Here is a 288,358-nt window from a genome sequence, read left to right as displayed (position 1 = left end):
TTAGTAGCCATTAAGTCGTAGCACAAAACCAGTTTACTGAAAGTCAGGAAGCCTGGCTTCCAAAGCAATACAATAACCATGGCGTCATGATTCTTTCTTGGCACTGAGTTGGTGTAAGGAGCATCTCACATGTTTTTGTCCTTATAGCGGTGGCAAAAGAGTCTTACGTGGAAAATAAATTGTATATTCAGTCTTCCATGCAGCAGAGACAATGTATCCTGAATGGATCAACTGATCTGTTTTTGTTTTCTTGTTTTGTGTAGTTTTGTCCTTCTTTGTTTTGTTTTAAAGAAAATAATGTGAGGAGGATTCTGCTGAAGACGATAGACCTAAAATATGACACACTCAAAAGACTTACATTAATAAATCCCTCAACTAGGGCCAAGCTGTCTGTAAGCGTTTTAATGTCTTCCCGGAAGGCTGAGCCCAAAGGTTTCCACGTGTGCCTCAGGAGCGTAGCACAGCTGAGTAAGCCCACAAATAGGAAGAGAAAGATAAAACCGTATCTTCAGCAAGCACTACAGCATTACTTCCAGAAACCACACTTCCTCCTCCCCCCCCCCCACCAACAATACTGCAAACAGATAATGGAATTATTCTTTTAGCAATAACTTTTACTTTGTTGGTTATAGGTAGAAGTGGCCAGAAGGGAATTATAGAATGTTTGAGTTAGAGAGACCAGATAAAATCTTACCTAACGACTTCTGGCTGAGGAAGCTGACATCCAGAGAAGTCAGGTCGCTCCTCAGTGACAGCAAAGCAGTGAGGAGAAAGCCTTCCTCCCCTTAGTCCCTGAGATGATTATTTGGTTCTAGTTGTGGGAATGTGATTTATTGGCTTTTCTTAAACTCAAGTTAGAATCTGTTTCATTTCTATTGCTATAGAACAAACCACTACAAATTTGGTGGCTTAAAACGACTCCCGTTTACGAAATGCTCACAGCATGGTGGGTCAGTGGTCCGTGCACAGAATGGAGAAGGGGTCCTCAGCTCTGGTTCTCAAAAGGCTGAAATACAGGTCTCGACCCACTGCACTCTCATCCAGAGCTCAGGGTTTCTGCCCAGCTCATGTGGTTGCAGCAGAATCCAGCACCTTGAGCTTGTAGCACGGTAATCACCATTTCCTTGATTGTCCGCTAAGAGATGCTCTCAGCTCCTGAAAGCTGCCTGTACTCCATGCCGTGTGGTCACCTAATGCTCAAAGTCAACTATGAAGAATCTTTCTCATGTTCAATCCCTCTCACATTTCAAATTTCCCCGACTTTGAACCCCTTTCTCTAGGAAGAGCCCCATTCCTTTCAAGGGCTTACCTGACAAAGTCAGGTCGCCCAGAATAATCTCCCTGTTAAAAGCCAACTGTGCCAAGTAGAATAACCTAATCGTGAGAATGATAACCCACCACATTTACCAGTCCCTCCCATACTCAAGGGTTGGAGATCATCCTAGAATTCTGCCTACCACAGGGGAGCCTGGGTAGGCAGGTCTCAGTTGGTTAAGTGTCCCACTCTTGTTTTCAGCTCAGGTCATGATATCAGTTCATGAGTTTGAACCCTTTGTCAGGCTCTGCATTTACATTGCTCCTACCTCTCTGCTCCTCCTTCTCTCATGCTGTCTCTGTCTCCCTCAAAATAAATAAACTTAAAAACATTCTATCTACCACAGAACCCTTGCATTTCAGCAGCCTGCCATAGCACTGGCCCAGCTGTGGGCTTCATTGAGCTGAACAGAAGGTGCATCAGGATTCAGCACATTTCTGAGGGCAGTGCAACTGAGATTGTGGCCGTGGGAGATTAATGAGCTTCAGAAGTTCTTGCCCACTCCCCAAATATAAAAAAAAAAAAAAAAAATCCAGAGGCTTATAGCCTTATGTAAAGAGTGGTATCCAATCTAAATAACATTAGATTATCAGGGGGAACAGAAACATTTTAAATGTCTGATTTAAATACTCAAAATTATGGTCTTCCTGTAAAAGCTGTGTTCTGATTCTCCCCTTCATCATTGAAAATAAAAGTAACGACAAGTGATGGTTTTGTGTATTGTAAAGACAACGCTTCATTTATGATGATCTAAAGCCTCTGTTTTGAGCTCAGTAGAAGATGCACTTGTTATAAAGACCAAAAAGCATTGCATGCTGCTGGCAGATGTCCCACCTGACCATTTCCATGGCTACAGCTATTTCAGATCTTCTCTCTCTCTCTCCTGGACCCTGCCTTAGCCCCTCAGCAGTGCCCCGAGGTCCATTTGATATGCCTTATAATTTTTTCTTGATAACCAGACTTGATGTACTGATTAAAAGAAACTGCTGAAAATAAACTGTTAGCAATGTGCTGGTGAGGCATGGGGGAGCAACCTGTTCTATGGGCCTATGAGTAGGTCCCAGTCTTTCAATGAGCCTGTGCCTCTGGACTGTGAACTTCACAAGACTTTCTCCATTTTCTTCCTCCCCCCTCAGATGATACAGATGGCTAAAGTGGGCTGGAGTTGCCTGTTTCCCTTTCCTCAGGTCAATTAGGCTTTGGCAACATCCCTGTAAATTAGGCTGAAGTTAACTAGTTTCCCCTGAGGGCTTTGGTATATTTCAAAACGGCACCTTTTCCCTTCTTCCCGCTAGAAGTACTAGGAGATTTTCCTCTGCTATTTACTGTGGGAACCTGGTCAAGCTCCTGGAGGTAAATCTCACAATATTGTAGGGGCCCCCTATGAGTAGGTCCCCCTGAAGTTTTAACCTCTCAGACTTGTCAACAATGAACCTCCAGCAATTCCTCAGTTACGGTTCGGGTTTTCCTTCCCCAGCACTGGTTCCGGCTATGGTTTCCCGTCAGGATGCCGCTCAGGTAAGATGTGACTCCCTGCATTCATGTCTCCAATCTTGGAGAGAAAGCCAATGTCAGAAGCGAGGGGGTTCTTGAGCCAATGGGTAAGAAAGAATTCTTGAGAGGTCTTTGTTGCAAAAAGGTGATTTTATTAAAACACGGACACAGGATTCATGGGCAGAAAGAGCTGCACTAGGGTTGTGAGGAGTGACTGATTGTATATGTTTAAGTTAGTGGGGGCAAAGGATAATGTAAGTCTCTAAGGAATTTGAAAGCTAGGCTTCCAGGACCTTGAGGGTCTAGCTGCTGTTAAGGTAAGGTTACTTTTCCTCTTTAATAAAACAAAAACATTAATGAACTAAGGCAGCCATGAGTTGCTTGAGGAAGGTCACGCTCTGCGTGTTTCAGGTGTCTGTGAGATGCAGGCTGTAAGGAACTTTAATTTAAGCTACATTTCTCTTGCCTTTGTTCCCTTCATCAAGGAACAAAGTTGCTTTTCCTAAATACTTTAGGTATGACATATTACACACACACACACACACACACACACACACACACATTTTGACTTACGGCATTACCATTTTAAAAGAGAAGTAGCTGCCGCTTGCATTTTATGAAAAAAAAAGTCATGATATACAACTACATTTTCAGCTGGGATTTCTCATGCTAGCTATGATCTTTCCTATACTCTCTTTCCTTGCCCATCTCCCAAAATCTATTCTAATTAAGTAGCTGGTATCAGTAACAGAAGGCCATAGTTTGAATTTAAATCATGGTGTCATAGTCTCCCAGGGTAACTTCACTTTAAACCTTAAAGCAGAAAGTACAATGAATAGCTTGTCCAATGTTGTACACACTTACAGTATCAAACGACAGGTGGGGAAAGGTTGTGGAAAACATGACAACAATCCAGATATACTGAAACCATCGAACATATGCAACGTATGAGACCAGCCCTTCATAAACTTGGGCTTTTGTACTCAAACTTATGTTTTAAACACAGAAAAAACTCATACTTTCCTTTGGTTAAAGTTTTCAGTAGCTGAGGTTTCATATACGCTGTTTTATTTGCAGGTTGACATTTCCTCTTTAATTCTAATATGCGTGATTTTCCCAACATCTGAATCTTCCATCAAATATCAGAAACATTGCCTAATATAATTAAACTATATATTAAAGAAAATGATTATATTAAACTTAAATGCTTTCTTTAGGGCTGGTTCCTATTATTATCACAGGTTTACATATTTCCATCCAGAGGAACATGCTACTAAAACGGAAGAAGGATGTTATTATGGCGTTCGTTTTTTGTAGCACACAAACACCTAACAATTTCTCCAACAAAATGCAAGATCTATACATAAGATAACAGCCTGTATTTGGATTATGCTATAATACACTTCTCTTAAATTATTCTGTGTAGGTGGGGTGCTATAAAAAGAATGTTTTTCTTTTAGTACAATGTGAATTGCACAATGTGCAATGTAACATTATTTTGAGTTTTTAAAAAGGCTTTTCTTTTTAAAGGAGAAGCAATTCAAATACTAAGTATTTTTCTCATACATGCTATTAAGTTTATCCTTAGTTTACAAGTTACAATCTCAAAGTCTGAGGCTGTTTCATTTTTAAAAACTAGAAGCCACGCCCCCTAGAAAAATAAACAATCAACATGAATTTGGTTCACTTGAGTGATTTCATCTAAATAGTACTAAATATTTGGTTCAGTCCTGATACCAAAACCATGTTAGACGTATCAGTCAATAAATACTTAGCCATAGAAAATGCAAGGTTATCCGTTAATTTCCATGCAGCATATAGATGCCAGTTCTCTGTTCCTTACGGAGCTAATACTTGAGTTGAACAGACAGAATAAATACATCGAAGACAAAAGGGGGCAGTTCATGGCTGATGCCAAATAAGGAGCACTGGCACCACAGAAGCTCACAGGAGAAAGATCCCGTAGGAAGGGTTACTGAGCAAACTTTCTGTCTTCCGGGTGGTATTCAAGTGTCTCTTTTATCTTTTAACATGCGTGGATATGTTGATGTATTCCAACAGCATTTGTAGAAGTGACCCTTGTCAGTGTCAGATTTCTTTCATGTGTTTGTCCTTCAGGTGTAGGGATAGCAAATCTATTACACTGATTCTACCCCTTCCCCTACTGCAGACATAGAAATCCCTCCGCAAATAGCCCCACCGGCAACACTCACCATCAGCTGATCAGCATTGGCAAGCCAGGGAAGACTGGGCAGCAGGCTCCCTGCTGTCCCCAAACTTAGCGGGCAGCTTGGCATGCAGCAGGTCTTCAATAAAAATGAGCTTAGCGAATTCATTAATGTTCAATTCCATTCTTGTCTAGGTATGAACCATTTCTTTACTTACAGAACATAGCGTTTTACTGCTCTCCAGGACCAAGGAGGGACATTACTGGGATTCGTTCATGGGTTGGTGGCATTAAGAGCGAAATACGAGGGGTCGTAGAGGCAGTGGAATATAGAAAGCGAAACGGGCATACAGCAGGAGGCTGCAGAATGGAAAGGGAAGGTCTGAAATCTGAAGAGTAAACTAATGGCATCTAGGTCAAGTTACGCCGACCTAAAATCTGAGGGAGGTAAAATTATAAAGCATGACTTACATACAAGTATGTATCGAAAACATTTGTACAATTTAAAAAGAAATAATAAAATAAACACTCATATGCCTACTACCCAGGCCAAGAAATAGAATATTACCCTCCCCAGAAGCCACTCTGTGCCCTCCCTGATTGAATCCCCCCTTATCCTTCTCGGTGGTAACCATTATCCTGAAATTGCAGTTACTCTGTTTTTCTTCCAGTCATTACAACCTACACGTCCCTATGTTTGAACATTTGTAATGGAATAAAATGTGTCTCTTATTACATAACTTGCTTCTTTCGTTCAAGTTTATGATGATGTATGCATTCGAGTTACTCATTTTCACTACAGTGTAGTATTTTACTAGATAACTATTTCACACCTATTTATCCGTCTATTTATGGACACGAGTTTTTTCAGGTTTTTTTTTTTTTTCTATACAAACAGTACTGCTGTAAACATTCAGGTACAGATGTGCCAAAGTTTCCTGAGAGTATATACTTAGTAGCAGAATGGCTGGGTGGTATGGTTTTGTTCAATTTCACTAGGTAATACACTCTGTTTTTCAAAGGCAACATACCAATTTGCATTTTGCCCAACAGCAGATGAGAGTTTCCCAAGCTCTACAACTTTGGCTGCATCTGGTATTGTCGGTCTTTCTAACTTCTGCCAAGTTGCAGAATAAATAAATAACCCCTACAAGTTAACAAGAGCCTCCATGCCTTGCAATCATCTCGGAAAGCTACAGATGCACAAATTCTATGGTCTAGAATTTCCATTCTTAGGCATGTACCTTAGAAAAACTCATGCATCTCTGTCAGCAGGAGGATGAATACAGAATTGTGGCATATTCAGTCAACAGAGTACTATGCAATAGTTAAAATGGGCTTAATCTCAAAAACACAATGTTGAGGAAATGTTGGAATTTTTTAAAATATTGAGAAAGTACTTTTTTGAAAATTTAAAATATGCAAAACAATACTATGTATTGTACATAAATACCTGTGTATGTCATAGACATAGAACAACATTACTCGTGATGATAAACATGAAATTCAGGACAGTGTTTACCTCTGGAGATAGGCCTCCACAGTATGTATTGTGTTCATTCTTAAGCTGAACAGTGGGTCATTAGCCTTGAAAGGGCGGGCCTACGCCCGCCGACTCCATCTTGTTCTGTGTCCTCCACCTTGAGTGACTATGTCCCCGACATGGCCCCTTTTCCGGGAAAATCGCAGAAACCTCAGACCACACCTCCTCCCCTTGAGTAACCTCCCGCTCACCTGTTCAAACTTCCTGATCAAAACACGCCCAGCGACCTGCATAACAGGACTCCGACCCTTCCCCAGCCAATCAGCTGAGGCCACAGCCATTACCTCACCAGCTGCCCCTAGACCCCTATAAAACCTTTGTTCTTTTGAAACTCGCTCTCTCTCCCCGGTATCTCACCGCTGCGTAGGTGCAGGTAGGGGATTGAGCTCGAGCTAGCTCGAATAAAGGCTCTTTTGCTTTTGCATCGGACTCGGCTCCATAGTGGTCTTTGGGGATCACGAATTCTGGGCATAACAGCCTCTTGATCTTTTTGTATATCCAAAATATTTCTAATTAATTTAATTAAAGGTCAAGGATCTATGGGGAAAGGGGCGCCTGGGTGGCTCAGCCGGTTAAGCATCTGACTCTTGGTTTCAGCTCAAGTCATGATCTCCTGGTTCATGGAATTGAGCCCCCATCAGTACAGAGCCTGCTTAGAATTCTGTCTCCCTCTCTCTCTGCCCCTCCCCAGCTCTCACTGTCTCTGTCTCTCTCAAAATAAATAAACTTAGGGGCGCCTGGGTGGCGCAGTCGGTTAAGCGTCCGACTTCAGCCAGGTCACGATCTCGCGGTCCGTGAGTTCGAGCCCCGCGTCGGGCTCTGGGCTGATGGCTCAGAGCCTGGAGCCTGTTTCCGATTCTGTGTCTCCCTCTCTCTCTGCCCCTCGCCTGTTCATGCTCTGTCTCTCTCTGTCCCAAAAATAAATAAACGTTGAAAAAAAAATTAAAAAAAAAAAAATAAAATAAATAAATAAATAAACTTAAAACTTTAAAAAAAAAAAAAAGGAATCTATGGGGAAAAAAGGAAAGCAGAATACTTAAAATAGTGGGCTGTGAGCAGGGCAGGCCTTCTGATGAAAAGATTCTTTTTGAGAAACCTAGATAAGGCCCCTAGAGTGTCCACATCCCACCCGGTATTGAACCCTTCACCTGTGACCACGCTCCTGCCTTCTTCCATTGCAGTGTTGACTCCCTTAACCTAGAGCCCTGCTTCTCCTTCCTGGCATTTGCACTAGGGTACCACCCACCCGAGAGCGTGCTGCCCCCTACAGCTACTCAGCCACTGCTACCGTGTGGCATCTCAGCATCCCTCCTGGTCCCTGCCAAAAGAGGCCTCACACAACCTGCTTCGGCAATTCCCACTTTTCGATGGGACATCTCAGCTTCACAGAAGGTGGCAGGAGCCATTTTTTGAGGACATTTCTGAAATGATTGGTGACACTGCATTAATAAAACATTCCTCCCAGCACGGGCATTTACTGGATGTTCTCATTACTGAACCTCAGGTGGTATCTGCAGAGTGACTGGTTTTCTTGAATAGTCCTCATTTCTGTGCACAGCTGGCTTTCCCACTTGATATTCTGCTTAAATGCCTACAATTCTGTGTTTAATAGTTAAGTGCAAAAATGCTCTAAGTTTTATTGTCACCATTGGGATTCTTTTCCCATCGTCTCTGTGCTCCGTGCCCAAAGCTGAACTAGCATTTGGTGAAATGATGCCACAATAGATCATCTTTAAGAAGTTTTCTGCTGCAAAACAGTCCCCCACTGCTGCCAAAGGATGCTTTCGTTCTGAAAACGTCGGCAATCCCTGAAAATTGGACGTCTCACAGGAAAATTTTTGGTTCTAGTTACTCACACTGAGGGTTGTGTCACACCCAATGCACACAGAGAAAGAGAAGGTGACCCAAAACCACAAAAAAAGAATTTAAAATACTAAAAAAAAAAATTGTTAGTGGAAAAAAAGAAATTGAAAATCAAGTTCAACAATTGAAAAGAACCTCATCAAAGGATTGGGACCCTCGTGCATTAAGGTAACTAATGAGTCAGGTTTGGTACAATGCCGCCCCTTTCCCCAACCTCACACCCACCTCCCTTTTCTGTTCCTCTTCTATTCCCAGTAACCGCCCCCCCCCCACCGCCATCTCACTACGTCCCTGTGTCCTGCTGTGTTCTGCCCCATACTGAAATGAATTGCCAAGGTTGTGCCCACTGGCCTCGCTCTTCCTGAGTGTTTAACACCCAGAATCTGTCCTTGCCTTTCATGCCACCATCAGACCCACATGTTCTGCATCTCCTCCACAAGGATTCATACTGTTTTCTCGATGGAAACTTGTCATCTCGAAACTTGTCATCATGAATAAGAAATGATGGCTCTCCACGGTGCATCCACGGACACTTACATGAGCTCTAATCCAAACAAGTGAATCTCTGAGGGTGAAATTTAACATTCCACAAGAGGCACCTTGGGGAGACCTTTGGGGGGCTAAAGGTGCTTTTTCAGTTTCCCTACATCACAATCCCTGGGTAACTGATAACTTCATCTGCCCCTGAGCTATGTAGTAAGTTGACCTTGCAGAAGTGGACAGAAGCTTACTTTGTCTTCGTTTTTTATAGTTGTCACCCCAAGAAAACCTGGATCATGCCATGCCGCAGGACAAGAAGGGATATGCAGATGGCGTTGGTCTCAATGCTGTGCCTTGAACTCAGGCCCCGGACTCTGAGCCCTTATCTGAGGTTGCAGCACACCTGCAGCCAACCAGCTCTGGACTTCTTTAATGTTTGTTTATTTTTGAAGGAGAGAGAGAGATAAAGACAGTGAGTGGGGGAGGGGCAGAGAGGGAGACACAATCTGAAGCAGGGTCCAGGCTCTGAGCTGTCAGCACAGAGCCCGACACCGGGCTCAAACCCATGAACCGTAGGATCATGACCTGAGCTGAAGTGGGACTCTTAACCGACTGAGCCACCCAGGCGTCCCTGGACTTCTTGCTTGGCCTTCTCTTTGAGACCTAAAAACTTTGGGTGTGGTATTCTGTTTTCCATCCCAAGGCTGGTGCAGCCTCCTCCCTTTATACCATATCTAGGTGCTCCAGGTATTTCTCCTATCTGATTCAGGTCTGAACCTGAGACTTCCCTGGTGTCAGCCTGGCTAGCCCGTGATTCCTGCTGGCCCTCCTGAGCCCCCCACCCCAAGCCCTGAAAGTAGATTTCAGCTCCAACTTCAGTTCTTCCGTCTCTGATTTAATGTCATGATGAGCAAGGCCAGCCTTAGACTTGAGTGCAAAAAAGTGGTCATCTGCACAGTGATTATGTATGTAATATTATCTGTGGGCCATTTGATAGAAAAATAATTAGGAAACCACACCCTGGAGCTGGACCACTTGGGTTTGATTTCCACATCCGTTATCTATGAACTGTTTGACACTGGGAAACTTTCTTAACCTCTTCAAACCTTACTTTGTGGGAATGACCATGGCTCTTACCTCCTAAGATGATAGTTAAAATTAGATATGACATGCAAGGACTGTGCTTGGCATAGTCACTGCAGTAAGTGGTCAGCACATTAGCTCATGCTGTCATTATCGCTGCAACCAAGGGTTGTAGGACCTGTGCTTCCACTATTAGACTATTAGAGATTCATACCTTTATCAACCCCTCCTCAGACCCATTATACTAATTCACAGTAGATTTTTGAGGACAGCCAGAGAACTTTATTCTTGAGAGGAGGGCAGGGAGTACAAGGAAACCTGAGGGTGGCAATTAGCGGGAAAAGTTGAAGAAGAAAGTATAGATGGGGAAGGAAGCACAAAAGATGAACTTGCTAATTCACAGCTGTGCCTGGGCTGACCCTCTGACCAGTCTGGGTGTGTGTCTGTTACTAAGGGTCAAAGGGGAGTTTGTAGGTTGCCTCGGTAACTATCGGTACTTCTGTGTTGAATAACTCAAGGAGTGCCACTCACAGGGAGATGTGCTAGGGGTGCTATTAAACAAACACAGTGTGAAGAGCGCCCTCTGCAGTTGTGTGACCTGATGGCCCTGAATGGACAATGTTTGCCACTCCTCAACGTCCATTACGCACCACCCCACTCTCCTCCCCACTGTTCAAAACCCTGCCCCAAGGGAAGAATGAGTGATCTAAGCCAATGGTTCTTACCAGGGAGTTATCTGACACCCAGGGGACATGTGGTTGTCACAACTGGGCAGGAGAAAGGGTTGCTACTGGCATCTCATGGGTAGAGGCCAGGGATGTCACTGAACACGTGACAGTGCCCAAGACAACCCCACATGGCCAAGAAGCATCTGGCCGCAAATGTCAATAGGGCCAGGCTTGAGAAACCCTGATCTAAGTGAATCACAGCAATGGTTTTTCCTTATCAGTGCAGGAGTTCAAAGCTTCTAGTGGGAAAAATGCTTGGTATGCAGAGGTGGAAAGTGAAGACAGGGTCGAATTTCACATGATGGTTGATGTGGTGAGGATCCATGACTCCATAGATGAAGTGCCCTTAAGATTGTTAATTAAGCTCATTCTCAGTCCTCCCTTTGAGAATTCACCAAAAAGTAGGCTCCATATACACTTCACCTAGGTCTTGAGAGAGTGGGGAAGCTGACATTTGAGTTGCATTTCTGTGTTTTATAAAGTGTATTTTATTTCTAGAAAAACATCTAATACCCAGATCCCTCTAAAAAAAAAAGCACCCCCTCTTCCTAAAACCTAAGTAGACGTAATCTTGGAGTATGTTTGGTTTTGTTCTCTGTCTCCTGGCTTTCCTTGGACTTGCCTCTAGTCAAGAATTCATCCCTCCCTTCTCCTAAGCACTCACGTAGGCCATAAACTTCTTGAAGAAAGATTCTCCATCTTCTCCATCTGTTTATTACACTTACCTAAAACAGGTCCCAGCACGTAATAAGCACTCAATAAAGATTCACTGAATAATTGAATGGGTGAACATATAGATGAATATAGTCTGGAATTTTGTTCCAAATTTATTTTTCTGTTTTGCTCCTAAGGATTACGAGGCATCTTCTCCATTTTTATGCATCTACTGGTACCTGATAGTAAAATGTGACTTCAAAGGATCAATTTCATATTTTTTCCTAGGACATTTTCACCTATCTTCTCTTATCTTTATGTAGCATGCTTGTCAGTGACTCTCTTGTCCGTTATATTCTTCCTGGGCCTCACGAAATTCACAGAAACCCTTGCCAGCCTTTCTTGCATCATCTTCATGCTGAAGCCTTGTTCTCTTCCACCCCCTGGTGTTGGGGCTGCTCCCACTACCCCAGGAAGAAGAGCCTGTCCCGGAACCTGCTCCAGCCCCCGGTAGGTCTTCACCTATAGTGACTCCAGACATGTCTCCCGGCCCCTGGTGGCTGCACACTGACTCTCCACCCTTGGTAGCTGCCGGGCTTGATCTCCCCACAATTCCCAGGAATCCCCTCTGTCTGGTCTACATCTTGAATGACTTCCTCCAGCCTGTCTCAAAACCCTTCATCCTCTAATAACAGGAGAGAAAGATGTTCTCTGCACATGCAATTTTTTTTTCCTGTTTTGGATTCTCTTACAAACCTACAGAAGATAATAATTCCCTATGTTCTCTCTGCTTTCTTCCCTTTAACACCACCCTCTATCTCTTCAAGTAGTCTGTGAATTGTATCACTTGGAACCAGATTTATTGCTTAGCCTAAAATTGAGAGCTCACTTTAAAACTGCTTAATCACAGCACTCTCAACAATAGCCAAATTATGGAAAGAGCCTAAATGTCCATCAAATGATGAATGGATGAAGAAATTGTGGTTTATATACACAATGGAGTACTACGTGGCAATGAGAAAGAAAGAATGAAATATGGCCCTTTGTAGCAACGTGGATGGAACTGGAGAGTGTGATGCTAAGTGAAATAAGCCATACAGAGAAAGACAGATACCATATGTTTTCACTTTTATGTGGATCCTGAGAAACTTAACAGAAACCCATGGGGGAAGGGAAGGGAAAAAAAAAAAAAAAGAGGTTAGAGTGGGAGAGAGCCAAAGCATAAGAGACTCTTAAAAACTGAGAACAAACCGAGGGTTGATGGGGGGGTGGGTGATGGGTATTGAGGAGGGCACCTTTTGGGATGAGCACTGGGTGTTGTATGGAAACCAATTTGACAATAAATTTCATATATTAAAATAAATAAATAAATATTTGGGAGCTTTCAAAAAAATAAATAAATAAACATTTTAAAAAACTGCTTAATCAGATTAGGTTAATAAATATGTATTTTATTTTAAGTGGAACATACCAAGTGCTAAGAAATTTGAGCCATCAAAAATAATGTAAGTAAATGTTGAATTTAAAGAAGGCTTAATACAATGCATGATATTACAAATAAGTAGAGAAAACAAGCCCAAGTGAAGAAGTAATGACTTGATGCGCGGTCTACATCAGATGTGAATGGAATCTCTAAGTGCCCAGTGTCTATGTAAAAAGTGACTTGTTCCTTATTTCCCCTTATCTAAGGAGGGTGGATGGTTTTGCTCTGATATAAGCAGAGAACACATACAGTATAATAAAGAGTCTGACTCCATATTTATATGTTTGCTGACAACTTTGAAGCCTCTTTTCCTTGTGTCTTCCCACATCTGGTCATGCTCATAAGAAACGCTGGGTGCACTTTCTTTGGCTGCTGGAACAAACGAATTTCACAAGTTCTTGCCTGTGTGCATGGACCCTCACCATGGCCCCACCCTCTAACCACTGTAAAAACTCCAAACCAGTCTCTTTCCTTTGCTTCCTCAAGCTCTGCTCTCCCCAGATGGCTTCATTATATAAGTAATAAACCTGTCACACCCTGTGTATGTGTGGCATCACCAGTCTTGACATCAAAACTCAATTTTATGTGGGGGCCCATTCTGCTTCTGCAGAGTACTAACAATACATAGTACATTGGAATAAAAAAGGCATATTCTTACAGCGGGACCTTTCCGCAGCAGTAGGGCAAAGCCACTGTTGGTGGCAGAAATTGTCCCAAAGTGTTCTAATAAAACTAGAGAAGATGTAACATATTCAATTCATCCGTGCTGTCTGCCATGCCCTAGTACTATGAAATTAACCAGTTTTTGCTCTCGATGTTGATGACCATCCCCTGAGTCTGGCCAGTGTGAATGGAGGAAAATAAAAAAGAAGCAAAATGTGTCTGTTCCTCATCGCTGCTACACAAAGTAGGAGAAATCCAGCCAGAAGCGCATAGTTGGGACACATATACTACAGACAGGGGTCATTTCATCAATGCAGAATCTTTTTTCACATTGCCTATAGTCTGAGGTTATTTTTCCCAAAAATTCACAAAAGATTATCCATCTCTAAATAGAAGTAGGATGTTGCTTGCTTGTAATGTCTCATTCAATTGGCAGGTTTAATGAGGTGAATACTGCATGTGCCCTGCAATCAAGCTTATCAGATTAAAATTCAGTTTGCCAACCGAGACAGAAGTGTTCATCAATTTGGTGAATATGTGGAATAGAAAAATCAGTTTGTCATTCTGAAATATTTTGTCATCCTGAAAAAATAGGACACTGCATTTGATAAAGAGGAAACCAATGTTGTCAATATCTTACTCTCAATTAAAGAAAAAATAACTTTAAATTACATAATACATTTCATTTTCCTTCTGAACTATTTCAGGATCAATGCATTAGATAATGTGCTAAGATGACAGGAGAAATGTCCTTCTCTTCTTTCTTTATCATGTTTTATTATTCGTATTTCCTCTGCATCTTAGAAGTCAGGAATGGAATGAATAGCTATGAAAGATGGGACTTCGGGGAATTATTGCTGTCTGTGCTTTATAATTTCACAAGCCATTCTGTATCTAGCATTCATTTCCTACGAGTGACTAAATGAATGTCTTTACTGTCTCTTTACAGATGAGAGCCCAGGAGATAGGCAGGCAAAAACTTTATCACTGATCACCATCAGCCAGTGTTTACAGACAATCATCTACGGTCCTGACAAGAGACAAGACAACAGGAAGCGGAGGTGGGTTAATCCAGAAAATGTTACGCTCCCTGCCAAGTTTGCAACTTGCCTTTGGGGACAGAAAGGCTTATAAGAGCAGAGATAGCACTGTTTGAGTAATTGTTTTAAATGTATGTTAATAACTGATAGCTATTATGTCTTATTCACCTCAGGACTAATATGCCAACTAGCACACAATGGGCACACAATAAATGTAAAAGAAAATGAGCGTGTATTAGAATCATTAGGTATTCCCACTGGCCATGAAAGTTTATTTTATATTATTTTATATTAACATACACTGATGAATTAAATATTGAGATAGCTAAACCATTCTAACTTAAAAATTAGTATGGCCATCATGATCTAAATTATGTTAACAGAACAATGCTCACTGAAAAACTGTAAAAAGCATTTACATACAGTTCCCTGGATACCCAGCTAAGAGTTTCTCTAGCCTACCTACATTCTCAGTCTTGGACGTACTTGGTCAGAGGAGTTTCTTATCTTTAAGTTTGCTAGATATTGCCAGTTTGCTCCCCAAAATGAAGATACCAATTCAAACTTCCTTGAGCTGGATAAAAGGTTTTCATAAATTCACATCTTTACTAGTGCTTGAGCTTATCATGCTTTTTTATAGTGTGTTAGGTGTAAGTGGGTTGTTTTTGTTTTCTGTGTTTTTTAAAATTTTTGTTTAAGTTTATTCATTTTTGAGAGACAGAGAGAGACCAAGCGTGAGTGGGGGTGGGGCAGAGGGAGAGGGAGACACAGAATCCGAAGCAGGCTCCATCCAGACTCTGAGCTGTCAGCACAGAGCCTGACGTGGGGCTTGAACTCACGGACTGCGAGATCATGACCTGAGCTGAAGTCAGACGCTTAACCTACTGAGCCACCCAGGTGCCCCTTTTGTGGTGTTTTGTTTTGTTTTGTTTTTGCATTTTTCTCGATTTCTAGTGAGGTGGAATATCTTTTAATGTTTTATTGGTTATTCACATTTACTTTTCTGTTCCTCTGTAAATTGTCTCATAACTTTTCCCATTTTTCAATTGAGTTTTTTAATGTTCTTCCTGTTGATTTGTAACAGTTCTTATGCATCCTGAATACCAACCTTCTGTTGGTTATATGCCCTGGAAATATATTCAATGGGTTGTCTTTCCCACTTTTTTCAAATGTTTTGATGCACTGTTTAATATAATTCAATCCGTTGATCCTTTCTTTCATAATCACAGCAGCATTTTTTGTGATAATGGAAAAATGGGTACAACTTAATAATACATCACCGGAAAAATGGGAAAATGAGCAAATGAGTGCAGGCATAGTCAAACAATGAAATGCTATGCAACAGGAAAGGAATTGGAGGAACACACATGAGCATAGCTAGATCTCACACATGAAACATTGAGTGAGAAACACAAGTTGAAGAGAATAAGCAATATAAATATATATACACTTTAAAAAATTTTAAAGGATTGGGGCACCTGGGTGACTCAGTCGGTTAAGCATCTGACTGGATTTCCGCTCAGGTCATGATCTTGCTGTTTGTGGGTTCGAGCCTCACATTGGGCTCTGTGCTGATGGCATGGAGTCTGCTTGGGATTCTCTCTCCCCCTCTCTCTGCCCCTACCCTCTCTCTCTCTCTCAAAATAAATAAATAAACTTAAAAAAATTTTAATAAAAAATTTTAAAGGATTGAACGTAAAGCATAAAGAAATATATGAGAACACAAACTCTGGAATCACATTTATCATATAATTCTTTGTATATTTTCATATTTTTATCTTTGAAATTATAAGTTTATTGAATGCATCAGCAGCTCTGGTGTCTATGTCTGTCTTTATCACACCAAATCAATCATCCCCAGAAACCAGTTTGAAGAAACACACGGTTGGCATTTATCCTCTACCACAGATTCCTAAGAGAGTGTCTTCTAAGAAGACATGGTTGAGTTCATTGCCAAAACTGGGGGAAAGAAGATTATCAAATCTATGTCACTTTTACAGACATAAAATGATTGATCACAGATACTGTAAATAATCAAGTTAGAATCAATCTCACAACATGATTTTTGGTGTCAAATGTATAATTGGACATAGATTTAATTACTCAACTCTCTAGTAAGACAAACAAGCCAAAATTTTAGATAGATTATAAGGAGACTAAAAACAATTTATCTAAAGTTTGGTTTGAAGAAGATAAATAGAATTACAGGGGATTACTTTGTCAAGCTGGTACAGCACACAGAGCTTTAATGACTCCCAGTGCCAGGGCACAAACACTTCTGGAAACATTAGTGGTCTTAGCATTGTCAGTGAGCCAAATGCCACTGCTACTGTTTATGGCTTGGACAAGATAGTTGTTGTCAAATGAAATGTGTTGATCTTTGACATAGGAGGTGACATTTTTGATGTATGAATCCTCCTTTTTGAAGAATAAATTCTTCATTTCTAGTCTTCAACTAGGAAGTGGGGACATCTGCTTGGGTGAAGAAAATTTCCTTAACCAAAGGTCAACCATTTCAATGTCAAAATCAAGGGAAACATAAGAAGGACTTTAGTGAAAACAAGAAGACTATCTGATACTTCTCTGATGCTTGTGGACATTTTATTTATTTATTTATTTATTTTTTCAACGTTTATTTATTTTTGGGACAGAGAGAGACAGAGCATGAACGGGCGAGGGGCAGAGAGAGAGGGAGACACAGAATCGGAAACAGGCTCCAGGCTCTGAGCCATCAGCCCAGAGCCCGACGCGGGGCTCGAACTCACGGACCGCGAGATCGTGACCTGGCTGAAGTCGGACGCTTAACCGACTGCGCCACCCAGGCGCCCCGCTTGTGGACATTTTAAACACATACTCTTGGCATCCTAGACAACATTTAGATTAATGCCATCTAGATCTACCTTGCCGATATCCATTTTGATAACTAAGTGCCAACATGCTAGACCATGTAGTGAAAAACCTTCATGAAGTCGAATGAAGACAAGTCACAAGTCTATGAGCACTTTGGTCACTGGCTCTGCCAATATCCCCAAGACTCAGAAGCTCCTTCAGGACTTCCTCAGAAGTAAGAATTTAAAGTAGACCTTTAACACTGACAAGGCTACTGCTTATGGTAGATGTCCAGGCAACCATTGTAGTTGGAGAAAAATCTATGTCTGGGGTTTGCTGCTTGTGGTAGCTCTCGCTGTTCTTCGGTATTATAACTGCTGGTCCCATCATTCTGCCAAGTAGACACAAACTGTCATTACCTAACTTGAATGATCAGCCTGATGTGCTTATTCAGTTCTATGAAGTTGCGTGTGCAGTAACCAAGACTAATAACACGCTAGGCAAGTTTGAGCTCACAGATGCTTCTCAGATTGAATAAACATTTGATATAGGTGTTCCAGCACCTTCAATATGTCTGCTGAACATAAGAATACATAAAAAGAGGCCAAGATTATGACAAAGGCCATTTAAGCAAGGCAGATTTGAATAGATAGTCCAGGAAGTGGAAAAATACAAAGCTGAAGATGAATGAAGAGACAAGTTGTTCTCCCAAGAACTTCTTCAAATATTTGCATTCATCATGAAGACCAACATGGAAGTTGAAGAATATTAAGGCAAGATCAATAATGATGATAAACAGACAATTCTTGAATGGTGTAACAAAAACACTTGGTAAAATAGCTAGGCAAGAATCATACTGCTGAGAAGGAAGAATATGTGCATCAAAAAAGGGAGAGATGATCTGAAACTCCATCATTCTTAACTGTATCAAAATGTAGGCAGCTTACCAGGAGGAATGTCCAGAAGCATCCTTAGGGCAGAGCTCTTTATCTGCATGATGATTATACATTCCACTTTGCCCTGGATATTCTTGGCTTATGCCTATTATCCTGAGCTTAATGTTAATAGTACCGCCTTCACTTTCAGGGAGTCCCAATTTGGAGGATAACTTATAGTCACTGTCCATTTTGACCCACCATTGCAGAAAGCAAAGAGCATATTCTCCATAATGACAAAATTTGTAGTACTCAAATTTGTAATGAAAAATCTTATGAAAGTTTTTAAAAAATAATATATGTACTTGGGTATAAATACCTTAATGGGCACTCAGAATATTTGAATGTAGGGGCACAGAAAAAGTGAATACATTGCACTTCATGGTTCTGAAAACAAGTGGAAAATGTAGTTCACATACTGAAGAATAATACTATTTTTAAAATTGGCAACATATGAAATAGAAATATTGTATAACAAATGTTTTATAAGGAAAGGAACCAAAAAACAACTAAATGAATTACAACGTAATGCTAAAAGCAACTGTCCTTGGGGTAGAGGATTAGAAGTGCTTGCTCTTTTTCTTCTTTATACTTTCTGTAGTTCCCAGTTGTTTTCCAGTAAGCGCGTATTGCTTTTATAATCAGACAAATACTTTTTTTAACAGTTCAGAGTGACTCACCAAAAAACCAAAAGTAACTGCAGAATACAAGAGATTCTTAAAGTGATTCCTAAAGGCTGACAATAAAAAGATAAGCACAGGTGTACTGGGAAAGTGCAAACCACAACTTCAGATCAAGACATTTGACACTTTTGAATTTAGGCCAAAAAGCATTAAACAAGGCAAAGAAGGACAAGTTTTAATGCTAAAGGCCACATTTACGCCTCAATATATCTATGTACCCAAGTAACAGAGCAGCAAACTTCAAAACTCAGAAACTACAAAGGGAAGCAAGAATAAACAAAAAATAACATCATGTTGTTTTCCAAGTAAACATGGAACACTCATAAAAATTGACCCGTGTGGTAACTTACAAGGAAAATTTCAATAAATCTAAGCAAGTAAAGATAATAAAAAATATTATTTAATCATGATGCTATATACCAGAAGTTCATAATAAAGTTTTTAAAGATCCTTCTACATGGAAATTAAAAAGTTCAATATTATACAATTCTTGGGCCAAGGTAGAAGTACAATTCTTGGGCCAAGGTAGAAGTACAAAGTGAAATTGGAGAATTCTTTTTTTTCCTTTTTTAAAAAACTTTTTATTTTATTTTTTTAATTTAAATCCAAGTTAGTTATGATATAGTGCAACAATGATTTCAGGAGTAGATTCCTTAATGCCCCTTACCCATTTAGCCCATCCCCCTTCCCACAACCCATCCAGTAACCCTCTGATCGTTCTCCATATTTAATAGTCTCTTATGTTTTGTCCCCCTCCCTGTTTTTGTATTATTTTTGCTTCCCTTCCCTTGTGTTCATCTGTTCTGTGTCTTAAAGTCCTCATATGAGTGAAGTCATATGATATTTGTTTTTCTCTGACTGACTAATTTTGCTTAGCATAATACCCTCTAGTTCGATCCACATGGTTGCAAATGGCAAGATTTCATTCTTTTTGATTGCCGAATAATACTCCATTGTATATATATATACCACATCTTCTTTATCCATTCATCCATCGATGGACATTTGGGCTCTTACCATACTTTGGCTATTGTTGATGGTGTTGCTACAAAAATTGGGGTGCGTGTGCCTGTGTCCCTTGGATGAATACCTAGTACTGCAATTACTGGGTCGTAGGGTAGTTCTATTTTTAATTTTTTGAGGAACCTCCAGACTGTTTTCCAGAGTGGCTGCACCAGCTTGCATTCCCACCAACGATGCAAAAGAGATCCTTTTTTTCCTCATCCTCACCAACATCTCTTGTTGCCTGAGTTGTTGATGTTAGCCATTCTGAAAGGTGTAAGGTGGTATCTCATGGTGGTTTTGATTTGCATTTCCCTGATGATGAGTGATGTGGAGCATTTTTTCATGTGTCTGTTGGCCATCTGGATGTCTTCTTTGGAGAAGAGTCTATTCATGTCTTTTATCCATTTCTTCACTGGATTATTTGTTGTTTGGGTGTTGGGTTTGATAAGTTCTTTATAGATTTTGGATACAACCCTTTATCTGATATGTCGTTTGCAAATATCTTCTCCCAGTCTGTCGGTTGCCTTTTAGTTTTTCTGATTGTTTCCTTCTCTGTGCAGAAGCTTTTTATTTTGATGAGGTCTCAATAATTCATTTTTGCATTTGTTTCCCTTGCCTCTGTAGACGTGTTGAGTAAGGAGTTGCTGCGGCCAAAATCAAAGAGGTTTTTGCCTGCTTTCTCCTCGAGGATTCTGATGGCTTCCTGTCTTACATTGAGGTCTTTCATCCATTTTGAGTTTATTTTTGTGTATGCTGTAAGAAAGTGGTCCAGGTTCATTCTTCTGCATGTCGCTGTCCAGTTTTCCCAGCACCACTTGCTGGAGAGACTGTCTTTATTCCATTGGATATTCTTTCTGCTTCATCAAAGATTATTAGTTGGCCATACATTTGTGGGTCCATTTCTGGGTTCTTTATTCTGTTCCATTGATCTGAGTGTTTGTTTTTGTGCCAGAAATTGCAGAATTCTTAAGAAATATTGATGAAAATACTACCTATCATAATCTATGGGGTGCAGTTAAAACAGTGATGAGAAGGAGATGAATAACAATAAATATTAATAAAATGAAATAATGAAAATTAATTTAACATCCAACTCAAAAAAATTAGAAAAAAGTAACCCCCACAGAACATCAGAAAGAAGAATTTAATAAAATCTTAAGTTAATGTCAGTAAAAAGAACATTTAAAATGAAAAATGTCTATTTGGAAAGATTAAAAAAATTGACAAACCACTAGCTAACGTTATCAAGAAAAGGGGGAGACTTCAAGCACATATATCCAAAATAAAAAATCACAATGCAGAAATAACCATCAAAACAGGGGAAATTAAAAATCTTAGGAGATTACTTCACAATTGTGTGCCAACAAATGAACACATTGAAAACCCTGATGAATTGGATAATTTTCTAGGAAACCTTAATTTCCCAAAACTAACCACAGCAAAATTTTTAAATGATTAAATGTATCACTTCTGTACAAGAAATAACAGCAACAACAACAACAGCAACAACAAAAAAACAGAAATATCCCTGCCCCTATGAAAGCACCAGGTCTACAAGCCATCACAAGGGAAATCTACTAATCTTCAAACACGGACGATATCCATCTATATTAAATGCTCTAACATGAAGATAAGAAAAAGAAAACTTCTGAAGTGCCTGGGTGGCTCAGTCAGTTAAGCATCCAACTTTGGGTCAGGTCATGATCTTGCAGTTTGAGAGTTTGAGCCCCACATTGGGCTCTGTGCTGACAACTCAGAGCCTGGAGCCTGCTTCAGATTCTGTGTCTCCCTGTCTCTCTGCCCCTTGCCCACTCACACTCTGTTTCTCTCTCTCTCAAAAATAAATAAACATTAAAAATGAATCAATAAATAAGAAGAAAAAGAAAACTTCTAAATTCTTTTATTGAATTGAGCACAACAAACCTGATGAACATTACACACACATACATATATACAAGAAAGCAATGTACTTTGGACCACTCTGTCTCATAGCAATACAAAAATCTTAGATAGGATATTACTAAACAAAATCCAACAGCAACTTTTAAAAAATATATCAGAACTAATTAGAATTTATTTAAGAAATTAAAGGAAATAATATTATTGGAAAATCCATTAATATAAAATTAGATTATATTAAGGGATCGGGGGAGAAAAGGCACTTGATCATCTCCATAAATGCTAAAATTTACTCAACAAAAATCTAAAAACCCTTTCTAATAAAACTTTTCTAATAAATTATACAGTGAAACATATTTCCTTAACATGAATGCATGTTTTATATATACTTACCAGTACACGTAACTTGGTTGGATATAACTTGAAAAGAAGGGGAATGAAAATATCATTCTACAAATAATGAAATTTGAATATAGATGAGATATCAGATGGTGTTAAGGAAGTTATTAATTATCTTTGTTCTGATAATAGTGTTATAGTTATCCAGGAGAATCTCTTTATTCTTAGGAGATGAATACTAAAGTATTTAGGGAGTGAGGTATCATGATTTTGAAACTTAGTTCCTAATTATTGTACAGAAAAAACTTATGCAGGAAAAATACTAACAGTTGGTGCACCTGGGTGGCTCGGTCAGTTAAGCATCCAACTCTTGGTTTCAGCTCAGGTCATGATCTCACCGTTGATGATTTCGAGGCCTGCATTGGGCTCTGGGCTAACAGTGCAGAGCCTGCTTGGGATTCTCTCTCTCGCTCTCTCTCTGTCTCTCTGCCCCTCCCCTGTTCACTTGTTCACTCTGTCTCTCAAAATAAATAAATAAACTTAAAAAGAAAAAAACATACTAACAATTGTTGAGTTCGGGTGGTAGATATAGGGATGTTCACTGCACACTTTCAACTTTCCTGTTTGAAAGTTTTCTAATAAAATGTTGAAGACTGGATGAAATTTATAAAAATAGTAATAAGAGTACCTTTTCAATATACTTTTCTCTTTGACTACTTTAGTTACAGTTTTTTGGTTCCAAGGATCAGAACCCACTTAAGTTAACCCGGAGAAAATAATTTTCAAGAATGCAGGTGGACTGGACCTAAGATTGGAATTGAACACTCATTGGCACTCAAGTGGCTCTAAGAACTGTTACTCTCACTATGGCCCTGGTAGGGTCCACCTCACCGCTCTCTCTAGGTCTCCACTTTCCTCAGTGTTTCTTCTGCGTTCCCAACACTCCACCAGAGAACTTCCTTTGTTATCCTGGGTTTCAGCTTACCACATCTAGTAAGGTTACATATGCATTCACCCTTTGACTCATCAACCTCACTCCTAGAAATCTTCCTCAAAGGCAGAAATACAAAGTGGGATCTACACAGGGCCATCCACTGTAGCCTCACTGGTACTAGGACAAGGCTTTTCAGTTTTCTTTTTATTTGTTTTCACAACCCAATTCCAAACTCCCTTCAAAATGAGGCCAATCTCTACATTCTGATATGGAGTAATCTCCAGGTTATATTGTAAAGTGAAAAAAGCTATGTATAGTATACTAATTGTGATGTGCTGCCCTTTAGGGTGAGAAAAAAGGTACGTGTAAATATATGTGAATATACATACCTATTTCTGTTTTCATAAGGAAACAATGAAAGGATAAACTAAAAATTCATAAAAATGTTTCCCTACAATGGGAAGAGAAAAGGAACAAGAGTGGAGGAGACAGAGAGAGGCAAGCTTCCCTGAATGTAACTTATTTTCGAGTTTTGCCAGCCTTGCCGGAGCCTGGGCTGTAACTGGCCAAGTAGGGCACAGGAGTCAACCCAGATTCAAGGGATGGAAAGAGCTTCCATTTCACCCTGGGAGGTGTGACAAAGAGCATGTGGCCAGTTTTAGTCTGCCACTACGTTTCTGAAAGTGGGACAGTCTGATGTTATGGGTTCATAAGGTGATATGATAAAAAAAAAAAAAAGTATACAACAGTAGCAATAAAGTATTCTTATCTTAAAAACCAAATCCAAGCCTCTCCCTCCCAGCTTCTGACGATTTAGTGGACAGAAGAAAAAGATAAACAGCAGCTCATGGAAGCAATCAGTCAAATACAGAATATGAGACATTCTATACAACAAATAACCACAGTGGGGCTGCTCACTACAGAATAACTAAAAGCAATATGAAGGTTTTGTTTGGATTCTGACTCAAATAAACTGAACTGTAAAAGGACATCTTTGAGACAATTGGAGGCACTTGAATATGGGTTGGTATTAGATAATATGAGATGAAAGGTAACAGAATGTGCCGTCCCAAAATATGACTGTAGGAGTTCAGGAAATGCTACCCCCACTATGCTACGTTGGTATATTGATTATTTTGAAACATAGGTCTAAAAAAAATAGCAAATACTGGAAAGGGCTTTCTCTGAATTCCCTTATCTGACTCGATACAGATCTTCCAAAAGGAACTCAAATGTCGTAACTACCTCTTGGGAGTCTCACCGACCAGGGAGGGTTAACTCTTATCATAGGAGAGGAGACTGAGGTCTGCAGCACATTCTGACAAACTCACAAACTATACCCCCCATCTATTTTTTTCCAAGGGCCCATTCTTCTTTCTCCAAATCCTTTCACTCTCCCCAAAAGGTCAATATTCCCTCCCCCTTTTCCAATTAAGATGGTGTTTAAGTCTGAATTCCAAGCCACCTAAGAGAATTACTCATTTTTCCCCTGGGTCTCTCCTATGTAAAAACATGAAGTAAACATGTTAATAAATTTCTATTTGTTTTTCTCTTATTACTCTGTCTTTTATTATATGGGTCTCAACTAAGAACTCAGGAGGGTAGAGGGAAAATTATTTCCCTCCCTTACACTATTAAATCTGTTAAAATGTTTAAAAAAGGAATCCTTACTTGTTAAAGATGTATAACGAAGTGGTGTATTTAGAATAAATGTGTATTTAGAGGTGAAATAACATAATGTCTGAGATTTGCTGTGCAAACATAAGAGAAGGAGGTGGGAAAAGGATGAAGTAAAATGAACACAGTGTTGACACTCCTCTCCAATTTGGGGGCCATTTTTCAGTTACCAGTAACTGGCCTTTTGGTGTTACTCGGTTCAGGCTCCCTGAAGAGTAAATATAATTGCCTGAGCCAAGCTGCCAGCCACTGGCTGGGGGCTGTGGTTTTGCTCTCACTGGGTTGACTCTACACCCACCCTGGGTCCGAAGAGCTGGGAGAAGTGGGTTATAAGGTAAAAAACCTGGCCACCTGAGCCTGTCCCTTCAAGAAGGGTTGAAGATGGAGGGCACTTGCTCAGAGTGGAAGAAGCTGGAAGGGGGAAAGCAGACCCACTAAGTAGCATCTCCAGCGCTGTCTTCCTGAAGGTAGGAGAATGATCTTTGAATAGGATCAGCTTTGCATGCTCGAGTTCAACTTCCAAAGCAACAGTAGCAACAATTTGGACTCATTATCTTGGCATGAGCCCCACAGCTATTTGTATACCATCTCCTTTGATTGCTCATTGCTCATAAAGAGTGAATGGGTTTCAGGAGTTACTCTCATACCTCTATAGGTAAGCAAGTCACAAAGTGACTTACCTAAGACACAGAACTGTTAACTCTAGGGGAAACAAATAAATTGTATTTTTGTAAATCAATTAGACTCCATCTTCAGAGAATTGTATCACATTAAAAGCAATTGTCTGGGGCACCTGGGTGGCTCAGTCTGTTAAGCATCCAACTTCCCTCAGGCCATAATCTCACGGTTCGTGAGTTTGAGCCCCGCGTCAGGCTCTGTGCTGAGAACTCAGAGCCTGAAGCCTGCTTCAGATTCTGTGTTTCCCTGTCTCTCTGCCCCTCTCTTGTTCATGTTCACTCTCTCCCTCTCAACAATAAACAAATATTAAAATATTAAAAATAAAAGCAATTTTCTTTCCTTTTTCTTCTTTTTTTTAAGTTTATTCACCTATTTTGAGAGAGAAAGAGAGAGTGTGTGTGAGCGGGGGAGGGCCAGAGAGAGGGAAATAGAGAATCCCAAGCAGGCTCCACACCATCAGCACAGTCTGACACGGAGTTTGAGCCTACCAACCAGGAAAGCATGACCTGGGCCCAAATCAAGAGTTGGCAAATGCTCGGGGTGCCTGGGTGGCTCAGTCGGTTAAGCATCTGACTTCAGCTCAGGTCACGATCTCGCGGTCCGTGAGTTTGAGCCCCGTGTTGGGCTCTGGGCTGCCGGCTCAGAGCTTGGAGCCTGCTTCCGATTCTGTGTCTCCCTCTCTCTCTGCCCCTCCCCCATTCATGCTCTGTCTCTCTCTGTCTCAAAAATAAATAAAACGTTAAAAAAAAATTAAAAAAAAAAAGAGTTGGCAAATGCTCAATCAACTGAGCCACCCAGGCACCCCCAAAACAATTTTCAAGATAACTCATAATGACTCTTAAGTACCAACTGCCTCTCCCCTTTTTGAATTTCTTTTAAGACTATCCTAGGGAAAAATCTACATTGCCAACACATGTGGGTGCTGGAATAGTAGAAAATGGGCTGTAGAGTCAGAATATCCTGTTTATGAAAGGCCTTAAGAAACAGGAGTTTAGAATTCATGGCGTTGCTGAAAGTGGTGATCAAGAAGGTAAAGTTCATAAAAGAATGGGGCAAATTAAAAAGAGAAAGCCTGATGGAAGCTGGGGTACCAGCTAGGAATTTCAGTAGTAAAGCCCTGATCTATAAAAAAGCAGCAGTGGAAATGCAGAGAATGTAAAATATCTGAAAAAATTTTTTAAGTAAGAAATGACTTATTTTGGTGACCCTGGAGTTAGGAAATAGAGGGGAATCAAAAGTCAAAGATGGCCTAAGAAGTGTCTGATTTGGAAGACTAAAATGTAATGATACTCCAGACAGTTATAGAATAAGAATGGGAACCTCAGCGGAACAAAGGCAGCCACTCGACCAGCCTCTAATTAGGAAGAGTTGAGTAAAAAGACGTCTTAAAGGAAACGACTCTGTACGTATCACATATATGTACAAAATTCCCCGATTCAAACAACTTTCGCTATTTTTGAGAAGCTAACTCTGGGCCCAGAAAATTAATCTTGATATTAATTTATTTTTACCACAGTTATATATCTGGTGGTCTAGAAGTGTAGGGTATCGATAAAGTTATATAATCATTCTCCCATTTTCTTCACACCACTGATTCTAAAAGTTTTACTAGCAGTCTAATAACCTGAGCCATTGGAAATTATGTAAAATTTCTTTTACTTTAAATTATATTTATTGTGATGTTTTAATTACCCATGGATAAAATTCAACCGGCAATGAGACCCACTGCCAGGCTTGAAATGTACAAATTTGACAGTCGAGTGATTACCACAGTTGCTGCTTTTGCTTGCAGGGAAAACAGCAATCTAATTTCATCTGGAAGCCAATGTATCATATCCCAGTGTCAGGATCTTCAAACAGTGATGATCCAAGCAAACTGTATGCTATTTCCCAAGAGAAATGGCTCTCAAGGTACACTTGGCTCTGTAATTTTGTAAACACATATATCTTGTTGCAATTTGACCATCATCTAAAAGTTAACTCCTTGAAATTGAGAATGGCTCTCTCTGTAATCCAGTAGCTTTCACTCTTGGATACACATTGAAATCATATGAAGAACTTAAAAAAAAAAAAAAAAGGCACTGATATCTACTCACCCTTTCCCCCATTCTAATCTAATTGGTCTGGAGTGTGGTCTGAGGAGGAAGAGTTTTAGACGCTCCCCGCATGATTCTAGTGTGCAGACAAGGTTGAGAATGTCTGCCCTTAATGATTCTTTGAAAGATCAGATTTCTTTTCATTGTTTTCACAATTTCCTAAATTTATGAAAACCTTTTGGAATAAACACTGGTATAAGGGTTAAAAATGGCAAAGGAAATGAAATAAACAAAAAAACAATGTAAGGACCAAAAAAAAGTAGTTTTTCTAGGAATTAGGGGATCACTATAGACAGAAAATTATTTAAATTCTTTTTAGATGGACAAAGCCAATACCAAAGACTACTCTGGGTCAGAAATGTTGACTCTAAAGGAAGTTAACGTTGTTCAGCATAATTAGGTAAAAAGAAGTTTCCCTTTGGCAGAGAAACTATTTCCTATTGGCTTTGTTATTATTTGACTGACTGGCCAATGGTTTTGATTTTTCTAAAGTGAGTATTTTGCTGATTCTTCTGGCAGCTGAGAGGCTGCTGGTTGGTTTGTTGGTTGGTTGGCTGGTTGGTTGATTGGTTTAGGGGAAGACTTTGGGAGGAGAGAGAAAATAAATTGGGAGATGGCCTTAGAATAGCCTCCATATTCATTCCAATAGGCCAGATCCTTAGAACTGCAGAGAAATTGCCAGTGAGGGGCTTCTATGGCAGGGTTTGGCTGCTAGAGCTTTGAAACAGCAATGTCAAGTATCTTTCTTTTCCATGTTAAAACTCCTTGATTGTCTACCCAGGTCTTCAATAATGCTTTGCTAATAATCAGTACTACTCATCATCTATCTTGTATTGGTGTAGTCTTAAAGAATGAAGAAAGTGAGCTAGGGGCACCTGGGTGGCTCAGTCGATTGAGCGTCCGACTTCAGCTCACGTCATGATCTCTCAGTTTGTGAGTTTGAGCTCCGCATCAGGCTCTGTGCTGACAGCTCAGAGCCTGGAGCCTGCTTCTGATTCTGTGTCTCCCTCTTTCTCTCTATGTCACTCCCCCACTCACGCACTCACTCTCTCCCTGTCTCTCTGTCTCTCAAAAATAAACATTAAAAATAAAAAAAAAAAAAGAAAGCTCTGGTCACGTTTATAGTGAAGTGGGGCAACTTGCAGTAGCAGAAATGAAACATCAAAAACAAGGAAAAGAGCTCTTGGATTATGGGTGACAGCTGAAATCCTATAAGGACTTCATTGTAATTGTCAGCAGTTTTACAGGAACATATCCTGAGATGCTTTATTTAGAGATGAATGGAACAGGCAATTTCAGATAGTTTAAGAAATTGAGGAATATATGACTTTATAGAGGGCAGCTTAGTTCCAGATAATTCTAAATGTGCTACAGTAGAGAATGCCAGCACTCCTCAATATCCATGTCTTTTCTCCTCTTGCTTAGAACCCCTTTAAACAACATTTACTTCCCCCCTTACTATGAAGTTGAGCCATGTGATTGGGTTCCAGGTAATGGAAAGAGGGCAGAGGTAATTTAAAGCATTTCCAGGCTTGGGGTGCCTGGGTGGCTCAGCTGGTTGAGCTTCCGACTTTGGCTCAGGTCATGATCTCATGGCTCATGAGTTTGAGCCCCACATCGGGCTCTGTGCTGACAGCTCAGAGCCTGAAGTCTGCTTTGGATTCTGTGTCCCTCTCTCACTCTGCCCCTCCCTCGTTCATGCTCTTTCTCTCTCTCTCTCAAGAATAGATAAAACATTAATAAAAAAATTATTTTAGATAAAATAAAGCATTTCCAGGCTTGACTTCTAGAACTTTTACTATGATCTTCCGTGTTTTTTCTCGTTACTCACAAAGCAGCAGAATGGCAGAGGTTTGTTTCAACGTGGAAATTTGAGACTACCCCAGTGGATGATGGAGCCACTAAATGAAGGAGTCTGGGCACCTAAATCATCACAGGAATGATTGCCCATCAAACACACTTTAAACTATGAAAAAGATAAAAAACATTTATTATATTTAGCAACTGAGATTTGGAGGTTGTTTGTTACAGCAGCTAGTTTTACTTAACTTGATAATACACTAAATGACTATTCAAATACAAAGATTCCTATACTGTATACTTATTCGCCAAAAATAATTTTTTAATTAAAAAGCCAACAAAAACCCCTCAATAAACTTAAAACTCTTTAAATCAATAAATCAAAATGGGAATATATATTTTGAACAAAAAAAATGAAAACATTTCAAAATTTATAGGATGATGTTAAAGCAGTACTTAGGGAGATTTATGGCATGTTATTTTATAGTTATTTCTTTAGTAAATCTGGATCCCATCTCTTCAATTCTGTTCCTCTCTTGTTCATTATTTACTTTATGCCCATGTGAAGATGGAAACTATGATTTCATCCTCTTTGTCTTACCACTAACTATCATAATTTACCCACTAAGTCAACATGTATTGAAAGAGTACTATTGGCCTGTAATGCTGGTTTAGGGTAGGAGCTTGATAATTATCTACTTGATCAGCAATGAGAAAATTTTGGCTTGGAGAGAGGGAAACAAAGGAAATGAAGAAAGTTGGCAGCACCACTGTCCAGATAGCTTTGCCAAATAAAAACATCTCATATTCAGGTTCATCCCGCTCGTAATCTTGATCCTCATTTTCCTCTCTTTTAAAACTGGAAGTCATTGGGGCGCCTGGGTGGCGCAGTCGGTTAAGCGTCCGACTTCAGCCAGGTCACGATCTCGCGGTCCGTGAGTTCGAGCCCCCGTCGGGCTCTGGGCTGATGGCTCAGAGCCTGGAGCCTGTTTCCGATTCTGTGTCTCCCTCTCTCTCTGCCCCTCCCCCGTTCATGCTCTGTCTCTCTCTGTCCCAAAAATAAATAAACGTTAAAAAAACAAAAAACAAAAAAAAACTGGAAGTCATAGAATTACAAACCTGATGTCATCACATTTAATAAACAGATCTCTGGCATCTACAAAAAGATCTTGTCCAACCTCTTCTAAGTACCTCCAATAAGACTATCTAATAGGTCCGTGCATTTTCATGATAGTACAATGCTTTGGATTTACCTTTCTCAACTGATCTGTAATTCTGATGAAAATAGGATGTGAGTATTGGCACAGAGTTTGAGTTGAAGTCCTTCTTACTCAAGTCCCATAACCAAGAGTAGTTTGTAGAAAAGCAGAACTATTACTCACTTACTTCAGGTTCAGAAAAGCCTGGATGTACTCCCCAAACTTCCATTTTCTTCCCTTTGTAACATGTTAGAAAATAACATGTCTGGGTACCCCACCTTTAACATGTTGGTGTTTCTATTTTCTACGTATTCTCCATATGCAGACTCCATGAATGTACATAACTGAAAGTAATACCTCTCTTTCAATGCCCTACAGGAACTCCTTTCAAAGGTAAAGCACTGCCTGATGATGATCCTGAAAACGTGATTCTGATCACATTCCCACTCCTTTATGATAAAGACCCACCTTCTGAGTCAGTTGGTACATGATTCCTATTCGTTTCCCTTCCCTCTTTTAGTGGACTCTTCCCAGATTTCTGCAACTCCATTATATCTTCCTTACACTTTAAAACTGCATATATTACCCAAGAGCTTATATAAGAGGAAGATGGTGTTTGCAGTTTGATTCCTATTGCCTCTCTTGTGTCCTTCCATTTGGATGGCATTGTTGTCTGCATTCCAGAACATATCTTGCCAATGTCTTTGAGGAACAATGACCCATGCCTGCCACATCCTGTTGTGGAGCTAAAGCTTAAAGCACAAAATTTACCATAATTTATATTTTGGAACCTAACTCTCTAAGATGAATTACTAAAGTGTGGACACAGTAACAAATCCTGCTCTTAAATTCTTTTGTCACTAACGTTTTTACACATGTTAATTTAATAAGCCTTTTGTGTTCCATGTCTGGTTATCTAATATTTTAAATGACATCATGTTAAGCATATAAATTCCACTCCCTCCTTCAAAGGCAGTGTGTGACTCTTACTAATTTTTATTAGAACACAATAAACCCTGCCATTAATATAGCACTTTAGACAGAACTCGGATAAAACCAACACCTTGTATTAGGAATGACAAGTTAATAATCACTGCAAAACAAAACACTCTGGCAAAAACACTCTGGCTTATACCAACTTGTTTGATCAAAGGCAATTTCAAATGAACAGAATAATTATATTTCCAGAGAACAATGCACTCACTGATAAAAACAGACTTGGTTTTTTCCTCCCCTCCACGTTTACATTGGAACAAACAGCACTCAGAGCAAACAGGAGAAAAATATTGAGCAAAACCAGTTCCTGGCAAATGTGAGGTCAGAATCTTTACTATAAGAATATAGAATGGAAAGCAAGAGGAGGATGGAAATAGATGTGCCCTCCAATAGAATTCCTTTGTAACATTACTGCTCTCAGTTAACCAATCCAATTTTTTTATTTCAGCTCCCTCTGCAACTCTTTCTGAGCAAATCGGTAATGTAACTTACCTGATAAGCCAAATTGATAACCAGTCACATGCTGAATATCTGGTGCCCATACTCAGCTCAAGGCTATGTTACCTATTATTAGAGCAGCAAATTGACATGTTCCAATTCATTGTTTGCATATGTAAATACAGTGTAGAAAAGATATTACCATATCAATGGGAAACATGTTTTGATATAATGTTTTGAAGAAATTATATATTTTGGGGACACCTGGGTGGCTCAGTTGGTTGAGTGACTGACTTCAGCTCAGGTCATGATGTCTGGGTTTGTGAGTTTAAGCCTCACACTGGGCTCTCAACTGTCAGTGCAGAGTCTGCTTCGAATCTTCTGTCCCCCTCTCTCTCTGCCCCTTCCCCACTAGCGTTCTCTCTCTCTCTCTCTCTCTCTCAAAAATAAACATTAAAGAAAAAAAGAAATTATATTTTTTAAAAGATATCCTTGGATGATAGTTTAACTCAGTATTTCCCGACGGGAGCTTCTATTGGCATTCAGGAAAAATATTTTCTCATTATTCTGTGCATAACAGTATGCTTAGCATTTCTGGGCCCCACCCATTGAGTGTCAGTAGACTTTCCTGGTCAAGTGACAATCAAAAATGCCCCCCATATGGTGCCTGGGTGATTCAGTCAGTTAAGCATCCAACTGTTGGTTTCAGTTCAGGTCATGATCTCACAGTTGCATGAATTTAAGCCCTCTGCACTGACAGTGTGGAGCCTGCTTGGGATTGTCTCTCTCCCTCTCTCTCTCTCTCTCTTTCTGCTCCTTCTCCACTTGCACTGTCTCTCTCTCTCAAAATAAAGAAATAAACAAAACTTAAAAAAAAATGCTCTCTGTACATTTCAAAATGGTTCCTAGAGCAACAGTCCTGCCCTCTCTCTCCCTAAATAATAAATAATTTCCCTATTGCATGGTCAATGATTCTTTAGAGAAATTCTAAACCAGAGATACAAGGGAGAGTTGAGTCTAGAGAATCATTAATATAGAACCATAAAAATTCTCATCTCTACTTCTACCTCTTATTAGACAATGCCTAATGGAGTGTCTAAACCTAGAAACTTAGGGGTGCCTGGGTGACTCATTCAGTTGAGCATCCAATTTCAGCTCAGGTCATGATCCCACTGTCCGTGAGTTTGAGCCCCGCATCAGGCTCTGGGCTAACAGCTAGGAGCCTGGAGCCTGCTTCAGATTCTGTCTCCCTCTCTCTCTGCCCCTTCCCTTTCTGCTCTCTCTTGCTCTCTCTTACTCTCTCTCTGTCAAAAATAAATAAACATTAAAAAAAATTTAAACTAGAAATGTAAAAAAATTAAATTCTATATCGCTAAAAAAATAATTATAATAAAAGACAAATGTCAAACTAGAAACATATTTCCAGGGATTAATAACTTTAATGCATAAAGAATCCTTACATATCAATAAGAAAAAAAAACTAATGTCTAATAGAAAATTGGACAGAGGGAGTTAGCAAGCGATTCAAAAATTAGAAAAATAGTTAAAACATAAGAAAATATATTCTACCTCATTGATCATCCAGCAAAAAGAAATCATATAAGTTAAAATAACAAAGAAGTGATATTTTTAATGATAAAACTGAAAACTTTATTTAAATGAAATACTCAGTACTGGTGAGCTTTTAAAGACCATGAGTGAATAGAGACAAAAATTGATGTAGCCCTTATGGAGGAAATTTAACCATAGCTATCAAAGGCTTCAAATTTTGCAGTTCATTTAATCCATCAATCCTACCTTTGGGAATTTAGACTGCGAATATAATTATGGTTGTGAACAAAGATTTGGCTGCAAGGTTGTTCATTGAATAATTATTTTTTGTAGTAACAAAGTAGATACAATGTACAATTTCAAGAACAGGAAAATTAGATTTAAAAACTATTAATAGAAGATAAAATACTATGAACTACAAATAATGCCTTTGAAAAATATTAATGGCATGGAAAATATTCTTAGTATATTACTAAGGGGAAAAAAGCAGGATACAAAGCAATTAAGTGTAATATAATACACTTTCTGCAAAACACATATATGAGTATGTGTATGTGTATATAGGTTTATATAGTGATGTGGGAAACAAAGGCAAAAGAAAAAAATTGAATCTCCTTACAACTTACAGCCAATTGACAAGTCCTTGAAACAGGCAGAGTGACATTCCTTTAGGAAGTCAGCTGCCTTGATGGTGACATTTTGCTAAGGGCAAAAGACCACCTTAGTTTAACATTATCCTGACCTCCAGGATCCTGTATGTCTACATTAACATATAAAAATTCCTTTGGAAACTTCCTTTATCTCTACTCTCCAAATATATGTTGGCAATCATACTCCAAGCTTATGGCCCACTGACATACATCTGAAGGGTCTTGTGACTGAGTTTTTACTAAATAGTAGTAAATGACCTTTTCCTGACAATAGCTAGCCCTCTCAAGGTCCTGGAAACCTTGCTTCTAAACTTCCTTAGGAATCTATGCCATCCCTAATCCCCTTCCAACTTGGAGGTATATAATCGGTCACCTGTCATAACTCCAATGCAGCTCTTTCTGCCTGTGGGTCCTGTCCCTGTGCTTTAATAAAGCCACCTTTTTGCACTGAAGATGTTTCAAGAATTCTTTCTTGGCTGTCATCTCTGAACCGCAATACTTCAAACCACATCAATATATATATTATAGAAAGATGCAGAGAAAGAAAGAGAGGTGCTATATATCTCTTACAGACACAGACTGTCCATCTTGTTTTTCTCTGCAAACTCATACCTAGAATGGTGCCTGGAGCATAGAGTGTATTAAGAGTGTACCAAGGCAGAAACACCTGGGTGGCTCAGTCAGCTAAGGGTCCAACTCTTGATTTTCGCTCAGGGCATTATTTCACAGTCGTGAAATAGAGCCCAGCGAAAGGCTCTGTGCTGAGCGTGGAGCCTGCTTGGGATTTTCTCTCTTCCTCTCTCTCTCTGCCCCTCACCCTGCTTGTGCTCTCTCTCAAAATAAATAAACATTTAAAAAAGAGTGTACAAGGGTGCCTGAGTGGCTCAGTCAGTTAAGTATCTGGCTTCGGCTCAGGTCACGATCTCAGTTTGTGGGTTTGAGCCCGGCGTCGGGCTCTGAGCTGACAACTTAGAGCCTGGAGCCTGCTTTCGATTCTGTGTCTCCCTCTCTCTCTGCCCCTCCCCCGCTTGTGTTCTGTCTCTCTTTGTCTCTCAAAAATAGATGAACATTTAAAAAATTTAAAAAATAAAAAATGAAAGAGTGTACCAAGTCAATTACATATGTAAGTAAATGATTAATAAAGGACTATGAAAACATTCATTAAAATATTTATTGCTTATTGGGCCTGAAATTAATGATTTTTCTTCTTTTTTCTCTTTATCTTCATTTTCTGAGTTTTATTCAACGAATATGTATTGCTTTTGTACTTTAAAAAAAGTGTAGGGAGTCATAGGTAAAGCCTTAATTTCGTTAGACATTTGTAGATCTTAAAGGGAAAGATTTTTACACACACTGTAGCAATTTTGCCTTTATTTATTATGATCAGCTGTTTCTTGGCCTTAATTTGAACTAATATAAGTGCTTACTCACCTGCTGGGGGTGGGGGAAGTGTCCCCCCTACCCGGGCACCTCAGAGACAGTAAGCTTCTGAATCATCCCACCTTCATAGGAAGCAGGAACAGGGTAATAGGGAAAAGAGCCCCTGGGAGCACTTAAGAGAGCAAGATTCTAGTGCCAGTTGTATTGTAATTCTGAAATGGTGAAAGCGTTATAGAAACGATATTAGGCTCTTTGATTTTTGTTTGCTGTGGTTCTTGTTTGAAGTGGTGTGAATCTTAACGTCAACTGACGTCAATTTTATAGTTATAATTTGAGGGACAGTTTAATTGCTTTAATAAAGTCATAACATTTCCATCTCCGTTGCAGGTCAATTCCCTTGTTAGAAAAATCAATGATCTACTATGACAAACAAGCAAGAGTCCCATCTAGTGGCGGGAAGGAACTTAAGAAAGAGTCCAGAAGAGGTAATATTGTCCAGATTGGGTTCTCTGAACTAGAATCCCTTACCAGCTTCAGTGCACTGATTGCAAAGGCTCCCTCCCACCTAGGATTTTAGATATCGGAAATCTGAAATCTAGCTGTTCTGGTCAGCTCAGAAAGGATATAATTCTGAATTGCTATTGTCACAACCATATGTTACCAAATATAAGGTTTTTCTGGAAGATGTGATATATATACACAATAGAATGTTGCTCAGCCATCAAAAAGAATGAAACCTTGCCATTTGAGACAACATGAATGGACCTAGAGGGGATTATGCTTAGTGAAATAAGTCAGAGAAGTACAAATACCATATGAGTTCACATGTGTAATCTAAAACGCAAAACAGAGAAATGGATCCGTAAACATGGAGAACAAACTGGTAGTTGCCAGAAGGAATAGGATGCAAGGAAGGGCGAAAACAGGTGAAGATGATCAAGAGGTACAAACTTCCAGTTATAAAATAAATAAGTCATGGGGATCTAAAGCACAACATAGGGAATATAGTCAACAATACTGTCATAACTTTGTATGGTGACAGATGGTGACTATACTTACTGAGCATTTCATAACATATATAGTTGTGGAATCATTATGGTGTACATCTGAAACTAGTATTATATGTCAACTATACTTCAATTAATAATACCAAATAAATAAAAATTTAAAAATTAAAGGTTCTATTCATTTTTGAGAGCGAGGCAGAGAACATGAGTGGGTGAGGGGCAGAGAGAAAGAGGGAGGCACACAACTTGAAGCAGGCTCAAGGCTCTGAGCTGTCAGCACAGAGCCTGACGTGGGGCTGGAACCCACGAACCGCACGATCATGAGCTGAGCCGAAGTCGGGTGAGTCACCCAAGCGCCCCATTCATAGCATCTTTTAAAATTACAAACCAAATCATCTGGTTTCAGGGAGACATTGTCCTCTCATTCACTTATTCAATCATTTCATGAACATTTATTGAGCACCTCTAATTCCCAGGAACTGAAATTAAGCACTAAGCGCTTAGAATTAAGCACTAAGAATATAAAGATGATTGAGGTACTTTTTTTTCAACTTTTAATGTTTATTTTTGAGAGGGGGAAGGGGCAGAGAGAGGGAGACACAGAATCTGAAGCAGGTTCCAGGCTCTGAGCTGCAAGTGCACTGCCCTATGCGGGTCTCTGACTCGCAAACCCTTCAGATCATGACCTGGGCCAAAGTCAGCCGCTTAACTGACTGAGCCACCCAGGTGCCCGTGGTTGAGGTACCTTCTTGAGCTGAGGAGGAGTTCCTAATCTGTCATGTGACATTGAGCTGGATGATCTGTTAGCAGCTCAGCCTCACCACCGTCCTCTTTAAGGTCTGCTCTCAAAATGTGCCCCTCCCTGGGATTGAAGCTTCCCACAGGAGGAAGTTGCCCAGCAGTTTGGAAGGCGGAAGAGAAGGGGAAGCTGTATGACTCTATAGGTAACTGCCGCCGGGCTCAGGAGCAGACGAGGACTTCACAGAGGCTCCCTGGTGAGCTCTTGGGGACCACTTGTGTCCCTGCAGCACCCTGAGCCCACAAGAGCGCTTCTCAAGGATATCAAAATCCGCAAATGCGAGGCAGCTTCCTGGTGAGTTTCAGAGACCGCCCTGCACTATTACTTGCAGCCAGATCTTCAGGGTCCGCTCCCTCCCCTCAGCACAGGTTTCCTGGCCTTCATTTTTGCCTCAGCTCTTCCAGTGGTCAAGTGAGCGCTTCATTCCTGTAGAAAATCCTGTATGCCCAGGAAACATGGAGTGGTTTCTCTTTTTCCTGACCAAGCCCTGACTGATTCAGACACACAGGGAGATAATCCCATGGCGTTGCGCTGGCATAATGATGCAGGAATATATGAGGTTACGAGAACAGAGGAGTAGAAAAGTATCCTGGCTTTAGAAGGATCGGGAAAGGCTTCCCAGAGAAATTGGCTTCTGAGGTAAGTCTTAAAGGTGAAAAGACATTATCCAGGTACAAGAGAAGACTTAGAGACTAAAGTATGTAGGAAAAAAAAAAAGCCAGGTTTTGGAAAGACTAATCAAAATAGAACCGTGTTTAAAGGAAACCCAACACAAGTTTACCAAGTTTACAGTCAGTGTGTTGCTGGAGAATAAAATGGCAGTTTTCTCAGATGAGTATCACTTTTGTACAGCTCATTGGAGACTTGTAGATATCAGTGTGGCAAAATACAGCAGTGCTGTTAGCACTGCATCCAGCTCATCTTCTTAATCAGAAGGGCACACCACATTCCCCAGCTGCTGTGAAAACTGGCCACTAACAGCTCATAGCTGCAGCCTTCTGCACAGAATTGCCTTCAGCTGATGGAGCTCCCTCACCTGAAAGTGCCTAGAAGGTTTTGCCTTCCTTCCAGGGTATCAGACGCCAAGGGCTTACTGATGCAGGCAGACAACAGTCCTGCCCCCTTGTCTCAAGGTGGGATAACTTTGGTGCCATTCACTTTCCCCATGGGACCAATCTGAAACTAGACATTAGGAGAAAATTTGTCTTTGTTTAGCTTTCCTCCTGTGCTATCCTCTGCTTTCCTCACTTCTTGATATGTGCCAGAACTGTGGAAATTTGGAATTGTTTAGGCATGAAATGTAAGGCATGCATTTAGGCTAATCATGTCAGCACTTCTCACATGCTGGGCAAAGGGAGTTTGAACTTTACCTACTAGAACCATGGTCTTAAGATGTCTGATTATCCAGACCATCAGCAAAAAAAATGTAGAACATACTATGTGGATATATTTAATTATAAGTGTAACAATATGTCATACATTTTGCAAATGATGTAAAAGAACAGAAATTTTAAAGAGAAAGTTTTTAGATAGAAGTTCTCTTTTCCTTGTACCCCAATAGATCATCTTGTACCCTACTTTCAGATGGCATGCACTTCTTTGGGGACCATTGAGGCAGAGAGGGAGGTTGGTCAACTTTGCATTTGAGACCTGTGATCCCATTACGGTTCTCCTCTCTAGGCCAATGATGTGTAGCTGTTTGCTGAATGAGTCTTCAATGCCAGCTATTGAGGAAGGAGGGAACAGAGATTATAGGACTACTCTAGTCCCTCTTCTAATTGGCACCTTGCCTGAGACACACACACACACACACACACACACACACACGTGCCCACACGCACAAAGTCAAGCAGCTCTTGACCAGAATTTCCAGTGACAAAATGTGAACAGTAGAGATGTAGGAGATGAGGATGGAAAAATCAGTTTCCTTGCCTCCCATCTGCTGAAAACACATATCCTCTCTAGGTTTTCCATCCCTTCCACATTAAGGAAGCACGGATTTAACTAAAGCACAGATGTGACCTTCTGGATGTGACCATGTGGACATCCCCGAGGCCATTGAAAAACACCCTGTTTACATTCGATTTCTGTGCCTCCTGTTCCTCTTTTCTCCCCACCACCTCCAGGTCTTGCTTCCCAATGCCTCCATTTTGCTAGACTGCTACTCTTTTCTCAAAAAGTAAGCAAGTCCCAAACTTCTCTTGGGTCATATACACTTTCACAGTCTTCTATTCTGTGGGAGAAGATATTTGCAAACAACATATCAAATAAAGGGTTAGTATCCAAAATCTATAAAGAACTTATCAAACTCAACACCCAAAAAACCAAATAATCCAGTGAAGAAATGGGCAAAAGACATGAATAGACACTTCTCCAAAGAAGACATCCAGATGGCCAACAGACACATGAAAAAATCCTCCACATCACTCATCATCAGGGAAATACAAATCAAAACCACCATGGGATACCACCTTACACCTGTCAGAATGGCTAACATGAACAACTCAGGCAACAAGAGATGTTGGCAAGGATGTGGAGAAAGACGATCTCTTTTGCATTGTTGATGGGAATGCAAGCTGGTTAAGCCACTCTGGAGGACAGTCTGGAGGTTCCTCAAAAAGCTAAAAATAGAACTACCCTATGACCCAGCAATTGCACTACTAGGTATTTATCCAAGGGACGCTGTCTCCTATTCTGTGTGTGACTCTGTCCTGGCCATCCTCACTCCTCTGCTCGATTTTGCCACTGAGCAGAGGGTTATGGGAAGCCTTCGAACTTAAGAGGGAGCAGAGAGGAGGATTGTTCAGGCAATCCTATTCTTATTAATGTCTGCTTTTGGTTTTCTCTGGTTATCCCCTAGAATCTGGAAAAGAAAGCCTCAGACATCTCTCACAAGCATGAATCTCCTCTTCATAGTGCCACAGGGTTCAAGGAGGAAATCGTCATTTCCACACATAACATCACTTTGACCTTACTAAAATGTATGGGGATTGGGACGAGAGTCCACATGGATGCCCTCATACCATATATCTACATGATCAAAAGTTATAAATCAAATAGTTACAACTCCAAAGCATACTCTGTTCTGTCTGCCTACCTTGAGGAATACCCCATTGTAATGTCACAACTGAACAACTGAGTGACTTGTGTGTGCCTGCCAGTCATCGTGGTCCTAGGCGGTGCTGTCTGTGTCTTTCTCACACCTTGGGTTATGCTGGAAAGCCAACTTCTACCATCAGCCTGACATTGATATACATCATGCCTGTTGCTACTTCCTAATTCTGTGACTCACTAGGGCTGGTAGTGAGGAAGGCACTCTTCCCAACTCAGACTCACAGCTGAGACAGGGAATAAGAGAGAAAGCAGGTGGGGGCAACATAAGTTGTGCTTTGGGCACAGAGTTGGTGATGACAGCAGAGGACATATGGAGATGCCCAGTAGTTAGGTAGGAGCTTGAGACCTGACATTTTTAGCACTATCATGTGAAAAGTCATACCATCTGCTGAGCCTCTAAGTCTAGGAGCAAATAAGAATGGACGGACAAGAGAATGAGATTGACTCTTCCTTTTACTCTAGCCAGTTATTCCATGGAATGAAAATGTTTTCATGTCTCTACAAAGTAGAGACATGGTAGATGTCTTTTGAATGAGCACAAAATGATAAGCAAATCAATCAACAGTGTGTGAAGAGTGTGCTATTTCCATCATCCCAAAGCAGGCTCTATACCATGTTTAAAACTGAAGAGCTGTGATGTCTGACCACTGGGAATTTAAAATTTATAGGTAGAGGCAACAGAAACAAGACACCCATATATGACAGGTCAGATATTCATCGAACCTTTATTCTCTACTGAGTAGGGGAGGAAAAACTTCCTTCTACCCTTCTAGGTTCTGTGACTGGCCTAGAAATTAATCTGATAGATGAACAGAGAAAAACATACAGATTTTATTCTACTTGTACAAGACAGTCTCCACAGGAAAATGAAGACCCGTAGAGCAGAAAGGCCCAAGTACTTACATACTAGGTTGAACAAAGAGTAGTAATTGTGAAAAAGAAACAAAGATGTAATGGTCAGATTAAAGGAAGATAAGAGTTATTTTAGAAAAGTCTGTGTAGATTTCTATCATCCTCAACTCTTCTGTCTCTAGTAATCAGAATGTTTCTTCCCTCCTGGCATAGAGAGGACGTCTTTCACATAGGAGTTTTATCTCCTGCTTTCAGAAAGAAAAGGGGAAGGTCAGAGTGTTTTTGCACCTGGTGTTTTTCAAGTGCATTTAGCTCAAGATAATCCTTATGTTAAAATGGCATATTTTGGGGTGGGATGATCTGAAACCCTTCTTCCCTCCCTTTGACTCTTCCCCAAGGAGTTTCACAGTCCAGAAGCTGAGCTGGTAGATTGTTTCATATCTCACTGAACTGGTCTCACAGTCCTGAGAATAGATCAATTCAGTTAAACAGCTGTATCTTATTTAAGAAGGCCCATCTAATGAGGCCTGGATATGGTATGAGTAATCAGGCATTTTATGAGGGGCATTTCTATGTAAACAAAAGCAAAGGTTAGTGATTAGAAAAAACTATAACCTCAGTTTTGATTTCAGAGGGCAGTACGTCGAGAAGATTTTTAGATCTTGGGCTCAAAACCTCTTTAGATGGTCGAATGAGGATAGGCAGTGGCAATCTGATGAATTTTCTTTGGTTTGCAGTTTGCGTGTTTCTGGTGATGGCATCAGGTGTTCTCCTGAACCTTCTGAGTGGCCTACACAGCAGCAGGTTTGAAGGTTGTTCATATGTGATCTGTTGTGGTGATTTCTTTGAAGTTCATATCAAGTCACCCAGCTGAAGTTTGCAGACTTTGGAAAAAAGGCAGTTATACTTTTCAGCGCTATCAAGTCAGGAGAATAGGAGAAAAACTGGAAATGTTACCTACTGACAAAATGCACAAAATGGCAGGAGACCATTTACAGAGAGGAAGAAAAGCTCAAAGTTGGTGAACAGTGCACTATTCAGCAACCCACAGTGTAGCCGGATTCTTGCACAGAGAGTCGTGGCAATGAGGCTTTTCTTTCCAGGAAGCAACTTTATTCCTGCCTGCACCACTCAGTTGGGTTCATACCTGAAGAACTGAGCCCCGAATGCCACGTGACGTAGTTTTTTTTTAAATATTTTTTACTTCTTTGTCTCCCATATATGGTAACATACAAACATGCGGTCTGATGAAGTGGTCTCATGTTTCAAGGTGGTGAGGGATGTTGTCACAGACGCACACACATATAACCAGGTTGCCTTGAGGTTTGTTTTTTGTTTTTTTTCCCTTAGGGAGGGACCCTACCACCACAAGTGTATGCTATAGTTTTTATTGAAACACAGAATATTTGCCCTATAATCACTCCCATTTTTATCAGAGATAATCCAAGACCAATTTGTTTGCAACATAAGTCTAGTCTCCTTAAAGTTGGCCTGATGATTCATATAAGTGCAGCAAAAATAGTCATTTATCTGTCAGGTAAGCTCTTTTTAAGTCTGCTTTATTGGAACTTTAAATGCGGAAGCTCAGATTGGACTTTTAGAAGACTTTTTGAGGCTAAGAAGCTACATCAGCAACATGCCACCAGACTTCACTTTCATTATTTACAGATTGGGGTGAATTCTCGAGGCTTGCAAGGTATCTTGAGGTGCCTGGGCCTGCCAGGAAGTGATCTTCTTTACAAACCCATGAGGCTGGAAACCATGTAAGTCAGGTCCAAGTCCAGTATTCCAAGAGGGTTTTGTAAGCATTGCCTCCATAAAGTCAAAATTAGTTTCTTAAATCTGTCTGGTCATATCTGATTCTATGCACATTGTTTTCAAATATGACATTCCCATCAAAGCCTTGGTAATAACAACTGATGTTTCCAATTGTGTCCTGTTATAAAGAAAACAGATTCTTATTGAACGTATGCAAATTACTCTATTTTCATGAAAATAAGATTATTCAATAAGAGTCTCTGAATTCTAGAGGGATCAGCTAGGAAGAAAACTAAATGCTTCATTTTGTTTACACAGGTATAATCTACTAAATTGGTGCAAGGTACAGATAGCTTAAGTGAAAAGAGAAAAAAAGGTTTCCTGGAATCTGAAACGAAACACTAAAGAACCAGCAGTGTTTCAAGCAAAAAGTCCTAGAAGTTAGAATCATCTTCGTCAGTTCACCTAGTCCCATGTCATCAACCCTTGTTCTGCCTGTTCTTGGGTTAGCAACTTTATGAATTCATCAGTCTCTCTTTAATTTTTTAAAGTTTATTTATTTATTTTGAGGGAGAGACAGAGTAAGCAGGGGAGGATCAGAGAGAAAGAGAGAGAATCTCAAGCAGGCTGTGCACCGTCAGCTCAAACTCACAAACTGTGAGATCGTGACCTGAGCGGAAATCAAGAGTCAGACGCTCAACTGGCTGAGCTACCCAGGCACCCTTGAATTTATCAGTTTCTTTATTAGAGTTCTGGAAATTCTTATCCAGTTCAGCTGTATGATTTTGAAGTTAGCAGAAGCCTGGACACTACTGTACTCGTCAGATTCCTTTCCATGAATTTCTGTGAAGGTGGAGCTTTTTTGCCTGTAGCTGACTGCAAAAGCTTTCAGAAAAGCATCTGAGTAAAACAAAAGCTTTGGATGACAAGACTCAAAAATAGCCATGGTTAAAGATCTGGTGAGAGTTCATTATAATGCAGTTGGCAAATAAATGTGGTTATTTCTTTGGCATACAACATTCTCAGATAATAATTGGAATTATGATTGATTACAGAGAGTAAGGGCTTCGACATATTTCTAGGAATTTGGGTATGATTCAGTTTGTACACAACATAATTTCGGAAACATTTATATTGGTAACATGCCCACACAAATATAATCTGAAGATTTAACATTACTTCATATTTGACAATGTTTCTCATGTATTTTAACGTATTAAATAAACCTAATTAGTTTAGTATTTCTCTTTTTTACAAAGTCAGAGAACAAATTCTTTTGAGATTTTCCAGGGACCCTCTGGGCAATCTCAAAGTCAGTTTGAAGTAAAAAAAAGATTTTACTTAAAATTTGATTTGGGAAGTTTGTCAAAATGCCAAAGGTTTGAACACTTGACCAAATAAGATCACAGATCACCGTGAAATAATACTTAGTTATCTATTTAACCAAAGTAATGGGAAAAGATTTCAAAGATAAATATAGAAGATTACATGATTGTAAAGAAAACCTTAGCTCTTTTACTGTTGAGAAGATTCCTTTTTCCCCAGTAATCAGAGACCTGATAAAGACAATATGAAACACAGGAAATTATTTTGATAAAACAGATTCTGTGTTTTCTAGGCAGATTATTCAACAGGTAAAGAAAAGTCTTTTACAATAATCCAGGAAAACTTTGTTCTTTTAACTGAGAAAGGAAATTAAATTCTAGTGTTGCATAGGCACAGTGTTGATATTGAAGCTCATTTTTCTCTTTTATTTAAAAAAAGGTTTTTTTAATGTTTATTTTTGAGAGACAGAGCACAAGCAGGGGAGGGGCAGAGAGAGAGGGAAACACAGAATCTGAAGCAGGCCTCAGACCCTGAGCTGTCAGTACAGAGCCTGTCGCAGAGCTCGAACCCACGAACCATGAGATCATGACCCGAGCCAAAGTTGAACGCTTAACTGACTGAGCCACCCAGGTGCCCCTGAGGCTCATTTTTCTTAAAACCCTTATAATAAATTCATTCAATTTTAGCCAGCTCAACCACACAAGATTTTCTCTTCTCTCTTTCTACATCCAATTAGGTTTTTGTCCTTTATTTTCCACTATTATTTATTTTTAAACAACCTTTAAATATCCTTAAGTAGGACAAAATTACTCTCCCATAACAAAATACATTCATTATACCTCATACCTTCCCTTACCACAAACATATCTTATTTTTCTTGAAATTTGCAGTTTTTCCCTAGCTTCATTATTCCTAGTAGTTTTATTTACATATATTTATTAGAATTCTTAACCCTTAGTAACCCTAATTTCCAGTGAAAATGAGGAATGAAGCAATTGTGAACTATTTCTTACATACCAACATTCTATATTAGATTATCAAATTTGTGAATAAGCCATTCATAATTTCCAGAGGCATATGCTTCCTCATAGTAGAAGTTTTCAGTGAGGCAAAAAACATGTTTACTGACAGACCCAAATATCTTTCCTCTTTCAAATAAGAAGCTAAACGTAGGTAAACTTAGTTTAGCAATTAATATTTCAGTATTTTATCTTTTTTGGAAACGATCTAGATATTCAGTGAACATCCATCATTTAATTTAACTTAGTATAACTATAAGGTTTCAAGTTACTAAAAATGTTTGAGAAAATATTTTTAAGTAAACACATTGTGAAACATAATTATTATTGAAAAGTTCACTTACAAACCTTACCCTACTTACATTTATTTAACTTACTTGTTTTTAACCATTTTGCTTGGGTTACTCATGAAAGTTTCATAAGACATTAAAGTCAGTCATGATCTTGAGTTAATTTTCTTATTGACAAATGAAGCACGTATCAGGAAAAATTAGAGAAGCAAAGAACCTAAAAATTAAAATATACAACTGCTCTGCATTGGGCGCCTGAGTGGTTTAGTCAGTTAAGCGCCCGACATCAGCTCAGGTCATGATCTCATAGGTACGTGGTTCAAGCCCCGAGTTGGGCTCTGTGCTGACAGCTCAAAGTCTGGATCCTGTGTCGGATTCCGTGTCTCCCTCTCCCTCTGCCCCTCCGCTGCTCATGCTGTCTCTCTCAAAAATGAATAAACATTTAAAAAAATTTTTTAAATAATAAAATCTACAGCTGTCCCCAACCTTTTTTTTTTTTTTTTAACTGCTGTGCTTGGTATACACCAAACAATTTATTTTTATTGTACATTTTGTTCTTAGGTTGAAAATTTAAACTTCTGGGGGCACCTGGGTGGCTCAGTTGGTTAAGCCTCTGACTCTTGACTTTGGCTCATGTCATGATCTCACAGTTGCTGGGTTCTAGCTCCAATCAGGCTCTGTGCTGACAGTACGGAGCCTGCTTGGGATTCTGTCTCCCTCTATCTCTTCCCTCCTTGTAGTTGCTCTCTCTTTCTCTCTCTCTTAAAATTAAAAAATAAACTTATGAAGAAAATTTAAACTTCTGTAAGTTAAACATCTAGTAGAGATAACATAAGTTTATTTAACTGATGAACCCTGGTAGAAACAGTTGTATGTCTGTATTATATTTAATGTTGACAACTCTAAAGACACCTGTTTTTATTAAACCAACAAACTTCAACTGGCTTTTATTTACTGAAGACTATCCCAAACCACATGAACCTGAAAACCATTCGGGCTAGTTTCTGTATTTCTGAGAGTTTTTTAAAAATAGTTAATTTATATAAACACTGTTTTTAAAACCAGTTAAAGCAGAGCTCTTTTTTGAATTTTGGCAATAACAGGTAGAGGTATTATGTACATATACATACATTCGTATACACATACACATATATACATAATAGACATACGTAAACATATAGACAGATGCAAATAGAGATCTTATAGTTTTCATTTTAAATCTTAGCCATGAGTTAGTAAATTCTGTGTGTGTATTTATACCTAACTTACAAGAATTGATCTCATCTTTGCATTATTACCGTGATGATGATAACTATTAATTTGAATTCTGTTTTTTAGACAGAACAAGTTAAGGTTACCTGCCCAATGATGGCTAAAGCTTCTTACCAGTATTTATGGGGAAGACTTTTAAGATTTTTATTTGCATTTGATAGGTAGTTTTACAGAGGCTGTGGACTAAATTTGGGGTGGGGAACCCTGTGGAAATACCAAATAGCAGTTTGGGTTTTTTAGAAGACTCTTTCCCCCTTTTTTCTTTTTGTTCCAGAGCTTATGTTAGCCATGAGTTATCTTCTGGAATATTTATATTTACATCTCCAAGGGTTTCAGAAAGGATGTAGGTTTTCTCTTAGAAGGAATTCAGAGGCACATTTGCCTATTATCAGAAACCTAGGGTTATTATTACCATTTAATTTTTTTCTTTAAGTGTAAGGTAGTCCATTGACTTGTGTGTGTCAGAGGCAGGAGGGGTAAAATATGAAAGGCCTGGAGTCGGTGGGGTTTGGTTAGAGTCAGGGACATAAGTTTGCCCTTCTGCATGTTTCGCCCCCACTTTTGTGCATTTACATAGGTTTCACGCTTACTTGAGTGTCTTTTACATTTCTTAATTTTTGTTCTAAATCAGATCTCTACCACCTAATCTTGTCAAGGAAGTCTTGAGTCAGCCAAGGCATTCTCTTGTATCTTTTTCTTTATTTTCCCCTTTTCTCAATCTGATCTTCCCATAGGTATTAACAGGATATTTGTTTGTCTCTAAAATTCCTTTTAGGTCTAAAAGCCAAAGTCTTCAAAGGTATATGTATTTCAATGTTACTCGAAAACAATAAGCTTTCCTGTGACATAACTGTGGACACAGGAGACTTCCTTAAAGAATGAGCAAAAGGTGCAGCCCCATCCAAGATCCAGAACTGCTGTTAAAAACAGCTTAAGAAAGTAAAGAACTTCATTGTCACAGGCAGTAAGAATACTGTTTGTGAAAACTTATCTCTGGTTCTCCCATGAATGTGACAGTCTGGTCACAGACCTGCCAATCTGTGATCCTATGTAGGCAATACTAGGATGAGACCTTGTAAGAGCTAACAAGGCAACTAAGATTGAGAGGATAAAGGCCCCTTAGGGACCGAAACCCTTCACTTAAGACAAACTTCCCTGAGAACTGGAATGGTCAGGCAAAGAGACTTCTGCCTGTCATTTTGTGTTCAGGGTCCCTAACCAGCTAGCTAACCACCTGATACAAGCCCTATGACCTGTGTCACCCAGCTGATGGAAACCAGAGAGAATATTCTCATTAGTCACAAAACCAAGCTCCTAGGGCATTCCGATTCTGACATCAATTCCAGCATGATGGTTTTCTCCCCATACAGCCAAGCAATTCTCTAATGCTTTGTAGACACTGACCAGGTGTCCCCCAAATTTCACGCAACTCTGACACTTTCCACCTGAAGGATAGCATCCGATTCCACTGTGTAAGAGCTCAGTCCCACAAGACTGCCCCCCACTTGAGATTCCAGTTCCAAATTCAGATTGTCACCTGTACTCTGATCAGTTATAAATCAGACCCCATGACTCCCTCCTTGAGTTTGATTAAGTTGGTAGAATGGCTCACAGAACCCAGGAAACCAGTTTATTTACTAGATTACCAGTTTATTACAGAGGATATTAATGGATATGAATCAACCGCCAGATAAAGAAATACATAGGGCAAGTTCCCAAACTCAGAAGCTTCTGTCCCCATGGAGTTTGGGGCACAACACATGGATGCATTCTGGTTCACCAATCTGGAAACTGTCTGAACCCTGTCTTTGGATTTTTCTAGAGGCATCATTACATAGGCAGTTGATTAAATCATGGACCATGGGCAATTGATTCAACCTCCAGCCCTGTTCCCTTCCCTTGGTGTGGGGGAGGGGTAGGACTGAAAGTTCCCACCCTCTAATCACGTGGAGGCAACCAGCCTCCATCCTTAGGTGTGTTTTCTGAAAGTCCCCTCATTAACATAAACTCAGTTGTGCTTGAAAGGAGTTTGCTATAAATATCAAGACCCCTTTATTGCTCTTACTAGGAAATTTCAAGGGTTTTAGGACATCTGTGACAAAAACACGGTCAAAGAGCAAATATATGTTTATTATAAATCATATTATCACAGACATAAGAACAAGGCAAAAGGAGAATCTCATCTTACGATATTCTTCTTTATGACAAATGACACAAAAGCCAGCAGCAAAGGAAAATAATGACTATTTCTGGAAAGCTAAATATCAATAATCAGTGGGTAGGTAGCCCAAACCAAATTCCCAAGAGCCATAATCCAAAGATTAATTCCCAGAACTGTTTTTCTCCTGTCAATCTGAATTTGGAAAGGAAGAGGCAAGGAGAAGGTTAACTTCCTCTTTTGCAGAGATACAGGAGACTGACATGGCAAGAATTCTTACCTTCTGCCAGTTTATTTAGGTCCTAGAATCTCTGGCAGCCCTAGCCCCCAGAGTCAGCAGGGTTCCAGCCAATGCTATCCCCTCTTGTCCCCAGAACTGTAGAAGAGGAAAAACTTCCTTCTACTCTTCTACCCACAGGTTCTGTGCTGGCCTAGGAAATAAACTGACATAAGACAGATGAATGAGAGGAAAACAGACAAATTTTATCTTACGTACACATAGCAGTTTTCACAGGAAAATGAAGACCCAGAAAGCAGAAAGACCCCAATGCTTATAAACTAGGTTGAACAAAGAGTAGTAATTATGAAAGAGGAACAAAGATGTAATGGGGAGACTAACAGATCATTTTAACAAACTGCACAGATATCTCTGGACCTCAACTCTCTCTCTCTCATGGTAAAAATGTTTCTTTCCTCCAAGTGCAAGGAGGGAAGCTTCTATCCTGGAGTATCCTCTCCTGCTTTCAGGAAGAAAAAGGAGGGGTCAGTGTGTGTCCTTCTTATACCTACTGTTTCTCAAGTACCTTAGCTCAAAATAACCCTTGTGCCAAAGCGACATATTTTGAGGTTGCTTGTCCTGTCACTCATCAGTAACACATTGTCACAGGTCTTTAACATAGACTTTAATATTGAAGGCATGACTCAATGAGTAAAATGAAACTGCAAAAAAAAAAAAAAAAATTCCTTCTTGTAGTTAACAATGTGCTGGGCTTTGTATTAAGAAAAGTAGTCAGATGGGGTGCCTGGATGGTTCGGTTGGGCATCTGACTTCGGTTCAGATCATGATCTCATAGTCTGTGAGTATGAGCCCCACATCAGGCTCTGTGCTGACAGCTCAGACCCTGGAGCCTACTTCAGATTCTGTGTCTCCCTGTCTCTTTGTCCCTCCCCTGCTTGTGCTCTGTCTCTCTTTCTCTCAAAAATAAATAAGCATTAAAAAAAAAAAAAATAGAGGGCCACTGATCTTTGTGTTGAGCTGTTTTATATAGATTATATATTTATTTATATATAAATAAATATAAATATATAAATAAACAAATAAAACAAGTAAATATAAATATATATTTATATTTAATATATATTTAGTTATTTTATATAGATGAGTTATATTGTATAGATTAGATCTAGAATCTATATAGATTATATAGATTAATTTATACAAGATTAATATTAGTATATGGGACATGTCTTGTTTGGCTTGAAATTATTAAACATTTTAATCTACATTTAAAAATCGAGATTTGTCACCCATTTTATTGAGATATAACTGACATGTAACATATTTATCATTGTACAATTGTAATTAAGTTGTACAATATACAATTATGTACAACTGTATATTATATTTATAGTATACAACATAATTATAGTCACCATGCTATACATCATATCCCTGGAGCTTCATTTTATAACTGGAAGTTTGTACCTTTTGACCACCTTCATTCATTTCCTCCACCCCCCCCCCCCCCCACCTCCTGCCTTTGGCAACTACCAATCTGTTCTGTTTCTATGAATTCAATTTTCATTAGATTCCACATGTAAATGAGATCATACAGCATTTTTTATTTCTGTTTTGTTTCAGTTAACATAGTGCCTTCAAAGTCCATCCATGTTGTCAAAAATAATAGAATTTCCTTCTTTCTTGTGGATGAATATATTCCATTGTATATATATAAACACCACAGTTTCTTTTGCGTTTATCTATTGTTAGACTCTTAGGTTGTTTCCATGTCTTGGCTATTGTAAATAATGCTATAATGACCATGGGAGTGAAGATACTTCTTCCAGACAGTGATTTTGTTTCTATTATATGTATTAAACCAGAGGTAGAATTGCTGGATTATGGTAGTTCTATTTTTAAGTTTTTGATAAACCTCCACAGTTTTCCACAGTGGTTGCAACAATTTACATTCCCAACAACATTGCATACAACAGTTCCTTTTTTTCCACATCTTCATCAGCACTTAGTATCTCATCTTTTGATGATAGCCATTCTAAGAAGTGTGATGTGATAACTTATTATAGTTTTGCTTTGCATTTCCTTAATGATTAGTGATATTCAACACTTTTTCACGTACCTGTTGGGGCCATTTGTATATCTTCTTTGGAAAACCCTATTCAGATCCTCTGCCCAATTTTTCATCAGATTGCTTGCTATTGAGTTGTATGAATTCCTTATATATTTTAGATATTAATCCCTTATCAGGCAAATGACTTGTAAATACTTTCTCCCATTACACAGATTGACTTTTAATTTTGTTGATAGTTTCCTTTGCTGTGCAGAAGACTCTTAGTTTGATACATTCCTACTTGTTTGTTGCTGCTATTGTTGTCTGTGCTTTGGGTATCTTACCCAAGAAATCTTTGCCAAAATCGATGTCAAGAATTTTCTTTTTGTTTATTTTTCTAGGAGTTTTATGGTTTCAGGTCTTACATTTAAGTCTTTGATCCATTTCAAGTTAATTTTTATGAGTGGTATAAGACACTCTTCATTCTTTTGTATGTGGATATCCAGTTTTCCCAGCACCATTTATTGAAGAAACTATTCTTTACTCATTTTGTGTTCTTGACTTCCTCATCAAAACTTAGTTGATTATATATGCATGGGTTTATGTGTAATCTATTTGTTCCACTGGTCTACATGCCTGTTTTTATGCCAGTACCATACTGTTTTGATCACTTTACCTTCGTAAGATAGTTTGAATTCAGAAAGTGTGATGCATCCAACCTTGTTTTTTCTCAAGATCCCAATGGCTGTTCAGGGTCTTTGATGAATCCAAAAAAAATTTATGAAAGTTTTCTCTATTTCTGTGAAAAATACCATTGGGGTTTTGATTTGGATTGCATTGAATTTGTAGATCACTTTGGATAGTGTGGACATTTTCACAATATTAATTTGTCCAAACTAAGAACATGGGTTATGTTTTCATTTATTTGTGTCTTCTTCAATCTCTTTCATCATGGTGTTCTGTGTACAGGTCTTTCACATTGTTACTTACATTTATTCCTAAGTGCTTTATTGTTTTTAATGCTATTGTAAATGGAATTGGTTTCTTAATTATTCTTTTAGATTGTTTGTTTTTGGCATATGCAAATGCAACTGATTTGGATAAGGTAATCAGTGTGCCATTTGCTTGTCACCTATTCTCCGTTCTGCACCATTACCTCCATCCTTCAGAGGATGGACATTAGTTCCACAGTGCAACTTCTGCTTAGTCTAATGTGGATAACTGGAAATAAGCAAAATAATCGTCTGGTGATTTTTGCAAAATAGGACAGTTTTCCTGAAATTCTCCGTAGTCAATTAATGATGGAGAAAAGCTCTTGAAGGCCTAGCAATGCATGTCTTTTGATCTATGCCACGATTTTCAGGTCAGTGTACTAGGAATTCTTTTAGGAACAGACCTGAGATTGTAGAATAAAATTGGATACCAAAATAAAATTCTATCACAGTAAAAAAAAAAAAAAATGCAACCAATTTCTGTATGCTGGTTTTGTATACTACAACTTTGTTAAATTTATTTATTCTAACTAAATGTATTCTATTTATTTAGTGAAGTCTTTAGGGTTTTATATACATAAGCATGCCATCTGCAGAGACTTATTTTTCTTTCTGATATGTATGCTTTTATTTATATTTCTTGCCTAATTGCTATGGCTAGAATTTTCAGTACTATGTTAAATAGAAATGGTGAAAGTGGGCATCCTTGCCTTATTCCTAATCTAGAGGAAAGGATTTTCATTTTTCACTGTTGAGCATAATGTTAGCTGTGTGCTTATTGTATATGGCCTTTATTATGCCGAGGAACATTACTTCTTACTCATCTTGCTGAGTGTTTTTATCATAAAGTTATGTTATATTTTGTCAGCTATTTTTCTGCATTTATTGAAATGCTCATATGGCTTTTATCCTTCAGTTTCTAATGTGGCCTCAACCACATTGATTGATTTGAGGATGTTGAATTTTCTTGGCATTCCAGGGATAATTCCCACTTAATCATGGTGAATGATCATTTTAATGTGTTGTTGAATGAAGTTTGCTGATATTTTCTTGAGGAATTTTGCATCTATGTTCATCAATGATATCAGCCAGTAACTATCTTTTCTTGTATCAGTCTTATCTGGCTTTGGTATGAGGGTAATGCTGGCCTTGTAAAATGAGTTTGGGAGGGCTTTCTTCTCTTCAATTTTTTGGAAGAATTTGAAAAGGGTTGATGTTAATTATTCTTTAAATGTTTGGTAGAATTTATCAGTGAAACCACCCAGGCCTCAGCTTTTCTTTCTTGGGAAGTTTTGGTTACTGATTCAATATCCTTATTAGTAATTTGTTCAGACTTTCTATTTCTTCATTATACAGTCTTGATAAGTTGTATGTTTCTAAGAAGTTATCCACTGATTCTAGGGTATCCAGTTTGATAGTGTATAATTATTTATAGTAGTTTCTCATAATCCTTCGTATTTTTGTGGTATCAGTTGTAACATGTTCTCCTTCATTTCTGGTTTTGAGTCTTCTCTCTTTTGTTCTGAGCTGATCTAGCTAAAGGTTTGTTAACTTTTTTGTCTTTCAGAAAACCAGCTTTTACTTTCATTGCCATTTTTTGGTCTCTGTTTCATGTTTTTATGCTCTTATCTTTGTTATTTTCTTCCTTCTGCTAACATTAAGCTTAGTTTATTCTTTTTTTATTTAGTTTCTTAAAGTATAAGGTTTTTTATTTGAGATCTTTATTGTTTCTCAGTGTAGTTGGTCATTACTATAAACTTCCCTCTTAGGAATACTTTTGTAGTATCTTATAGGTTTTGATATATTGTGCTTCCATTTTCATTTGTTTTTGGATTTTTGTTGATTTCCGTTTTGATTTCTTCTTTGAGTCATTAGTGGTTTGGTAACATGTTGTTAAATCTCACACATCCATGAATTTTCTAGCTTCTGTCCTACTATTGATTTCTACTTTCATACCATTGTCATAAGAGAAGATACTTGATATGGTATCAATTCTAATTTTATTAAGAATTGTTTTGTAGTCTATCACGTAATCTATTCTGGAAAATGTTCTGTGTGCACTTGAGAATAACGTGTCTTTTACTGCTGTTGGATGAAATGTTCTGGTATATGTCTGTTAGGTTGATTTGATCTAAAGTGTCATTCAAATCCACTATTTTTTTAAAGTTTACTTATTTATTTAGAGAGAGAGGGAAGGAGAGAGAGACAGAGAGAGAGTGAGCACAAACAGAGGAGAGGCAGAGAGAGAGAATCTAAGCAGGCTCACACTTATCAGCACAGAGCCTGCCTGGGGCTCAATCCCACAAACTGTAAGATCATGACCTGAGCTGAAATTAAGAGTTGGACACTTAACCAATTGAATCACCAAGGCACCCCCACATCCACTATTTCTTTATTGATTTCCTGTCTGGCTGATCTATCCATTGTTGAAAATAGAGTAGTGAAGTGCCTTATTATTATTGCATTGCTGTTTTATCCTTCAGATCTATTAATAGTTGTTTTATATAATTTGGCGCTCTAATATTGGGTTCCTATATGTTTACAATTATTATATATTCCTGATGAAGTGACTTCTTTATCATTATATCATGACCTTTTTTGACTCCTGTTAGTTTTTGACCTAAAGTCTAATTTTTTTTGAGTAGCCTCCACACTTTGTGAGGAGCCCAACACAGGGCTTGAACTCGTGACCCTGAGATGAGATCAACAGTCAGATGGTTAACTGACTGAGCCACTCAGATACCCCAACCTATTGTCTATTTTAAGTGTATTATAAGTATATTTACCTCTGCTTTCATTTGATTTCCATTTGCATGGAATATCTTTTTCAGTCCTTTCACTTTGAGCTACTGAATGTCCTGAAAGCTTAAGGGAGTCTGTTATCAGCATATAATTCATTCAGGCACTCTGTCTTTTAATTGGAGAATTTAATCCATTTATATTTAGAATAATTGTTGATAGGTAAGAACTTTTAATTGCCATTTTGTTAATTGCTTTCTGAGCATTTTGTAGTTCCTTTGTTCCTTTCTTCCTATCTTGCTGTTTTTCTTTGTGAGTTGATGATTATTTGTACTAGTGTGCTTTGGCTCTTTTTCTTTACCATTTGTGTCTCTTACAGGTTTTTGCTCTATGGTCACCATGAAGCTTTTATAATATATCTTATAGTAACAACCATCCATTTTAAGCTAATAACTTTAGTTGCATTAAAAATTTCACTTATTTACATGCCCCCACAATTTACGTTGATGTACCAATTTGTGTCTTTTTATATTGTGTATCTATTATATAAAATCGTAGTAATAGTTATTTTTAATACCTGTGTCTCTTAACCCATATTTTAGAGTTTGAAGTGATTTACACACCACCACTGCAGTATTAGAGTATTTTAAATTTGACTATATATTTGCCTTTAGCAGTGAATTTTATGTTTTCATATATTTTCATGCTGCTATTTAGTGTCCTTTCATTTCAGCTTGAAGTCCCTCTAGTATTTTTTTGTATGGAAGGTCTATTGGTGATTACCTCAGCTTTAATTTGTTTGGAATTGTGTTTATCTCTCCTTCATTTCTGAATGACAACTTTGCTGGGCCTTTGATAACAAGTTTTTTTTTCTTTGAGCATTTTGAATATATCATTTCACTCTTTCCTGGCCTGTCAGATTTCTGCAGATAAATCCGATGATTGCCTTATCAGGATACCCTTGTATTTGATAATTCTTTTTTCTCTTGCTCTTTTCAAAATCCTGTCCTTGATATTTGAGAGCTTAATTATAATGTGTCTTGGTGAAGATATATTTGTGTTTAGTCTGTTTGGAGATCTTTGACCTTCATGTACCTAGATGACCATATTGCTTTCTATATTTGGGTAATTCAGCCATTTTTTTTTTCTTTAAACATGGTTTCTGTCCCTTTCTCCCCTCTCCTTTAAGATTCTGATAATCTGGACATTGCTTTACTTGCTGGTTTCCCATAATACATGTAGGCTTTCTTCATTCTTTTCCTTCTAATTTCTTGAATTTCTTCCAACTAAGTAATATCAAGAGATCTGTCTTCAAAGTCACAGATCCTTTTTCTGCCTAATTATGCCTGCTGTTGAAGTATTGCATTTTTTTTCATCGCATTTGTTGTATTCTTCAGCTCCAGAATTTGTTTTGTTTTGCTTTAATAATTTCTGTCTCTTTGTTTCTATCTCATTTTGTTCATATATTGTTTTCCGGAGTTCATTGAGTTATCTATGTTCTCATGAATCTCGCCGAGCTGTCTTAAAATAATTATTTTGAATTCTTTTTCAGATAACTCACAGATCTCCATTTTGGGGAGATCAGGTCAGTAACTGGAAAATTGTGTTCCTTTGGTAGTGTTATGTTTCCTTGCTTTTTTTATCTTTCTGATGGCTTTGCATTGATACCTGTGCATTTGATGGTGCAGTTATTTCCTCTAGCCTTTTCACACTGTCTCTGGTGGGAAAAGACTTTCACTTGGAGGTGGCTATGAGGGTGTCGGCTGGGTGGGATGCAGCATTTTTGGTTCCTGAGAAGGCATAGGGGGCACAGTCTTCATGCAGTTCCTCAGCTGAGAATAGCATTGGTCAGACTACAGAAATCTTCTGTGGCCAGTACTGGACAGGTCCTACAGGTGTCAGTGGCAGAGTGGAGAGTTATGAGATCTGCAGAAGCAAAAGCTCCTGGGGTCTTTCTCTTCTTCTTCTTTTTTTTCCTCCTGGAAGGGCATTCTAGTCAAGGGGATCCCTCTCGGCACCTGGACTGTCATGTTGGCACCTAGAGCACTATCAGAACCAGAGCCCTGGGATCAGGCAACATGGAACTCCCATAGCACCTCAGTCACGGAGCACAGGTGTACTTGCTATAGTTGTGGCACAGGTGGCTAAGGTGTGGCACGTGTTGATCTCGCATGAAACTAGGACTTGGGACTCGGGGACTCACTGCAGTCATTCTGGCCAAAGGACGATGGGATGCAGTAGCAGCATGGGTCTTGGGATGACAAGGTGCAGCAGTGGCTTGTAGTGCACTTGCAGTAGCAGTGCAGCCTGGAGATAATGGGTCAAAGTCTCAACTCTGGTCCCAGGGATAGTCAAAGGACAGCATCACAAAAAACCTGGTGGTTATTTGCTGTAGCCACATATTGAAGCCTGGGGAGCTGAGCTCAGAGCAGTGGCAGCACAGCTCTTGCAATGAGAGTTCAGAGCCAGCCTGGGACCTAGGGGGTGGGGTTCAGGGCAACAGAAGCACCCCTGGAAATTAAGGGTCATAGCCATGACCTGGGACCCTGGTGGTGAGGCTCAGGAAGGCAGTGGCCCAGTCCCAACAAGGAAGGTTCAGAGCCATGGACTGGGATGGGGCACAGGTCTCAGGGCAGCAGCCGCACCACTGGCAGTGTCAGTTGGATTGCACCCTAGGTTGGGAAGATGGGGTTCACAACTTTGGTAGCCCATTTCCAGAAATGAGGGTCCAGAGCCATGACCTGGGACTGGGGGGTGGGGGTAGGGTGTGGAGCTAGGCTCGGGGCAATAATGTAAGTAACATTATGACTTAGGACCCAGGGGGTGGGGCTGAGAACAACAGAGGTTGCTCTGGTAATGATGGGACAAAGCCACAGCCTGGGTTCAGGAGTGGGATGCAAAGCGATAGCAGTTCTGGTCCTCTATATGGTGAGGTGCTATGGCTCCCCCATCCTGGGAGTAAATGCAGTAGAGTGGAGGGGGGATTCTAGGCAGCTCTGTTAGCTGGGATCAGCATTGGTGAAGACTCTAGGAGACCTTTTGTAGCTTAGTGATGAGGCTTGCTGGGGTTCTCTCTTCTCTTCAGTGGGGTAAAATTCTTCTGAAAGGATCTTTCCAGGTGTGAAGCTGCTCTTAACTATGACACAGGTAATATGCTTCCTGTACTTCACTGTGCAGCCACATTTTTATTTTATTTTATTTTATTTTATTTTATTTTTATTTATTTTATTTATATCTGTGCAGAATTTTGGCTGCTGTTTTGTAGTCCAGAGCTTTCCCTGAACTATTTTGTTTGTTTTACCTAGTGTGTGTGTGTGTGTGTGTGTGTGTGTGTGTGTGTGTGTGTGTGTGTGTGTGTAAGGGAAGACAATAACTGGACCCTCTTAACCTCCATCTTCCTGATGTCACCTCTTGTCTTTAACTATGAACAGTTGAATTGCAATGTTTCTTGAGGTGGGTCTTTTTCAGTTCATCCCATTTGGAAGTTGGGGCTTCCTAGATCTGGATGTCTGTTCCTTCCCACAATTTGGAGGAGTCGTCAGACATTGTTTCCTTGAATAAGCTTTTTTCCCTTTCTGTCTTTCTCTCCGCCTTCCGGGACCCCTATAATATGAATATTGGTCCACTTGGTGATGTCCTAAGCTATTTTCCCTCCTTTTCATCCTTTATTTTCTTGTTGCTCCTCTGATTATATAAATCCTACTACCCTGACTTCCGGTTTGCTAATCCTTTCTTCCACTTCATTTGGTCTATTGTTGGTCCTTTCTATTAAATTTTTCACTGTAAAATTCTTCAGCTCTGTGATTTGTTTGGTACTTGTATTTTCTCTTTGTTGAGATAGAAAATTTTCATTTTTTCGTGTGTTGTTCTCCTCACCTCAGTGTCTTTATGACCATTTTTCTGAACTATTTACTAGGGAAATTAGTTATCTTTATTTCATTTGGTTCTGTTCCTGGAGTTTTATCTTGTTCTTTTGTTGGGATCATATTTCTCAGTTGCTTAACTTTCTTGGCTTTCTATGTTAATTTTTAAATTATTTTGATATATTTTAGAGACAATGAGCAGGAGACAGGGGCAGAGAGAGAGAGAGCGAGCATCCTAAGCAGGCCCCACACTCAGAGTGGAGCCCAACACAAGGCTCCATCCCATGACCCGGGGATCCTTACTGAGCTGAAATCAAGAGTCGGTGGCTCAACCGACTGAGCTACCCAGGCACCTCTCTGTGTTGATTTCTGTGCATTAGCTAGAACATCTCCCTCTCCCAGTCTTAGAGTGTTCTCATGTAGGAGATGATCCTTCTTCACCAGCCCAGACTAAGCTCTTGGTTGTTTCTCAAACTTTTGGAATTGTCCAAACAGACTTCTTTGCTCTTTGTGGCTCCTAGTAGTTGCGGGAATGCTAAGAAGGGAAAGATCTCAGCGCCTAGCTGTAGGCTGATTAGAAGTTAGTCCCTCAGGCAGCATCCTTTAAAATATGCAAATATACCTCTTTCAGGGGAAGACTGGGAAATCTGCCTCTGCACTGAGGGGGCCAGGCAGTAATGGCTGGGTTAAGACATTTCTTTTTTACAGTTCCATTGAATCTGTGCATATAAGCCCCACTGCCCACGAGATCCAGGCAATCAAAGGGTGCATCATCGAGGTAACAGTGGCAAAAGCCAGGGCACCATACATGTGCACAAGTTCTTTTCAAGTAGACATTGGCCGCCTGGAGCGGGTCAGCGGAAGAAGGGGAGATGGCCTTCTCCATTGCATCCTCTTTAGATAAGTGCTAAATTAGGGGCCCTGACCTTCAGCCTGTAGCTTTTTTTAAGATATGCAAATATACCTCTTTTAGGAAAAGACTGGGAGTTGAGTGTCTGCTTTTTTTGTGTGCTGAGCCCTGTGGGGATAGCCTTGATGAGTCTTAACAAGCTCTTTAAAAACTGCTTAATTTGCTATAATCTTGTGGGTCTCAGGGACACAAGACCTGTTGACTTTCAGAGCTAGGTGGAAGTCCTAAAAGTTGAAGGGCTAGATGTTGGGCCCAAAGCCTCTACCTCTCAGGAAAAAACAGTTGTGAGTTCCTTCTCAATTTATGTCACTGTGCTGGGGTGGGGTTTATGACAATAGCATGTGTCAGCCTTTCCTACCATTTCAGTGTGGGTTTTTGTCCCTCTTGTTTGACTGACATGTAGTAGTCCCTCAGCTAGTTTCTGGCATTCTTTGAGAGGGACTCATTCTTTGTATAACAATAGATTCAGTGGGAGGTGAGTTCACAAAGCTTCTGTGTCACCACCTTAGATCAAAACTGCCAACATCAAAGAGATTTAAAAAAATTTTTTAATGTTTATTTATTTTTGAAAGAGAGAGAGAGAGAGCATGAGGAGGGAAGGTTGAGAGAGAGAGGAAGACAGAATCTGGAGCAGGTTCCAGGCTCCAAGCTGTCAGCACAGAGCCTAATGCAGGCCTCCAACTACAGAACGGTGAGATCGTGACCTGGGCCGAAGTTGGATGCTTACCCGACTGAGCCACCCAGGCCTCCTGAGAGATTTAAAAACTAATACTTAAAAATCTAGATTTCTGGGACACCTGGGTGCCTCAGTCCATTAAACATCTGATTTTGGCTCAGGTCATGATCTCACGGTTCATGAGTTCAAGCCCTGCATTGGGCTCTCTGCTGTCAGCGCAGAGCCCACATCAGATACTCTGTCTCCTCTCTCTCTGCCCCTCCCCCCCATGCATTTTCTCTCTCTCTCTCTTTCTCTCTCATAAATATTTTTTTAAAAATCTAGATTTCTGGATTCTTTTCTGGAAAAAAACAGTAATATTGCCCAAAGCATTGAAGGGTTGCATGTGAGGAACAGCTGTGCCGTATACAGCCTAGTCTTTCTTTGCCATTGGCCACAGCAATCCAGTCCCTGCCCAGTCTGGCTTCACCATTAGCACCTGCCTGACTCCTTAGCTATTGTTTTCACTTATACTGAGATATAATTGACACACAACATTGTATAAGTTTAACCACGTATGGCATAATGGTCTGACATACATGTATTGAAAATGATTACCACGGTAAGGTTAGTTAACATCCATCATCTTATAGAGTTACAAAGAAAAAAATTCTTTGTGATAACAACTTTGAGGTTCTACTTTCTTAGCAACTTGCCCTCTCAGCTGCTGAGTGCATAATTTTGGTGATGGGGTATGACAGACATATCACGTGGTACAATATGACAAAGATGTTTACAAGGATATTACTTGGGGGGTGCGGTTTTATTCTATGACCACGATAGTGCTAATCACAAATGTGCACGCACACCAATATATATAGTTCAGAGTTAAAACCGAACAAAAAAACTCCCCCCACCAATCTTGTGGAACAGTATTTGGCAGAGTATTATCTTGCTCCACCTTGTGGTCATTTGAGAGACACACAACCTAGACCCAGCCCTGAGCCCGATTAAACAGAATGTGGCCTCATCTAGGGGTAATGTAATAGGATTGAGATACTATCGTGTTTGGTGAGTTTTAGCAAAGATCCCAAACCAAGAGTTTGTAAACTTTGATCTGATCAGTTGATGCGTACCCCCAGAAACCCTGCCACTTTACCCAGTCGTGAATCCTTCTTTTCAACTGTGTTTTCGTCTCACTCCCTGAAACAGATAAACATAAATCCAGGGTTCTTCCCTAACTTTCCACTTTGAAAATCCTTGCTCCAGAATTTCTAACATTCTCACTAAAACCTCTACTGGTGTAAAAGTATTAAGTATAAAGTTAGTGAACAGAAGTTACTATTTTGTTAGTAAGAACTAAAGAAAGAATCTCCATAGTAGTCACTGTATGAGGGCCCACCAAGTTTCTAGAAGTTATCTACCCACAAATACAAATCGTTTGTTAATCTAGAACTCTTTTTTGTCGTATTCATTATAACTGACAGATAATTCCATTGGCCATGAGTTCACCATCTCTTTCAATGTCTAGGCTGCCTGTACATTCCTTTTTTTTTTTTTTTTTTTTGGTTCATTAAATAGGGATGACAGTGATAGTGGGTACCTCTCAGGATTATTTTAGAGACCACACCAGGTCTCTAAAATAAGTGTCTGGCTGACAGTAAGTTATCAGTACTTGTTAGTGTTCAGTACAAGGTTTGTTTTTTGGTTGACTTAGAATAAACTGAAATGAGTCAGGGGTAGCGACAGTGGGCAATTATGAAAAAGACGGTTTACATGTGGATTTGATTGCATTCAAAAGGCAAATAAAAACAGATTTGGGGTTGTCCACATTCCCTCTTATCTTTCAGAGCATAAAAGATCTTTTCTTTTAAGGACATACTTTTTACAAGTGTGTTTAGGGATGATCGATCAAAGGAGGGATATGAAAGATTCAGAAGAAAATACAGGTACTCATACTGGCCTGTACAACAGTCATATGCTATTAGCCAATTAAAACTGCTCACTAATTAGAACTGTGGCGCTTCCCTGCTAGGATTTATTCTATGAAAGCAACATATTATCTAATTTGGCATAAAATAATCTGTTCCCACCACTAAGCTGGAGAAATGTGTTCAAATTGCCTGGAGAGAAAAATTAGTGTCTTGTGGCTGCCACCTTGTGGTTTTATGGATTATATTCATCCTCAGAAATCAAACAAACATTTTACACTGCAACAACCAATTTCTAAAGTATACCAACAGTGTAAGTATAGTTTTCTTCTAGATTAAAAATTCTCCAAGTTGCAGAAGGGACTATGAACTAATTTCTGGGCCTCCTTGTACTGGCTAGCTAGGGTTGAAATCAGGTAAGAATTCACATGAGATCTAAGTCCTATAGGCTCTCAATCACATAAAATCTAAATTATGTAAATGATATGTGCTTATATGTGTTCATTAAACACTTAAAATTTTTTAAATATTTGGAGAGAGAGAGAGAGAGAGAGAGAGAGAACGAACACACAAGAGGCAGAGAGAGAGAGAGAGGAGAGAGAATCCCAAGCAGGCTCCATGTTGAGCATGAGATCATGACCTGAGCCAAAATCAAGAGTCAGACGCTTAACCCACTGACCCACGGAGGCACCCCTAAACATTTTTAAAATTAACAAAATTGTCTCATGCTTAAATTAGATGTGCTAAATAATGTAAGAACTAGCTACAAAATGAATATATAATCTCACTAAAAATACAGAATTACCGGAAAAACATTGGAATTATTTTTTCCATTCAAATAATTCTATAATCTTGTGAAAGGTAATACAGAGTAGGGATTAAGTACAACCCTGGAACCTGGGATCTAGTATCCCACTTTGATTACTTGTTAGTTATATGAACTTGGGTATATGACAGAATACCTGTGTATCACTTTACTCATCCATAAAATGTGGATGAGCTCGATAGTGCAGCCCTCACAGGAATGTTGTCAAGATTGATTGTAGCTTTTAGAGCAGTATTGGTCAGACTCAGGAAGAGGGATCAATATTCTGGGTGACCATGATTACGATGGCATGAGTCAAATTAGTTTTATTGCTCGACATCAGCCTTCCCCCTTCAAAGTATTCCCCATGTCTCACTTCATGCTCAGGCACTGATTTCCTCAGCTCTTTCACTCTTGCCTGATTGCTGAGGGGCAATTTTCTGCTGCACACCCAAGGTGAGGGTCCTCAAAATAACCGGTGAGCAGGGTGTCAGAATTGCTACCGATTAAAGTTTGCTGTATGCCTCTCATTCTATCCTTTTCGAAAAGCAGTACGTGTTTTGTTGTCATTCTGCTCCTGCCCTATTATATATTGCACAGGTGGGGAGGAGATAACTTTTCTTGTCAGTTCACAAAAGGTGTCACCTGAAACAGACTCCCGTATCAGTACATCACCCAGAAATCTTCAACTCTGGGCTTATGGCCATGGCAAAGTGGAATTGGGGGGTTGTCACTCTTGAAAAGGGGAGGAGTATATTTTGTACGTAGGGGAGAGAGGTGAATGGACTCCAGGTGACTGGAGTGTGGATTTGAGGGGTCATTGGTACTGTTCTCTACATATTTCATCTTCCTTTCTGGTACATGCAGCTTTCATGTTAAGAGTGGTCACATGACTTGCTTTGGCCCATAAAATAGAAGAAAAAGTAATACATTGCGTCAGGGTGGAAGCTCTAAGTTTTGGCACATGGTTGACCATTTTCTCCATCCCCTGCCTTGCTGGTCATGGAAGCATGTGTCAGGATCAGGCTTTCATCAGCCTCGGTCCCAGAGTGATTACAACCTTTTCAATGATGAGCTGAGCTCTGTAGACCCAGAGGAACATACAGTGTGATCAAGAAATGGCTTCAGTTGTGGTAATACACTAAAAATTTGGAATTTTCTCCTGGTCGTCTCACCGATCCCATTCTAGAAAATGCTTAGGATCGCTATGATCTCCTGGGAGCTAACTTAACTCAAGGTGACATGGGGTCCTTCTCTTAGTCCAAGTTACAGCAGAGACCAGGCCTGTAGTTTCATGCTGACAGGGGAAGGGATAGTCAGGAAAGAACGACACAAAGGCTCTGGAGCCAATCTGTCAGGTCACTTGGAATTCTACTTCTTAGTAATTCAGCTGAATGACCTTGAACAACTGATTTAACCTGTATAAGATAGGGGTCATAGGGCTTAGCTGTTCCAGTTACTGTACCTGTGTAAGAAACCACGTAAAAGGTAATGGTGTCCATTTACTATACTCAAGGAATTTTGAATCAGGAGTTTAGACATAGCACAGCAGGGACAGTTTATCTATGCTGGCTGTGACTGGGGCCCCAGCTGAAGACTCCAAGTAGGCACTGGAACTGTCTGGAAGTTTATTCACACATCCGTTGATGGATGCTGGCTGTTGACTGAGACCTTTGCTGGAGAAGTCAGCCCTAATTCTTACATGTGGCCTCTCCTTGTGACCTGGGCTTCCTTACCACATGCATCGAGAGAAAAGGAAGCGCAAGCTGAATCACCTTTTGCAACCTAGCGTCTGCAAGTCACAGTGTCACTTCTACTGGATTCAGCTTGTCAAGGCAATCTTGAAATCCTGCCCAGACACAAGAAGAGGGGAAATAGACTGCCTCTTCAGAGTAGCAGCTAGGGTCTGGAAGAGTCCGTGGGACCATTTTTAGAAAACAGTATCTGCCATACTTCCTCAGAGTGAGGGTAAACCCACTGAATGAGTGAATGCAACAAAGTACTTAGAACATTCGGTACATAATGCTGGGTGTTAGTGTCTGATCCACTGTACAGGTTTAAAACCATGTGGAACTGCCTTCCTGTGGCCAGCTTTCCCCTCTCATGGGGACCCAGCCCAAGGATCTGTTATTTCAGACTACAGACCACACTACAGCAACCCCAAGACAGGAGGAATTGAGGGGCATGTGTTGACCCCATGGCCTCACTCAACAAGATATTCACACAACAGTCTGACATCAGAAGGCTCACGGTTCTCTGACAGTTTCCTTGTAAAGGGTTCCAGAAACTTTGCAGCCTATTTAACCAAGATCAACAGTTGCATATGTGTAATTGTGCCTTTAAAGCAAGATACTTGCAAGAAAATGTTAAAACTATTTGAAGCAGTGGTAGTATTTAGGTGGTTAATTTTTCTTTTTCTGTGGAACATATCCTGTCCCAAACTATAAGGTTCCTTTTTTAGTTATGTCTGAAGGCAAGGTAAAATAAACCTCTGAAGGGGTGTATCATCCCATAGGGTGTACATGGAAGAGGATGAAAAGCCAGGACAACATCAGCTAAAAATCTTTTAGTTTATGGTGGGGGACTGAATGATCTGTTAGCAGTGCTGTGTGGATTGGAAACCACAGGCCTCTTTAGCACTGAGTCACCAAGATCAGAGTAGGCCAGGAAAACAGGCTTGGCCAGTATGGAGCTGTTGAGTCACGTGTGTATATGCTTCAGTGGCTACCATTTCTTTAAACTTCTAGAATTTCAGTTGCAAAAGAAGAGGTGATTTTATACCATGTGCCAAGAACATCTGATAGATCTCATGTGCTGCTTGCCATTTACCAAGTTGCTGTAGTTAGGGTTGACCTGCAGGACTGAATTCACTGCTATGAACTTGGCTGAACGGTGTACCTCTACTGTTGAACTCTTGAGTGGTACCTGAGTATGCCAGCTCTGATAGTCACTCAAGTTAAACAGCTCATACCCTCAAAAACTAAGTTGTGATTTATAATCCTGCCATGCACGCTGCCCAACCACCACCACCTAGTTTCTCGTGCCTTCTCGGTGTCACCTAGGGTGGCTGGATGAGGCTATACCATGAATAGGTTTGCCTGGAACCAAGCCATGCCAGGTTGAGGCCCTTCAAGCACCTACAAATACAGGATTATCATTGAATCTTCCAATATTAACTCACGGCATTTCCTCGGCTGTCTAGAGACATTTTACATTTTTCAGTGAGGGCCTCTAGCCTCAGACAGTCCCTATCTTCTAACTTCCTAGCTGAAATCCAGCCCACTCATTCTTCCCATCAAACATTCATATGTTGACCTGCACAGGAACAGTTTCCTCTTCAAAACTTCCTACTACATTCATCTTTATAGGGTATTTCAAAATGTGGTCCCTACACAACCAATGCATTCAAACAAGAATCTTTTACTTGTTCATTGACTGCTTCCTTGTTCTACTTTCTCTTTTCCCTCTTGGGTTCAGAATGTTTTTTCCTTTTATCAGAAATGCTTGGCTTGAGTTGTTTCTGTAGAACAGGGCTCTATAAACTACGGCCCACTGGCCAAATCCAGCCCGTTGCTATAAACTCTGAGTAGAGCACAGCCCTGGCCACTTGATCGCATACTGGCTACGGCTGCTTTTACACAGTTCCAACAGAGGTCTGCAAGGCCTATGATACTTACTGACTGTCCCTAACAATCTGCTGATCTCGGATCTAGAACAGTAGTTCCAGAAGAGGTGTTGGCTCACCAGAAAAATGAAAATATGAATTACTGTCTTACAAGAGAGAGCTGTCAGGGACGTCCACGACGGACTCAGCACCACAGAGCCTGCCTCACCAGCTGCTGTGAATACAGAAAGAACAGAGAGGGAAGCTGTGAAAAGGCCACGCTAAGAGGAGGCAAGGACTCCTGCAAATGACAGGCTGCTTCCTCCTTTCCTAAGCTCACTCTCTACCTTCCTGGGATACAGTAAAAGCTGCTCAGTTTCTAGCTCCCTCTAAGGAAGGGGCTGTATGAATATAAATGACTATAGCACTGTGTCAGATTCAAGACTTTTATTTTTTTCCATGCCCAACAAGCCAGAATGGTTGATGCTCACTGCTCCCCCTCCTGCCCCCAAGCCCCTTACTCATCACAGGAGGAATGTTTCCTTTCACTGGATAGCTCAGATGGTGCCTAGGCTTTGGCGGCTGACTTGTAATGGGCCAGAGTGCGGGCAGAAGGGTCCGTGGCATTGATCCACTTGGGCATCCAGTAATGGGTCAGCCAGTCTGCCCGGCCTGGGTAGTGGCGTTCAAAGATTTGACGGTAGTAATAGCCTTCCTTAGTTTTAGGAGTATTGAAGGGAAATTTTTGGGCTGCAGTCGCCATCATTGTATCATCAACCTGTAAGAATATAAATTCAAAATGGCTTTGTTAAATGGCATAGAAACACTTGTATTTAATGTGGCTTCCCAACAACAAAATGACTGTAAATTGTGCAAGAGACCCTTTGAATCACCCATCACTTAGAAAATGCTAAAATACAATAATAGACACAGCTGCAGCAACTTTCAAGGAACATTTCTACGAATAATTTTTTTTTTAATTTTTTTTTTCAACGTTTATTTATTTTTGGGACAGAGAGAGACAGAGCATGAACGGGGGAGGGGCAGAGAGAGAGGGAGACACAGAATCGGAAACAGGCTCCAGGCTCCGAGCCATCAGCCCAGAGCCCGACGCGGGGCTTGAACTCGTGGACTGCGAGATCGTGACCTGGCTGAAGTCGGACGCTTAACCGACTACGCCACCCAGGCGCCCCACTACGAATAATTTTAATACACGGTAGCTCTGAGTGTTTTATGACTAATAATTTCTGGCACCTGGCAGGTGTTAAATGAAGGTCAGTGATGGTTGGTAAGTCTCTTCTCTTGCTCTTTGAATTTTAGATGCTACTATATAATCCTTCATGCTACTTAAATCTTATGAAATTCTTTTTTTGTTTGTTTGCTTATTTTGAGAGACAGAGCACATGAGCAGGGGAGAGGCAGAGAGAGAGAAGACAGAATCCCAAGCAGGTTCTGCACTGTCGGGACAAAGCCTGACTCGGGGCTTGAACTCACAAACCATGCGATCATGACCTGCACTGAAACCAAGAGTCAGATCCTTAACTGACTGAGCCACCCAGGTGCCCCATATCTTATGAAATTCTTATAAAACTCTTGTTTACAGGGAATTTCTCCTACAGCCACAAAACATTTAAATGAAATACAAAATGAACATTGATTGCCATTCTACATCCATATTGTCCTATGCCAGAAAATATTTTTAAAGACCTTATACCTGATGTTCAACATATTCCTGTAAAATCCTAAACCAGGAATTCTTAACTGAGGTTATTCCATCACTGAATGCTTCTTTTGGCCGCCAGAGAATGTCTTTAGGTATTAGATTGGAGTCCTCAAATGTCTCTCTCAGGAGATGTTTTTCTATCCCATTCTGACATGAAAACAAAGGAATGGCAGTAAAAATTCCAAATACATTTAATAGCAATAGACAGTTTCCATCGTGCATCGATTCACCTACCTTGGGAGTTCTCATATCTGGGGGCAGAGACAAGTAATAGGAAGAAAATCGATGATCCAGGAAAGGGACGCGCAATTCAAGGCTTAAAGGGGAAAAGAAAAATCTAAATCAAAATGGATATTTAGTGCCTGTCCTTTTAGATTCTCCTTGAGAGTTTCTTAGCAATTCAACTAGCCTCTATGTAATGTTAAGACTAAAAGTCATTTTTAGGGTCCTCCTGACTGTCCTTTACTACTGCATGAGTAGCAAAAATCTTCATTCCCAACAAGATGTATTACCTCATCTAGAGAGTGAAACAAACGGACAATAATTTTACTTTCCCTTCTGTAAACAATTAAATGCACATCTCAAAGAGCAGAAAATGGTAAGAAACATGAGTGATATGATCATTAAGAACGTACTTTTCCTATACCTTTCTGACTCAAAGTTTTTTCTTGGTGAGGCCATCTCTTGTCCTATGGAAAACTAAAGAATTCAGAATTGTTTACTACTAAATGATTTACATACAACATGCAGTATATACCCCTGTTCCACAGTGTTTCATCAAAGGCCACGTCGTGTTTCCTGAATCCTGGTGACTCTGGTTAAGGCAAATGGATAATAACGATGGATTCAGTTCCTTCCCCACACCGTATCTGACTATTTTCTAATCTAAGTGTGATTTCGTAGAAGCAACTAAAATATTTAACGTAGTTTATCACCTACAGTAAGAGATCTGAATTCTCCAACATGACTAGCTAAAAAGTGAAAACTTCGGGCAACCAGAAATAGAGAAACCTGTTTATAATCTAATCAACCCTCCCGGCTCTTCATTGCCCTGTGCCCGAGCAGGGTCACCACAGTATCAAACAGGTGTGGTAGGCACTCAACACTTGTTACAGGAGCTGTGTCAACTTTAACTTCTCTTAAAAAGTCTTAAAAAGAGCAGCACCTGCCTTCCCTTTCGGTTCTGATGGTAGCAGAGTGCGGCTGTGCTTTAAAGACAAAGTCCATCTAAAACAACCTACAGTCTCCTCACCAATGCCAAAACAGTGCTTTGAGACAAGCTTCGTTTTCTCTATCGAAGTCGTACTTTGTGGGGCACCTGGGTGACCCAGGGGGTTAAGTGTCTGACTCTTGATTTCGGCTCAGGTCATGATCTCACGGCTGTGAGATCGAGCCCCAAGTTGGGCTCCATGCTGGCCGTGGAGCCTGCTTAAGATTCTCTTTCTCCCCCTCCCCTGCTCACGTGTGCATGTAAACTCATGCTCTCTTTCAAAAAACAAAAAGTCATACTTTGCACAAACGTATAATCAACTGAAAAAAGTAATTGGCCATTGAGCTTTTTGATTTTTGAGGCTGTCTTAACGATTGCTTCTCAAACTACCGAGTTACCCGTGGGCAGCAGTAGTGCGATCTGCCCGGAGAACGTCGAACAAGTAGAGTTCCTTCAGAAGCCTCTCGCTCTCCTCCTCGGCTTTTTCAGGAGAAGGAGCCTGTTTTATAAACAGGTGGAGTTACAAATACACCAACAGCTTTGCTTGTGCACACAGAACAGTGTTCATTTCTCTTTCCCATATTCCTTACTCTAGGAGTAAGACAGAAAGCTAAACAAAGTTTGGGGAAGGGGGGTCCCTACTTGCTAAAATAGGCCTTCCTGCACACCAAACAGGTAGCTGTCAGGCGATAAAATGGACGCCCAGGGCAGTAACCAGGCTGCCACAGGGGATTCAGAAAAGTCAGACTCCCGATTCTCCTGCTTCACCAGTTCTGAAAAATGGAGATTATCTCACATTAAGACTTCTTCCCCCCCCTCCAAAGAAATACAAAGCAGACACTATCAGTTTTCCTCACATACGTCACAAGATACTCAAGCGTTAAGACAGACGAGAGCAAACCACTTTTCTTCACCCAGCACCAATATCCCTCCATGTCAGAAAACTTACCTTGTGAAAATATATGTAACCTTGCGTAAGCTCATCTGAACCTTCTCCAGAGAAGATCACCACACTATCTGTGTTCTTCCGAATATACTTGGAGACTAAGTACATACCTTAGTAGACAGACAGAAATTGTTGATGTCAACATAACTGGCCACCAAAAAGGTCTCGTATTTAGCTTTTGGAAACAATGATGTTTTACTTAGACTTGAACTCAATAATGTAGTTTCCAAAATAATGACCTTTTATCTATAAGCTAATTTTTATATACTTTACCCAGAAGTTGTACGGTTGCAATGAAACAGCCCAAAATCATTCCACAATTTTACCTATTTATTAAAAAAATTTTAATGTTTATTTATTTTTGAGATGGGCAGAGAGAGAGAGAGGGAGACACAGAATCTGAAACAGGCTCCAGGTTCCGAGCTGTCAGCACAGAGCCGAATGCAGGGCTCACACCCAAGAATCAAAAGATCATGACCTAAGCCAAAGTCAGATGCTCAACCGACTGAGCCACAGCCACTGTGCCCCTTATTCCACAATTTTATATACAGGTTTTAAAATTGTAATGCTTTTAGACCAAGAATATCCACCTTAGAACTCTGACAAACTGAACAATGACAAATATCTAAAACAAATTCATAACTTTCATACCAATATTATCATACAAAAATAATAAAAGTTGGGAGTTTTGGTAGTTCAGGCTTTTCTTTCCTAACACCAAATTTCAAAGGTGGTTAAGAATACTATGTAAATTACTAAAAGAGAGCCATTGGTTCCGGCTGCAAATCTATGTAAACCAGTATTTGTTCTTTATCATTTTTTTCATGATCACCGATCTAGGAAGACTTTTTAGACATTTTTTCCTAATTGCCTTCTCAATGAAATATGAGTACTGGATATACTATAAATCTATTTATATAGTGTGGCCCTTTGGAAGCCCACAGGCCACTGTATACAGAAAATTCTTTTTTACACTCCAAGAACCAATTTAGTTCTCTTGTGGGCAATATCACCCCTGTGGTAATATTCTCATGCCCTAAACTTTGCAATGGAGTCTTCTCAGATAGATTCTGAGTCTCTTAAAAGAGAGACATATCTCAGCCAGTAGCACATTAGAGGCTCAACGACACTGGAGTATACTTCTGATCTTGCCATATATCCACATGACAAAACTAGCATTGCTTGCTGGGCAGTAATAGTTATTGATTGATAAGTCATATGATAGAATAGTTACCAAAGTATATATGAGTATTCCTTACATAAATTAGTTACAACACAGACCTATTTCCTTATACAGCCCAAGAAACTATATGCAGAGAAATTGGGGAGTGAGGAGTGCAGAAATGTGCATCTATTCTTTGGAGAAATATAAATACAGATCTTCCTCGACTTACACCCTGATAAACCCACTTAAGTTGAAAATATCATCAAATCCACCTAACCTACTGAACATCATAGCTTAGCCTAGCCTACCCCAAATGTACTCAGAACACTTACATTAGCCTACTGTTGGGCAGGATCACAGACCACAAAGCCTACTTGGTAATGAATGGTGCACTGAGCATCTTATGTAATTTACTGACCCTGTACTAAGAGTGAAAACCAGAATGGGTGTGGGTACAGAATGGTTATAAGTGTTTCAGTTGTTCAACCTTGTGATCACTTGGCTGACTGGGAACTGCAGCTCAACTGCCCAGTATCGAGAGAGAGAGAGAGAGAGAGACGGACAGAGAGAGAGAAAGAGAGAATCCTTTGCATGGCGTTAGCCCAGGAAAAGATCCAAATTCAAAAGTCAGAGTAAGGGTTCTGCTGAATGTGTATTGCTTTCACACCCTCATAAAGTTGAAAATTGTTCAGGTCAAACCATGGTAAGTAAAGGACTGTCTGTAGGGACACCATAAATGGGGGAGTTTATGTGTTTATTTCCTCTCACTCCAAAAGAGATTGGGGGAGGGGTGCCTGGGTGGTTCAGTCAGTTAAATGTCCAACATCGGCTCTGGTCATGACCTCACAGTTTGTGAGTTCGAGCCCCGCGTTGGGCTCTGTGCTGACAGTTCAGGGCCTGGAGCCTGCTTCAGATTCTGTGTCTCCTCCTCTCTCTGCCCCTCCCCTGCTCACACTCTGTGTTTGTCTCTCAAAAAATGAATAAACATTAAAAAATAAATTAAAAGATTGGGGGAATTCTTAAATGGTCTGGTCTTAAAATAGTGCTGACCTAAGAATTTTATTTGCATTCATTCTTAAGTATTGTTTTTTAAACTGTTGTTCGAAATAATCTTTTATACCTTATACTCTTTTCAGGATTAAAAATCTTTTAGAGGGGTGCCTGGGTGGCTCGGTCGGTTGAGCATACGACTTCGGCTCAGGTCACGATCTTACGGCTCATGAGTTCGAGCCCCGCGTCGGGCTCTGTGCTGACAGCTTGGAGCCTGGAGCCTGCTTTGGATTCTGTGTCTCCCCCTCTTTCTGCCCCTCCCTCGCTTGCACTCAGTCTCTCTCTATCGCTCTTAAAATAAATAAACATTAAAAAAAATAAAAAAAAATCTTTTAGATACTGTAAAATACCTTACCTACTGAAGCACGTACTGTTGTAATATCATAAGTTTCCAAGGAAAATATGACTTCATCCAGGACCTGAATGCCTTCCTCAGAATTAAAGAGGACTTCATGGTGTTCACTTCCAATGTGATTTGCCACCTGATTATTTAAGAAATATCCATATACTTGTTATAAGCACTGCCCTTGAAAATGAAACATGAATACTGTCATGTCACAACACGTTATAAGTTAATAATAGTGAAAAACAAATCAGGCAAAATATGAGGAAATGATTCTCTAGTCACCACATACACAGACCAGTTAGGTTTCCTGGCCTCCCCCAGTCTCTGCCCTGACTTGACCAAGAGGTAGACAGCCCATCAGCTCTTCCCACTCGAAGACTTCAACCTAACTGTCCACAGGCTTCCAGTGAGTTGTGTCCCCCCCACCCCCTACTTAAGTTACCTCACCCACTTCCTCCCTCTCTAGTGCAACATGGCCCCACTCTAACCTCGGCCCCCTATTGGCCCTCCATCGATGGTTTATGTTACATTCAGGATGTTATTCCTAAGGGAAATGCCTTCCCCTCATTCTTTTTTCTGTGGCTGTTTTGGATTCTTTTAGCCTTGATCAACTTGCTTTGACACTGCACTCATCCATTCCCTGTAAATTCTGCCAGAGTAGGAACAAAGTCTCCCAAACACGGAATGTGTATGTACAAGGTCCTCTCTGCCCATAATCCTAAACACGGTGCTTTATAAGAAATGAAAACAGCTAACATTTACAAAGTACTTACTACAGGCTATGCTCTATCCTATGCACTTCATGAATTCTATCATTTTCACCTTGACATTATCCCATAGTAGATACTGTCATTCCCATTACATAAGTGAGGAATCGTATGTTGGAGGTAGGATTTGAGACCAGCAGTCTGCTCCAAAGCATGCAGTCACAACCACTGTACCATTACTTTCAAAACGACAGAATTATTTTCACAGGGTTTTTATGAGGATTGCATGAGCCTTAGTAGAAGTACCCAGAGGACAGTGTATGACACACTTGATACTCAACAATGCATTTCATTTTATTTTAATACATTTAACTTAAAACAATTACCTGAGTCAATACAGCGTAAGTACAGAATCATTAATTAGTGGCTAGATTTTTATCCTTATGTCTGTCCCAATTACATAATGGGCAGGACGGTGTCTTACCTTTCTAGCAGCGAGTAAATCAGTACTGTCTTCCATGCCAATCGCAAATGTCTGGAGAGGGTACTGTACTTGAGCCTCTTTTAGCTGCTTCAACAGGGTGGCAGCAACCAAACTGGAATCTAAGCCCCCTATGAGCAAGACGGGAAATACACTGGCTATATGCCATGCTTACGAGAAACAGATATGATTTACAATCCCATTAAGCACCAAGATTAGAGTTTTGCTATTTAAAATCCCCAACTTTTAGGGGCGCCTGGGTGGCTTAGGCAGTTACGCGTCCAACTCCTGATTTCGGCTCAGGTCATGATCTCGCGAGTTGTGAGATTGAGCCTGTGCTTTGGGCTCTGTGCTTGACAGCATGGAGGCTGCTTGGGATTCTCTCTCTACCCCTCTCTCTGCCCTTCCCCCACTTGCACACGCTATCTCTCAAAATTAAAAAAAAAAATTTAAAAATCCCCAAGTTTTATAAACCGAAAATCAACATTATGAAAAATCTAACACATAACCTGACATAATGATTACAGTACTTGAATTGGTCAAAAGTCACCATACACAATTCTAAAAAATGTTTATTAGCTCACTCATACCAATAATTAGAATGTAACCTGAAGCTGCTCTATTGCCATGAATATTAAATGCAGCTTACAGAAAACATTTTTGTCCTATAATGGAGGGAAAATTAAATCATAAATATTTTATAGTCAAAATCTCAGGGATAGCTACAAATCATTTATTTAAATATGTGCTAAATATAATTGGGCTTTTTAATAGACTTCACCTGATAAAAGGCAGCCAATCCTTCTGTCTGTCATTAAGCGTTTCTTTATGGCGTTGTCAAAAAGGATCCGGAGGTTGTTCTTCACAGTTTCTAGCTCAAAACCTATAAACACGTAAAGCAAATCAACAGTTCCAGAAAATCTTGGGCTGAATTATTTACTGAAACAAGGCAGACAATCATCTATCAATCATGATGACACCTGCTCCAGGGTGGAATTTGCCAAATCCCCATGTGCCACCTCCAAATTAAATAGGAAAGAGCTCTTCTGATTTGAACCATTCCAATGACAAGAAAGTAGCACTTTTTTTTCCCTTTGGGAGAGACAGGCGGGGAACAGGCGGGTGGGCGTTCGCTTTGTTACCTGGGAAGAGTTTCTCCACATTGTCATAGAGCGCATGCAGGGGCTCATCTCTACAGTGATGATATTTGACCATTTCCACTGATGCAACTTTGCCATTCGGCTTTAAATCCAAAACTTCATAGTGTCCTGGGAGAAAAGGCTCCACTTTTAAAAAAGGAGTTGTGGAGTGCTTCAAGTTAACAAGACCTACAAATTCAAAACGATAATTTTACTCAAGATACAATTCACCATTACTTACTATCCTCTCAATTCCTGTTTATTCCCCCTTTTTGATATAAACACATGTCCATTATATAAGCAAAATAGGGAAGAATGAACCCAAATGCTACCACCTACTTACTAGAGAGAGAACAGTGGTAGAGATGTACCCTAAGGTTACACTGATTGCTAGTAGTTCAAAGTAATAAGAAGATCCCCAACATTCAATTTCTTCTCCCTGGCTGGAATTTCAGATCAAGAAAATCTATTTTCTATAAGAAAAGACACATTAAGCAAGAAGATGGACTTGAAATTGCTACTGTTATGATACCCTGGCAGTCCTTTCTTTGTCATCACTGAGGTATGTTAAGGAAACAGCCATGATTTCTGGTCCTTGAACAAGCAAAATGATCCACTATGAGGTAATGGCAGAACTAGTTATTATATACTGTGTGTTAAACAGTATAATCTAAATTTCTTCACAAGTTTTCACAGGGAGTAAACAACCTGGCATCACCATGATCTCTGATTAAAAACCAGTGTTTTATTGTAAATGGGAACAGCCTATCTAAATGCTCATTACGAGTCACAATTTGAGTTTGTCAGCCCAGTCATCTTCTGTGTCAGACTGAATTCAAAGATCAGATCGGACCCAGATTCCTGCCTAGCAAGCGGACCTCAAGAGAGCCACACAACCCCTATGGGGGATGAGGATTAATTAATAAGTTTCAAGCAGGGGGGCGCCTGGGTGGCGCAGTCGGTTAAGCGTCCGACTTCAGCCAGGTCACGATCTCGCGGTCTGGGAGTTCGAGCCCCGCGTCGGGCTCTGGGCTGATGGCTCAGAGCCTGGAGCCTGTTTCCGATTCTGTGTCTCCCTCTCTCTCTGCCCCTCCCCCGTTCATGCTCTGTCTCTCTCTGTCCCAAAAAAATAAATAAACGTTGAAAAAAAAAATTGTAAAATGTTTCAAGCAGGGAGGACCATCAACCGATTAGTTTTTGACACGCTATTCTAAAAGCATTGAGAAACAGTCACTTGAAAACTTCTGGACTGCCCAGCATAGGATTTGCAAATATGATCAAGAGGAAAACACAAAACCAGAGTAATAATGAATACCTACAGACATATTCTATCATTACCTTTAGCTTCTGAACACACAGCCAAAAATCCATCTTCCGTCATGGCTTTAAACAAAGGCCTGACTCCATAAGTATCTCTGCCCAGGAACACTTTCTTATTGGCAGTATCCAGCAAAATAAATGCAAACACCCCATCCAACATGCAAACTGTTTGCTCAATTCCTCCTTTGTCGTAAAGATGAAGGATTATTTCACCATCCACTTTGGTCTGGTATTCAAATTCAAAATGGTGTTGCATCTTGTAAAAGCAATAGCAAAATAAAAATGTTAATGTTACAGTCCTTGTGCATCCACTCATAATTTTTTGTTGCAAAGTTGCTTCAAAACATTTCTATGTTCGATAATCACGCACCTTATTTAGAAGAATCATTGCATTATCAAAATACAACTCGTTTGAACTTACAATTCTGCTCATTCTTTACAGCATAAAGCTAAATATGCACATTTTAGTTGCCTTCTGATAAGTGAAAAGCAGAGGCAATGTAGCAAAACAGTCATACATATCAGGAAGGATAGGAATGCCCATTATACATGTCCTATGTCTATAATACGTGTATGTTTACATCTGTATGTCAGTTACGCAAAGAGGTTGCAATGACACTAAAAATGTGTCTTCCCCAACTGTAATATTTTGGTTTGGGAATATAGGATCAGCTGAGGCTTTTCCATTTCAGTCTCAAAGACCTGCCTATGAAAATGGAAAGTAAAAGGACACACACAGTTGGTTCTATTCCCTGACGAATGGCTCCATCACAATGATGAAGACACATCGTCCAGATAAAGCTGATGGCCCCCGGGGGAAGCCTAGAATATTCAGTCTTCCCACCATTGCAGTGGCATTAAACTACTTCTCACTGATAGAGAAAATGACAGGGGAGCTTTAGTAGTCCACATGCCCCAAGGGCTCAGCAAAGTGACCATCATGACCACTCAGCACAGAGGGAGAGGGCCTGATTACATTACACCGGGCTCTGGCTCTCCATCACCACTGGCCAACTGTGAGGGGGAGAAATCCTTGGAGTTGCTCTTTCTTTGTGCTTACTCCTATTTTTGGCTGACCATGGAGAGAGAAAAGGTTCCTATAAACAAAATCACGGGGAAATCCTGGTTAAGTTTAAACATTCAGAACATGTTTTTAAAATTCACAAAGTAAATCTATATGTCTGTATATGGATGACCTATAAACATGCTTCACAATCACACTCGCTCTATCACTTGTGAAACTTCTGCCTATAAGCACTCACTGAATGACCCAAACCATGGGCTCTGGCTGCCTTGAGTGACTATAAAGCCACTTCCTGTTGACCTCTCCCTCCTCTGAGAGAGATCAGGGGAGATCCTGTCACTAGCAGGTGGGGTTTGGAAGCAGTCTTTTGCTTGCCTTTTTGCACTTACGTATCGGAAGAATAAATATACCCTCCAAAGCATTCAGTGATTTCAGTAAGCAACAGCTTCCCAAATCTATCCTCCACTACTGTCATCACTGCTCTTTGGCTAAACCTTGCAGGTAACTTACTGGTTAATGATTCCCAAGTTCCACTTTGCACTCTCCTGAAACCACACTTGGGTAAAAGCTGCACTTAGAGGGCATCTGGGTGGTTCAGTCAGTTAAGTGTCCAACTTTTGATTTCAGCTCAAGTCATGATCTCAGAGTTTGTGAGTTCGAGCCCCACATTGGTCTCTGCACTGACACTGCAGAGCCTGCTTGGAATTCTCTCTCTCTCTCTACCCCTCCCTCCCCTCTCAAAATAAATAAACTTAAAAAAAAAAAAAGCTGTACTTAGATAAAAGTCCCTGTATCCTGCCACCATCCAGAAATCACACTGCCACTTGACCTGCTGGTTGCAAGCCCCTGATGATCCCTGTAGAGAGAGAGCCTCCTCTCTGCCCCAGCCTTTACTCAGATTCCTCCTCTCCTTCATTTATTCTTCCTCCACACCCCGCACATCTCTAGCTGGATTTTATTAGAGGTAAATTTTTTTTCATCCAAAAAAAAAAAAAAAAAAAGGAGGGGCTTTGGAGCTTATGTTGTAGTGTCCTTTATACAGATGTAAAATGGCCATCCTCCTCATCAACAGATTTCTGGCCGCTCACACAACAGAAGCTTAGATGATTGGTAGATGCAATGGAATTTCTATGCTTTTGAAAATACAATATATTTGGTAATTTAGAATAAAAATACTTGTGAAATATTTACTATTTTGTAACTTTTCAACAAAATATATAAAAGCAGCAATGTTGTTCAAGTTACACAAGGTATTTCCTATCTGATTTAAGGTGAAAGGTTAATATTGCCATAATACAACCTAGCATTCTCGTGTGTATGGCACTAACTTGGCTTGGTAAGAAAGAAGTCTTACCTCCTGTAAGTACCTCCTGTACTCTCACTAGCTTGAAATTCCATTCTTACTTTTCGTGTTCACCATTTCATCTCCAAGCACCTAGAAAAATCATGCCTATATACTCTTAATAAATGTCTGAAAGGAGTCTGCTGAATAACCATAAAAACTTTTCAAATGAGAAGCCTATTATTAAAAGTAATCTTATGAGGAGATGACACACAATGGTAAAAGCTATTGTCCAGAGATAAAAATGTCGTAATGGTGGCTAGAATATAAATACCTCCCCATGAATGACAGATGTATATCAAGACTCAAAAAATACCAAGGAACCTAACAACTAAATGTATGAAGTATGAATGCTATCAGGCTTCAACAAAACAAAGCAGCTATAAAGACATTTTTGTGACACTTGCAGAAATTTAATTTGAACTCAATATTAGATGATCTTATTGATTCTTGGGTTTAATAGTATTGGTATTAGGTAGAGGAAGGCCCTAATTTTTAAGAGATAAGTGCTTGCATATTTAGAAGTGTCACGATATCTGCAGTATACTCTAAAATGATTCAGCCCAAAATTAAATGCCTAGGTGTATATACAGAAAGAGAGAAATAGAGCAAATACGGCAAAACATTAACAATTAAATAACCTAGGTTCTGTTTGTTCTATTTTTTTTTTTTTTTTTGGTTTGTTCTTCTTTTTTGTTCTTTTTTACATGTTTTAAATTTTCAAAATTACAAGTTGGGGAGGAGGGTGGCAAACAAAAAATAACTTGGAAATTTTGCATTAAAAAATTTATGAAACACTAGCCAAATAATTCTAGATTGGAAGGTTCTTAGCCAGTTTGGCTCCCTGGGGTCAGAATTTCCACCCCCTCACCACTCTCATCCTGAGTAAGCTTTCACCAGATTAGAAAGCTGTTCCAATTTTAATGCTGCTAAAAAAATCACTCCTTTCACTCTTCTGTCCGTGGCTCTGTTTAAGTGCAGTCAGTACATAGTAGCAATAAATGTCAGAAGGGCAGCATTATATAAAAGCTACCAGTATGATTACCTCCAAACTATTAAATTCCATACCTGCCCTAAAGTCCTCCAGTCTCCCTACTCTTAGAATGATATTCCAACTCCTTGCCAAGTCCTGCTTGATCTGGTCGTGCCCTGCCCACCTAACTACCCCTTGATCACATCTGACAATCCCAGGGCTGCTTCCTACCTCGGGGCTTCTACACATGCTATTCCCCCAGCATGAAATGCTGTTCCCAGCCCCACTAGTTGATCATTATCCATTAGGTCTCAGTTCAAGTGTCAGTTCCTCAAGAGGCCTTCTCTGACCACCCTTGCTGACACTGGATCTCCCATATTATTATTTTTTTTTTTTTGTCCAGAATATCTATCGTATGTACGAGGATTTTTTGTCTTTTTTTATTTTTAATGGAATAAACTCCATCAGAGTGCAGACCTATGTCTCATACTTACTACTGTATCCCCAGTACCAAACACAGGCTCTAATTAATATTCAAATTCATGACAGGAAAAAAAATTCTAAGAGTTAAAGAATTACAATCTTCATTTTGTCTTTTTTTTGTGACCAGGCCATTTGAACTCCTTGTGCATCTGTGCCCTATCTCTCTTTAGAATTGGAGCAAATGAGGTAATGAACATGGAAACTGTGTGAAAAGTAAAAAGCTTTATACAAAATATATAAAATTATTACAACCAACTAGCCCTGAGGTTTAATCACATCCAGATATCTTCTGGTTTATTTACCTTCTTGTGGTTGTAGATTTCACCGTTGTAACAAAGCCACAAATAAGGATATTTCTTCACTCGGATTGGCTGCATTCCAAATAGCTGGTCAACCACTGCCAACCGATGAAATCCAAAGCAGCAGTTGGTGTATCCATTGACATTCTCAAAGCGAAATGCATCTGGACCCCTGTGTGCAATCTTCATAGCACTCAGACACTGAACAGAAAGGCAGTCATCACTGCCAAAGAGGGCCCAAATCCCACACATGGTGCAATGGAGCTAGGGGCTCTCTACGGAGAGAAAAGCAGACCAGTTGAATATTCCATATCCAAGTCTGTATTAAATCTTGATTCCAAAAACGGGCATAAACTACTTCAAAGACTGATATTTAAACCATCTGATCTATAGCATTAGGCTGGCAGGCACCCAGGAGTTGAGACTGATTTAGTTGATTTACAAGTATTCAGAAAAGATGCATGACCTTCACATCCAGCCGGCTAAAGCAGTTAGCACCCCATCAATGCCTGCATCTCTCTCACCTTGGACCTTGGCTCACCTGAGCCGGGGTAGTCAGGCCACATTCTAGGTTTACTTCCAAGATACAGATATACATGCAGGCTGGCTCCAACCTAGTGAGAGGTCCCTGTCCCATTCTCTCCATGCCAGAATGTCAGAAGCCCTCAAAAATCCAATAGACTCCCCAGATTACTACTACAGTCCCCTCTCGGGACTCCTGACAATTAAATGTCCTCTCTTTACCTGTAGTAACTGCATGTAGAGTATAGCAGGTAAGAAAGATCACACATACTGCTCGTGTAATGTTAAGATACATAGCTATTACAAGCATTTCACAACTTCTAGTTTACCTCTAAGTGATTTATTCAAATGTGATAAAAGAAATTCTACAGAGACAAAAGGCATGTTATCTGACATTAGATACCCTGGATCGATTACAAAAAAAAAAAAATTTTAAGTTGACAGAGATACATAATGTTCACCATCAAAATGTCCTAAATGACAAAAATGTCCTCAAATACTTTTGTCTCAAAGCTGCTTTGGTCCATAAGAAAGCAAAATAGGTGGGATGTAAACAGCAAGAACATCTCTGAAAAACAAGCTGGCCATCCCTACAGGCCAAGAAGCAAACAAATAATTCCTGTGAATGGTACTTTGCAATTTTATGTTCTCAATTGTGAAATAAAGGCTTTTTATTTAGATGCTGCCAACTCAAAACATCTATTTTACCAAAATAACTTGGAACTATTTGGGTTTTTTTAAATGCAAATCTGCAGTGGATGCCTAATTTGAAACAAAAATCATATATAAATATATATAATATAAATATATATTATATATATATAACATAAATATATATGTTATATATATATATATGTATATATATATACATAGAATACATATGTTGTTTCAAGATACATCAATCACTTTGAGCAATCCTCTGAGGACATGCACAGCTAAATGAACCAAACCTTTGTTTGGCCTTTTAATGAGACCATATCAAATTAATAAAAAATGATAGTGACTCCAACAACTTGGAAATGAAGTAGCACATGTCCTATGCAGTCCCTTCCATGAACCTGGCAAATAGCCTCTAATGAGATATTTGAGATTTAGGGGGAAATTCACTTAGATTGAGGTGAGAGGACTACTGATAAGCCATCTATCTTTGACTCCATACCAATGAAAAATGGGCTGAGACAGTACTTTGAAAATCACAAGAGGTGGTCATTAGTGAATCATTTCCCTAAGTCTTCCTAATGCTGCTTAGTGAGTCCCATTATTAAGCCTATTATAGGAAACACACACTAAACACTAAATTAGAGGGGAAAGACAGGCAACACATATTAGTGAAGCACACTTCTTCAGCACGAAATAGCAAGTTAAAACTGTTATCTATTTTTGTTGGAATCAGTCTCACTTGCAAAGGTCCTATTTGCAATGCTTTTTCCAACTGCTGTTACCGCTCCCAGTAATTTTCCCTATTTCCTCATAAACTTCTAGGGCAGTGCTGTCCAGTAGAAATGTGAGCTACAGGGGCGCCTGGGTGGCGCAGTCGGTTAAGCGTCCGACTTCAGCCAGGTCACGATCTCGCGGTCCGTGAGTTCGAGCCCCGCGTCGGGCTCTGGGCTGATGGCTCAGAGCCTGGAGCCTGTTTCCGATTCTGTGTCTCCCTCTCTCTCTGCCCCTCCCCCGTTCATGCTCTGTCTCTCTCTGTCCCAAAAAAATAAATAAACGTTGAAAAAAAAAAAAGAAAAAGAAATGTGAGCTACGTATGTAATTTTCAATATGCTCGTGGCTCCATTAAAAAAGTCATGAGAAAATGGGAAGTTTTTAAATCTATTTTAACACAATGTACTAAAAGATAGTATTTTGACAGGTAATCAGGCATAAAAGTTATCGACAAGATATTTTATATTGCTTTTCTCTACTGAAGTTAACATCTGGCGTATTTTATACTTACCCCAGACCTTGATTCGGACTAGTCTGCCTTTGAAGTTCTCAAAACAGTTACATGTGTACTGAATTTGTGCTGATCCAATGCATTTAATTTCTATGCTATTTACCAACCACTTCAATTTCACCATCTCGTTTTATTTTTACCTTAAGATATCAGCAACCAACTCCTGGACAGGTTCAAGACCTAAATTACTTCTAAGTAATCTTATAGGAACGTGGCCAATCAACGGGGAAAAAAAAGAGTTAGGAGTCCTGTTAAATTGTTACTCAAGTACCCAGGAAGAAGAAATAATGTAGGCCAAGGGCCCAGAAAACTGTCCTTTTATTCAAAATAGTAACATTAATCTGAAACCAGCCCTACAGAACAGACAGATATCCACTGAGAAAGGCATGTTCATTCATTTGCTTTTTCGCATACCGTGCCGCCTGTCGCCCTGAACAGTTGTCTTCTAGGCAGGATTTGCTCATTAAGTCACTTGTTGAGTCTTGCAGTCTGGCTGGGGGGTGGGGCAGGGAGAGGGAGATGGTGGGACCAGTGGTGAGGGGATAAGTACAGACCCTTAGGCTTGGACCTACAGCCTTGAGACCAGGACAAAGCGATTGTGTGTCCCGAAACTCCGACTGCACCCCAGCCACGTGCACCCTCTGGCCAGTCCGCAGCAGGGCCCCCGGACTGCAAAATTTTCCACAGGCTTCGATGCAATGTAATTTTTAAAAACAGTAAGATTTACAAGGGCCAACGTGGGCTGCAACCCGGCCTCCCCTCTGCCTTCCACTTGATCCCAACCTCTGCAGGGCCAGACTGGGGTCTTTACCCCGCAGCTGGCTCCCAGGTGCGCAACAATAGGCCCCGCCCCCTTTACGGGTGGGAGCCGCAGAGCCCTCCGGCGCCCGGATCAGCCTCTGCCCACCAGTGTGCTAGCCAGACTGCCGCGCATCCTCCTCCTTCTCCTTCCCCTCCCCCTTCCGGAGCGGCCCAGGGTACCCTGGAAGGACTCTGCACCCCGCAGCAGGGCCTGGCTTACCTGGGATCCAGCGGGTGGAGTGACCAAGGTGCCAGGTAGGGGCTGCAGCTGGCGGGCGGGGCGGCCGGGCGTCCTCTCACTTTATACTGGCCTAGCTCCTGTAATGCGTGCGGGAAGTTTCATCATGTTTGTGAGGACCAACCAGCGCGTAGGGGCGTGGCCCACAATGCGAGACCTTGGAGGCAAGGAGGGGGGAGGGCGGAGGAGGAGCAGAGAACTAGAGGAGGAATTGCTGCGTTCCAGCTCCTTAAAGTGTTAGTGCACCTGCTGAAGGATTGCCTAAGAGGTCTAGCCAGGTGCCCCACTGACACTGAGGGTTATCTTACCCGCTGTTCTGACAATTAGGGGGCCTTCTGCACTTGGTTTGTTCTTGGGGAAATCAACACCAAATTGATGGCCGTGTCCCCCCTACAGCACATCTCCCTGCAGATCCTTAACTGCAAAATTTTAGGAGCACAGGTGTCCCCCGCTTTTCGAAAGTTCATGTTATGCCACTTTGCTTTTACAGAAGACCCACATTAGACCCTCATGTGGTACTAATTCAGTTAGTTTTTGCTAACTGAAAGAAATCCGAAGAGGATGTTTGCTTTTAGGGGAAAAGGTGAGAAATGAAAATAGCGTTCCGTATTGATTTCGTAGCTGGCCATTTAAGGAGGCAGCAAGCGAGTGGCACTGCCAAGTTCCTTCCCCAGGACTACACTCTGTGTCCAGGCGCCATGGCTTTGAACACTGTCTCTGAGCATCTGCGCTTTGTCTGTATTTTGTGCATGCATTAGCAGGATGTGCCCTAGGTATCAGAAAGGCCTAGCAGAGGTTATTTTTTGCGTCTGAGAAAACTCAGATTTTTCATGTAAATTAATGGTAACTGCTTCTTCATTTTATGTCATTTCAGCTTATGAAATGTTTCCTAGGAACACTCTACTTTGAAATAACAGGGAAACCTGTACTTTAGTTTCTCCGTAACTACAAAAAGAGCATCTAGTGCATAAGATGGATACAGAAATATTTGCTCTATTAATAAATAATGGGGCAGGTAGAAAGCGCTGGAAGGATACGATCTTTTTATTAACTACAAGGTAGATTTCATTATGTCTTCTACCTCAGACATAATTAAATTTCTCCCATCTCTGGATCTATAGCTCGGTGTATTTGTGTTCTGTGTTGGATCATCATCAAACTTTGTGATGTGGTTATATTCTCCTTCGACTAGATTGGCATCTTCCTGGTTGTGTTGACTTCACCTTTTGAGGCTCACTATCAGCTCAGTGGATACCACTAGCTAGATTCTCAAAACCTGCATTCAATTCAATTCGATTCCTCATCACATTTTGTTGTTGACCAATTTCACTTTCAGGCAGGAAAGGATGGAGTTCCAGTCTGAATTTTACCACTAACCACTTCTATGACCATGGGCATGTTTTATAATCTCTTTAGGTTTCCCTCTTTGAAAAGAAAGCGGAGATTACCAGGGGTCCTTCCAGCCTTGAAATGGTAAGCACTAAAGTGAAGAGAGTTCTTAGAGCCATAGCACCCAAGGAGGAAATTTTTTTTCCATCCCCATAATATCAATCTGTCTTGCTGAAGCTCAGAATAACTTTTCAATGTGTATATTTTTTTTTTCAACGTTTATTTATTTTTGGGACAGAGAGAGACAGAGCATGAACGGGGGAGGGGCAGAGAGAGAGGGAGACACAGAATCTGAAACAGGCTCCAGGCTCTGAGCCATCAGCCCAGAGCCCGACGCGGGGCTCGAACTCACGGACCGCGAGATCGTGACCTGGCTGAAGTCGGACGCTTAACCGACCGCGCCACCCAGGCGCCCCTCAATGTGTATATTTTTACATTAGGCCCAGTTAGAAGTAAATTGCCCAAATTCACTCACCTCATACTTATAGATCCAGGATGTGAAATCAGGTTTGTCTGGGTCCACGGGCATCCTCTTTTGATCAAATTCTGCCTGTAGGATAGATAGACAAGAAGAGCTGGCTGGGTCATACCAGAGATACTGACAGAGAGCAAGGAGCTGACATAGCCTCTCTTATTTTTGCTAAACATGAAAGATTTGCATTCAGGATTAAATAAATTTTATTCTCCAGATTTCATCCCCGTTCCTATATTGGAGCATTACCCTAAAATTTGTATTATCTGCACTAAGAGTTTGAAAGGGGAGACTCTCCATTTGAATTTTTTTAAATGTTTATTTATTTTTAAGACAGAGACAGAGCACAATGAGCAGGAGAAGGGAGGAGAGAGAGGGAGACACAGAATCCAAAGCAGGCCCCAGGCTCAGAGCCTGATGCGGGGCTCAACTCATGAATGGCGAGATCGTGACCTGAGCTGAAGTCAGATGCTTAACCAACTCAGGTGCCACTCAGGGGCCCCTGAGACTCTCCACTTTATTTTTTTTTTTTTAATTTTTTTTTTTCAACATTTATTTATTTTTGGGACAGAGAGAGACAGAGCATGAATGGGGGAGGGGCAGAGAGAGAGGGAGACACAGAATCGGAAACAGGCTCCAGGCTCTGAGCCATCAGCCCAGAGCCTGACGCGGGGCTCGAACTCACGGACCGCGAGATCGTGACCTGGCTGAAGTCGGACGCTTAACCGACTGCGCCACCCAGGCGCCCCGAGACTCTCCACTTTAAAGGCATTGTTGAACTGGTACCACTAGGTTCTTCAATTTGTTATGCAATACAGGGAAAGACGTCGTCAGAAACCAATTTTTTCCTTTTTTTTTTTTTTCATTTTAATTCCAGTTAGTTAACCTACAGTGTTATATTTGTTTCAGGTATATCATATAGTGATTCAACATACTGTATATCACTCTGTGCTCATCATGACAAGTGCACTCCTTAATCTCCCTCACCTACTTCACCTATCTTCCCATCCACCTTCCCTCTGGTAACCACCAAATTGTTCTCTATAATTAGGAATCTGTTTGGGGGCACCTGGATGGCTCAGTCAGTTAAGCATCTGACTCTTGATTTTGGCTCAGGTCATGATCTTGCAGCTTGTGGGATCGAGCCCCATGTCGGGCTTTGCACTGACAACGTGGAGCCTGCTTGGGATACTTTCTCTCCATCTCTGTCTCTCTCTGCCCCTCCCCTACTAATGCTCTGTCTCTCTCAAAATAAATAAACTTAAAAAGAATTTTTTAAAGAATCTGTTTCTTGTTTTGTCTTATTTTCTTCTCTTTGCTCATTTGTGTTCTTAAAATTCCACATATGATTTAAATCATATGGTATTTGTCTTTCTCTGACTTATTTTGCTTAGCATTATTCTAACTCCATCCGTGTTGGTGCAGATGGCAACATTTCACTTTTTTATGGCTGAATAGTATTCCATTATATATCAACATCTTCCTTATCCATTCATCAGTTGATGGACACATGGGCTGCGTCCGTATCTTGGCTATTGTAAACAATGCTGCTATAAACATAGGAGTGCATGTGTTTCTTTGAGTTAATGTTCTTATATTCTTTGAGTAACTACTCAGTAATGTATTGCTGGATCATAAGGTAGTTCCGTTTTTAACATTTTGAGGAACCTCCATACTGTTCTACACAGTGGCTGCACCAGTTTGCATTCCAACCAACAGTGCAGTGCACGAGTGTTCCATTTTTTCCACATCCTCACCAACACCTTTATTTCTTGTGTTGTTGATTTTAGCCATTCTGACAGGTGTGAGGTACTATCTCACTCTAGTTTTGATTTGCATTTCCCTGATGGTAAGTAATGGTGAGCATCTTTTCATGTGTCTGTAGCCATATGGATGTCTTCTTTGGAGAACTGTCTGTTCATGTCTTCTGCCCATTTTTATCAGATTATTTGTTTTGTGGCATTATATAATTTCTTTACATATTTTGCGTATTAACCCTTTACTAAATATGTCATTTGCAAATATCTTCTCCCATTCTGTAGCATGGCTTTTAATTTTGTTGATTGTTTCCTTTGTTGTGCAGAAGTTTTTTTATTTTGATGTAGTCCCAATAGTTCATTTTGCTTTTGTTTCCCTTGCCTCAGGAGACCTATCTTGAAAGAAGTTGCTATGGCTGATATCAAAGAAGTTACTGCTTGTGTTCTTGTCTAGGATTTTTATGGTTTCATGTCTCACATTTAGGTCTTTAGTACATTTTAAATTTATTTTTGTATATGGTGTAAGAAACTGGTCCAGGTTCATTCGTCTGCATGTTGTTATCCAGTTTTCCCATCACCATTTGTTAAAAGACTGTCCTTTTCCCACTGAATATTCTTTCCTGCTATGTTTAAGATTAGTTTATTATATAGTTATGGGTCCATTTCTGGGTTTTATATTGTTTTCCATTGATCTATATGTCCATTTTTGTGCCAGTACCATACTGCCTTGATCATTACAGCTTTGAAATATAACTTGAAGTCCAGAATTGTGATCCCTCTAGCTTTGCTTTTCTTTTTCAAGACTGCTTTGGCTATTTGGGGTCTTTTGTGGTGCCATACAAATTGTACGATTTTTTGTTCTAGCTCTGTGAAAAACGCTGCTGGTATTTTGATAAGATTGTATTAAATGTGTAGATTGCTTTGGGTAGTATAGACATTTTAACAATATTTGTTCTTCCTACAAGATTCCTTTTAGAATCACACACAAAAAAGTCTCTCTTGACCTCACCCCACCAAATAGTGTGTTTTTAGTATTCCTTTGATAGAGAAAACATAGCACCATGATAAAAATAAAACAAAACACCCAAGAAGTTATCAAGGCTTCATACCACTCTTAAATAAATGTCTATTTTACTGGTCACATCAGCACCAAGATAAATAAATAGTAAAATGTGTAAGACATACTAAGAACAGACTACAGTCAATGCTCGTAGACTACACAGGTTCGATATCCCCCTAAGTTACATTCCCAACTAGTTTACAAACTGCCAAGAATATAAATTCCACACAGAGCATGTAGTGAACACTTAGTAATTGACAGGCAAAAGCAAAGATGACAGCTGACTCAGTTCAAAGGTTCCTCAGTGCCCTAAAGTCTTTAGCAAACTGACTTTGCTGCATCCTAATCTACATAAAATGTCTGAAACCTGAGAACAACCTAGGAAAGGAGATCTTCTATCCACATTATACAGATGTAAAACTAAGACTCAGATAAGTTGAAGGATTTAGCCAGTCTGAATTAAGTCATCACAACTGCACATAATCATAAGCTGAATCATAACCGTAATCATATAAAACCCAGAGACGATTTCCCTTACCCCCCACCCCCACGATTTATGTAGTAAAAGACAGATACCTGATATGTTACATAGTGTTGGTTGTGCTGAGTATCTTCCACTTGTCCCTCCAGAGTCACTCCATCCTTCCTCCCTTCACTTTGTGTCCTGGCTCCCTTGCCCTCCTCTTGTCATGGAAGTGTCCAAAGGGAGACGCAGAGGTTAGAAGGGAGAAGTCTCAGGGTGTTTCTTCCCCAGGCTCCTGCACCCCCACAGAACTCCTCTCCTAAAGCCCACAGCTCCTGCCACATGGCCTTCTCTATGGCACAGTCTCCTCAGATTCCAGGAACTGCTCCTTCCTCTTCCCCTTTAGGCTTAGCCCGAGGCACCAAACCATCTTGCTTTTCTTGAATCCTGTCCACACTTCTGTAATTAGTGTCAATTGGAGTGTGACATCTGCTTCCTATCAGAACCCTGCCCAGTACATTGATCTAGGATATAACAGAGGACGCAATGGATTTAACTAGAGTAGAAAATGATTCATATGTTCTCTTAATTATTAGACACAAATGAAAACTAAATTATGTGGCCTATTTTCCCACATCTTACCCATCCCTCTATTGAAACCTCACTCTAAAAGCAGCCCGGAAGCATTTAACATTCTGTGACCTGAGTCACTGAGGAATCAAATAAAATCTTCCTCTGTCAAGTAAACCGTTTAGGCTGGTTCCCCATCCCAAAAGTATAATTGACAACACAAGATTGCATTTGTTCAGCCCTGAGAGCATTAGTTAAAGTCTTTAAAATTCTTTTAAATACTAAATTCATTTTTCTCAATGGTTTTTTTTTTTTTTTTGTAGATTGATCCATTTTCTAGAATTAAAAAAATATATAGTAATAAAATAACCAGCCACATAATGATAGCTACCCTTTGGGATTCATTGACTTTAAAATGTACATAATAATAAAAAAGCTTCATTGATATTAAAACACTATAAAATGAAGTCGCATTTTATTCAACCCAATGTACCTTTGTAAAAGTTTGTTGATGAGTTTGACATATTTATGGTCTATAGAAAATGCTATCAAACCATTCAGATTTGCCAACCCCTGTCATAACTCCAAAGCTACCCAGGAGACCATGACTCACATGTTAGGTAACACTGACTTAGGATTCCAACGAATTTATAAGCCCATCCTCCCACCCCCCAAAACAGAAAATGCTTCCAAAGCAGGCCACATGGTTAGCCCTTAACCTAAACACCAGATGAATTATCAGCAATAGTGTCACCTTTAGATCCCAGTAACCAGATCCATTGAGCTTTTCACTGTACATGAACTTACCCATTCAGGGAGTTTAGGATGCCACCATGGGGGAGCTCTCAAGGCACAGGACGGAGTCGGAGTGAGACAAAAAATAGCTGGAGCCTCCATTTGATCTCTTGTTCTGTCCCATAAATGTTAGCCACAGGCCTTCTCAGCAGCTTTTGATTCCATTTCTCTGCTGTTCTACCTATTTCTTATGATTTTTTAAAATCAGGTGTTGAAATGCAATTTGAGATAGGACTTCTGATCTTTACTTCTATATCCTCTACTTTTCTTCTCATGTCATCGAAATTTCCCTGGTACCTACATTTAACTCAGCAGGTTAAACAGTAATATGGAGGGGCACCTGGGTGGCTCAGTCGGTTAAGCATCCGACTTCAGCTCAGGTCATGATCTCGTGGTTTGTGGGTTCAAGCCCCACATCAGGCTTTGTGCTGACAGCTTAGAGCCTGGAGCCTGCTTCAGATTCTGTGTCTCCCTCTCTCTGCCCCTCCCTCACTTATGCTCTGTGTCTCTCTATCTCAAAAATAAATAAACATTAAAAAAAACAACAGTAATATGGAAAATTCTGAAAATTCCAGATTCCAGAAAAATTAGATACTTTTGCATTTGTTACCTAGGATCTGTTACTTAGCCTTAGTGCAACAAAAGAGGGAATATTAACATGGGTTATGTGCATATGTGTTTTCTGGAACCAGACTTCATAAAACTGGGAATGAACTATATTTCAACACACCATTTGTGTAGTCCTAAATACAAGAAGACTGGTATAAAAAGGAATAAGAAAAGACTGGAAAAGCTGAAAGAAAAATGGGAGTCTCTCCTCTGAAAGATGAAAAACTTACTGGGAAGTTCCACTAATTTAGAATCAGAATAATAAATGCTTTAAAGAAGAATAGAGTGAAATGAACATAAATAATACTATTCAAAGTTGACCTTGCACAGCAGATGACATGGGAGCAGAGACTGATATTTAAGATCATAATATTAACAGTTATTTATTGAGTACCTCCTAGATGCAATGTATTTTAAATTTTTTTCTATTCTGTAGGCTAACCATGGGAAAGAACAATTATTCTTATCTTTTGACTGACAAAGAAGAGTCTCAAGAATATAGAGTAACATACCCAACACCAAACAGTTATCAACTGGCTGAGCCATGGGCCTCAAACGTAGCATGACGACGTGAGAGCTTCCATGTCTGTTCCAGAAGTTGCTCAGCAAGCAGACCAGGTAGAGAGAGCCCCTCCAAGAAATGGCAGTGAGACATGAAAGGTCCCAGCGTGTCCCTAAAGACAGCTAGAGAAAGTACAGTTGATCCTTGAACAGCACTGGTTTATAATGTGTGGATCCAACTATAAATGAATTTTTTACAATACAGTACATAAATGTATTTTCTCTCCCTTATGATTTCCTTAACATTTTCTTCAGTAAAAGGCGAAAAGATTTATACGATCTGAGGAGAAACCAGAGCATTAACATTTTCTTTTATCAAGCTTACTTTATTGTAAGAATACAGTATAAAACACACAAACTATGTGCTAATCAAATACTTATGCTATTGGTGAGGTCAACAGCTGGCTACTAGTAGGTAAGTTTTCGTGGAGTTAAAACTTATACCGGATTTTCGACTACACAGGGCAGTCGATGGAGCCCCTAAGGCCCACATTATTCAAGAGTCGACAGTACATAGAACAAGTGGGAAAAGCCAAGGAAGAGGAAGAGATTGCATTTGAAGAGAGCAAGAAGAGTAAATGGAGAAGGGCAGCCACAGGAAATGGGCAGAATGCATGCATTTGGAGAAGAAAGATTACTTTTAATTTAGGACAGGAGAGGGGCAAAGAATGGTAGTGGGATATAGGTAAGCCTAGAGGAAAAGGAAAGAGAAACAGAGAGAAAACAAACAAGACACACTAAGTATATCAATGATGATAAGTGCTTTAGAGGAAAACAGAGAGAGAAGAAAAGGAATGGGGGGATTACAATTTTTAGAAGAATTTGTGCTTACAGGCCTCCTTTTTCTCTAAGAAGTAGAAGGTATATTGACTGTGGTACTGAAACCCTTGGGATGCTGTGAGGGTGAACTTTGAAATACCAGACAGACGTCAACAAAAGTTGATAAGGGGAAAAAACAAGAGATGGTTGGGCAACGTGGAGATCCAATACAGGAGGACATGAACGTGACTGGGGCAATGAGGGAGCGCGTATTCTCCAACCACATGGGACAATCCAAGATTTAGGGTCCAGACGTGGAGGGGAATGGATCCAGGCTCTGGGTTTGGCAGAGCATGTGTAGAACACAGGTAAGCTGACATGGGAACGTGCACCAAGTGTGCCTCAGCAGAGACAGCACTTTCAGTAAACTCTGTTATTGTTCAAAAATATTCAGCGCTCCTCGCCAGGGGGAGAATTATACCATCTCTAGCCCGCTGACATCCGGTTTAGCCATGTGACTTGCTATCGCCAGTGATATATGAGAAGTGACAGGTGTCTCTTGTGAACAGAAACTTTAGGAGCCATGGTTATGGTTCACCATGTCCTCCTTGCCCTCTGCCATGAGTCTGGCAGTGCTCTGGAGGCAGGCAGCTCCACCAACCCAGAATGAAACATGAGAGGGACTACAGCCCACCCATGATCAGTCTGTAGTTTTCTGGTTACAAGGGTCTGATATTAGGTGATCATTTGTAACTGCAGTATAACCTAGTCTAACTTCAAGAGTAGAGTTTGAACGCTTTAAATTAGAATGGAAAGAAGTCAAGTTAGAAGTTACTTAATTTATTAAAAGATTAAAAGGGGCTAATGGATTAGAGGCTTAGTTGTAGGCTAAGGAAGTATAGGAATAGAAGAAATAGATGAACAGGGTATGTTTATGGGAAAGGAATATATAATTTTTTTTAACGTTTATTTATTTTTGAGACAGAGAGAGACAGAGCATGAAAAGGGGAGGGGCAGAGAGAGAGGGAGACACAGAATCTGAAATGGGCTCCAGGCTCTGAGCTGTCAGCACAGATCCCAACGCGGGGCTCGAACTCACAGACTGTGAGATCATGACCTGAGCCGAAGTCGGACGCTTAACCGACTGAGCCACCCAGGCGCCCCAGGAATGTATAATTTTAAAGTGCTAAATAAAATAGTGAATGTAAGATGACCTATCCCAGGTCCCTTAACATAATAAGCATTAAGTAAGCAAAGGTCCTCCCCAAACAGAATTCTCCTGTGCCTTACCAAGCTAAGCCCTATCCAGTCAAGATGTTTATGAGGCTAGGAATTAGCAGCCCTGGAATAAAAGACCCCCCAAAAACAGTCATACAGCAAGTCCTGAAGCTTGACAAAAACATCCATTCTTCTCCAAACACATCTCCTACTGCATTGCACCCCAGACCACTGGTCTCCTTTTTCTTAAACACAACAGGCAGAGGTGAATAGGGTTTTCAGCTGCCGAAAGTTGGGCTTGGGACTAGAAACCAGATTTATCCCTTTTCCTTCCTGTGAAGTTATGCATACTGAGGTTGTCAGGGCAGAAAAGCATGGTTTCATTTCTTCATTAAATAACAATATGTATGGAGAATCTACGATATCGGGACATGGAGCTTACAGTCACAGGGGAAATCAACAAGATACCTAAGTGTGATACCCAGAGAAGGGTAAATAACTGCTATGGAGAAAACTAGAGCAGAAAAGGAAGCACACCATACTGTGCCCCTGTTGTTGCATTACATAGTATCACTCTACGACATTCGTCTTATGTTTGGTTTGCACATTTAGTAAAATATTACAAGCATCTCTCCAGGATGAAGCTGAGCCAGAACTCACATCTCTTAATGAAAGGTACCCAGTAAAGAGTCATCCGATAGTCCCTGAGGCTTGTCAGATATGCTCAATTCTTCCACCACATTCAGCCCTTACAACTCTAAACCATGCCCACCCAATAGGGAAGAGTTTGCTGGATTCCAGCCATGAACACAGCATTGCAGCAGCTGAAGACCCATTACACTCCTACTCCAATTGTGGCCACCGTGAAAGGACCCAACCCAATGCTACAAAGCAAGGTCTTTAACACCCTAGTGGAGACCAGTGTTTCCCACAATGATGCAGGTACAAACGGTATTCGCTACTACATCTACAGCCCAGAAAGGTGACAACAAAAATTATTAGCAATTGAAGTTGCTATTGTGGCTGGGAAGCAGGACCATTAAGAAACTAACACCTAATAACAACTACACTGAGACTATCCAGACCAATTGTGGCAGATCAAATGACAATAGTAGTTGCTGTTCATGAGGACCTTTTAGGCCACCTTTTCCAAGTAACTTTTTACCTACTGCTAAGTATCCAGGAAGACACTGTGGCTTGGATGCTGGACTACCAGGGAAGCCCCACTCTCAGGAAATGCTCCAGACTGAGCCTATCCCAGCCATCAGGCCAAAATGCACCTTCCCATGGCATCTGGCCATGATCCAAGACATCTGGTGGGAACACATAGGTTTCTACTTATGTGGAAAGGGGGTAATTGGGGCAAGAAAACAACACCCTAAAATATAGGCTTACCTATGAGGTCACCTCTGTCCATTTGTGTCTCTGAACATAGTATGCAAAAGACTTGCTGTAGTGGGTTGAATGGTGGCACCCTAAATATCTCCTTAAATCCCAGAACCTGTGAATGTGACCTTATCTGGGAAAAGGGCCTTTGCAGATGTACATAAGTTAAGGATCTTGACACATGATCATCCTAGATTATCCATGTGGGCCTTAAATCCAATGACAAGCCTTCTTATAAAAGACACAGAGGGGGAAAAACAGAGGACAAGGCCATGTGAAAATGGAGACTGAGATGACAGTTATACAGCTACAAACCAAGGAACACCCGGAGCCACTAGAAGATGGAAGAGGCAAGAAAGGATTCTCCCCTAGAGACTTGGAGGCAGTTCGGTCCTGCCAACATGCTGACATCAGATTTCTGGTCTCCAGAACCACGAGAGAATAAATTTCTGTTATTTTAAGGCATCCAGTATATGGTAATACATTTTATCAGCCCTTAGGAAATTAATACACTCGGTAACTTTAACTTGACCCTACTCTTGATGTCTGCCTCCAAGGTAAGGAGAAGCCAGGCAGCAGGACCATTCCCGATCCTAAATTCCTCTGTAATTAACATTGTTTCTACTTCAGGTGTGCTCCCTACCACATTCAAAGTAAGGTGTCTCCCTGCACCCACCCCCACTCACCCTACAACTACCCAAATTTGGAGCAAAGTACCTGATCATGAAAGAGGGTCTCCATCTTCATGGACTATTTAACCAATTAATCTCCAATCTTCCATTCTAACACATGCTCCAACTTGGCAAGACACCATTCAAAACTATTCACGCAACTGTTCTCCCACCTTCCCTCCCACCTGTGCCCAGACACATGCAGGTGATTCAGCAGGTGCCCTTCTGATGCACCCCCTCCAGACACCATGGTTCTTCCACTTGCTCAGCCTCCAGAGATATGTCATACAGCAAATTGCTCTCTTCCTCCTACAGAATAGCCATTTCCCTAAAAATTGTCATTTCTCCCTCTACCTTCTCAAAGCTCCACTCCTTTTGACACAGTCCAGTCCAGAGCTAAGCACAATGCCTGGCACATAGACAGCACTCAATAAATACTTGCTGATTGAATGATTAAGATGGCTTTGGAACATCCAGGAAGATATTCTAGAGACTAACCACTGCATGAAAGAATGTTTTAAAGACTTTCCCACTGGCATTGCTGTCATTGGCCTCCTTAATACACTTGACAACTCTCTTTAGCTTGACCTTATCCTTAAAGGCTGTCACCTAGTGATGGTGAAAGCCTGTTATGGCCTCTTCCCATTGGTCACACAGGTACATGTTGTAACTTGCTTCTAGTGAATCCTTTCTGCCAAAGAGAGAGGAGTCCATGAGGTGAACGAGCAAAGATTCAAGCACAGCCCCTACCTTATACTTAGTCTTCTGCCCCATTTCTTCTTCCTCCATTTTGGCTTCCCTGCTTACATATCTTAGGTTCAGAAACTCAGAACTGTTTTTATTTAATGTTTGAACCAGCCTCTCCACCTAATGTTGCTTTCACAAGCTCTCATGCTGTGCCGTGGAAGAGAGCATCTGGATAATGCAATCCTACAGAAACAATATAGAATTCCAGCTACAACACCTTCAAGCTGTGTGACCTTGAGCGAGTTCTTTCTTTCACCTGCCAAATGGGAAAAAAGTATGAACTTTGTAGGTTCGTTAGGAGGTTTAGAAATATTGAGAGGATTAGGGAACCGGCAAAGTAGCTGGAACACAATAAAAGTTCAAAATATGTCAGCCATTGTTACTATTGGATCTACCTTGATATTCATATTGTAGATCACAGAAAAGAAGAGTGGCAGAGCCCTGGGCAGCCTTGCCCACTCTTCCAGCCGTGAAAAGATGAACAGGACACTTCAACTATCCCCAGATATTTCTATAATTCTACCTCACTAGACTGGGAGTGGAAATAACTGAAATCATGAGAAAGTTTGAAAAAAACTAGTTTGAAATAACTTTCTCAGCCTTTAATTGTATCTGTTAGAAATGTAACTTTCTAGTTTTACATATCAGATGTTATTCAAAATGCTTTGTAAATTACATCAGTTGCACAACATTGTGAAAGTGCTAAGCAGCACTGAACTGTACACTTTAAAACGGTGAATTTTATGTGAATTTAACCAAAAAATTAATTTTTTAAAAAGATGCCGGGGCACCTGGGTGGCTCAGTTGGTTGAATGTCTGACTTCAGCTCAGGTCATGATCTCATGTTTGTGAGTTCCCGCCCCGCATCAGGCTCTGTGCTGACAGCTCAGAGTGGAGCCTGCTTCCGATTCTGTGTCTCCCTCTCTCTACCCCTCCCCCACCCATGCTCTGTCTCTCTCTGCCTCTCAAAAATAAACTAATTAAAAAAATAAATAATAAAAAGAGGCAGAAACTGCTGTTGTCTTCAACATCAGAATGTTGACCTGGAGATTACTTTAACCAACACAGATTCCAATTTTGTAGGTCAACACCTTTTAAAAACCCCAATAGTGATTCAGATGATCCAGAGTTGAGAAGCATTTTGGCCATATTAAAATATCTCAGAGTAGACAAAGGAGATGAATACAGTAGAAATTGCACTTTTTACAAAAAGACAATTATCTGGATAACATGGTATGGTTCTGGGGACATTCTTTCTATAATTTGCATTACTGGGGTTCCAATAAAGTTTGAACAATGCATTTACCCACGTAAATCACACTTTCCTGTGGATTTTCATTCATTTCAATTTTAGGAAGAAACATCTGCTTGAGGTCTTGGAGCAAACAAAAGGTAGGAGCAAACTTGGGAGCCATGAGGGGAGGAAAAATAATCCCTGTGGCACCTCTTGGATTCTCTTCATCCAGTTCCATTCAAAAGGGTCCCAAAGCACAGTCCAATGTCCCATTGTGTCTTGATGGGAGGTGGGCAGTGGGGACGTGTGTTTCTTCAGTTCATCAGAGTGCTGCGAGATATGGAGAAGAGAGGGGTACAGAGGCAGCAAGGGTACTGCAGGCAGCACTCGGCTTCCTCAACCTTCCTTTCATCTTCCCCCAAGTCATTCCCTGCCCACCTCCATGTCTGTGTGTCTGGCAAATGAATGCAGACTGGACATTTCTGAAAGTGCTTGCTGCTACCAGGAAGATTCCACAAGAGGCTGAGACAAAAGGGAGTGGATGGCAGGAAGGGACGGTAAAGGGAGGAAACTATTAAAGCTACATCTGTGAGACGGACAGAAAAAAATAACTCTAGATTTAAAAAACAAACAAAAACAAAAAAGTGACTGGCCTCTTTATTTCTCAGATTGGGGGAAGGAACCTCATCCCTGCTATTAAGAGGTTGCCCAATTTGCTGTTATGAAAAGAAGGTGCTTCTGTATTTGTTTGCATTTCTTTTAGGGACATGATTACTACTTGGTATTACTATCCTCTTCCACCATTTTATTTCTCCCTCATCCTTTAATTGTATACTTTCTGACTTTTCAGATCAACTCAAATAGTACCTGGCAGACTTGTTATTGCATGAATACTTATTGAATTATGAAACGGTGAGTTGGAGTGGAATAAATGAGAAGACTAGAATGTTCTCTTTTCACTGTAACAGGTTTGAAGCGTTCCTTGTGGTACATAGGAAAATGAATCCTCATACATTATGTTTTTACATTTCATGTAAGAGAAATGTTTACCACTTTTCTCAGAGCTGATGTCATGTCCCAGCCTTATGATAATGATAATTGAGTTGGGGCAGGAGTCTGGTACCAACCAAGTTGTGATGTCTGTTCCCAGATATACAAATAGTTTATGATGTGTCTCTTGCTAATTCATATAATGTTCTTGGGTTTCCACATTTATAAAAAATGGGGCTGAAATACATAAATTTCCTGGTCCCTTCTAGTAAATGGATGTGACATAATATCAGAAGAGAAATTAACACTTAATGATCTTTGGTCCCAAGCATCCTTGCATTGACATTGCAGATAGGATTTTCCTCCATTTAAAGATAATTGAGAATCAGAGATAAGATAGGCCTTGCTCATGATCACACAGTTATCCAGGAATATATCCAGGGTTTGAACCCAAGTGGATCCGAACCCAGATTCTATTCCCTGCCACTCCACATGACTTCTTACCTGGGAGACTGAACTATATGAGTATAATCATTTTTATTTCGCGACACAAAAAGTCCACGTCATGCTACATTAAAACAGAGTATATTAGGCACCTGGGTGGCTCAGGCAGTTAAGCATCGAGCTCTTGATTTCAGCTCAGATCGTGATCTCATGGTTTGGGAGTTCAAGCCCAGCATGGAGCTCTGTGCTGACAGGGCAGAGCCTGCTTGGGATTCTCTGTCCCCTTCGCTCTCTCTGCCCCTCCCTCACTTTCTCTCTCAAAAAATATTTTTTTTAAAAAGAAAGAAAATACAGTATATAATTAAGTATAATTTTTTCCAGTCTTCACTGGAATTTTTTAAATTGGAAGTTTACAAAGGAGGAGATACATTTTATTATTATTTTAAATGAGCTATTAAGAACATAGAATTCATCCCATTCCTGTTTCAAAATGATCCTGGTGTTAGTAACCTCTTCCCCTCCCCATCCTTATGTATGCACTTCCACTCTGTCACTCATGTTAACTCAAGTTTATTATATAAAATTAATGTCCCCTAGGTGCAGGGTCTACAGCCAGAGAATAACCAGAGAATATTAGTTAAAACCAGAGCTTTTACATGAAAATAACCTAGTTGGCATGTAGTTATGAATGTCTTTTTTTCATGTCAAAAAACTGAGCAGACTCATGTGACAATAGCTGTACATTTAATTTCCCCACCGATTGAGAAGAGTAAGTGATTAGCCACTTAAATGTAGTAAAAGTTCTGAAACCCATTTTGTTTTCTTCAGCATAACAGCATCTACACATATCTTAAAATACAATTCTTCCCATATGTTCATGTTGTCTCTGATAGGCAAGGCAGGCAAGGCCAGAGTGATAAGGAGAATGGAAAGGACAGTGGAGGTGATGAGGGCTACAAGTTTTTTAAGTGGAACAGAATGATCAGATGGACTTTTTCAAAAGCTAACCTTGCCAGCTGTAATGAGAACCAACTACAGTGGGAGCCCAGCAGCAGGAAGGAGAGGTCAACAGCACTGGGGTACAGAGACACCCCTACAGTTACCTGGAGATGAGAACAAGGGACATGGACAGGAGGGTGAGAGAAGGGCAAATCCAGAACATTGCAGACTGGGGGGATGGGCTGAAGGAGAAACCATGATAAGAAATAAGGAATATCAGAGGATATTAAAATAGAGACATTTGGGAAGTAGGGTAGGGGTTGAAATGAGGGGCACAGAATACTGAGTTTAGTTTAACATCTATTAAGATAGACATGCCTGAGCTACATACATTAGGTATTTGGACAGATGTACCAATCTCAAACTAAGGAGATCTCAGAGTTTTAAAAGACAATAAAACACTGTAGTTATAACATCAGCTTTAGAGGGGTGCCTGGATGGCTCAGTTGGTTAAGCATATGACTTCGGCCCAGGTCATGATCTCATGGTTCATGAGTTCAGCCCCTGCGTCGGACTCTGTGCTGACAGCTTGGAGCCTGGAGCCTGCTTTGGATTTTGTGTCTCCCTCTCTCTCTGCCCCTCCCCACCTCTCAAAAATAAAAAAATCAGCTTTAGAGTCAAATAGACAATGGATTCATTAAAAGCTCTGCCATGACTAATTCTGTGGGATTGGACAAGGTTTGGAGACTTTCTGAGCATTAACTTCCTCATTTGAAAATGATTATTCATTTTCAAATGATTTGGAAAATACTCAAATGATTACTTGATGTGGACTTAATGAGACAAGGCAGATACATCAATGAGCAAAGTGCCTGGCATATAGTAGTAATTGTTCCATAAATGTTATATGCTATTATTACTACATAGGTTATTGAACCATGAATAAAGGTAGGAATTGAAGTCAGAGGTTTGGAGCTGATAACCCTGGAAGTATAGGAGGGAAGATCATTAAAGGCAGGGCCTTGGGGATGCCAACTCTTGAGGGGCAGGCATAGCAGGGGCAGGCAAAAACAGACTGAGAAGACGTAGAAGCAGAAAGGATAATCAGGAGAGTGCTGTGGCCTGGAAGCCAGTGGGAGTGGGCAACAGGAGAATGAATCAGAATCATTGTATTAAGCACTTACGGATCAGAAAATTAACCATTACATCTGTTAATGAGGATATCTGTGTTCTGACCTGAACAAAGGGTACTTTGATGAAAGAACAAGTAGAAGCAGTACATAGAGATAGCATTCAGCTTTCCTACAAGTTTGAAAGCTTAATTATTAGAAATATATTCTCTAAGATAGAGAATATAATCTAGTTTAAAAACAGGAAGGGGTTAATAGTATTAACACAGCTGAAATGGATCTCTTCAGGATCTTTCCCCTCAGCTTGTGATCTTTGTTGTTCCTCTCATCTTAGCAAAAACCACCACCACCACCACCAACACATTCTTGACTCTATGACTGTACCTCTTTCTCTACCTCTTGCTCCATTTCTTTACCTTCGATAGTGAAACTCTTCTAGTAGTCAATCTAAATTCTCCACTTCGAATTTTTTTTCTGTACTCTCCTGAACTCGCCCCTCGAGGATTTTCTCTCCCACCTTCTACCAAAATTACCAGTAACCCCCACATGGCAAAATCCAAAGGTTGTTTCTCAGCTCTCATCTCCGTTGACCTATCAGCAACACTTGATACGGTTAATCAGTCTCCGCTTTAAACACTTGGCTTTTAGGACACAAATTCTCTTGATTTTCCTCTTTTTCTGCTAGCCATTCTATCTGCTTTGCTGGCTCCTTACTATAATGTTAATATTGGAAACCCTACAGCCCAGTCCTGGACTCTCTTATTATTATTATTATTTTAAATTTACACTCACCACTCAATCTAATCTAGTATCATGACCTAAAAAAATTGACATGATCCACAACTTTAAATCTTAACCTTGGATTGCTCCAGCAATTCCAGAATACTATATCAATCTTCACTTCAACATATCTACTTGAAGTTATTTTAAAAACTATAAATTTTTGAAATTCCCATCAACTAAATGAATGCTTATTAAAATTTTCAACTCTGTGGAGCTCTTTGCTAACATCAAAAAATTAAACCATTCACATGAGAGTAGTTGTAATTGGGTACCACTGATAACAAAATTTATAATGCAACCACCTACTGTTCACTTGGTCCAACTTTAAATTTATATTTTATCATAACATTTACTTGAAAATTATTTTTATAGATTTATCAGTTACATTATTTTCAATGTACAGACAATGAGGCAGCAACATCCAGGTTCACCAATTCCTTGCTATATAATCCCCCAAACTATCCAGGCTCCATGTTCCACAAATTGAAAAACACAACTGGAGGAGTGCCTGGGTGGCTCAGTTGGTTAGGTGTCCCACTTCAGCTCAGGTAATTATCTCACAGTCTGCAGGTTCAAGCTCCACATAGGGTTCTGTACTGTCATAACAGCTCAGAGCCTGGAGTCTGCTTTGCATCCTCTTTTTCTCCTCTCTCTCTGCCCCTCCACAGCTTGTGCACTCTCTCGCAAAAAATAAATAAGAATTTAAAAATTAAAAAAAAACACAACTGGCTTCCTAATGACTTTATTTGCATACAAAAATGATTATGCCTTCAAGGCAGAGCCCATGATTTAACTTTTGCATAGGTTAACACTCAGACTCCTCATTTCTGTTCAATATATTACTTCCCAAGCAAAAATTCAGAATGGCAAAGACATGAACCCTCATGTTAAGCCCTCCAGCTATCAGTCTTCCCTCATGTTTCCTAAAGGGACTGCATGCATCTCTTCACATCCTAAACAAGTTCAAAAGGTTGAACTGCAGAAAGTAAAATTTGAGGATACTCAATACACCGTAAAATTGTCATGATGTTTTGCTTTGTGATATTTTGACCAGCTATTAAACCTCATTTCTCTGTGCAAAAAAAAAAAAAAAAAAAAGAACTATTAACATGGTCCCCAAAAGACACTTCTTAGAAAAAATAATATGGCAGTACAACATAGGATGCAACTGAAGTATAAGAAACTAAAAGCAAGAAGTATTTTTTTTTAAACTCTAAAAGCAATGAGACTAGTTAGGAGGTGAAAGAGGATAGAATTAATGGTAGAGATATACAGACAACTCTGAGGTAAATTCTGTAGGACTTGGAGACAAACGGATAAGGAGAAAGAGTAAGCAGGATTCTAGAACGACTTCCAAATATCCATTTGTGTGTCAATGGTGATAGATTAACAATATGAGAAATAAAGTAAGGGGAAATTTGAAAGAATGTAGGTTCAGGTTTGTTCAAGTTAAAGTTTCTGGGAGGCATCTAGGTAATAATCCATTAAGTGGCAATTTGAACATAAGTATTGAGTTCTCACTACCTGGTATGCATCCATAGCATGCATCAAAAGCATTTGCCAAGATTTTTTTTTCAGTAAGGAAAAGGAGGGACAGAAGCATCTATCTATATCTATATCTATATCTATATCTATATCTATATCTATATCTATATCTATATCTATATCTATATCTATATCATCTATCTGTATCTATTAATGTTCATTTATTTTTGAGAGAGAAAGAGAGAGACAGACTGCACGAGCAGGAGAGGGGCAAAGAGAGGGGGAGAGATACAGAATCTCAAACAGGCTCCAGGCTCTGAGCTGTCAGCACAGAATCCTACGCAGGGCTCGAACTCTGAATGGCAAGATCATGACCTGAGTGGAAGTCAGACGCTTAACCGACTCAGCCACCCAGGCTCCCCAAGGCATCTATATTTAAAATAATTTTCATTCATGTCTCTCTAGTGCCCCAAAGGTATGAAACCCTGGTTTCAGGTTCAAGTCATACATTGAGATTCACAATATACTGAGCAGCATATGTTAAGTTTAAAACAATGGTATTGCAGTGAGATCTGGGATCTTGTCCCAGATGTGATTTGAACAAGGTATGCAACTTTTTCATCCTCATGCCAAACAGGAATACTGATTTTAAGATTGTTATAAGAATTAAATGAGGTCAAATATAGTGAGATAAACACAGTTACCAGCATATAATAATGTCCCCCCCACCCAATGGTATATTTGGAAAATCATAGGAATATTTGGAGAATGGAATCGATCATCCTGAAAAAGCAGAAGAGGTAGGAATTAAAGGCCAGGCCTTGCAAATGCCAACATTTTAGGAATAACAAGAGAATGATTTAAGCAATTACACTATAAAAGTATAGACAAACAAAGAAAAACTGAGAGCTTTCCCCCTAAGGTCAGGAACATGACAAGGATGTCCACTGTCACCACTGTTATTCAACACAATGTTGGAAGTCCACACACAATGTTGTGTGTCAGCAATCAGACAACACATATAAATAAAAGGCATCCAAATCAGCAAGGAGGAAGTCAAACTTTCACTCTTCACAGATGACATGATACTCTATGTGGAAAACCCAAAAGACTCCACCAAAAAACTGCTAGAACTGATCCATGAATTCAGCAGAGTCGCAGGATATAAAATCAATGTACAGAAATTGGTTGCATTTACATACACCAATAATGAAGCAGCAGAAAGAGAAATCAAGCAATCAATCCCATTTATAACTGCACCAAAAACCATAAAATATCTAGGAATAAGCCTAACCCAAGAGGTGAAAAATCTATACATTGAAAACTATAGAAAACTTAGGAAAGAAATTAAAGAAGACACCAAAAAATGGAAAAGATTCCATGCTCCTGCATAGGAAGAACAAATATCGTTAAAATGTCGATACTACCCAAAGCAATCTATATACTCAATACAACCCCTATCAAAATAACACAAGCATTCCTCACAGAGCTAGAACAAACAATCCTAAAATTTGTATGGAATCAGAAAAGACCTCGAATAGCCAAAGCAATCCTGAAAAAGAAAACCAAAGCTGTAGACATCACAATTCTGGACTTCAAGCTATATCACAAAGCTATAATTATCAAGACAGTATGGTACTGGCACAAAAACAGACACATAGATCAATGAAACAGAATAGAGAACCCAAAAATGGACCCACAAATGTAAACTAATCTTTGACAAAGCAGGAAAGAATATCCAATGGAAAAAAAATCAAAAAAGTCAAAAAATTATATAGTTTAAATGGTTAAACTTTATGGTACATAAATTATTTTTCAATAAATAATGCTTTTACCAAAAAACAAACAAAAACCATGGAGTTATAGTACTGGAGATTATGTGAAAATACAGCTTCCTTGTCATTGCTCCTGCAACGGTGATATTCCTTCCCTACCCTTCTCCCCTGAAGTTGCAAAAACAAATAGCTTCTTTATCCTAGAGGGCAGAAAGAATATATCCTGTGGCATCTCCATGAAACTGAGTGAAGACCTCAAGGAAACATCTATGCTCCTCAGGGAGACTTAGGACAAGTAATATCAGGACTTGGGCATGTACTTGGTACACCACCAAGCCAATACCCCTGTGGAAGGCCCCTCCCACTCTGCTTCTAATCACATCCCTCTCCCTCAAGTGTCTCTGGAAGTGATAGTCAATATCTATACTCCCTAGATAGATTCATAAACATATAGATATACATGTCTGGATGACAAGCTACAAAGTGGGGAAGTTGATAATGAAGAAAAAAAAACCATGCATAATAAACAGAACTTCTTGACATATATCCTGACAGATAAAATCTCAAGGTTTCCTTAGGCTACTGCTCTGGGGATAAACATTGTGATTCTTTTATAGAGTGAGTACATTTTCCTTTCCTAGACAAATACTGTAAATTATTTTTAAATCTTAAATATTTTATTAGATAAATAGCATAACTTCCTTCATTTATAGCGAGTCCCCTTTAAAAAGTCTTCTTCAAGTTTGTCAACTTGGGACTACAAGCTCTGCCCTCTATCAATCCTCCCTCTACGCCATCCCCCCATATCACACAGTCCGGTTGTATCACAATGACCTGGATTTCTGCTTAAAGTTGTACATGTTGTGATATGCAAAAGACTTAAGGTAGAAAGGAAAGAAAATGAACCATAAGTATGTTAGTGGAGGGGAAGAATGTGGAAGGGTACAAGCTAATATAGTCTCAAATAGCTGGATGATTTGAGGTAGTACGTCAGAGGGTGCTCATCACCTAAATCATGTGTTTGTGGAGATTTACATGAGTTGTGTAGATACATATACGTAAAATTTTAACGACTTTATGGCATATGGCAAATTTACTAAGTTGTTGCTAGGTATTGAGGAAAGGGAGACGGAAGGGTAGGGACTGGCAGGGCCTCCATCTACCCTAAGTTGCTCTCAGCCTTCCTTCTGCTCCTGCCTGCTTGTCCCGATATTTCACTGCTGTTGGGGACATTACCTCATTTCTTCAAAGGATGGACCAGGTCTCCAAATGAGGTAGGGCCTCTGTTGCAGCTGTCAGGTTAACTACTGAGAAGAAAACGGGTCTGAGGAAGGAAGCAACAGTTGGCAGGAAGGATGAGGGGAGGGGAGAAAAGCCTGCAGCTGTGTCTTTGAGCCAAACTGTCAGAATGCAAATGAAAATCAGAATAATAAAAATCCAGGGCTGATCTGGATCTTTTTTCCAAATATCTGCCTCAGCCGCTACTTGGAAGTTGCCTGGTGTGTTGCTCTATGAAACAGGGAACTTCTGCTATTGTTTACATCTCTTTGGAAAGTAATTATAAATTCTTATTTTTATTCGACTTGCAGTCTTATTCCCCACACCCCTTAACTGTAAATTGTTTGACTCATTTCTTTTTCCACAGATGATGTCAAACACAATACCTGAAAAGAGACACTTTGTTCCAGACACATTTGCTGAATTGATGATGGGTGAGATCAGTTGGAATTACTCTTCCGCAGGTTTCCCAAAGCTGTCTTTTTAATCCCCAGGCAAGTCCCTTCCTCTGTGTTCCCAAGCTCTTCTCACTTCCATCATAGCTGTCATTCCATAATAAATAGTATTAAGTATTCAGTTGTGTTGATGTCTAATACCTAGATTGTACCCTAGACTGAAAGAATTCTGAAATTCTGAATTTAAAGCTCTGGGTGAGGTCCAGTCATGAATAAGTTTTAAGACTTCTCCCAGGTGAAATACAAATCAAAGACACACTGAGATACCACTGGTCAGAGTGGCTAAAATGAACAACTCAAGAAACAGATGTTGGCAAGAATGTGGAGAAACGGGAACCCTCTTGCACTGTTGGTGGGAATGAAAACTGGTGCAGCTGCTCTGGAAAACAGTGTGGAGGTTCCTCAAAAAATTAAAAATAGAACTACCCTACGACCCAGCAATAGCACTACTAGGAATTTACCCAAGGGATACAGGAGTGCTAATGCATACGGGCACATGTACCCCAATGTTTATAGCAGCGCTTTCAACAGTAGCCAAATTATGGAAAGATCCCAAATGTCCATCAACTAATAAATGAATAAAGAAGATGTGGTTTTTAAATACAATGGAATACTACTTGTCAATGAGAAAGAATGAAATCCTGCCATCTGCAGCAGTGTGGATGGAACTGGAAGGTATTATGCTGAGTGAAATAAGTCAGAGAAGGACAGATATATGTTTTCACTCATATGTGGATCTTATGAAACGTAACAGAAGTCCATGGGGGAAGGAAAGGGGAAAAAATAGTTACAGAGAGGGAGGGAGGCAAACCACAAGAGACTCTTAAATACAGAGAACAAGCTGAGGGTGGATGGGAGGGAGAGGGAGAGGGAAAATGGGTGATGGGCATTGAGGAGGGCACTTGTTAGGATGAGCACTGGGTGTTGTATATAAGCCAATTTGGCAATAAATTATATTTAAAAAAAAAAAGACTTCTCCCAGGTGATTCTAGCATGCAGGCAGTGTTATGAATTTGTAGGAGCCATTTCAGATAGAGGGAATATTTGTATCCATCACTGTACCCAGCAGCAACAGCTGAGTGCCTAGGATTAAGAAGATCCTCACTTATTTGTTTCATTCAATCCAGTTAATATCTCATTAGCATTTGATTGAAGAACAGTTTGCCATCACTAGGCATGGACAATCCTAGGCTAGAAGAAGACTTCTCAGCCTATTCTCAATTATATAGCAATTTCATAAGGTGATCAAGAGATCTCACATGGCCTCTTGGTATTTTCACATTTATGAAATATGGGTCTAGGCTAATTAGGGGTTAAATTTCCTCCAGCCTTAGAGTTTTAAGTACTAAATGGATGTGAGCTATTTGGGTACATAGTACCATAGAAAGAGAAATCAAGATTTATTACTCTTTTTAAGTTCAACTCTATCTTATTTAAACTCCCAATAACAAAGTAGACTTTTTTCCTATATTGAAGATAAGGAAACTGAAGTGTAGTATTTGGTGACTTTGTATTTAAGTTTTAACCCAAACATGTCCAACTCCAGAGCCTAATCTTCTCTCTGACCACACAGGACCTTTGTACCAGGGAAATGACCTAAATAAGCTCTTTGCTCTGGAGATGCTGTCAAATCAACAGGTGGCTACACTGGGATAGAAAACAATGTCCATCAATCCCCTGCTTTCAATATAGGACACAACTGAAGACCAAACAACATTGATATAGTATTATAACTAAATATCATTTTTTCCCTTTTTATTTCATTCCCATTTCTATATTGAAGCCTACCATAAGGGATGGATACATTTTAAATTTTCTTTATAATAAGCTATTAAGAATGAAAATTAAATTCTTCCCTACTTTGTTAGGATCTTAGGGCTTATAACCCCATGCACACCTAGGTTCACACCCCAAAAAATTATTCCATTATTCAGCCCAGGAATGACTTTCACTACTAGGTCCACAACCTTGGAACTACAATAGCTAATCATGTTCATTAAAAATTTTAAGCTCCAAAATCCCAAAGAAAGGTTTTATGAAATGATGATCAATCAAAAAGAAGAACCAATCAGCAGATATCAGCCTTTTTCACTTCTGAGACACTCTTAAGTATCCTATATGAAAGTAGTTGTATGTTTAACATTTCATTGATTGAGATATTCACAATGATAAAAATCCACTATATCTTTAGCAATACCTTGAAATTATTTTGTATGTTTTTCCTCATGTGCATACATTTAAGAAAGCAATCATTCACATACATGTGAGATAAATCTGATCAGAAAATACAGGTGGGGTCAATTGTGAAGGACCTTGGGTGAATTCTATGGATATTAGTAGGCAACAAGAAGCCAAGAGAGATTTTTAAGCAAAGTGACAGAATCACATTGATTGGAAAGTTGGGGCACCTGGGTGACTCAGTCAGTTAAGCATCCAACTTCAGCTCAGGACATGATCTCACAGTTTGTGGGTTCAAGTCCCGCATCGGGCTTTGTGCTGACAGCTCAGAGCCTGGAGCCTGTTTTGAATTCTGTGTCTCCTTCTCTCTCTGCTCTTCCTTCGTTCATTCTCTGTCTCTCAAAAATAAATGAAAGTTCAAACAAATTAAGAAAGAAAAGTATCTGTTAACTGTGCAGGACTACCGGACTGTGTAAAGACCAGCCCAGAAAATCAATTAGGAGGCAGGAGATGTCACCAACATATATTTGCCATGACATCTGTGAACTAAGTGCTGCTAGAAATAAAGAACAATTTGATAGGGGATAGTGGAGAGGGCAGAGTCCAGGATATTTCCCAATTTGGACACCATATGGAAGATCAAATCATGAAGCAAAATAAAGACAACAAAAAGAAGGGTTGGGTTTGGGGGGAAGGATAGAATTAGAATGAACGTGAGTTTTGAAAGACAGTAGACTTCAGCTGTTATGATACTTTAGGATTTATATGGGTCTGTGTTCAAAACCAAGGTCTGCCATTTGCTAACTATGTGAGCTTGAGCAAAATCGTTAACCATGAATCTGTTCCCTCATTTAAAAAATAGGGATAGTGATACGATACCACAGTATAAATAAAATGATGTAACATATACATAGGGCTTAGAAATGTGCTGGTGCATAACAATCTTACAATCAATTTAAGTACAATTATTATTATATAGATTTTCAAACCATCAGAAATGTCTGGGAGTTGAAGCCACGCAAGTTCAACTGGAGAAGCGATTTTCTACTCTAAGAGAAAAATCAAAGCAGGGCTCTGTGGCTATCAAGACTAGAGAAGTAGTCAAATGAGAGGGAAAAGTGAGAGAACCTCAGGAAGGCTGGTGACCTGAAGCCAACAAAGTAAGAGTTTTAACAAGCAAGGGAAGAGGTGAATATCATTCCAATTTCACTGAGTGTTGGGGACAGGCACTAAAAATCTACCTTGGATTTGTCAGTGGGTCAGTATCAGTGTCCTGAAAAACATTACTGTGAAAAGAGACATGAGGGTAGCAGCAGTATACAGGAGGTGACTTTTTATCAATTTATAAGATAAGAAATTATAAGATAAATCCAAAACAGGAAGACCCTAATGCAAAGTAAGGAATGATCTGGTTCAAAAACAAAAAGGCAGAGAATCATTCTACATACCTTTTTTCTTTCCCCTCTCAGATCTACTCCATTAATAAATTATGTTAGTTAATACTATCGAAATAAATCCCAAGTCTCTATACCCCTTCTCTGGTTTATGTCCAGGCTGGGTATTATCACTTTCCTGAACTACTAGTCTCTTAATTAGTGTCCTGGTTTCATTTCACTCCTCTGAGAAACAATTCTCTGTAGAGTTATCCAAGGAATCTTGTAAGTGTGAATTAGATAATATTCCCAGGCTTCAAACCATCCATTGTTTCCCACTGCATTTAAAATATAATCCCTGCTATTTACCCTGGGTCTAGGAGGCTCAAGTGAATAGACCCCCAACAATCTCTTGTACCTCATCTTCCTTTATATCCCCCACCTTGGGTACCAAATTTAGCACAATGGCCACCTTACTTTCCTCTGGCAACGCAATTCATTCCCATCTTAAACCCTTTGCCCTTGCTGTTCCCTCTCTCTGGAGTGTTTTTTCTCAGGATCTTCCCATTCCTCCTGTTATTCTCATCTCAGCTACTATGTCATCTCCTTGGTGAGGCCTTTGATAACCTTGTCAGTCGAAGTAACTCTTCTTCCCTCCTACAGTCAATTTCCATCTCTTAGCCTTTGCAGGTCTACGGCTATGTGAATTATCTTCCCAGACCAGTAGGTACCAATTCCCGGATTCTCCATTTCTCCTGGACACAGTAACACTCTGGCAGCCAGCCCACTTAAGCCCTCCCAAAATAACCTTCTGATGCATCAAAGAATGGTATAAAAGCCATGTCTAGTAGGAGCCCAGGCAATCAGAGTGGGAAACCCTGGCTGTCTTCCTTCCCAGTGTCTATATTGGAGACTAATATGCTTTTCTCCCAGCAAACCTGAGGAAGCCACAGTTGTGTCACGTCCAGGATGGGTATTCAAGCCAAACAGGTAAAGGCCTAGTCATGACAGCCTTCTGTCTCTGGCACTCTTGCTAACCAGCCACTCACTCCAAGTTTAGAACTATGGTGTTGACCAAATGTCTCCCCAGCTTGATTCTCAGAGTAAGCTCTCTGGGCAGAGAAGCCATACTGTATAGTAGAGAGGATGCAGGGTTAAATAAGCTACATTAACCCTCTTCTGTAAAATAGCTACACTGATGGGTTTTGTTGAGAATTTGAAAATAATGTATATAACACACAAAATGCAGTCCCCAGAATCAGATAGAAGTTTGATAAATGGCCATTACTATAACCAAATAAGATTTACTATTTACCCTTTGAATGTATACGTTTCAGTGGCGGATCAGTCTTTGTATCTAGATCTCAAAGACCTGGAGACACCCTAGCTTCCCTCCATCCCACTTCGGACTTGAGACAACTTCAGACCAGACACTTTCCTGCTCTCCAGAGAGGTCACCCACTGTTCTGCCTCATAGAACTGTATGTGGATGAGGGATATAAAAAGAAGGGCAGTTACTAAGAAGATTATAAAACAAAACTTGTAAAAATATTTCTATCATCCCTTACCAAGGTAATTGGTAAATTTTAGGTAATGGACCTACAACTTGGAAGTGAAGGAAAAAAATTCTTTATTCTCTTGGGGTCACAGTTCTGGCTAAGGATGAATAGGACTTGAAAACCATAAAACAGCAGATTCTGGAATCTTAGTCCACAGACAGTGAGTTCATAGCTCTGCAGAGAAACCCAGATATGGGTATGTTTCACATTTTCCCTGATGACACATATGGGTATTTAAAGTATAAATCGCTACAGATCTATTCTCAGAACATTTAGGAGTAAGGGCTTGGAAAGCACCTGAAAAATGACAGCAGTTGCTCAAGAGGATAGATTTTGCACACTCTCTCCTTTTTGTTTCCATACATTTCATTACAACACTGTTTATAAGCTACATTTAGAGAATATTATAATTGTTGTTTATAGAAAAAACAAAGCCTTCTGAAAGTACACCAGCTAGCAAGAGAGATGGTGCCTGGACGGAAATGGCGAGGGAGAGGTGATGGATACAGACAAAGAAATGGCATCCCAAGGGAGCCTTCAATCCTGCTACCATGGCCTCCAGCTCTGCCCAGTTGGAGACCACAGCCAAGCATTCATCCTGGTACCTGTTGAGGAAGTGCCATGGGGTGTGGATTCTGCAAGGGCAAGTGTGTTCCTCATTGACACAGGCACTGAGAAGTCTGGATGAGGCGGAATTTAGGGATGACTACTCACTGCTTCTCCTTCTGGAACTCCCATCTCATTTAAGCTGCCTACTAAGCAAAATCAACGTTTTCTATTAAGGTGAGGATATGGAAAAATTAGAACCCTCAGACATTGGTGGGAGTGTGAAATGGTTTAGCCCCTGTGGAAAACATTTTGGCAGTTCCTCAAAAAGTTAAAAAGGAGTTACCACGTGACCCAGGAATACACCCAAAAGAATTTGAAAACATGTACTCAAAGTAGTACGTATACAAGAACGTTGGTAGCAACACTTGATAACAGCCAGAAGGTGGAAACAGATCAAAAGTCCTTCAGTGGATGAATGAACAAACAAAACTGGGGTATACACATACAATAGAATGTATGTATGTAAATACAAATTTAGGCATAAAAAGAAATGAAGTACTAATACATGTTACAACATAAACGAACTTCAAAAACATGCTAAGTGAACAAAGCCAGACACAAAGGTCACATATTTATAATTCCTTTTATAGGAAATATTCTAAATAGGTAAATCCATAGAGACAGAACACATGCAGACTGATGATTTTCAGGGAATGGGTAATGCAGAGAATGGGGAGAAACCAATTAAAGATAAAGGGTAAGGGGTTTTACTTTGGAATGATGTAAGTATTTTAGAACTAGATAGGAATGGTGGTTGCAATGCAAATACTGTGAAGAAAAAAACTTTTAATTTTAAAAAACAAATGGAAGTCCACATCACCGTAATGGCTGTGGGGAAGAAACAGGATGAAAATACAAAACCTTATAGCAAGTATGAATTGCAAGATGTTTGATTAATTTGGCTATTATAAATATAATGACAATTTGTAAAGAATCAATATTTAGTTTACAAACAAAACTGTTAACTTTTCTGTAGAGTTAAAATGCAATTTAAAATGTTTTTTCAGGTTTCTGGACAAAATTGTACTCACTCTCTCACCTCTGAATCCTGTATTTGACAAAACAAGAGGTTACCAAACCCAGAAGATGGCTCAGTAAGGATGGGAAACATGTTGGGGGAGAGGGATATTTTTATGTCTATTTTACAAGGATAAAAACAACTGCCATTCGAGAGAAGTTATGTGATTTTCAAAGTACCCATAACCAGAAAAAGTTCACTAAAAATGTCAACTTTGGTTTTTCCAAATCTGGAATCCATTCTCCTACCACAAGAATTTTCTAAAATGGTAGAAGACTAGTATTTTACCTATAACACTACTAACCTAGAAGAACTGACTAAAGACAGAATGGATTTAACTAGGATGAAAAAATAAATATCCTCTCTTTTAAACATTAAATATAAAACAAAAGGAAATCATATATGCCTATCTTTTCCAGAGTGAACTCCATTCACAATTTAGAGATCCATTATACAGGCTGGGAGAGTTTATCCAACTTTTTATTTTTTTTTAATATTTATGTATGTATGTATGTATGTATGTATGTATTTATTTATTTTAAATATATGAAATTTATTGTCAAATTGGTTTCCATACAACACCCAGTGCTCATCCCAAAAGATGCCCTCTTCAATACCCATCACCCACCCTCCCCTCCCTCCCACACCCCCATCAGCCCTGAGCCAAAGAAGATCCAGAATAAAATCCTCCCCTTCCAAGATAAGGCCTGGGCCAGTCGTCATCTCTCAGATTTACCCTATAGGAGATGTATACTCTTGGCCTATATGAACGCATCTTGGCTTATCCCAGAAAGTATTATAGTAGTTAAGACGTTTTAAGATGTTGATATAGTTTGCAAATAAGTCTACTAGATCAATGCTTCTTAGCCATTCCAGTTTATGGATTACTTTTCTAACATTACAAAATTATGTGGATGCTTTCCAGGCACACATCATAGTAACTATTCTCTTGGTAATCATTACTGACAATATATATGAAAGAATGACTTTAGAAACACTTCAAAGTAAATTCCTATCTTATTGATCACAAAGTTACACAACTGTTATCGGAGATTATTCAGTCTGCAAACAAAACTACAAGAGCATTAACTCTGAGAGTCCACGGCCTACTGATTAGAAAACACTAAACTAGATTCCCAACTTAGGTCTGAGCCTCTGGACCCTGGGTCACATTATGGCTTTCACGGGCCCTGAACAATTTTGCCTTTGTGAATCCTTTCTCTATAAAAAATGTTAAAATTTATATTTTATAATTGAAATTTTATACAGAAAAATATATTAATATTATATGTTAAAATATTTTCTTTGACCTAAATGTTCATTTTTTCTTTCTTATTTTAAAAGAAATAAAAACATGTTCATTGTGGGTCCTCAACACTTTCCCTAATAGAGAAGCCAGCAATGCCCAGGTGTAAGCACTTCAGGGTGGTGTATATACCAAGTACTCACTAATTATTCAGTTGTTTGTTCATCAATAACTCAAATGATAGTGCTATTTTTCTCCTATCTTCAATCTGTGGTCTAAAAGGACTTCTTTGCAGTATTTGAAATGCAAGTTTGAGACAGCAAAATTCTCTCATTCATTCCCATCCTGTCATATGTCTCCCACGATTCCTTAGGTGTACTGCTTCCAAACCATAATTCAACAGGATAAAAAACAGGATGAAAAATTCAAGAAGAGAATTTCCAACTTTCAGATAGAGTATTATATGGCCATGCTCATTTGCAGTCCTTTGAGACCAGCTAGTGCTATACCCTTTGGTCTAATGTGTATCTTATATAAATCCACAGAGGAATTCTTGACATAGGGCATCGATATATGCATTTTTGACTTAAGAAAAGTGTCTCTAGAAGTAGGGGAAGGAGGGCTGGAATGTGAACCGCTAAGAAGCAGGAGACCAATGAGGAGCAGAAGAGGATGATGCAGCTGTGGAGATGTCCAGGGCAAGCTCAGCAGGACATGGTACAAACCGAGCAGAAGGTGAGGTGGTGGTGGGGAGGGGGAGGAATCAGCCTGGGATGGTGCCCGAGCACCAGTTAGCCATTTATAACCATGCGGCTTCAAATTCACCCCAAGCCTGCTCTGGGAAATGGACCTGGGCCCTTTAAGTATTTTTCCTTTGCCGATTGGCACAATGTTAAGCTTTGTCAGTAGAGGGCACAGGAGGAAAGGATTTTGTTTCCCTGTTCTGATGAAATGTGTGTGTGTGTTCATATGTGTCTTTTCCCAGCACCTGCTCCTGTGTCATGCACAGCTTCCCCATGGCTGGTGGCCAGCAGCCAGCAGCTTCCCCAGTTATCCCCTTCAGAAGGTTTGGCAGAATGCCTCTGGTGAGACACCTCGCTGTCAACAGCTCTCCTTGGCACATTAGAGGGCTGATTTCTGGCAAGTTCCACCAGCACTGCACCACAGTGATTTCTCTGCCATCCAGTGAACTGGCCATGCCCAGTTCCACATAGTCTGGGTCTCACGCTAAAAGGGGTGGGGACTTCTTTCTGCACTCTGTGTCAGCCCTGGGGACAGTGGCTGCTTCTTATATTTGCTATAGCAATTCTTTTTTCTTCTTCCAAGACTATCTTTTGATACTTCTATTCCTTTTTCTAGTTAATAGTTTTTATATTAAACCTACCCATCCCTGTGTTGTTTCTCTTTCCTGATTGGGCCCAAACTAATATACTTGGTTTTTAAATTTGTAAGGATTGTGATATTAATAAATGGGAAAAGAAGGAAAAGAAGAAGTTTAGAAGGAAAATAATTTGCTCTCTTTTGTACAGATTTAAGTAAGGCTTGTGACAGACATTCAGGACATAGTCAAGAACAGCGTTTTACATTATTTGGTGCTTTTCCAAAATACATAAGTCCTAACACCACCCACTGAGATGTCTGAGATGGAGTACTAGCTTAGGGCACAGACACCTGTATTTTTTTTTAATTTCCACAGATGATTCTTATTTGCAATTACAGTACTTGGCTGTATAGAATGATGATTAAGAAAACAGTTTTGTAGTTAGATTAATCTGGATTTAAATCTCAGCTTCCCTTTTATTAGCAGTGACTGAACAATGATGAGCCTCTTCTGCAAAATGTGGCTAGTACTATTTAGCTATTTAAATTGTAACGATTAAATTAGATGACATTTAATTAGCAGGGTTTTGAGCATATTATAATATTTTAGTAAATGGCAGGAGTGATTATTCTTCTGATATTCTGAATCTGCTTTACTTTTTTATTTTTTTTTTTTTAATTTTTTTTTTCAACGTTTTTTATTTATTTTTGGGACAGAGAGAGGCAGAGCATGAACAGGGGAGGGGCAGAGAGAGAGGGAGACACAGAATCGGAAACAGGCTCCAGGCTCCGAGCCACCAGCCCAGAGCCTGACGCCGGGCTGGAACTCACGGACCGCGAGATCGTGACCTGGCTGAAGTCGGACGCTTAACCGACCGCGCCACCCAGGCGCCCCTGCTTTACTTTTTTAAAGTAGGCTCCACGCCCAATGTGGGGCTTGAACTCACAACCCTGAGATTTAGAGTTGCATGCTCCATTGACTGAGCCAGCCAGGCGCCCCATGAATCTGCTTTATTTTTTTTCTACATTCCACTTACTACCTACACCTAATATACCATACATTTTTGTTCTTATTCTACAACTCACCTCTCTGGAAAGTAAACTCCAAGAAGGTGGGAAATTTGTTCTAATCATAGTTGCTTCCTAAACCAATGTAGGTACCCAACAAATATTATTTGTGTCAATAAATGATGTAAACCTGATCAGGAACATCTTATTCAGGGACTATAATCAGCTGCCCTGAAAGAGCAAGAGGGAAGTGAATTTAAAACATAGCCTGTATTTCCAGAAGCTGGTTCTTTGAAAGAATGAACAAAACTCATACACCCCTAGCCAGATAAAAAAGAAAAAGGAAAAGACCCCAATAAATAAAATCAAGAATGAAAGAGGGGAGATCACAACCAACATAGCAGAAATAAAAATAATAAGAGAATATTATGAGCAATTATATGTCAAGAAAATGGGCAATCTGGAAGAAATGGACAAATTCCTAGAAACATATAAACTACTAAAACTGAAACAGGAAGAAACAGAATATTTGAACAGACCCATAATCAGTAAAGAAATTGAATTAGTAATCAAAAATCTCCCAAAAAACAAGAGTCCAGGGCCAGATGGCTTTCTAGGGGAATTCTACCAAACATTTAAGGAAAAGTTAACACCTATTCTCTTGAAGCTGTTCCAAAAAATAGAAATGAAAGGAAAACTTCTTTCTATGAAGCCAGCATTACCTTGATTCCAAAACCAGACAAAGACCCAACTAAAAAGGAGAACCATAGCCGAATTTCCCTGATGAAATGGATGCAAAAATCCTCAAGATATTAGCCAACTGGATCTAACAATACATTAAAAAAATTATTCACCATGACAAAGCAGGATTTATACCTGGGATGCAGGGCTGGTTCAATATCCACAAAATAATCAATGTGATTCATCACATCAATAAAAGAAAGGACAAGAACCATATGATCCTCTCAATAGATGCAGAGAAAGCATTTGACAAAATACAGCATCCATTCTTGATAAAAACCCTTAAAAAAGTAGGGACAGAAGGATCATACCTTGAGATCATAAAAGCCATATATGAAAGACCCAATGTTAATATCTTCCTCAATGGGGAAAAACTGAGACCTTTCCCCCCTAAGGTCAGGAACAAGACAGGGATGTCCACTCTTGTCACTGTTACTCAACATAGTATTGGCAGTCTTAGCCTCAATAATCAGACAACAGAAAGAAATAAAAGGCATCCAAATCAGTCAGGAGGAGGTCAAACTTTCACTCTTCATAGATGACATGATACTCTATATGGAAAACCCAAAAGATTCCACCAAAAACTGCTAGAATTGATCCATGAATTCAGCAAAGTGGCAGGATATAAATCAATGCACAGAAATTGGTTGCATTCCTATACACCAACAATGAAGCAACAGAAAGAGAAATCAAAGAATCAATCCCATTTACAATTATACCAAAAACCATAAAATACCTAGGAATAAATCTAACCAAAGAGGTGAAAAATCTATACACTGAAAACTATAGAAAGCTTAGGAAAGAAATTGAAGAAGACACACACAAACAATGGAAAAATATTCCATGCTCCTGGATTGGAAGAACAAATATTGCTAAAATGTCAACACTACCTAAAACAATCTACATATTCAATGCAATCCCTATCAAAATAACACTAGCATTCCTCCCAGAGCTAGAACAAACAATCCTAAAATTTGTATGGAACCAGAAAAGACTCTGAATAGCCAAAGCAATCTTGAAAAAGAAAACCCAAACAGGAGGATCAAAATCCCAGACTTCAAGCTGTATTACAAAGCTGTCATCATCAACCGGTATGGTACTGGCACAAGAACAGACACTCAGATCAATGGAACAGAATAGAGGACCCATAAATGAACCCACAAACGTATGGCCAACTAATTTTGACAAAGCAAGAAAGAATACGTGATGGAATACAGTCTCTTCAAGTGGTGCTGGGAAAACTGGACAGCAACATGCAGAAAAGTGAGTATCTGGACCACTTTCTTACACCATATACAAAAATAAACTCAGAATGGATGAAGCACCTAAATGTGAGACAGGAAGCCATCAAAATCCTCGAGGAGAAAGCAAGCAAAAACCTCTCTGACCTTGGCTGCAGCAACTTGTTACACAACATGTCTCTGGAGGCAAGGGAAACAAATGCAAAAATGAACTATTCGGACCTCATCAAAATAAAAAGCTTCTGCATAGAGAAAGAAACAATCAGCAAAACAAAAAGGCAACAACTGGAATGGGAGAAGATATTTGCAAATGACATATCAGATAAAGGGTTAGTCCAAAATCTATAAAGAACTTATCAAACTCAACACCCAAAAAACAAATAAACCAGTGAAGAAATAGGCAAAAGACATGAATACACACTTCTCCGAAGACTACATCCAGATGGCCAACCGACACATGAATAAATGCTCCACATCACTCATCATCAGGGAAATACAAATCAAAACCACCATGAGATATCACCTCATACCTGTCAGAATGGCTAACATTAACGACTCAAGCAACAACAGATGTTGGCGAAGATGCGGAGAAACAGGATCTCTTGCACTGCTGGTGGGAATGCAAGCTGGTGCAGCCACTCTGGAAAACAGTACAGAGGTTCCTCAAAAAAATTAAAGATAGAGCTACCCTATGACCCAGCAATTACACTACTAGGTTTTTATCCAAGGGATACAGGTATGCTGTTTTGAAGGGGCACATGCACCCCAGTGTTTATAGCAGCATTATCAACACTAGCCAAAGTATGGTAAGAGCCCAGATGTCCATCAATGGATGAATGGATAAAGATGTAGTATATGTGTATATACTACATACACACACACACACACACACACACACACACACACACAATGGAGTATTATTCGGCAATCAAAAAGAATGAAATCTTGCCATTTGCAACTATGTGGACTGAGCTAGAGGGTATTATGCTAAGCGAAATTAGTCAGAGAAAGACAAATATCCTATGAAGGGGATATTTGTCTTCAAATATTCATATGAGGACTTCATTCATTCATATGAGGACTTTAAGAGACAAAATAGATGAACATAAGGGAAGGGAAGCAAAAATAATATAAAAATAGGGAAGGGACAAAAACTTAAGAGACTCTTAAATATGGAGAACATACAGAGGGTTACTGGAGGGATTGTGGGAGGGGGAGGGGCTAAATGGGTAAGGGGCATTAAGGAATCTACTCCTGAAATCATTGTTGCACTATATGCTAACTATATGTAAAATAAAAAAATAAAAATAAAAATTAATTAAAAAAATAATAAAGTCCTGTATAGCTCCCCCCTCCCCCCGCCACCAAGAAAACATAGCCTGTATTTGAAAAGTAGGAGGAAGATTAGCAAAGACATTGTAGGGAAAAAAGAAATTCTGTACCCTTTTAGTTTCTTTTAATAAGATCTGTGAATTAAACTGATAAAGGATGGATTAACAGAAGAAAGGGCATACAAATTCTGTCTGATGTTGATTTTTACACTTACACAGAGGCCTTCATAAAAAATGAGTGAAGACCCAAAGAAACATTTAGACCTGAGCTCTCATATTCCATTTCAACAAAGGGTGATAAATTCTATAGACCTAACTATGTGGGGGACACTAATGGAAGATAAGGATTACTTAGTAAAGGTTTGTTTATTCAGACTCTACCTACAGTGGTAAAGTCTATTCTTCTCTCCTTGATATGAAAGAGGGAGACATCTTCATTAAGGGATATTTCTGCTCTGTTTTTAGGCAGGTAGAAGAAAGGTAAAAAGCTCTCTGATCTCTGCTCTTTCTCAATCATCTTCAGCTCAAAATAATCATTATGCCAAAGTGGCATATTCTGATCCTCTTCAACATGAAAGGAGGACAAGTCAGAGAGGCAAGAAGAAAATCAGGAGAGGGTAGAGCAATAAGCCAAAGAAATAACATGATAGAACAACCAGGGGGCTGGTTACCATCTTTAAGGAGTATTGGGAGTAAAAGTTGACCCGTGGATTTGGCAATAAGGAAGTCACTGATGACCTGACCTGCTGTAGTAGAGGCAATACCTCTGAAATCCTGGAGCTCAGAATGCCTGATTAGTAAAATCACAGTGTAATTCTAACAAGCACAACACTGTCAAAACTAAGTGAGAAGAAAAGATATCACTCTAGTATATAAAGGAAGATGAAATGGTGAACATGCAAACTATGAATCTGCTCAAAGAAACAAAATTTATTTGTACAGCATAATCCTAGGCTTCTGAGGACTCTGAGTTACCAACTCAGGTGTCCAAACCCTCTGAATATCAATGCTCTAAAAATAGTTACCTCTATGTGTGATCAGTTGAAACCATTAACGATTAAAATACCAAGTTCTTTTTTTTTTTAAGGTTTATTTATTTTTGAGACACAGAGAGACAGAACATGAACTGGGGAGGGTCAGAGAGAGAGAGAGGGAGACACAGAATCGGAAACAGGCTCCAGGCTCTGAGCTGTCAGCACAAAGCCTGACACGGGGCTTGAACTCACGAACTGCGAGATCATGACCTGAGCTGAAGTCGGATGCTTAACCGACTGAGCCACCCAGGCGCCCCTAAAATAACAAGTTCTTAAGTCATCAAGCTCATTGCTTAAAATGCAATGTCACAACTTTATATAATTTGTCTTCTTGTGTACTTTTACAACTGGGAAAGAATTCTTGTCCGAAAGAGTAGAAATATTTTTTACTTTTAAAAGTGTATGTTTGATTCTGTTTTAACTCAGGCCATTATGAGTTTGATCACCATGAGTCTATCTATCTAGATCTTACCACTTCTGGGAATGTTGGAAAACTTCACTTGTGGGTGGAAAAGCTGAGGTTCAAAGCCCAGCCTGACATGACTGGAAAATAAAATATTCCCATGAGATTATCTAATGGTGAGGCTGTCCACCTGCCTAGTCACCTCCCCTATATTTTGTCATTCCCTTTAAACAGGAAAAGACAATAAAACATATTATAGCAGTGATACAGACTGAGGAAGTAAACACAGCATGCAAATGCTTTTCTTCCTCAAAGTTCACTGGGCAAGAACTGGAAAAACACAGATGATAGCCTACTGTGAGGTTATAGTCAAAGTCAGGCTTAGAGGACGGACCATGTGAAAAGTGAGAGTTGCTCGTTAAAGGCAGAGGTGACAATGCAACAAGAACCTTCAGGGAGGGGAGATGAAGAAATAAGGTGGCAGTTATAATGCAGTATCCAGGACAAGGGGTTGATCTCTAAGAAGATGGCCTGTTCTTTCAGAATAGGAAAGAAGAGGTAAGAATGGGTACAGTTATAAGTAAGCCTAGAGAAGAGTAAAAGAGAAGTTGGAAGAGCTTGTACTTCAAAGACTCCATTTTTTTCCCTAAGAAATATGCTAACAGTGAGAGGGTTGAGGGAGGGGCTTACAAATTTTGGAAAGGCTGGAAATGATTCATTTTTAGTGGTGCAAATACTTGCCAGCCTGGATCAGAAGTGAAGAAAGCAGGTAACTGGTTAATACAGATTAGTTTGGTCCAAAGTATAGCAAAGATAGAAGGATAAAAAGCTAAGGGAAATAAGACTTTTGGCGAAAGAGTCATTAATATGATGGAATGTAGATTTGGGGCTGAGAAGGGAAATATGTTAACCATAAAGAGATTTGCAGAGAAGGAGAATATGGAGGGGCAGAAAAAAGTAGACAAATTTAAAAACTAGCAATATTAGGGGTGATAAGGCAATAAATGTATATAAAAATGGAAGATGATGGTGGAAGCATGGATTATAACATTAAAGGGATCCATGGAGCCAATGCTAGGGTCTCATATCAGTGAGTCAATCAAACTTCCCAGAAGATGGGGCAGTAGGAGGAACTCAAGTTCACCTCTTTCCCTGGTTATTCCTAGACAACACTGATATCATTGTAAATAACCCAGAGAATGACCCGAACACTGGCACTACAGACTGCCCACAGCTAAATGTAGAGAAGAGGCAGAGACACTATCAGGAAACAAACTGACCTACAAGAGTATCTTTGGAAGGTACAGTACGGATGTGGAGAAGGGAGAGGAATAGATCCCACACCAGGCATTCCAAGCATGGGGGATCTGCATGGGGAAGAGGAGTCCCCATAATATCTGGCTTTGAAAACCAAAGGGGCTTAACTTCCTGAGTTCTTACAATAAGTGCGGTTTAAAACCTGGAACTTTAAAAATCAGCAGGCTCAGTTCTGGGAGAGCCTGAAGGTGACAGAAAATTGAGTCCCAGCCCTTAAAGAGACAGCATAACAAACAGCCCCACTGAGATACAGAGTAGAAGTAGCAGTTTGAAAAACATCTGGGTATATGGGAAAAGAAAACAGTTACATACAAAGGAAACCCCATAGGGCAATCAGCTGATTTTTCAGCAGAAACTCTGCATACCAGAGGGAGTGGCATAATATAATCAGAGTGATGAAAGGGAAAATCTGCAACCAAGAATACTCTAACCAGTAAGGCTATCATTCAGAATAGAAAAAGAGTTAAAGACTCTCCAGACAAACAAAAGTTAAAAAAACTCATCACCATGAAGCCAGACATACAAGAAATGTTAAAGGGTACTCTTTGAATGGAAAGAAAAAAACATAAGCAGGAATAAGAAAATAGGAAGCACAAAAGCAGAAAAACTAAGTATATCTATAAAACTCAGTGAACAGGGGTGCCTGGGTGGCTCAGTCAGTTAAGTATCTGACTTTGGCTCAGATTATCATTTCACAATTTGGAAATTTGAGCCCTGCGTTGGGTTCTACACTGACAGCTTGGAGCCTCAACCCTGTTTTGGATTCTCTGTCTCTCTCTCTTTCTGACCCTCCCCACTTGTGCTCTCTCTCTCTCTGTCTCCCAAAAATAAAATAAACATTAAAAAAAAGTCAGTGAAGGGGTGCCTAGATGGCTCAGTCGGTTAAGCATCCAGCTCTTGCTTTCAGCTCAGGTCATGATCGCACGGTTTCATAAGTTCGAGCCCCGCATCCAGTTCTGCTCTCACTGCATGGACCCTGCTTGGGATTCTCCGTCTTCATCTCTCTCTGCCCCTCACCCATGCATGCGGTCTCTCTCAAAATAAATAAACTTTAAAAAATTATTAAAATCAGTGAAGAGATTCATGAAATAAGAGGATCTAAAGTATGATATCATATACCTAAAATACAAGTACAAGAGGAGTAAAAATTTAGTGCTTTTAGATTGGGTTCAAACTTAAGTGATCATCAACTTAATATAGACTCTTATATGCATAAAATTTATGTATACACCTAATGATAGTCACAAATAAAAAGCCAGTAATAGATATGCAAAAAATAATGAGAAAGGAATCCTAATATATCAGTAAAGAATGCCAGCAAACTGTGGGAGAAGAGAGCAACAAAGAAAAAGAGAAGAACTACAAAAACAGTAACAAGTAATTAAATAGCACTAAGTATATACCGATCAATAATTAATTTGAATATACATGGACTAAAAGCTCCAATCAATTGGGGTACCAGGGGTGACTCAATTAAGGGTCTGACTCTTGGTTTTGGCTCAGATCATGATCTCACAGTTCCTGGGTTTGAGCCCCATATTAGAGAGAATCTCTCTCTCCCTCCCTTTCCCCCCCTCTCTGCCCCTACCCTATGCATGCTCTCCCTCTCTCTCTCTCTCTCAAAATAAATACAAATAAGCTTATTTAAAAAAAGACACACAGTGACTGAATACATTTAAAAAGCAAGGGGTGCCTGGGTGACTCAGTCAAATTTCCAATTCTTGATTTCAGCTCAGGTCATAATTTCATGGTCTGGAGATCAAGCCCCAAGTCCATTCCCAGCATCAAACCTGCGTAAGATTCTTTCTCTCCCTTATTTTCAGAAAAAGAAAAAAAAAAAAAGTAAGACCTGTCCATATGCTGCATACAAGAGACTCATTTCAGACCTAGAGACACATGCAGATTGAAAGTGGAGAGATGGAGAAGGATTTATCATGCAAATGGATGTGAAAAGAAAGCCAGAGTAGCAATACCTATATCAGACAAAATAGACTTAAAAACAAAGACTGTAACAAGAAGCAAGGACAGTACATAATGCACCCAACATGAAAGCACCAAAAACATAAAGCAGCTAAGAATAAACATAAAGGAAATAGTCAACAATAACACAGTAATCTAGGGGACTTTAACACCCCAGTTACATCAATGAGTATCTCATCCAAACAGAAAATTGATATGGAAACAGTGGCTTTGAATGACCAGATGTTCATTGGACCAGATGGACCTAACAGATATATTCACAACATTCCATCCTAAAACAGCAAAATACACATTATTCTCAAGTACACATGGAACATTCTCCAGAATGGATCATATATTAGGCCACAAATCAAGTCTTAATACATGAAAAAAGATAAAAAAGGTCATACCATGCATCTTTTTCTGACTACAGTGCTATGAAACCAGAAATCAATCACAAAAAAAATCTGGAAAGAACGCAACTAAATGGAAGTTCAGTATCATGCTACTAAACAAGGAATGGGTCAATCAACAAATCAAGGAGAAAATAAAAAATTGCTTAGAGACAGTGAAAATGATAACACAACAGTCCAAAATCTTTGGGACGCAGCAAAAGCTGTTCTAAAAGGGAAGTTTATAGCAATACAGGCCTACCTCAAGAAGCAAGAAAAGTCTCAAATATACAATCTTACACCTAAAGGAGTTAGAAAAAGAACAACAAACTAAACCCCAAATAGTATAAAAAAGGAAATATTAAAAATTAGAGCAAATATAAATGAAATAAAAACTGAAAGAACAGTAGCACAAATCAATGACACCAGGAGCTAATTCCGTGAAACAGATCAACAAAATTGATAAACCTTTAGCTAGACTCCTAAAGAAAGAGGATGCCAATAAAATCAGGAAAAAAAATAAAAGAGAAGAAATAACAACTGGCAAGACAGAAATACAAAGAATTATAAGAGAATATTATGAAAAATTATATGCTAACAAATTGAACAACCTAGAAGAATGGGTGAATTCCTAGAAACCTATAACCTCCCAAAATTGAATCAGGAAGAAATAGAAAATTTGAACAGACCAAGTATCAGCAATGATGATGTATTAGTAATCAAAAAATTCCCAAGAAACAAAATTCCAGGACCAGGTGGCTTCACAGGTAAATTCTACCAAACATTTAAAGAGAGTTAATACCTATTATTCTCAAATTATTCCAAAAAATAAGAGAGTAAGGCAAATTTCCAAATTCATTCCATGAAGCCTGCATTACCCTGACACCAAAACTAGATAAAGACATTACACAAAAAGGGAACTACAGGCCAGTATCTCTGATGAACATAGATATAAAAATACTATCAAACTGAATCCAACAATGCATTAAAAAAATTATTCGTGACAATAAAGTGGAATTTATTCCTGGGATACAAGGATTCAATATTCGCAAATCAATCAACACGACACATCATATCAATAAGAGAAAGGATTAAAACCATGTGATCATATAAACAGATGTAGAAAAAGCATTTGACAAAGTACAACATCCATTCATGATAAAAACCTCAACAAAGTAGGTGTAGAGGGAATGTACCTTAACATAATAAAGCGCTTATATGAAAAACCCGCAGCTAATATATTCCATAGAGAAGAACTGAGAGCTTTCCCCCTAATATCAGTAACAAGGATGTCCTTGCTTACCACTTTTATTCAACACAGTACTGGAAGTTCTAGCCACAGAAATCAGACAACAAAAAGAAATAAAAGGCATCCAAATTGCTAAAGAAGAAGTAAGATTTCCACTACTTGCAGATGACATGATACTCTATACAGAGAACCCTAAAGACTCCACCAAGAAACTGCTGGAACTGATGAATGAATTCAGTAAGGTCATAGGATACAAAACCAATGTACAGAAATCCATTGCCTTTCCAGACACTAATAATGAAGCAACAGGAATAGAAATTAAGAAAATGATCCCATTTATAATTGCATTAAAAATTATAAAACACCTAGGAATAAGCTTAACAAAGGAGATGAAAGACCTATAGTTTGTAAACTATAAAACACTGACGAAAGAAATTGAAGATGACACAAATGGTTATCCCATGCTCACAGATTGGAAGAACAAATATCATTAAAATGCCCATTCTGCCGAAAGCAATCCATAAATTTAAGGCAATCCCTATCAAACTACCAACAGCAGTTTTCACAGAACTGAAACAAATAATCCTAAAATTTGTTTTGAACCACCAAAGACTCCATGTAGCCAAAACAATCTGGAAGAAGAAGAATAAAACTGGAGGTATTCCAATTCCAGATTTTCAATTATACTACAAAATTGTAGTAATCAAAACTGTATGGTACTGGCACAAATATAGACACATATCAGTAAAATAGAATAGAAATCCCAGAAACAAAACCCCTAATTGTATGGTCAATTAGTCTTCAACAAAAGAAGCAAGAATATTTAATGGGAAAGACATCTCTCCAACAAAGGGTGTTGGGAAAACTGGACAGCAACATGCAAAAGAAAGAAACTGGACCACTTTCTTACACCATACACAAAAATAAACTCAAAATGGATTAAACACTTAAATGTGCAACCTGAAACCATAAAAATCCTAGAAGAGAGCACAAGCAGTAATTTTTCTGACATAGGCTGTAGCATCATCTTTTTTTATATATGTCTCCTGAGGCAGGGGAAGCAAAAGCAGAAGTATACCTTTGGGACTGCATCAAAATAAAAACCTTCTGCACAGCGAAGGAAACCATCAACAAAACAAAAAGGCAACCTACTTAATGGGAGAAGATAGTTGCCAATGACATAGCTAAAAAGGTCTAGTATCCAAAATATATATAAAGAAGTATACAACCCAACACCAAAACAAAAACAAAAACAAAAACCACAAATAATCTGATTAAAAGTGGGCAGAAGACATGAGCAGATATTTCTCCAAAGAAGACATCCAGATGGCCAACATAAACTTGAAAAGATACTAAACATCACTCATCATCAGGGAAATGTAAATTAAAACTATCATACGATATCACCTCACACCTGTCAGAATGGCTAAAATCAGAAACACGAGAAACAACAAGTGTTGGTAAGTATATGGAGAAAAAAGAATCCTTGTGCATTGTTGGTAGAAATGCAAACTGGTGCAGCCATTATGGAAGACAATATGGAGGTTACTCAAAAAATTAAAAATAAAACTATGCTACAATCCATTAATTACACTACTGGTATTCATCCCCAAAATAAAAAAAAAAAAACAATTCAAAAGGATATAATGCACCCTTAAGTTTATTACAACATTATTTACAATAGCCAAATTATGGAAGCAGCCCAAGCATCCATCAATAGATGAATGAATAAAGTGTGGTGTACACACACACACACACACACACACACACACACACACACACACACTGATATATTAGCCATTAAAAGAATGAGATCTTGACGTTTACAATGACATGGATAGAGCTATAGAGTGTAATGCTAAGCAAAATAAGTCAGTCAGAGAAAGACAAGTGGCATATAATTTCACTCATATGTGGAATTTAAGAAAGAAAACAAATGAACAAATGGGAAAAAAAGAGACAAACCAAGAAATAGACTCTTCACGTTAGAGAACAAACTGGTGGTTACCAGAGGGGAGGTGGGTGGGGGGATGTGTGGAATAGGTGAAGGGGATTAAGTACTCTTATGTACACTTGATAAGTACACTTATCATGATGAGCATTGCATAATGTATAGAATTGTTGATTTAGTATACTGTGAACCTGAAACTAAGATTGTATGTTAACTATACTGGAATTAAAAAAAAAAAAAAAAAAAAAAAACCTCATGAAAATAAATAAGCTACAGACTGGGAAAAAGTAATGATGGAAATGGGCATGTTAAGCTAGTTATGTGAGTCAGGCTCTCAGAAAAGACCTGCAGTTCTGAATCACTGAGGAATTTTGGCTGCTAGTTTCTCACTTCCCCCAGAGAAGAAGGAGGGACTGCCTTTTTCTACCATTTAGTAATTGCCTAGCTTAATCTTCTGCAAATGTCAGTATCTTTTGTATTTGTTTCTATCTCTTTTGAGGATACTCATTCATTCAACAACTACTTATTCAGACCCCACCATGTGTCCAGAACTGTTCTGAGCCTTGGGGACACAATGAACGTAACACATGAAAAGCTCTGCCCACTAGAGCCAACATGTTAATGAGGAGATTATCACCTATTCTGGTAGTAATTCCCCTTATCTCACCACCAGCCCCTCTTGGTTGTTAACTGTTTGACGCATTATTTGCCTTCTTTTCCTCTGACCAAATTAAACACAGTATCTGGAAAAGATTTGTTCCTTAAACATTTGTTGAACTGATGAATAACTCCAAAGGAACAGCTATAACAGTAGAGCATTTCCAGTATGCACACAATGGGTTGAGTGGAGCTTTCTCTTTTGTCTCCAGGCAAAATTAATACCTCCCTTCCTCTGTAGTCTCAAACTTTTATTTCAGCTGCTATCCCAGCCCAACTGTAGCAAGATTTGATTTAGTTAATACCTTTGCCTCCACCCCATTAGGAGTATCTTCTAATAGAGAAACGAATTGAAGTACCACTGTATTCACCAGCACTAAGAAGACTTAAACTTATTCAGTTAACGTCAATGTTGACTTTTCATTATATTTAATTGCTAGATAACCTCTCTACCCATTGAATACAAACTACAGCTAGGAAATTAGGGAAGACCCTGGGCTCAAGCCCCAGTCACATAGGTGACTTAGGATGTGACCATAAGAAACTTGCATTCCCTCCTGAGATTTCCGTATTTGCCAAACTTTGAGTCCTAATTAATACACTGTTAAGATTCCTTCTAGCCCAAGAATTCTAAGCACTGAATAGGTGTGAGCTAGTAAAATATGGCATTCTTAAGTGGAAAAATACTACTTGTTAATCTTAAAAAGACCAAATTTATATAAACCCCATATTGTCTCTTTTTAAGTATTTTATTCCTTTTAAAAACTATTTTTAGTGAGGGACTTGAGGTTCAAAGATACAACCTATCCAAAATCAAAGGGTTGCTCACTGTTTATCCAACATTTGAACCCAAATCTATTTGATTCCAAGCCCAACGTATCATCCATGTAGTATGAGACTGACTTACATAGATGGTTTCACTAGGATAAAAACTGGTTTCGTCATCCCTTTTTTACTACAGGACATAATAGAAGAACAAATTGTCATGTATTAACAGTATTAAATTATCACTAAAATATTATCACTAAATATTTTTTTTTCCTGAGTCCTGCTCCATTCACTTACTGGAAGTTATAGGTGCTAGAGACATTTTAAAATTCTTTAAATTTTGCTATTGAAAATGAACTCAGTTCCTACTAATGAAGGGCACTTGACCTGGCATTACCTCCTTCCCCACCTAATGCCTCCACATACTCACACACAAATCCAAATTATTATGCAAAATGATGTGTCTTTGGCCTCAGGATTTGCTGCCATGGAATAATGGTAGCTGAGGAAGTTCTCTAAGCTCTGAAACCAAAAGAAGTTTTTTTCTCTTGGGGTGCTTGCCTTAGGAGTTGACACAGAAGTCTGGCTACTCTGAAACGATCAATGCTAGACAGATTTCATGTAGAGGACACATCAAGATAGAACTGCCCAAGAAACCCCGGATATGGTTGCCCTACCTATTTGAGTCTTCCTAGCATCAACTGCCAGATATGTGAGTAAATGAACCTTCAGAGGATTTCAGCCCCAGCCTTCAAGCTGCCCCAGACAACATCACATAGAGCAAGCATGCGCACTGCACACATTGCATATTTGTGAGCAAAACAGATATTAAACTAGTAAATTTCAGGATGATTTGTTATGCAGCCATGCTAATTACAGCAATACTTGTGCCTCTGAACAGACCCTGCTGCACTGTATCTAATAAACTTTTTTTCTAGAGTCTAAGTGCCTGAGGCACCTACATTACAAAGATATTCCCAGGCATCCAAAGTTCTGCCGCTCTTATCTTGACTCCTGATCTCCTTTGGGACCCACTGATCCTTAGTGCAGCTATCACCCAGCCACACTCACTCCAGCATTTCTCCTACTTTGTCTATTTCAGAACTCATTACCACAACATGTACATGAAAGATATTGTCTATCCTTAAGTTCTAACCAACCACCCAATCTTCACTGTTCAACCTCAATGTCTATTCCAGTTTTGGAGGGCAGTTCAAATATGCTCTTATCAAATCACATAATAGTCCAGACAGATTCTCTACTGGTATACCTCCAAAATCAAATATCACTGGTTCATCTACTCAGGTTCCATGGACTCTCCAGAGAAAAACATTGCTGTGTCCAATGTAGACCTCCCTGCTTCCACCAATGCTGGTGACTACCTGATTCATCCTCTACGAATCCTTCAGGTCCCCATTACTCCTAGACCTGTTGTCATTCAGCCAGTTTAGAGACAAAACCTCTCACGTCTCTACTTGCCTTCACCTCTAAAATTTTAGAAAAAGCAATCTATACAGGTATCTGCTTCATCATTCCTTTTTTACTGCTGAAAGTGGTACTTAGTTCAAAGGGTACAGCTAAGTAGAGAGGTGAGGTCTAGGCAAGGCTGACTGGACAGCCACCCAAACATGGCCTCAGGGAATGTGTTATTTCTTAAAGATATCACAATCTGAAATTTGGATCTTTGGTTATGCATCCAAAAATCACATTTTTCCAGAACAGAGTTGATATGATCCATAAGAAGGCTCGTGGTAGTCAAAATAACTCTGGTAAGTAAACTGGAATTCCAGTATCATAATTTACAGTAAGAAATCATACCTGCTTTGTGAACCAGAATGCTTGTGCCCACAAGATTTACTATTGTTTTTTCCACTCAATTGACAGCAGAAGTCAAATTTTTATATCCTTTTACATCAATCCTAAAAGACACTTTCCCCCCAAATTTAACCTCTCCAAAATCAGAATGCTTCTTACAATTAACTGTTTTACAGACACTGTCAGCCAGATGGCAGTCATGACATAGTGGATTTAAAACCTTCTGTTGATCTGGCAGTTCCTCACAAAGTTATGTATAAAATTATCATTACCCAACAATTTCACTTCTAGATAAATATCCAAGAGGCTCAAAAACACAATACGTGTCTACAAAATAACTGGTATGTGAATGTTCATAGCATCATTATTCATACAAATCAAAAAACTGAAAACCGACCCAGCAATTGCACTACTAGGTATTTATCCAAGGGATACAGGTGTGCTGTTTCAAAATGACACATGCACCCCAATGTTTATAGCAGCACTATCAACAATAGCCAAAGTATGGAAAGAGCCTCAATGTCCATCGATGGATGAATGGATGTGGTATATACATACAATGGAGTATTACTCGGAAATCAAAAAGAATGAAATCTTGCCATTTGCAAATATGTGGAAGGAACTCGAGGGTATTATGCTAAGTGCAATTAGTCAGAGAAAGACAAAGATCATATGACTTCAGTCATATGAGGACTTTAAGAGACAAAACAGATGAACATAAGGGAAGGGAAACAAAAATAATATGAAAACAAGAAGGGGGACAAAGCTCAAGAGACTCATAAATATGGAGAACAAACAGAGGGTTACTGGAGGGGGGCATGGGAGAGGGGAATGGGCTAAAAGGGTAAGGGGCATTAAGGAATCTACTCCTGAAATGATTATTGTACTATACGCTAACTAATTTGGATGCAAATTAAAAAATAAAATTAATTAAAAAAAACCCTGAAAACAGCCACATATCCCTCAACTAATGCATGGATAAACAAATTGTGTTACATCTATGTGAGAAAATAGTATTCAGCCATAAAAAGCAATGAAGTACAGACTCATGTTACAACATAGATGAAGAGTAAAAACATGAATGAAAGAAGCCAGACACAAAAGATTATAACTTGTATGATCTCATTTACTCATTTACATGAAATGTCCAGAATAGACAAACCCATAGAAACATAGACATAGTGGGTTAGTGGTTGCCAGGGGTTGGGAAAAGTGGGTACTGGGAAGTGACTGGTAATGGTATTGGGGTTTCTCCTTGGGGTGATGAAAATATTCTGGAGTTAGATGGTGACAGTTGCACAATGTTGTACATTGACCAAAAAATCAGCAAACTGTGTACTTCTAGAGGGTAAATATTATATGTGAATCTTATCATAATAAAAAGGGGGAGGTTAACAACAAAAATCTTTATAGAAAATGGGAAAAAAACAAGATTAAGAAAGTGCCATCATCAACGTGTCTGAGATTCAACAATATGCAATATGTGACAAAACACGTTTGCCAAGAGCTGCAAGGCCACCGAATGAGATGGATATTAAAGTGACCAAGGACTTCAAGGCATCACAAGTAAAGAGTAAAGGTACATCTGCCTTCATTTCTGTATCAGAGGTTAGTAAACTACGGCCTTTGAGCCAAATCTGACCCCTACCTATTTTTGTATAGCCTACAAACTAAGGGTGGTTTTTACATTTTTACATGGTTGAAAAATAACAAAAGAAGGTTAGTGTTTAATTACAAATTAAAATTATGTGAAATTCAAATTTGTATCCATAAATAAAGTTTTGCAGGATCACAGCCTTGCCCATTTTGTAGGACAATGGCAGATTTAAATAGCTATGGCAAGGACTATTGGGTAAGTGATTTTGCTAATAACAGCATCCTGGGTCCAGAGCAATGCATCTTCTCCAGACAGGTGTTTCTCTGATGACTACTCCAACTTCTCCTAAACTCATTAGCCCAGTAAGTTGGGCTACAGTAACACTTTCCCATCCTGTCCAATTAAGATTGCATTGTTTCTATGTTTCCTATTGATTTTAATACTTAAACTCTTAAAGTCTAGGGGTACCTTTCTGCTGCCTGTGTAATCTCTTCCCTGAGGACAGTGAGTAGCAGACACTGCCAGTGCCCTCTCATGTTCTTCAGACCTTTTGGTGGGCTCTCCATTACTTCAACTGCTGGTAGCTGCCTCTTGGTGACTGAGAACTTTTATTTCAAAAACACAATAGGCCTTCCTGCCTAAGCTTCTGGCAGGTATAAAGTGCAGAGGAACCCCTAGTAATCCTCAACTATAACTCTTGGAAGTTGGCATATAAATACTATCTAATTCCTTGAGCATGTATTTTCCATCATTTCCAAGAAGGTCCTTGTGGGATTAAGCCCTTGTCTCACACTAATATTAAGGTGGCACACTTAATATTACCTTTAATTAGTTTTCTTTCCCATTTCACTTCTCCTTGTTAGTCTCTTCTTCCAAGAGAATCCAGGTTGACTTTCCAACTAAAATCACCCCTCCTGCAGCCCTTTCATGCTCATAACCTGTGGGGAGTTGTACATACGGAGTCCCCAGAAATGTCCAATCTTTCAACAAGGGCCACGATGGGTATTGACTAGAAGAAAGTTTGCTCTCTTCCCAAGAGGGGTTAGGAATACACCTTTGCATTGAGAATATAACCAAGCTTTTCTTAGGTCTCTACTTATGCCATCAGGGGGATAGTTTCCTGTTATCTGAAGCTCTAGCTCATATTGCCTCAGTTTAGGTCCATATGTACAGCTGCCTAATGCACGTCATTGGGTTGTAGTCAATCTTTATGCATGTGTGTGTATGTAGGTATGTACATACACTTATATATATTTCAATACTATATATATATATATATACATACACACACACACAGAAAGAGTATATACAAAATCCAAGTCAATTATCTATATCTCGCCCTTTTCCAACCCCTCCCTCATAAATAAATAAAAAGCCTCTTTCTCTGATATTCCTTATTCCTTTCATGGTCTCATCTTCCAACGCAGGTTTCAAGTTTAGAAATACTCTTGGGGCACCTGGTTGGCTCAATTGGTTACACGTCCGACTCTGGCTCAGGTCATGATCTCACAGTTCTTGGGTTCGAGCCCCATGTCAGGGTCTGTGATGACAGCTCAGAGCCAGGAGCCTGCTTCTAATCCTCTATCTCCCTCTCTCTCTACCCCTCCCCACTCATGCTGTGTCTCTCTGTCTCAAAAATGAACATTTTTAAAAAAAGGTTTTTTTTAATAAAAAAAATACTCTTGACCATGTCCTCTCTGGCATGACCCACATCCAACTGGTTACCCAGCCTCCAGTGCTAGGGCCAGAGTTATCTCTGCATCACTGTGGCTCTTGACATCATCTTCTGCCTTTTAGCTGACCTTCTACTACTGGTGTCTCTACTGCCAAAATGATCTTTCAGAAAAACAATCAACTGAATTCTGCTACTTTGCTTTGAAAATTCTTTGACTCTATTTTGCCTACAGAATAAATTTCAGTCTTCTTGTAGGTCTCCTAAGGCCCTTAACAATTGGTCCAAATCCCTTTAAGTTAGTTATTTTTCACACACATGAGTGATTACTTTTCAGATGGATATAGGTGCTATCGAGATGAAAAAAATATAAACTCATTTTAAAGCTTTACTGAAACTCATACTGGTTTTATTTATGTATTTTTCAATCAATGGAATACAAAAAAGTAGAGCTATTATCATGGGGAGTTGCAATTTTCTGATGTTAAAAAGAGATTCTCATACTTTTAAAGTTGGAAGCTGACTGGATTTATATTTCTAAAATACTCTTCCAACTTTCAGCACTTATTCATGCTAAGTAACTTTTTAAGGCAGGGTCATTCCAGTGATAAAGACGTTGAGAACAGTGGTGTGTCAGTGGGCTGAAAAATAAGCTTGGTTTTGGATTAGTGTGTGCACGTATGTATATAGTGTAGGTGGCAGTGGGTGGTGTGAAGGAGATTAGCCCAGGGCTTATATAAATAGGGCAGGATGTTCTTCCTTTTTCACAATTCAATTAAAACAACTCTGGCTTCTTTGGTAGTCTTCAATAAGGGAAGTAGAGGAAAGTCCTATCAATGATAGCCTAATTTATAACAATTTAGTCTTCCATAATATCCTCTCATAAAAAAAAAGGTCTTCCACTCTACTGAAGCCACTAGTTTTTCAGGCAGCATCACTAGAACACCACCTTGTATCAGACAGTATCCCATTATAGAATCTGTGGTCACTGGAGGAAGCAAACCCTGGATTCAAATGTATTCGGTGTTAAATCCTTGGAACACTCTTGGATCTCTGTGAACTTGAACAAATCACTCTAAGTCTCAATTTCTTTATCTATTATATGAGTAACAGATACATTGTATGACACTGTGAGGACTTTAAGAGAAATTAAGTTGCTCTTGCAGGTATTAATGTATTTTTTTTCTTTCTCTATTACTATTATTAAAATCACTATGCCCCTGAATACCTCATATGTTTAAAGCTTCAAACTCAGTGTCTGGAAAGAACCTTGGAGCTTATTTAGATCACTTCACTTACTCTTCAGATATGGAAACCAAAAAAGATCATATAGGTTGCCTCTCATTACATCATGAACTAGTTAGTAATATTTAGAATAACCATAAAAGCAAATGGGGGGTGGGGGAAGCTTATGAGGATTGCTGAAAACCATCAACACCAACAGAGGTAAAAAACAAAAACAAAACCTCACAAATGTGCATGAGGGAAGGGTTTTGTTTTGCTTTGTTTTGTTTTTTCCCCAAATCTACTTGACAGTGAGAATCAGAAATGAAAAGCAAATACCAAAGATCCCCCTGCTCCTACACTTACTGTTGGGAAACAATTCTCCATAGGTTTCTCATGTTTTGCTTATCTTGCAAACAGAGGCACATACTGCCTTTGTACTCAGCAACCTTTTTGACAATTTTTGTATAGTGAATAGTCTTGGGAAATAAATACAGTGTCTCCCTCCAGAGCAAAGGGAGGTTTTGCTTACTGCCAATTATAAAAGATGCAGGTTCTCTAAGCGCAGGGTTCCTCTCTGTAATGCCACCAACTCATTGCATATGCAGCTGTCACCCAGCCCTCTTCATATTGTCCTGTGGGAACCATTACAAGAAAGCCAGTAGTCTGGCTATTGCTAATATTGTAATTCAATTCTTTGTCTCTGACCCAGGCATCTCATTTCTTCTGCCAGCATCCATGAAACTGTCAGGCTAACTTGTTAGTTTCCAAATAGTGGGGAAAAAATCTCAGACCTTCCACAGTTCTTGACATTTGCTAAGTATTATTAGCTATCAAAGCTGCCTTTAAATCCTTGAAGCAGAAACCTTATATAACAAGCTCCCCTGATGGCTTCATGCAGACCACTAGCAATTGAAGCAGATTCAGAAAGAGCAATAATAACCACTTATTTAGTGTATGTCACATCTCCCCCCCCCTCCTTAAATCTCTTCTAGCAGCTCTGTTCTTTAATCTCCCAGTTTCTGAGCACTTTGCTGCTAACTGCTCTCACCTGAGACCTTCAGAGGCTACCCTCGGGCACCAGAGCTACCTTGCCTGTACAGAGTATAAGAAGTAGCTGGGAGTTGACATTTCTCCCTATGAGGCTTAATGACAGACTGAAATAGGAATAGAGGAGCTCTGCTCCTTTTCTTCAAGGCCAGACAAACTCTGGAGGCATAATTTACAGTTCAGAACTTCCTGTGGGAACAGGCTAAGCCTGGGCCTTGCTCTGAAATGCCCCCTTTGGCCTAGCCTCTTTCCCTCTCCTGTCCTGCTTCCCCATTCTTACTCGTTTCTCTTTGGAACATAGCATTAATAAATAAATGACAGATGATTGGCCTGGGGTCTTTTTCAAAGAGAACCCGAGTGATCAAAGATAACCAGTGATTCTCAAGCCTGGTTGTACATTGGATTCAACTGGGGAACTTTTTTTTTTAAGTTTATTTATTTTGAGAGAGAGAACATAAGTCTGGGAAAGTGGCAGAGAAGGAGAGAAAGAGAGAGAGAGAGAGAGAGAGAGAGAGAGAGAGAGAGAGAGAGAGAATTCCATGTAGGTTCCTCGCTGTCAGCACAAAGCCCAATGCAGAGCTTAAACCCACAAACCATGAGATCATGACCTGAGAGGAAACCAAGAATTGGACTCTTAACCAACTGAGCCACCCAGGCATACCAACTGGGGAACTTTTTAAAAATTATATTATCCCAGCCTAGGACAATTAAATCAGAATCTCAGGCAGTAGGGCCAAGATATGTATAATTATGCCGAGATGGTACTAATGTTCAGCCCTGGTTTAGGCCATTTGAGTGCCATCATCTTTAGGTAGTTTAATTTCACCATTTTCTATATTCCCAGCATTCAAACAGGCCTAGCAGAAATCCTAGCTAGGATATTGCCCAGCCTGGAAAATCTTTCAGTCTGGTGACTTGGCAGCAACATGTCCCCACTTAGGCAGAAGAATGCTTTTCCTGGGCAGTCTGGAGATGGCGAGAGCCTAGGGAAAGTTATAAACAGCTGGCAAGCAAGAGCAGGCCACTAGTACTCCCCACCACCCTGAAAAGACCACTGCCATTTATGTATGGCTCCAAATCCAGCTTACTGGGATATTTGGTGACACCACATCTATAATGAGTCCCATCTCAACAGTACCCCTTGACCCTTACCTCCAAGCTTAAGGGTGTTGTGATGGTTCTATTTTATGAATCAACTTGCCTAGGCCACAATATCTAGCTGTTTTGTCAAACACTGATCTAGATGTTGCTCTGAAAGAATTTTGTAGATGTGATTAATTTCTACCATCAGCTGACTTAAGAAGATTACATGTGACAATGTGAGCGGGCCTCATTCAATTAACTGAAGACCTTAAAAGGGAAAACTGACTTTTCCTGGAGCAGAATTCCATGTCAAGAAATGTAGCATAGAGATCCTACCTAGGATTCCAGCATGCTAACTGGCCCTACAGATTTCATACTTGTCAGCTCCATATAATCCACAAGCTAATTCTTTAGACTAAATCTCTTTACACACACACACACACACACACACACACACACACACACTCCTATTCTATTTCTCTGGAGAACCCTGACTGATAACAGGTGTAATTCACCATTTTCACCATTCCCAGTCTCAAGGGTTCCTGGAAAATGTGATATGGTCTTCATTTTAATCACTTCCTAAGGGATATTCAACTAATTGAATTTGACCTAACCAGCTTCCTAACCTTCCACTTTCAGCTGACAAGTATATCTCCCTAATTATCTGTCCATCCAGTGCCCAAATACAGCCAGGTGTTCTGCACACTCTTTTTAGACAGGTAGCCAGTTACATGACTTGGCTACCTATCCAGTCCCCAAGCCTAGAGCCAATCACCACCTTCTTTCACACATAACACCATGTACCCCCAAACTACACTTTCCCCTTTACCATCTCTCAGGTTTCCATTCCTTCTGGAAACACGGTCACAATCCAATGCTTAGCATACTTCCTGGCAAATAGAGGTGCTGCATAAAAATCTAATGAAGGAAAGGTAATCACTTAGCAAGCTTAGAAGCAACAAGAGGACTTTTGAGAAATCTGATGGGGCCAAGGAAAGTTAGAAAGTCCATGCCAAGTGGTAGACCACTGGCATTTCAGTGGAATGCTATACTGTGAGGGTCAACTTTCTCTACCTGAGTGTACTCATTGGAGCGCAGGTCAAGATTCTGTCATCTCTACCAAAGGGAGGAGGGTCTTAAATGGGAGCAGGTAAATGGCCAAGTACAACTCTATCTTGTCCTGACAATCATCCTGTCCACCTCCTGTCCCACTGTTCTAGCCTCCTCAATGCCAGCCTTATCTTTGGCCTATATACTCAAGCATCCTAGATCTTACCCTATGTTTGGCCAGTGCTCACCACTCAGTTCCATGTTCTCACAAACTGTCATATTGAGAATCTGGACTTTAGAATCCAAGATTTCATTTTTAAATCCTGGCATTATTACTTACAAGCTGGGTGACATTAAGTCTCAGCACCTTTACCTGTCAAGTGAAAACCATGTAACAACCCTGCATGACTGTTGTGGGGTGTAGATGCAATCAGAGCACGAGTGAGATCTAACAGTACATTTGGCACATAGTGGGTGTTTTTAAATGTTGGCAGTTATCATTTTTGAGTGAAAGTTAATATTTGACATCCAGACATCACCACAATTATTTACAGAAAGAAAGAAAGAAAAGATCTAACACCTGGACCAGGATACCCTATCCATACCTCCAGACATGAGGAGAATCTGAGCAGAAAACTCCCAACTACTCCCATAAGTTTCCCATGAACTCAAGGGTAAGATCAAAAACTGTTAAAATTTTTTTATATTTTGAAATTTCAATTTTCTTCATCATTTACAGTCTTTAAGCTTAACTTTTTTCTTTTAATTTTTTAAGTTTATTTATTTTGAGAGAGAGAGACAGATAGACAGAATCCCAAGCAGGTTCCTCACTATTAGCAGGGCTCAAACTCACAAACCATGAGATCATGACCTGAGCCGAAACCAAGAGCCAGATGCTTAACCAACTGAGCCACCCAGGCACCCCTAAGCTTTACTTTTCTATGTGTGAAAGGAGTTGCCTTGTCAGCCTTCCATAATGGTAGCTCCCAAAAATAAGTTTTCAAGGAAAACTACAAAATTGAATTAATTCCTGTGATTCTCAGCTCTAACTACACATCATAAGAAACACCTGTCCAGCTTTACAAAACATGCTCAGACTTGCTCTCCAACCAAAAGAGTTCTACTGCTATGGGTCTGTTTGTGGCCTGGATGATCACATCTTTTGAAAGCCCCCTTCAAGACTCTGCTCACCAACCAAGGTTGAGCACCCCTGGCCTACTCTGATTACAAGTAAGTCAAAATTGTACAGAAGATATGATGCAAAAACAGAAGCAGACCTGTGCCAACACGGCTGTGGGCAGCCATTGGCTGTTTCAGCCATCTTTCTGCCCCCCTCCTCCATATTCTGTTTGTCCATATATATGAGTGTAGACTGAAGTCCCCAGTCTCCTCCTTCTTGTGGGGAGCCAGTGGAGCTTCAAAGGGTGGAGCCTCTACTGCTGCTTGGTAGATGCTACCTCAGATCAGAAGCCCTGAGACAGGGAGGGTGGTGGGGGGACGAGATAGGAGGCAGATGTGTGTAGAGTGGAACAAAGGCCAGAGAAGCCCGGAGAGGGCAAGGAGTAAAGCTGTACCTATGTGCCTGGCTGTCAGCAAAGCAATGTGACTGAACAGAGATATTCCCACAGACAAAACCGAGCCCCGTCCCAGCTATTCAGGGAGGGGTTGCCTAGTTTCCTGCACTGAAAATAATGCTGCTTCTGTTTGGTTCATATCTCTTTTAGAGAAAATTATCGCCTCGCATTGTTTTTGCTTTCCTCTGTGTCTTATTCCTGTGCCCACTCTGTGCACATTATTTGGTAGGTTATTTCTCCTCCTATTCTCCAATCTAGCATCATAACACAGTAGTTGACTGACACAGATTTATCGCAGATTGGTGTTGAATTAATGAATGGTGAGCTGGTAGGCTGCCCTCCCCCACCCCCCAACACTGCCGTGGACATTAGATGCCAATTCTATGTTGTTCCACACAAAATTCATCCCTCTTTCCTCCGGGTCCACAGCACTTGACATTTCACTTACAATTATTTCTGCATATTCTGCCCTACAGATCTTGGGTTACATCTATGTTTCTACCAGGCTCTGAGCACCTCAGGTAAGGGGATTGCTTTACCCTGTCAGCTCCCAATGCAGCACTGGCATTGAGCAGGCTCTTGAATGTTTGCTCCATTCAAGATAATTTTCTATCAGTGTTATTTGTCCGGTGTCTGATTTCTTCATCGCTAAGAATGAAATCGATGCTAAAAAGGGAAAAAGCACAGAGTAGGGTCTTGGACTTACAACTCCTTTTTGATGTAACTGCAGATAACCTGCTAAGACCTCTTTGTGTTTCCATATCTATAAACCAAATGGACTAAATCAGCTCTAAGGACAGTTCTAGTCAGAGACTGAAGCACCAAACATAAAGAAGGTATTGGGAGGCATAATGCAGTAGAAAGGTAAATGAACCTGGATAAGTTTCCTGCAGACCAACTTGACTTCATATAAACCTCACTACAACTTCAAAGTTTTTATTTTATTCCCCTTTGAAGGGAAAAAAAATGGAGTCTCAGAGCTTTGACTTGTGGAAGGTCAGACAGTATGCCTAGGATCTGAATCCAAATGTTTGAATCCACAGCCCACCCCTCTCTAACCTTCACAGACACTGCTTCTCCAGTGGGAGACTGGCCACACAAGACAGCGTGCTAGAGGATGCTGCTGAAAAACTAGTGGCTTCTTGAGAATGAATATAGCTATATTCCCTCTTTTACCACAGGACACAAAGTCAGAGTTTCATAGCATGACATTACAGTATTAAATGATGTATTTTTCCTTCCTCTGCCTTTATTCCCTGATTGTAGTCTATTAAAAGAGTGAGGGGCATTTTAAAAGTGTTTTATTTGAATTAAGAAAGAATAAAGTAATACCCTGCTTTTTATGGATCTCTGGGCTAATATCGTTCCATCATCCTATCATGCAAACCTCCTCTGTTCCTCTCCACAAATATACATTAAAAAATTCATCAGGGGTGCCTGGGTGGCTCAGTCAGTTGAGCGTCCGACTTTGGCTCAGGTCATGATCTCACAGTTTGTGAGTTCGAGCCCCACGTTGGGCTCTGTGCTGACAGCTCAGAGCCTGGGGCCTGCTTCAGATTCTGTGTCTCTCTCTCTTTCTCTGCCCCTCCCCCGTTCATGTTCTGTCTGTCTCAGAAATAAATAAAAACATTAAAAAATTTTTTTAAAAAACAAATTTATCAGCTATACCCTTGAACTTAAGAGTTCATAGCCCACTAATAGCTTTGGCTAAGAAAGTTACTTGAAATAATTAAATTCTAAAACCTGGAAGAAATATTTCATGAAAATATGATCTAGTTGGTTCCCAGTATTTACATTAGAAGAATCCTTTTCCTACCAAACGTAAAATTACAACTCCACATGATACTAGTTGTGCTTTTTAGTACCCATTGATTGAGAAAGTGTGTGATAAAAAAATCAAAATGAATTCAAGTTTTGAAATGTTTGTATATTCTGCACCTCTATGGCATCTCTATCCATATGAAAAATAATCACTTGTGTATGTCTGAAAAATAGCTGACTGCAAGACAGGCTAGACCAATTGTCAAGGGCCTTGAGGGGCATACCAAGGAGACTAAAATTTATTCTGGAGGCAAAAGGGTATCAAAAGAGGTTTTAAAGCAAACTGACAGGACTGGATTGATTTTTTTTTTTCCTGAAGATAATTTTGGCAGCAGTGTAAAAAGCCAACTGTGAAATGGAAAGAACAGTGGCAGGAGTCCAGGAAGGAGGTAGGAGAGAGTATCAGGAACCACAGTGACACAGAGATACCTCTGACCCCAGTCCTGGAGGACATGGGGAGCAATCAGATGAAGCAGTATGGGAGATTGAGTGCCCAAAGAGGCTTCCAGCTTCAGAAACTTTCAGAGACTGTTACCTTGGAAAGAACGGGAATGCCTGAGGAGGTATGTATACTTTGGATGAGGCTGGAGTGGTGGAATGATATGTGAGACTGGTAATACTGACATGCATTTATAGATATTAAGTTTGAAATTCAGGTGGTATCTCTCAGCATGCCATGGGATATAGAAGTCTGACAACGAGGAGATTGGAGCTGGATCTTTAGTTGGCAGTAAACCTTAGTTGTTATGACAATAGCTTACAAGTTAGACAGGCCTTGGTTCCAACCCACATACTAACAGACTCAATCAAAATTCCTAATTTACTTACAAAAGATTATAGTTTTTTTTTTTAAATTAAAGGTTTATATTAATAAAATGAATGGCATAGGGTAGTTACTCAAAAAATAGCAGGTGCTTTTATGCAGATTACAAGCCACCAGAGTATTGGTACCATCCCCTGAGATAGTGGAACATACCCTTCTTGAAGAGCAAAAGAAAAATAAAAGGCAGGGCCTTGAGGATGAAATGCTAGAGAAACAACTGAAGGAAGGGCAGGCAACAAAAGCTGAGAAGGAAAGAAATGAATCAGAAAAAGAGGATGATCTGGCAGTCACTGGAAAAAAGAGCTTCAACAAGCAAGAGGTGGGTCTGATTTCTGAAAGCGAGAACTATGCATTAATCTTGACTTGATAAGGGAGCAAGAGGCCTGAAGTATGATGTGAGGATAATGGCCACCTACTGAGGCAGTATTCAGGCACTCTAGGACTATGAAAAGCTATTTATCAAAATCAATACATAGGTCTAAGACAGAGAACATAATCCAGATTAAAAAGGAGAGCATAACTGGGGTGCCGGGGTGGTTGAGTTGGTTGCCCACCTGACTCTTGATTTTAGCTCAGGACATGATCCCAGGGTGGTGGGACTGAGCACCACATGGGGCTCCACACTCAGTGTGGAGCCTGGTTGGGATTCTCTCTCTCTCTGCCCCTCTCCTCTGCTTGCACTCAAGCGGCCTCTCACTCTCTCTTGCTCTTGCGGTCTCTAAAAATTTTTAAAAAGCGTAACCAACATTACTGACATTGCTAAAAACATTAATGCACATATGTAACCCACTTGTAGCAGATAGTATCTGTTAAAGTTTCCACTACAGATGCAAGAAAACATGTCCTCGTGTTTTCTGTCTGTGGCAGCCAAGATTGAATGTTGGAAAACAGGAATTACAAAAACAGTGACAGGGAGGTAGATCATTTCTTATAACTCAGAAATAAGCTTGTAAAGAGCAAAGAGCCTGTTTTACTCCAAAAAAGGAACAGAAACTTTTGAGTTATAAAAAAAAAAAAAAAAGTATTCCAGGGGCACCTGGGTGGCTCAGTCAGTTAAGAGTCCGACTTCAGAAAAAAAGAGGAAGATGGCAGTGTAGGAGGACGCTGGGCTCACCGCGTCCTGCTGGTCACTTAGATTCCACCTACACCTGCCTAAATAACCCAGAAAACCACCAGAAGACTAGCAGAACGGAGTCTCCGGAGCCAAGCCAAACGAGAGGCCCACGGAAGAGGGTAGGAAGGGCGGCGAGGCGGTGCGCACTCCACGGACTGGCGGGAGGGAGCCAGGGCGGAGGGGCAGCCCCCCGGCCAAGCAGAGCCCCCGAGTCTGGCTGGCAAAAGCTGAGGGGCCGGATGGAGTGTGTTCCAACAGTGAGCAGGACTTGGCATCTGGAAGGTTATAAGTTAACAGCTCTGCTCGGAGAGTGGGAGGGCTGGAGGACAACGGGAGGGAGAGTTGCTGAGCCGGGGGACGACAGAACTCAGTTTGGCAGGGAATAAAGGCGCTCGCCAGCGCCATCTCCCTCACCCATCCCCCAGCCAAAATCCCAAAGGGAATCAGTTCCTGCCAGAGAACTTGCTTGCACTGCGCAAACACCCAACGCTGTGCCTCTGAGGGTCCACCCCTCCTGCCGCGGGACTGACTCCCTCCCGGTGCCACAGGGCCCCTCCTGAAGCGGATCACCGAAGGAGAAGCGAGCTAAGCCTGCCCCTCCCGCCCCCGTGCACCTTGACTATCCACCCCAGCTAATATGCCAGATCCCCAGCACCACAAGCCTGGCGGTGTGCAAGTAGCCCAGACGGGCCACGCCACCCCACAGTGAATCCTGCCCCTAGGAGAGGGGCACACCAGTCTGACTGTGGCCCCAGCAGTGGGCAGGGGGCAGACATCAGGTCTGACTGCGGCCCCGCCCACCAACTCCATTTATTCCAGACAGCACAGGGGAAGTGCCCTGAAGGTCTGCACCACTCCAGGGACTATCCAAAATGACCAAACTGAAGAATTCCCCTCAAAAGAACTCCAGGAAATAACAACAGCTAATGAACTGATCAAAAAGGATTTAAACAATATAACAGAAAGTGAATTTAGAATAATAATCATAAAATTAATCGCTGGGCTTGAAAACAGTATAGAGGACAGCAGAGAATCTCTTGCTACAGAGATCAAGGGACTAAGGAATAGTCAGGAGGAGCTAAAAAATGCTATAAACAAGCTGCAAAATAAAATGGAAACGACCACGGCTCGGATTGAAGAGGCAGACGAGAGAATAGGTGAACTAGAACATAAAATTATGGAAAAAGAGGAAGCTGAGAAAAAGATAAAAAAATCCAGGAGTATGAGAGGAAAATTAGAGAACTAAGGGATGCACTAAAGAGAAATAATCTACGCATAATTGGTATTCCAGAGGAGGAAGAGAGAGGGAAAGGTGCTGAAGGGGTACTTGAAGAAATAATAGCTGAGAACTTCCCTGAACTGGGGAAGGAAAAAGGCATTGAAATCCAAGAGGCACAGAGAACTCCCTTCAGATGTAACTTGAATCGATCTTCTGCATGACACATCATAGTGAAACTGGCAAAATACAAGGATAAAGAGAAAATTCTGAAAGCAGCAAGGGATAAACGTGCCCTCACATATAAAGGGAGACCTATAAGACTCGTGACTGGTCTCTCTTCTGAAACTTGGCAGGCCAGAAAGGATTGGCAGGAGATCTTCAATGTGATGAACGGAAAAAATATGCAGCCGAGAATCCTTTATCCAGCATGTCTGTCATTGAGAATAGAAAGAGAGATAAAGGTCTTCCCAAACAAACAAAAAGTGAAGGAATTTGTCACCACTAAACCAGCCCTACAAGAGATTGTAAGGGAGATCCTGTGAGACAAAGTACCAGAGACATCGCTACAAGCATAAAACATACAGACATCACAATGACTCTAAACCCATATCTTACTATAATAACACTGAATGTAAATGGACTAAATGCGCCAACCAAAAGACATAGGGTATCAGAATGGATAAAAAAACAAGACCCATCTATTTGCTGTCTACAAGAGACTCATTTTAGACCTGAGGACACCTTCAGATTGAGAGTGAGGGGATGGAGAACTATTTATCATGCTACTGGAAGCCAAAAGAAAGCTGGAGTAGCCATACTTATATCAGACAAACTAGACTTTAAATTAAAGGCTGTAACAAGAGATGAAGAAGGGCATTCTATAATAATTACAGGGTCTATCCATCAGGAAGAGCTAACAATTACAAATGTCTATGTGCCAAAGACAGGAGCCCCCAAATATATAAAACAATTACTCACAAACATAAGCAACCTTATTGATAAGAATGTGGTCATTGCAGGGAACTTTAATACTCCACTTACAACATTGGATAGATCATCTAGACACAGGATCAATAAAGAAACAAGGGCCCTGAATGATACATTGGATCAGATGGACTTGACAGATATATTTAGAACTCTGCATCCCACAGCAGCAGAATATACTTTCTTCTCGAGTGCACATGGAACATTCTCCAAGATAGATCACGTACTGGGTCACAAAACAGCCCTTCATAAGTATACAAGAATTGAGATCATACCATGCATACTTTCAGACCACAATGCTATGAAACTTGAAATCAACCACAGGAAAAAGTCTGGAAAACCTCCAAAAGCATGGAGGTTAAAGAACACCCTACTAAAGAATGAGTGAGTCAACCAGGCAATTAGAGAAGAAATTAAAAAATATATGGAAACAAACGAAAATGAAAATACAACAATCCAAACGCTTTGGGATGCAGCGAAGGCAGTCCTGAGAGGAAAATACATTGCAATCCAGGCCTATCTCAAGAAACAACAAAAATCCCAAATACAAAATCTAACAGCACACCTAAAGGAAATAGAAGCAGAACAGCAAAGACAGCCTAAACCCAGCAGAAGAAGAGAAATAATAAAGATCAGAGCAGATAAACAATATAGAATCTAAAAAAACTGTAGAGCAGATCAACAAAACCAAGAGTTGGTTTTTTGAAAAAATAAACAAAATTGACAAACCTCTAGCCAGGCTTCTCAAAAAGAAAAGGGAGATGACGCAAATAGATAAAATCATGAATGAAAATGGAATTATTACAACCAATCCCTCAGAGATACAAGCAATTATCAGGGAATACTATGAAAAATTATATGCCAACAAACTGGACAACCTGGAAGAAATGGACAAATTCCTAAACACCCACACACTTCCAAAACTCAATCAGGAGGAAATAGAAAGCTTGAACAGACCCATAACCAGCGAAGAAATTGAATCAGTTATCAAAAATCGCCCAACAAATAAGAGTCCAGGACCAGATAGTTTCCCAGGGGAATTCTACCAGACGTTTAAAGCAGAGATAATACCTATCCTTCTCCAGCTATTCCAAAAAATAGAAAGGGAAGGAAAACTTTCAGACTCATTATATGAAGCAAGTATTACTTTGATTCCTAAACCAGACAGAGACCCAGTAAAAAAAGAGAACTACAGGCCAATATCCCTGATGAATATGGATGCAAAAATTCTCAATAAGATACTAGCAAATCGAATTCAACAGCATATAAAAAGAATTATTCACCATGATCAAGTGGGATTCATTCCTGGGATGCAGGGCTGGTTCAACATTCACAAATCAATCAACGTGATACATCACATTAACAAAAAAAAAGAGAAAAACCATATGATCCTGTCAATCGATGCAGAAAAGGCCTTTGACAAAATCCAGCAACGTTTCTTAATAAAAACCCTCAAGAAAGTCGGGATAGAAGGAACATACTTAAAGATCATAAAAGCCATTTATGAAAAGCCCACAGCTCACATCATCCTCAATGGGGAAAAACTGAGAGCTTTTTCCCTGAGATCAGGAACACGACAGGGATGTCCACTCTCACCGCTGTTGTTTAACATAGTGTTGGAAGTTCTAGCATCAGCAATCAGACAACAAAAGGAAATCAAAGGCATCAAAATTGGCAAAGATGAAGTCAAGCTTTCACTTTTTGCAGATGACACGATATTATACATGGAAAATCCGATAGACTCCATCAAAAGTCTGCTAGAACTGATACATGAATTCAGCAAAGTTGCAGGACACAAAATCAATGTCCAGAAATCAGTTGCATTCTTATACACTAATAATGAAGCAACAGAAAGACAAATAAAGAAACTGATCCCATTCACAATTGCACCAAGAAGCATAAAATACCTAGGGATAAATCTAACCAAAGATGTAAAAGATCTGTATGCTGAAAACTATAGAAAGCTTATGAAGGAAATTGAAGAAGATATAAAGAAATGGAAAAACATCCCATGCTCATGGATTGGAAGAATAATTATTGTCAAAATGTCAATACTACCCAAAGCTATCTACACATTCAATGCAATCCCAATCAAAATTGCACCAGCATTCTTCTCGAAACTAGAACAAGCAATCCTAAAATTCATATGGAACCACAAAAGGCCCTGAGTAGCCAAAGTAATTTTGAAGAAGAAGCCCAAAGCAGGAGGCATCACAATCCCAGACTTTAGCCTCTACTGCAAAGCTGTCATCATCAAGACAGCATGGTATTGGCACAAAAACAGACACATAGACCAATGGAATAGAATAGAAACCCCAGAACTAGACCCACAAACGTATGGCCAACTCATCTTTGACAAAGCAGGAAAGAACATCCAATGGAAAAAAGACAGTCTGTTTAACAAATGGTGCTGGGAGAACCGGACAGCAACATGCAGAAGGTTGAAACTAGACCACTTTCTCACACCATTCACAAAGATAAACTCCAAATGGATAAAGGACCTGAATGTGAGACAGGAAACCTTCAAAACCCTAGAGGAGAAAGCAGGAAAAGACCTCTCTGACCTCAGCCGTAGCAATCTCTTACTCGACACATCCCCAAAGGCAAGGGAATTAAAAGCAAAAATGAACTGCTGGGACCTTATGAAGATAAAAAGCTTCTGCACTGCAAAGGAAACAACCAACAAAACTAAAAGGCAACCAACGGAATGGGAAAAGATATTTGCAAATGACATATCAGACAAAGAGCTAGTATCCAAAATCTATAAAGAGCTCACCAAACTCCACACCCGAAAAACAAATAACCCAGTGAAGAAATGGGCAGAAAACATGAATAGACACTTCTCTGAAGAAGACATCCAGATGGCCAACAGGCACATGAAAAGATGCTCAACGTCGCTCCCCATCAGGGAAATACACATCAAAACCACACTCAGATGTCACCTCACGTCAGTCAGAGTGGCCAAAATGAACAAATCAGAAGGCTATAGATGCTGGCGAGGATGTGGAGAAACGAGAACCTTCTTGCACTGTTGGTGGGAATGCAAATTGGTGCAGCCGCTCTGGAAAACAGTGTGGAGGTTCCTCAAAAAATTAAAGATAGACCTACCTTATGACCCAGCAATAGCACTGCTAGGGATTTACCCAAGGGATACAGGAGTACTGATGCATAGAGGCACTTGTACCCCAATGTTTATAGCAGCACTCTCAACAATAGCCAAATTATGGAAAGAGCCTAAATGTCCATCAACTGATGAATGGATAAAGAAATTGTGGTTTATATACACAATGGAGTACTACGTGGCAATAAGAATGAAATATGGCCCTTTGTAGCAATGTGGATGGAACTGGAGAGTGTTATGCTAAGTGAAATAAGCCATACAGAGAAAGACAGATACCATATGTTTACACTCTTATGTGGATCCTGAGAAACTTAACAGAAACTCATGGGGGAGGTGAAGAAAAAAAAAAAAGAGGTTAGAGTGGGAGAGAGCCAAAGCATAAGAGACTCTTAAAAACTGAGAGCAAACTGAGGTTTGATGGGGGGTGGGAGGGAGGGGAGGGTGGGTGATGGGTATTGAGGAGGGCACCTTTTGGGATGAGCACTGGGTATTGTATGGAAACCAATTTGACAATAAATTTCATATATTGAAAAAAAAAAAAAAAAGAGTCCAACTTCAGCTCAGGTCATGATCTTACGGTTGGTGAGTTTGGCCCCACGTCGGGCTTTGTGCTGACAGCTCAGAGCCTGGAGCCTGTTTCAGATTCTGTCTCCCTCTTCCTCTGCCCCTCCCCTGCTCACGTTCTGTCTGTCTTTGAAAAATGAATAAACCTTAAAAAAATAATCAATAAGAAAAAGCATTCCAACAAAAATTAACAGGTAATTCTGCATCCCTAATCTACCAAATCCAATCCATCAACAACTGCTGTCAGCTCTAGTCCCAGAATCAAGCTCAAATCCAACCCCGTCTATGGTAGCTTTCTACTGTGTTAATTAAGCTAAATTGGAACTTTATTTCCCAGAATTCCCTTCCTGTGTAGTGGTGGGTTATAGTGGGATGTAAGAAAAGCTTGCGTGAAATTTCAACTTCCAAAAAAAGCAGCAGCCATTAAGATCTAGCGGTCAGTGCAGGGTACCCTGTGGCAGTTCACTTGTATTGCTACAGATGTGTTGGCTCACCTTGTAGGAGGGGGGCAGCAGCTGTGCCCTTGGCTTCTCCAGCTCCCTCTGTATCTCCTCCTTCAGCTTCTCCAAGTCCTGGGTCAGGTGCTGGAGGAGGTGGGGGAGGGGAGGGAGGTCCTGTACATGATCAAGCTGGAGGCACAAGTGGTTCCAGTTCATAACCACTCTCCCCTGATTCACACTCAGCTTTTCTTCCCAATTCCTGGACCTACTGACTGCATGGACCTCAGGCCTACCACTAGGCATACCAGAAGCAGCTTTCTATAGACTTCTTCATCACCTCCCCCAATTGTGGAAGATCTAAATCCAGCAAGATCATGCATTTCATATCACTCTTATTTAACTCTGACTGATACAGAATTGATGCTGTATCAGTTATGGTTCCAGGGGAACAGAACCTTAAGGATGGCACTCTAAATTAGTTTGGGGCTATCTGGAATTGATTTTCTGATATAATTAGAGAGGCAATAGTAGAGGAGACACTGGTAGTTTATGACATGCAAAAGAGTACTTGAAGTATCACCTGTAGACACCTGTAATCAAGTGTCAATAAAAGGGAAGGATTTGAGTGAACTAATTGTTACCAAAGATTTCAGCAAGAATAAAAAAGTAGTTTGGGATTGAGCGGCTGCTACTAAGTGCACTGAAGAACATGAGGAAAGAAATTGATGAGCTTAAGGATATATCATTGTCCTCAAAGATAGAGATATCCTGTTCTAGAGTCAAGATTTCTGAAAAGCAAACATGAAATTCAATTCTGTGGGGAGCTGAATTACAACGCAAATTGAATTCTGAACTTTTCAGGGTTTCTCATGTTAAGGTCAGGACATAGACTGAGTAGGAATAGGACTTAAAATTGAGGATAGGAACATATGAGCAGAATCCAATAAAACTGAGGACCTTGAACCCCTAAATTCTACTGATCCTCCTTTGCCAACAGAAGCAGCCCTTCCACCTCTGAAGAGATTGGTCTTCCCTAGTAGGAAGAAGCTATAACATCTTCTCCTAAAGGAATTACCTTGCAGGAAACCACTGTTCTTCCTCAAGAACTACCCTCATGCCTCTCATTTCCTCTATACTTGTTCAAGTCCCAGAAGGTCCCAGGAGGGAAGCTATAAAGTATAACTCATAAGAAGTTCAATGCACACACACACACACACACACACGCAAGATTTTGTCAATTAATATTGACAGAACCTCAGTATTGTGCATGAGAATGGATCCTAAGTTGTACTGGATCAGAGAAGAAATACAATGTTGGACCTTCTGAAATCAGTTGTTTTTGGTGCACTAGGCTGAGTTTCTGGAATAAATGTGTTGGCTCTAGGAGCTGTGAATGTCTTGGAAAGGTTGGTTGGTTGGTTACTAAAACCTGGAGTTAGAGACACTCTGTCCTAAATGGATTTGAAGTTTCATAACCGTCTTGGTATACTGATGAAAGGATCCTAAGGATTAGGGAAAATGATATGCTTAAGGAGATTTATTATGTAATACCCTCTATGTTCCTCAGAATAGCCCAGAGGATACACCTTTCACTAAGGCTTTAAGAAACACATTAGGGAAAGAAGCCTAGCATCAATCAAGAACTCTGTGATGGCTGTTGTCTAAATGTTAGAAATGAAAGGAAGTAATGTTGCCATCAAACTGGGGTCCCTGATTTCAATGGGAATTATGAGATCCTGGGGTGGCAGAGGTTTGTTTGTTTGTTTTTTTAATAACAAAAGATGAGGAAGATATTACCATAACAGACAGCAAAACCGAAAGTCATCACCAAAGTCTGACCCATAGGACATCCAATAGTTGATCATCATGTTCCTAGAACAGAAGTAAATATCCCCTACTAGTGTCTTGTTGATTTGTAGAAGCAGTGTGGTGAAAAGAAGTCATACCTTACTTAGCAATAAAGAATTGTGGACCCTCAGCCAACTGCCAGATGTAAATCAGTTCAAAGACCCAAAGCACCTTAAATGAAAGGAAGGCATAGTCCCTTTGAGGAACAATCCTACTAACTAACCAAAAACTTACACTGCAAGTCCTCCTCCCAGCTCTGGTTGAGCTGTTTTTGACCTGGGACAATCTAACCCTCTGGATCATAGCTGTTAACATCTGGAGACATTTTGGGTGGTCACAACTGGGAAGGTGCTACAGGAATTGAATGAGTAGAGGCCAGGGATGCTATGAAACATCCTGCAATGTATAGGATAGTCCCCACAACAGAGAAGTAATTATGGAGCCCAAAGTATCAAGAGTGCTAAGGCTGAGAAACCCTGCTTTTTCCAAGAGAACTGCAATGCCTGAGTTTCAACAAGCACAAAGTGGGCCAACACTGAACACTAAGCTCGGATTTGGCACATATAGTAAATCTGAGAGTCACAACACAGATAGAAAAGTGATGTGAGAACAGTGTTCAGATACTCCTAGGGCTCTGAAAGTTTAATTATCCAAAGCATTATATAATTGTGTGTGTGTGAGAGAGGGAAATCTGGATTAAAAATAGAAAGGATAGGGGTGCGTGGGTGGCTCAGTTGGTTAAGCATCCAACTTTGGCTCAGGTCATGATCTTGTGGTTTGTGAGTTTGAGCCCTGTGTTGGGTTCTGACAGCTCAGAGCCTGGAGCCTGCTTCAGATTCTGTGTCTCTTGGTGCTCTGTCTCTTTCTCTCTCTCAAAAATAAATAAACATTAAAAAAAATTTTAAAGGATACAATTAACCATATTAACAGGTTTTTTAAAGCCTGGTTTAAATTAAAAATGCCAAGGAATCCTCTTTTGACTTACCAAATCCAATTCCATCAGCAACTGTGGTTCAAAAATCAGTCAAAATACAACTCTTCTGGTCTCTTCTGCTACCCGCCCTAGATGAAGCCACCATCATGTCTCTCCTGGAAAGCCACTTAAGCAGCTTCTTTACTTCCTCCCTTGTTCCTGGGGAATCCACTCTTGATATGCTGCTGCCAAGTGACCTTCTTAAAATGTAGATTACTTGCAATGCTCCTGTGCAGCACAGAGTCCAGGTGAGGATGTGGGCCATAATATGGTAAGTGAAATTGCAATCTTTTTTCTACCTTGAAGGGAAGCCTAGAGGTGTAAGTAAAAAAAACAAAAAAAAAAAACACTGATCCAGTTTTTTCCCGGCTTGACAGAGCATATATGGAAGGTCTCCCTGCTTCCATTCCTGGGCCGGTCCCACTTCCACACACACATTCACAGACTACCCCTCAGAGCAGCAGAGTGATCTATTCAGACCATAAATCAGGTCACTCAGCATAAAACACCCACCCACAAGAGCCTACCTGAGCAGGCTCCTAATCTATATAGTCCTGAGTCGGGCCTGAGGGTCTGAAAGTGGTCAGTCTCTCCAGGTGATTCTAATTGTTGCCAGTGCTGAGAACCACTAGCCTAAAGTTGTGCTTCTCAAAAATCTAATGTGCATACAAATCACCTGGGAGTCTTGTGAACTTCACTTCCTGACTCCGTACGGCTGAAGTGGGGCCAGAGATGAGGCCAGCGATGACGCAGTTCTAACAAGCTCCCAGGTGGTGCTAATTCTGCCATTTGAGGACCAAACTTTGCATACCCAGACCCTAGCAGGGTAAATCAGTGCTAAACTGCCTTGCTCATAAGCACTTGCAATCATATTTTTCACCCTCTACCAGTCCTCCAGTTTCCTAACCTCCTAGACCTACTAATAACTCTGCAGCTAGCTAGCTCAGGAATGCCCAACAGGATCTTCAGGACAGACTTGTGGACCAAAGAATGACATAATGATGGTGCTCACTATAAGCAGGCCCAGATTATTTGAATGGGAAATGCTGTATTTCTTCCCAAGGTACAGTAAGACTTTCTTCCAGGTAAAATTATGCAAAATTCAGCCCTGTCATGTCCCACTGGAAAATGGATTTTCAGTGACAGGCTAAAACCTAATTATAGTACCCTCCTCTCTCTAATATGTAGCTACAGCAGTGTTTCTTAAATTTTATCACCTCCCTAAACGGCATTATGAGACTCTTCCCCCCTAATCACAACCCCCTTCTCCATTAAATGTTAATACCACAACTCCTTCACCTGTCAAATAGCAGGGAGAAAAACACCTCCAGGGCTATCAGGAGGGTTGGGACAATTAACATCCAGAAGAGAAACTGGCTCCCATTTGGGGCCTCTGTAGTGAGAGACTGACTTAAAAGATGGTTGCCCTGGTGATGTCGCTTGAGGAATAGGTGGCTTCCCCTGGAAGGGAAATAGTTTCCAGTCTCCATTTTTTTTTTTTTTTTAATTTCAGGATTCAGCTGAGGACCAAGTTATATTATATTACAGTACAAACTTATTACTAAGGGATTATCATTACTTTTTCTTGACTTTGATCTCTTTCCAAATTAGATCCTACCATCAGTGCCAAAGACCTCTTAAGATTCTACCACGTAAGAAAAAAATTCTTTAAAATATTTAGTATTTCAACAAATTAAAAAAATAAGTATTTTATAAATAAATCAGTTTTAGCCATTTTCATCATTTAACCTTATTTCTTTAAAAGGAGAAAGGGAATGGCTTATGATTTTCCTATCATATTAGGAAATCAGTACACAAAAAGAAATTAAATCACTACACAAAAAGAAATTTTAAATTTAAGTTCTATCGGAAGTGCATCTGACATTGTCATGGTTCTCAATCCTGACTGGTCCTCAAAATCACCTGTAGGGCATCTTAAAAAGAAAGATGGTTTTTAGGGGCCACAGCAAATGTGCTGCTAAGAACATCTTGTATTCATCTTTTTGGGGATATAGGTATAGATATAGATATAGATATAGATATAGATATAGATATAGATATAGATATAGATACAGATATTTGTAGATACTCTCAAATAGCTTACCAAAGCGGTTATACAAATTAACAATCACATCAGCAGTGTCTGAGAATCTCCATTGCTCCATATCTTCACCATCTGTTGGTATTCTGTTCTATTTCAACCATTTCAGTGATTTTTTTAATTTGCATATCCTGAAACACAAATGAAGTTGAATGTATGTTTATTGGTCATTTTGTATATTTTCTATTGAGATGTGTCAAGTATTTTTTAATTGAGTTGGATTCTCTGACTTATTAATATGTTATAATATGTATCATATTCAAGGCACAAGTTCTTTGTTTTATATATATATATATATATATATATATATATATAGAGAGAGAGAGAGAGAGAGAGAGAGAGGAAATATTTTCCTTTACATCTTACTCTTTTAGTGGTGACTTCTGTTGAACAGAAGTTCTTAATATATCTCAATTATCAGTTGTTAACCATCTAGATGCCCATCAATAGTAAAGTGAAAAAATAAATTGTAGTTTACTTACAGAATGAAATACTATATAGCAATAATAATGAACAAATCACAACTGTCTGCAATAATATGGATAAATCTCATATAAGATTGAGAGACCTAGCCTCAACAATCAGACAACAAAAGAAATAAAAGGCATATAAATTGGAAGGAAGAAGTCAAACTTTCACTCTTGGCAGACAACATAATACTCTACATGGAAAACCTGAAAGACTCCATCAGAAACTGCTAGAACTGATACATGAATTCAACAGAGTCGCAGGATATAAAATCAATGTACAGGAATCAATTGCATTTCTATATACCAATAATGAAGCAGCAGAAAGAAAAATCAAGGAATTGATCTCATTAACAACTGCACCAAAAACCATAAGATACCTAGGAATAAATCTAGCCAAAGAGGTAAAAGATCTGTACACTGAGAACTATAAAAAGCTTATGAAATAAATTGAAGAAGACACCAAAAAAAGGAAAAACATTTCATGTTCCTGGATAGGAAGAACAAATATTGTTAAAATGTTGATACCACCCAAAGCAATCTACACATTCAATGCAATATCTATCAAAATAACACCAGCATTGTTCACAGAGCTAGAACAAACAATTTTAAAACTTGTATGGAGGGGCGCCTGGGTGGCTCAGTCGATTAAGCAGCCGACTTCGGCTCAGGTCACGATCTCACAGTCCGTGAGTCCGAGCTCCGCGTCGGGCTCTGTGCTGACCGCTCAGAGCCTGGAGCCTGTTTCAGATTCTGTGTCTCCCTCTCTCTCTGACCCTCACCCATTCATGCTCTGTCTCTCTCTGTCTCAAAAATAAATAAACGTTAAAAAAAAAAAACAAAAAAAAAAACTTGTATGGAACCAGAAAAGACCCCCAAATAGCCAAAGTAATGTTGAAAGAGAAAACCAAAGCTGAAGGCATCATAATTCCAGACTTCAAGCTGTATCCCAAAGCTGTAATCATCAAGACACTATGGTACTTTCACAAAAACACATAGATCAATGGAACAGAATAGAGAACCCAGAAATAGACCCACAAATGTATGGCCAACTCACCTTCAACAAAGGAGGAAAGAATATCCAACGGGAAAAAGACAGTCTCTTCAGCAAATGTTGTTGGGAAAACTGGACAGCAACATGCAGAAGAATGAACCTGGACCACTTTCTTATATCATACATAAAAATAAACTCAAATTGGATGAAAGACCTAAATGTAAGATAGGAAACCATCAAAATCCTAGAGGAGAAAATTGGCAGCAACCTCTTTGGACTCAGCCTTAGCAACTTCTCACTAGACATGTCTCTGGAGGAAGGGAAACAAAAGCAAAAATGAACTATCATGACCTCATCAAGATAAAAAGCTCCTGCACAGCGAAGGAAACAATCAACAAAACTAAAAGGCCAAATACATAATGGGATAAGATATATGCAAATGACATATCAGATAAAGGGTTAGTATCCAAAATCTATAAAGAACTAATCAAACTCAACTCCCAAAAAACCCCAAATAATCCAATGAAAAAATGGGCAGAAGACATGATTGGACACTTTTCCAAAGAAGACATCCACATGGCCAACAAACACATGAAAAGTTCTCAACATCACTCATCATCAGGGAAATACAAATCAAAACCACAATGAGATACCACTTCACACCTGTCAGAATGGCTAAAATTAACAACTCAGGCAACAACAGATGTTGGTGAGGATGCAGGGAAAGGGGAACCCTTTTGCACCGCTGGCAGGAATGCAAACTGGTGCACCCACTCTGGAAAACAGTATGGAGGTTCCTCAAGAGATTAAAAATAGAACTACCCTATGATCCAGCAATTGCACTACTAGGTATTTATCCGAGGGATACAGGGATGCTGTTTCAAAGGGGCACATGCACCACAATGTTTATAGCAGTGCTATCCACAATAGCCAAATTATGGAAAGAGTCCATCAACTGATGAATGGGTAAAGAAGATGTGGTGTATACACACACACACACACACACACACAATGGAATATTACTCAGCAATCAAAAAGAATGAAATCTTGCCATCTACAATAACGTGGATGGAACCAGAGTGTATTATGCTAAGTGAAACAAGTCAGTCAGAGAAAGACAAATATCATATGATTTTCCTTATATGTGGAATTTAGGGGAGGTGGGCATGGGGATGGGCTAACTGGTGATGGGCATTAAGGAGGGCACTTTTTAGGATGCATACTGGGTGTCATTAGGAAGTGATGAATCACTAAATTCTACTCCGGAAACCATTACTACACTATACGTTAACTAAGTTGGATTTAAAGTTTTTTTTAAAAAAGTGGGGCACCTGGGTGGCTCAGTCAGTTAAGCATCCAACTCTTGGTTTTGGCTCAGGTCATGATCTCACTGTTTTGTGGGTTTGAGCCCCACGTTGGACTCCTCTGCGCTGACAGTGCGGAGCCTGTTTGGGATTCTCTGTCTCCTTCTCTCTCTGTTCCTCCTCCACTTGTGCTGTCTCTGTCTCTCTCAAAATAAATAAATAAATAAATAAATAAATAAATAAATAAATAAATAAATAAATGTTTAAAAAGAAAAAAGTTTTTTAAATGTTGAGGGAAAGAAGTTAGGTACAAAAGTATATGCTGTTTTAATTCTGTTTGTTTTTTGTTTTTTTAACTCTCCAAACTACGTTAATCCATGATGTTAGAAGTGAGGATGTTGACAACTTCTGCTGGGCAGTAGTAACTAGAAAGGGGTTCAAATGGTTCTCTTGAGATGCTGGGGAAAATCTGTTTCTTAATCTGTAGCTTGTTCAGTTTGTAAAAATTTATCTAGGTTCGGGGCGCCTGGGTGGCGCAGTCGGTTAAGCGTCCGACTTCAGCCAGGTCACGATCTCGCGGTCTGTGAGTTCGAGCCCCGCATCAGGCTCTGGGCTGATGGCTCAGAGCCTGGAGCCTGTTTCCGATTCTGTGTCTCCCTCTCTCTCTGCCCCTCCCCCGTTCATGCTCTGTCTCTCCCTGTCCCAAAAATAAATAAACGTTGAAAAAAAAAAAAAAAATTTAAAAAAATAAAAAAAAAAATTTATCTAGGTTCACATTTATTATATGTTTACTTCAATAAAAAGTTAACAAAAATAGAGGTACATAAGCCTTAGCCCCATCCTGAGAGGGTCCAGGAGTCCATGCTTCCTTGTGATTCAGATGGGCAGCAAGGGCTGGGGACTTTTCTTTCTTTCTTTTTTATTTTCTTAAGTTTATTTCTTTATCTTGAGAGAGAGAGGGAGAAAGAACAAGCTGGGGAGGGGCAGAGAGAGAGAGGGAGACAGAGGATCCAAAGCAGGCTCTGTGCTGATAGTGGACAGCCTGAAACGGCACTTGATCTCAGGAACTGAGAGATCATGACCTGAGCCAAATTCAGATGCTTAACTAACTAAGCTACTCAGGCACCTCAGGGCTGAGGACTTTTGAACAACACTCTGATTACAAATATACACAGATATAAGGGCTGGGAGCCCCATTCCTGAAAAAAAATGTCTGTAGTTTATTGGACACAGTAACATGGTGGGATTATGGAGTTGTCCTTTTCCTTAATCATTCTCACTTTGTATTCTTAAAATGTTGTTTTCTGCAAATATTAAAATCCTGTGACTTATACTTCTCTGTCCTGTCACTCATTTTTTTCATTGTTGTTGTTGATTATCTGCAAAGAGGTACTTGCTTGTAGGTCCAGAAATGTGGCAAGAGGGAAGAGAGACAGAAGCCAGGAGGAAGTGAGAAGATAAACACGATCCTCATGGCACTAGCTTTCTCCATCTTTTGTACCTCTGGTTAGTTCCAACCCACAGCCAAGCATCCTCCTCAGACCAAGTATGGGAGGACAGTGGTGATGTACAACTCTTAGGAGGGCAGGGTCCAAAATGTATGGGGCTCTACAAATTACTGGAGCAGAGTGAGGTCCTGAAGGACGGGAGACACAGAGGCAGCCACAGCTGCTGGGCACAGCTTTCTCCTTGGCTTTCTCTCTGCCCTTTCATGCCCTGTTGGGCAGTTTGAATGCAGGCTAGTCATTTCATCATTTTTTTGCAAAAGCCCGTGAAAAGGGGAGTGGACTCTGATGCTGCTAGGCAGATTCTAATTTAGACTAGAGGCTGGAGAATGGGGCAAGAGACATGAGAGGGATGACGTGTTAACATTGCATTTGTGAGCCTGGAAAGAAATATGACTCGGGGTAATGGAGATATTGGCTAACGGGCTCAGTTTTTCATTCCCAGGCATTTGGTGGTTGACTGGTGTTTTCCTCCTGTAATAAGCCCTCCTTGTTATTCCCAGGCCAAACAAATCCCTCCTTCTCTGTGCTTCTGCTGCACTTAGCACTACTGTACATCCCACCTCACCTGCCCTGTGCTTAGTGGGTTGAGATCCGTGACTTGCTCTAGACCACTGGTTCTCTGAGCGTGGTTCCTGGAGCATTTTTAGACATGCAGAATATCGGAACCCAGCCCAAACCCACTGAATCAGAAACTCTGGGTATCGGATGCAGGGTCCGGAGATCTGGAGAAACAAGCCAGCCATGTGATCCTAATGCAGGCTGAAGTGTGGCTTTCAGGCTCTAGGAATGGGACTTCCTTTTCAGAAGAGCACCTGTGAAGTATATCCTGAGGGACTTGGAAATCAACTAAATGTAGGAAGGCAGAGAAACAGTAAAAGACAAAGACGTTTCTAGTTTGGGCAACTGGGTTGGTTGTACCATGAAACCAAATAAAGAATACAAGGAGAGGAGATATTTTAGTCTGCTCCTTTTTGTTTGTTCGTGGGGTTCCCAGAACGTAGAGTAGGTGATAATAAATTTGCTTCATGCCCATTTTCAGATGTGTGAGTTACACACATGTGTTATTTCAAGGTGGCTCAAAGTATAGATCTGGAAATGTGAGGTCTGAGTTGGGGCTCCAGACAGCAGTAAGCACTGACTTTAAAAACAGTTGCAGAGCTGCATGGGCCTGGATTTCAGTCCAAGCCCTGCCACTTCTAATTCTTTGAGCTTGGGCAGGTTTTAACACCTTCCAGAACCTTCACTCCTTCATCTGACAATTAGAAGTCACACCTGCCCCCACAGAGTCAGGGAAGAATTAAATGAGATAACGTTTTTAACTCAATTAGCAAAGTCCCTGGCTTATAGAAACAGCTGGTGCTATTATTTTATAGGTTTGCGAGACGCAGAATAGAGATGGGAAATGCAGACGGCAGGGTGGATCTAATGACCCAGGTTGTGCAAGAGCGAAGAAACAAGACTGAGCACTGGGAGGGCAGCTCGGGAGCAGGCAGAGGCTGAGGAGAAGGTGATGAGGGAAGCTGAGGGGTGGCAAACATATCCTCCCCTGGGTGGGATATGTGTGACATTCCTGGGATACTCCTGGAGGCTGAAGAACAAAGGGAAGGGGAAAACAATCTCTGATAGAGATCCAGTCATGCAGGACATTAGTTCCCATCCGTATACAAATATCTTAGTAAATCACAAGAAAAAAGCACTTTTATCAATAGCCTAATCTCCAGAAACCTATATAGTCAGTTTCCTGGAGCCCCAAGATCACCCCCCCTCTCCACAGTGACGTGGGAAACAAAAGCAAGAAGGAAATGGCAGATAAAATTAAGTTTCCTTATAACCTGCAGCCCATTGACAAATACTTAAGGCAGGAAGAGTAAAACATTTCTCCAGGAACTCCCTACTGTCTTAATGTTAATACTTTGCTAGAGAGAAAACTAACCTTAGCTCAACAATAGGTAGGCCTCTAGTAATCTGTGAGTCTTCTTTAGCATATGAAAATCCCAGTGGAAACTTCCCTTAACTTTACCTCCCCCAACTCCCAAGTATATAACTAGTCTCTCCTCATGGTTCCCTGGCATTTCTTTCTGCCTGCGGGTCCTTCCCTGTGCTTTCATAAAATCACCTTTTTTGCCCAACAGACATCTCAAGAATTCTTGCTTAGCTGTCAGCGCCAAACCCCAACATCACTCCAAAAACACATCATATTTGGGTGCCCAAATACAGGGCTTTGAGTCTTTTCATCTGGACTCTTATCAGTGCAAAGTTCATGAGTGCTTTCTCTTTTCTTCCTTTACTCTCATTTCAGGGCTTTTCAAGGAGTACGGTCTTATTGGAACATTTCCATGTCAATTGCTCAGACTGCAATCCTCTAGCCCATGACTACTCTACAGGGAGGGGAAAGCCTGCCTTTTGGCTGGAAGTTAGTACCCTGGCCAGAATAGTAATAAGATCCAGAAAGTTGACGCCTTCTCTTTATTCCTGTCCTTATACAAAGTTGTCTATCTTGGGCACGGGACAGCCACCTAAGTCACCAGGACAACTACCAATCTTAAGACTCCTGTATGAGGATCCTCCTCATTGGTCTAATGTGATCCCCTTCACATCTCTGGTCTGGCCACTTCTGGCCAGAAGACCTCCTCTCGGAGCCAGCTGAAACCAGTACCCGATTGAATTAAAACCCAGTGGGGGTGGGGAGCCTGCATGGCTCCGTCAGTTAAGTGTTCAACTTCAGCTCAGGTCATGATCTCAAAGTCCTTGAGTTCAGAGTCCCGCATCGGGCTCTGTGCTGATAGCTCAGAGCCTGGAGCCTGCTTTGGTTTCTGTGTCTCCATCTCTCTCTGCCCCTCCTCCACTCACCCTCTGTCTTTCTCTCTCTCTCTCAAAAATAAATAAACATAACAACAACAACAACCAAGGACTGTTTCCTAGGAAGTTGGCTGTAAGGACTACATGTGTTGGAATGTTGCTGAGATCATGATGAGATTTCTAACTTTACTGTTTTCCATCATTGTCTTCAACTAAAGAATTGGGTAGTTTTGCAAAACTTTTCCAGTGTTTTACATGGGTTAAAAACGGCAGCATGGCGGCCAATGGCACAGCACAGCAAGGCCTTCTCAGCAAGGCAAACTTGGTCCATAAGTCAGCACCCACTGTAGTCTAGAATGCAATGCAGAAGCGGGGGGAGGGCCAGCCTCCCTTCTACAGGGGCCTTTAATGGCATCAGTGATCAGAGCAATTTTGTTCCAAGGATGCCTTGGGTCACTTCGACACCTCAGGAACCCTTGATATATCCTGTGCAAGGGATGCCACCCAGCAGTCAGGGTGTGGGGGATTTTCTTGGTAATGGACTTTCTCTCTTCAGTCCCCAAGTACTCTCTCTTGGAATGCTTTGTTAACCCACTGGAAAGAATTCGAATTGCAAAATTTGGGAAAGGACTGATCTTCTGTAACACTGCATAGCTTCAATAGGATCTGGCAGTTAGATCTCTTCTGCAGAAAACAGGGCAAATAGACAAAGGTACCCTAGGTTCAGGCCTTTATGACTCTAAGTCAGTACCCAGACCTAAGGGGCCTCTTATTATCTAAATAGGCCTCCTCCGAATAAACCCAAATTGCTGGAGGAAGCACAGGCCATGCCTGAAAAAGGGGACATTGATTCTTTCTCTCTTACTGTTCCTAATAGTGGGGACTTTTCCCTCATTCATTTCCGGGGGTTAATGGCTATAATTGGAGCCAACTGTGGTTAGTCCACATCCTGGGGACTTTAAGGAATATTCCCAAGCAGAGCAGCTGCTATAACTCCCTTTGTTTCAGGGAAATTCCCTGCCTTCTCCTGCCTGACATGGACTGTACATTTCCACTTTGGAAAAAAAAAAAAAAAAAAAGGCATCTGCTCATCTGTTCCAGCTGACAAGGTTTAGAACCACAAACCCTCTTTCTCTACCTGTTGGGAGCATCTCGCCTCTTCTGCCTCCTACTATTTCTACACCATCTTGGGTATAGCCTACAAACTGGTTCCTATACCTTCCTTGGTGTCTCAGGCATCACTGGCTCCACCCACCTTCGATGTCAAGGAGTGAAGACCACCCACTTGGACCGCCCACTTGAGATTTCCCTACTGGTCTCCCAGGTAAAAGTTTATAATGGAGAACAGATTGTCTTAAGTAGATGCAAGTGGAACGTATTCTGTGTTTAAGCTGATTTTAGTTTGCTGGTTTAATTAAGATAGACCTGTCTTCAAAGTTATCAGCTCCAAACCCCACCATCACTACAAAATCCCATCAAAGGTACTAGTTGAGAGGCAGGAAGAGGCTCAAGAGAGAGTGGGTGGAGGGAGTAGACAGACAACTGCATGTGTTGCAGGGCTGGGACAAAGTCTTAGCCATTTTATTTGGCACTAAGAAAGTCAGTGGTGACCCGGAAACAGCAACGTCGATGGAGCCGGTGAAGTTAGAGGCAGAACCCACCAGTAGCATCAAGCAATCTTAAATGCTCTAAGTTTGGTCATTAAAATGAATCCATAATTGGAAGAGAGAAAGGGAATGTAATCCACCTTAAAAATGGGGAAAGCCTAATTAATAGCCTTTGGAATGGAGTAAGTTTGTTCAAATCAAAAAGGATGTAGGCATCATCCTTGGTTCCTTTCTTTCCTTCACATCTCACGTCTAAGTCTTCGGTTACTTCTGTTGGACCTATCCCCCAAATAAATCTGGAATCCATTCACTTCTCTGCTTCCCTGCTGCTACCCTACTCCAACATCCTCATCTACCCTTCTCCTGCTATCTTTATCTCCCTCCCAGGCAACTGCAAGGGCTATAACTGGTCTCCCTGCTGTCTCTCTTGCCTCTCCAGATTGCCTTTCCACTCTGCCCTCTTCACAGCAGCCTGAGATCTTTTCACACGTAAATCACTCACCATAGTCTCTTGCTCCTAACTCTCCAGTGGCTTCTCACCACACTCAGCAAACAATCCAAACTACTTACCTTAGTGGGCAAAGACCCCCCTGAGCTGTCTTTGCTTCTCCTCTGACCCGGTACTGACCGATAACCACGAGCCACATGTGGCTCTTGAGTCTTTGAAATGCTAGTGATAGTTACAAAATATATACTTAAAAAAATATTTATATTTATATTCATGGAGCCACATGTGGCTAGTGTGATTGAAGAGCTGAATTTTAGATTTTATTTAATTTATAGAACTTAAATAGCACATGTGGCTAGTGGTTAACATAGTGTAGAGCACAGAGGTAGAATATTGATGTCATCACAGAAAGTTCTACTGGATGGCGCTGCTCTGGCCTTATCACCCACTATGTTCCCCCTTGCTTACTGGACTTCAGCATCACTGGCCCACCTTCTGTTCCTCACCCAGATTAAGCTCCTTCCCACCGAATATTTTTGCAGATTGTTCTCTCCATCTAGACTTTGTGGCTCTTTGATCTTCACATGACAGCCTATCTCAGCTTTGATGTTACCTCCTCAGAAAGGCTTTCCCTTTCCACACAAATGGTCTCTCTACTGTGTTAGCCTCAAAGCACTTCTGGCCAGTTTAAAAACATTTTCTAGATGGGTTGTCTATTTGTTTATTGGCATATGCCCCTTTTGGCATGTTATTTTCCCCAAGGGCAGGGATCTTGACTCTCTAATGCAGATGGAGGACCCAAACTTGAACAGGTAGAATTTCTACTTCTCTAGAACAAGAGAACATGAAGTGAGCATGGGTTCTTTCCTTGGAAGAAGAAAAATGCATCAAATATCATATCTCATGATCTCTAAGCTCTTTAAAAATTAAAAGCCAAAGTCATCTGCTGAAAGTGAGCCTCCTGGGAATGAAGCAATTTGAGAATCTGGGAAATCTAGTGAGGAAGTGCCGAAAAGGACTTAACTAGCTACAACCAAGGGGGACACTGAGCATCACTGAGGATCCAGAAGAACATGGAAGGTATAAGCAGTTTGCAGTACCATCTGTCGTATGATTTTTCTCCAAAACAGGAACAGCCCAGATGTGCGTATCACATTTAATCCTTGTAACAACCTCTGAGATACATGCTGAAGTATCCCTGCTTTACAGATCATTAAACGAAAAGAGAAGTTAAATAACCTATCTAAGACCAGGAAGCTAATAAGTAGAGGAGCTAGAATTTGAGCCCTGGAATTCAGAACCCAGGGCCAGAGCTCTCAGCCACAATTCCCTCCTTTATTACAGTCACACAGAGTAGGTATTTCATTAAAAATGTAACAAATGTCCATTACAGGGTTCTGAGGCTTCCCATTCTTTCCAAAATGGCACACCAGGCATAAGAACCTAGATGAGATAGATGACTTAACAATATTTGCATAAGTTTACATAAACCAAAACTTTTGCACACAAAAAATACCCATTATGCAAGAATGTATACACACAGACATTAGATGTTGTAGAATGACTACATACAGGGAAATTTGGAATAAACAGGAAACTGATCAATAGGCAGGGTTCCTATTAATAAATCAATAAAACAAGAGAAGGGCCTTGCATGGACATACAGTGAAATTGTACCATGAGCTGAGAAACAGAATTCAGCACTCTGCTCCCAAGATCAGGTAGCCATGGGATTGCTCTGCCCATTTCTGCTGATGTGAGGACCAGAGTCAGATGCTTTCCTTCCCCCACAGAGGTCTCCCACCATTCTAAACTCACAGGACTTGGGGTAAAATAGGGAAGATTTCAATGCCTACAGAACTACTTATAAATATGTATTTTTTTTTACTCTTCTTAGCTTTTGTCACTCAAAAATGTGGATACTTAATCAATTTTAGGTGAGGCAAAAAGTGTGTCTTCAAATCAAAAGCCTCTAAGTATTAATGTTTATATACTTTGGTGGTTCTTATCCTTAGAAATGACTCTCAAATATGCTTCCATATACAGTATTAGGAATCCACAACTCTGCAGCATGGCCCCGTGATCTGGAGTGTGTGTGTGTGTGTGTGTGTGTGTGTGTGTGTGTGTGTGTGTGTGTCTTTTAAAAGTAACTTCCAGGGGCGCCTGGGTGGCTCAGTCAGTTAAGCATCCGACTTTGGGTCAGGTTCATGGGTTTGAGCCACGCACCAGCTCTATGCTGACAGCTTGGAGCCTGGAGCCTGCTTCGAATTCTGTGTCTCTCTCTCTCTCTGTTCCTCCCCTGTTCATGCTCTGTCTCTCTCTCCTTCAAAAATAAATAAAAACATTAAAATTTTTTTAAAAAAATGCAACTTCCAGGGGCGCCTGGGTGGCTCAGTCGGTTAAGCATCTAACTTCGGCTCAGGTCATGATCTCGAGGTTCGTGTGTTCCAACCCTGTGTTGGGCTCTGCACTGACAGTGTGGAGGCTGCTTCTGATTATGTGTCTTCCTCTCTCTCTGCCCCTCCCCCCATTTGTGCTCTCTCTGTCTCTCTCTTTCTCTCTCTCTCAAAAATAAATAAACATGGAAAAAAAAAAAAAAGAAAGCAACTTCCAGATGACTGCCATGACCAGCCACTCTTGGGAAGAACTGCACTGCCACTCAGTAAATACCAGTTTTCTAGTCAGACATAGAAGAAAGGGACGTTCCAGGCACGGACAAGGACACTATAGCATTGGAAAGTCCTGTGGGGCACTGGAAAATGCATCTGCTAGAGCTGGGGTTTGTGGAGATCAGTGGTGGAGGCTGATGCAACGGGGCCTGACTCTAGAGGTTCCAGGGAGCAAACTGAGAGCCCTGCACCTCACTCTGAAGGTCTGCCCAGGTTTTTAAGCAGGAGGTGACATGATCAGACGTGGTGGTTGTTAGCATAACTGGTAGCCATGTGGAGTGGACTGCAGGGTGGCCGGACTGGTACACGTGCCAAGTAACAAGAGAAGAGGGAAGGCAGCAGCATGGCCTTTCTGCCTAATAGACAAGGGGGGTTAAGGATGATTCTGATATTTCTATCGTTAGAGACGGAGTGGAAGGTGGTTCTAGTTCACGTTGAGTCTCCCGCCTAACTTACAAGTAGTACATAGATACAATCAGGAGGGACCAGGCAGCTGAGCCACCCTAGAAATAAATCCTCTTACCTTTTTGAGTCATGTAAACAAGAATGTTTGTGTTTAAACTATTGTGTTCATTTAATCTTGACTCTACCCCTAAGGTAGAAGCCTGGGAGGAATAACTATTACAGTTTATGTATTCCAAATGCTGTGCCCAAGCAGCTCGGCTTACTTGGTGTCTTATGTTTGATAATCTAATTTAGACTTCTGGCTCCCAGAGCCTGTCTGGACTCCCTGTAATTGTTTAGCAAATCTGCCACCTCTTTAAGCCTTTGGTGCATTTGGTAAATATCACTGACCTACCAGACTACATTGTTTGTCATGCTGATTTTGAGCATCCGTGTCCCTTTATGTCTTAGTATCTTTTCCCTTCTGCTCAGATCATTCCCATTTCACCTGCCTTGTTAGACTCTTTCATTTTCTCGCTGCTTCAGTCTTGCTGGATGATTATAAAAGCAACAGTTAGAATTTCTTATATAAAGTACAGTTCTAGTAAGCATGTTACAGTTCAGCTTAGATCCTCCGCAGCAGTGGCTGAGGAAGTCTCAGTGAGAGACTGTGCAATAATCCAGCAAAGAGATGATGAGGTCACCGACAAGGAAGGGTCAGAGAAATGAGAAAAAGGGAAGAGGCCAAAGAATTCACATGGAAACTGCAGATAAATTTGTTGAGGGGAGAGACAAAGGATACGTAAAAGATTAGGGATCATGATCCATGAAAAAAGAGGTAACAAAACATAAGATTAAAACATAACCACTGGGACCCAAGATGTAAGTAGGTAAAGCAGGTATTCTCTACCCCCCATCCCCACCCATTCTAGTGTGACAGAAACAGCATCCCTGAAAACTTAGAAAGATTTGAAAAGAAACAGCTTTGTGGGCCTGGATGGCTCAGTTGGTTAGGTGTCCAGCTTTCGATTTCAGCTCAGGTCATGATGTCACAGTTTGTAGGTTCAAGCCCCACATCAGATCCTGCACTGATGGCACAGAGCCTGCTTGGGATTCTCTCTCTCTGCCTGTCCCTGGTTTGTGTTTGCTCTCTCCCTCTCTCTCAAAATAAATAAGAAAAACAGAAAGAAAGAAAGAAAGAAAGAAAGAAAGAAAGAAAGAAAGAAAGAAAGAAAGAAAGAAAGAAAGAAAGAAAAGAAAGAAAGAAAAGAAAGAAAGAAAGAAAAGAAAGAAAGAAAGAAAGAAAGAAAGAAAGAAAGAAAGAAAGAAAGAAAGAAAGAAAGAAAGAATTTCCTAACAGTAGCAATTTGGCCTATGTTAACGTCTGTAAAGAATTGTAGCCGCTGTAGTGACACATACCAGACTCCAGATAAGCTGCCCCCTGCTCTTACCTTTAGGGTCTCAAACTGCCTGCCCTCCCCCACTGCTAAGACATCTACCTCCCTGTGCTTGCACCCCTTGTGGTTTCTAAAGACAACTCCTCTCCCTTTCACATAATCAAACTTGTTCATAATTGAACTTCTCTTAAACTTTTTCAGAATACTGTATCATGTTAACTCATTTTTTTTGAGAGTTTCCCATGTGCTGCGCAAAGCGTGTTACAGAACTTTTCTTATTTAGTAAACACAACTTAGGGGGATGGGCTGTTGAACAAGATGGGACTATATTCGTGGGCTAGTACTTGGCAAAGGTATATGCCCACCATTAGAGAGGGCTTTGAACAGTCGTGGAGACTGGGTGCTTTACTTAGTAAACATTGTATAAGAACTTTGTCAGAGAACTAAGTTCACAGAATTGAGAGCAGGTGACCTTGACTATAAATGTAGAAAACATAAGTCTTTTAAACATCAGATAGGATCTGAATTTTTCAGGAATGCAGTCACATATTTTGCTATTATGACAGGTTGACAGGAAACCACCAGTCCCCCGAAGGAAGTTAAGCAATTTAATGATCAAATAAGAGGTAAAAGGACAAGCCAACTAGGAAGTCCACGACAGGGCTTTGAGAAAATGCTCTCTAGTTGATCACAGCTGTGTGAGTTTGGAGGTCGTTTCATTGCTTTCCTATATAGCTCACTCTATACATCTCCCAAATGACAAGAGCAGGACAAACCAATAGAGTATTAATTTGCATTATATGCAAAACAAAACAAAACAAAACAAAAAACAAAAAACAAAAAAAAACAAAGTCTGGAATATGGCAACGGAAGAAGGAAAATGAAGTCAATGAGGGTTAATGTCATTAGGGTTAACATCAGATTCACAGAATTGTGTCCAAATGTAGCATTGTTTTCTGCCACATTTTATTAAAAAGGTCTTAATGTATGTATCCATTTCCCCACCTAGATAATGGGCACTCACAGACATACACTGCTTTCTATTTAATCGTTGTATCCTTAGCAACTGATGGTGTACCCAGCACAGAAAAGACTCTCAAAATGTATCTGATAAATGAATGTGGTTTATTTCCTTGACAAAATGATAATAAAAGGAATTTCCCAGCTAGAAAAAAAAAATTCATTAGAAGAATCATCACCGTAGAGACTTAAAGAAATAGGGGTCTGTAAACTGTGTTCCTATCTCTTTAAACAGAGTGGGCCCACACAAATATCCTACTACATTTTGCCTGTAAGATCCAGTTGCAGGGAAAATTATTCCAGGAAATTTCCTTGGTGCATGCCTCACTCATATGCATATCCACTACTTCTGCTGCCATGCTTGGGCTGTCCAGACTCAGGGTTCAGCACCTCTGACTTTGATAGATGGATGCTTTGGGCTCCTTCAGGTTTGATGACACAAAATGTCCCCTCTGGTTCACAAAACCTCTGCTTCCCACCTGGCTCTTGTTTCTACTTGCTCCCTAAATGATTATGATTTTATTAGACTCCAGAAATACCCTCAGGATAATCACATCACCCCTCAGAGTGCTAAGTGAAAATGGCAGTGAATACACCACGAATTGAATTAATAGAGATACCTGTCATCACTTGGGTAAATGACACTCTTCAGTGGTTCTCTGTCTTGGCTGTTCCTGGAAATCACTTGGGGAAATCTAAAACCATTGACTCCTGGTTCCCACTCCCATGGATCCTAATGTGACTGGTCTGTGGTGTGGTGTGGGTATTAGAATTTTTTAAAGACTCCAGAGGCACCTGGGTGGCTCAGTCAATGAAGCATCCAACTCTTGATTTTGGATCAGGTAATGACCTCACGGTTTGTGGGTTCAAGCTCTGAGCTGGGCATTGCACTGACAGCTCAGAGGCTGCTTGGGATTCTTTCTCTGCTTAACCCATGCTTGCTCTCTCTCTCTCTCTCTCTCTCTCTTAATATAAATAAATAAGCATGTTTTAAAAAATAACTTTTTAAATGCTTCAGGTGATACCTATGTAAAATTTTCAAATCATTGCTTTGGGTTGAAAACCAAACTGGTACCATTTTTCCCCCATATTGCAGAGAATAGACATTACTAAATGACAATGAAACAGTTTCTTAGCTTTGTATTCTATTCTCTTGTCTGAGTATACCATAATATATATATGTATATACATATACGTATATATGTATATACATATATATATATGTATCTATATTTCTAGATGAATGCAGATTGACTTAAATGACATATTTAAAGTTACCCTGCAAGAAAAATGAGCTATATTGGGTGGATAGTTTTCAGAGTTCTTAAAAAAACCAAAAAATTCCAAAATATTAATACCATAAGGATTGATCTTCCATCTAAAGTGAGACCTAGGGTTGAATGTTTTCCTCACTCCCTATTTTCACTGAACACTGAAAGCTGCCAATCCCCTCAGGATGTGGGCCGATTCGCCCCGACCCCACAAAGTTAAGAATTGGCATTCCCGGGGCACCTGGGTGGCTCAGCCAGTTGAGTGTCTGACTCCAGCTCAGGTCATGATCTCATGGTTTGTGAGTTTGAGCCCCACGTTGGGCTCTGTGCTGCCAGTTCAGATCCTGGAGCTTGCTTCGGATTCTGTGTCTCATTTTCTCTCTGCTCCTCCACTTGTGCTCTGCCTCTCTCTGTCTCTCAAAAATAAATAAATGTAAAAAAAAATTTTTTTTAAAGAAAAGAATTGGCATTCTTTAGGTGGACCCTCCCACCTGCTGGTCACTTGCCCAGGCACTGGCTGTTTTTAGAGATGCTAGTCTGGAGAGACATGGGTCTTAGCTCTTAATTGAGGGGACAAATGCCAGCCTTTAGGTGTGACTCATGCCTAAGATAAGCAAAGGGAGACCAGGGGCATGCAGGTCTCCTTCATTAGCTGTTCTTTAAAGAGCTGGTGAGAATGCTCCCCTTCCAGACTCAACAGCTGAGGAATTGTGCCAACTCAGCTTCTGTTTCTAAGGCTTCAGAGATAAGGACATCATCTCACCCTGAGTGCTGGCATCTTCAGCCTTACTCCTGTGTGCTGTTTGCCCTCTCTCTAGACATAAGGGCCAGCTCATACTTGGTACCAAAAGCAAATCTTCAATTTCTGGGAGAAAAGGGAGGGTTTATTAAGTTGAGCAGAGTTGTTAACAAATGAAACATAGTATAATGAAAATTATACTATGTGTAGTTTTTTTGTAATTTTTTATATTATTTATTTATTTAATTAATTGAAAAAAAATTTCTTTAACATTTATTTATTTTTTGAGAGACAGAGACAGAGCATTAGCAGGGGAGGGGCAGAGAGAGAGGGAGTCACAGATTCCAAAGCAGGCTCCAGACTCTGAGCTGTCAGCACAGAGCCTGACCCGGGACTTGAACTCACGAACCGTGAGATCATGACCTGAGCCGAAGTCAGACGCTTAACCAACTGAGCCACCCAGGTGCCCCACTATGGGTAGTTTAAATAAGCCACACATATTTGTCTTCTTGTATTAGGCCCAGTGTTCTAGCTCTCTTACCACACTGCTCAGAATCCCCCACCCGGACAGTCCAGTCCGAGGCCTGTCCCAGGATGCACTGGGAGAAGAGTGGTCACTAACTGCTCACTACTTGCATCATCCCTAACAGAGATTCCAAGTGGATTCTGCCACAGCCCAATTCCCACAGCCCCCACAGGGTGCGGCACTGTCATTTAGACTCTTCTCCAAGGACACATTTGGACAGATGTGATCGCCTGTCGACTTGCTGGTGGAAGAGAGAAGGAATAGGAAATCCATTATTGGCTGGAGCTACAACTTGAACAGAATGAGATGGGCAAAGAGAAGCAGGCAGGCAGAGAAGGCCCATATATTCTCCACTGACGGGACTCTCCCAGAAGAGCAAGTGGAAGCTCAAGGCTGGGCTTGCGTGGATTAAGGAGAGGGTTAGCATAAACAGCAACTCCTCCTCAGTATCTTAAACAACAGGCCCCAGCCTGCCTTGTCTGTGGAGGCAGGCAACGGGTCTCCTTGGCAACGGAGGCACTTGCTCAGCAGGACTAGCAGGCAGGCGTCTGCAAGCCTGGAAGGAGAGCTACTGTGCCTGCCTTTCTTGTCAATGCTCACAGGGTCCAGACCTGCATCCTCCCCCTCCTCTTCATTGCCCTCATCTACCTCCTTGGGGCCATGCCGTCATTGAGAAAAATCCCCTCCACTCCAAAACCTGAGAGATTTCAACCCCTATGAAGACAGCCAGTGAGCAGTTTTGCTTCCCAATTCCTGAATCTCCTTTGCTGCATTACACTTTGGTCCCCTGAAGTCCCCAGATCTTATCCTGGATCTGAACATCCTAGAAATGCCCCAACACAGAAATTCTAAACTCCAACTGTCCATGTGCAGGTCGCCTCCCGCCCTGTCTGCTTTTTCTACCTTCATACCCACAGTATTTGTTCCCCCAAACTCTCTAATCCTTGACAGTTCCTTCCTTGCAGGTTAGCGGGACCCTCTCGGCCTCTCCTCTCCACCACTCGGCCCCTTTGCTCTAAATTACCATCTTTCCAGGAAAAGCAACACCCGTGATCAGTGCTACCAGCTGCCCTTCTCTGGTGCTAAACTCTGGCACTGCTCCAGCCTGTGCAGAAGGGTACACAGTGACTATAGAATCGCTTGCGGTTTCCGCCCTCTGCCGAGCCCTGAGCACCGTTTATCAGCCTGTTTGTTTTTGACAAGCTTCTCCATCCCATCTTCTCAGCGGCTCTCAGTTGATTGCTTCACTTCTGCCTTTATCCACAAAACTGGCATCAGCAGCAGCATGGTTGATGTCCTATCTCATCTCACTTGTGCACACTTCAGACTTGCTCTCCAGCTCTGCCCGCGTCTCAGTGGGCAAGGTCTCCCCTTCTCTCCACCAGCCCTGAGGACCTTGCCCCAGCTCCTACCTGCGCCCCCTGGAAGTGGCTTCATCCATCTTTTCTTGTTTGTCTTTACTTTCAACATTCCCCTCTCCGCTGGCTCCTGCTCTTGTGCCTACAGACCTGCTCATGTTCCTCTCCGTCTAACATTCCTAACATGCTTGGACCCAGCATATACCCTCGGGATTTGGTGAGCTGTGGCCCACAGGAAGCCTACATTCCTGAATAAAATTTGCCTGGAATATAACCATGCTCATATGTTTATGTATTGTCTACAGCTGCTTTTGTGCTACGACAGCAGAGTAGTTAAGTTGTGATAGAGATCATACCGCCCATGGAAAAAAAAAAATCTGCTCTATGGCCCTTTACAGGAAGAATTGTTCGCCCCTCCACATTCACCACCCTTTTCCTTCCTCACCACTCCTTAATCCACAGCCATTGTGATCTTATTTCTGTGCCTTACCATCTTCTTAATCTTTCCTTTCTCGGGTCACTCAGATGACTCCTCATTTCCTAATTCTCCTAATTCAAAGGCAGGGGAGACTTTTTCATTCTTCTTCTTCTTCTTTTTCTTCTTCTTTTTTTAAGAGTTTATTTATATTGAGAGAGAGAAAGAGGGAGAACAAGCAAAGGAGGGTCAGAAAGAGAGAATCCCTGACTCTATGGAGTCAGGAGCCCAGAGCATGGAGCGCAGAGCCTAATGAGGGGCTTGATCCGAAGACCATGAGATCATGACCTCTTGCAGAAAGCAAGAGTCGGAAGCTTAACCTACTGAGCCACCACATACTCCTCTCATTCTTTATGCATTCCTCTGCCACACTGGACATGTGTCAATTATACCCTTCTTGAAATTCTACAGAAAGTTTCCAAATTCAAATGCCCAGAGGAGCTAGGCAGACCATGTCAATGAATGAAGAAGGCCTCACTGAGATATGAGTATGTGGGGACCTGGAGACCTGTCCCCATAGCAAAAGAGCAGCCCCATCCGCTATTGTGGGTCCCATAATAAGAAACTTTTCCAATGTTTCAAGGGAGGCTAGAAACACAGATTTTATGCAACATCTCTCAACTTTAAAATGTTGGCAACTATTTTAAAAAAATATTATAAACCACGATGAACCAAAGAAAACAAAACTTTTGGCCAACTTGTCCTAAAAGCTATGGATTCCAAGTCTATGATGGAAGTTCCCTGGTTCTCTTGGAGAATCTCTGATTTTTGCTGCTAGAGACAGCAAAGGATTTAGCTCTGTGAGATAAACTGCTTCTACCTTCCCAGGAGTTCATCCCCAGCCCATGGGGTTTTTTCTTGCTACACAGCCTCTCTAGGTGAAATCCCAAATTTATTATCTTACTCTCTAACTTATGCCCCTGATTCTGACTCTCATTTCCAGTACCTGCAGGACTTCTCCACCTGGAAATCCCACATCAAAATCCACATCAGCCCTCCACTATCCTCAACCCCTACCTTTTGCCAAACCAACACCTATTTATAATTTAGGACTCTGTTTCCCCCCACCCCATGAAGACTGCCCTCCCTTCTATCATTCCATGGAAGGATTGGGGTCCCTTTCTCTATGCCTTTATAATATTTTGATAACTACACTTTCTACACAATATTATAATTATCTGTCTTTATGTGTCTCTTACCCTCCTAGAGTATGGCCTTTCAGTGGGCAGGGACTGTGTTTCACTATCTCTGTATTTCCAGCCTCTAACAGAGGGTAGGCATTTAATCATTTCCTTATAAATGTTCGGAAAATTAATATATGCACAAATAAATAAGAGAAAGATTCACTTAAAATTAAATTGCCAAATTTTCGACGTCCACAGAACACTTTTTACTGTGTTATTTTATTTTATGGTATCTTTGGTACATAATTAGCATGGCTGTTAACATTTTAGAATGTATCAGAAAAAAAATGTAATTTCCTCTTATGATTGTTAATAAACATTTGTTTTCATGCTCCAGTAAAACTTTATTATGTCCAGCAATATAAAATGGCAAAACTTAATAAATGGAAGTCAAAGAATAAAGTAGGATTTGCCAAATAAATACATCATTAAGGAAAGCAGAGTGAGAACACATATCTTCTAATAAGTGTGAGATATAGTAGGAGAATTTACTACTGTACAGAACAGAAAAAGTAGTTATTTGATCTTCAAATCTTGTGATATGGAATGATAGTTAACAATGAAACAAGTTTCTGGGGCACCTGGGTGGTTCAGTTGGTTAAGCGTCGGACTTCAGCTCAGGTCATGATCTCAGGGTTTGTGACTTAGAGCCTGACCTCGGGCTCTGTGCTGACAGCTCAGAGCCTGGAGCCTGCTTCGGATTCTGTGTCTCCCTCTCTCTCTGCCCCTCCCCTGCTCTCACTCTGTCTCTCTATCTCTGTCAAAAATAAATAAACATTAAATTAAAAAAAAACCAAACCAACAACAATGAAACAAGTTTCTCTCAAGAAAACGAGGGCAGTGATTCTGATTCCAGCCTTCTGGAGGGATTATAATGCCCTATCATGTATTTGATATTGTGGCATACTTTTAAGAATCCTGTGAGCTTTATTTCTGGGGTGAGGTTGTGGGAGAGAGCAGGGTGAAAATGTTGAATTAACATTAGTTTTATTTTTGTCCATGGTTAATTGCCTGGAACTCCCCTTCATTACCACTTGCAGATTAAACATGAAGATAAAGTTCTCTTTCCACCAATAGGTGGCAGTATTGCTTTGGCACAAACAGTAACATTGACACACTATCATTTTTAAAAGACTTCCTAGATCTGTTGTATCTTTATTTCATTCCTAAACTCTAGGCCTCAGAGTGCCCAGTACAAATAACAATGGAATAAATATGGCACTAGCATGATATTTGAAGAAAATTGAAGAAGGCTTACCAAAATCACCCCTTCATTCATAGCCTTGCTTTTGAAAGAAATGCACACTAATTTCTCTCCTCCCAGGAAGGCTTCTTTCCCATCAGGTAAACCTAGAGTGATGATTAAGGCAGAAAAAACAGGTTCCATGTTGCAAGCAGTAAATTTGCTTCTCTGAGAACCTCCAGGTTGGGTTATAGCCAATTCACTAATCTAGTCCCCAGCCTGGCAAGAATCTACTCTGAATATGTACTCACATAAGTCTCATTGACTGTTAGGATAGGACTGGAGTCAGACTCACCAATTTGTTGATTCTCTCTTAATTATTTTTAAATTTATGCACATATATATGCCCATGTAACCATCACACTGATAAGAGATTAGAACATTTCCAACATCTCAGAAGGTTCCCTAGGCCCTCTTAATTTTTTAGAATTGGGAAAACATTTTATTTCTCAACTAGTGTGTTTAGAACAAAAAGAAAGAAATATGTCACGTGACAGAAAAGTTGGGGAGAAGAATTGGCCTACTTTATACATTGGTCAGGGTCTCTGCGTAGGCTTGAATGGGAACTCTGTGACAGCTGCTTGGTGGGGGGGGGGGGTGGGGGGGTTGCTCAATGCAACAACGGGATGGAAGATCCCAAGTTATAGTGAGGAGGTAGGGCAACTGGAACTCTTGAGTATCAATGGTGGTTGATAAATAGGTACAATCACTGGGGACAACGGTTTGGTAGTATTTATATATGCATACCCTATGACCCCGAACTCCGCTCCCACATACAAATGCAACAAAAAATGCAAACGTACTTTCACCAAAAGACATTTACTAGAATGTTCCAAGAGCAAATGGCGGTAGAATGCATCAGTGTTCGTGATCATGCTATAGTCACACAATGTAACACCATAGAACTAAGATATGTAAACCATCCACAAATACATAGAACAATATGGGTAAATCTCACCAACATAATAGCAGGGGAAAGAAGCCAGATACAAAAAGTACATACGTTATGATTCCACTTTTATGAAGCTCAGTATTAATGTATCTTCTGAAGTATGGATTGCAGTTACCCTGGGGTAGGAGTAAGGTTGGGAGAAACATGCTAGTAATATTCTGATTCTTGGTTACACAGTGTGTTTCGTTTGTGAAACTTCTTCAGCCGTACATTTACATTTATATATATATATGTATATATATATATATATATATATTTTTTTTTTTTTTTTTTTTTTAGAGAGAGAGAGAGAGAGAGCGAGCAATTTGGGGAGGGGCAGAGAGAGAGAGGGGTGGGAAGAGAGAGTCTTAAGCAGGCTCCATGCCCAGTGCAGAACTCTTTGCAGGGCTCTATCTCACAACCGTAACAGCATGACCTGAGCTGAAATCAAGAGTCAGAGGCTTAACCGACTGAGTCACCCAGGTGTCCCTTTACATTTACATTTACAGGTAAGTATGCTAAGTATGAAAGGAAGTAGATACAAATTATACGTCAATTAAAGTTTTAAAAAATTAAACTTTTAAAATTATAAATTATATATAATAAGTAATAAAGTAAATAATAATAAATATAATATAATAAATAAGTTATATATAATAAATTATACTCTAGCCAAGTATAGATAAAAGTCACTGCTACATGGAATGACAGCACAAGTGGATGAAGGAACTCGCATTTCAGTTAGACCCTCATAGATGGGCCAGCCTCCCTAGGTGGAGGTGGAGAATGGGCATTCTATAAACAAGCAGTGTATAAAAAAGCAAAGGTGTAGAAGTTGGGTAGAGTAAGGAACATTCGGGAAAAGACAAAATTGACCAAAGAATCAGGTTGATATAAAAAAGAAGCAGGAGAAAGATCTCAAAACTAGACTTAAAGAGTCTAAAGAATTGAGTCTTTATTTATTGGGCAACCTGGAACTAGTGAAGTCTTTGTTTTATTTTAAGTGAGAAGCAAATGATCAAATCTCTACTTTGGGAAGAATGATGTGCAGGACGCAGTGGAGGAAGGAGCCTACAGATTGGGCGGGGGTCACGTACAAGTGTATAAACCTCCATAATCTGGCCCCTGCCCTCCCACCCCTTCAACCCAGTCCTTCACCTAGACCCACCCAGCTACAAGCCAGTCATCTAACCATTTGCAGGTCATCGACCAAACCAAGCCCTCCTGGCTTGGGACATGAGGCTCCATGCCCTGGGAAGACCCTTTCTCTGCTCCCTCATTAGGCTTACACTGGAAAAGAGCCTTCTCCCTTCCAGCAGCATACCAAGAAGCTTTTTCACAAAATCAAAGTCTAAAAGTTCAAAACTTGTCTTCAGAACCAAAGAGTATGTACATAAACCAAATAAGGAACATAGGATGCAAGCAGTTTCTATGCTTAAATCACCTGCAAATTCTGAAGGAAAAAAAAATCTATTGATTTTTAACATATTAATTGATAACAGCCAAGCTTCAATCAGTAGTTTCTTAGCACTTCTGAGTCTTATTATTCCCAGTAGTGTAACTGGGGTCTTGATAACCACAGAAACTGGTAGTAATGTCCATAATATAAATCACCAGGGATCACCCCAGAATATAACTGCAGCCCAATTTTGTTTCGGTGTACAACGTGCTGTGACTCCCCCTTGCCACACTACCAACCAGAAAAATGCACCTTGCTTATTGGCAAGAAATTAGAAATTGGGTATTGAGTCATTGGATTTACCCGAATGGGTTCAAATTGCGAAATGTTTGAAGAAAATGTATAAGGGCAAGAGAAAATCATCTGGACATTTGCCAAGGTTCAAAAGGAAATAGGAAAACTTAAGTAATTCATATCCTGTACACTTACTAAGCAAAACACACCATTAAGCATTAAGGGCAGTCCTTTACAAATGCAAATATTGGCTACAGAGACACACATGCCAGGCAGAGGAAAATGTGAGGCCCAGATATGTGTGTGAGTGGGGGGGGGGGGGGGGGGGAAGGGGTGGGTTCAGTGCCAGGACCCAATCCTGGTCAAGAAGAAGAATGGAAGCCAGCTGATGCCTCTTGGAACAGGACAGGCAGCAGTGAGCTGCTGGCTGAATGAAATGAAGGGGCAGGAAGGGAATTGTTCATCTTAGGAAAAAGGTCTTAACTGAAGATCAGGACATTAAAAGCTTTAAAAGACTCACGCTCAGCCCCTATCCTCAGATTCCATCTGTCTAGGTAGGGTCCCAGGTATGGGGATTTTCCGGGTGATTCTAAGGTGTAGCAAAGATCAAGAACCACTGCGAAAGCAGGAAGGCAATAGACTCACACCTGTGGGATGAGTTCAGGTTCCAGTACTTCTTTGATGAAAGCTCATTCTCTGTTACTCACTCGCCCCACCCCTTTCCACCCACTCCACCTCACCTCACCTCACCTCACCTCACCTCACCTCACCTCACCCACACTCACCCTACAACCACCAGCTGGATTTTGACCTCTCTCAAGTCAGGTCCCTGGAAGTTTCCATCTTTCTCTCCCTAACCCCCAACCCTCATCCAGCACAGCTTTCTCAATCAGTCACCAAGTTCTGTCTTTTTCTGCATCTTGATTCTCAAATCTGCCCTTTCTTCTCTTCCCCATCTCTTTAGTTTCTACCTTATTCTGGGCATTATTTGTTCAACAAGTGCCTACTACTCTTTAGGTGTAGGAATTTACACTATTTTGGTGAGTGAAGCATTGCCCCTGCCCTGAAAGTTTTACAGTACAATGGAGGAGAAAAACCATAAACAAGTACGTGAACACATTAATTTAAGATTATAAATGTAAGTAGTGAGGAGGAAACAACCAGGATGTGGTGGAGAATAGGGGAGGAAGAGGGAATCTGATTAGACAGGGAGGGCAGGGAGGCCTTCCAGGAGTCACCTAATTTCCTTCTAAACTCTCAGCATCACACATAATCCCTTTCTCATTCTCTTCCAATCCACCTCCTGAACAACCACCAGAGGGATTTTTGTAAAAGTCCAGTCACTTTCATAGGGCTCCCCAGCCTCTTGAGACCTGGCTCCCAGCCACCAACCCAGGATCACATGCCCCTGGGGCTCTGACTGCTTCAGGCCACCAGCATACACACCACTGCCCTGCCTACAATGCCCTTTTCAGGTCCTCTGTCTGGCTTATTCTTATTTGACTTTCAGAACACATCTTATGTTGCCTCCTATGAGAAGCCTCATTGGACCCTCCCTAGTTTGAGGGGCACTGTCACTTTTCTAGGGTTCCAGGGCATTCCATATTTACACAAAGGACAGCTCTTGCCATTCTGTGATGTGACTACAATTTTCCTGGTCTGCTCCTCTTCTGACTTGGAGCATCTTCAGGACAGAGTCTGTATCTTGTTCCTCTCAGTTTTTCATGCCTGGCACAGCGCTGGGCACAGTAAGGCACAGCAAAATTGAATGTATGCCTGGAAGGCCCTTTGAATACTTTTAGCCTTTTAGCTGATCCTGGTAGGTCTTAGAGGAAAATAGGGTGACCGACTGTCCCAGTTTGCTTTACAAGTACCAAAGCCAGGAGTCAAAGCCATCTTCTATCAACAAAGCCCTTGTGTCTTTCCCATAATGATGTCACAATTTCTCTACATTGTTTTAAAAGTCACTGACACTATCTAAATCACATAGCTAATTAATACATGGTCACATTATAAAACTTTGAAAAATACACATAAATGAAAAGAAAAAAAGTCACTCAAATGTCATCTCTAACCGCAATCACTATTAACCTCATGCTCGGTAACTCTCTAGACATTTTCCCACACAAAGCATCATAAACAAACATGTCCAGATTGTGATCAGGCTTATAGGTGTGTGTGCACAGGCACTGTTCTCTCCTACACAGTTTCAAGGCCATGACTGCCTTTTTTTTACTCAAAAGAGAATATTCCTCCAAACAGTTCAAAAACTGTGGTTCAAAAACAGTTGCTGGTTGGTTGCTTTTTTTTTTTTTTTTTTTTTTTTTTTTTAACATTTCAACAGTCGCTTAGAACAGGACATGTTGCTTTTTGACCATGGGTTCTATGCCTTTCTTATATCCTCAGATTTTTCAAGGTCCAAGCCACTGCCGTCTTTCTATCCAGGGTTCTCCATCCTGCTCCAGTGACAGCGGGGTGCACTGCAACCTGCTGCTCCCCAATCATCCTGGGACTTCACTTTCCTGCTCCCTGTGCCCCACACCCCCCTCTCTTAGATCACTTTCTCTTATTGGTGAAATCCATCCTCAAGTAATTTTTCAAAAAAACTTGGAAAGAAAAATTCTAATCCTTAAATATTTGAAAATCACCCCTTCCCCCACCCTTTCACCAACTTCATTAATAGTTTGGCTGAGCACAGCAAGCTAGATCTAAAATTATTTCCCCCAGAATTTTGAAAGCCTCCATATTTTTCTTAGCATCTCATGATGCTAAGTTTGATGCAATTAATAGTAATTGTCCTTGTAAATCTTCTGTTTTCTGTCTCTTTCTCTCTTAGATTTTAAGGTGTGGGAGTTGTGTTTATGTGTGTAACTGTTGGGTGAAAGGAAATGTATGTTTTACTGAGACAGGCAGAATCATGCTCCCCACACCCTCAAAAATTCCATGCTCTAATCCTCAGAACCTATGAATCTGTTCTTTCCCATAGCAAAAGACAGTTGGCATACATGATTAAATTTACCGACTTGGAGCTGGGGAGATTATTCTGGATTATCTGGGTGGACCCAACCTAATCATGTGAGTTTTCAAAAGCTCTCTTTTCTGACTGGATCAGAGCTGACACAAGATAAGGAAGAGATGTGAAGTATGAGAGAGATTTGAGCTGTCACTGCTGGCTTTGAAGATGGAAGAAGGGGACCATGAGCCAAAGATTGCAGGTGGACTCTAGGAACTGGGTCTGCCCCCAGCTGACAGCCAGCGAGAAAATGAGGAGCTCAGATTTAACATCTGCAAGGAACTGAATCTGCTAACAAGGGGAATAAGCTAGAAACAGATTGTCCCCTAGAGTCTCCAGAAAGGGACACAGCCCTGATGAGGCCTTGATTTTAATCAAGACCCATACTAGACCATGACCTTCAGAATTTAAGTTAATAAATGTGTGTGTGTGTGTGTATGTGTGTGTATTTTAAATATGTATTGTTGAAAGCCACTGAAATTTGTGGTAATTTGTTACAGCAGCAAAAGAAAACCAATACATTTATATTTTGATAAATGCTGCCAAAATTTCATCCCAAAAGGCTGGATTTACTTATATATATACCAATAGTTGTTGAGCAAACTTTCTCAAAACCTTCACTAACATGGGATATTTTTAATAACTTAATTTTTCGAAGCTGATCCTAAAAAATATTTCATTTTGTTTTCATCAGCAGTCTTCTAATTTTTTAAACAAGGTCAAGCACCTTTTATGTATTTGTTAAACATGTTTTGCTTTGTTTGAAATTATACTTTTTTATCCCTCGATTTCTAACATTTCAAATAGTTATGACCATGTGTATAAAAATGTATCCTGTTAGATATTTGCTAGTCCTTTTAATTTAATAATTTGGGTCTCCTTTCTGCTCTAGAAGCTACATTGCATATTAAACCATGTGCAGAATCTTCTAGCTTCCTAATTCAAAGTATCCTGGTCTTTATCTTATCATATCGCTGCCCAGAATGAAGGACTACATGTCTTACCTTTCCTTGCAACTACGTTTGACAGAAGAGATGTAAGTAGAATTATGGGAGAGCTGTTTAAAAATAGTTGCCACAGCTTGGAAGAACTTTTCTTTCTCTTTCTTTCTTTCTTTCTTTCTTTCTTTCTTTCTTTCTTTCTTTCTTTCTTTCTTTCTTTCTTTCTTTCTTTCTTTCTTCTTTTGGCTTTGCTCCTTTTTTGGACTGGATTCAGACAAAATGGCTGCAGTTCCAGCAGCCATCCTGGACTATAACATGGCCTTGACAATGGAAACCATTTACTAGATGATAGAATTGGTAACAGCCTGGTTACTTTCCTGGTGACTCACCGAAGTCACCAAACCACTTCAGAAATACCTACTTGTTTTATGTGAATGAGAGACTTCTGTCTTGTCAATCTCTGATTCTTCTATTACTTCCTATTATATAATGCAGCTAAATCTGACCTTAATACAGAATCCCAGCATTGATCTGTTATGTCTTTTATCTCTTATATTCCCCATCTCTCTCTTTCTGTTCTATTTTCTAGGTGAGTTTCTTGACTTCATCTTTAAATCTTACTATTTTTTTTTTTAATTTCTGCAATTACAGTTTTATTTTCCAAGAGTTATTTTTCTTCTTCACAGCACACACTTTTGTTTTATATATGCCATAGCTTTTACATCTCAGAAGCTACCAATTGGAAAGTATCTCCTGTTTTGAAGTATACTTCTGGTCTCTGAATTCTTTCTTTCTTTCTTTCTTTCTTTCTTTCTTTCTTTCTTTCTTTCTTTCTTTCTTTCTTTCTTTCTTTCTTTCTTTTCTTTCCTTTCCCCCTTCCTTCTCTCCCTTCTTCCTTTCTTCCCTTCTTTCTTCTGTTAATTTATCTTGAGTTTTCCTTTTCATATTGGAGAATTTCATCTGATATCTATTAATTCTTGGTTGCTGTTCACATTAAGAATGAGGCAGTAATGAGACAAATTAACATCATATGCCTCCTGATAAGATACACTCAGAAAAACACCTACTTCTGTGGTGTTCTGCCAAAAGTGTATAACCTGAATTTAATCACAAGGAAACAGTAGACAAACCTAAACTCACTGATATTCTACAATATAATTGAAGAGTAGTCTTAAATGTCAATATCATGAAACACAAATAGTGTTTGGTGATTGGTTCCCATTAAAAAAGATAAGAAGAGACTTGGCAACTGAATGCAACATGATCTGGAAATTTCTTTTGCTAAAAAGAATATGTTAAAAAATAACTGGCAAAATATGAATAAGATCTACAATTAGATAATTATATTATATCAATGTTAATTTTCTGATTTTTGATAATTTTTCTTTGTGTAAGAGCATGTTTAAAAAAATGTATACACTTAAGTATTTAAGTATAATGAGGCATCATGTCTACAACTGACTCTCAAATGGTTCAGCAAAAAATAAAACACACACACACACACACACACACACACACACACACACACACACACACACACACCTGTTTGTTAAGAAAGAGAAAAGGATAAAATAAATATGTTAAAATGTTAGTATTACAGGAATTTAGGCATAGTGTATATGGAAATTCTTTGCACTTCTCCAACTTTTCTATAAATCTAAAATTATGCCAAAATAAGAATAAAATAAGATTGTGCCAAAATAAGGGGAAAAAAAGCTTTTTTAAAAAAGAGAATATGGTGTTTTCACTCATATGTGGAATTTGAGGAACTTAACAGAAGACCATGGGGGAAGAGAGGTAAAAATAAGTTACAAACAGAGAGGGAGGCAAACCATAAGAGACTCTTAAATAGAGAGAACAAACTGAGGGTTGATGGGGGTGGGGAGGAACAGGAAAAATGGGTGTTGGGCATTGAGGAGGGCATTTGTTGGAATGGGCTCTGGGTGTTGTATGTAAGTGATGAATCATGGGAATCTATTCCCAAAGCCAAGACTACACCATATACACTATATGTTAGCTAAATTGACTATAAATTATTTTAAAAATTAATTAATTAATTAATTAATTAATTAATTAAAAGAACAAACAAAAATCAAAAAGAGAATATGGCAGTGAAAGACCCTCTGGGAACTGCATGCACATGGGCTGGTTTATGGTAGGCTTCAAAAGAGTTCAGGCAGGCATGAAGCCAGCTATAACCCTGGGAACCTTTATATGCCAGAATAAGGAGGCATTTACCCTGGGAGTGTTTTCGTAGTCATCTGCTCAAGTTCTTCCTAGGCAGTTTCTTAAGATTATTTAAACTTTCCGATTTTTGCCCAGGGCTAAAGGGCTGTCTGCAAATTCTTTCAGTCCATTGTCTCAGGCCCATCCCCAATTGTACTGTATTGTATTTGCTGTGTCAAAATCTAGGGCCTGCCTGGGGCTCAGTCAGCTGGAGGGGAGTTCTTGGCTACGACTTCCTCCACTCTGCTTCATCAAACAAAACTCATTAATCTGTTTTGTATCTTCCAGAAATTTGTTGAAATCTTTTGTCTACCAATAAACCTTCTTACTCCCTCTTACTCCTTTGTGTTATTTTGTTTTCATTTTTTATATATTTTTATTCCTGAGCATACGCTTCCTCAGCCATCTTAAGCTAGAATTCTTTAGACAATTTAATGTTAATTTTAATCTGTAACTTATTACTCAAGGAATACATTCTTTTCCTACTTTTATTTTTTTTGGCATATCTGACAATCCTTCAGCTTTCTAATATTCCATGTTATCATAAGCTTTCTCAGCTTACTATAGCTCATACTGAATTTTTAGACCTTTGTACTTTTTTGCCATACTATTTATTTGGTCACTTAGTGAAGTTATATTATTTATTTTCATAGGTATTATCTTCTATAGCTTCGCTTTATAAATTTGGGCTTGTTAAGGCCACCCTCAATTTATTCCTTTCTTTATCTGAAGTAAGAATATGCCCAGAAGAATAGGGTAGCCCAGCACATCACATACTACCTTTCCTCTTCCCAGCCTTGGCTGATTAAACCAGGTATCTCCCCCAAATGGGCAGCCAACCCATTGATTGATCAGAGACCTTTGATTGGTGTGGCTTGACTAGACCAGATACCTAGACTAATCAGATTCCCTCCATTATGAGTTCAAATTATAAAATACAGAGATTGTTGCTGGTCATTGGTGGGCATTGAAATGGCAAAGTCATGTCAGCTTAGTGGTTGAGGCAGCCTTTTGGAAGATGATGGGTAAACAAATGAAACTTATCTTCAGAGAGATGAAAATGATATAAATGTGGAAAAGAGGCTGAGATTGAGAAAGAATTTATCTTGGCTCTGAAGAGCTGTCTGATTTGTGTGAGGCCCAATTGCACAGAATCTGTAAAATATCTGTAACACTGAAACAAAATTTCCTTCCTAATAATGAAGGTAATTTGAGTGGGTATTTATTTCTTGCAACCAAAAAATAAAAAAGCCTTAACTTTATTATCTTCATTTCCTGGGGTTTGTTTCTTAAAACACAAAGAACTATCTATTAACAAAGCTATGCATAAAAATATACATCTATATCAATCAGTACACAAATTAAAATGTCATAAGAATTAGGAGGGTTTTTTTTTAATCCTCTAATAGAATGTAGGGTCTTTTTCCCCAATCCTTGACTCTTTAGTCAATTTAATCTAATCGCACCACTAGAGTAAAAATTTCTTGGGGGCGATTTCAGTTTTGTTGTTTCAAGAGTCAAGGACTAGACATGAATTTTCCATTGTGAACTCTCCTATAAGATTTCCTGCCAAAAACACATTAAGGAAACCTAATGCTTCCACTGCTCCCTTCGTTTGTCCTTCATCTTTCTCCAGAAGTCTTAAGAAAAAGACTCGATGACTTCAATGTGTTTCCATATTTGCTACTGTGAATTCATGTCTTACTCCAGTACTATCCTCTCTCTGCATCTTGATCTTTGAAGCTAGAATTTCTCCTTGGTTTTATATCAAATGGATCAGATATATCATGGGTTTTGGAATGAATATAGAGAGTTATAAGAATATCCAGCCAGAAAAAAAACTATTTAACTATACTTGAGTCCTAATTTTAAAAGAGTTATAAAAGAATTCTACAACAGTCTTTTTTTTTCCCACATCCTGCTCTCATTTTTTTTCTTAATTTATTCTAAATATTTGAGTGGCAAACAGTTGATTTTATGATATTACTGATGAACTATAAGCATAAAGACAAAAGAAAAACAAGCATACGTGGAATAAGTGAGTCAGTCACAATAAATCATTAGGCTTTTGTTTCTCTTTTTCTTTCTTTCTTTCTTTCTTTCTTTCTTTCTTTCTTTCTTTCTTTCTTTCTTTCTTTCTTTCTTCCTTCCTTCCTTCCTTCCTTCCTTTCTTTCTTTCTTTCTTTCTTTCTTTCTTTCTTTCGGGGGAGTGGGGGGTTTGGAATATGTTCAAAAGTGAATCCTCCAGGGGCGACTGGGTGGCGCAGTCGGTTAAGCGTCCGACTTCAGCCAGGTCACGATCTCGCGGTCCGTGAGTTCGAGCCCCGCGTCGGGCTCTGGGCTGATGGCTGGGAGCCTGGAGCCTGTTTCTGATTCTGTGTCTCCCTCTCTCTCTGCCCCTCCCCCGTTCATGCTCTGTCTCTCTCTGTCCCAAAAATAAAATTAAAAAACAAAACAAAAAAAAAAAAAAAACGTTGAAAAAAAGTGAATCCTCCAGCTTTGCTTTGCTTTTTCAGGATTACTCTGGCTCTTTGGGGTCTTTTGTGATTCCATACAAATTTTAGGATTGTTTGTTCTACCTGTGTAAAAAATGCTGGTGTAAAAAAATAATTTTTTATTATTAAATATAATTTATTGTCAAATTGGTTTCCATACAATATCCAGTGCTCATCCCAACAGGTACCTTCCTCAATGCCCATCACCCACTTTCCCCTCTCCCCCACCCCCCATCAGCCCTCTACAATAGTCTTCTAAAGTGAGCTCCTGAATTCGGGGACCATGTTCTTTAATCTCTTCTACATTCCCTCCAAAAAAAAAAAAAAAAAAAAGATTCAGAACTATGTAACTTTCAGCTATCCAATTAATGTAGTTGAATTGAATCATTTCAATTACCAGAAGAAAATTTTATTAAACTTTAGTGCCAAGTTTCAAAATGAAAATACATTTAAAACAAACTTAGGAAATAATATTAAAATTTTTAAATTGCAAAAGTCAGCAGTTAAGAGTAATGTTCCAAAATAAGCACTGCCCATCTTTGGTGAATAAGCAGTTTATTTTGGCAAGTGCAGAAGTTTGTCTTGGGTGGAATCATAATGATCCATGCCATTGCCGTTCTCTTCCAGACCACTTAGAGATTTGCTTCTATTCAGCTATCTTATTGCTAGAACTAAAAAAAAAAAAAAAAAAAAAAAAAAAAAAAATGCTTCATACCATCTTCAAACAATTTTTTTCCACTTTAGTTTGTTCATAAAAGAAAATTCTGAAAAAGAATGACAAAATTGGAAAAATAAATTATCCAGAGTTCCACCATTCAAACAGATTTGCTCTTAATATATTATTCTAGTTACTTTCTACTCATAGACCAAAGAAATATATGTTAGTCACTTTTTGCATAGGATAATAAGCTAATCTACATGGCATGCTGAGGAATTTATGATCTAAATTGTAATGTACCATTTGTCCATGAATTCTCCAAGATTTACTCTTGTGCTCTAGGTCAAAGTTGCCCTGCTGGAGGAAATACTATGGCCCCAGTGACAGTATATTCAGGTTCATGAGCACTGAGAAAGGAGAAGGAAGCATTCAAAAACACTTCTTCTCAAACTTGACCATGCATAGGAATCATTTGTTGATCTTGTTAAAATGTAGAGTCACTCAGCATTTATAACAAGCTCCCAGGTGATGCAGGAGTTTCCTAGGGCACAAACACAGTTTTAGTAGCAAAATCCTAGTAATACTGGAACATAAGAAAATTTGATAGAAGAAATCTTTGCCTTCACACATCTATCTACCATTAAGCTATTGCTACATCTCTGACCCATTTCTGGGAAGACATGGGACTATTTCTCATACTTGGAAAGTTTCCCACAGACTGAGGGTGGAGTAGGACTTATTTATTGCAATAACAAGTGAAAATATTGAGCAACTATACTGAGTCTGTCCTCTGCATGGGAGGCCATGCAGAATTCACAAAGTTTCTGTGAAGTTTGTGGCAATATCTATGACATCTCAACATAGGGGCTCCTAGGAAAAGGGTACCTTCCCCATCCCACTTGCAGTTGAATGTGGTCATGTTACCAACTTCCAGCCAATGGGATCTAAGCAGAAATATATATGCAAGCCATGTTTTGAGGGTGACAATTACGTTAAATTATTTTATTTGTCCTAGTTAGGATAAACTGCAACCCAGGTGCTGTCAGCTAGAAGTTTAACTGAAAGTGTACACCCTGATATTCCAGTCAAAAAACCCATATCCTACAAGGGAGTACTCTAAGTGTTTCTGTCATCAATATCTGGATCAACACCAGACTCACTGCTAATGTTCACAGTGAATTTCAGAAATGGGGTTTTAAGGGTGAAATTAGCAGTCTGCCAACTAGTATAATGAATGTGAAAAAGGAACTCTCACTGGTTAACTTAAAGATATGTATGACATAACATTGACTAAAATCTTCTAGAAACACTTCCCACTCGTGGATGAATAGAGTAAGAGAATCCAGTGAGGCCTGCAGCCCATACTTTTAGGAATGGTACCTGAGGCTTGATCTCTAATGACCCTGGGTCAAGCCTTTGGTTTTGGGCTACCTGGGGTATTCCCGTTTTTGGAATGTTGTCATGCTTGCCTCGATTGGATTTTTTACTCCAGGTAAGACTGGAGGTTGGAAGAGATTGGAATTGAGACCTCACTGAATTGAAAGAGCAGATACTATATTCTTATGCTTGCTTACAAATAAATGTTTTATTAATAAATATTCACTTTTGTGGCAGAATCTGTTCTGAGACTTGGTTAGCACCTAGGAGCAAGGTTGGAGAAGTACTTTGAATCTATTGTTCTCTACCAAAAAACCCTGCGAATTGTGTGGGACCTCATTGGCTTGTGTCAGCTCACAGTAAAGAGAAAGAGGGATAGAAAGAACTGGATTTCCTGAAATCCATGGAGCAAACATAGAACTCTGGACCTTTCTCCTCCAGATGTGTTTTCATGTCAGAGAGAAATAGATGTCCAAACTGTGTCAGACATTATTATCTTATATTTTTTGTTACTCACAGCAGAATCTACCCTGATAGTCCTGTATGCCCCCGTCACCATCCCAGGAAAAACCATTCCACGAACAGCTTTTGAGATTTCACCTCCCTCTCCTCATTCTTATTCTCTTCTTCTGTATTTAGGATTCTCTTCACTGCCACCCTCCTTCCTCTACTTTCAGATACTTTGGAATCCCCTTCAATCCCTTCTAATCAGAAATATCTGCTCTCCCAAGGAAGGCTCATCTATGACATTGCTGCCTCGATGGGGACTTAATCATCCCCCCCTTACTATTTCAAGGAAGAAAGTTTATAACTTAACTATGTTCTAATGACAGATATATCACAAGTCAGGCATTTTACCCTTAGACTTCACATCTTAGCATAGATAATTTTAAAAATAAAAATGATCAATGGTTCAGGATCAAATATAACCCGAAGCCTATATAACATGGTATGGAACTTCTGGACATTTTGTATTTATTTTCTTCATCTCATCCTTTGCATTCATTTCACAGATTTTTTTAAAGTGGTTTTTCAAGATTACAAATACCTCAAGACTATATAATGTTCAAGATTACATAACATGGCCTTGACAGTTAGTATACCTTTCAGGCTTATTATTGTTCTTTATCCTTCTCTTCATGCTTCCTTTCCCACTTCTTTAATAACACAGAAAATGGAACTAAAAAAAAGGCTTCACATTCCTAAGACCTCTCTTTTGCACAGCAGAGTACCATAATTTGGATTTTTGGAGATTTCCTCTTTATGCAAAGTGCAGTCCATAAAGAAAGCAGTAGAGTGTAATGATTTAGCATATGTTCTAGAGTCAGTCTGAGTTCAAATCCTGCCATTAGCTATGTGCCCTTAGGCAGGTAACTTTATTACTCTGGGCCTTAGTTTCCTCATCTAAAACATGTAAATAATAATAATGCCTCCCTCCCAGGATTGTTGTAAGGACTAAAGAAGATAATCAATGTAAAGAATTTAGTATAGTGTTTGCCATGTAGTAAACATTTAATAGCATTCACTTATTCAACAAATAATTATTCAATATGTGCTATAAATAAAGTACTGCTTAACATTGTAGGGAATTAGAAACTGAGGCGGACAGTGTTTCTTCCCTTAAGAAATTTATAGTCCAGTGGGAGAAATAAAAGAACAAAGTGTATGACTACAATAGAAATGGATAATGCTAACATATTCAGATAAATTATTTATTGCACTATATTAAAGATAGTTGCAAATTCTTTGTTATTCTTGATCTGGAGTCCAATTCCTTCCCTTTGAATCTAGGTTGGCCTTTGGAACTTACTTAACTAACCATGTAACAGAAGTGATGTTCCAGGACTTTCACCCAGGTCTGCTGTAGAACATTTGCTCTGAGGGAAGCCAGCCATCACACAAGAAGTCCACGTATGTGGAATTGTCACTCTGTAAGGAAGTCCAAGATATCTATATGGCAAATCTGCATAGAAAGAGCACTAGACCTGACTGTTCCAGCCATCCCAGCCCAGGAATCAAAGTGAATAAACTGTCCTCGCAGCATCTTGGCACCTCCAGGAAATGCAATGTGGAGAAGAACTGAGAACCCAAATAACAGCCGAGATTGAGTCCTCAGATAAGTCGAGCCATCCCAGCCAACTAACTCAGTAGGACTTTAGATAAGCCATGTAAACCATCCTTACTACAGGTTACTTATTTCAAATGGGGTTATGATAGCTGTCTTTCTTATGTTTTGATGTATACTGGGATAAAGAAAATAGTATGTGCAGAAAAGAGTTAGCAGAGTAGACCTGAGACTGCTAGTCTTTGAAAGGTTTACTTGCAAAAGTGGCCCTTGGCTGGCATCGGGGAACATGGCTGCGAAACAGTTCCCTACACTGACGTAAAACTTTCCCTAAATGACAAGGTGGCTCCCTATGGCTAGACTGCTTCTACAAACAGTCTGGCTTATGCTGAACATGTGCTTTCCTTCTAGGAGTCTGGGATTTGGGTATGTGATGAGCAAAGGGTGCCTATGTGACCACCTTTGATAAAAACCTTGAGCACCAAGTCACTAATGAGCTGCCCCAGTAGACAACACTTTGCATGTGTTATCACTGCTCATTGCTGAAGGAATTAAGCCACCCGACTGAGAGAGGCTCTTCCAACCTGGAACCTGATATTTCCCCCAACTTCACCTGATGCATCTTTTCCTTTTTTGATTTCACTTCGTATGTTTTCATTGGTAATAAATTTTAACCATGAGCACAAATAGATGCTAAGTTCTGTGAGACCCTTTCTATCAAACCACTGGACCTGGGGGGTGATCTTGGGGACCCTTGATGTACAACATTTAAAAAATTGTGAAGGATCTTAGAGAGTTCTTCAACTTTTTTTTTTCTTAAAAGGAGGTCCCTCTTAATTTTCTCATGTTCTTGCTCTCACCCCTCCTTCCCAGAATATGCATATTGAACTTCCTTCTCACCTAAAGCCAAAGTAGCATGGGGACATCAAGACACTATTGGAGATTACACTTAGTTCTTCAGGACTTGAGCAGCTGTGTAACTGCCATCCGGCAAACATATATAACATATATAACAAGCAATCATGCCTGCATTTTATTCTTTACCCAATTGTGTTTGCCTTGTGGGTATAGTATAGGAGCTTTTACTTTACTGGGCTAAAGATATTGAAATTCTTTTTTAAATATTTACCATAAGACCAAACTGGCGATAGAAAGTGTTTTCTTTACAATTAGATAGCAATACTTCATAAATGCATGGCTAGCCAAAAAAGAACTGGCACCACAGCATCAGCAAGAGTTCACATCCACCTCATGAAACCTGTGCAGCACATCCTGCCGTACAGCATATCCATCTCACACTGTGTAATATGCATGACTTACTTTCAGATGGTTTTCCTGATAAACTTTGTGATTTTACTTTGACAGGGCTGAATATCATTTCTTTAATCTCAGAGAATGACAAGAGCTTACCTACTATGGCAAGCAAAGTCCTTGGATTTGGCTCTAGAAATCAACTGAGCACAGTGCATTTTAGGAATTCACGCAATAAGCCAGTAACTGAATATTGTGTGCTAAGCACTTTAAATCATGCTGTGGACACAAGACTGAGACTTAGGAGACCAAGTCCTAACCCAATCTGTGTTCTAAAGATATGATTTTGATAAATAATTTATCCTTAGTGGATCTCTATCACATCAGCTGTAAAATGAGAGCGTTCACATGAACCATTTTTTTTCAATCTCAAACATTCTATGAGTCAGCGGTAATATAAAGTATGGGAAGATAAGTGCCAAATAAGAGGGCACACAGTTATTTTGTAGGAGGGAGAGGTTCTTGGGGGTGAGAATGAGAAAATTTAATTGGCCAGAAAAGAAAGAGAAGGGCACTTCTTTCAGAGGAAGGAGCTTAGATAAAGGTGTGGAGACAGAAACATTTCAATATAAAGATAGTAATAGCTAACCATTGTTGAGTATTTACTAAGGTAATATATATTACCTTATTTAACTTGTGTAGCAATCCTAGGTATTGTTATTATTCCTGTTTTACAGAAGAGAAAACTTTACAGAAAGATTCAGAATTTTCACAAGGTCACATAGTGAATGGTAGAATCCAGATGTGAAGCAATCTGATACTCTAGAGAATAATTCTAATTGTCATTACGGCAGTCATGTGTGAAAGTCAGCAATAAAACTCTTCTCCCAAGCACTGTAGTTTAGATACAATTGACTGGAAAACCAGCATAAACAGGAAATAACAGGTCATCATCAAGAAGAATCATGATGGTTACCTTTCATGGAATGCCATTTGTGTACTTTTCATTTATTAGCTCTAACCTTTGCAGATGTTTTTTGTTTTTATTTTTGTTTTAAATTACCATTTTACAGTTAAGAAATTTGAGCCCAGCAAGTTCAACTTGTTAGGTCAAGAGCTGTTAGGTGGGAGAGTTGGGATCCAACCCTGTGTTTGTCTGGCTTCATAGTATTCTACTACGCCGTGCTGGATACTTGGTAAGAAAAAAATAAAAAACACAACTATTTGTAAATATTAAAAACAGCTGTTTCCTACTGCATGCTTTTATTTACATGACATTCTAGAACAGAGAAAAGTAGTCTATAGAGACAGAAAGCAGATCAGTGGTTGCTTGGACAAAGGGGAATGAGGGGGCTGACTAAAAAGAAATACAAAGGAAATTGTTTTGAAAGATGGAAAAATTTTATGTTTTGATTATGGGGTTGACTATGTTTGCACTATATTTGTCAAAATTCATTGAACTGTATGCTTAAAATAGTTGCGGTTTATTACATGCAAATTATACTTCAATAAAGTTGATTTTTTAAAAATCCAACTGAATCCAGTATTTGGTCCTCTAGCTAGAAGCTGGGGCCACTGGCATTGTATGTCTTTTCAGAGGCCTGGAGCATCATGGTGGATGTGAAATACCACCTCTTAGCAACCATTCTGAATTCTTCTGTGGTTTCTTCTTATACTGCAAAGGCTCAAAAGCTCCAAAGCACATTTCTCTGACTCTTTCACAGCTAATGTTCAGATTGTGAGTTAAATACACTCAAGAGACTTGAAAAGAAGGGGCGAGATCAGGGCCACCTGCCTGTCATTTGTTGCTCCTGGCAAGTAAGACCATGCAGACATTGGAGTTCTTTTGCAACCACATCCCAAATGTTCACTGTCTAGCTCCATGAGGGTTAGATGTTAGTGACTGCAAGGGTGACAGTGTTTTCACGATCCTCAGATTGCAATGACAGCAGTGTCTGCAAGATTCAAAAGTTTCCCCAAAAGACTCTTGACTGTATTCACTTACGACTGTGGCAGGGGCAAGAGCTCCCCTAGCAAACCAGATGAATAGTTATCTCCTGGGAGTTATTTCTGGCGTTTTGGTTTAGATGCTGCTCCTCCAGCTCGCCAACGATTCTGCAAGCACCTAACTGCTTGTATTAAATCTCTTTTCTGCTTAAAATTTGCTGGAATGGTTTCTATTCCCCTGGAACTACACATTGACATCGCTATGAAAGATGCTGTGGGTTTCTTCAGTCATAATGGAAACTAAAATAATTAGCAGCAGCATCAGAGTAACAGCAACTTTTTCTGAGTACTTTCTCTCAGAACTCACTGGGGTCCACGCAGAGGATGGTTTTATTCTTTTCTCTATCCTACTCAAACTCTGTGGGTAGATTCATCCACTCCTCCATGAATGAAATTAAAGTCTTACTTTTTCAGTCACTCTCAGATCATAAAAATCCTCCAATTCATTGCAGTCCTCCAAATCAACTCATTTCAGTCCTTGAAATGTCCAGTCTAGGGCCATTAGCATATAACCCAATGCCTCATCTAGTTTAAAGCTTATTTATGCCCTCAGCTTGAGCTTCCTTTGGGTTGGAAGGCCTGTCATTTTGGGGGAGAGAATACGGTTGGTTTCTGCTCCATTTCTGTGTAAAATATTTCTTCCCCATGTCCCTTCCCCCCACTAGGCTGCTTCAGGATCTTCTGCGGTTGGAATGTGGTCAGGAAGAGGTAAAACTAGTCCCTAAAAAAGTCTCTAAACTGGTCTGAATATAATCTGGCATTTGAGCCCTTTGGGTATGGCAGATTTCCAACACCGCTACTTTCCCTGCTGGCTTGCTGACATTGCTTCCTCCAAGAAATCCCACTGCAGCCTTCCAGCCTCCAACCCGCATCTTTCCAGACTGCACAGTAATGAGTCCTCCTCAGTTTCTGTATATGATGGTATACTCCAACTTCTTCTTGCTGAGGTCCAGTTTGGCACAAAGCCTTCTTGGGCAGCCTTTTCAAACTCCATCCTGCCAGCCCACTGGGCCCACGAGAAAACTCCCCAGCTTGTTGCTCTGCTCTCAGTGAGGAGGATCTGGGCCCCTGCAGCCATCAGGCAGGCAACATTACCCAGAGCCTTCCACATTTAATTTCCCAAGGCACAAGTCAAACATCAGTTCCTACTTCCCCTCAAGCTCCGAAGGGTCCTTGTCACCTGACTTGAGGTGAGAGGGAATCACTCCTCTCCCCTCCCACATGAGGAGTAGGAGAACAACTCTCAAAACAAAACAAAACAAAACCAAAACAAAACAGAATTCTCTTGTCAGCCGTGGCTCCATTATCAGTAGAAGATGGGTGATTACATATGCCAGCCCAAGTTGTTTCATACTGTATGAGCATGTCTCACATAGGTGGTTTAGCAACTCAGTTTAGAATGTGGAGGTACTTTGTAATTGTTTACTTCGTTTTTGGTCTTGAAGCCATGAAACTTTGGTCTTTAAGGCCAAAATTGAGACAAAATGTTATTTAATTATCACAACAACCCTAAAAAGTAATGATTAATGCTCCCATTTTAGAGACAAAGAAACTGAGGTTCAAACGGCAGAAAATGAGATTCCAACACAAATGAGTATGTCTTTAAGGCTTTTGCTGTTAACCACTATGATTATATGTTTGACAATGCAAACACTGATAACTGTTTTGGGTTAGATTATGTCCCCCCAGATTCATTTTTTTTAATGTTTATTTTATTTTTGACCGTGGGGGGAGGGGCAGAGACAGAGGGGGCAGAGGATCTGAAACTCTGATCCTGAAGCTCAGGCTCCACGCTGAGAGCAGCAAGCCGGATGTGGGGCTTGAACTCACAAACCTTGAGAGCATGACCTGAGTCGAAGTGGGACACTCAACCAACTGAGCCACCCAAGCACCACCACCCCCAATTTAAATATAGAGAAGTCTTAACTTCTGGTACCTCGAAATGTGACCTTATTTGGACATAGGGTTGTTGGAGGTGTAATTCATTCAAAGAGGTCATATTGGAGTAGGGTAGGCCTCTACTCCAAAATGACTGGCGTGAAAAGGAGAAAATCTGGATACAAACACGCACACAGGGAGAAAGCCATGTTTAGATGAATTAAGCTCCCATAAGCCAAGGGACTACAAGGAGCTAGGAGAGAGGCCTAGAACAATCCTTCTCTGGTGCCTTCAAAGGGAACATGGCCTTGCTAATACCTTGATCATGGATTATGAGCCACCAGGCTGTGCAGCAATAAATTTCTGTTTTTCAAGCCATTCAATTTGTGGTACTTTGGGTTTAAAAAAAATTTTTTTTAATGTTTATTTATTTTTGAGTGAGAGAGACAGAGACAGAGACAGAGAGCATGAGTGGGGGAGGGGCAGAGAGAGAGGGAGACACAGAATCCGAAGCAGGCTCCAGTCTCTGAGCTGTCAGCACAGAGCCAGATGCAGGGCTCCAACCCATGAGTGGTGAGATCATGACCTGAGCCGAAGTCGGACGCTCAGCTGACTGAGCCACCTAAGCACCCCTTTGTGGCCCTTTGTTACAGCAGTCCTAGAAAACTAATAAAAGAACTATATGACAGTCATGGAAGTATTGAAATTCTAGTTGAAATAAGCACTGTATGAGAAAATCACGCTGCTAATAGAAGAAAAGGTATTGGAGGAGCCAGAACGGGGCCTGGTATTTGCTCATCTTGGATGACAGAAAATTGGATTGGTCATTAGGAGCTTTTGAACAGGTTATTAAGTAGAAGGCTTCCAAACAAATTTCACTTCCCTAAGAACGGGGAAGGATTACAATATTTACCTTGAAAAATTTTAAGAAAACAAATCGCAAGCCAGAATTTTGCATAATTGTTTCTGGGAAAGCCTGAAGAAATTTGAAAGTGGGCCAGCAGGAAGTTTTACCTGTAACTGAATGTACAGAACAGGGAGCAAGTGAAAGGGCAACACAGTGTAAGCTTATATTTAATATTTCATGTTCATGATGGTTTTGAGAATAGGAGTGCTAAGATACTAGAATACCTTAATAAAATTTGTGTAGACATTGATAGGACCTCCAAACATATAAACAATTGTAAAGATTTTCAAATTGTAATTCGTGCAGAATGTGAAGACACATTTGCATATCCTAAACAACACACACACACACACACACACACACACACACACACACACTCTCTCTCTCTCTCTCTATTATTTTAGAGACTTTAGGTTTTAGATTTTAATTTCCAAAAGTGTGGGTGCAAGTAGCATAGGTATGCAATGAAATATTAATTAAAATATCTCAAATATCAATGGCTTGTTACAATAAATTTTTTTTTTCCCCACTCACATTGCAGTCCGGTGTGGATCGGGTGGCTCTCTGCAGCTTGTAGCTATGCCATCTGGAATGCCTGGCCTATGCTGAAGGGAAGGGGAAGGATAGATAAGGCACATGAGCTCTTAATTGCCTTGGTCCAGAAGAGAAACACACCATTTCTGCTTGCAGATCATTGGCCAGAACAGGTCACATGGCCCAACCTAACTGTAACTGAGGCTGTGTAATGTAGAACACCTAGAATATTTTGGGAACACTAATTATCTCTGCATTAAAACTATACAGGCAGTCAGTGTATAAAATGCACTAACCCCAAAAGTGAGATGTTTGTTAGATGATAAATCCAATGAGAAACTAATCTCATTAATCTTAATGAGGGGTACTTCCTATCTATATGCAAATTACTATGGCCTGGCTTGACTGCTCAGATTTAGTGGTGCTCAAGAGCCCCTCATTACTTCTGAGAGTCCCCAGAGGGGTGCCATACATGGGACCCCTCCCCCACCCCAAACTAAACTGCTCCACATATGAAACAAAAAGGAAGCAGGGGGTTTGGGAGCAATCTGTGAATGGGAGACAGCAGTGAGAGTTGGAAGAAAAGGGAAAAGATTGAAGAGGAGGTCTAAGCAGAATGGAGGCTGGAAGGAAGCCTGGAGGAAAGGGTGACTAGTGTACATCCCCCATGTCAGGATAATGACGCCTAATATTCAAGTTTAAATCATTTTCAATTCTTTCCTGAGCTGTAGTCCTGTCTGTTGGCCTAAATAATACTAAAAGACTGCTATCCCAGAGAAGGAGCCTGGCCTTCAGGATTAAGGAGGGTTGGAATAACTATGGAGACCTTGGTCCCAATTTGCTAGTGCAAACCCACTATCTGGATCCATATTTTACAAAAACTCACTTCTTAGACCCTGTGCCCCGATTTTGTTTTTCAAAAAATACTGTCACTGTAGAAATCATCCCTGCAGGAAAATGGAAAAGAGGATTTTTCTGGGCAGGGGTAAGGCCCCACAGAGAGCAGACGACAGCACAGATTTGGAAGCGGGTCCAGGCAGCATATTTTCATAGCTTTTGCCAGCAATGTTCAACAAGGGAAAGAAAAAAAAAAAAGCTTTCTATATTTGCATTGAATTGTATTTGCATAAGTAAATCCTAGAGGGATACCAAAAAAAGTTAATGAAATAGATACTGGGGGTGGGAAAAGGGGGGAAATAGGGCAGACAGGCACAGGGGTAGGAGTGAGAATTTTCACTATGCACCCTTCTATATAATTTGATTTTTAAACCATGTGAATATATTATCTATTCAAAACTGTAAACACAACTGGGAGGGGGGGAGTCTTCCAACCACCACAGCCTGTGTCCAAGCTGCTTTGAGAGAACAAAAGAACTGAAGCAGAACCTATCAAGAGTAAAGCAGTGTAGAAGTAGCCACAGGAAGAATGACCCTGTCAGCACAAGCAGGAAATGGGAGTGAGAGATAACTAAGGAAGCTGGGAGCCTCTGACTCAACTCCTCAGTCCTTAAAGCTCCAGAGATATGGGGGGGGGGGGACCCAAGGAAGAGGACGGTGATGGTGGGCTTTCCCTACAATGTGGAATGCAAGGTAGACACTATCAATCTGAATATAAGAGGAAAGGGTGGCCCGAGAAGGGGAAGACTTGGGGACATCCAGGTGGCAGACATTTGGATTACACAAGCATGACATTCAAGGCTCTTGACAATTTGACCTGATCCTTTCTGGGTCTCACTTCTTTACTGAAGCACTTCTCTCATTAAGGACCAGTCCAGGCAAAGTGTTAGTGTTTTATTCATCTAGGATTGAATAAAAAAATTAAGACTCTCAGAGTCTGGTTGATAAAAACAACAAGGTGTTATACCGATGCTCTGCTGGGAAAGTGCACAGTTTCAGTGGGGCCACAAGTGAGGAGTGGACAGCTGTGCCTGGAGGAGACCAGGTAATGAGGCTTCATAGTCAAGGCAAACCTTGAGTTAAGTCCTGGAGGGTGAATGGTATGTCAGGGGGTGGGGAAGGTAAGGAGGGTGTCCCTGGCATAGCACTCTGTGCATAAGCTTGGAGAGATGACACAAGAAGAGGTTTCAAATCTGTGCTGTGTAAGGAACTCCACATGGCAAAAAGGTAAATAAAGAAGGTGCAGAGAGATACAGCTAGAGAAGCAAAAGAGGCTTTGCATGCCATGGACTTTATCCTAATGACAGCAAGGTGTTAATAAGGGTGAACCAAAGACCCCACAGACATCTGATAGCACCGACTTCAGTAGTGAGAGCTGACTGGATCCACTGGAGTGATGTGAGGCCAGAAGCTGGTGAGATGCATCAGAAGATCACCACCATAGAAAGAAGCAAATTGGAGAAAGCAGGAAAAGAGGCATTTACCTCCTACCTGACCATTCTGCAGTGACCATGCCCCTGTGAGGCCTTGAGCAAGTTACTTAACATCTCTTAAGTTTAGCTTTGTCATGTGCCAAACTACCTGCCATACAGGGTTACCATGGGAGTTAAATAAAATAAAACAACATATGTAAAGTACCTGACACATATAAAGTACTTGATTAATGGTAAAAATTATTATTCCCCAACACACCATTAGCCAAAGACCTCAATACCCTCACTTCTGGGAAGCCATGGTGCATTGTGGGTGTTTCAGTTACCTATTGCTGCATAGATAAATTACCCTGAAACATAGTGGTTTAAAATAACCACCATGAATCTGTAGTTGTCTGGGTGGTTCTGTTAGTCTTACTGGGGCTCCCTCATAGGGCTGCATTCAGCTGGTGGCTAGGCTATGCTACAAAGTCTAAGGTGGTGGCTTTACCCACAAGCCTGAGGCTTTGGCAGAAATGACTGGAAGGTTGGGACTTAACTTTCTCCACATGGTCTCTCATTATTCCATTATCTAATCCAAGCTTTATATATAGTGGCTGACTTCCAAGACAGTGAAAATGGAAGCTGCAAACCTTCTTATGTTCCAGGGATTTATTGCTATGAAACAAACCATCCCCAAACAACCCAACCATTTATTTGATTTATTTGCTTATGATTCTGCAACTTGGGCAGATTGGAAATTTAACTCTGCTCTACATGGTATTGGCTGGGGCAGCTCAAAAAAAGCTACAAGATACAGGGTGCCAGCCTTCACTCACATGACTGACACCCAGCTGAGGTGACTGAAATGGTGGCAGACTGGGTGGGCTTCTCTCTCCACTCCCTGTCTCTTCAATCAGTAATCTAGCCTCAGCTTCCTTACATGGAAGCCACATCCCAAGGAATCTGCAAGGCCTCATAGGGTCAGCGTGCCCAAGTCATGCCACATCATTTTCACCACATTCTATTGGTCCAAGCCAGGTACGTGACTAGTCCAAATTGAAGGTAAAAGAAGTAGATTCCACTTCTTAGTTGGAAGACTGGAAAAGTAATATTGCAAAAAGGTGAAAGGAATGGGAGGGATTGGCCCTCTGGAAATGATCTACTTGAGTCAGAAAGGACTGGTGTGGGAGGGAGATCCTTATTCCACCACTCTAACCATTTTCTCTCAAATTTAGTGAACTGAGATGACCACCCAATATCTGGATTGGCTTTTTAAATATGGCATATCCCCCCTTGTGAGTACACTCTGTCATGATCCACCACTAGATGTGAACACGGGAAGGGAAAGACTCTATGGTAATCATCCCTCTACCTTCAGAATTTAGCACCATGCCTGGCACTTTGTAACAGGGAACAGTGCTCAGTAAGTACGTGTGTTGAACTAATCAATATAAGTAATAAATAAGTAAATAAGTAAATAAACAAACAAGCAACCAACCACTGATACTAGCTTTTTATCAGGCACTTCTCGTATACCAAGAACTGTTCCAACCACTTCATGTGTATTGATGATTTATTTAAATATTAAAACCCTATGGAATAGGCACTATTATCCACTGCTTTCAGGTCAGGAATCTGAGGCACAAAAAGCTACCTAATTCACCCAAGGTTACACAGCTAGTGTGTGGTGGCTCTGGATCTGGATCCACTTGACCTGGCTCCAGAGCCTGGCTCTAAACCACCAGGCTCTGCTGTCTTCGTAAAAGTGTAAACACTTGGAATGAAGTGTTTGAAGACAGGACTGAAAACTGAAGAAATAATGGACTTGGAAAGGGATCATTACCCGAGGCATGAAGCACTGTAGAAGCATTATAGCATGCTGGTGAACAGTAGAGAGTCTTGAGTCAGGCAGATAATCGATTTCAAGGGCAGCTCCACCAAGTACTACTCTATTACTTTGGGTGGGATACTCTCCAAGTCTGTTTTCTCATTTGAAAAAGAAGTCTAAGAATAATACCTATCTCATAGGACGGTGGTGAGACTCCAAGGACGTAGGGAAAGTACAGTCCTTACCTCAGTGTTCCTACATAATGAAGGCTCCGTGAATATTCCCATAGACAGGAACAGGGAAATGAAATGGTAAGGGAATGCTTAAAAGAAAAAAAAAAAATGAGGGTCAGATGCAGAGTATAAACTCTCTCCCCCCAAATTTTTTTCTTAGACTTGTTCTTAATACAAAGAAATGTAAGAAGTTGAAAAAGGAAAAAGAATTAAAAGTCTTCATTAGAAAGTCAAGAGAAGTATGAGCATTAAAAATGTCATTCTTTGAATCAAGAATGCTATGTTGACCTTATCAAGAAAGTTTCTAAAGGGCTATTATAAGCCAAAAGAAAAGGCTAGGTAAAATAGTAAAGCATTATAAATCTCAAGAGTCCAGAGGACTACCAAAGGAGCAAAACCCAAAAATTATTGATCTCTATAAGGAAAAGAAGGAAAACTCCAGCATGCTAAAAAGCTAACACCATTTTTCAGAATTAAGTTTCAAGAATACTATAAAGAAAATCAATATGTAAATGCCAAGTGATGAAAAGTTTACAACCTATTGACACAGGTTTTATTAAAAGAAGATCATGCTAGCTTAGTTGAATAAGTCTGTGATTGCTATCTGATGAAAGAAAGTCACGGACACGGTCACTAGGGTTGTCTAAATAATTTTTTGAGGGCACATCAATGAAGCCTTTATTCAAAAATTAGCAGACAACTGCTATAGAAATAGAAAATGATGCATCTTACATTTCACTGGCACAGATGACAGTTGAGAAAAACCTCCAACCCACTGTGGCTTGCCCTTCTTTGCCCTTCCTTGCTGCCCTCCAGGAGGGCAGTGGGAAGAAGAATCTAACTGACAACGGTGGTGGGGGGAGGCGGTGGGTGGAAACTTCTGGAGGCTACTCCTTCCTTGTTTTTATCACACATAACGACCACCACAAAGGGGTTGTTTTTCAGGCAGAAACTAGACGTATTTTTGCTTCAAATTATAAACACAAATTGAGGTAGAAGATTATAGAACTGCCTCAGATCTTTCATAAGAAGATTTTCATAAAAGAATTGGCTCTGTAAGACTCTGGAAGACTAGAGACTTTACAAGGTGTACAGTTTTTCTTTTTTCCTTCACATATTCATTATGCAGCTCCATTGACTATAAATGAGGCAGCACTATAAGCACTTTTTGGAAAAGAGGCAGAAAAGACAGTATTTATTTTAGGTATAAAAGCATAAGACTATTTTAGAAAGAGAAAATAAAATAATATACAAGTCTGCTTGACTTTCATGGACTAAAACAACGGGATTCCCTCAGTCATTTATTCAGCAAATATTTGTCAAATACAGAATATGTGCCAGGCACTGGTCTACACTGGGGAGACAGTAATAAACAAGACAAAGTTTCCACTCTCTTGGGCCTTGCATTCTGAGAGAGTAAAACAGACAATAAACAAAGAGACATATAAAAAGTGATTGGGGTGCCTGTCTGGGTCAGTGGGAAGAACATGCGACCCTCGAACTCAGGGCTCGTGAGTTCGAGCCCCATGGTGGGTATACAGATTACTAAAAACAAATAAATAAACTTAAAAAAAACTTTTTAAGAAAGTGATTGAGTTCTAGGAAGACAGATAATTCAGGGGGAAAAACAGGAGCGAAAAGGTTATGAACCTTTCTAGGTTTTGTCCTCTCCCTTTCAAAAGTCTAACCCCAGACCAAGATCCTGGCATATTGTAATCTTTGTTGAATGACTACCAGAGCCATCAGCCATCCCTGGTGAGCAAAAGTCCCCAGGGTATTTGCTGATGAGCATGCTAGAGTCACCTGGGAGGAGCCCCATGACAGGTCACAGGGACCAGGGGGGTTGAAGAACCTACAAAGGAGACATAAAACTTCTGGGGTCTTTTTCATGCAGTTCCTGCCTGATGAAGACATCCTTCTACCTCCATAACTGACCCCAAGAACACAGAGCAGGGCAGGCTTCCTCATCTGGCCACCACATGGGGCTTGAAGCACCATTTCTTTCATTGTGCACAAATCCTGACACTTCCTGGGCCTCAGCTAATCCCCAGAACACCCCACCCCCTCTCCTTTAGACTCTTAGCCATAAAAGACCTCCTATTTCTCTAAGAACAGAATTACACTACTTTTGAGAAAGGGTCCAGAACTTAGAAAAGCCGGTTTATCCTTCCTGAGAAGTAAAAGAGGCCAGAATTTGGAAGCATTGAAGGTCAAAGAGTTTCTTTTGCTGTCTCCCAACAGTGTGAGTGTGAGTATGTCTGAGTGACTGTGTGTCCATTCCTTTCCTCCAAGCACCTGCCCCTCTCTTCTTGAGTGGGTCGCCACCTTGCTAATTCTATTATTTGAACATGGGGGAAATTGAAATGGTGCTGGAAGTCATAGTGATGTAATTGAATCAGCATTTTTCATATAAACAAAAACGAGAGAAGATTTGGTTTTCGACCAAGGGCCTAACAGGAAGACCGTGTTTATTTTAATCAATTATAAGTTATAGAGCTATGTCATAGGAATGTATACACCTAAAGAGAAATTTATAATAGTAAATCTAATATGTTGGTTTCTTGAACTTTTGTGTTAAAGGCTATAACATAAATGGCCTTTTTACCAATTAATCAACTGTTTTCATTTTTAAAAATAGATACTATTATTAAAATGCCCATTGCACTACAACATATTTTTAATTGATGTTTCTTCTGAGAGAAATATGGAGACAGAAGTATCACATTTATTATTATTAACAAGAAAACTATAGGCTCAAAATGGCTTCACTTAGGTTAAGGCTCCGAGTCAGTAAACAGGGCTTAATACCTAATCTAATTGCAATTTCAACCTCTCCCAGAAGGATGAGTCTTATCCAGGTCAGTAAGGAATTTTCTGATAAGCACCAATGAGGCAATCTGTCTGGGCTTTCTCCATCCCCTCTGCCCAAAGGAACATGAGGTAATCTGCATAATAAGCTCACTTGTCCTTCCCTCTAAGGGAAGGTGATCTAGCCTGAAACAATCCTCTCTTTTCTTTTGCTTATAACTTTCTTGCTCCACCCTCCTTCCTATGAAAACCTTACATTTTGTAGAACTCCTCTGAGAACCCCTCTGCTTGCTAGATGGGATGCTGCCTGATTCATGAATTGTTTAATAAAGCCAATTACATCTTCAAATTTACTCAGTTGAATTTTGTTTTTTAACATTGTAAAGGACAAAATGAGTCGACTGAATTGTCACACTCAGCAAAGGTGGAACTTGGCCAACCAAGAAACAAGAGCATTTCCATGTTCAGGAACCAATACAACTTAATTAAAGATAATCGAACAAGCTAATGGTTATGTTAAGTAATAAATAAATCAGAAAGTGAGTCAAGGTCAAGTGCATAGAAACAAATGGTTCCAAGAAAAGCAATCGCATAAGGAGGAATACAAAATGAGATAACGGGCTCACCTATGTAATAGTAATATATTATTAGCTGGAAAACGATCATCTCTGCTTTTCAAATATGGTAGTAAAGCAAATTTGAACTCACTATTATTCGTAACTCTGTTGCAACTTCTGAACTGCAATAGTGAAAGAGAAAGAAGAAAACAAAGGTGTAAATCTAAACTCAAGCAAATTTAAATCTATAAAATATAGGTGGAAACTAACATTTGAGGGTATCTACTTTACGTCAGACTTATCCATTATACTATTTCATCCTCAAAACTGAGGGGGGCACTAACGTTGGTCAGTAACTTCTTGATTTTACATATGCTAAAATGATCCACAGAGAGGTCGTGTAATTGATCTAAACAATAAAACTCACAAATAGTGGTACAGGGATTTGAACCCAGGTCTGCCTAATTCCAAAACGCTTGTTTATCCTGCTCCATGGACCCAGCCTCTTTTCTGATCCCAATTAAATAGGTCCTGGTAAGTGAGATGTAAGCAAGAGTTCTGGGAACCTGGGTGTGGAGTAGAACAGGACTGAACTTTGGGCTGCAGAGCCAAGAGCCAAAGGATATCAGATAACAACAACAACGATAATGATAATAATATACCAGACACTGAGCCAGAATAAAGAGCCTAGAAGACAGCCCAAAAATCTATCAAAAGATACCAACCAGTGTTTCAAGAGGTACTGGACTCTTGTTGGACATTCTGCCTTTCAAAACAACCCCTGGGAAAAAAAGGAAATCTTTAATACGTAGAGGTGTGGGATGGTGTAGAAGGAAAAGCCACCATTACCTGTAGGATTAGACAGTGACACAACCCAGATAACCACAGAAAGTCATGGATGGGAGAGAATTGGGGCCTTGACATCTCTCATATGAGATAACAGTAGTGGTAATAATAAGAATACCAACAACAAAAAATAAAAACAACAACAACAACAACAACAGCAACAACCAAAAGAATAATAAAAAAAAAAAGAATACCAACAACAGTAGCTAACGTAATAGGGGGGCAGGCCCAAGTGAGGGTTACAGAACCTTCCTATCCATTGTATTGGGCATTATAAGCAAAGCATCCAGACCTACAAGCATTTTAAGGGGCTGCAAAATGGTTTGATGCCTGAAAAAGAAAAGAAACTTTTGGGCCTACAAAAGAAGAAAAAAATGAAAAATATTGAATTAACTATCTAAAGGTGAGGTCAAGTCAAGCAGTCAATTGCTGCTAAACATTCATTTGGTTCTATGGGAATATCTCTGGTGAGAAATGGCTGCCTTTTAATATGTTTGGTATGATATGGGGTGGAATTATCAAAGGAAGAGGGTCTGAGAGGTGCTCCTGTAACCCCGCCTCCAAGATGCCAGCTGGGGCTGCTCTCTGTAGCTTCTCCAGACTTCTTCAGCCCTAGGCCATATACAAGAGGCCTCTTTCTTCCCCAGAGGCACATCTGATTATGGCATCTCCATAAGAGGCCTGATTGAAATGGCCAATCATAATTACCTCCAGTTTATTACTCATAGCTACTTTCCCCTCAGCATATAGCTATTGTCTTGCTTCCTCTCTTTTTCCCTACCCAAGGAAAAAAATCTGACTCCAGGTTTCAGGAGGACCTAAGGAACTGTAACTAATCACCCTGGCAAGTTTAAGATTTATGTCAACCAAATATAAAGGGAGAACATAAATTAAGTTACACTACTGATAAATGACACTGGATGAACAATACTCAGGAAAATAAAGTACAAGGTAAACATTAGAATTTATATTTCTATGGATATAAGATCCATTTTAAAGTATTTAAAAGACTTTTCCTGTGTTTACCTCTATATTTATTGATGATGAAAGATGATTATGATATGACTGATACACCATGAAAAAGACTATAAAACAATATGATCTTTTGATTCTAGTTTTGTTTTAGACACCATTGTACATTTGTTAAAAAGAATGAAAAAGTCTAAAAAAGGGAAGACAAAAATGTTTGTATCTGATAACAGTTTTTTCTGGGTGTTGGGATTATAAGTAAGGATTTTTTTCTAATTTTTCTATAAGAAACATATTGTTGCTATAAACTTTAAGTTAATGAAAGGAAAAGTTATGGCCTAGTCTTCAAGAAACATTTTACTATGGGATGCAGACAAGAGGATTAATTCACATTGGGAGAAAAATGAATAATGCTACTTAAAGGTTTATATTTTGTCAGCAAATGAGCTTCTAAAGAGAAATTCAGTAAGCTTCAGAAAACTCTGGTTCCGTTTCTGGGCTCATCTATGGGCTATCTGTGCATCTTGGGCAAAACACTCTGAGACAGTTTATTCATCTTCATCTAAAATTTCCTGAGAACTAACATTCTCTGACTTCATATTTCTACCTCTCAGGTAACTAGCAATATGGATGCCTCTTTCCTTTTCCCTACCAGGTATATCCTGAAATTAATAAACTTATTCCTTAAACCATATATCTATACATCTATCCATTTGTTCAACTAACATTATTGGCAAGCTACATGCTCCTGAAATTTAGCTGAAGCATCTCTTATGATTTCTTGATTGCTTGCATCTTATTTTCTAGGTAGATCTTCCAGGGAAAAATATTCCATGAGTTCTTGTATGTTCACAACTACTTTGTTTTTGTGTACTTTATACTTAAAAGCAAATTTGCATGTGTATAAAATCACCATTTCATGTTTTCTTTCCTTGAGTATCTTAAATACGCTGCTCTATTATCTTATACTGTTGGATAAATCTGATGAAAATGTGATTTTTTTTTTCTTTATATATAACTTTGTCTTTATACCTGGATCTCCAGAGAGTGTTTTCTTTATTGTCTAGTTTTACAAGACTATGTCTTAGTGTTTACAATTCTGGGTTCATTCTCCAAGATTAATGGAGTGATCTTTCAATATAGATGTTCCAATTTTTTTTAAGAAAACATTCTTGTATTATGGAATTTTGCATTTGTCTTGTTCTATTACTTTCATTTACTTCCTTCAACATATATTACACTTATGTTGGATCTTCTTTCCTATCTTCTATTAGCTCTCATTTTTCTCTTGAATTCTTTCTTTCTCTCTCTTTCCCTTTCTTTCTTTCCCTTTCTTTCTCTTTTTCCTCCTTTGTAAACTATATTTCTCAATTTCTATTTCCGACAATGGTGGATTAGTTTGTCTCGGAACAATGTGATGGTATTTGAAGAATCCTCACTCAGGCAATGAGGATTTATGGGAACTTGCTCCAGAAAATAAAGGAATCTGAGAATAGCAGCTGAATAGATGAGAATTTGAGCAGATTTTTCACAGATTTAAGGGGCTTGGAGAAAATTAAAGTTCAGAGCCATGCAGTAAAAAGGGGGAACCTATAGATTTCAATTGGGACCAAAAAGGGACACATTATGTAAGTAAGGGTAAGCTGGAAAGACAGCAGCCCTCACAGTGACTTGAGCCCAGTTCTGAATCCTATCAATTCCCAATTGATGTTTAGTTGCCTCATTTCTCAGTTTCCTAATTATAATGTATGCTGTTCTTTTATAATTTTTGTTTTCTTAAGTTCTTTCAGATAATTCTATTATTTAGTTTTCATCTGGTGTTTGTTGTATATTTTCTAGAATATATTAATTACCCACTATTTCATCATTTAGCCCATTTTAAAAAATAACAGTAAATTTAGTGCTTGACAATATCATTTTCTGTTGTTCAAGTATAAACAAATCTAAGTGTTCCATGTCTTTAGAAAGTGATTTCCTTGTAGGGAATGGAGATGCACTATGGTAGTTTTCCTACCTTCACTGCTTGAGAGCTTTTTCCTCTATTGTTATTAAAGAATATAGGTAGGTAGGTAAAGATACAAATAAAGATATTAATAGCCTCTCTGCGTAGTCATACCCACTTCTGAGATCTGCCATCTTTGGAATCCTACCTTCCCCCAAAGTGTTTGATCCTTTTCTCCCATTTGCCCTAAGAGTTCCTGTCTTGCTCAGTTTGAATTCTCTTCACAGGAGCATTTTCCTTAGGACAGGAATTTTGTTAGATATTTTCTGAGTTCTTTGAGCATTTAAGCCACAGCAGTACCTTCTGATCTCTCCATAGTGCCTGAGTGTGTAGCTGTGCTCTTACTATTCCATGGGCACCCATAACTGGAACCTGGAATCTTCTCCTTTTCACTGTTATTCTCACAATATTCAACTTGCTGAAAATTCCATTCCACAAGGGACTCTCTCTCCTTTGGAGTATATCTTGGCAATTGCTGTACAGGTTTTCATTTACTATCTGAAACTATGAAAGCTTTCATAAACCAAAATGACATAAAGTGAGGAAGTAATTAGCATCGCTTATCTGGAAAACTTTTTAGAGTTTCCAGACCCCAAAAAATAACCTCTCTTAGGCTTTTCTGATACCTTTAAAGCACATCTTGCTAATGAATGCACAAAATAATTTGAGATAAAGCACAGATGCTCATTGATACAATTCAAAGCTATGGCAGCTTGATACTGAGGTACTAAGTATAGTTCCCTGGGAAGGAGCTTGGGGGTACCACTCTCACTGCTCTGGGTTCTCACTTTATCTATAAACACTGATTGCTATTTTTGCTTTTCACTTTTTTTTTTTTTCATAAAATTGAAAATCCTAAATAGATAAATACTTAAAAAAAAAAAAATAAAAACAACCTATGCATCATGAACTTGCCCTGACCTGAAGTCAAGATGGGCTTGTTTTTAAATCATGATACTATCAATCAAGCAAACATAGTCACTGATCCTTCTTTATTGCAGTGTTTTGCCTGGCTTCTAAGATTATAGTTACTTCCTAAGTAGTTTCTCCTCAACTTTGTTAAGTGTTTATTTAGCTTCCCTAGAAGTATTCTTTTGAAATATAATCAGCCTCTATCTCAGAGTTGTCCATATTCTGATATTGCTTTCATTTTCCTCACCAACTTCTCTTCAAATATGGCTTCCTTCATTACCTAACCTCAGATAGAGTGTGTACATATACATTCTGAACAACTTATTGAACAATTTATTCAATCAATGGGATTCTTCTTCCTTTAAAATCAGACTTTCATTTAAGAATTTCCTTATGCTACAATTGCTGTATTTTTTCCTCCTAGGCATGTTTCAAATTGTTCTTTATATTTCAGGAGCTTCAGTCAGAATGCCTCTTTTAATGTTCAGAGGACTTACTAAATCAAAAATGGTTTCCTCAAGTTAATATTGTATTAACTTGGCAGTAATTCTTTCCAAATGAAAATTGGCACATTCAAGCCTGTTACCCTCATACTGCTAGAACTGCCATATTCCTCTGATGAATAGAGGAAAATTACTATATTTCTCTGCAGTTTTGTAGACTCCCTCTATTCTTCAGAATTTATTTAAATGCCTCCTTCCTTTTCTCTAAAGAAATGAAATGAAATGGGGAATAGGAATGGGGAGAGTGGCCTCAAACCTCCAAGGAACCACTGCAGGGGTTCTGTAGTTGACTGGTTTAATTCAATCAACACTCTAACCTTCCATGAATATGTCCGATGCCCTAAGTTTTGTGTTGAACAGAAAAGATAAGTAAGAAATTAACCTCCAAGGGGGTATTAGAGTTAGATGTGGGTTAGGATCCTTATCTATATCTACTAACAGTTGACTTTAGTTAGCTATTTGATTTCTCTGAGCCTCAATTTCCTTATCTCAGTGTAAATCTACATGATACAGCTGTTGTGAAAATTTAACATATGTATAAAATCTTATATTATACATCCTTTATGTATTATACACACACATATATTTGTATATATGTGTACACATACATAATTTTTATAGCTGCTGTGTCAGGTAGGAATTTTATATATAGTTATGTATGTGGGAGGCAGCGCTCCATAAACGTTTGTTCTTTTTGGAGAATGTTACAATCTACTTGTAGTTTGATAACATTTCTTCCCCTTTTACCTCTCCCACACAAAACATAGCCTGTTGATTTTCTTAACAAAATGAATTAAAATTGATTAAGTTTTACGAGGTTTTAAGATTCCTCCGATCTCAAATTGTGTGACATTTGTGAAATGTATTGAAATGACCAGCAAGATTCTTGATCTGAAGTCAAAATCTTAAGGGGTTCAGGGGGTTTTTGAACTGTCTGAAATTGCATGCAAAATTGCCTAAGTCCGTGACTTAGGCATTTTTGGAAGGAGGCAGTTCATTGCTATCACCAGATTTTTAATGGGACTGAGAAACAAACAATATGTCAAGAATCATAAGGGAGTTATAAAATCACAGCTGGGACTCCCAGTAGATGGTATATACTTCAGGAGTCAGACACTGCCTATGCAATTTCCTTTTATAATGCTTAGCAAAGAGCCGGAAAGAGTTAAGAACTTAAACTTTTCTCCTAATGACAGTAATAATGACATGCTTTTCTCTACTAGGAAAGACAGATATAAAAACAAGAACTGAAAAATAAAAAGGAAGAGACTGAAAGCAGACAGACCAAACACCGAGGGCCGTGAAAGACCAGGAAGCAAAGAAAAGGAAGAAAAAAACAATCCCTCCAACAGGGAGGGATTTCCCACCCCCAACAGGAAAACAGACGAAGAGGGAAAGGGGGAGGAGGAAGAGGAAAGAAATAGATGGGAAGAGAAATAGAAATGCAAAGCAGAAAGTGATCTTTTTGTCAGACTGTGGTTAGTCTGTTCCCTTCCCTGCTGCCCCCTCCCCTCCACCAATAATCTCTCCAAAGCCTCCCTGGAGATCCAGTAGAAAAAGAAGGCTCACAGATTGAATGAAGGTGCATAAAATTATAATTTTAGTTCAGTTTGATCATAATGCCTTTTACAAGCCACCGTTTTACCTGAATTTTCTTTATCTGCAACATCTAGATAGTTAATGTTAGAAAACTAGAAAAAGTTCCCTGTCTCCATGTGAGCTGTATACCCAAAATTCATTTTAAGGTGATTCAATTCGAAGTATGCATTTTTCAACAGAAACAGTGTTAAAACATTATCAAAACAGTTTACAAAATGTATTTAACATACAGCAGAAGAAAAGGGAATTGGCCTTTTAGTCATCAGCTGGGTAAACTGGAGTATAACATCTTATTTCGGTTCTTACACTCTAGGGACCTTTGTATTCACCCATGTTGCTAAATTGGGGGGTATGTCTGCACTTAAAAGATAAAAGGCAGTAACACTATAAAAGGCAATTGGTACATGAGAAGCAAAACTAGCTAAATGTCCTGATCCCTCTTCTTTCCTTCAGCTCCTTCCTGCCCCACATGTGTGTCTTTCTTGCCCCCGTTATCTTTCTACATTTTATACTGGGCACAAATTCCACTCTCCTCATAGGACTGGAGTTCTGATTCTCCTGAACTCGGGAATTTTCTTTCTTTTTGTTTTTAAATGTTTATTTATTTTGAGAGAGAGAGAGAAAAAGAGAGAGAGAATGTGGGCCTGCGTGCACTAGCAGGGGAAAGGCAGAGAAGGAGAGGGGGAGAGGGAGAGGGGGGGAGGGAGAAAATCCCAAGCAGGCTCTGTGCTGGCTGCGCACAGCCTGACACGGGGGTGGGGGTGGTGGGGTGGTGGTGCTCAATCTCACAAACCAACCAAGAGATCTTCATCTGAGTCAAAATCAAGAGTTTGCCACTTAACCGGTTGAGCCACCCGGCGCCCCTGGAAGTTTCTATTGTTTCTGTATATCACCCTCACCTTTCATTTAGATATTCCAGGCTTCAACCAGAAAGTGTTACTTCCTTACTCAGCTTCCACCTTCCACCCTCATCTCCAAGCCCCTGCCATTTTCTTCCATCATTTATATCCTTGACAGAAGTCCAGTGTATAAGGGAGTAAGTAATGTTACCTTGATTGACAATGTTCTAGTACTTATATTAAATGGTTGAAGTAGGGTAGGGAGAGAGACAAAAATGCTACCCTGTTTTCTATGAGAAAGTTTAAGATCAGACTCCTTTTCTTAGGCAGAAAGTAAAAAGATGGATGTAGAGAGAGATATTTAGAAAAGGAGGAAAATAAAGATGGTCTTATGTGTCTCCTAGCCTGGATCCACTCAATAAGAGAAGACAAGTCCAACTCAAAGTAGAGGTAAGGCTTGACTCTAAAGAGGTTCTAGAGGATGGCCATATAAGCAACGCATTCCAGAGACAAAAGATTAAATAGAGGGTGCGAGCCCAAGGACATGGCCAAAGATGTGAGGTAGCTGCAGGAATTGTATCAGAGAAACCAGTTCCTGAGAGAACAGTGTTAACAGGTGACAGAGGGAGAGCTAAATTCTTCCCTTCAGTTTGGGCAGAACTGCCTCTGTGTATAACTACACTAATCAGCAGAAGAAATTAGTATTGAGAGAAAAATAATGAGCGATAATATACAATCAATTTAAATAGAGTTTAAGGAACAGTAAGGCTAGGGCTAAATACAGGAAAGCCACTTCTATTTCTACAATAATTTAATCATTACTGACTACTTCTACACTGACAGGTATTTTGTACAGACAATGGTATAACAGATTGAGAGTCTGAATTATTTGCAAGTAGACTATTAGTCAAGAAGACTTAGAACTAGAATTCTATTGACATGCAGCCACCCTCAACAGACAGAGATTCAAATTCCCAGAAATAGTTGCTTCTATTTTTGGAGGGTCATCCTAATCCATAGACTCGTGAGGCTCTAACCACTGGTGAAAAAAAAAAAGACTCAAATCACTTATCTCAACTTCTTTTCTTTAGAGATAATTGCTACCCCCTCCCTTTTTTTAAAGTTTATTTATTTATTTTGAGAGAGACAGAGACAGCACAAGCAGGGGAGGAACAGAGAGAGAGGGAGAGGGAAAGAATTCCAAGCAGGCTTTGAGCTGCCAACTGCGGAGCCTGATGTGGGGCTCAAACCCATAAGCCCTGAGATCATAGCCTGAGCCGAAACCAAGAGTCACTCAACCAGCTGAGCCACTCAGGTGCCCCTAGAGATAATTGACCCTTGGATGAAGATCATTTATGTGCATTTCAGTATAGAAATCTGTACAGTAAATATCTTTGTTTTCCAGTTAATATTTGCTACTAGGGGACTAAAAATGTGGCAATAAATTGAAATATTCATTGAAAAGATATTTCCTTTAAAAGTTGTTAGCCAATCCACTTATGTCATTATTATACTTGTTCATTAAAATAGCTACCATTTATCGAATACTTGAATATGGTAGGCCCTGTGTGAACATCCTCTCATTCAACTAACCCAATCACTATGAAAGATAGGCATCATTACCTCTCTTTTATAGGTGAGAATCATGAGGCTCAAAAAACAGCTAGTAAATAACAGAGCAAGGATGAGAACACATTTTATCTAATATCTATTACTCTATCAGGTTGTGTCACCATGGAAACATTAGAAAAACACATCAGGAAAAAAAAAGCAAAACTGTCTCTAGTATGTGATCTTTCAAGTGTTTTATTATTTTTGTTAATGTTTATTTATTTTTGAGAGAGAGAGACAGAGTGTGATCAGGGAAGGGCACAGAGAGAGGGAGACACAGAATCCGAAGCAGGCTCCAGGCTCTGAGCTGTTAGCACAGAGCCCCAAGTGGGGCTTGAACTCACAAACCCTGAGACCATGACCTGAGCTGAAGTTGGACGCTTAACTGACTGAGCCACCCAGGCACCCCCTCAAGTGTTCTTAAAATATGTGCGCAAGTGAATATTTTACTGAGGTTTACCTTAAGGAAAATATGGTCATAAAGAGGGCTGACATGCTGCAAGTATTTCAAAATTCTATCTATAATTAAATATGAAAAATTTAAAAACCAGTAATTGTCCAAGTCAACATTGAACAGCATGGTGAAATGATTATGGGCTCATTTGTGGACAGAGAACAAGACCGACAGGTTGCACTGGGTCTATTTGTCTTCATTTCTCACGTGGAACGCTGATGTCAATGCAGGAACTAACTCTAGGTAGGCAGGAGTCACTCAAAATTGTATCACCTATTGACCTTAGACACTTAAAAAAGGAGCTTGGATTTCAAGGGGGTTGAGAAACAACTCTCCTCTTGCTTTAGGTTTTATCATGGATGGGGGGAGGGGGCTCCCCAGGTAATAGACTCTGAAATAGACATCAGCATGCATAAAGTCTATTAGGAACTGCTTTTGAGATCAATGTCTGTGAGAGAGAAGAGAAGGAAGCAGGACTGTGCAGAGGAAGAAGTTGTGTGGTCTTTCTATGGAAGACTGTATTCTTGCAATGGCCCTAGGGAGTATTACAGGTTGAGGGTGGGAGGCTGGGTTTCCACACCCTCCTGTTGATCAGTCATTGCATGGGTGCCCTGAGAGGAATCGTGACCTTGAGTTAAGGCAGGTGTTTGCACCTGAGGCAGTTTCCTGAGAGGGCTGGGGTTGGCTGCTGGCAGCACTTCCAATAGCTAGGGGAATAAATTTTTCAGCCCTGAAGGGGGATCAGAGCAAAGCAATTGCAGCATCCATCTCAGGTTTGCTGCCTTTGATCACATGTCCAGTATCACTTTTATTATTTAAAGTATCTGGGGTAAGCCATCATAAAATGTCCCAAGAATTCCCAAGCCTGGTGAAGATTAACCTTGCCTTTAGACTTGAGACCTTCAGTAAAAGGACAAAATGGTGTCAGTTAGTTAGAACTTAGGCTTGTGTTTTTCTGTGAGCAAGGCAAGAAATCCCGGTAGTCAGTGAGAGAAAACGGCCAGATAACTGAAAAACAGAAGGCAGGTTAGGAAGTAGCTCAGACCAGGTTGTGCCCATCTGTCTGTGTGAGAGGATGCTAATCCTTGTACAAGCAGATCTGGGACTATATAAAGCTCTTTTGTGGGCTGGATTTAGCCCAAACATTGTAGTTTGCTGACACTTGATTTTTAAAATTAGCATTAAAAACCCAGGTACAGGAATCTGTTTGGTTTCATTTGCATTCAGTACCATAAGATCCGTGTGACCTTGGGCCATATCCTAAAGCTCCCTATGTCTCAATATCCTTTCTATTAAGTGGGTATAATAATAGTGCTGGCCTTACAGGGTTTAGAATAGTAGAGGATCCAAGTTAAACATCCAGCAGGTAGTCTGGCACTTAACAGGTATTCAGTAAGCAATTTTTGGAACTGTTATAGTTGTTATATCTGTTCTCGTACTGAGCTAACTGAATATTTTCTGTCAAAGCCACTATTAGCTCAAATTTTGGAGGCAATAGAATAAGAGAATAGTTTGAGTTGTCAAAATTGTAAAGCAAAAAAAAAAAAATGTAAAGCAATAATCAAGGAAAAGGTTGTATCAAGATTCTTTATACTATTCTTTCAACTTTCCTGTAAAATCTGAAATTATGTTAAAAAAAACAAACAACCCAAAGCTCTTTGACTTACCCTGCTGGGATTGTTTGGGATAGAAGCATGCATCTGGGAGCCTTGACACTGCTCGGTTTTATGTAATTATACCTTTTTAATTTAGCCCTTAATTTTTGTGAAAACAATCACTCTATTTCAGCTATGGTATGAGAATAAGAAAAATAACGTGTGTCCATATTTGGATTAGAGAGAAAAGGGCAACATCGTGTCCATGGAGTCCTGATAAGATACAAGCAGGGAAAATTGCAGTGAGAAGTCTCCTATAATGAGGTGGAAATGCGGGAAGAAAGACTCCAGAAAGACACATACTGCTATATTTGTTCTCATTTCCTTCTGGAGATATTTCTTTCTTGGAGAAAATGGATATTTATAAGCACCGACTGTATGCCAGGAACAGTAGTAGGTGTTTCACATGTTTTCTCACTAATAACAATCTCGTGGGGGAGAAATACTATTGCCATTTTACAGTGAGAAAAACTGAGGGTCAAAGAGAATAATTAGGTTTCCCAGGACCACACAGTAAGCAAGGGTGTAGCATGGGTTTAGGGTCAGAAACAATTGGGGTTAAATGTCCATCAGCAAGTGAACGGATATGTAAATTGTGGTATACCCTTATAATGGAGCACGACTCAGCAATAACAAGGAATGAACTATTGAACAAATCAACATGGTTTAGTTTCAAAGTAATTGTACTGAATGAAAAAAGCCAGATAAAACACACATTGTGTTCTTCCTATAAATTCTATTTATAGAATTCTAGAAACTGAAAACAAATCTATAGTGCAGGTCAGGTCAATGGTTGCTTAGAGATGAGGTAGAATGGGAAGTGGCAGGAGAACATTTGGGAAACCAGTTTCTTTATCAGTTGATAACACCTCAGAGGGTTGGTGTGAAGATGAAAAGAAACTAATGACTGAAGTGTTTACTATAGTGCCTAATATGACAGCAAGCATCAGAAATTATATAAATCCTAAACTCTGAGTTCTTCCTTCTTAGAGCTTTCTCCACTTCAAGTGGTAATGCTAGTCATGGTTACTTTTATTTATAGCTATACTTCAAACACATTGATCTTAAGCCGAAACACAAGATCTTTCCGTGAAACTAAACCATGACAAATTTTATGATTTGAGTTCAGGGACACCATCTCCTGCTGGGGGACCAGGCCAGAATCTTCTACATAAAAGCTATTTTATCTTAGAGCCAACAGTTTGTCCAACTTGTTGCCATTGTGCCCTTTGGCTCCAGAATTTTTCTTTAGTTCCTTTTCATAATTCTTTTTCTTTACTGATATTCTAATTTTGTTCATACATTGTTTTCCTCATTTCCTTTAGTTCTTTGTCCATTTTTTCCTATTAGTTCTTGGAGCATATTTAAGACAGCTGTTTTAAAATCTTTGTCTAGTAATTCCTCACAGATGGTTTTGTTCCTTTGAATTTGCTATACTTTGCTCGTATGTCTTGCAATGTTTTCGGTTAGACTAAACATTTGACTATAATAATGCAGTAACTAGAAGTCAGGTTCTTCCCCTTTCACAAGGTTCACTATGTTTTTCGTTGTTGAAGGCTGTAGCAGCCAGTTGATTTAAATGCCCTTCCCAAACTATTATTGTAGACTGTATTCCTTGCCATTGTGGTCACTGAAGTCTCTGTTCCTTGGCTTATGTTCAGCTAGTGTTGTAACAGAAATATCCTTGAATGCTTTGCAAATTGAATCTGAGCCAGGGCCCTCCATCAATTTACCAGATTTCACTGTACCAAGGGATCAGCCCAAGATGAAAGCATAGGGTCTTCTCGGGTGAATTCAGAGTATGTCTTGCCCTGAGCGTGCACATGGCTTTCTAAATCCACTTCCCCACCCCCCAACCCCTTCATATACATAGTTGCTTTTGAGCATCCTAATTTCCCAAAGAAACTTTACCTAGTTTTTGCCTTGGGCAGTCTGTTGTATGTTTCAACTGTAATCTCTGTCTCCAGTGTCTGATGATTGTTAATTCAGTGTCCAGTGTTTTCAAGCTTTTTCACCTGAGTTCTGAGTTAGGCAAAACAGGGCAGAATACTTTGCATCAGAGGCTGTCCCACATTAGTCTGCTCAGGATGCCATAACAAAATACCACAGCCTCGATGGCCTAGACACCAGAAATGTATTTCTCACAGTTCTGGAGTATATAAAGTCCAAAATCAAAGTACCAGCCAATTCACTTTCTGGTGAGGATTCTTTCTGGTTTGCAGATAGCTGCCTTCTGTGTCCTCACATGATAGAGAGAATGAGCTCTGGTGTCTATTCTTATAAGGGCACTAGCTTTACTGGATGAGGGTCTCACCCTCATGGCCTCATTTAACTTTTATCACTTCTTTACAAGCCCTACAATCACACTGAGGGTTAAGGCCCGAACATATGAATTTTGGGACATACAATTCTGAACAAGGTCAGTTTGCTCCCTTCAGAACCAGGGAAACAGTGGCACACTGGGAACACGGGTAGCTGCTATTTTTTTAGTGCTACACGTTAAGACTCTGCCTCTTTATGATTTCCGTGGCATTATGACTGCTGCCTTAAGACTATTGCCCCTTTAAAAGTATTGATATTGTAAGACTGTCCTCATACCGGGGAAAGAGTAGGGTAAAGACAAAATGACCACAAACTCTTCCTACTGTTTTGAGGTGAATTTTTCTTGATACAGTGCTCACTGAAACTTTAAAAAAAATTCTTTTTTCATGTTTATTTATTATTTTTGAGAGACAGAGCATGAGAGGGGAAGGGGCAGAGACATAGAGGGAGACAGAATCTGAAGCAGGGTCCAGGCTCTGAGCTGTCAGCACAGAGCCCAACGTGGGGCTTGAACCCACAAGCTGTGAGATGATGACCTGAGCTGAAGTCAGAGGCTTAACCAACTGAGCCACCCGGGTGGCCCTACAGTGCTCACTGAAACTTTTAACTGTTTTCTAGAGTTCTCACAAGATTGGGTCTGACCATTTCTGCTTATTTTTTGATGTTTCTGTGGGAGAGTGAGATTTTGGAACTTCCTACTCTGCCATTATGTTCTTCTTATGCAAAACACTGTAATTTTTGCATTTTTTCATAAGCCTTATGTTATTCTTCAGACCAAAGTTTTCACAAAGCTTTTCACTTCTTATTAATGAAAAGAACTATTTAGATCTCTCTTAACCAAAATGAGATTTATTAGAAATGTATTCTAAAGAATGGAAAAATTATCCATTTAAACTAACAACAAGAAACAAAGTATAATTTAATAGAAGAATACAGTGTAGGGATCCACAGAACTCCAGAGCAGTCAGGCCACTTGCAGTATGATGGCCAGAGGAAATCTGCACAAAGCTAGAAAGTGACTGTCTCCCCTTTCACTCCCTCTCTTCCCAGAGAAGATCAGGTAACCACAGATCAGGGTTACTACCCTTTTCAGATAGTCTGCTTCATTTCTCTCTCTCTCCAGAGTAGATTTCCCTTATCTTGGATTTACATGTCTGAGTTACAAGTCCCTCTCGGGACTATAGTTTTAGTGTTCGACAGACAGAAACGAAGACTTCTCTCCCAATTCCAAATTCTCAAAACAGAGAATCTGATTGATTCAGATTCCTCTGAGGATCAAAGTCTACCCAATCAGCTATGACCAGAATAGAGGAAGTGTCCTCTCATATAAACAGGACTATGGGGATTCAAGCTGTAGATGAGAATTGGAGCAAAAAAGATGAGGAAGAGGGTCCTTCTCAATGGATGAGCAGAAACCCAACAAAGTATCTATCACAATCCATTTTTAGATTTGTACACATTTAAATACAACTTAAAAGAAATGAGAACAAAAGTGTGCCACAATATGCAGCTAAAATGTGTAAGACATTAGTTCTTTACAATAAAAGAAGTAGTATACACACTTATAATTTACTGCTTAGGGATTTTAAACTAAAGCTAGCTTCACCTATTCCATTTACAACAAATGTGTCCTGCTTTTGTTGAACCACGAGGGAAAACAATTAAGGAATATTCTGATTCTTATCCCAGGGAACTTGAGGAACACAGGGTAAGTAATCCCAGAGAGCCTAATCTCATAAATTGAGAATCTTTCCCTAGATGACACAAGTTACTCAGTGCAACAGTGGCAGTCTCTGCTTTCAAACTAATATGCTGTGAGTTATGCTGAGTCCTCTTCCCATGAGGTTAAAAGTATTTCCTAAACTTTCTTTTTTCTCTTTATCACCTCGTCTGCTCCATTCTTCACCTTTATCCCCTTTACGTGTCAATCAATTTAGAAAATAACTCTAACGTTGTAGCTGCCTCAAAATCTTGGCAGATTTTGTGAAGATGTAGCTGTGAGAAATAAAAACTGTTTGGAATTGCTCTTTTAGTTTCCATAGGATGAAAATACTTTATCCTGGCAGGTATTTTCTTTCGTTTCCTTTCCTTTCTTTTTTTTTTTTTTTATTAAGATTTATTTATTTTTTTAAGTTTATTTACTTATTTTGAGAGAGAGAGAGAGAGCAAGCAGGGTAGGAGCAGAGAAAGTGGGGGGAGAGTGAATCCCAAGCAGGCTCTGCACTGTTGGCCCAGAGCCCAATGAGGGGCTCAGACTCACAAATTATGAGCTCATGACCTGAGCGGAAATCAACAGTCGGGTGCTTAACCAACTGAGCCTCCCGAGTGCCCCCCCCCCCCCCCCCAGGTAGTTTCAATATGAAACAAGAAGCCCTGTTGAAAAGCACACTCTCACCAGAAAAGACAGCTCTGTCCTTTTTTTTCTAGAGTTCTCCTTCCTATTCAAGTTAATAAAGATGGTAAGTAGCAGGGGTCATCCACAACTACAAATAACCTGATGTCTAGTTAAGCCGGTAGTTTCAACTGATTTAGAGTCATACTGAAGACCAGAAAGGAAGAAAGAATAATACAACAAAACACCCGGAATTTAAATAATTCATCCACTACATAACGAGGACTTGAATCTTACACTAAAGCTCTATCTTACTCATCTCACATATTTACCTCTGGGGTCATCCACACCACCAAACTGTGCATTGTCAACAACTGCATAACCTCTGATGCTCCACTGTATAAAGACTTTCCTGTGTGCCCAAGTCTTCCTCACTGAAAGAGCAAGATGTATATTCTATCATTTATTTTCTTGCTGTTGGGTGCAATTTTGCTCTAGGATAAATTCTTAGACTCAGACCAAATTATTGGTTAAATGTATGTTTATTACTAAGTATGCTTAACTACCACTGTTACCACAAAGAGGGGCACACACCCAACTGCAATTACAAATTAATTCATGAAAAGAAAAAGGAGGCAGTCATAATTATGTATTCTTTTTAAAGTGCAATAAATTTTCAACAGGCTAATAAAATGAGATCTGACATATAATAACCTACCATCCCGCCATACTCTTAAATCTTACTGCTTACTATGAATGATGCTAATATTTTATAAATGTACACAGTAAAATCAGTAATAAGTTATCACCTCTTGAAAGAAAAGTCTTCATGGTGTACACACCTAAAATATTTAATGCTTAATTGCTTAAAAATAAAATAGGATAGACCTCATGAGCCTAATGTAATTAAAAGAATGTCAATGCTTTTCAATTACATTGTCACATATAATGTGATTAATCACCTTTTGAGGCATGTTGGGATTATTTTCCCCAATTCATGGATAGGGAAATTGAGATTTAGAGAGTTTAGGTGACTTGCCATGGGCCTCTCAGCTAATCAGTGATAAAACTGGGAGCATTATCCAAGTCTCAAGGGTTCCACTGCTCTATTCACCACATGTTTCCTCCAGGGTTATCGATGTTTATATTGCAATAAGATTCACAAGTGATTTCTCTACGATCATGTCCAAAAACCTTATACAATACAGGTGTCAGGGATCAAAAATAATACCAGCATTTTATGTATCCCTTTAAAGTGAAAAAGATATATTCTTCTTCATCAAATTGCTTATTCATTCAAACAACAAATCATTAAACACCTATGTATGTGTCAGCCATTGTGCTAGGCTCTATTATACCCAGCTATATTAGTTATCTTTGCTCTATAACAATTTATCCCCAAATTTAATGGCTTAAAACAACAAACATATATTATCCTATAGTTTCTGTGGGCCAGGAATTTGGGAGCAGCTTAACTGAGTGGTTCTGGCTCAGGATCTCTCCTAAGGTCAGTAAAGATGTTGATGAAGGATGCAGTCATCTGAAGGCTTGACTAGGGTTGGAGCATGTGCTTCCAAGTTCACTTACATGGCTATCCTCAGGAGTCCTTGGTTCCTCAGTGGCGGTTGGCAAGAAACCTTAATTACTCATAATGTGGGCCTCTCTAAAGTTGCCTAAGAGTTTTGTGACTTGACAACCATCTTTCCCCAGCAAGCAATCCCAGAGAGAGAAGAAGAAAAAAGCTGGCATATGCTTTAAGATCTTCTCTAAGAAGTCTCACTACATCATTTCTACATTCTATTCATGAGAACAAGTCACTAAACACAGTCCAATCTCAAGGTGAGAGGAATTAAGTTCCACCTTTTGAAGGAAGAAGCATCAAAGAACTTGTGGACATATTTTAAGGCCACTATATCAGTGAATATAATTTAATTTACAGAAGTTAATCTAATTATTACAAAATGATTTGTTAACCTCATTATAACATGTAGATATTTAAAGGAAACTAAGTGTATTAAAGAGTGGCTTCTTTATAGTTGTTGTTTATTTGTTCCCATTTTGTGTCCTTATTTTTATTTCACCCTGTTAAAAAATTCTACATACAGTGCCAAATAAATTATGACTTGTCCTATCGTGTTGTATCAATTTGGAATTGTATTCAGTACTTATAACAGAAAACCCAAACAACAAAACCTTAAATAGGAGGGATTTATTTTCCCTCACATAACAACAAATCTAGAAATGGTCAGTCCAGAGCTAATAAGCTCACCCTCCAAAGCAATCACAACCCTGGTACCTCTGACTTCCTACACTATTAATACTGTGTGGGGCTTTGGTTATTATGGTTGAAATATGGATGCTCCACCTCCAGCATCATGTCACTGTTCCAGGTAAGACAACAAAAATAGGTACAGGTCCAATGGCTAAAAGGACATTTCTTCCATAAACTTTGGGCCTCTCCTAGCAATATCAATTTGCATTTTATTGAAAGGTCACATGGCCCGTCATGGCTTATAAGTAAAAAGAAAGTATTTTGGTTTAAACAACTAGCAGTGTCTACCACACTGCTCCAAGGAGCCTCAACACACATTATCCTGCTCCAACGAGCTTTGACACACATTATTGAAACACCACACCAGACAAACAAACATACTGTCCAAGATTTATCTGTTTCAAATGGGAGAATCTAGTCATTGTGAGTCTCATATATAAAGCATGTTTTTCAAAGTAACCACAATTTTCTTTTTTCTAGTTGATAACATTGAAGAATTGGCTGACATTAATGTCACTACTAGGAATCTGTCCAAGGAGATAATTATACAGTTGTGCAAAGGTACGTGCAAAAGGAAGTTCATCAGAGTTGTTCATAATATCAAAAATTTGGGTGAAAAAAACAAAATATCAATAGAATACTGGTTAGATAAGTGATAGTACATGCAATTAACAGGCAACGCAACTTTTAAAAATGATGTTAATCATGATATATTGTTCAGTGAAAAAAGAACTGTATAAGATCCAGTTTATGAAATATTGTATTTTTATGTCTTTATGTGTTTTTCTTTATATCTGGAAGAATGTAACACATTTTTAAAACTGCTTATCTGTGGGTTATTTTTTTTATTTGTTTGAATAACTATGTATGGTTTTCATACAAATAACAGCTATTTTCAAAAATACCCAATAGGATGGGAGGGGCTGACTTGATCTAGTTTTTGTCATATCAATATTACTTCCTGCCAGTAATTTTCTTAGACATGCAATGGCTGAACTTATCTTTTTGGAATGGTTTCTTATCTTTGCTCAATGGAAAAAGCAAAGTTATTTCTTACTCATTAAAAATTTCAGTACAATTAAACATTTTTTTCAATAAAATTAAAATTAGGTAAGGTATCTTGAGTTTTTGTTTTGCTTTCTGTTTGGAAGACTGCGACCTCTGGAAGGGTCTCCTTTTCCTGTTTCACAGTAGTTGTGGAAAGGAAGGGGGTAAGGCTGGGCAATTAACCATACACAGGTTGGGAAAGAGAGAAGAGAATACAGGTAAGGGTGGAAGGGAAAGAAGTCTGGACAGATGGGTGGGGAAAAGAGTACTAACCTGAACATCAGGATACTTGCACCTCTAAAATAGTCTATCAGTTTTTCTGACCTCAGTTTTTCTCATCTGAAAAATAAAAGGTTTAAATAAGAATCACTAGATGTGCTTCAATTCTTTTGTAAGATCTCTTTGGATCTATTAACGGCATATCATGGCAAACTCCAGTAGAGCTGAATCTAAACAAATTAAAGGAAAAAGAACAAGAACTTACATACATTGCTCCGTATTTCTCCCAGGCATGTTAAGTAACTTGCCAGGGTTGCACAGCAAATAGGAGGAACCAAGATTGCAGCCCAGAGCCTACACTCCTAAAGGCTTTACTGAAAGGCACTTAAGAACTGACTGAGGAAGGCGTTTAAAGGAAGCAGGATAGCTTTCTTACCCTCAAGCTAAGGCCTTGTAGACAGAGGATGGTTAAAGCCAAGACTTTATCCCCACCTCCTGACTGCTGTGGGGGTTGTCTCAGTGGCTCACAGGCTCCTCCCTCTAATCCAAAAACAGCTTTCTGATTCAAAGTCCTTTGGCCAACGAAAAGAAAGAGGAGTTTTACAAAGCGCTAAGGAAGCGCTTCCTGTTATTGCCTGGCAGCACTGAAGTAATGACAGAACCAAACCGCGTGTGCTACAGAAGGCTTTGTGGTACCACTATGTTTTCAACCCTTCCGGGTTCACACATCTGGTTACCCAGCACCCGTTTGCATATCTCATCTTGCCGTATTTCCTTTCATTAAGGACAGAGAGATACTGACTACAGAGAGTACGGGGTGGGTGGGTGGGTGAGTGGGGGACAGGAGAAAAAAGAACGGGAAGCAGGCTAGAGGCCAAAAGACTTCTGCAGGGTTAGAGCCTGTCCCTCACACAGAGGTCCCTCAGGTACCTCCAGCTTCAGTCCCTGCAGTTTCACTGCTTAGTCTCTGTCAAGGTCCGGAAGCTAGTGCAAAACCAGCACCAGGACCAGGAAGGAGAAGCCCAGCAGCGAGGAGCCGCAAGTGGGCAGCGACTACTGCTCATAGAAGACCCGACTTCCCAGACCCCTTCGCAGAAGGGCGGGGCGTGAGCTTGGCGGCCAATCTCCGCGTCCGCACGTCGCCATAACCCCGCCCCACCCTGCCCCCTCTCGCTCCGCCCTTCCCTGGGGCTGGTGCGGCGGCAGAGACGTCAGCGCTAGGAGACCCCTGGGTGGCGGCTGCGCCGTCGGCGGGCCGCGGCCTGGACGCGCTGCGGGGAGGGGCGGAGCGAACGGGCGGGAGCGCGAGCTGGGTCCGCCTCGGCAGCCGCCGCCGCTGCCGCTGCCGCCGCCGCCGCCGCCGCCAGGGAATAATCTGGGCGGCAGCGGGCGGCCCCCGCTAGCGGCCACGAGCCACTTCTGCCGGTGCCGGGAGGAGCTAAGGTTGCCGGTCTCCTGTCGTCCCCCTCTCCGCCCCCCAGGAGGGGCGAGAGGGAGCCGCGGCTGATGTCAGGTACGGCCGGCGGAGGCGCCCTCAGGCTGCGGGTCCAAGGTCTCGACTCCCTTCGTCCTCCCAGCGCGGAGTGTGCTTTTGGGGGAGCGTGGAGGGTGGAACCAAACCCGGGCGCAGCCAAACAGGTGTCTCGGGGTCGCCGCCGGGGCTGGGGACTTGGAGCTGCTGAGGGAGGCGCGGGGCACTTCCTCCTCCCGGCGCCACTGTGAACTGCCATTGGGGCAGCCTGCCCACCGGGCCGCTATTTTGTTGACGAGTAGCCTCCTCTTGGTGGTGGGTTCTTCCTTTCTGCCCTCTGGGGCCCCTCACCTCCTCTTCGCGCGCTGCCCGCCGTCGGGCGGCGGCAGTGAGACTCGAGCTGCGTCTCGGTCGCGGCGGGATCACTTAGCGGTCCTGCCCGCCGGGCGGTCCCTGCCCCGCCCCCCTCCTCCGACCTGTGGGTCCGGCCGGACTCGGGGCTCAGGTGTGGCCACATTCATCGAGAGCCGCCGGGCTGCCGGGCAGCGCGAGTGCCGGGCGAGCGAGCGTCTTCCCCAAGTGCCGGGGGGACTTCCTCGGGGCTTTCCTGGATCATCAGGTTTGTGGCTGATTTATTTTTTAAAATTTCACTGCCTCTGGCAAAGTGAGCTAGCCAGGTGTGTTTGGCTCACTTGCACGGTAGAGAAGGAGGCAAAGAGTTTATTTCTCCACCCCCGGCACCCCCTCGCGAGTGTGTGAGTAGTAGGTGCTGACAAGTTGGCCATACGCCTTCGAATTTGGATAAATTATATACTCTTAAAAGAAGAATGTAATTTGGGAGTGGGGATTTATTCTTCCCTAGCTCTTACTCTCCTCTTATTATTTTTTAAAATAATAAACAAGAAGGCACCACATGCTCTGGAAAAGTTGATTGGATTTATATCTAGTTTTCTCAATTCGTTATAGATATTGTAGTATATCTTTTTAACGCTTTTCGGGTTGGAAACTATTACGCTAACCATGACTTGACTTCAGTATGAATTAAAAAGTTAGTTATAAAGGTAGAACTTTAACACGTTAAAGTGAATAATTAGGCCAAAGTGACCTGGACAGAAATATGCTCATTTACTAAAAGTTAAGCAGAGAATATAGATAGCTTGGCCTGGGTGCCAGGAACAAGTGTTGTGCTCAAGTTCAACTTGTTTAATTCTGGTGTAGGTTTAGACAGTGGGAACTTGAATTTTTAGGAGATATTTAAACAACTTTCCATACCCTTATCAGATAAATGTCAAGTGAGCCTTATGCACATGATGCTGTGTGTTCTGAGTATTGAATATAGTAAACTATACTTATTTTGTTTTCCACTAGCTAGTATATATTGATGTGCAATTTAAGTGAATATAAAGTTTTAAGTTACCAAACAGTTAACTCTTTTCACCATATGTTAAGTAAAACAGTGATTTAGTAAGGAAAGTATGACTCATTTAAAATCTTCGTAGGAAAGGAGCATGGTTTTTAAGTACTGGTGGAGAACTATTAAAAATCTCTCTCAAATATGTCTGTAATTTGTGTTTTTCTGTATCTTCTTATTTAGGCCTCAGCGTTTAAACAATATTTTGTGGTTAATATTCATAGATAGGATAGATACAGTTTTTCTTAAATATGCTTTTTTTTTGGTATAGATTATACTAGTCTGTATTTCTGAGTAAATTTAATATCCAGAAATTCTTAGTTATCACAAACTTGTTTAGTGGTACATATAATGAATTAATTTTCACCCAGTCATAGAAATACAAAAGTGTGTCGTTTAGGCATATGCTGTTTACTATTTGTATATTGATTTTTGCTCCCTAAGATAAAAATTGCATTTTACAGCTTATAGATTTTGTAAACCATGGTAATTTAAAATAGAGCCTTTGTGTGATGAAATTATTGATTGGAATTCTTGTGACATTGTAGCTGTAAACAAATGTTAAATGGAAAAGGGACAACTTGGTGAAATTCATTTCACATTCATTTAAAATTTTAAGCTTCCTAATACAACCATATTACTTTTAGAACATTTGTTGAGATTTGAATAAAGACGCTAGTGTACCAACTATAACAAGGTGGGAAGAAAAGTATGACAAAATTTTTTTGCTCCAAATTCATTACGATTAAGGTCATTCTTTTAAAAGAAGGAAGAAAGAGAAGAAAGAAAAGGAATATTGTTCTACAAAAAAGAAGTTGGCATTTTATCTTAAAATGTAAATGTATATCGGGGCGCCTGGGTGGCTTGGTCGGTTAAGCGTCTGACTTCGGCTCAGGTCATGATCTCACGGTCTGTGAGTTCGAGCCCCGCGTGGGGCTCTGTGCTGACAGCTCAGAGCCTGGAGCCTGTTTCAGATTCTGTGTCTCCCTCTCTCTCTGCTCCTCTCCTGTTCATGTTCTGTCTCTCTCTGTCTCAAAAATAAAATAAAATGTTAAAAAAAAATTAAAAAAAAAATCTAAATGTATATCTAATGTGTACTTAAATTTTCACTTTGCAACTAATTCGAATGGCCAAGGAGAAAATACATACCAAAATCTATAATGTGTGAATAAAAGAAGTGTCCCTTAGAGAAAAATATATAAAGAAGTTGATATTTGTTAAATAGAGATGCCTGTAAGAAAGTGGGAGAAACCAAAAAATCTGAATAATTTATCTAGAACCTGTAGTATGAGCTGCCTTGCACATTGAAGGCACATATTAAAGGCAGGAAAAAGCAATATTAGGTTGGTGAGATTCTGAAATGGGAAACCTGGTTAGTTTACAACTAAAGCTATGCACGAAAACATTTGAACTGGTGGAAATTAGATACAGCCAAATTTGAAATTATATATGGTTTGGTGTAGTAATTTGCATTCTTGGTCCTTGTATTATTTTCCTAGGGGTGCCATAACAAAGTATGGCAAATTGAGTGATTTAAAACAATAGAAATTCATCATCTCCGTTCTTCAGGCTAGAAGTCTGAAATCAAATGTTGGCAGAGCCATGGTCTCTAGATTGTAGGGGAGAATCTGTTCATGTCTCTGAGCTTCTTCTGTCACTGGCAGTCCTTCGTATTCCTTGACCTGCCACTATATCACTCCCCTCCATTCTTTCTGTGTCTGTATCTCTTCATATGGCATTCTCCCTTTTTTTATAAGGATACCAGTCATATTGGGTTAGGGTCCACCTTGATGACTTCATCTTAACTTGATTACATCTGCAACGACCCCATTTCCAAATAGGTCACATTTATCTTTTTACAGTGTTCAATAAATTTTTAGCACCATAGGGCAGACCAAATCAGAGGGTGTGGTGGGAACAGAGTAGGGACATCTAAATTTACTTATTTATCATTTACTTATCTCACTGCTGACTCAGAACCAGGTTGTAGAGGGAAAACAAACAGACAAAAATCTCTGTCCTGGAGGAGCTTATATTCTAAAATGTTGGTTCTCAAAATGTCCCTGGATCTGCAGCATCAGCATCATCTGGGAACTTGTTAACAATGCAGATTTTCAGGCTCAACGCCCCCCTCCCCCCGCCCCCACCAGACCTCTTGTTTCAGAAACTGTTTTAAAAAGACTTTCAGATGATTCTGATGCAGACTCAGATTTGAGAATCAATGAACAAGATGGAGAAAAGAGACAATAAACAAGGTAAGTAAAATATGTAATATATTAGACTTTAGTAGGTGCTGTGGGTAAGAATAGGGAAAACCCCCTGAGAAGTAAAGGCCTGAAGGAGTTGGGGAGTGAGCCATGTGACTATGTAGATGAGTTGTGTTCCCAACAGAACAGCAGGGGCAGAGACCCTCATGTGTTTGAGGAACAGCAAGGAGTCCAGAGAGAACACAGCAAGGGAAACAGTAGGTTGAGTTGATGAAATTTGTTTGTTTGTTTTTGAACTGTAGAAACCAAATACTAGGAGGAGATATCAGAGAAAGAAGAGTGAGGATAGGATGGCAGACCGTTCAGGTTCATCTTACTGGTTTTGGCTTTGTCTCTGAGTGAGACTGAGAAGACCCTGAAGGATTTTGAGCAAATGACTAATGTCTTTTTAAAGGGATCACACTGGTGAAATGGACTGGTAAAAATGGATTGAAGAAAGAAGGCTGTAAAGGGAAAAGTTGATTAGGATCCAGTTACACTAGTCGAGAGAGAAAGAGGGAGGGTGAGGAGAAGGAAGAAAAGGAATGGTAGGGTGGTAGGACTAGGGTGGTAGCAGTGAAGAGGTTAGAAGATGAAAAACATATAGGACTGTAGTGAAAAATAAGGTTTTTTCCTGCCTAGTTACTTCAGTCACTGAGTTGCCTGCTTCAAAGTTAACTGATGTTACAACTAGTCTTTATATATTCTTCTTTAGATATTTTATATATATATGATAAACAGGTTTTAACAGGTTAGTAGAGTGGTTCTTAACTGGAGCTGATTTTGTTGCTTGGGACAGTTGGCAATGTCTGGAGACCTTTTTAGTTGTCCCAACCAGGGGGAGTGCTACTAGTGTCTGGTGAGTGGAGGCCACAGATACTTCTAAACATCTTACAGTGAACAGGACAGCCACCACAAGAGAGAATTATCCAGCTCAAGGTGTCAGTTGTGTCAATAAAAAACACCAGCTTGATGGGACTTAGGTTGAGGCACAGATAGTGAAGGGAAGACAGTATTGTGTAGACAGAGGAGACAATAGGAATAGAGGAGCCCACTGCATTGGGATGTTTAGTGAGCTGTATAGGTAGTTCAGGATTACTGAAGAATAAATTATAAGGCATGGGGTATTGAAATATGAGCCTGGAAATCTGGACAGAGTCTAGATCAAGAAGAGCCTATATATATCATGTAAATTAAAGATGCTTAGTTTTTTTCTTATAGGCAGTGGGGCTCCATGGAGAATTCATGGAGTGACTTGGTCAGCTTTTCATTTTAGATAGATCATTCTGGGGGCACGTAGGTGGTTCAGTAGACCTGATTTCCGCTCAGGTCATGGGTTCCATGCTGGGCATGGAGCCTGCTTAGGATGCCCTCTCTCTCTCTCTCTCTCTCTCTCTCTCTCTCTCTTTGTCTCTCTCTCTCTCTGTTTCTTTGTCTCTGTCCCTTGTGCTGCACACTCTCAAAAAAATATAAAAATAAATCTTTATCTTACACAGTTTTAATGACTGAAATTGTGTTATGGGAGAAAATAGTTTTGAAAGGGTGAAATGGACATCATCTCTTTGTTGTAAAGTAAAAGATGCACATATGTATAACCTGATATGGACATTACCCTTTTTGCAAGATACACAGAGAGATGGGAAAGAAAATGTATTCTTTTTTGTGTAGACATTTTTTATCTATGGTTTTAGTTTGGGTTTTTACATTTATTTTCTTTACATTTCTCTTATTTAAAAAGTAGCTACTACACATTACTGGCAAAAAAAATCATAATCTGCCAAATGTGCAAAGATTTTCCTTAGCACATGTAGATCATTGTTTTTGACAGCTGCAGAGTATTCTGTGGTATGGATGTACCTTGTTTGTTTATTTAACTAGTTCCTTATCAACAAGCAAACATCTTACAGCAATGGCTGCCATGAACATTTTTGCAGACGACTTTGTTTTTGTCCATAAGAGAAATTTAAAAAAAAAATTTTTTTTAAGCTTATTGATTTATTTTGAGAAAGAGAGTGCAAGTGGGGGAGAGGCAGAGAGAGAAAGGGAGAGAGAGAATCCTAAGTGGGCTCTGCACTGTCAGTGCAGAGCCCAGTGGCAGGGCTGGAACTCACGAACTGTGAGATCATGACCTGAGCCAAAGTTGGACGCTTAACCAACTGAGCCACCAAGGCACCCCCATAAGAGAAATTTCTGATGATGAAATGGTGGGCCAGGTCATACTCATTTAAACATTTTAAAATATATTGCCAAATTGTCCTTCCAAAAGACGGTAAATATGTGTATTGTGAGAAAGAATGCAGGAGTGCCAGTTTTCTCTACCATGTCATTACTGTGTGTTACTAAACATTTTTACCAGTATGATAGGTTAAAATACTATCTCTGCATTTGATTTAGTTTTCTTTAATGTGAATTTTTTTTTTCCTTTGAGAGAGAGAGCCAGGGGGTGGGGAGTGGTGGCGAGAGGAAGGGGGAGAGGGAGAGAATCTCAAGCAGGTTCCACGCTCAGTGTAGAGCCTGATGCAGTGCTTGATCCCATGATACTGTGATCATGACTTGAACCGAAATCGAGTTGGATGCTCAACCTACTGAGTCACCCAGGTATTCCTCTTTAATGTGGAATTTGAATATCCTTGACCATTGTATTTTCTTCTCTGCAAATCCTTTGTTTTCTTTATTTGTTATTTTATTTTATTTTTTAATTTTTTAAATGTTTATTTTTGAGAGAGACAGACAGTGAGAGTGGGGGAGGGGCAGAGAGGGAGGGAGACACAGAATCTGAAGCAGGCTGCAGGCTCTGAGCTGTCAGCACAGAGCCTATGTAGGGCTCGAACTCACGAACTATGAGATCATCACCTGAGCAGAAGTTGGACGCTCACCCAGCTGAGCCACCCAGGTGCCTGTTTTAACTTTATCTGTTTTTATATTAATCTTTTGTCTTTTTTGTTATGATACTTCTTGGCAATTTTGCTGTACAGTTTTTTTTTTTTCAACATTTTATATAGGAACATGTCTTTGAACCAGCAGTTTCATTGCCAGAAATTTAATCAATGAATAATTTCACTTTTCCTATAGTCATAGCTTCTGAGTTTTGAGAAGATCTCAATTCATGGTACAAAAATGATAAAGTGGGGTGCCTTGGGTGACTCAGTCAGTTAAATGTCTGACTTTGGCTCAGGTCATGATCTCATGGCTTGTGTGTTTGAGCCCTGCTTTGGGCTCTGTGCTGACAGCTGAGAGCCTGGAACCTGCTTCAGATTCTGTGTCTCCCTCTCTCTCCACCCCTCCCCCCCACAAAAATAAACATTAAACGAAGTTTTTAAAAAATGTAAATGATTTTTTCTTCTAGTTTTGTTTTAATTTCATTTTTTTAGAATATTGAAATTTTAGAAACATTTGGAATTTGAAAGAAAGTAGGTATTCAACTGGCTGCTTTTTATCTTTTTCCTGAAAGATTATTTCAGTATCATTACTTGACTAAGCCATCTTTTTCTTGATTTAAAATAGTATGTATATTATATATTAAATTTCCATACATAGTTGGTTTTTTTTGTTTTTTGTTTTTTTTTAAATAAACCCTTTATTTTGATCCGGTAAAGACCACCAGGGTTATATATCTTTAGGCTGACAAAGGTTAATTAACTTGCATCTGTGAGGGAGACCACACACCAGAAGAACTGTCAGCATTTTACTAAATAAAGAAGGGATAGGGTTATTATAGGATTTTGGACAAGGGTGGAGTTTAGACAAAATTTAAATGAAGCAATATTTGATAAGTTTGAAGTACAGCAAGGCTGTGATGTCAGGGGGTTAATTAACATCAGGCTGGGCTGAGAAGCAAACTCAAAGTCCTATTTCCTTAGAGACTACACAGTTAAGATAAATGTGGAATGCTGTGTCTGGGATACCCTATCTGAAATTCTGAGTTGGAAATTAAGCCTGTTGCTGTTTGATTAATGATCTATCATCCATACAAGAATGGGATGTTCCAGTCTCACTCATATACTTTCAGATAGCTTAGTTCTGACAGTGTGGTTGTAAAGAAAAGAAGTCTCTCAGCACTGTCTGTAGTACTAATTAATAAGCATTAAAAATTTTTTTTCTTTACAGATTCATAGATAAATTGATATGTCTGTTCAGCATGAATATCAAGTTGTTTTAATTACTATATAACTGTTTATTGTAGGTAATATATTTTACTCTCCATACTGCCGTGTTCCTTTCAGGAACTTCCCAGTTATACTCACATATTTATTTTTCAAACGTTAAGAATAACTTTCTACCACAAAAGTCTTGTATTTTAAGTGACTCCATTAAGCTTAGTCTGACCCCACACCCCTTTCCAGAATTTCCCCAGTATATTCTCATGCTTATTTTTACAAAGCTTTTAAATGTTTCTTACCGAGTTATTTAACTTTTTTAAATCATCTTGTATTTTAGTTTGGATGATGTTACATACATAGATTAATTTGGAGAAAATCGGCATTGTTATCATTGATTCTTTTTTTCCCAATGTTTTATTGTGATAAAGTACACATACAATTTAACATTTTAACCATTTTTAAGTGTATGTTTCAGTGGTGTTAAGTACATTGATATTGTTGTGCAACCATTACTACCATCTATCTCCAGAACTCTTTTCATCTTGCAAAACTGAAACTCTATACCCATTAAACAAGAACTTTCCATTCCCCCCAGTCTCTGGCAACCACCATTCTTCTTTCTATTTCTCTGGTTTTAATTGAGTGTCTCCTGTAAATAGAATTATATAGTATTTGTCTTTTTGTGGCTGGCTTATTTCATTCAGCATAATGTCAAAAGTTCGTCCATGTTATAACATGCGTCAAAATTTCCTTTCTTTTAAGGACTGAATAATATTCCGTTGTATGCACATAACACATTTTGCTTATCCATTTATCCTCGATGGACATTTGGATTACTTCCACATTTAAGCTATTGTGAATAATGCTGCTATAAACACAGGTATACAGATATCTCTTTGAGACTTTGCTCCCAGTGCTTTGAGTCATAAACCCAGAAGTGGAAGTACTGGATCCTGTGGTAATTCTAACTTTTTAATTTTTTGTGTAACTATCATACTGTTTTCCATAGTGGCTGTACATTTTACCTTACAGTGCACACGTGTTTGCATTTCTCCACATCCTCACCAACACTTGTTATTTTAATAGTGGCCGTCCTATTGTATCTCATTGTAGTATCTCATTGTAGTTTTGTTGGCATTTTCCTGATGATCAGTGACATTGAGCATCTTTTTCATCCTCAACATGCTCATGCTTATCTGCCATTTATGTGTCTTGTTTGGAGAAATGTCTGTTCAAGTACTTTGCCCATTTTGTTGGTTTTGTTGTTATGTTTTAGGAGTTCTCTAATGTATTCTGGATATTAATCCCCCATCAGATAGATGACTTAGAGATATTTCTTCCATTCTGTGGGTTGCCTTTTTACTTTGTTGATAATGTCTTTTTTTTTTTTTAAGTTTTTATTTATTTATTTTGAGAGACAGGTAGACTACCAGGGGTATATATCATCAGGCTGACAAAGGTGACAAACTGTGAGACGGTGACCTGAGCCAAAGTCAGATGCTCAACTGACTGAGCCACCCAGGTGCCCCTGTTGATAGTGTCTTTTGATACACAGTATTTTAAAACTTTCATGAAGGCCAGTTTGACTACTTGTCTTTTGTTGCATGTGCCTTTGATGTCCTATCCAAAAAATTGTTCCCAATTCCAGTATCATTTTTTTCTTCTAAGAGTTTTATAGTTTTAGGTCTTATGTTTAGGTCGTTTATCTATTTTGAGTTGATTTTTGTATATGGTGTTAGGTAAGGGTCTGGTTTCATTCTTTAACATGTAGATATCCTGTTTTCTGAGCACCTTTTTTGAAAGACTGCCCTCTGTTCTTGTATGGACTTGGTCCATTTGTTGAAAATCTTTTAACCATAAATGCAAGGGTTTATTTCTGGGCTCTCTATTTTATTCCATTGGTCTATATGTCTTATCTTTATGCCAGTGCCACTATTTTGATTATTGTAGCTTGAGTTTGCAAAAAAATATTTATGTTCTCATGGAACAGTAACAAAAAGGTATTCTCACTTTTGATTTTCTGAATCTGAAATTGTGGGAATATTTTTAAAAATAGAATTATAGCTTGAAACAATACAATTTGATTTTAACTTGGTTGTGAACTGTTATATAATTTTTGGAATGTTTATTGTTTCTTATCCTTACATGCTTTTTCAGGATTCATAAAATTCCACGGTCCTTTCTAGCACTAAGGTTGTGTAACCATGCTCAAAATACGTCAGGGTCATTAAGTGACAGCTGTGTGTTAATTTTCTATTTCTATAATCTTAATAAATTAGTACTAGAAAATGCTTTTAGTGTCTCTGTCTCAGAATTAATATGTAATTCTATTATAGTTAATTTGAGTTTAGATACATCAAAGGAAAGAATATAGTTCATATTGTATGTCTGTTTTATGCCTTTAGGTTTCAAATGATGGATCCATATATGATTTTTTTATTTAGTAAATTAGATGGCATATAGATCTCTGTTTGCAGAAATCATTTCACCTGTATTCCTCCCTTCAGTAAGACAAACATGCAAACATTTGAATGCCTTTTGTAAGCCAGAGAGTGTGTTAGGTGCTAGAGATGTAGAGATAAGAACCTATCCATTTTTCTTAAGGACCTCTTAGTCTAGTGGGAAAGAAATGCACATTCTATTATGCAGTATGATATATACATAGTAGGAGGTGTGAATAAAGGAACAAGGAGACATTTGAGGGAAAGAAGTTAATTTGACCATGGGCATTAGGGAAAAGTGATCGTGGAAAGTACCAAAACTAAGAAACCTTGAAAGAATTCGGCATCTATCCAGTAGACAAAATCGAGGAAGGCACACCATGCAAAAAGAATAGAATGGCTGAAGTCATCCATATGAAAGGTCATGGCAAACAGGAGAATGGCTGACTGCTCTTTTCAGATAAGGGAGTATGAGAAATAAGAGAGCAGGAAGATAAACTAGAGCCAGTCTTCTGTACCAGGTAAGAACTATGGACTTCATCCTGTGGCATTGGAAAATACATGTTTTTTAAACAAGACTGCTGTGTGAAGCCTCTATGAAGTTGTTGGTTAGAAGTTAAAAGACCTGAGCATGGAGAAAAATGATCAAGACCTGGAGAGAGAAAAGTGTCTTTTTGGAGTAAAATAGATGTGGAGATATAATCAGATTTGGGGGTTTGGGAGAAGAATAAAGAGGTAGATGCTTTGCTCCCTTATTTCAAGCCAGCTAATGTTTATTGCACTATCATCTTGTGGGAAGCATCATAGTTGGTAACTCTGAGAGGAAAGATACTATTTTGTGCCTTCTGGTAGTTTACATTCTGTGAACAGGAGAAAATATATCCTTAGCTCCTAGGACAGTATTTGACACATTAAAAGGTACTCAGTCATTAACACTTTTCAAAGATTACATAAAACCTCACAATCAAATTAAAGTTGTATAAATCTCAAGCGGTAATTCTATTTTTAAAAAATGTTTTCTCCAATCCCAGGTTCAGATGATTAAAAGGTGAGAATGTCTTTTACTGTTCAAGGAGTTCTGCATTCTTTGTATCCTCAGTCGTTTCTATAATACCCAAGGTTAGTGCTGTGTTACACTCTTTATATAAAAATGAAGACAAGGAGAAGGGGAAAGAGTGCCATACAGATTTCCTTTCACTGATGATCCTTAGTGGCTAACACTCAGACTGGAATTTTCAAGTCTGGGTATACCTACCAGTAACCTATCAGTAAAGAGAATGAACCTAAACTAGAGGGAAAGAGCACTGAACTAAAGGGGGAAAGGAAAAGGTTTGCCTTCTCGGCCTTAAACATTACTGTTTGTATCAAAGAGGGAGGCTGAATATAGCATGGTCCATTTTGGGTTCTGTTCACCCAGAAATCAAAACTCTCAAGCGTCCATCCTATTTTTCATGATTCAGCAAGCTACCACCCACCATTCAATATTTTTTGGAGAAAAATTTTTTTTTATCAGAATAATGTAGCAGTTCTCAAAGTGTGGTCCAGGGAAAGTGAGATCTCTTAGACCCTTTCAGGAAGACTATAAAATAAAAAATTATGATACTAATATCAATATTTGCTTTTTTAATTTGCTCTTTCTCGCATAAATGTATAGTCAGATTTTTAAGAAGCTACATGTTATATGCTATTGCAAAAATTTAAATGCAGAAGGAGGTATGGAATTCTAGATCCAGTGGTCTTCTATTAAACCAGATACTGAGATTTATAAAAATTTAAAGCAATGCCACTCTTCTCTTTCATTTTTTTATAAAATAAGATATTTACCATAAAATGTTATTTATGCTAACAGGTAGTGCGTTTGCCATTATTACTTATGAATAAATGAATATTTAAAAACTTTTAATGTTTTAATTTCTAATAAAAATCTAATCAGTGACTATAACCCATAAAAACAAAAGCTATTTGAGGTCCTCACTAATTAAGTATTTAAAGGGATACAAGAGTATAATTTTTGATAGCTGCTTAAGTAATGCATACTCATTAAACTCAACTTGGAAACATGTGGGAAAAAAATCTTAGTTGCCCCTACTCCTAACACTGATATTAGAAGTTAGAATTAAAATTAGAAATGAGAAATTATTAACATTTTGGCATATTTTTCTAGTCTTTTTTTTAAGGATTTTTTTTAAAGCACAGAGTTGGAATAACATTGTATGTAAAACTCTGCATGCTTTTTTTCACTTGTGTTCTGTGTTTCCATGTCAATCTTTAAAAAACATTTTAGTGATTGTAAAGCGTTGTATTTAGTTAATGTACTTTATATAATTTTTCCTTTTATTCTAACTTTTGACCATGAATCTTTCTTTCATTTAGCAAACACTTGAGAGTTTATGTGCAGGCACTGTTCATAAGTGCTTTTTTATATTTTGTTAAGATGATTGCCTTAGATTAAAAGTTGAGTCAGTGAGCTACACTTTGAAGGCAAAGAGGGAATATACTAAAGAAAATCTTAACTTGTCTTTTGAGTGTTTTATATTATCAGGTCACATGGCAAATTCTCAAATGTATTAGGTATTTACACAACTCTTTTAGCCTGCATAGTATTGTGGAAAGACTAAGTGAATGAATTTAAAGAAGAGTCTCCTTTGCATTGAGTAGTTAACTATTTTTATTTGCTAGATCATATTTTAGGGCAGTGTTATTTTTAATTTGTGATTCAGATGTACAAGTGACTGACTGTGCATATTTTCCCAGGTTCCAGACCTGCATCTTTTGACAGCTTGCTCAACATTTCTGAATCAGTGCCCTGCTGGCACTTTACGATAGATACAATATGGTACACCAAATATTGATCTGACCAAAGTCTGTCATATTTTTAAAATATCTCTACTCATTACTCATACCTGTTGGATAGTTTAGGTATAAAATTCTAGGTTGGAAATGATTTCTCCTCAGAATTTTGAAGGATTTTCTCCATTGCTTTCTAGCTTTCAGTGTTGCTGTTTGAAAGTCCAAACCATTTCATTGTTGTTTCTTTGCCTCTTTCTCTGAAAGCTTACAGAATAGTTTGACCAAATTGCTCTGAAATTACATGATACTATATCTTTTTTGGGTTTGTTTTTATTCAGAGTGCTAGCTATCATTGGATCCTTTCAGTCTGGAAAATTCCTTGAAATATTTAGTTGTTGATACCTTCCCTTCTTTTTTATCTGCCCTTCTAAATTGATCTTATCAATTTTCTCTCTTGTTTTCCATCACTTTATCTTTTTGTTTGCTCATATTTGGGGTGATTTCCTTAACTTTATCTTATGCTGGTTCTATTCAGTAGGTTTTTTATTTTCTTATATTTTAATTTATTGGGTTTCTTTTTGTCCTCATATTTTTTTAAGCTACTGTCTTATTCTTATTTCAGAAATAGAATGCCATGACATTTTTTCTCTTAGGATATCAGTGATTGGGGTTTTTTTTAGTTTTAATCTTACCATCTCTTCCAAGTTGTTTTAAATTTGACTTTGTTGGTGTTTTTCTTTCATATTAAAGGTATTCCTTAAAATATCTGGTGATTCTTAAGTGGTTATTCATATTTTAGAGTAGATACTAAAAAGCTAATTAAAATATCTCTATATACATTTTTGGGGCTATACGGTATTCACTGTACAATGATTGGATTGGAATGATAGATTGCTGAACCTATTGGGGATTCCATAGAGCAAATTAAACCAAATGATTTTTAACTTTCCCAGTCCTAAAGTTCCTAGAGCAGATGATGCTAATGCTTTGTCTAAGGGCCCATGTCTTCTTCCTGTTCACAGGGTCCTGATGTATTTTCATTCCCATTATCTGTCTTCTAAGGTTTTTGTTGCAGGGCTTCCCTCACACTGCCAGGGCCTGCTTTGCCAATGTATAAGCTATGGAAGTGTCTGGGAAATTTATTTCCTAAAGAGAGCCCTTAACCAGTGATTAATTGGTTATAACTCAGGTGTGGCTTGCATTGCCTCCAGAACTGCCCTATGGGACTGAGCTAAAATCACCTTCCATGGGATTTTGCATGACCTCCTTCCCTTCCCTGTCCTATTTCCTTGTGTTTTTCCATGGAATAATTTCTCATAAACCTCATCTCATGGTTCCTTTTCTGAAGACCCAGCTTCAGATGGGTTAATGTTTGGGCTTCATTCCCTTTGATAATGTATTGTTTTGCAGTGAGATTAGACTGATTTTTTTTTTTTAATGCTATCTTTATTTTGGACTGTCTTTGTCAGATATTTATATATCAAACTTTTACATAAAAGAAGAATTGGTTAAGTTCTGCTTAACTTTTGGAATGATTCATGTAGTACAGGCATACTTCAGAGATACTGTGAGTTCAGTTCCAGACCACTGCAATAAAGCGAATACCACAATGAAACAAGTCAGTTGAATTTTTGCTTCTCTCTGCATATAAAAGTTATGTTTACATTATAGTCTGTTAAGGGTGCAGTATCATATGTCTCAAAATGTACATACCTTAATTTACCTTATTGAAATATACTTTATTGCTAAAAAAATGTTAATCATCATCTGAGCTTTCAGCGAGTCATAATCTTTTTGCTGGTGGAGGGTGTTGCCTCCCTGTTGATAGCTGCTGACTGATCAGGGTGGTGGTTGCTAAAGATCGGGGTGGCTGTGGCAATTCTTAAAATAAACGATGAAGTTTGCCACATGCGTTGAATCTTCCTTCATGAATGATTTGTCTGTAGCATAGATACTATTTGATAGCACTTTACCACAGTACAACTTCTTTCAAAGTGGGAGTCAGTCCTCTCAAATCCTGCCAATGCTTTATCAACTAAGTTTATGTAATATTCTAAATCCTTTGTTGCCATGTCAACAATCTTTACAGGAGTAGATTCCATCTCAAGAAATGGCTTTCTTTGCTCATCCTCAAGAAGCAACTCCTCATCCTTTCAAGTTTTTTCATGAGATTGCAGCAATTCAATTGCATCTTCAGGCTTCATTTTTAATTCTATTTATCATGCTGTTTCTAACATATCAGCAGGTACTTACTCCTTATTTTTATTTTTAAATTTCTTCTTTTTTTTTCAACGTTTATTTATTTTTGGGACAGAGAGAGACAGAGCATGAACGGGGGAGGGGCAGAGAGAGAGGGAGACACAGAATCGGAAACAGGCTCCAGGCCCTGAGCCATCAGCCCAGAGCCCGACGCGGGGCTCGAACTCCCAGACCGCGAGATCATGACCTGGCTGAAGTCGGACGCTCAACCGACTGCGCCACCCAGGCGCCCCTCCTTATTTTTATTTTGAGAGAGATAGAGAGAGAGCACATACAGAAGTGGGAGAGGGACAGAGAGAAAGGGAAAGAGAATCCCAAGCAGGCTCTGCACCGTCATTGCAGAGCCAGATGCGGGGCTTGAACTCATGAACTACAAGATCATGACCTGAGCTGGAGTCAGACACTTAACCGATTGAACCACCCAGATACCCCTCCTTTGAAACCTTGAACCCTTCAAATTCATTCCCGAGGGCTGGAAACAGCTTCTTCCAAACTCCCGTACATGTTGATATTTTGACTTCTTCCCATGAACCATGAATGTTCTTAATGCCCTATAAAATACTGACTCCTTTTCAGAAGGTTTTTCATTTATTATACCCAGCTCTATCAGAGGAATCACTATGTATGGCAGCTATAGCCTTAGAAAATGTATTTCTTAAATAATAAGACTGGAAAGTCGAAAATTACTCTGATCTATAGGCCGCAGAATAGATGTTGTATTAGGAGACATGAAAACAACTTTAATCTTGTCCATCTCTACTAGAGCTCAGAGTAACCAAGTATGTTGTCAATGAGCAATAATATTTTGAAAGGAAATCTTTTGTTTTTTTGAGCAGTTGGTCTTAACAGTAGGCTCAAAATGTATTTTTTAATTATTTTTTTAATGTTTATTTTTGAGATAGAGAGTGCAGGTAGGGGAGGTGCAGAGTGAGAGGGAGACACAGAATCGGAAGTAGGCTCCATGCTCTGAGCCATCAGCACAGAGCCCAACACGGGCTCAAACTCACAGGACACAAGATCATGACCTGAGCTGGAGTCGGACGTTTAATGGACTGAGCCATGCAGGCACCCCAGGCTCAAAATTTAAATAAACAATGTTGTAAACCGATACGATGTTACCCAGGCTTTGTTCTATTTCTAGAGCACAGGCAGAATAGATGGAGCATAATTCTTAAGGGGCTCAAGCATTTTCAGAATGTTAAATGAGCGTTGGCTTCAACTTAAAGTTACCAGCTGCATTAGCCGCTAACGAGAGAGTCATCCTGTCCTGTGATGCTTTGAAGCTGAGTCCAATCTGGTTCTCAAAGTCCTGGATGGCATCTTCTTCCAACAGAAGACCATTTTGTTTTCATTGAAAATCTGTTGTTTGGTGGAGCTATTTTCATTAATTATCTTAAATGGATTTCCCTGGATAATTCAGCTTCTACATCAGCACTTGCTGCTTCACTTTATACTGTTATCTTACAGAGATGGCTTCTTTCCCTTTAACCTCATGAACCAACCTCTGCCACCTTCAAACTTTTCTTGTGCAGTTCCTCATTTCTCTCAGCCTTCATAAAATTGAATGGAGTTAGGGCCTTGCTCTAGGTTAGGCTTTGGCTTAAGGGAATGTTGTGGCTAGTTTGATATTCTATCTAGACCACTGAAGCATTCTCCATATCAGCAATAACTAAGCCAGCTATTTAGCTTGCTTATCACTCATGAGTTCACTAGAGTAATACTTTTTTCTGTAAGAACTTTTCCTTTGCATTCACAACCTAGCTTTTTGGCACAAGAAGCCTAACTTTGGGCCTATCTTGGCTTTCAACACACCTTCCTCACTAAGCTTGATCATTTCTAACTTTTAAAGTGTGAGATATGTGACTCTTCCTTTCACTTGAACATGAAGAGACCATTTTAGGCTTACTAATTGGCCCAATTTCAATATTGTTGTGTTTCAGGGAATAGAGAGGTCTTAGGGGGAGAGAAAGAGGAATGACCAGTTAGTGGAGCAGTAAGAACACACACATTTATCAATTAAGTTCACCGTCTTATATGGGTACAGTTCATGGCACCCCAAAACAATTAGAACAGTAACATCAAAGATCACTGATCAGAAATCACTATAACAAATATAATAATGAAAAAGTTTGAAATATTGTGACAACTGCCAAATTGTGATGCAGAGGCATGAAGTGACATGCTGTTGGAAAAATAACACCAATAGACGTGCTGGACAAAGTTACTACAGGTCTTTAATTTGTAAAAAAATGTATCTGCAAGGCACAATAAAGCAAAGTGCAGTAAAATGAGGTATGCCTGTGTAAAAATTATGTTTTTTGAAAGATTTAAGTATTTTATCCAAGAAAAGCCTGGACCTCTTTGAAGTCTGGCTCTTTATTTCCTTTGTGGTTATTTGTCCATTTAGTTTTTATACCTTGAGTCAGTTTTGATAATTTACATTCTTAGAGAAATGTGTTTCATTTAAGTTTTCATGTTTAATAGCTATTTATTATATAAAATGTTCTCGTGTGCATGTGTGTGTGTGTGTGTGTGTGTGTTTTAATTTTATCTGTGAATGTGGATATAGTTTAAATCCTGATTGGACCAAACCAAGTGTAAAAAAGACATTTGTGGGGCGCCTGGGTGGCGCAGTCGGTTAAGCGCCCGACTCCAGCCAGGTCACGATCTCGCGGTCCGTGAGTTCGAGCCCCGTGTCAGGCTCTGGGCTGATGGCTCAGAGCCTGGAGCCTGTTTCCGATTCTGTGTCTCCCTCTCTCTCTGCCCCTCCCCCGTTCGTGCTCTCTCTCTCTCTCTGTCCCAAAAATAAATAAACGTTGAAAAAAAAAAATTTAAAAAGACATTTGTGAACTAATTGAGGCAATTTGATTATAGAAGACAGTTGTGGAAATTTGATTACATACTTGAGTTGGAGGAGTCCAAAGAATTATTGTTAATTTTTTTAGGTGTTGATAATTTTGTTAGGCATTTGATAATGGCTTTTTGCTTTATTAGTTTTATCTATTTTAAATTTTATTGATTTCCGTTATTATTTCACTCATTTTGCTTGCTTTAGGATTATTTTGTTTGTGATTCTTGAAGTGGGACCTGGCGTTAAATGATTTGAAACTTTTTCTCTTTTCTAATGTAAGCATTTAGTGCTTGCTATAAGTTTTCCTTAGCACTGCTTTAACTGTGTCCCTCTGTTTTTAAACTCTTTCATTGCTGCTTTTGTGTCCCTGTATAATTAACAATACTGTAAATTCCATGAAGGCAGAGAAAGATACTTTGTTTTAGCTTTTCCCAGTATTTAGCACATTGCCATATAATTGTAAATGATTTTTGAACGTCAAGACTTGCATATAGTAATTCAGATTGACCGCTCAATTTAATAATCTGGAATTGTAAAGAAACAAAATTAGTAGAAATGTTCTCAAAATGTTACAAGAAAACTGTAAGAGAATATGCAAGTAAAATTTTATTCTCTGTAACAGAGGCTTTAATTTTTTTTAGTGAAAAATGTATCGGAAGCAAGAAAGGGGTTAAGTCTCAGCAATAAGCCTTTTTGTTTAAGAATTCATATAAAGAAATATTTGAAATATTAGCAAGATTACTGTAGGAGAGCAGAAGCATGAAAATTTAGTCTGAAACCAGTTCCGATCTCTCAACTACTCTCTTAATATTTTCAGTCTTTCTTGGAGCGTATGGACTTTTCATTTTTTTGTATCTTTTTTACATCTCAAGATTTATGAATAGAGCAAAAATGGTTTCTTCTAGAATCTGCTGGTAACAATCTTATCTTCCATTTAAAGATAATTTTAGAAAGAAAGGGGGAAGACTGGAAAGTTGATGGGTGACTATACACGCAAGTATGGTATAAGTGGGAAAAAACTATTAACTTTAAGTGAAATGCGAGTTAGAATCCTAACTTACCATGTAGGCTGTGTGGTTTGGGTCAATTTCATTAATTTTTCTGAAACTCATTTTCCTCATTTGTAATATGGAGATACTCCTATCAAGTTTTCCAGTTGTTGTGAGGATCAGAGAAAACATATAAAAGTTTTAAACATATTTGCCTCATATAGTATATTTTAAGCATTTATACAGTGTTGTCATTATATAAGATTCATCTCAATTTTTTAAGGGAAGTCTTTTAGGGAAAATATCAAAAATCATTTTAATGTGGTTTGAAGAGACAACTACATGTTGAATATGTAAATATAGCAAATGAATACTATAAACTAGAAAAAATTATAAATAATAGAATGATAACCTTGGCAGAATATAGCATAAAGTACCAAAATTTAAAAACAACAAAAACACAGGGGCGCTTGGGTGGTTCATTCATTTAAACGTCCTACTCTTGGTTTTGGCTCTGGTCATGATCTGGTTTGTGGGATTGAGCACCACATCAGGCTCAGCACTGGCAGCACGGGAACCTGCTTGGGACTTTCCCTCTCTCCCTCTGCCCCTTCCCCATTCGTGTCTTTCCCTCTCTCTAAAATAAAAATAAAGAATAAAAATAAAAACAAGGGACGCCTTGGTGGCTCAATCGGTTGAGCATCCGACTTTGGCTCAGGTCATGATCTCATGGTCTGTGAGTTCAAGCCCCGCATCGGGCTCTGTGCTGACAGCTCGGAGGCTAGGGGCTGCATCGATTCTGTCTCCCTCTCTCTCTGCCCCTCCCCCGCTCATGCTCGCACGCGCTCACTCTCTCTCTCTCTCTCTCTCTGTCAAAAATAAATAAACATTAAAAAGAAAAAATTTAAAAAATAAAAAAAAAAAACACCGAAAGCCTTGCATTTTAGGGACTTTATTGTGAATTCCCTTGACTTTTTAAAATCCTGAAAATTAGAGGAAGACGTGATCTCATATAAAGGGTATTAAAGTCTTACTGAGAGGATATTAGTAACTGGTGGAATGATTACAAACCAAGCATAGGAGAAGAGGAGCATTTATCTACAAGGATTAAAGATTACTCTGCCCTCAGACTTTTCTGGCGTCGGTATGAGGAGACTATGAACAATATTTACAAAGTTTGTACTTGATCAAGTTGTGCTTCTCTGCCCTCAGACTTTTCTGGCGTCGGTGTGAGGAGACTATGAACAATATTTACAAAGTTTGTACTTGATCAAGTTGTGCTTCATATATAAAGGCAGTAGTAGACAGTCTTAAGCCTGCAAGAATTTAGAATATAGCACCAATGAGCACTATTACCAAAATTACTTGCTGAAACCCAGCCAAAATACATGACATTAATGAAGAACTCACATATAAAGGAGCTGTAATAAAAGGACTATTAATGAGCATGGAATCCAGTTTAATACATATCCAAGATTGAGCAGTCATGGGAATTACTGTATAATTTATAGAATGTAAACTATGCAAAATTTTACAGAATAAAAATAGTTCACAAAAATTGAGTGTTTGGGGGAGTATATATAGGCTGATTTCCACATTTCTCACAGCAAGAAATTACTAGGTACTATCTAAAATTAAAATATGTAGTTTTCAAAAAGGGCCTCCAATTGCTTTATATTTTTCATAGTCTTTTTCTTTAGAAGAGTCATAAGTTTTAGCTCTTTCAAAGTTTATTTAGAGTCATTTAATTTCCCTTTTTTTCCCCCAGTAAATTCAAGTAAATCTAACTTCATAGGTTAAATTTTTAAAATAGCGTGATTCACAGTTCTAGTTCTGTAAACCTATGGTAAAATGGTTAAGAATCTGAATTCTTTTTTTTTTTTTTTAATGTTTGTTTGTTTGAAGAGAAACAGTGCAAGCCAGAGAGGAGAGAGAGAGAATCCCAAGCAGGCTCTATGCTCAGTACAGTGTCTGACACAGGACTTGATCTCACGAGCCTGGGATCATGACTTGAGCCAAAATCAAGAGTCAGACACTTATCCAACTGAGCCACCCAGGTGCCCCAAATATCTGAATTCTTGATAGACATTGTTAGTGTGAATGTGAAGATTACTAACCTTCTTTCTGAGTTTATCTGTAAAATGGGAATGACAGTCCCTTGTTTATGGTTTACAGTTAACTTGTCTAAATCTCTCGGTACAGGGCTCAACTGTTAGCTGTAGTTCTCTCCTTTTCATTCTCTGTTATTTATAAAGATGTTATTCCTATCTGTAGTGATATTACCAAATATTAATGATAGCTGTTTCTGAGTGATGGGATTTGAGGTGATTTCTTTCTTTTTCAATGTAGTTCTATACTTACTGTTCTATATTGCTTGACTTATTTTTTACAATGAATAACACAAAGCTGTCCCTTAAAAAATAAAGTAAAAATATAAGTTTTACCTGTCCCAGCACTTCTTTTGCATCTGAAATCTCCATTGTTGAGCCTGATAATCTGTATTTTTAAAATGTTCCTCAAGTGATTTTGATGATGTATCAGGTTTAGAAAGCAGTTGACATTGAGAACTTCCCTGCACTTAATTTTAATTAACATAGGCTCCTATAATGTGCAACTTAGTTGTGTAGTGTCTTCCAATCTGGTCTCCTTCCATACTCTTTGTTAAGAATCTAAAGAGGGAGGGGGAATGGGCTAAATAAGGAGCGTTAAGGAATCTACTGCTGAGGTCCTTGTTGCACTATATGCTAACTAACTTGGATGTAAATTTAGAAATTAATTAATTAATTAAATTTAAAAAATGAAAAAAAAAAAGAAAAGAATCTGAAGAGTTGAGGGTGCAGATTTTTGCCAAAAACCGGAGTAGGGTTTGGGGTACATTGTACCTATATGAGGTGGCTATTTTATCGCAGGAACAGGAAAATAAAATGGGTGTAAACGGAAATTTAGTCATAAGTCAGGAGTCTTTGAAATTGGAAGGGGATGGGATAAGAACAACAGGGGTGAGCCAACACGTTTTGGCTGCTAATGCGCTGGAGGAAGATGGGGGAGAGGATGGCAGCCATCCAACGGCATCACAAAATATTTTTTAATTAAAAACAAATTTTTTAACATCCAGAAGTCAATTTTCCCTCTACTCACCCCAGAACAGGTATGTTGCTAAAAAGTGCCACCTCAGCTGAGAAAACCCTATCCATAAATATGTCACTAGTTTTCTACAAACAGTAAACCATCCCTGCTGCAAAAATAGAGTTGTTCTGAAGCTCAGTGTCATGTGGAAAATGGTGGGGTAGCAGGTTAGTATTCATAGTTACTGGAGCTAGATGAGCACTTAATTAACTTCATATGTCTGCTCTGATGATGGAAGAAATGGATTTTCTTTGGTCCTGCAGTCCTTTCCCCTTCTCAGTCACAGTGCTTTCTGTCTAAAGTGGTACTGAACACCACTGTGACTGTTGCTTTCTCCTCTAATACCAGGAGTAGTAAGACTACAGCAGTGCAAAATTCAATTGGACTGTGTCCTTCTGAGACTGTGAAGTGATTATATCTAGTATATAGTGAGGAAAGTCACAACCAGTACAAAAACAAAATCAAAACCAGTGTGCTAGAAGACAAAGTGTCAGAGAATTAGAAGATGTGGTGTAAATTGCTTACAGTGTGGCTCCTAAATGATTCAGTGTCTGCTAATGTTACCTTAATAGCTTTCCTTCAGGTTTATTGCTTCAGTCTTACTCTGACAATCTTTTTATATTTACCATAAAAAATCTAGAGTTAGGATACCTTTCATTCACTTCTCTTGGCTTCGTGTTTGCAGTTCATGGTACTTTCAAATTACTTTTGTTGGTAAAGTCTTGATAATGTATGCTCTTACTAAAGGGAGATTTCGAGATTCTTGAGTAGTTCTCTTTGGCTTCCCCCCCCCCCCACCCCTTGTATAATGACTCAGCAGTTCTGTACATTAGTGCTCATCACAGTAAATGCACTCTTAATCCCTTTATCAATTTACCCATCTCCTACCCACCTCCCCTCTGCCAACCACCAGTTTTGTGTATTTAAGACTGGTTTTTATCTCTTTTTCTCTCTGCTTGTTTTGTTTCTTAAATTATACATATGCGTGAAATGATACGGTATTTGTCTTTCCTGACTTCATTTAGCGTTATACCCTCTAGATCCACCCATGTTATTGCAAATGGAAAGATCTCATTCTTTTTTATGGCTGAGGAATATTCCAGTGTGTGTGTGTGTGTGTGTGTGTGTGTGTGTGTGTGTGTGTGTGTACGTGCGTGCGCGTGTGTGTGTGTGTGTATCACCCATCTTCTTTATCCATTCATCTATGGATGGACGCTTGGATTGTTTTTATATCTTGGGTATATAAATAATGCTGCAGTAAGCATAGGGGTGCATATATCTTTTTGTATTAGTGTTTTTTTAATTTTCTTTGGATAAATATCCATTACTGAAATTACTGAATCATACGGTAATTCTATTTTTAAATTCCTTGAGGAATCTCCATACTGTTTTCCACAGTGGCTGTATCAACAGTGTACAAGTCTTCCTTTTTCTTCACATCTTTGCCAAAACTTGTGTTTCTGGCCATTCTGACAGGTGTGAGGTGATATTTCATTGTAGTTTTGATTTGCATTTCCCTGATGATTAGTGATATTTAGCATCTTTTCATGTGTCTATTGGCTATTTGTATGTCTTCTTTGGAAAAATATCTGTTCAGGTCCTCTGCCTGTTTTTAATCAGATTACTCGGGATGTTTTGGTGTTGAGTTATAAGTTCTTTCTGTATTTCAGATAGTAACCCTTTATCGGATATATCATTTGCAAATAATCTTGAGGTTTTTAGAATTTCAAAAGAATCATTTAAACCAAGAGGGATATTTTCCCTGGGATTGTGGATTATACCTTTTGGGTGTAAGGATTTCACTAAAGACCAATCTAAATGGGGAAAAGAGGACAATAGCAAGAGAGAATTTGAGACTCCCTCTCAGGAAAAATAGCAACAAGATTGGATAAACTTATTTCTGCTTTTCCTCTGGGAAATTGGGTAGGGAAGTTGAGTGGGACATATATACTCTTCATCCAGGAAGGCCTACCTTTCTGAATTTAAGAATGCAGTTAAGGTAGAACAAAGGAAGTAAGTAAACAAGTGCCTGCCAGATGAACATAAGGGAAGGGAAGCACAAATAATATAAAACAGGGAGAGAGACAAAACATAAGAGACACTTAAATATGGAGAACAAACAGAGGGTTGCTGGAGGGGTTGTGGGAGGGGGATGGGCTAAATGGGTAAAGGGCATTAAGGAATCTACTCTTGAAATCATTGTTGCACTATATGCTCACTAATTTGGATGTAAATTAAAATAAAATTAAAAAATAAATACAATAAAATAAACAAGTGCCTGCCAGTTTCATATGGGTAATTTACATCTCAAGGATTAGTGAACAACTTTGCTCACACTGTCTTTCTTTTATCTTCTGCTTTCCCCTTGGAATCATCCTTCTCAAATTTGAATTATTATTCTAGAGAGGACCTGTAATACGAGACATAAGATAAGCATGGTATAGCTCCATGGCTTGACAATTTTACTTATAGATTTGAGTATGAATCCTTTTGTGTTGAATATATGTATATTAAACATGTAGTAAAAGGAATAAAGTAAAAGGTTATTTGAGCTATTTTTTATATAAGTTTTTTACTAAAGTAAATGTTAATATAGAAAAATGTGTAAATTGGGGCGCCTGGGTGGCGCAGTCAGTTAAGCGTCCAACTTCAGCCAGGTCACGATCTCGCGGTCCGGGAGTTCGAGCCCCGCGTCGGGCTCTGGGCTGATGGCTCAGAGCCTGGAGCCTGTTTCTGATTCTGTGTCTCCCTCTCTCTCTGCCCCTCCCCCGTTCATGCTCTGTCTCTCTCTGTCCCAAAAATAAATAAACAGTGAAAAAAAAATTAAAAAAAAAAAAAAGAAAAATGTGTAAATTTTTTTTAATAATGTTTTTTATTTATTTTTGAGACAGAGACAGAGCATGAGTAGGGGAGGGGCAGAAAGAGAGGGAGACACAGAATCCCAAGCAGGCTCCAGGCCCTGAGCTGTCAGCACAGAGCCCGATGTGGGGCTCGAACTCACAAACTGCTAGATCATGACCAGAGCCGAAGTCGGACGCCTAACCGACTGAGCCACCCAGGCGCCCCAATATAGAAAAATGTGTAAATCAAAAATGTACAGCTTGGTGAATATCTCAAAGATAACTATGTAGCTACTACTTTTATTTTGATATTAGCATACTTTCTTTTTGTAAGTGTTTGAATGATACATCTTTTTCCATCCTTTTGCTCTTTCTGAATATATTTAATGTGTGTCTCTTATAAGCAGCATATAGATGGGTTTATTTTCTTTCTCTAGTCTGGCTGGCTATCTTTATCTTTTAATTAGAGTTTTCAGTCTTTTTACATTAATGTCATTGGTGATATATTTACATTAAAATCAGTCATAATACTATTTTTTCTGTTTATTTCATCTGTTCTTTATCCACTTCTCTTTTTTCCTTATATTTGATTATTATTTTATATTTCATTTTTTCTGTTTTAGTTATGTATTCTTTTTTTTAATGATTATACTAGTAATTACTTTATACATCCGTAGTCTTTTAAAATCTAACATTAATACTTCTACTACTTCTGGACAACAATAGGATTTTAGAACACAATCTCTGTGTCCTCCCCACAATTTTTATACAAGTTTTACCATTTGTTTCAATGATAGTAATATTTGTGAGATATTATGTTGTGTCATATTATATATATTTTTTATATAATATCTATAATGTATACCACGTAATATGAACTACCAAAAGAAAAAAAAAAGATAAATTTAACTATTTCGACAGCAAAAAAGAAGAGTGTGGCAAGCAGGTTTGGATTCACAAAGGATTCTAGTTGGGAGGAACAGGAAATTCTATGTGCAAATACTGACCTATTTACCCATGTTCTACTCTAACAATGATTCTCTAAGCTACTACTCATCTATTTTATTGAATTGTCCATAATGTGTGTTTTAGCAGCAAATAAAGAGATAAAAGTTAAATATTCTTAGAAATGTTCTCCTATATGGAAGGAATTAACTTTCCCATATGGCTAAAAGTTAATCAAGTTTTTTCCTCATAGTATGTATGCTTTATAATTTATAACATCTTGCTAATTTTTTTCTTACAGAAATAAACTTTCGGGAAATGGCCTCTAAATCTTGGCTGAATTTTTTAACCTTCCTTTGTGGATCTGCAATTGGATTTGTTTTATGTTCTCAGTTATTTAGTATTTTACTGGGAGAACAGGGTGATACCCAGCCTAATATTCTTCATAATGATCCTCATGCTAGGCATTCAGATGATAATGGACAGAATCATCTAGAAGGACAGATGAACTTCAATGCAGATTCTAGCCAACATAAAGGTATGGTTTGCTTTATTAAGGAGTAAACACAAATAGTAGTTTTCAGTCTGTGTAAGTGTTGTGAGACTTGGAAAAGGCAATTTATTTGAATTTTGTTACATACAATATCTTTTGATAAAAGTGAGCTTAATTCCTGATATTTAATGACAATTCTTGGTTTGCCTCAGCAGAAGGAAGTTGCTAAAACCCAGATTTATTTAGGGAGTACGGTATTAATTTTGAATTCATTTTTAAGTAGAGATAGTTCAGGAACTGTAATTTGGGGAAAGGCAGAACTTTCAGATTAGATTTGTTTTTGAAAATATTCATTTAGCCTAATTTTGTTATCATGGTTTCTATCTGTGTCTTTCGTTTTTGCTATTATCTGATTTTAGTCTTAGTTTTTACTTAGTCTTGTCTTATAGAAATTAAAGAGATATATATAAATCTCAATTTATATATATTTTTTCAATTTATATTTTTATCAGTAGCTAAAATAACTAATCTTTTCACCTTTTAAGAGGCATAAAAACTTAAGAGGAGGAAAGAACTAAGGATGTGTTATAATGACTTCGTTTTCTCCTGGTCACCTGCTTCTAACAGGATGTTCTCAATTGTGTCCTCTGGTGCCCCTTTAAGTGTTGGTTTTCCCCATGTTTCTGTCCTTTGGCTGTTTCTTTTCTTGTGTGATATCATCAATTCCTATAATTTTAGTTCCCATCTATTCTTTACTGTCTTTGTCTTAGCCCAGTTCCTAACACTGAAGACATTAACATAATTCAAAGATCTCTGCAAGTGTGATTTATTTGACAAAAAAGAATACAGCAGCTTGAAAACAATTGGAATCCTGGGATGCAGAGGGTCCCCCAGTTAAGAATTGTTTCTTGTATCTTTTTGGCAATAAGATATTTCTTTCCTACCTCTCAGGCAGAAGCTGAGGGATGAAATACCACATCCTGGTTGAGTTATTATGAACTAGCAAGCACATGTATACTATTACAAATTATGTCATATTGTGTAAATGTTTATACAACTCTGATTCAGCTCTGAGTAGGTGCTCTGTGTTCTTATCATAGAGCAGTTAATCACCATCATAGAGCAATGAGCATTGCTCCAGATTGTCGAAGGATCAGTTGGAGCCATGCTTTTTCTACTAGTAGGCTGTATCAGGTCACTGCAGGCACATATATTAGGTACCTACTTGTCCTGCTCGATGGTCCACATCTGTCTAAGCTAGAAACTATGAAGTCATGGTAGATGTCTTCTTTCACTTACCAATCAATCCCATTTTCTGTAAGTTCTAACATTCTACTTCTTTACCATTTTTCAGATTTCTTCTCTCCATTCATTTCCCCTAGTACAGATCTTCAGTTGTACCCAGGTACCTACATCAACCAAACTTCACTCTACCTCTTGTCTTTTCTTATGGTGAGCTTCTACTCATTTAAAGACCTATTTTCTGCATCATCTGTTTCCTGATTTTGCTTTATCTCCCCTTCTTCTCTGTTCTGGCCAAGTTCCCATTCCACTATTCTATAGGATTTATCAGCCACAGCTGTCGTATTCCTCAGCACATTGAACAGAGCTCTGTTTGTACAGAGCTCTACTATAGCATCGCTGTTACTGTGTGTCACATACTGGCTTGCATGCCAAGGTCTCCTGCAAGATTGTGAATTTTCTGTAGTAGGCCGTATGTCTTACTCATCTTTTCACCTCCTGTGCGAGCACATGCCTACAACAAAGTAATTAATAAATGAATAACTAAAAAATGAGAAAGAATATTTCTACCAAATCCCAGCAGTGAGGAGAAGGTTGTCTTGCTCAAAGTGAAACATTAGAAAGTCCTGCATCTACCAGTTTCCCTGTTCATCCAGTATTTTGTTTATCTATAGCCAGGAGTTTGGGACCCTCAAGTCCCAATGAAATATGAATGCTGTCTGAAAATAGGGTGATTTTGTTTGTTTTTGAATTGTGAATTATCGATATTCAGAGGGACAAGAGAATATTTTCAATGCATGCCCAATCTTGCCCAATGTTGTATTCCCTCTCAATTAGTTAAGTAGAAATTTATGCCTCCAGTTGTTAATTTTTCACAGGACTGAGCTTTTGTAACTCACTGGTTGGCCTTACCTTTAAGGACATGCTTCCTCAGGATTCTGCCTGTATTATTACCACAAAAAAACTATGGTTTTGCAGGTCCATGCTGGTCCACAACCACATAAGTATTGAAATTGGGATTAAATAGTTGGAAGCTTTCATGGTAATTTAACAGAGTAATTTTTGTCTAAACTATAAGAATTAGTACTCACACTTTGCAATATCTTTTTTAGTTTTTTTTTCTACTAATTCATTTTTTAGCATGTTTACAAAAGTATAGGTCTTTAACTATTGAAATAAAAATTGATCCTTCACCAAGCACTGGTACAGAATCTTAAAATTAGAGTCTTACTTTAAACCATTAATACTCAGAATGTTGTCCTGGCCTGACAGTGTGAATTATCTGTTACCAGTCTGCATCCAGATAAGGAGTTTGTATCAGGATGTAACTCAGTTAAGCTCGCTTTTTAGTTAGGTGGACTTTTTGTGGGGTATAGCAGGACTTCCTTGATGAAAGAAGTAATGTGTTGCTTTATATTCTGGCATAAGCTCCCTATTTCTTTACAAAGGAGTACTTTGAAAAACATTGCTCTAGATAGTCTTGGAAATACTACTGATACTCTATTCTGTTTCTGACTGATGGATTTGCATTTTGGAATGAAATATGGTACTATGAGAAGTAATCTCAACTCTCTATTAACCCTGTTTCTTCAAACTGAGATGGTCATGAAAGCCTTTTTTAAAGTCACATCAGGGTACTTGTATAAATTCCTAACAGTGAACTCTTGTGGACTCCAAAATGAACTGCTACTTCAGTAGCATGTCTTTCCTGTCTTTTAGAAGCTTATTCAGAGCAGTGAGAAATTCCTTCAGTGTTCTGTTGTGAACCAGTAGAAGCTTTCTTTGTAGAATGAAGTGAAAAACAGAGACTAAGACTGTGCTTTATATGTATACAAATCTCTGAGAGAACTTGGAGATTAAAATGCAGATTCAGATTCAGTAGATCTGGGGTGGGGCCTGAGATTCTGCATTTCTAACTCCCAGATGATGCTAATGCTGTTTGGTCAATAAACCACAGTTCAAATAGTAAGAATCTAAGTCATAGTGGCAGTTCTTATTAACGCCAATGAATCTCCTGGACAAGACTGACATGATACCAATAAATCAGAATGTCAATTCATATTAGGTTGAGTTTTGCTTTCTTTCAGCTAAATTACTAATGCTAGAAAGGTAAATAGAAGGGGGCCTTTGAAATTGCGTAAGAAAACGTTTTCTTCAATATAATTTATTTGCATTTTTACACCTATGTAGATATAACTCTAAAAATTTTTTGTTTAATAGATGAGAACACAGACATCGCTGAAAACCTCTATCAGAAGGTTAAAATTCTTTGCTGGGTTATGACAGGGCCTCAAAATCTAGAGAAAAAGGCCAAACACGTCAAAGCTACATGGGCCCAGCGTTGTAATAAAGTGTTGTTTATGAGTTCAGAAGAAAATAAAGACTTCCCTGCTGTGGGACTAAAAACCAGAGAAGGCAGAGATCAACTATACTGGAAAACAATTAAAGCTTTTCAGTATGTTCATGATCATTATTTAGAAGATGCTGATTGGTTTATGAAAGCAGATGATGATACATATGTTATACTAGATAATTTGAGATGGCTTCTCTCAAAATACAACCCTGAAGAACCCATTTACTTTGGCAGAAGATTTAAGCCCTATGTAAAGCAGGGCTACATGAGTGGAGGAGCAGGATATGTACTGAGCAAAGAAGCCTTGAAAAGATTTGTTGATGCATTTAAAACAGACAAATGTACACATAGTTCCTCCATTGAAGACTTAGCACTGGGGAGATGCATGGAAATTATAAATGTAGAAGCGGGAGATTCCAGAGATACCACTGGAAAAGAAACTTTTCATCCCTTTGTACCAGAACACCACTTAATCAAGGGGTATCTACCTAGAACCTTTTGGTACTGGAATTACAACTATTATCCTCCTGTAGAGGTAAGTTTAGAAATTTTATTACTGTATAAATACTTAGACTGACTTTTATTTACTTAAAAAAAAAAAACTAGCAAATAATGTGTTTCTTTGGTACCAATAACTAAGAATCTCCTTTACTCTTTTTATATAGAGTGGCGACGTATAATAAAATAGCTGAGAATATGAATGCCAGCAATAGTAATTCAATAAATATTGGTGCTATTATATGTCAGGCACTAAAAATATAGCGGTAAATATGGTCAAGTTCCAGTTCTCGTGAACCTTATAACATAACAGTGTATTATGAATCTTACATTCTGGATGCAGAGACATACAATAAACAGGCAGACTAGTAAAGATAAAATATGATATTAGGTAGTGATAAGTGCCCTGAAGTAAAGTAAAGCCAGGTAAGGGGATAGAGAGTGACCCAGAGTGTCATGGGGTATGCTAGTTTGGGTGATTATGAAAGGTGCCTCTAAGGGGTGACTTTTGAAAAGAAATCTGAGGTTAGGTTAGAGAGCAGGCTGTGTGAAGATCTGGGTAAAGAGCCTTCAAGGTTTCAGGAATGGTGCATGAAAAGACTTTTGAGGTTCAGAAAGACCTAGGTTGAAATCTTCTCCCACTTAATAGTTGAATGACTTTGGATGGACAGAATTTTCCCAAGTTCTGAGCCTGAGTTGCCTCATTTGGAAAATGGACCTGATCTACCTGTCTCACTCAATTGTAATTACAGTGTATGCCTGTCACACAGTAAGCACTTAATAAGCCTTAGCTCTCATTTGGCATCTTAGAGAATTTTATTTAAAATACATTATTTTAGGGACGCCTGGGTGGCGCAGTCGGTTAAGCGTCCGACTTCGGCCAGGTCACGATCTCGCGGTCCGTGAGTTCGAGCCCCGCGTCGGGCTCTGGGCTGATGGCTCGGAGCCTGGAGCCTGTTTCCGATTCTGTGTCTCCCTCTCTCTCTGCCCCTCCCCCGCTCATGCTCTGTCTCTCTCTGTCCCCAAAATAAAAATAAATACATTGAAAAAAAAAATTTAAAATACATTATTTTATTAGATATCTCAGATGTACAGCTAAATATTTGAGAAGAATTAATATTTTGTACCCACTAACTAGCTTTACCAAATATTAATCTTTTGCCACATTTGCTTCCTTTTTTAGAACAAAAAAGGATATAGATACAGTTGAGGCCTGTGTACCCTCCCTAGTCCAGTTTTCTTATCTCCTTCCTCAGTGTTAACCACTATCATGAATTTAATGTTTGTCATTACCATGCATGGTTGTATCTTTTTTCCTACATATTTATGTATCCATAAATAATATATAGTATTGTTTTGTAGGTTTTTAAACAAATGGAATTATTCCATAAAAATCCTTGAACATTTGCTCTTTTCATACAACATTAAAATTTATCAACATTAATACCTGTATGTGCTTCATTAATTTAGGCTGCTGTGTAATCTAAGGTATGAGTATGTGGTAATTAATCCATTCGCCTGCTGGTAAACATTTAGAAATTTGTTTCCACGTTTTCACTGTTAGGAACATTGCAGCAGTGAATGACTGAAGGAGACCAGGAATCACAAACCTAGCCATTTTTTCAGTTCATATCTGTTATTGATTAATAATGCATGTAGGTAAGTCATTAGTACTCTCTGGCCTCTTTTTTCTGGCCCTAAGATACAAATAATACACCTCATGCTAGCATTCTCAGCTTCACAAGCCAGTTTTTTCAAATCATTATCTAGGACAGTGGTTCTCAACTGTGGGCTTTTTTGCCTCCCAGAGGACATTTGGCAAAGTCTGGAGACATTTTTTGTTGTTAGTTGGGAGGCTGCACTGGCATCTAGTGGGTAGAAACCCACAAGATTGTAAACCCACTAGATGCTGAACATCTCACAATGCATAGGACAGCTCCCCACAATAAAGAATTATCTGGTCTAAAATGTCAGTAACACAGAGGTTAAGAAACCTTGACCTAGAACAACTGATCCAGTCTTTGGGTAATCAGCTTTGAAAACTTAGAAGCAAATCACTACTGCTTCCGATGTCAACCACCAGTCTGTTCTTGGTACTTAATAGCTATTCCTTACAGTAACAATAGCTATTCCTTACAGTAACAATAGCTATTCCTTACAGTAATTCTGCATTTAATAGGTGACAAAACTGAGACTCCAGAAAGTCAAGTAATCTGTCTTTCCTGATAGTCTAGGCAATACTGCAAACCACTCTGATTCTAAAACTTGTAATTTCCATTATGAGCTCCCCTCCATGATTAATGGGATATGTGCCCCAAAGGGAAGAGCTGAGGAATGTTAAAATAAACACTCTGTTGTTGGGATGAAATTCCACTTTAATAAACAAACAGTTTAAAGTTTGATTCTGGGGTGCCTGGGTGGCTCAGTCAGTTAAGCTTCTGACTTCGGCTTAGATCATGATCTCACAGTTTGTGGGTTCAAGCCCGACATTGGATTCTCTGCTGTCAGTACAGAGCCCACTTAAGATCCTCTGTCCCCCTCTCTGTCTGCCCCTCCCCCACTTGTTCTCTTTCTCTCTCTCTCAAAATAAACTTAAGAAGATAAATTATTTTTTAAAAAGTTCATTTCTATGTATTGAGCCTGTTTGAAAGCTTATGCTAGCACTTTATTGCTATTTTAGATGCAGCAATTTCCTAGACTATAAAACAGATGTATTCCCGGTCTGCTTTTTGATAGTCTATTTTTATTTTGTTCTAGTGAGTGCTTGCGTGCTTTTTTGATGTAAACTTTTCTTAGCATAATCTGACCATTCCAAGATTACTTGATCTCTTCCCTTCTTAAATCTGTCCTCCTTCCCATCCAAACTTAAAAACATTACAAATGCATATAACAAAAACACCTAAATGCATATAAGATTTTACTAAGAGTGTCTCATATTGGTTACACATACAGTAACAGTAAAGGGATGTCCTAATTGTTATATGTTGTAACCAGTAAAATATCCTTCTTTCCCTTTAAGAGTGCTACCCACAATTCCCACCTACAAATAGGGTGTACCTAACAATATACTTTATATGAACAAAATAAATATTTCTATGATACATCTTTTATTTAAATTGTAGTTGTTTTTAAAATGGATGCAAAATTTATGTTTTCTATAAAAATTTATTCAGTTACGTAAAAGACTTGGAAGTACCAAAATTGACCCAACTTCCTAGTCCTGCCTCTTCTCTCCCAGGAAGTTACATACACACAATGTGAAATCAAACTTCTGTTATTACTCATCCATCGTTTAACAAATTTTCTTCTCCCTAAGTGAATTATGATTTTCAAAGTTATCCTAAATCTCATACATATACTTTTTCTTTGTAGTAATCACTAGAAACACATTGTGGAAAATTTTTATTTTAGTAAGTCAGTGTGTGAGATATTACAGTTGATCAAAGAGTTACGTTCTTAAGTTGGTTGTTTAGAACGTGTTCTTCACGCAATTCCCTTCTCCCACCACCTTCTCACTTCCCTAGAAGTAAGTTCCTCGGACTAAAATCCGTTTCCTAGAAATTGCCTTCACCAGAGAATGTGTAATCAGTCTTAATATAGTGGATTTAAAAAATGTGTAAACAGACACGCGCACACACACACACACACACACACACACACACGTATATATCCCTGTGTGTGAAATTGCCTTTTTTGTAGGTCAGAAATGATCAAATAACAATTTATTCTCTTTTTCAGTCTATTTGCATTAAGTGTATCATCTGAAACTTACTGATACATGGTTAAGGTAGAGAGCTCCTGATTTTTCCGAGTTGTTAACTGATTGTTCCCATACCATTTTTAAAAAACATTTTTTAATGTTTATTTTTGAAAGAGAGAGAAAGTGTGAGCGGGGGAGGGGCAGAGAGAGAGAGAGAGAGAGAGAGAGAGAGAGAGAGAGAGAGACACAGAATCTGAACCAGGCTCTAGGCTCTGAGCTATCAGCACAGAACCGGATGCGGGGCTCAAACTCACAGACTGCTAGATAATGACCTGAGCCAAAGTCGGATGCTTAACCGACTGGCCCACCCAGGTGCCCCTTTTCCAGTACCATTTTTTAACTGTCTTATTTTCATTGCTGATTTAAAATATCTCCTGTGTTGTATACTATAGTGTTACTTACAGTAGAATTGGTGTCTGGTATTTCAGTTCTGTTCCACTGTCCTATTTGGTTTTGCCTAAGCACCATATTGTTTTGAACCTTGTAACTTTACAGATTTTGAAGTTATTAATCTAAGATTGTATATTCCTGTGCTTTATATATCTCTCAGATTGTTTTGGTAATACTGTGCCTTTATCCTTATGCATTAATTTATTCATTTAGGGACAATGGATGTCTTTGCCTGGGATTTAAAATTTTATTTTCGGTCCTTTAGTAAAGCTTTATATTTTCTCCAGATTTTATTTCTTCTTAAGTATCTCCCTATGTTTTTAATTTCAAATGTTTATTTCTTTAGAGAGTGAGCAGGGGAGAGGGGCAGAGAGAGAGAGAGAACTCCAAGCAAGCTCCGCACTGTCAGCACAGAGCCCAACTAAGGGCTTGAATTCATGAACCATGAGATCATGACCTGAGCCAGTATCAACAGTTGGACACTTAACCAACTGAGCTGCCCAGGAGCCCTCTCCCTTTGTTTTTAATGTTTTTGTTACTACTCTACCTGGGCTCTTCTTAAAAACTTTTTGAATGTTATATATGAAAGCTGTTATTTCTTGAAAGCATCTTTAAAGTCTGGCTTTGTTCTGGATTTTCTATTTCTGATGATTTTTTACTTGATTCTCTTGAATTTTGGTAGGGACCATAATTATATGCAGAGAACTATTTTGTTTCTAATAGTTATAGCTGTTTTCTTTTATCACCTTATTGCTTATAAATCTTAATAACAGTATCCTGGCCATCTAGCAAAAAAACAATAATGCAATAGAGTAAAACATAATTAATGCAGTAATTATTATCAAAAATATTACTGCAGTATTTCAGGGTCACATAAAATTGCTGTCAGAAAGCATCAGCAATTTAAAATTAATTGCTATTAATTTAGTCCTTTAGTTTAATATGCACTGGCCAGTATAGTAGTCACTAGCCAGGTATGACTGTTGAGTATTTGAAATATGGCTAGTCCAAATTGAGATGTGCTGTCAGTATAATAAAATTCCTACCTGATTTCAAGGACTCAGCACAAATAAAAGAATGATTTAACAATTTTAAAATATTGATTGCATATTGAAAAAAGAATATGGATTTATTTAGTTAAAATATATTCAAATTAATTTCACTTTTTTACTTTTTTTTAATTAAAAACTTTTAATTTTAGAGAGCATGTAAGGAAGAGGTGCGGGGGAGGGGAGTGGGGAGAATCTTAAGCCGGATTCACATTCTGCGCAGAGCCCGACGTGGGGCTCAATCCCACAACCCTGGGATCATGACCTGAGCCAAAATCAAGAGTTGGATGCTCAACTTACTGAGCCACCCAGGCACCCCTCACTTTTTTACTTTTTAAATATGGCTACCAGATTTTAAACTGCATTATGTGGTTCACATATATCTATTGGGCAGAGATGGTTTGATGATCACAAGTTCACTTACCTACTTACTTTTCAGATTTGTTCCTATCCTTACATTGCCTTCAAGGTGTAAGAAGTAGGCACCAAACAATTTTCCAGTGTCTATGTGATTGTCCAGAAACCTCACATATCCCGTGTTTGTTTCAAAGGAAAGTTCAGAGAGAAGGCCAGAGAAAATATAGTGGACAATTCCTTGATAATTTTTACTGCATTGTAAGCATGCAGTAAGTGAATTCAAACATGAATTATTAAATGTTCAGTATGAATCTTCACTGAGAACTTGCCAGAATATCTTACTTCTTGGTCCTTGCAAAGACATTAGATAGAGTGTGAAGTTTTGTTTGAGTCACCTGGGTGAAACATTCTGTAGATACCAGTTCTAACCCCAAAATAACCTTATGATTGTTTAATTCTGGGGTCAGTTTTGTGTTTTTTTCTGTGTTATGTTCTTGCTTTTTTTTTTTCCTGTTTCTTTGTTGTATTTTTTTTATTATTGTCATGTTTTTATCTTTTTTAAACCTGTTCTCATACCAACTCTGTTAGGAATCAATCGGAGTTATATATCTGAGCAAATGTTTATGATCTACTTACTAGGGCCACCTAAATGTGATTATTCTATCAATAATGTCAACATTTATTGAGCATTTACTACAAGCTAAGCTGGTCCCAAGCATTTTACAAACATTATCTCCTTTAAGTAACTATCTTTTGCAGATGAAGAAATTGAAGCTTATAGAGAGATTAATTAACTTGCCCAAGGTCATACACCAATAGGCAGAATTTGACACTAGTAGACAAAATTTGGATTCAAACTTAGATTTGACTCAGCACTTCCTCTTAAATACTGTACTGTTTGGGTTGATGTGCAGATGAAGTATTAGGTTGCAGACACATAATGGGCAAGGCTTTGTAGTCACTGAAATTCTCCAAAGATGTTTTTCTGAGGTTGAGCCAAGCAAAAATTCATAGTGAGAACATTATGAAGAAAAAACAAAACTCAGAAATAGAGCTTCATTCTTTATAGAGCTGCCTCTTTCATTTGAGGAAGTCTTAAGATTCTTTTCTGCAAAAGCACTATAGATTCTAAGAGAATATTATTTCAGTTAGATATATTTTAGCAGTTTTCATGTTTAGTTTTAAATCATTAAGAACTCTAAAAATTCTTAGTTTCTTCTACAGGTCTAATAAATTGGATGTCTCTGCTTTACCTTTCTAGCTTTAATGCTTGGATTCTGTTAAAATTAATATTTCCTCAATGAATATGTTAATATTGTATATTAACTGTGTACTGTTTAGTAATAATGCCTGTTTCCATTACTTTTTTAGGGTCCTGGTTGCTGTTCTGATCTTGCAGTTTCTTTTCACTATGTTGATCCTACAACTATGTATGAGTTAGAATACCTCGTTTATCATCTTCGTCCGTATGGTTATTTATATAGATATCAACCTGCCTTACCTGAGAATATACTAAAAGAAAGAAGTCGAGCATACAAAAATGAAGATCCAAAAGTAAAATGAGAACTCTTGAAAGAAAAACATAAATGAAGAGGTAAACTGTCTAGCATTGCACTGAAGAACTTCTGCATATCTGATACAGAACACTGGAGTCCCAGTGAGGAATTCTTTTGAAGTGAACATTCCATATTAGAAATCTTTCATACAAATGACTGTAAACTGAAGCTTTAATTGAGCTGTGAAATCTGTTAAAATGTGTTTTGATACAGTAATATATATATATGAAAAAACTTGTGTTTTTAAAATGGTGGCCAGGCAGAAGGACTAGAAACAAGATTTTTGTTGTCTGTTCTCGACCACATGTATTATTTTCACTGAGAAACTAGAACGTTTAAATTTTCTAAAACTATACTGCACATATTAGTAAAACACACACGATGCTAAAGGTCTGCCTTAAAGAAAAGTTTAGAAGGAAATATTGTTACTTAATGTTATTTATAAACTCAAGACATGAGTTTATATTTGCAGCATGATATAAATGAACCAATCCCCCCAACACACACACACACACACACACACACACACACACACACACGCAGTTTTTGTCTAATGAAAAATTTCCTGTGATTATAATTGGCAGTATTTCTTCCAGACGAGGTAAAGTAAGAATGGCACTTGTCCTAAAGTGCATTAATAAAACCACATTTTGAAATTATATGGGCCTTGACTGTATTATATACTTGGTTCTAATTAGTAGTTTATGTTTTACTGAGTCCCTGTTGTCTCTTTTCTAAATATGTTTATTCTTGAATACAATTTTAATTATTAATATTTATTTACTCAAAGCATTAATAGCATTCTATAAATATGCATTTTAAAATATTTTGTTCCCAAATTTACCCATTGTTAATCATGGGTAACTAATAAATAGTAAATTTAATGCTATTTGAGGATGCTTTTCTTAGATCAGTGCCACTCTCAGGAATTACTAAGTGACATTTTTAATTGATTATTTAAAACTCATTCCAGCTACGTAATTATAGTTCCTTTCGTTATCATCCTGTTGAGAGATGAAAATTTGTTTGTGCCTTTCATAACTTGTTTAAAGCAGAGTTTAGACATTCATTTTTAGGCTCTGAGGTGGCTTTTGGTTACACTGGCAAAATAATTTGAATGTAATATTTTGACCAGAGTTAATTAAAAACATTAGAAAAACAGAGTGCTTAAACAAACTGAAATATGTCAGATACTAAAAGACCAAATACTTAATTCATGAATAACAGCCTGAATTTTGATGCAGACTTAATATTTTGGGATTTTTTTTTTAATTTATTTTTTTTGCCAATGGATAATTCTAACAGCAGAATACACATTTAATACTGTCTTCAAAAATACATTCATAAATTTTCATTCTAACTTTAGTGACTATTTAAAGAATTTCTGGAAGGAAAGAAAAGTATATCATAACAGAATATTTTGCAGACTATAAGATTATCTTAAATGTTGTAAATTTCACATGGCTGTTATGCCATTGACTCTGCTGCTTAGCTAAAGAGTTTATATTTATTGTGCCAAAACATGTCAAAATCATCTCTTTGGATGGTATTTGAGAGGATGTTCATCTTAGTAGCAATTAGTGGTTATTATGGATTACTCTGTCCACAGAGTGAAAATTCACACCGGTTTTTTACTTTAAATTGTTTTTTGTGGTTTTCACAGCAATATCATCTGCCAAAATTTCAAGTCATTCATTCTGTTGTCTAAACAACTCTTCACGTTGGTATGGATATGAATTTATTTGCAGTCCATATATGTTACTTTCCAAAAACCTTAACATTTACTCATGGGAAATTAACATTGTGATGAATCCTGGGGTCTAGTCAGACCTCCTGGGTTTAAATCCCTGCTCTATCACGTCCTAGTTTTGTAACATTAAACAATTTACTTCATTTCTCTGTGCCTCAATTTCCTCATCCATAAATTAGGGACAGTAATACTACCTACCTCACAGGATTTTTATGAGGATTAAATGAGTGAATATATGTACAACTTTTAGAACGCTTGTCTGGCCCAGACTATGGAGCAATAAGTATAAGGTTTTATTATTATTCTGTTACCTTAGAGTGTAAATATTTGTTCTAAATGAATGAAAAATCTGCTTTAATCAAATATATTGAAATATTTCATACATTTCTTGTAACAAGTAATAGCTAGTTTTATCTAATGCCTATTGTATGCCATATAGTATGCTTAGATATTCTGTGTATATTAGTGTTAATCCTCACAAATTGATTGTTCTTCCTGTATTATAGATGAGAAAACTGAGGCTCAGAAAATTAAAGTAACTTTTCCACTGTCACTAAGCTAGCAAGTAACAGAGCTAGGACTTATGCTCAAAGCCTGTGTGTTCATCATGCCATATCAGCCTTGAGGTTAGTCATTTAACATTATTTCCATTTTTACTTATTAACATGAGTGATCTGATACATCAGCCAGTAATAGATTAACCAGCCCAGTTGTCAGAGTGGCTTTCAAATTGTGGTCTTACACTCTTCTTGCCTGGGAGCTTGTTAAAATGCAGATTTCCAAACCCCAATCCCAGAAATTCTGATTCTAGCATGGGGCCCATTAATATGCATTATTGCCATATTCTCTTGGTCACTGGTTCTCAAAGTGTTGGCCCTAGGTAGCAGTATTTGCATCATCTGGGAACTTGGAAATTCAGCCCCTCTGGGCCCACCCCAGACCTAAATCAGAAACTCCAGAGGTGGAGGCTAGCAGCCTCCAAATGTAGGGTGTAAAGCCCTCCAAATGAGTTTTATTCATGCTAGTTTGGGAACCAAGACCTCGATAATTCTGATGCAAATAATGATTGGAATGTGCTGCAGATTTATTGCCCCAGAAGTAGGGTATCTTTCAAAGATTTAGATAAAGCATGTTTTAAATTGGTGTGGTCCCAGATCACACCATATAAAACGTAAGAGACTTTAAAGATAATTTAAAGGGTCCTTGGATCATTCATTTTGACAAAATTCTTTAGCTTCTTCAGACTGACCAATATCAGGGCCCACAAGAAAATATGTAATTCTCCAAGTTTAGTAATTTCACAATGGGGGCAGGAAGAGTTTAATAAGTACTAGTAAATACATACTAGTTCATTAAATAAGCATATCTAAGTGAGTGTCCTCACTTGTTAGTAAAAATTTTTTTCCAATTGTTAGTAAAAGCTTTTAAATGGAAGTAGCAAAATGCTATTTTATAATATGCAGAATGTTTTTTCTGCTAATTCATACTATCAAAATTTCATCACTTTTAAGAATCCATTTGACTGTCCTATATGACCTAATACAGCAAAAATTCTCCAAAGTATTTGACAGAGCACATAAAACCAGAGTTCATAATGATGACTTACTATCTTTTAAATTAAGATCATTTGGATAAATGGTTGTAGTGTGGCCTCAAAACATAAGGCTTTTGCTATCTTTATGTTTTCCAACAACAGTATACTTATATTTTCAAGTGGGAAGTTCATAGATGATACAAAGCAGATTTGTTTTCAAATATTTTAAATTTCAGAAAGAGGAATTTTTGTTACTGTAAGAAAATTCAAAATAAATGGCCAGTTTTTAGTATTTTTTGAAATATAGTAATTGCATTTGAACATTAAATTTGTTAACTGGTTATTTTCATAATTGTCTCTTGAGATTAATTTTTCACTTCCGGGAACCTATCAAACTATTTATATTACCAGATTGAGGCTTGAAAAACAAAATGCTTCACTTTATTGATTAGATCAAGTCTATCCTTTTATTCTTCCTTTAAATTTTTAGCTCATTATACTATTCTGTCTTTGACAATTTCTTCTTTGTATTTGTTGCTCTTTATTTCCTTTATAACTAATTTCCATTTTCTAACTACTCTTAATGCTGCCTTTGCAAGGTTAATTTGGCTGTAATTAGTGATTAGAATTTGTATCACTTATTAATAACTTTATACCTGTTAACTTCAGATTTCCCTATGAGATTGGAAGTTAAAAAAATCCAAGAATAATGCCTACTGGCTCTCAGGATATTTGCCCTACTTAAAGTCTACAGTTGGACATTCTAGATACACAATTATTAAATAAAGTTATGTGGATTCCATTCCCTCTACTCCCTTTTCTCAAAAACAAACCAAAAAACTCTGATTTATTGTAGGCCTGACAGAAACATTCTTAAGAAATCTGGGGGACAACCTGTGGTTTATTTTATGCTAAATGTAACTTCTCGATTTAAAAATATGACTTATGTTTATACATTGGAGTTGAAATAGCAATTTTAACACAGATTAGAGTAAGAAATTTTACAAATTGTCTCTAGAAAAACCAGTTCTAAAACTAGTTTCAGAGGTAAATAGTGCTCTATTTCACCTCCATTTACCTCTGTAGTTTTTAGTTTTTATCAATTCATTTTAAATAACTTTGCAGGGCCCTACAAATTAATAATCCATATAAAGTATATGTTAGAGGGAAACTAATCTAACTGCTAAGCAGTGTGTTATATTACACAGTGAATATTTGTGTTTTGGAATTTAAAAATTATGTAAGGTGATAGTGTCATGAATGGCTTAAAAACGTGTGGTGACTTGCTTATTTTAAGTGATCCACTAACAAGTCAGAAAAATGTATTTTTAAATATGTTTTTTAAAGTGCCTTTTGAACATTTTTAAACAATGGATTTAAACAACCACATAAAATAAATTACCATGTTTAAAGCTGTTTTATCTGATTATTTTTAACTGATATAAGAGTTGTGGGAGAGACTAAGGGGTAGTTTTGGGGTTATTTTACCAAAAATATGAATTCGTTTATTTTTTTTGAATAATTTATTTTTTAATTTACATTCAAGTTAGCATATAGTACAACAATGATTTCAGGAGTAGATTCCTTAATGCCCCTTACCCATTTAGCCCATCCCCCCTCCCACAACCCCTCCAGCAACCCTCTGTTTGTTCTGCATATTTAAGAGTCTCTTATGTTTTGTCCCCCTCCCTGTTTTTATATTATTTTTGCTTCCCTTCCCTTATGTTCATCTGTTTTGTATCCTAAAGTCCTCATAGGACTGAAGTCATGATTTTTATCTTTCTCTGACTAATTTCGCTTAGCATAATAACCCTCCAGTTGCATCCACGTACTTGCATATGGCAAGATTTCATTCTTTTTGATTGCCGAGTTATACTCCATTGTATATATATGCTAAATCTTCTTTATCCATTCATCCATCGATGAACATTTGGGCTCTTTCCATACTTTCGCTATTGTAGATAGTGCTGCTATAAACATTGGGGTGCATGTGCCCCTTCAAAACAGCACACCTGTATCCCTTGGATAAATACCTAGTAGTGCAATTGCTGGGTTGTAGGGTAGTTCTATTTTTCATTTTTTGAGGAACTTCCATACTCTTTCCCAGAGTGGGTGCACCAGTTTGCATTCCCACAAAAATATTAATTTAAATTATTTTTCCATCAAAATTCTTTAATTTGCATAGGGTTATGTAATTTTTACTGCAGTATATATTTGTCTTTAAAGCAACAAAATACTCCACCTCTGATTTTGAATAATAACCTTAAAAAAAGTAGAGGGGTACCTGGGTGGCTCAGTTGGTTAAGCGTCTGACTTCGGCTCAGTTCATGATCTCGTGTTTGAGCTCCACATCAGGCGCTGTGCTGACAGCTCACAGCCTGGAGCCCGCTTCGGATTCTGTGTCTCCCTCTCTCTCTGCCCTTCCCCAGCTCACACTCTGTCTGTCTGTCTGTCTCTCTCTCTCTCTCTCAGAAATAAACATTAAAAATATTTTTTTTTTTTTTTTTTAATTAGAAACACTCTATTACCCAGGTAAGTGTGTGTGGAGGACAGGGGAGTACTTTTCTATCTCTTTGGTGTATTTTGATCTGTCATGTACACTGAGGAATTCATTTATTCAGGTAATTATTTATTCAAATAATTATGCCTGGCATCTACTGGAAAAACAGTGGTGAGCAATATGAATGGATTCCTAGTCTCATATGTCTATAGGCAAACAAGTTAATAGATGAATGAACAAGATATTTCAGAGAATGGTATTAATCAAAGAAAATAGTGATTTGATAGAGCAATTTTCTGGGTTAGGGTCTCAAGGGTGTCAATAAAGAATTCTGAGGAGGTAATATTTGAGCTGAGATCTGAAAAACATTTTGTATACTTGTTATATTTATTAGGTTCTTTGCCCCTACTGTGTAAAAATTTAATAATTTTTTCACCTTTGCTTAATTACGCTTTGGGTATAGGAAAAGGCTTGGTGAAATGCAGTCAATAGACCAAAAACTTTGTGGTTTTAAGCATATTTCATCCAGAGCTCAGGTCTATTTGTTGATATTAAATCACTCTAGTACTTTTACAATATGAATAAAAATTTACCTACCTCTTCCTTAAACAGATGCTTGCAGATGTTCATAAGGCCCTTGAGTCTAGCCTATCTACCTCAATTTTCAGTAACTTGCCACCCAGTATGTTCCTTATTAGTGCACACCGTTATTTGGATTCACCAACTTTAGAAAACCTGAGGAAATAAACATCGCTTCATATTGCTTTAGTAGTGGAGTTGTACAATTTAATATATTCAGTTGCCCCATGTTTTCTAATTAATTGTATTCAGTTGTATTGCTAATTGATAAGTCACTCAAGAAGAAATTTATTTACCTAAATACATACAGATTTACTACTACCTATTTTAAGTTTTCCAAAGGTGTAGTCCTGGAAAAGATACAGAATTATTGCTTAATTTATCTTCTTCTTACTAAAGGGAGGTGAAGGTAACTGTGCTTAGAATAATAGGACATAAAAGTTATTTAATGTTTATAAAAAGTAATTTTTACAAACCTATTTGCCTGGTTACAGAAGCAGGAAAAAAGGCAAATAATTGAATCACATATTTTCTTAATCTTAAATTAAACAGGTAGCCACCTATTTCTGAGATCCTTAAGTAATCATGGTATTTGGTGGTTTTTCCCATCTGAAAGTCTCATAATCTTTACCAGGTTAGATCTTCTCTCAGTGTCTTACTGTCTTTAACCCTCTTAGACCACTAAATCTTCAGATTTACCCATAGGAAAACTGGTGTTCCAAGGTCGAATGACTCAGAACAGTTGAAGCAGAACTGAGTGGTGAAACTGAACCTGAGTCTGAAGTTCTAAAGCACATGAAGATCCAGTCTTCTTTATAATATACTGACTTAGAAAGTAGATGAAAAACTGCTGGGTGCAGTTAAGTAATTTAAGATCAACAAAGACCTCATTTAGGGCTAATTGATTACCTCATAATAATGTAAATTAGTGCTTATTAAAGAATATTAATAGAATTTTTGCTATACATTAAATAGTAGAAATTTATTTATCTTATTAATTCTGTAATCTTTTTTTATTTTTTTAATTTTTAGAGAGAGGGAGCACATGCGCGAGCAGGGGAGAGGAGCAGAGGGGAAAGAGAGAGAATCGTAAGCAGGCTCCAGGCTCAGTACAGAGCCTGATGCAGGGCTCAATCTCCTGACTGTGAGATCATGACCTGAGCTGAAATCAAGAATCAGACACTTAACCGACTGAGCTACTTAGGTGCCACACTAATTCAGTAGTCTTTACAAATGCTAAACTTACAGCATATTTCCTGAATTTATTCTTTGACTGTAGATCACTGCATAGAATTATTTGAAACTCACTTGTCAGGATGTCTTTAAAAGGGTTTTCTTTTTTCTCCTTTGCACCCAAATTTCCTGTCACTACTAAAACTGAAATACATGACAAAAAGTAGAAGCTGTGAAAATGCAAAGCATTTACCGGAAAGCACAGTTATTTACATCAGTGAGATTATTTTTTTTAAAGAAGTTAAAGTAGGTTGATTTCCTTTGACACCATTTTTCTTCAGACTTCCACCTTATGTGACAGGATGGTAGTGGTTGCCTCCCTAAGTTATTGTACTTTTTACACCTAAGAATTAAAAATTAGCCTCACTCCATGGCATATCATGTTAAACTCAAGAGTTGTTTTGTTTACTTACTCTTTCACCTCTCCCACAGGTGATTCTCCAAGCTTCTGTATACACAGTCAGCAAATATTTGATTTACTTTGTTAGCTTTAATACATGTCACAATCACACCCGGGAGGCCCAGGTGTGGCAATACAGACATCAAGTCTCCTAATAGCCTAATTCTAAACCAGTCAGGGCACACTGTCTTTCATATGAGAAAGAATGACAGAAACAATCTGACAAGTAACAATGGGGCTTCTAGAGCCAAGGGTGGCTGTGGTTAAATTAAATCTTCACTGTTCCTGATACTTCAGAGCTGTCCTTTAGGAATACTTGCCCTCCCCCATTAACAAAACAGGGAACAAAACGCCTCTAGGGACCCCACTCTTCATTTAGTTCAACAGTTTGGATAGAAAAGGGAGATGTGCTTTGAGGCCACACAAGTACAGTGACCCCATTTTCCACCTCATGCATTGCACACAGGAAAAGATATTTTGATTCACCACTTTTTTTCTTCTTTAGTAGTTTAGTCTTGAGTCAAGGTAACTAAAGAATAATTTTACTTATGTATTGTGATCCCACAGTTTCCTTACCACTCAATAAAATTTAGCTATACATTTGCACTCTCTGCCAAACGTGTAAGATGGGAGAAGGGTTACCATTAGAGAAATGGAAAAGATCAGCCACCTTCTACACACCACCAGTCAGGTCTTTGGCAGACCTCTCACTTTTTACTACTTTAACAGAATAAGCACAATACCTTCCAGTGACAAGAGGACAATCACGCTCCTATCAATCACTGTGAAGGGAGGACTGGCCAGGCTGAGGGCAGCTTGAGCTAAGCTTTTGCCTTGAGAGGAGAAGCAGCTTCCGAGTGTTGTGTAGGTCAGGCCTTTGCCCTAGGGCTTGTTGTTTTCAGTCTCTCCGTATCCCTGCACTTTCCTTTTACTCTTCAAGTCCAATTCTTACATTCATATGAATGACTTTTTACACCCAGATACTTTGCTGGTCCTAGGGTTGTAGAGAGGAAAAGATAAAGTCTTGGCCCTGGGAATTCAGTGTTTAGGGAAGACTCCTTCAACTTAACTGTAACAGAGCCAATGATAGTCTTCAAGTATGTCAAACCAAAATGGGCAGTGAAGGCTAAGGGCTTAAAGAGCAAAACTCAAAGACAAGACATGCCTGTTCACTAAGATAAAGCTCTACCTGGTGCACTGTCCAAGGCAAATAAGGCTGCCTTTTGGAAGCTAATAAGCTTTTTATGAGATTAGAATTTGAGGAAGGTCACCCAGTAACTTCTGTAATGAAAAATTTTCTTGGTAGTATTTGCCCACTGTTAAGCCCATCTATTGAGTTCTTGGTTTCATTTATCAAATATTTCAATTCTAGAATTTCTATTTGGTTATTTTGTATCATTTCCAGGCCTCTGTAAACATATTAAGTATAGACATTATAGAATCCATGTCTCCTACCCCCATTATCTGGACCACAACCTCCCCACCATGGGTCTATTTCTATTGTCACTTCTTTTGGTAATTCAGTTACATTTTCCTGTTTTATTATTTAAAAAAAAAAATTTTTTTTTTTTTAATGTTTATTTCTGAGAGAGAGAGAGACCGAGCTTGAGTGGGGCAGGGGCAGAGGGAGGGAGACACAGAATCCAAAGCAGGCTCTAGGCTTTGAGCCGTCAGCACAGAGCCCAACACGGGGCTCGGACTTGTGAACTGTGAGATCATGACCGGAGCTGAAGTCTAACACTTAACCGACTGAGCCACCCAGGTGCCCCGTTGTCTTATTACTTTTGATTGAATACTATCTTTGGCCGGAACATTACACTTGGTAGTCTTTTGAATAGGACAAATGAATCTCACCTTATAGAAACTATAAAATCTATGCTATCCAGAGTCCTGCAGTGGCAGTAGTGTATATTTAACTGTCAACCCAAGAACCTCACTGACCTACTAGTCAAGTGGAGAAGTTACGCAGAGAGGTCAGCCAAGCATTGCCCTCAGAGAACCAAATGAGGGAGGAGCCCACTCTGATTCCTGTGATGTGTATAATATCCACATTGCACTGACTAGTATTCAACCTAATAAAAATCCCTTTGTTTTAGACGGGATCAAGGGTAAGCAAACCCGCATGGTCTTTAAAGGATAAACTTGTATTTAGTGCCTTAGCAGTCATACTTCAGTGAGGGCTCCATGAACTCAAATTTACAGAACTGAGGGAGTTCTGAGGAGGTATCTTGCATTCCTTCAGCATTACTGAGTCATAGAAGCAAGCCATACACTCCACCATGCTTAGCAGACCTAAATTCATTAAAAGCTCCATTTGGAGAAACTTGCAAGTATTCATCTAGATAGTAGAGGCTAAGGGTTGGACTCTGCACTTGGGAACAGGTACTGCCTCAGCTCTAAAGGAGTTTCTAAAGTTAAACATATCCTTAGAAGTCTGCAGTTTCTCAAATTTTAAAGTCAAGTCTTTATATTTTAAGAAAAGACTCAAGGTCTGGGCTTTTCTTTCTGGACTTGGAACCTTGATATTATATCCCTAAGAATTCCCTGAATAGTTCAGGGACTCGGACGTCCTCACCAACAAATCAATAGTAGTGTGACAATACTGCACTTGGAATAAGCACAGACATTTCGAAGATAATAACTTTGACTTTGTTAGCGCCACATGCCTAATATCATTTCAGTCTGATAGAGTAGGTTGGTATTACTCCTGTTCACCAATTCACCTGTCACCACCTGGTCTTGATCGTAAAGTGGGGAGATACATTGAGAGCAAAAAATAAAATCAGTTCAATTTTATGAGCATTCCATTAAATGACTTCCAAGAGACAATCTTACATGAAGAGATGTTAAGAATAAAAACAGAATTAGGGAAAGGTTGAATTACATATTTAGCTGAAAATTAGATGATGTTTTAGATTCACAGAGAGCAAGAATTATGTCTCATTTATCTTTTTATCTTACACAGAGATTTGCAGAGTAGGTCATTCATAAATATTTGTTCAACTAAAAGGATCTCAGACTGTGACTTCATTACTTAAACCTTATATCATAGCATATCTATGTGCCTTGGTCACAATCCAAGGGGTTTGGGCTAGATTTATCTTTGAAGACTCTTCTAGCCCAAAGCTAATCGACCTGTTGTGCCACCTTTCCTTACATTTTAATGTGTCCAGGAATCACCTAGTGTGCTACTTACAGTGCAGAATTCTAGGCCAAGTAGATCAGGAGTTGGGGCCCCAGGAATCTGAATATTTATTTATTTTTCTTTTTTATTTGAGAGAGCACAGTAGAGAAGGGCAGAGAGAGAATCTTAAGCAGGCTCCACATTTAGCACAGAGCTGAAGTGGGGCTTGATCCCATGATGCTAGGATCATGACCTTAGCCGAAATCAAGAGTTGGACACTCAACTAACTGAGCCAATGAGGTGCCCCAATCTGAATTTTTAAAATCAGTCCAGATAATTCCAATGTAAGCAATGTGGAACCTCACTTTAGAAGCATTGAATTGTATACTGACTTGCTTCCAGTGTTTGCTTGACATGTAGCAATTTTGTTATTTATCACTGTAAAGAATATACAGTGTTTTTTAACCTGGGATGATTACCTCTAAAAATGTACATATTACATTTTTAAAAATCTTTTGAAGCCAAACTTTTACCCAAGATGAATAGCACAGGAAACCAGAATCTTTCACATGTCTTACCCACAGATAGCCTTCTGATTTCCAACTATACTTAAGAGCACGTTGTGCCCTAACTCTTTAGTGTTGGGTTAAGAAGTACTCTTTTCAAATTATCCCAATTTCCACAAAACCAAGGATATCAGAAGATGTAGAAAATGTCTATAGAATTATCTACTTTGGGGCATAAAATAGATACTTACATACATGAATCTGACATATATCTTAACATCCAGACTGATTCTACTTTGTCCTATTCTTAGATACTATCCATTATTCTCTCTAGCTTAGCATCAGCATGTCAGTTCCAGCCAAAGTAACACTTTACAAGATCCAGACTGGAGGTCAGTGAGTCGAGGCTCTTGTTACTCTAAAAAGTCTATCCGTGTTCTAAGGAGTAGTGCTTCCATCAGGACTGCCACTTAAGGCTGTGCTCCCACCTGCCATTGCTGACCACTCTACAGAACAATTAAGAGATGAATTTGGGAGGGAATAATTTCCTGGAGTCATTTTTCGAAAGATGATGGAACATTCTTGTATGTTGTTAATGTTTGAAATGGCTCCATTATTTTGCAAGTGCCGTATGCTGGATAGCTAACTATGGCTAACAATCTACCCCTTGTCTTGACTGCACCCAAATCATGTCTAGTGCATCAGGGGAAGGAAATGAATTCGGTATACTTCTTGCCTCTCTGAATTTTTCACTATTCCATCATTAGCTTTTATAACTCTTTTTGGCAGACTAAATTGAGACTTGAGAAAAGAAATGTTGAAGCTCATGATGAAAAATTTTTAAATCCAATACGTTTTTTTCTTTGTTTTTTCTGGTCATATTTTAAACTGCTAGATCACTTGCCCATTCTTTCTTTCTCAAGCTAAACAGAGAAACACACACACCTGATGCGTGTACACAGGCACAAAGACACAGACACATCCACATCCTCAGGTTGATGGGACTTGTTAGAATCTGTTGCCAGCCTGAGACAAGCTTGCAGGAAAGTGGTTGGGAAGTGGCCTTGGGAATCACGCCTGTGGGGAATTAGAGGGAACAGCTTTGTGCAGAGGGGGGTGTTGAACTGCAAGGCAGCCCTTACAGAGGCCTACACCAGTCTCTCAGGGCAACTCTAGAACTGGAATGGCCCTTCAGTCTTGTCCTGCTTAGGGCAAAGCTGTCTGACCTTCATACACCAATATATACCCATCATTGGATGAGGACTGCCCAGGGAGGGGCATGATCTTGCACAAGGTCATTCTTTTCATCAGGGTCATTCCCTGAGAGGAACATGGCTGAGAGGCGTCAGCTGCCAATGTCCCCAGCAGTTGGGGAATGGATGCATCAGACTTGAAGGAAGGACTGGACCACACCCCATAGTGTCCACTACAGAACCACAGTAAAAATGTGGACATGAAACCTCACCTATGGCTGCTGTCTTTGGGCCTTTAGTTTTTGTTTTGTTTTGGCTTTTCAAGATTATCCAGACTTTCCCAGTGTCTCCACTCTTTATGCTTTGATTTTCAGTACTTTTAAGTTTTCTCAAGGTAAAGATTAAAAATCAGGCTAAAACAATACTTACGTAAGACTTCTAAAAAATGCTCTGGGTAACTACTAGGTAGTAGGATATGCTCCAAAACAGGAATTTTCTGAACCAATTTGGGCTTCAGAGAAAAGTCGGTTGAGTTTAGGAGGCAGGGAAGTTGGGGTCTGCCTGTGCTGTGTGATTGGAACGGTCATGAAATATCTCAGCAGCTCTGAAATCGTTTCCATTTACAACTATCTGTGAACCTCCATGGTGCTTACCTGTCAGTGTCCTTCACTTGGCCCTCTTGTTATCTCTTGTGTCTAATTGTCTCCTCTTGTTATCTCTTTGTGTCTAATTGGAATTCCCAGGCTTGACTGCCCAATGCCTCCAACCCTTTGAGGTCAGGCCAGGCTACTGATTCTCCGTGTCCATGACCAGGGAGGGCATACATGTGAAGGTAACACTCCTATCCTGGTTTTTGCCTATATGCGAAGTAAGTTATGCCTAATATGGGAAATAATTTATACCTAATAAGCCTTCAATTATAAAACGTGGCAGGTACTAACACCTCACCTGGAGATTGCTAAATACTGGCTGATAACAAGATTGAAGGATGGGTAAGAGCCATTGGGATAAAGGGGTGCTTGAAATAGGGAAGTGGATGGGCAGATATGGTAGGCAGTATTTCTAAAGTTCCCCCTCCCCAAAGGTGTCCCATCCTAATTCCCCAGAATGCATGAATATGAGGAAATATCACTTCCATGATTCTGTTAATATAAAGCACAGTTTACATTAAAATAAAGGGATCATCCTGCATTATCCAGATGGGCCCCATAGAATCACAGAAGCCTTTAAAAATGGAGAGCTCTTTCCAACTGGAGTAGAAAAGGAAGTCAGATTTGAAGCATGGAAGAACTTGATAGATACACTCTTGTTGCTTTGAAGATAAAGGGGACCATGTGAGAAAAAAATGAGAGTTGCTTCTAAAAGCAGAGAGAAAACCCCAGCTGACATCCAGCAAGAAAATGGGGCCTCAATCCTACAGTTGCAAGGGACTGAATTGTGCCATCAACCTCACTGAGCTTGGAAGAATATTCATTACCCAAGCCTCCAGGTAGGAACCCAGCCCAGGCAACTCTCTAATCTCATCCTGAGACCCTGAGCATGGGACCCAGCCTAGCGTGCCCAGACTTCTTAACGTACAGAACTGTGAGATAAATTAAGTTGGTGTTTTAAGCTGCTAAGTTTGTGGTATTTGGTTTTTGCAGCAGTAGAGAACTAGTGCACTAGCCAAGACTAATAAGTCTACTCACTATTTTGAAAAGCACTGTTGCTGTGGGGAAAACTAGAGGTTTTTTTTGTTTTTTTGTTTTTGTTTTTTTTTAAGATTCTACACATAAGTGATACCATACAGCATATTTCTTTGTCTGGTTTGTTTCACTTAGCATAATGCCCTCCAGATTTGTCCATGTTGTTGCAAGTGGCAAGGTGTTCTTTTTTCTAATGACTAAATAATATTCCTATATATAATTATATATATTTACCCCTCTATATATTCCTATATATATGGATTTCAATATATATATTCCTATATTGTGTATATATGTACATAATATTGTATATGTATGTATATAATATGTATATGACATTTTCTTTATCCATTCATCTGTCGACAGACACTGTGGTTGTTTCCATGTCTTGGCTATTGTGAATAGTGCTGCAATGAACATGAGTGTTTAGGTATCTCTTCAAGATGGTGATTTCAGTTCCTTTGCATACATACACGGATGGGAATGCTAGATCAAATGATAGTTTAATTTTTAATTTTTTGACAAGATGCCACATTATTTCCTTAATATCTGTACTATTTTACACTCTCCCTCAGGGGAGAGAGAGAGAGGGAGAGAGAGAACTATGCTAAATATGATGATGATGATGTGGGTGAGGTGATGGATGTGTTAATTATCTTGACCTTGGTAATCATTCTACAAGGCATATGTGTATCAAATCATCACATTGTACCCTTTAAATATGATTATATTTATCAAGTATTCCTCAATAAAGTTATAAATAAAAAAAAAATTGTAGAAAAAGAAAGAAAAAGGAAACCAGAATCTTCCTCCAGAACCAGTCTAGCAGAAGAGGAGGAGGGTAGACTAAGATCCAAAACTTAATGTGCTGGCTTGAGCTTCGACTTTATATATACCAACCCATTTATTTCTAATACTTATCCTATGTGGCAGATACTGTTATATCCTAATATTATCACCATGGGCTGCCAACTGCTGTTCAGAGAAATTTACTGATAAGTCCACTGAATTCTTAATCCAAGCTGCACACCGGAATCACCTAATGAGCTTTAGAAAAAAAAAAAAAAAAATCCAGATGTTCAGGCCTTACCCCTGACCCACTCAATCAGTTAAGTCCAGGTCTCTGACACTTTTTAAAGCCTCCTTGGATGCTTCTGATATAACCCATTGGTTTAAAGTGTGGTCTGTGGAATCTCAGGGCCAGGGCAGACACTAGTGGTTGTCTCCTGACAGCTGTTCCCTACTTCTCCGTTTACAACAGAACCCCAATTATGTTCAGGGAGCAATGTGCCTAGCCTGAGGTTGTTGTCTCAATTTGACACTCCGTGTTTCACTTTCCCAAATACCTTCCCATCTCTTTGTAGCTAGAGGCAACCTGTAACAGTCTGACCAAAAACATCTCAGGAGACTGCCAGGAATGGAGAATTTCTATGAAAGGTTTTGCTTCTAAAAAAAAAAGATGAAGGTGCACAAGGGGAGCTGTCTGGTACCATTCCTTGGGCATGGTAGTGAGAGGATGTGCTCCTGGGAGCAGCAGTCATCTGTGCATCTAAGCCTTAGATCTGAGACCTCTAAGGCAAAAAGCTAACATGCTGAGAAGTGAGGACAGAAAGAAAGCCTGAGGCTCTGATGACATCACTGAGCTGCACCAACTCTGGAGCAGTTATTAGGAGACTTGTTACTATGTGAGATAGTTAGATTATTGAGTATTTTGTTACTTTCAGTTAAAAGCATTTCTAACTACACACAGGACTGATTTAGAATGCAAATCAGAATTTCTGGTAATAGGGTCTAGAGTACTTGCATTTTGAACAACCACCCAATTCTTTGTGCACTGACATCTAAATACACTGATCTAGGATCACCTATCCAGAAAATGATGAAGCCACTTCTAACTGGCCCATGTTTTTTTCCACTTTACTGTGCTGCAAAGGAATGGAAAGACATCTATATTCCTTGTATGTTACTACAGTCCTCATGGGAAAGTTGGTATTCTGTATATCAGAAAATAATAAGTAAGGAAATAACTGGAGAAAACATGTCCACAAGTTTTTATTTAAAAAAAAAAAAAAAAAAAAGGTGTCGGGGCACCTGGGTGGTTCAGTCGATTCCTACTTCAGCTCAGGTCATGATCTCACAGTAAGTTCGAGCCTCTCGTTGAACTCTGTGCTAACAGCATGGAGTCTGGAGCCTGCTTCGGATTCTACATTTCCCTTTCTCTCTCTGCCCTTCCTCTGCTCACACTCTGTCTCTCTTTCTCTCAAAAATGAACAAACTTCAAAAAAATCTTTAAAAAGTCTGTAAAACCCATATTTGCATATAAACCAGGAAATACTGGGTATGTGGGGAGGGATGTAGAAGAGTGGGGAGAACCAAGACAAGGCTCACTTTCACGTTCATTATAAAGGACCTGCTGAAGGGTAGTAGCTGCCAGGGTCTCAGAAAATGTTCCCCATAATCAGGTTACATAACTTTTCGTAAATATGCTAACTCCACATATCAGGGTGCACCCTAATAATCTAGATATCTAGAGACAATCTCCTTGTCTAAAAAAGCTTCAGATCTCTCATTTTGAGTATCTTTGTATCTTCATCATGACCCTTAGAGTTGTCTCTAATATTTCCCATTTGGAAATGATTTCCTGCATAGGGAGTTCCATGTGAGCTCCTGAAGAGAGTAGCCATCTCCCTTTTGTTTGCTGTCGCATTCATAGTTTAAAGCACAATGCTTTGAACATAGTAGGAGGTATTCATCCAGCATCACCTGCAAGATCCCGAAAGACCCGGCAGGCAGATGACTTCTTAGGAACTGGTATTTTGTGAGGCACCTGGAACATGTCATTCGATCACTCTCTCAGATGGGGCCCAACACTCAGAAAATCTTAGCACTGTTCTAAAGGTCACAGAGCTAAGCAGCCGCAGAGCCAGCTATCTGAGTTTATTCCTGTGTCCTTTCTTCAGGTTCATTCCTCACAAAGCCCAAATCACTCTCCTTTAAAATCAATCTCAAATATATGTCTCCTGTGGAGATTACATAGAAGAGCAAGGTAACTATTCACTCTCAACAAATAGCATTCTGCCACTTAAAAGAACTGTACATTGTGGGTTTCTCTCAAATAATTACTCTCAAATAAATTTAATGTCCTTGATATAGACACACATAACTCTTATACTGTACATTATATAAAGCATAATGACTGGTATATGGAAATTTAGTATCCATTCACCATGTTAGTACATCAAAGCACAAGTCTTTAGCTTTTTTTTTTTTTTTAAGTTTATTTACTTATTCTGAGGGAGTGAGTAGAGAGAGAGGGAGACAGAGAATCCCAAGCAGGCTCTGCCCTGTCAGCACAGAGCCCTTCACAGGGCTCGAATTTATGAACCATGAGATCATGACCAGAGCTGAAACCACGAGTCGACGCTTAACCGACTGAGCCACCCAGGCACCCCTGAACTTTCAATTTTATTTGCAGTGAGTGAGACCCTAACTACCTAAAGCCATGAGATTAAACCATTTGTTTAATGAGTGAGCTTATTACTAAGTAGTGATCATGGGCCAACAAGGCATGAAGATTGAGCCATCAGGAAGTTTACGGAGAATTAAGGGAATAAAAACAGAAGGATGACATGAGACCTGTTTCTATACCTTGTGTGTGTGTGTGCTCTTTAAATCCTAACTCTCAACAAGCCTGGATCTACACTGTTGGCTCAGCCAGGAAGAACAGCTTGAGGCACAGAACAGGCTTACTTGGATGGCTGGAGACCTTAGAAATGCTGAGAAAAACCTGAGAAATGCTGAGAACATAGAAAGAGACACTGGATGTATTCCAAATAAGAGTTCCTCAAACGGCATTAGCTTTTGTTGGACAAGTGTGAAAGTTTTGTTAAACATAAATCAACTGTTTTGATTCAGGAAAGAAGTTTATCTCTATGCCAGCAAGTCTTCTCAGGTCTGCATGTCTGTTATTTGGGCTTTTGGGTGTGCCTGTTGGCGTTTCCAGAGATATTTGTGTTGGTGATACTCTATTGCATGAATACTTTCTAGGTAAAAATATAACTCCTTAAGTACTAGGTATGCTAAAACATAAGCCTAATTGCTAAGGAACTTACCAACCCTAAATTACCTACATTTTACTTCAAGGATAGCATTTTGGTTAGAAATGTGACCCAAAGTCACTTAATTCATGAGGTCTGAGAGGCATGTATGTTCCAACATGCCTTTATTAAGTGATTTTTAAAATATTTTCCCCTTTTGAAGAGTTAATACACATAAATGGTGCAAAAATCTAAAGGAAAAGAAAATACAGGAAAAATGGCACATCTCCCTTATCTTGCCTTGCTTTTAAAAATGATACGATGGGAAGAAGTACAGGGCAGTGGAAAGAACACACTCTTAAAAGGAGAATAAAACCGAATGGAGAGAGAATATTGAGTTAAAAAAAATTTTTTTTAATGTTTATTTATTTTTGAGAGATACAGTGTGAGCAGGGGAGGGGCAGGGAGAGAAAGGGAGACACAGAATCTGAAGCAGTTTCAGTCTCTGAGCTGTCAGCACAAAACCCAGTGTGGGGCTCGAACCCACAAGATCATGACCTGAGCTGAAGTCGGTCGCTTAACCGACTGAGCCACCCAGGCGCCCTGAGAATATTAAGTGAGTTTTAATCCATAGTTTGGAAAAGAAATGGACAAAAGCGTAACTCAGTCTGCAGAGAAGACATTGCAGGCAAAAGTGAAAATAGATTCTATGTGTGACTTAATACCTAGTAGTCGACACCAGGTGCCTGACATATTTCTTTGCTTACTCCACAATCACTTGCAAGTTAGGTTTAATTGTCCCAATTTATTATTCTTATGAATCCCACTGCCTCTTTCCACTGGGGAATATTAAGTTTTTGAAAAGTTTTGAACCTCACTTTCTTCATCTATAAAATAAGAATAAGCAATGTCATGAGCATGCATGGAAGTTCCTTAGCACAGTGTCCTGGACATGTGAAAACTTAATAATTCTTTTACCATTATGATTAAGTTGTGTGCTTGAACCAATCAGATCTATGCTGGAAAACAACAAATTATAGGGAATCCCACTCTAGTTTCTTGTATTTTCATTCTGAAGATCTAACTCTAAGCTAAGCCATCTCAGCCCTCATCCTATGTGACTGGAGTTTTATTTCTCAGGAGGGAAAATGGGGTCCAAGAATCTTACTGGCCACTATAAATGATTATATTATGATATTTTGCTCAGTCAGTCTCCCTGAATCATGATCAAGTTACAAAGACGTCTACCTATATTATCAAAAAAAAAAAAAAAACAAGGAAGGAAGGAAATGAAAAAGAAAACCAAGGCTGGAGACATTGCAGTCCTAGACTTCAAGCTCTATTACAAAGCTGTAATCATCAAGATAGTATGGTACTGGCACAAAAACATACCCATAGATCAATGCAACAGAATAGAGAACCCAGAAATGAACCCACAAGTGTACAGTCAACTGATTTTTGACAAAGCAGGAATGAATATCCAATGGAATAAAGACAGTCTTTTCAGAAAATGACGTTGGGAAAACTGGACAGTGACATGCAGAAGAATGAACCTGGACCACCTTCTCACACCATACACAAAAATAAACTCAAAATGGATGAAAGACCTAAACATAAGACATGAAGCCATCAAAATCCTAGAGGAGAAAGCAGGCAAAACCTCCTTGACCTCAGCTACAGCAACTTCTTACTCAACATGTCTCTGGAGGCAAGGGAAATAAAGAAATGAGCAAAAGACATAAACAGACACTTTTCCAAAGAAGACATCCAGATGGCTAACAGGCACATGAGAAGATGCTCAACATCACTCATCATCAGGAAAATACAAATCAAAACCACAATGAGATACCACCTCACACCTGTCAGAATGATTAAAATTAACAACTCAGACAATAGCAGATGCTGGTGGAAATGCAAACTGGTGCAGCCACTCTGGAAAACAGTATGGAGGTTACTCAAAAAATGAAAAATAGAACTACCATATGACCCAGCAACCTTACTACTAGGTATTTACCCAAAGGATACAGGTGTGCTGTTTCAAAGGGACACTCCAGTGTTTATAGCAACACTATCAACAATAGCCAAAGTATGGAAAGAGCCCAAATGTCCATCAACCGATGAGTGGATAAAGAAGATGTGGTGTGTATATATATATATATATACACACACACACATATATATGGTATATAAAATGGTATTATATATATATGTGTGTGTATATATGTGTATATATATATATGTGTATATATGTGTGTGTATATATATGTATATATGTATATATATATGTGTGTATATATATATATATATATCTATATATATATATATATAATGGAATATTACTGGTGATCAAAAAGAATGAAATCTTGCCATTTGCAACAATGTGGTTGTTGTTGATTGTATTATGCTAAGCAAAATTAGAGAAAAGACAAATACTATACGACTTCATTCATATGTGGAATTTAAGATACAAAACAGATGGACATAAGGGAAGGGAAGCAAAAATAATATAAAAACAGGGTGGGGGACAAAATATAAGAGAATCTTAAATACAGAGACCAAACAGGGTTTCTGGAGGGGTGTTGGGTGGGGGGATGGGCTAAATGGGCAAGGGGCCATAGGAGGACACTTTTTGGGATGAGCACTGGGTGTTACATGTAGGGGATGAATCACTGGATTCCTTTCCTAAAATCATAATTGCACTATATGCTACTAATTGGATGTAAATTTTAATTAATTAATTAATTTCTTTAAAGTGGGGGAAAAAAGACCAAAAGGAAAGAAGGAAGGAAGGAAGGAAGGAAGGAAGGAAGGAAGGAAGGAAGGAAGGAAGGAAGGACGGAAGGAAGGAAGATAAAATAGGCCCTCT

The 288,358-nt window shown here is 39.3% G+C and overlaps 3 protein-coding genes and 1 long non-coding RNA gene across 26 annotated transcripts; 2 read left to right on the top strand and 2 right to left on the bottom strand.

Annotated features, from left to right (window-relative positions):
• Positions 1 to 67,416: 67,416 nt before the first annotated feature.
• ASNS (asparagine synthetase (glutamine-hydrolyzing)) lies at positions 67,417 to 120,528 on the bottom strand. 3 transcript variants are annotated; one of them, XM_086695644.1, is made up of 15 exons: positions 91,214 to 91,643; positions 89,950 to 90,056; positions 86,560 to 86,634; positions 84,678 to 84,775; positions 81,196 to 81,467; positions 77,090 to 77,327; positions 75,755 to 75,940; positions 75,394 to 75,495; positions 74,616 to 74,743; positions 73,434 to 73,560; positions 70,867 to 70,973; positions 70,316 to 70,416; positions 68,942 to 69,023; positions 68,699 to 68,854; positions 67,417 to 67,762 (listed from the first exon to the last, which is right to left on the bottom strand). In XM_086695644.1, exons 5-15 carry the CDS (start codon positions 81,442 to 81,444, stop codon positions 67,553 to 67,555), a joined length of 1,686 nt encoding a protein of 561 aa, XP_086551770.1. In that variant the 5' UTR covers positions 81,445 to 81,467; positions 84,678 to 84,775; positions 86,560 to 86,634; positions 89,950 to 90,056; positions 91,214 to 91,643; the 3' UTR covers positions 67,417 to 67,552. The 3 variants fall into 3 exon arrangements, with proteins under 3 accessions (XP_086551770.1, XP_025785311.1, XP_086551780.1); XM_025929526.2 differs by lacking the exons at positions 89,950 to 90,056; positions 91,214 to 91,643 and adding an exon at positions 120,489 to 120,528; XM_086695654.1 differs by lacking the exon at positions 91,214 to 91,643 and having other exon boundaries at positions 89,950 to 90,702.
• Positions 84,514 to 114,554, top strand: LOC147583254 (uncharacterized). The gene is made up of 3 exons (XR_015246909.1): positions 84,514 to 84,712; positions 113,199 to 113,558; positions 114,392 to 114,554. It is a non-coding gene; the product is annotated as an uncharacterized LOC147583254 (long non-coding RNA).
• A 31,056-nt stretch (positions 120,529 to 151,584) lies between the features above and the next one.
• LOC147583253 (uncharacterized) lies at positions 151,585 to 228,898 on the bottom strand. Of its 19 annotated transcripts, none has more exons than XR_015246883.1 (8): positions 228,050 to 228,879; positions 227,839 to 227,904; positions 204,850 to 204,926; positions 200,465 to 200,535; positions 178,504 to 178,595; positions 157,099 to 157,226; positions 155,007 to 155,306; positions 151,585 to 152,362 (listed from the first exon to the last, which is right to left on the bottom strand). XR_015246883.1 is itself a non-coding variant. In XM_086695691.1 (7 exons), exons 3-7 carry the CDS (start codon positions 224,624 to 224,626, stop codon positions 193,637 to 193,639), a joined length of 342 nt encoding a protein of 113 aa, XP_086551817.1. In that variant the 5' UTR covers positions 224,627 to 224,680; positions 227,839 to 227,904; positions 228,050 to 228,891; the 3' UTR covers positions 190,997 to 193,636. The 19 variants fall into 19 exon arrangements, 10 of the variants coding, with proteins under 10 accessions (XP_086551841.1, XP_086551849.1, XP_086551857.1 ...); XR_015246880.1 differs by having other exon boundaries at positions 151,586 to 152,317; positions 228,050 to 228,878; XR_015246894.1 differs by lacking the exons at positions 151,585 to 152,362; positions 155,007 to 155,306; positions 157,099 to 157,226; positions 178,504 to 178,595; positions 200,465 to 200,535 and adding exons at positions 190,181 to 190,551; positions 190,746 to 190,986; positions 208,272 to 208,384; positions 224,579 to 224,680 and having other exon boundaries at positions 228,050 to 228,896.
• Positions 228,899 to 229,158: 260 nt separating this feature from the next.
• Positions 229,159 to 271,647, top strand: C1GALT1 (core 1 synthase, glycoprotein-N-acetylgalactosamine 3-beta-galactosyltransferase 1). 3 transcript variants are annotated; one of them, XM_086695673.1, is made up of 5 exons: positions 229,166 to 229,297; positions 255,555 to 255,791; positions 259,209 to 259,876; positions 266,767 to 266,989; positions 269,208 to 271,647. In XM_086695673.1, the coding sequence occupies exons 1-4, from the start codon at positions 229,291 to 229,293 to the stop codon at positions 266,956 to 266,958; spliced, it is 1,104 nt and encodes a 367-aa protein (XP_086551799.1). In that variant the 5' UTR covers positions 229,166 to 229,290; the 3' UTR covers positions 266,959 to 266,989; positions 269,208 to 271,647. The 3 variants fall into 3 exon arrangements, with proteins under 3 accessions (XP_025785411.1, XP_086551799.1, XP_025785410.1); XM_025929626.2 differs by having other exon boundaries at positions 229,159 to 229,297; positions 255,718 to 255,791; positions 266,767 to 271,647; XM_025929625.2 differs by having other exon boundaries at positions 266,767 to 271,647.
• The last annotated feature ends 16,711 nt before the right edge of the window (positions 271,648 to 288,358 follow it).

Source organism: Puma concolor, chromosome A2 (assembly GCF_028749965.1).
Source record: "Puma concolor isolate L17-30 chromosome A2, mPumCon1.1.hap2, whole genome shotgun sequence".
Classification (NCBI taxonomy): Eukaryota; Metazoa; Chordata; class Mammalia; order Carnivora; family Felidae; genus Puma; species Puma concolor.
The sequence above is the reverse complement of the archived record's forward strand: the minus strand, read 5'-3'. Positions and strand labels throughout refer to the sequence as shown.

What these genes read in the sequence shown, in the direction of transcription:
- ASNS (XM_025929526.2), bottom strand. Translation starts at nt 81,444, where the DNA reads ATGTGTGGGATTTGGGCCCTCTTTGGCAGTGATGACTGCCTTTCTGTT. An exon ending in GTTACATATATTTTCACAAG is followed by an intron (nt 70,417 to 70,866) that starts GTAAGTTTTCTG and finishes TTTATAAAACAG; the next exon opens with GCTCCTTCTCCTGAAAAAGC. An exon ending in CGCACTACTGCTGCCCACGG is followed by an intron (nt 69,024 to 70,315) that starts GTAACTCGGTAG and finishes TTCCCCTTTAAG; the next exon opens with CCTTGAATTGCGCGTCCCTT.
- LOC147583253 (XM_086695684.1), bottom strand. Translation starts at nt 212,382, where the DNA reads ATGGGTGCCCATGGAATAGTAAGAGCACAGCTACACACTCAGGCACTA. An exon ending in CATTATGTAGGAACACTGAG is followed by an intron (nt 200,536 to 204,849) that starts GTAAGGACTGTA and finishes CCTTCCCTTCAG; the next exon opens with CATAGGCCAGGCATTCCAGA. An exon ending in GATCCACACCGGACTGCAAT is followed by an intron (nt 193,752 to 200,464) that starts GTGAGTGGGGAA and finishes ACTTCCTTACAG; the next exon opens with AGTGACAATTCCACATACGT.
- C1GALT1 (XM_086695673.1), top strand. An exon ending in AGATTCTAGCCAACATAAAG is followed by an intron (nt 255,792 to 259,208) that starts GTATGGTTTGCT and finishes TTTGTTTAATAG; the next exon opens with ATGAGAACACAGACATCGCT. An exon ending in ACTATTATCCTCCTGTAGAG is followed by an intron (nt 259,877 to 266,766) that starts GTAAGTTTAGAA and finishes TTACTTTTTTAG; the next exon opens with GGTCCTGGTTGCTGTTCTGA.